This window comes from Hemiscyllium ocellatum, chromosome 24 (assembly GCF_020745735.1).
Source record: "Hemiscyllium ocellatum isolate sHemOce1 chromosome 24, sHemOce1.pat.X.cur, whole genome shotgun sequence".
Lineage (NCBI taxonomy): Eukaryota > Metazoa > Chordata > Chondrichthyes > Orectolobiformes > Hemiscylliidae > Hemiscyllium > Hemiscyllium ocellatum.
In genome coordinates, this window is record NC_083424.1 from 54,058,151 (window position 1) to 54,346,508 (window position 288,358).

General features: G+C 41.7%; 3 protein-coding genes across 16 annotated transcripts; 1 reads left to right on the plus strand and 2 right to left on the minus strand.

The window, feature by feature from the left end:
* Positions 1-1,416: 1,416 nt before the first annotated feature.
* Positions 1,417-141,313, minus strand: sfi1 (SFI1 centrin binding protein). 11 transcript variants are annotated; one of them, XM_060843802.1, is made up of 33 exons: positions 141,254-141,313; positions 140,644-141,115; positions 138,294-138,464; positions 134,954-135,025; positions 132,542-132,652; positions 131,499-131,593; positions 122,157-122,274; positions 119,468-119,570; positions 116,962-117,118; positions 112,920-113,081; positions 111,001-111,071; positions 105,265-105,357; positions 100,223-100,320; positions 97,932-97,998; positions 85,199-85,344; positions 82,883-82,964; positions 75,791-75,969; positions 73,133-73,208; positions 69,242-69,337; positions 67,878-67,954; positions 65,185-65,287; positions 63,802-63,898; positions 45,743-45,903; positions 44,322-44,396; positions 43,145-43,219; positions 36,341-36,517; positions 33,599-33,888; positions 32,814-32,909; positions 24,311-24,632; positions 21,742-21,904; positions 18,470-18,578; positions 15,954-16,053; positions 1,417-1,839 (listed from the first exon to the last, which is right to left on the minus strand). In XM_060843802.1, exons 2-33 carry the CDS (start codon positions 140,778-140,780, stop codon positions 1,723-1,725), a joined length of 3,996 nt encoding a protein of 1,331 aa, XP_060699785.1. In that variant the 5' UTR covers positions 140,781-141,115; positions 141,254-141,313; the 3' UTR covers positions 1,417-1,722. The 11 variants fall into 11 exon arrangements, with proteins under 11 accessions (XP_060699785.1, XP_060699786.1, XP_060699787.1 ...); XM_060843803.1 differs by having other exon boundaries at positions 140,644-140,747; positions 141,254-141,305; XM_060843804.1 differs by having other exon boundaries at positions 85,199-85,329; positions 140,644-141,304.
* An 11,338-nt stretch (positions 141,314-152,651) lies between these two features.
* Positions 152,652-216,456, plus strand: eif4enif1 (eukaryotic translation initiation factor 4E nuclear import factor 1). 4 transcript variants are annotated; one of them, XM_060843815.1, is made up of 19 exons: positions 152,652-152,991; positions 153,407-153,525; positions 162,324-162,397; positions 170,536-170,669; positions 176,123-176,406; positions 177,468-177,669; positions 178,433-178,602; positions 183,306-183,444; positions 190,085-190,273; positions 190,870-191,102; positions 193,785-193,959; positions 195,525-195,610; positions 197,688-197,833; positions 198,549-198,639; positions 199,493-199,619; positions 200,998-201,348; positions 204,562-204,747; positions 205,684-205,729; positions 208,325-208,516. In XM_060843815.1, exons 2-19 carry the CDS (start codon positions 153,409-153,411, stop codon positions 208,413-208,415), a joined length of 2,841 nt encoding a protein of 946 aa, XP_060699798.1. In that variant the 5' UTR covers positions 152,652-152,991; positions 153,407-153,408; the 3' UTR covers positions 208,416-208,516. The 4 variants fall into 4 exon arrangements, with proteins under 4 accessions (XP_060699798.1, XP_060699799.1, XP_060699796.1 ...); XM_060843816.1 differs by lacking the exons at positions 205,684-205,729; positions 208,325-208,516 and adding an exon at positions 216,318-216,456; XM_060843813.1 differs by lacking the exon at positions 205,684-205,729 and having other exon boundaries at positions 208,325-209,704.
* A 4,057-nt stretch (positions 216,457-220,513) lies between these two features.
* On the minus strand, positions 220,514-234,055 carry drg1 (developmentally regulated GTP binding protein 1). The gene is made up of 9 exons (XM_060843817.1): positions 233,926-234,055; positions 229,767-229,890; positions 227,632-227,807; positions 226,917-226,986; positions 226,542-226,711; positions 224,522-224,652; positions 220,989-221,156; positions 220,775-220,897; positions 220,514-220,633 (listed from the first exon to the last, which is right to left on the minus strand). Exons 1-9 carry the CDS (start codon positions 233,962-233,964, stop codon positions 220,534-220,536), a joined length of 1,101 nt encoding a protein of 366 aa, XP_060699800.1. The 5' UTR covers positions 233,965-234,055; the 3' UTR covers positions 220,514-220,533.
* Positions 234,056-288,358: the final 54,303 nt, after the last annotated feature.

Consider the following 288,358-nt stretch of genomic DNA (forward strand, 5'->3'; position numbering starts at 1 on the left):
GACAAAGGGTCAGTTAGACTCGAAACGTCGGCTCTTCTCTCCTTACAGATGCTGCCAGACCTGCTGAGATTTTCCAGCATTTTCTCTTTTGCTCTCTAGAATTGGCTTTTGTCTGGGGTCTGAGAAAATCTAAATTATGCAAAATGAGTTTATTACAGAATCGGCAGACTTAGAGAAAATATAATGTCTATGCAGTGGAACAGCTGAAGGAATTTCATCTCCCAATCTGTCCATTACTTTTAATGCATATCATGTACTTGAATTCAGAGGGAGGTACCTTGTGGCGATGGGGACATCTTAACAACAAAGTAATGCCCAATGAAGGTACAGAACATGGGCAAATTCTTGAGTCCATAAGTGAGAATAAAGGTGATTGGTTCACTATGTGCTAAATTCTGATTTTCTCTGATGCCACAGTGTTCCGAGGATTGTTGTCTGTTTATCTGTTGAAGCCCCGAACCTGTAGCAGTAGCAAACTCTGAAATATCTTTTTGGAACCTGAGACCACTTTCCTGATTTTCTCTCTGATTGTGAGAGTGTATGTGGGAGGCAGAAGGGTGTCATCACTTAACTGCAGATAATCACAAGGAACAAGATTTTTAAAAATTTAATTGTGCCAGTCGGTTGTATTTTTGTGAATTTTTTTTTGTGTGTGTGGTTGCTTCAGGAGTACCTGGTTTAAACAGTGTTTAATATTCACTGCAGTTTGATTCCCTGTGGAAGAGTAAAAGCTGCCACAGTGACCAATGAATATAATAAAATTCTAGTGTTTCACAAGAATTGTTCACTGATTTCATTCGGGTTTGTTTGAAAACTTCCACATAGCTCCCACATGTTTTTTTTAAATCCTACCTGGACGTAATATATCGCAACTGTATTATTGATATTTGTTGAATGTTGGGACTGGTCGATTGTTCCATCTTTCAGTACTTTATCATGATCCATTGGGAATTCTCCCCACACTGAGTTTCTGTGCTCAGACACTAATGGAGTTACAGAAGGGGTAACAGTCGAAAGTGAAGATGGGTTATGAACTAAAATTTCCCCAAATTATCCCAGTGGATTGGAAGGGGAAAATGTTGCACTACAGTTCAGGAAAGGAGGGTGAGAAAAAAAACTATAAACTTGATGGGAATGTAAGCTGTGAGGAATGTTTAGGTTAAGTGAATGGACAGGTGCAGTGGGAAAATGTGATGATATTTACTTCAACAGTTTGTTGTAGTGTTCTGATGCAAGAAACAGTTAACAGGAAGTGATGGGGCTAAAGGAGATTCGGGGGAGTAAGCTACAAATAAACTTTGAAACGAAGGTGAGGACTTTAACACCGTCCAATGTGGGCAGTTTGAGAGAGTTTAAACTTCACCTTGTATTCATAGAATCCCTACAGTGTGGAAACAAGTCCATATTCGGCTGAGATTCTTGGTTGAATAATCTTTATTTTGGAATATATTTACATGATTACAGATTGATTTATAACATTGTACAGTTACAAATTAACTAAATACCAGTTATTAAATCAGTAAATGCTACACCTGCTTGCCCTTCACCACCATATTGTGTAAAGACTGTTGTGAAAATAAGTTCAGAATTTGCTTTCATGACTCCATTTGGAACATGTGCTTCAAACTCGATGCTGGTTTCCCTCTTTCAGGGGCTCAGTATGACTGAGATTTTCTGCTTTGGCAAAACACATCACAGAGACAGCAAACTTGAAAGTGATGATTACTGATCTTTCTCAGTCAGGATTTGCCGGATCTCCTGAACTCTCGCAACGTGGCCCTGTATGTAAGGTTCATCCTTGCGCAGCTTCTTTGAAAGCTTTTCAATATCCGTCTCCAGCTAAACAAATAAATCAAAGCATAAACAGATCCCGTTAGTTCCATCAACTGCACGGTCAGCATAAACACACTAAATATTGTTGTGGCTGTTTGTAATTGTACAGATGGTGTCAAAGTAAGAAGATTTCATGTTAAGTAACAGTATTACACCAGCTTTGCTTTTACCGACTGTGTTAGACCAGGCGGTGGTGAATTTCTGCACATTGGTTCTCCAAAAGAAGAGAAGGTTCAAATCCTCTGGGAGCTGCAATCCTGTAACTTCTGCTTCACAACATCCTGTGTGATGGTCTCCTGCTTGTTAAAATGTCTACCATTACAAACATATCTATATTTGGTAATTTCTTTCTAGTGTAACAGCTTTTTTTTTTAAAAGGCTGCCTGACAATATAGAGCAGATTATTAAACCTGAAGACTGTCATTTCTGGAAACCCTGCTAAGGTTACTGCTGCCTTACCATGAAGCACAGATGGCACGCTCCGAGGATGATATTTTTACATACAATTTCAGGTGGTATCTCCATTTGTACTTGGTATAGTTCATTCTTGACCCAGAAACTTGGCAAAGTTATCTACCAAAGTAATTAAATTCTAAAACCATACCACACCCTGCAAGACATTAGTAAATCCACAGGAGAGTATATGATGATTTTTGGGGTAATAACTCATTTGCTCAATAAAACCTACACTGTTAAGTCTATTTCCCCATTTAGCATCTACACACCAAGATACCAAATGACAAAGGGAGACCCTTAGTTAGGAAACAAATATTTTACCTCATCCTCACCACTGCAAGCTGATGATGCCTTTGTTCATGACAGTATTGTTAAGAGTGATCACGACACAGTTCTGCCTTTGGAAGGTATCCTCAAAGTATCGTTGTGTGGCACTATGAGCCAATTACCACCCCTACAGTTGACGGTGAGTAAAACTACTCCACAGTTAGCTGTTTGGCTTCCATCAGGGTCATTCAGCTCATTACAGCCTTGGTCCAAATATGTATGAAACAGCTCAATTTCAGAGGTGAGGTAAGTATGATTACCCTTGATGTTAATGGAAATTAATGGTAAAAGCTATCTGCTGGTTGGAGATCATTTCTGCTGAACAATTACCAAATGCCATTGGGTGCACATGTTCAGAAAATCTAGTTCCAAACCTCAACAAAATACAGGTGACTAACAAGATGGTACAACGCAACACTGGCAGCAAAGTATGTCTTAAGAATGTGCACAACCCAAAACATCGATGAAGTGTACAGTCAACAGAGTAAAAAGCCAATTTAAGGAGGAGGCCAAATTTGCCTCAGCATTAATCTCAAATTCCACATTGGTAGTATGGGATTATAACCACTAACATCACGTATCCTGAAAAGGCAGGACGATACACCCTCAAAGCTAAAATTGACAGAAGGGCTAGTGCCAATATACTACCATAATGTGCCCTAGCAAGTAGCACTGTACAACCCCCAGGAGACCATCTGACTAATTACTAATTCTACACACTGCAATGCCATGACACGATCTTAATTTGGCTTCAGCAGTGGCAGGATGCTCATATGCATAGATCTCCATTCACTGACAATTTACAAGATTTAAACCACACTCACTGGGATGGAACAGACAAGAGGTGATTCAATTGAATCAGATGAAGTTGAAGATTTATCTGTTCTGAAGGTTTATCTCTTACATTTTGGCCTGAACCAGTGTAGGCAGTTTCAATTGTTAACTGCTGAAGGTGAGCAACTACGTGAGTTGCAAAAGGTATTTTCGAGGAAGCCCTGACAATAATTGGGGGAAGGCAATAGATCCATTCATCGGCATGGGAATGATTACATCCTAGTGACAAGTTACTTCTCCAAATAAGTTCAAGTACAACCTTCACTTGAAATGTCTCACATGATTCAGGATACTTAAAATTATTCAATGACTTGGCAACACAAGAGTGCTACCATCACTGAGACAACTTATTTTCAGTATGTATGGCTGACAGGGATTGGATTGGGTTTGACACAGATTGAAGTTTATTGCTATAGGGTACGTCACTCCACTGTCCTTGCTCAGTCTAGTAGAACGAATGGTACGTTCTATCAAATCAATGATCAACAAGAGTTGAGTAACAAACAAGGTTTGCACAATGTGTTGCTGAATTCTCATGTAACCTAATAGAGGAGACTATCATCCCCAGCACAAGTTATGGCTGGAAGGCAAAGAAAACAACCTCATCCAACAACCAGCTGACTAATCATTCTGAGATAAGGGCTTATGCCCGAAACGTCGATTCTCCTGCTCCTTTGATTCTGCCTGATTAGATTAGATTAGATTACTTACAGTGTGGAAACAGGCCCTTCGGCCCAACAAGTCCACACCGACCCGCCGAAGCGCAACCCACCCATACCCATACCCTTATATTTACCCCTTACCTAACCCTACGGGCAATTTAGCATGGCCAATTCACCTGACCCGCACATCTTTGGACTGTGGGAGGAAACCGGAGCACCCGGAGGAAACCCACGCAGACACGGGGAGAATGTACAAACTCCACACAGTCAGTCGCCTGAGTCGGGAATTGAACCCGGGTCTTCAGGCGCTGTGAGGCAGCAGTGCTAACCACTGTGCCACCGTGCCGCCCACCGTGATCTGCTGCGCTTTTCCAGCAACACATTTTTCAGCTCTGATCTGCAGTCCTCACTTTCTCCTAATCATTCTGAGACAAGGCTATTCTTTTTCAAAGACAGAGGTAAATGAAAGAGGCACGCAATGAGATAGGAACTACCCAAAACAAGCATTAAGCAGAGTGCAAGTCAGAAATCCAATCACTAAAATTTACGTACTATCCCACAGGTTTCTAGGATATAAAAACAGCCCAGATCCTATGGAGACAGTATTGTTAGGGAGGGAATTCAGGTAATATGTGTCCACAGGAGGACTGCAGTGGTTCAAGAAGGCAGTCACCCTCACCTTCTCAATGGCAACTAGGGACGGGCAATAAATGCTGAATATGGTGCTATATACTGAATCATTAAAGCCAGCGCAGGTCAATGAACAACATGCCGATCATGAACAGAGATGAAACAAACTCTGGATCAGTGGTGCTGGAAGAGCACAGCTGTTCAGGCAGCATCTAAAGTGCAGTGAAATCGAAACAAACTCTGACAATGGCATTTGTACAATGTTAATGAGTGACAGCTACCAACAGGAAGACAACCAAGTCAGCAACATTGGTAATGGGGCACAACACGTACCATTCCAAACAGATATACAATCATAGGATCAGAACGAAATAATGCCAAAGCAACTTTAAGTTCCTGACATGTCAATTATACAAACAGGTAAAAGCAGAGCTAACAACACATGGCTATGCACAACCATCTATATCTGTTTGGAATACTTAAAGTTAGACTGCATGTTAATGGAAACATTACGCATCCTCCTTAAGAGACGTGCTATCACTACCTATAAAGGTCTCAGTCTGCATCCTAACTGGGGCCATTTGAAGCATGACACTTAGTATTAGCCCACATACAGAAGTGCCTGTGTCTGTAATATATATAAAACACACACACCAGGAGGAGTAACAAGTCTGTTCAATCTTTCAGTACCAAGTTACTCATGTCTAGTTCTTACTTTAACATAAGTATTGCCTCATCAGGTACAAATGCCTGAAGGCAAATGGCCATAATGCAGTGGAAGATCATGGAAGAAAAATCAGAAAAGCAGAGTAATGACTAAAAGGGGCAGACCGGGAAATGTTGATGTCGAAGGGGAACTGGGTGCTCTTGTTCAAAAGCCATAAAGTTAGCACGTAATTAGGAAGGACAATGGTATATTGACCTTTACTGAGAGGATTCAAATACAGAAGTAGCCTTGCTGCAATTATACAGAACCTTGTGAAGACTGCACCATGAGTACTTAACACATTTTTGATCTCCTTACCAAGGATATATTTGCCATAGAAAGAGTGCAGGGAAGATTCACCAAACAGATCCCTGGAACAGAGGGATTGTCCTTTGAAGAGAGATGGAGGAGACTGGGTCTACATTCTCCAGAGGTTAGGAGACTGAGAAGTGATCTCATTGAAGCAGATTGACAGCATCAACGGGAGGAAGAACATTTTCCCTTGGTGGAAGGTATAAAACCAAAGGGAATGTGGCAGAGTAGAGGGTAGGACTGTGATGAGAATCTCCTCACTCAGAAGGTGATGAACCTTTGGAATTCTCCCCCTGAAAAACCGTGATGGTTCAGCCACTGAGTATGTTCAAGACAGAGATTGATATATTTATTATCAAAGGACATGGGGATAGTGCAGGACAATGGCTTTGAATCGAAGATCAGCCATAAACCAGCTTGAATGGCCTAATCACTTCTCCTATTTCTTATTTTCCAATGTCTCCGAAATCAATACATTTTAATTCATTCACGGGTTGAGGGTGTCACTGGCAAAGTCAGCATTTGTTGCCCATCTCTAACTGCCCTTGAACTGGGTGGCTTGACAGACCAGGTAAGGATGGCAGATTTCACAGAATCCCTACAGTGTGCTCAACAGGTCCACACCAACCCTCCAAAGAGTAACCCACCCAGACCCATTCCCTACCCCATTACTCTACATTTACTCCTGGCTAATATAGCTAATCAACACATCCCTGAACACTGTGGGTAATTCAGCATGGCCAATTCATCTAACCTGCACATCTTTGAATTTTGGAAGGAAACCCACGCAGACACGGGGAGAATGTGCTCACAGACAGTCGCCCGAGGTTGGTATCGAACCGGGGTCCCTGGCACTGTGAGGCAGCAGTGCTAACCACTGAGCCATCATGCCTCCCCTGAAGGGCACGAGTGAATCAGATGGGTTTCGTACAACAACCTATGATAGTTGTCATGGTCACCACCATTGAGATTAGTTTCAGTTTCCAGATTTTATGAACTGAGTTCAAATTCCACCAGCGGCCACGGTTAGATTTGAATATATCCTCCCAGAACAGCAATCTGGTCGTCCGGATTACAACCCAGTGACGTTACCATCACAACATCACCTAGCATCATCTAATAAATAAATTGATAAAATGCATTTCCCAACCCTGGATAAACTCCAATAGTCTCTGGGAGAGGCTGAATGTGGAGTGAATAATTTAATCAGCCTCAGATTCAAACGGAGGAATAGAAAGTTGAATATTCCAAAGGAAATGCTGAATGACCTGCTGCATCAAGGGTGAAATGGCATCGCAGTTACATCACTAACTTCTTTGTCAGGTGTCAAACAGCTTTCTGTGCACTGACAGGATTTTGTCTCAGAGCTTTGGGGCTGTGCAATATGTGATGTGTTAAACCATTAAAATGCTGGAGTCCATTATGAAATATTTTAATAGCACAGTAGTTGGAAAACAGCGACAGGGTAGGATAGAATCAGCACGAATTTACTAAGAGGGAAATCATAGAAGCAGGTTCAGCCCTTTCAACATGCTGTGTTATTCAATGCGATCACAGCTGACCATCCATTTCAGTTCCCACTTTTCCCCTTGCATTTTGATTCCTTTTGTCCTAAGAACAATATCTAACGTCTTCTTGAAAACATTTTAATGTTTTGGAATCAACTGCTTTCTGTGGCAGAGGATTTCACAGGTTCCCCACTCTCTGAGTAAAAAGCTTCTCTACACCTAACTCCTCAACGGCCTACCTCTGTATTATTAAACCATGACCCCTGGTTCTGGACTCCCCCGGTCTCATCAGGGACAACCTTCCTGTACTTACCCTATCTTGTCCAGTTAAGAGTTTTATAGTTTGCATAAGATCCCCACTCATTCCTCTAAGCTCCATCCAGAGGTCAGTTAGCTCAGATGGTGAGATGGCTGGTTTGTGATGCACAATGATACCAACAGTTCAGTTCAGTTCCTGCACAGTCCTTACCATGAAGGACTATGGTCAAGTTTTTTTAAGGGATGACCAAGAAAGTAGATGAGGGCAGTGCAGTAGACATTGTCTACATGGACTTTACGAGTCCTTTGACGAGGAACTTCATAGTAGGTTGTTGGAGAAGGTTAAATCTCATGGTATCCAGGGAGAGCTAGCCAACTGGACACAAAATTGGCTTGACAGTAGAAGAGGGGAGTGGCAGAGGGTTGTCTTTCAGACTGTGACCAGTGGTGTGCTACAGGGATCAGTGCTGGGTCCACTATTGCTCGTAAATTATATAAATGATTTAGATGAGAATTTAGGAGGTATGGTTAGTAAGTTTGCAGATGACACCATGATTGGTGGTATAGAGGACAATGTAGGTTATCTGGGAACACAGTGAGATCTTGATCAAGTGGGCCAATGGGCTTAAGAATGGCAGGTGGAGTTTAATTTAGTTTAATGCAAGCTGTTCCATTTTGGTGGGTCAAATCAGGGCAAGACTTACACCATCAACAGTAGGACCCTCAGGGATGTGACAGAACAAAGAGATCCAGGGGTACAAGTTCATAGCTCCTTGAAAATAGATTCTCACGTAGACAGGTCAATGAAGACGGCTTTTGGCATACTAGCATTCATCAGTCAGAGCACTGGGTCCAGGAGTTGAGATGTCTTGTTGCAGTTGTATGAGACGTTGGTGAGGCCACATTTGGAGTACTGCGTACAGTTTTGGTTGCTCGACTATAGAAAGGATATTTTAAACTATAAAGAGCACAGAAAATCTTCACTGAGATTTGAGTTATAAGGAGAGGTTGGATAGGCTGAGACTTTTTTCCCTGGAGCATAGGAGACTGATGGGTGACCTTATAGAGATCTATAAAATCATGAGAGGTACAGGTAAGATAGAAAGCTAACAGTTATTCCCAATGGTAGGGGAGTCTAAAAGTAGAGGGCATAGTTTTAAGGTGAGAGGGGAGAGATACAAAAGAATGCAGACGGGAATGTTTTCACACAGTGGGTAGTGAGTGTCTGGAAATGGATGCCAGAGGTAGTGGTAGAAGTGAGTCCAATTTTGTCACTTAAGAAATATTTAGGCAGACACATGGAGGAGATAGGCCTGGAGGGATACAGACCAATCGCAGACAAATGGGACTAGTTTATATTGTAAAAACTGGGTGGCTTGGTCAAACGGGGCCACGGGGACTGGCCATGCTGCACAACTCTATGACTCTTATTCACAACCTCTCCCCTCACCCGAGGCTTAGTGACCTTCAGGTTAAAGCATCAACTATCATCTATTTCTACTGGGAGTGCAGCTCTACGGTTCTCAGAGATTATGGAAACTTCCTTCCAAACTCCAGGGAACACAATCCTAAACATCCAGTCTCTCTTTATACACCAGTCCTGCGATCAGTCGGGTAGAGCTCTGCTGCACTCCCCTCCTCACCCACCCCTCCACCACCAATCACCAGAACATCCTTCCTCAGATAAGGAGACTAAAACTGCACAAAGCACTCCAGGTGTGGTCTCACCACAGGGCTGTACAAATGCAGTAAGACATCCACGCTCAAATCTGAAAATGTGTTGCTGGAAACGCGCAGCAGGTCAGGCAGCATCCAAGGAGCAGGAGAATCGACGTTTCGGGCATGAGCCCTTCTTCAGGAATGAGGAAAGTGTGTCCAGCAGGCTAAGATAAAAGGTAGGGAGGAGGGACTTGGGGGAGGGGCGTTGGAGATGTGATAGGTGGAAGGAGGTCAAGGTGAGGGTGATAGGCCGGAGTGGGGTGGGGGCGGAGAGGTCAGGAAGAAGATTGTAGGTTAGGAAGGTGGTGCTGAGTTCGAGGGATTCAACTGAGACAAGGCGGGGGGGGAGGGGAAATGAGGAAACTGGAGAAATCTAGGTTCATCCATTGTGGTTGGAGGGTTCCCAGGTGGAAGATGAGGCGCTCTTCCTCCAGCCGTCGTGTTGCTATGGTCTGGCGATGGAGGAGTCCAAGGACCTGCATGTCCTTGGCGGAGTGGGAGGGGGAACTGAAGTTTTGAGCCACGGGGCGGTTGGGTTGGTTGGTCCGGGTGTCCCAGAGGTGTTCTCTGAAACCTTCCGCAAGTAGGCGGGCTGTCTCCCCAATTTAGAGGAGGCTATATCGGGTGCAGCGGATGCAGTAAATGATGTGAATGGAGGTGCAGGTGAATTTGTGGCGGATATGGAAGGATCCCTTGGGGCCTTGGAGGGAAGGGGGAGGTGTGGACGCAAGTTTTGCATTTCTTGCGGTTGCAGGGGAAGGTGCCGGGAGTGGAGGTTGGGTTGGTGGGGGGTGTGGACCTGACGAGGGAGTCGCAGAGAGAGTGGTCTTTTCGGAACGCTGATAGGAGAGGGGAGGGAAATAACATCCTTGGTGGTGGGGTCTGTTTGGAGGTGGTGGAAATGATGACGGATGATATGATGTATGTGGAGGTTGGTGGGCTGCTGGTGAGGACCAGTGGGGTTCTGTCCTGGTGGCGATTGGAGGGGCGGGGCTCAAGGGCGGAGGAGCAGGAAGTGGAGAAGATGCGGTGGAGAGCATCGTCGATCACGTCTGGGGGAATCTGCGGTCCTTGAAGAAGGAGGCCATTTGGGTTGTACGGTATTGGAACCAGTCCTCCTGGGAGCAGATGCGGCGGAGACGAAGGAATTGGGAGTATGGGATGGCGTTCTTACAGGGGGCAGAGTGGGAGTAGGTGTAATCTAGGTAGCTGTGGGAGTCGGTCGGTTTTTAGTAAATGTCCGTGTTGATTTAGTCGCCCGAGATAGAAATGGAAAGGTCTAGGAAGGGGAGGGAGGAGCCTGAGACGGTCCAGGTAAATTTGAGGTCGGGTGGAAGGTGTTGGTAAAGTGGATGAAGTGTTCAGCCTCCTCGTGGGAGCACGAGGCAGCGCCGATAGAGTCATCGCCGATAGAGTCATCGATGTAGCAGAGGAAAAGGTGGGGGGTGGTGCCAGTGTAGCTGCGGAAGATGGACTGTTCCACATATCCCACTGACTGAATTGGTCCTGAACAACTTGTCAGTCGAAGAAGGGTGTCAGTGGAAGGGTACGGCGGGAAAGGAAGAAGCTGAGGGCTTTGAGTCCTTCGTGATGGGGGATGGAGATGTACAGGGACTGGATGTCCATGGTGAAGATAAGGCGTTGGGAACAGGGGAAGCGAAAATCATGGAAGAGGTGGAGGGCGTGGGTAGTGTCTCGAACATAGGTGGGGAGTTCTTGGACTAAGGGGGACAGGACCGTGTCGAGGTATGCAGAGATGAGTTCTGTGGGGCAGGAGCAGACTGAGACAATGGGTTGGCCGGGGCAGTCAAGTTTGTGGATTTTGGGCAGGAGATAGAAACGGGCGGTGCGTGGTTGCGGGAATATGATGTTGGGGGCGGTGGATGGGAGAACCTGTGAGGTGATGATGTTATGGATGGTCTGGGAGATGATGGTTTGGTGGTGGGAGGTGGGTCATGGTCAAGGGGGCAATAGGAGAAGGTGTCCGCAAGCTGGCGTTTAGCCTCAGCGGTATAAAGGTCGGTGCGCCAAGCTACTACCGCGCCTCCCTTGTCTGCCGGTTTGATAGTTTTATCTTCACCATGGACATCCCGTCCCTGTACACCTCCATCCCCCATCACGAAGGACTCAAAGCCCTCCGCTTCTTCCTTTCCCGCCATACCAACCAGTACCCTTCCACTGACACCCTCCTTCAACTGACTGAACTGGTCCTCACCCTGAATAACTTCTCTTTTCAATCCTCCCACTTCCTCCAAACCAAAGGAGTTGCCATGGGCACCCGCATGGGCCCCAGCTATGCCTGCCACTTCGTAGGATATGTGGAACAGTCCATCTTCCACAGCTACACTGGCACCACCCCCCACCTTTTCCTCTGATACATCAATGACTGTTTCGGCACTGCCTCGTGCTCCCACGAGGAGGTTGAACAGTTCATCAACTTTACCAACACCTTCCACCCCGACCTCAAATTTACCTGGACCGTCTCAGATTCCTCCCTCCCCTTCCTAGACCTTTCCATTTCTATCTCGGGCGACCAAATTAACACAGACATTTACTACAAACCGACCGACTCCCACAGCTACCTAGATTACACCTCATTCCACCCTGCCCCCTGTAAAAATGCCATCCCATACTCCCAATTCCTTCGTCTCTGCCGCATCTGCTCCCAGGAGGACTGGTTCCAATACCGTACAACCCAAATGGCCTCCTTCTTCAAGGACCGCAGATTCCCCCCAGACGTGATCGACGATGCTCTCCACCGCATCTCCTCCACTTCCTGCTCCTCCGCCCTTGAGCCCTGCCCCTCCAATCACCACCAGGACAGAACCCCACTGGTCCTCACCCACCACCCCACCAACCTCCACATACATCATATCATCCGTCGTCATTTCCACCACCTCCAAACAGACCCCACCACCAAGGATGTATTTCCCTCCCCTCCCTTATCAGTGTTCCGAAAAGACCACTCCCTTCGTGACTCCCTCATCAGATCCACACCCCCCACCAACCCAACCTCCACTCCCGGCACCTTCCCCTGCAACCGCAAGAAATGCAAAACTTGTGCCCACACCTCCTCCCTTACCTCTCTCCAAGGCCCCAAAGGATCCTTCCATATCCGCCACAAATTCACCTACACCTCCATACACATCATTTACTGCATCCGCTGCACCCGATGTGGCCTCCTCTATATTGGGGAGACAGCCCGCCTACTTGCGGAACGTTTCAGGGAACACCTCTGGGACACCCAGACCAACCAACCCAACCACCCCGTGGCTCAACACTTCAACTCCCCCTCCCACTCTTCCATCGCCAGACCATAGCAACACGACGGTTGGAGGAAGAGTGCCTCATCTTCCGCCTAGGAACCCTCCAACCACAAGGGATGAACCTCGATTTCTCCAGTTTCCTCATTTCCCCTCCCCCCACCTTGTCTCAGTCCCAATCCTTGAACTCAGCACCACCTTCCTAACCTGCAATCTTCTTCCTGACCTCTCCGCCCCCACCCCCACTCCGGCCTATCACCCTCACCTCGACCTCCATCCACCTATCGCATTTCCAACGCCCCTCCCCAAAGTCCCTCCTCCCTACCTTTTATCTTAGCCTGCTGGACACACTTTCCTCATTTCTGAAGAAGGGCTCATGCCCGAAACGTCAATTCTCCTGTTCTTTGGATGCTGCCTGACCTGCTGCGCTTTTCCAGCAACACATTTTCAGCTCTGATCTCCAGCATCTGCAGTCCTCACTTTCTCCTGTGCTCAAATCCTCTCACTGTGAAGGCCAACATATCATTTGCCTTATTCACTTATTGTATCTACACACTTACTTCCCGGGGTGGTATGGTGGCTCAGGGGTTAGCACTGCTGCCTCACAGTGCCAGGGACCCATGTTCGATGCCACCTTTGGGCGACTGTCTGTGTGGCGTTTCCACTTTCTCTCTGTTCCTGGGTGGGTTTCCTTTAGGTGCTCCAATTTCCTCCCACAATCCAAAGGTTCGGTGGATTGGCCATGGAAAATTGCCCATAGTGACCATGGATGGGTAGGTTAGATGGATTAGCCATTAAAAAGATAGGGTTATGGGGTAGGGTAGGGAGCTAGGTGTAGGTGGGATGCTTTTCGGAAGGTTGGTGTGGATTTGATAAGCCAAATGGCCTATTTCCACATTGTAGAGATTCTATGTCTAGTGTACAATGACACTCAGAGCTTGTAGCAATCCCAGCCCCCACATTCCCAATCTATGGCCATTCAGACAATAATCCGCTTCATTGCTTTTGCTACCCAATTGCAAAAAATCAGTGCTTCTTTATGTTCCTCATTTTTGGTTTGGACCTTTGAGCTTGAGAGTTAAATTTTGGACTTTGAGTAACAGCCTGTCTGTTCTAAAAAAAAGGGAAGAGCAAACAAACTGCTATTTGTTCAGGAACTGCCCCTGGAAAACTAACTGCAGGTTGGTTATTATTCTAAGAACAGTCCAGATGTTTCAGCATCTGAGATGTATTATTCTCAAGGACTGGCAGCTGCTTGGGTATTAAAAGGGGCAATCAAAGAGAATGTTGACAATAAAGAGAAAACAAATATTGAACTGGCTTGGACTTGGCTTTGGGGAGAAGGCAGTGGGCGTGTGGATGGGGTTGGATGGAGTTTTTGTTGTTCTCTAGTTGTCCTCCAGTTATCGAATTACTGAAAGTTCTGAGAAAAGAAATAATTCTGCAAAATGTAAATGTCTCCAGTGGTTTGTGAAAGCTATTTGCATTGACCTTGAAATTCAAGCAAGATATACAGTCCTTTGTGCCTGTGAACAACTCATTATCTGCGGATTGCGTAAGGGTCTAGCAACCAAAACTACTTAAGTGAACAGTTACAATGCTTTTATTTTATTTTCTATTTATCCCTTAACTGTCTGTCTGTCTCTGAATAAGTTACATTAATTAGATTACTTTTTTTAAACTTAGCATCTCTTGAATACTGCAAATTCAGCAGAGCAAACAGTACCAACCTAATCTATCAGTTAATACTGTAAGTTTAGAACATAGAACAGTACAGCGCAGTACAGGTCCTTCAGCCCTCGATATTGTGCTAATCTTTTGTCCTACTCCATGATCAATCTAACCTACATACCCTTCTTTTTACTATCGTCCATGTGCTTTCTCAAAATCACTTTAATGTGATTCTATCTGACTGTACTACCATTGCTGGCAGTGCATTCCACGCACCCACCACACTCTGTGTAAAGAACCTACCTCTGATATCTCCCCTAAACCTTCGTCCAATCACTTAAAATTATGCCTCCTCATGATAGACATTTCTGCTCTGGGAAAAAGTCTCTGACTATCCACTCTATCTATGCCTCTCATCATCTTGTACATTCTGTCGAGTCACCTCTCATCCTTCTTTCGCTCCAATGAGAAAAGCCTTAACTGCCTCAAACTTTCTTCATAAGACATGCCCTCAGGTCCAAGCAGGTAAATATCCTCTGCACCCTCTCTAAAGCTTCCACATCCTTCCTATAATGATGTGACCAGAACTGAACACAATATTCCAAGTGTGTTCTAACCAGGGCTTTATAGAGCTGCAGCATAACCTCGTAGCTCTTCAATTCAATTCCCCTGCTAATGAAAGCTGACAACCATACATTTCCTTAACAACTCTATCAACTTGGGTGGTAACATTGAGGGATTAATGGACATGGACCCCAAGATCCTTGTTCCTCCACACTGCCAAGAATCCTACCTTTAACCCTGTATCCTGCATTCAAATTCAACCTTCCAAAATGAATCACTTCATAGTTTTCCAGGTTGAACTCCATCTGCCACTTCTCAGCCCAGTTCTGCACCCTGTCATTGTCCCATTGTAACCTACAACAGCCCTCCACACTATTCACAGCTCCACCAACCTTATCATCAGCAAACCTACTAATCTACTCATTCCACTTCCTCATCCAAATCATTTATATAAATCACAAAGAGCAGAGGTCCCAGAACTGATCCCTGCAGAACACCACTGGTCACCGAGTTTCAGGCTGAATACTTTCCATCTACTACCACTCTCTGTCTTCTATGGGCCAACCAATACTGTATCTAGACAACCAGATTTCCCTGTATCCAATGCCTTATAACTTCCTGAAAGAGCCTACCATGTGAACCTTATCAAACGCCTTGGTAAAATCCATATACATCACATCCACTGCACTACCTTTATCAATGCATTATATCACATCCTCAAAGAATTCAATAAGGCTTGTGAGGGATGACCTGCCCCTCACAAAGCCATCTTTAATCAGACTTTGCTTTTCCAAATAATCATAAAGCCTGTCTCTCAGAATCCCCTCCAATAATGTGCCCACCACCAAAGTAAGTCTGTAATTCCCAGGGTTATCCCTATTCCCTTTCTTGAACAAAGGAATAACATTTGCTATGCTCCAGTCAGCTGGTACTCCTCCAGTGGAAGTGAGGACGCAAAGATCATCACCGAAGGTGCAGCAATCTCTTCCCTTCCTTTCCATGGTAACCTTGGGTATATCCCATCTGTCCCAGGGGACTGACCTATCCTGTTTTTCAAACTTTCCAGCACATCCTCCTTCTTAACATCAATCTTTTGGAGAATATCAGCCTGTTTATTAATACCTTATGAGCTGAATAACTTCTGTCAAACTGGCAATAGTGATCAACCCAACCAGTTCAATGCTCATGAATCAGTCATACTTCCACATACCTGTTTTAGTTCCTGCCTGATCTCCAGCACATCCTCCCCCTTGTGTACAGCATTTACCTGCAGCCAGTTTCGGAGTACTGAGGCCTGTTTCCGCCAGGACCTTCAAAAAAGAGAGTGCGTTTTAAAAAATAATGTTACAGAGTAGGTTGTTGTTCGGAGATTAGGGCTGGGATGGCTTCACAACCCCACGCTAGGCAACAGATTGGGGGATGGGCTCACAGGCCATTTCAAGAACAACAGAGCAAGGATTGGTTCCTATGCCTTTGCTCAGAAACAGAATGGGAATGGGATCACAGGCGGTTTCTAGCAGGATATACTGTGGGTGGGTTCAAAGGCCATTGTCCGGAGATGGGTTCCTATGCCGGGGAACAGAATGGGGACACATTCACCAGGTTTTATGAGGGGAACGAATGGAAACGGACTCAGTCCATTTCTATGAGAGGGTAGTTAGATGTTGAATACTACCTCTATTTGCCAGACTCTAACGATTTCAGGAAGGGTATATGAACAAACAGTAACAATGAGAGAATCCATTCAAGCCAATATAATCTGACCATGTGCAGAGTTGGGACCGATGAATGGGCAGTGCCCCTCTGACATACCACATTATGGACCTCAATATTTGCATTTCATATCTCCACCTGAGTCAACTGATCACTCAGAGCACAGGAATGATCAGAGGACAGTGAACACAAATATGATTCAAATATAAAACCAGTTTCATGATCTGCAGCTTTAGAGAGATACTAATCAAATATTCAATAGTTGATCAATATCTAATTTGAGGATGACCGTAGCCTCAGTCCTCATAAGCAAACCAGCCTTCCTTAACAACTTTGGACTTGAAAACTGTGCCAAGATGTTCTAGGGAACTGATAAATTAAATTAACTGCTAAACTCTTTGTTGACTATACAGCTGTCTGCTATCTTGCCTGAACCTAATAAACTTATGTCACCAAAATAAAAACAAGCTCTGAAAGGAACAAAGATGAAGCACAAAAACCTCAGGTACATTTCTGCTGCAGAAATGGAATGCTGCAAATTAAAATATTGTAAGAATCAGGAGCAGGAGGAAGCACTCGAGCCCACTCCACCATTTGATATGATCTCGGCTGATCTAATTTTGGCCTTCACTTTACTGAGTGCCCCACTATAACTCTCCACTCCCTTGTAGATCAAAAATCTGTCTAACTCAGCCTTAATTATATTCAATGGCTGAACCTCCATTGTAGAAGAGAATTCAAAAGACTCAGGACTCAGAGCAGAAATTCCTTATAATCATTGTCTTAAAGGTGCAACCACTTTTTAAAAAGAAAATCAATGCCGGTGTTTTTAGATTGAGTGGCACAGTGGCACTGCTGCCTCACAGCGCCAAGGAGCCAGGTTCAATTCCACCCTCAGGCAACTGTGTGGAGTTTGCACATTCTCCCTATGTCTGCAGAGATTTTCTCCAAGTGCTCTGGTTTCCTCCCACAGTCTAAAGATGTGCAGGTTAGGTGGATTGGCCATGCTAAATTGCCCATAGTGTCGAGGGATGTGCACAGTAGGATGATTAGCCATGGCTAATGCAGGGTTACAGGGATAGAGTAGGATCAATGAGCAATTTACCATGGCCAATCCCCCTAACCTGCACATCCTTAGACTGTGGGAGGAAACAGAGCAGCTGCATAAAGTGCTTCAATAGGCATTAGAGGGATTATAGCAAAGCTTCATGAGAATAGTTCCAGGAAGGCAAAACTTCAGATTTGTACAAAGATCAGAGAAGTTATGACTATTGGCTTGGAGATGTATAGATTCCTCAGAGAAGAGATCTGACAGACTACTCAAAACTTGCAAGGTACAGTAGATCAGGAAACAATGTTCCAGTAGTGGAAGGATCAAGAACATGAGGAGGTGCTTTTGTGGTAATTGGTTAAAAAAAAATCTAATGATGACAGTAGGAAAAACAAAGTGAGTGCTTGGGATCTGGAACATGATGCTTGAGAGAGAGGTGGAGACCATAAGAATTCGGAGACCATAAGAGTAGGACATCCAGCCCCTTGAGCCTATCCCACCATTCGACAGGAGGCAAAATCAATTGAGGTTTGTGAAAGGAATTGTGTTACCCGCTGAAAAGGCCGGATATGCAGGGCTGAGCGGAATGGCAAAGGAACTGGACTAGGTGAATTGCTCCTTGGAAAAGGTAACATAGGCTCGATGGGCCAAATAGCCTCCTTCTACACCATACCCATTCCTTGATTCTATAAACTTACTTCATAGTTTTTTTATTGTGCCTTAACTCAACCTCAAACAAACCTGGATTGAGATTGGGGCCAAAACCCAGCTGCATAGCTTCAGCTACCGAAGACTGAGGTGCAAAGGTATCACATTCTTCCAGTTACTGTGAACAACACCTACAGTTGTATCTGAGCTCTCAGGAACGTCAGGAAACCCGACTCCTACAGAAGAGGATTATACCACTTTGTCCCTCCGGGGATAATAGAAGCCAAACACAGACTGCTCACCCAAGAACATACCTGAGGTTCTGTTTATTGTCATTGAAACGCTGCAGCTCCTGACGTATCTCGTGTAGTTCTGCCTCTAGCCGACATTGCTGGTTACATCCATCAGAATCATTATCTGAATCTTGGGACGGGATGGCAAGGGATGGGGGTGGGGAGGGATTTTGGTGGAGGTGGCGGGGAGGGGAAAGTTGCAGTTCAATGAAAAATAATTGCATGTAGCTGTTAAAGCAGAGGTGTGGTTTTCTCTCTCAAAAACATACTCCAGCCTTTACGGACAATATTCAAAACACTGCTGTGAAAAATGACATGACCTACACGATGAAGTATATAGTTTTTGTGGGTTTACTGCTTAACACAAAGATTAACATTATTTCTTCCTGTATTGTCTACAGGAGTAGTGCCAGAAAACTGGAGGATAGCAAATGTTGTCCCCTTGTTCAAGAAGGGGAGTAGAGACAACCGTGGAAATTATAGACCAGTGAGCCTTACTTTGGTTCTGGGTAAAGTATTGGAAATCATTATAAGAGATAGGAGTTAGAATGATCTAGAAAGGAATAATTTGAATAGGAACAGTCAACATGGTTTTGGGAAGGGTAGGTCATGCTTCACAAACCTTGTTGACTTCTTCGAGAAGGTGACCAAACAGGTGGATGAAGGTAAAGTAGTTGATGTGGTATAAATAGATTTCAGTCAGACATTTGATACGGTTTCCCATGGAAGGCTGTTGCATAGGCATGGGACTGAGGGTGATTTAGCGTGGTGATTTAGCGTGGGACCGAGGGTGATTTAGCGGTTTGGATCAGAAATTGGCTAGCTGAAAGAAGACAGGGGGTGATTGTTGATGGGAAATGTTCATCCTGGAGTTCATTTACTAGTGGCGTACTGCAGGAATCTGTTTTGGGTCCACTGCTGTTTGTCATTTTTATAAATTACCTGGAAGAGGGCGTAGAAGGATGGGTTAGTAAATTTGCAGATGACACTAAGGTCATTAGAGTTGTGGACAGTGCTGAATGATTTTGCAGGTTACAAAGGGACATAGATAAGCAGCAGAGCTGGGCTGAGAGTTGGCATATGGAATTTAATGTGGAAAAGTGTGAGGTTATTCACTTTGGGAGAAACAACACAAATAAAGAGTACTGGGCTCATGGTAAGATTCTTAGCAGTGGAGATGAGCAGAGAGATCTCGGTATCTATGTACCTGAAAGTTGCCACCCAGGTTGATAGGGTTGTTAAGAAGGCATACAGTGTGTTAGCTTTTATTGGTAGAGGAATTGAGGTTTGGAGCTCCGAGGTCATGTTGCAGCTGTACAAAACTCTGATACTTGAGTATTGCGTACAGTTCTGGTCACCACATTATAGGACGGATGTGGAAGCTTTGGAAAGAGTTCAGAGGCAAATAACTAGGATGTTGCCTGGTATGGAGGAAGGTCTTATGAAAGGCTGAGTGAATTGAGGCTGTTTTTATTAGAGAGACGAAGGTTGAGAGGTGACTTAATTGAGATATATAAGATAATCAGAGGGTTAGATAGGGTGGGCAGTCAGAGCCTTCTTCCTCAGATGATGATGCCTAGCACAAGGTGACATAGCTTTAAATTGAGGGGTGATAGATATAGGGCAGATGTCAGGGGTAGTTTCTTAACTCAGAGGGTAATAGGGATGCACAACTCCCTGTTTTCAACAGTAGATTTGCCAACTTTAAGGGCATTTAAATGGTCATTGGATAAACATACGGATGAAAGTGGGATAGAAAGTCTTCAGATTGGTTCCATAGGTTGGTGGAATATTGAGGGCTGAAGGGCCTGTACTGTGCTGTGATGTTCTATGAAACCTCATATTTAGATGGCACATGGAAATGAGCTTGTGATGTCACAGATAAATGATGATGCATATCGTTCCTCATTATATAAAGGCCCAGGACCAGCACTGTTACAGTTTCTCGCAACACTAATTTCACTACAGAAGACAGAGTTAGTAAGAATTATGTGAACTAAATAAATCTGAGTGTCTAACTAGATTAGCATTACCTTCAGAATCTGTGGAATTCATTATGCTTCCTTTAACTCAGCACAGAACAGAAGCACAAAAATCAGTAGGCGAGTTCATGTGTTAAAATACCAGTCTGTTATAGTTGATCCCAGGTCACTCAGTGCTAATTGCACTTCATATTTTTACTTGTGCTTTGGGTTTGAAATTGCTGGTTTTGAAGTATGTGAATTTTAGACTGCTCATCCAAACAGCAGGAGATTTCCAGACATAATACATCAAAGGCTGGAGCACATCAGGGAGGGAGAATGGAGGGAATACTTTATATCTACAGGAGGGCCTCTCCCCAAGATCAGATGTTCCAAAGTTTCAAAACAATTGCTTTTGACGTAAAGCCATCTTTGGTTTTAGCAAATGCAGCAGTCAATTTGCACACAGCAAGTGCAGTGGTAACATACGGTGCAGTGGTAACATACGGTGCAGTGGTAACATACGGTATAGTGGTAACATACGGTATAGTGGTAACATACGGTATAGTGGTAACATACGGTGCAGTGGTAACATTAACTGTGGAATAAATGATGGGGCAAGATATGGAGATTTTCTGCACACATTCTTCTTCAAAACAGAATCATTGCTTCCTTTAATTTCAACTGAACAGATAAAACATGGCCTCTGTTTTCATGTTTCATCCAAAATGCTCCTTCTTTTAAATAACAAGCAACTTTTCTGAAACATACAGGAATCTTAGGGGACTAGACAGGGTAGATGTGGTAACGTTATTTCCCCTTGTAGGAAAGTCTAGGACCAGAGGGCATAACCTCAGGATAAAGGATAGGGAATCTATGGAATCCTTTACCACACGGGGCTGTGGAGGCTGGGCCATTAAGTATAGTCAAGACGGAGATAGACAGATTTCTAATCTGTAAGGGAATCAAGGGTTATGGGGAAAAAGCAAGAAAATGGGGTTGGAGATTATTAGGAAAGCCATGAAGTCAATGAATGGTGGAGCAGACCAGGTGCAAACCCACTTCTGCTCCTACATCTTGTGCCCCACTACTGAACCAAATGAAGGTCCAGATACGACGCACATTTCCTCGAATGAAATCATGACCGAGTAACTCCGAGAAGACAGAGTTACCACAGAGTCAAGCTGACATGTGATGGACTTTGGCTGGGACAGCAAAGAGATGTCATGTTGACATTGTATTGACTGAATAGTGCCTTCTGTAATTACTGATTAAAATCAAAAATCAACAAATTTTATTCATTAAAAATATGCCTGGTAGTTATCCATTTACCTGTGTCCTGAGAAAACACACTGCGACATCCAGGCCTGATCCTAAATTCATCTTGAGAGAGCAGCTGTGGATTTGTGGGTGACTGCCAACTCAAACCTTTCTCATCCTTGTGAATGTGCTCAGCATCAGCAATGTGACTGTGCCTGTCCTGCTCCATGTTTATCTAAAAGTAAAGGAGGAACATTCAGGGAGATGCACATCCCTTCTGGTTGAAAGAACGCACGTAATAGTGTCTCATATTTCTCTCAGATATATCCCAAAATGCTTCACAATATATTATACTTGAACAGCTGTAACTAACATAGAATTTTGATAAGGAATATCCCTCAGACTCCCTCAATATTCAGAACTCTGATAATGATTCTTCATCGACTGAATTTCCAGACGTCAGGTTGACCTTTGACTTTCCTGGAAACCATTGATGGCTAATAGAATTAGAACTATAGCTCCTTGAAAGTGTAGTTGCAGGTCGATAGGATAGTGAAGAAGGTATGCTTTCCTTTATTGGTCAGAGTATTGAGTACAGGAGTTGGGACGTCATGTTGCGGCTGTACAGGACATTGGTTAGGCCACTGTTGTAGTATTGCGTGCGATTCTGGTCTCCTTCCTATCGGAAAGATGTTGCAAAATTTGACAGAGTACAGAAAAGATTTACAAGGATAGGGCTGTTTTCCCTGGAGCGTCAGAGGCTGAGGGGTGACGTTATAGAGGTTTATAAAATCATGAGGGGCATGGATAGGGTAAATAGACAAAGTCTTTTCCTGGGATTGGGGAGTCCAGAACTAGAGGGCATCGGTTTAGGGTGAGAGGGGAAAGATATAAAAAAAAGAGACCCGGGGGCAACTTTTTCACTCAGAGGGTGGTACGTGTATGGAATGAGCTGCCAGAGAATGTGGTGGAGGCTGGTACAATTGCGATATTTAAAAGGATGGGTATATGAATAGGAAGGATTTGGAGGGATATGGGCCGGGTGCTGGCAAGTGGGACTAGATTGGGTTGGGATATTTGATCAGCATGGACAGGTTGGACCGAAGGGTCTGTTTCCATGCTATACATATCTATGATTCTATGACTCTGACTACTTTGAGTGCTGACAATAAGTGCAATTTAAGAGGCCCTCAAGAATGATCTTTCTCAGGTATGATAAAACTCATCACCAGTTTGTAAAAGAGAAAAGTTATGCAATTGTGAAGCCCTGGGCTGCTTCTACAGAAATCATTCACTGACAGAAACAAAGAACTACCTATGTGTATATAGGAGAATATTGGGGCTAGCTGTCTTCACTATACCCCAGCTGGGAACAACTGCTTCACACCTCCCAGTTCTCTCTGACTCAGCAACTTCCAATTCAAGGGAAGAATGTCCATTTATAATGGTAACAAATCCTTAACTCATTCCAACACACTTCATAATCAATGACTTTTAAACCACAGTCATTGCTGTAAAGACTTTAGTGACAAGACAGTTGGACTGTTAGTCTTCACAGAGGATATGTTTGGAACATCAAGCTTTATAAATAGTTATACTTCAAACTGTACTTCAATTTCAAGATACAACATATATGTTAGCATTTCTAGCTGAATACAGGGCCCAGATTGTCATGGAGCTGGACTTTGAAAGGGATAGTCAATATCTAGTCACTATAGTTCTCGGTTGCAAGTTTCCTAACCTATTAGTGAACTTTAAAGATATGAACCTGTGTGCAGCTGTCTGAAAGTCAGAAGAGGAGGAGGCAGAAACGGTAAGTCATGGACCTGAAGCAGAAAGCGGTAAGAATTTGTGTAAAAATGAAAGAGAGAACTTATGAAGATTTAAAGTAGGCTGGAAGATTGACCTTGCAGGGGTTAGAGGGAAGCAATCTCCAGTCTAATCCTCACAGTTCGGGGAATGGACGTGACCCAGCTGTCAAAGGAAAAGGAAGTCAGCCCCTGAGACTGGTTCGCCAATTAAGTTGTAGAGTAAGGGATAACCGTAGTGGGAAATTTTCAATCATGTTCATAACTAAATGAGGATCGCTTGTCTGCAGACAGAATACAAACTGCTGACTGTATAGTGTTTAGTGTTGCTTTTAATGTGTTTATTACAATAAAAGTCTTCAAACTTTAAAGCTTGTTGTGTACTTTATAGAAATGATGTTAGGCTATTGTATATGCACAGTTTCTCATATAAATACTTGTGGTTTACAATCTAATAACAGCTAATCACAGACTCATATAAACTACCCTGACCACAAAGGATTTGTGTATGGAGTCACATGTTGGTGACATGTCGGTCATTAATGGTCATTATTCTCTCTACATGATGAGCTGCTATGCCATTAAACTGAGGCAATAGGTTCTCCTTTGATACTCAAACCAGTATTTTGCACTTCAGTCGTCAGCCTGAGGAAGTGAGAGAATACAGGAGTAGATAAACTGGGATATAATGTTTGAGTTTTCATAAATGGAATGTGCACCAAGATCAGATGTCAAGTGGGTGTCACGTTAATTGGGATAAACTACAAGAATCAGTATTTCCAGAAAGAGAAGGTGATTCACAAACACAACACACAGATGAGTAGCAGTCTTACATTCACATTCTCTTTCCCAGGTAACAGGAATGCAGACGGGGGCAGCAGGAGTTCCTTATGCACGGGTTGTTCCTGGCTATCCTTGGCTGCCCTTGAAGGAACAAAGTGGGCAAAGGGAAAGAAGCCCTGTGACAGCATCATTTGGAGATTCCCTGTCACTTCTGCAAAACGTAATGACTGACTGGCAGCACCATTTTTCTCAGAGTGGACACTTAGACTGGTGTGACCCCGTGTGTCAATGGGTTTGCTTGGTACTGAAGTCTCCATTCTGGCTACTGACAAATCTGTCATTGCTGACATTGTGGAGTCCAAGGTACTGCCGCTGAAACCAATAAAGTAATTTTTAAATTAATTGTGGTGTATGAGTAATTCAGTACATCAACATGAATCTGAATATTCTATTGGCAGATAGCATTTGGAAACTACTGTCAGTTTTGAAAACAAACCATATAGTTAGCCATACCTACTGGAATCTCAACCACCATGTGGGCGGCACGGTGACACACTGCTGCCTCACAGCGCCTGAGACCCGGGTTCAATTCCCGCCTCAGGCGACTGACTGTGTGGAGTTTGCACGTTCTCCCCGTGTCTGCGTGGGTTTCCTCCGGGTGCTCCGGTTTCCTCCCACAGTCCAAAGATGTGCGGGTCAGGTGAATTGGCCATGCTAAATTGCCCATAGTGTTAGGTAAGGGGTAAATGTAGGGGTAGGGGTGGGTTGCGCTTCGGCGGGTCGGTGTGGACTTGTTGAGCCGAAGGGCCTGTTTCCACACTGTAAGTAATCTAATCTAATCACAAAGTCTATACCCACTAGAATTCAAACTCACCAAGTGTCAATTCCCACTGGAATCCTAACCCACCAAGATTCTGATGTCGTTGCAATTACGCACTGTAAGTATACAATTTCAGAACAGCAATCCTCACAGACTATATAGAGGTTCAGGTTGTAAGTTTGCTAGCTGAGCTGGTAGATATGTTCTCAGATGTTTGTCACCATGCCAGGTAACATCATCAGTGAACCTCCAATGAAGCACTGGTGTTCTCTCCCGCTTGCTATGTGCGTGTCTTGGTCTGTTGTGTTGGGTGATATCACTTCCGGTTCTGTTTCTAAGAGGTTGGTAAATGAGGTCCAAATCAATAAGTTTGTTAATGGAGTTCCGGATTAATGCCAGGCCTCTAGGAATTTCCACGTGTGTCTTTGTTTGGCCCATCCCACGATGGATGTATCGCCTCGGTTGAACTGGTGTCCCTCTTCACCTGTGCGTAAGGATATAATGATAATTGGTCATGTCTTTTAGTGGCTAGTTGGTGCTCATGCATTCTGGTGGATAGTTTCCTGCCCATGTGTCCAATGTAATGTTTATTGCAGTCCTTGCAGGGTATTTTGTATATGACGTTTGTTCTGCTGGTTGTTGGTATGGGGTCTTTTAAATTTATCAGTTTTTGTTTCAGTGTGGCGGTAGGTTTGTGGGTTACCATGATGCCTACAGGCAGGAATAGTCTGGTTGTCATCTCAGAGATGTCTTAATGTATGGCAGGGTGGCGAGGGTCTCTGGGCATGTTGTGTCTTCATGTTTAGGTCTGTTGTGCAGTAATCGGCGGATTGCGCTTATCGGGTACCCGTCGGACAGGTGTTTTTCCTCAGCTTCTCGTAGTTCCTGGATGCTGCAGTGTGTTGTGGCTCATTTAAATAATGTTCTGATATAGCTCCATTTGTGGGTATTGTGATGATTGCGCCTGTTGAGTATTTGGTCAATGTGGGGCTTTCCTGTAAATACTAGTCTGCAGCTCTCCATTGGCTTTGCGTTCTACCATGACGTTGAGGAAGAGGACTCTGTTGTTGTTCTCTTCCTCTTGAGTGAAGTTTATACCAGTAAGGATGTCGTTTGTGGGTTTCTTCTATTTTGTTGCGTTTTGGGATAACAAAGTTGTCATCCACATAGTGGACCTAAAGCTTAGGCTGGATAGTGGGAAGGGTTGTTCGTTCTAACCTCTGCATCACTGCTTCTGCGAAGAGTCCTGATATTGGTGATCCCATAAGCATCCCGTTGATTTGTTTGTGGGTCTTGTCGTTGAAGGTGAAGTGGTTTTAAAGGCAACTACTGGCTCCCAGCCTACTGAACAAATAGTGCTAGTAAGAAGGAATTTCCAATCTTTAGATGGATGTTGCCTCTTTCTACAAGCAACGGAAAGCACTGACTGCATTTTCCACAGTTTATCTTCCTGTCTTACCCAGAGATCTGGTTTGGTCTGCATCATGTTTAGTTAAGAGTGAGCTAATTATACAACACAGCACTGCCTTCTTACTCACAGGGGATACTCAAGTATGCCTCAACTTGAAAGGCCCCCCAATTTTATTTTGTGCTGACATCCCTCCCTCTGTTCTTCTCAGACCTGACAAACAAACAGTGAATGGCAGGCGGCTACACATCGGAGAGCCACTCCATCTTATTTTCACACCTGTTCTTGCATATACACACACTAGCAATCTCCTGGAGTTGCTAAGCAGTTATCAGGAATGAGGATTCTGACTGACCTGCTTGAAAACGAGCTCCCATCTCACTCTCACTATAACCACCCTGTCGCTGACCAATTACCCACTGGGTAGCCCAGAATACTGCTGCAGAGTGGCTGACTCACCCAAGGATTGAGCCTGGGAATTGTGACACAATACAGCACTAGCATTTCCCAAGAGAGGTGTACTCTAATCAACTGCATCTCTTTCAGTGAGAAGCTGTCAAAGTGGTTCCCCAATTAAGCAAAATGCTCAATATCACCCACTAGTGTCAAGTTTACAGATGGGTAAATCTACAAAAAAGTGATATTTTCTCCAGATAATGATGTTGTTTCTATCTATTCATGAATAACTCTCATACAATACATAATAAACAAGACAGAACCTCAAGAGTCTAGATTAGAGTGGTGCTGGAAAAGCACAGTAGGTCAGCAGCATCCGAGGAGCAGGAAAATCGACGTTTTGGGCAAAAGCCCTTCATCAGGAATAGAGGCAGGGTGCCTGCAGAGTGGAGACCACCTGGACCTCTCCATCTCCATTAATGCCGACCGAATTGACACTGACGTTTTTTTACAAACCCACCGACTCCCACAGCTACCTGGATTACACCTCTTCCCACCCTACCTCCTGCAAAAATGCCATCCCGTATTCCCAATTCCTCCACCTCCGCCATATCTGCTCCCAGGAGGACCAGTTCCGCCACAGAACACACCAGATGGCTTCCTTCTTTAGCGATCGCAATTTCCCTTCCCATGTGGTTAAAGATGCCCTCCAACGCATCTCGTCCACATCCAGCCTCTCCACCCTCAAACCTCACTCCTCCAACCATAACGAGGACAGAACCCCCCACTCCAGTGCTCACCTTTCACCCTACCAACCTTCGCATAAACCACATCACTCAAAGACATTTCTGCCACCTCCAAACGGACCCCACCACCAGAGATATATTTCCCTCCCCACCCCTTTCCGCAAAGACCATTCTCTTCGTGACTACCTGGTCAGGTCCACACCCACCAACAACCCACCCTCCCATCCTGGCACCTTCCCCTGCCACCGCAGGAACTGTAAAACCTATGCCCACACCTCCTCCCTCACCTCTATCAAAGGCCCTAAAGGAGCCTTCCGCATCCATCAAAGTTTTACCTGCACATCCACTAATATCATTTATTGTATCCGTTACTCCCGATGCGGTCTCCTCTACATTGGGGAGACTGGGCGCCTCCTAGCAGAGCGCTTTAGGGAACATCTCTGGGACACCCGCACCAATCAACCACACCGTCCCGTGGCCCAACATTTCAACTCCCCCTCCCACTTTGCCGTGGACATGGAGGTGCTGGGCCTCCTTCACCTCCGCTCCCTCACCACCCGACACCTGGAGGATGAACGCCTCATCTTCCACCTCGGAACCCTTCAACCCCTAGGGCATCAATGTGGATTTCACCAGTTTCCTTATTTCCCCTTCCCCCACCTCACCCCAACTCCAACCTTCCAGCTCAGCACCATCCTTATGACCTGTCCTACCTGCCTATCTTCCTTCCCACCTATCCACTCCACCCTCCTCTCTGATCTATCACCTCCATCCCCATCCCCACTCATCTACTGTACTCTCATTTATCTCTCCACTCTGCAGGCACCCTGCCTCTATTCCTGATGAAGGGCTTTTGCCCGAAATGTCGATTTTCCTACTCCTCGGATGCTGCCTGACCTGCTGTGCTTTTCCAGCAGCACTCTAACCTAGACTCTGGTTTCCAGCATCTGCAGTCCTTGTTTTTACCAAGACAGAACTTCAATACCAGCACCTGGACAAAGACACTATATTTTAGTCAACCCATTGCATTTGATTCCTTTTATGAATCAAGTTGGCTAAACTCAGTCAGAGAGATGTGTTAAGTTCTACAAGGTCCAAATTTCCTGGATATAGAGAGGAAAATTAAACTCCACCAGGATCTTCATTGCTGATTGTTAACCAGTAGTCCTTGGAGTAATGGACAAGGTCAGACCAGGCTAGGCTAGGTTGAGATGACCTTCATCATCAAATAATTAACCAAAACTGTAAACAGATAGTTCAAATCTAATCTCCCACAGAATCAAAGCAATTCATGAGAACTGCAGGAAGGTGGTGACTCTTCACAATAGAAAGTGGAAAGAAAATCCAATTAAAGTGGAGGATTATAATAAATAATAAACTCAATTCAAACATGTGAAATCAAAAATATGCAGATTGAAGAAATAATTTTAAAAATTCCATTTAGACCACACATTTTACATCACCAAAATTTTAAAACTTAATTTACAGCTTTTAAAATAACAGCTGTAGGGGGAAGCGGTATGGTCTTGGACACAGCCAGATTCCAAATGAACAGACCATCTATTTTAATGACGATAATCAAGAGATACGTATGAATCAAAACTCTGGCAGGAATTCTGCCTTTTATTCACTGGTGCCCCAAAAGATTTTAATAACTGCTTGAATGTACAGAAAGGGTCACAAGTTTATCACTCCTGCAGTTAGGAAATAGCTCCAGTTCGGTGGTGCAGCCACGGCTCCGTTGGTAGCACATATATCTCTAAATCAGAAGGTCATGGTTTCAGGATTCACCCGAAAGGTTTCAGATATACTTCAAAGCTAACTTATATGGTAGTAAAATGCTTTGAAGTATCATAAGGTCCTCCAAGGCTCTGCAAAACTGTTTGTTTGTTCTTTTTTTGCAAATCTCTGCCATACAACTAATGCCCACAACTTCTGCATTTGAACATGGACTGCTTCAGTATCTGACGAGAGATGAATGGTGCTGAACACTGTGCAATAAATCAGCTAACATCCCCACTTCTAACCTTATATTGGAGGGAAGGTCATTGAAGGAACTCCTGTGGAGATGTCTTGGAGCTGAGATGACTGACCTCCAATAATCAAACTAGCTTCCTACGTGCTAGGTGTGACTCCAAGCTGTGGAGAGCTTTCCCCTGATTTTCATTAACTCCAGTTTTGCCTGGGCTACTTGATGCCGCACTTGGTCAAATACGGCCTTGACGTCAAGGGCTGTTACTCTCAACTCCCATCTGGAACTCAGCTCTTTTGTCCATGCTTGGACCAAGGCTATAATGAGGTCAGGAGTAAGTGGCCCTGGGGGAACCCAAACTGGGCATCAGTGAGCAGGTTTATGCTACGTAGATGCTACTTGACAGCACCGTCGATGACACCTTCCATCACTTTACTGATGATTGAGAATATCCTGATGAGTGATAATTGGCTGGGTTAGTCTTCAGTACTATTGCCAGAATGCTGGCAGGACCCATAACTTTGCAGTATCCTTGCCTCCAACCGTTTCTTGATATCACGTGGAGTGAATTGAATTGGCTGAAGATTTGCATCTGTAGTGGCAGAGATCATCCACTCAGCACTTCTGGCTAAAGATTGTAGGAAATTTTCAGCCTTATCTTTTATCCAGATGTGTTAGGCATCATTGAGTATGGGGATATTTGTAGAGCCTCCTCCTCCTCCAGAGAGTTATTTAATTACATACTACCATTGATGACTGGATGTGGCAGAGCTTAGATTGGTTGCGGGATCACTTAGCTCTGTCTTATCAGTTGCGGTTTATGCTGTTTGGTAGCTTCAGTAGATGGACACCTCATTTTTAGGTATTCCTAATTCTGCTCCTGGAATTTCTTCCTGCACTTTCCAGGATTGATCCCTTGGCTTGTTGGTAATGATTGAGTGGGGGATATGCCGAGTCATGAGGTTGTTGATTGTGGAGTATAATTCTGCTGCTGTTGATGGCCCACAGCACCTCATAGATGCTCGATCTTGAATTGCTCGTTTTGTTTGAAGTCTGTTCCATTTAGCACAGTGCTAGTGCCACACAACACAATGGAAGGTATTCTCAATGTGAAGATAGGCCATCATCTCCACACAAACTGTATGATGGTCACTCTTACTGATAGTCACTCTTACTGATAGTATCATTGCCGGATGCATCTGCAGTAGGCACACTGGTGAGGATGAGATCAAGTATGTTTTTCCTTCTTGTTGGTTTCCTGTAAGAAAGACTCTGGAGGATCAACAGAGTTGTTTTCACCATTGTCATTTCCAGGGCTGAGGTCAATGCCAAGTGGTCTGTCCAGTTTCATTTCTTTGTTGAGACTTTGTAACAATTGACTAACTGAGTGACTTGCTAGGCCTTTACAGAGAACATCTTCGAGTAAAAAGTGAGGTCTGCAGATGCTGGAGATCAGAGCTGAAAATGTGTTGCTGGTTAAAGCGCAGCAGGTCAGGCAGCATCCAAGGAACAGGAAATTCGACGTTTCGGGCACAAGCCCTTCATCAGGAGTCTTTCTTTACAGAGAACAGTTGAGAGTTAACCACATTGCTGTGATTCTAGAGTCACAGGTAAGCTAGATCAAGTGAGGATGGGAGATTTCCAGATGGGTATTTCCGACAATCAATAATAGTTTCATTAGATTCTTAATTCCAAATGTTTAAAATTGAATTCATATTCAAATGTTTAAAATGGAATTCATATTAAAATCCCATGGTGGGATTTGAACCTGGGTCCCCAAAACATTAGCTATGTTTCTGGATTAATAGCCCAGTATATATAGCATTCGCTTTAAGCAGTAACACAGTCTCAAAGGTCCGTGAAATCATCAGTGTTCAAGAAGTGTTTTAAAGGCTTTCGTTGCCCTGACGGGGATTCAGCAGCATTAAACACATTGTTAACAATAAAACACTTCTCCAACAGCATCAGAGGAGGCTCCTTTCCCATACTTGCAACCCTCAATTGTGAAAGTCTAAAATTAGAGGAGGTGAACAGGGAAAAACACTGAATTTTGTTGCAAAAGTAAAATATGCAGATATTGGAAATCTGAAATAAAACCGAAAATGCTGGCAAACTTCAGTGAGTCAGGTAGCACCTGTGAAGAGTTAAATAGGTGTGTCTTTCTCTTAACAGATGTTGATTAGTTCCAGAATTTTAAAGTGTTTACTTGAATTCTTCTGTCTGCTTTGTTGGATGAACATTATTTGAAGATATTTCAATTAATACCTCTTAATAAATGCTCCCAGGTCTTGATTAATTAACTCTCCCGGTGAGTACAAACTTCACTCTTTTTGATCAGGAAGGGGAGGGGAGGAAGAGAGAAGTAGGGAGAAAGATCATGAGAAGAAATAGGGAAAAAGAGAAAGATAAATTGGGACAAGAGCAGAAAATGTTGGAGACCCTATTGTTTTGTAAATATGCACATAAAATTGGAATTGATTTAATCTCATATGATTATGGTCTTTTGTTTCAGAAACAGTGTACAGATTTGTACTGTAGCTAGAACAATTACAAATGAAGTCAGTAAATTCCAGGTTACTTCAGGCGATGGACCACATTGAGAAAGAGTGTGTCAATAAGGAGAGGGCCTTTTGTAGCTTAAGGACCACTCATTAAAGGCATCAAAATAGGAAACAGCAGACAGTGACAATGAGGCTAGATCGCAAACAAGATTGGAGAGCAGTCTATTATTAGCAACCAGCTTCTGGGAGGTTAGTTTACATGTTATAGAGGCATGAATGATAGAATCAACAAGGTAACAACATGATGCTTGTAGTGAAACAACAGTCTATTCATTCAACCAACTGTAGCTTAGACATTAAGTGTTGAAGCTAAGTCAAATACAATGAAACTTATTATCAAATTCATTTTCAGAGGGGGAGTTGCAGGATACAACAGGAAAGAAAAATGGGAGTGGAAGGAAAAGGGGAAAGGAGATGGGGCGCAAAAAGGTGAGGGGAGGAAAAAGAAAATGTTGGAGTTAATCAGTAGGCAATGTTAGAGTGATAACAGATAACATGCTGTAAATGCTCCTGTTTTACTTAGGTTCACAAGAGAAGCCCACAAGCAAATCACTGTACTTGTTTATGCTTCTTGATGAATGAGAAGGTGCCTTTTACTATACAACAATCGATCAACAATTTTGAGTAGTTCACCCCTTGGACATACATACCGGTTGTGGATCCTGTGCAGGAGATCCTTTTTTTGCAGTGATTCAAATAGGAACTCTGGCTTTCTTGGCTGTAACCTTATCGAACATGCAGGGGGTCTATTAATAAAATGGATGACTACATTAATCTTCAAAAGAAGATAGTTTCCATAGTCTTTCCTCTATATAGTTTATAATGAAGTTTCTTCCTTCTGAATCATTTCAGAATATTGCAGTATAGATTATTCTCTAGGTGCTCAAAGCCCATCACAACTCTGTGCTAATGGTGTTCCTGGTCCATTAATGAGGAGGTTGAATAATATAATTTACCCCACAGGTGTGGAGTCCGTATTTTCTTTGTTATGTCGGAGCATAAATGTAGGAGCAGAATTATGCCCTTCAGTACTGCTCCACCATTAAATTAGATCATTGCTGATTTTATCTCCCTCAACTGACAAAGAATCATCTCACTTCTCAATGTTCCAATATGAGGTGACCAGGTTTCCATGAAGCTTAACACAACCACACGGATAATCTCACACACACGAGGCTGCAATATGACGAAGACCTGATTTCCCAAAACATCTCGGATCCATTTTTTTCTGGAAAAAGCAGAGTTTCAAATGTAATTTATTCAGTTTGTGGGAAGTCTCTCTGTTCTAATTTCCAGGTTTCTCCACACGTTCTCAAGTTATGAATCATTTCAGATCAATAATAATGTCCCAATGTATCATGACAGGAAGTGACTGCATTAACTTTAGAATCAAAGGGCTTACCACACAAACAGAAATATAAATTACTTCACTTACAAATTGGTGAAATCCATGTCCTTATCAGGCAGCGTTGTTGGTAAACCATCATACCTGATGGGATTGGCTGCAACCTTTGAAATCCTTTCCTTTGATTCACTCTTCAAGATCCCAGTTTTCATACTGACACTATTCTCTTTACAAACTTCAGAAACTGGAAGCGTGAAAGCCACAGATTTTTTGCGTGTCACAGCACAGGACTTGTGCTTTGGCCTCTCCCTCTTGCAGAGCACTTTTTGTTTCCAGGTCATAGCACAGCGATAGACAACCTGATGGAGGCTATATGCAGTCTGTGGAGACATATTTGAAGTACAATGAAGGTAGAATTAAGCAACGTGTTACAATTAATAGATTGCACAAACTTCAGAATATCCACTTTGTGTTTGGTGAACTTTATGAAGAGCACAAAATTCACATAGTTTCAAACAACTTGGATGGCTCCAGAAAATCATATAGCTGAGAGGAAGAGGGCATAATCTTGTGTAAAATGAATTCACTTTAATGTAGCACTCCTTTAATAACATATGAACTGATCAGCAAATTCAGCGGATTAAGAGAAACAAAGTTGTAGATTTCCAGAAATTACTGGTCAACTTATACACTATTAGATCCCACATTAGTTTTAAGGACCTGCTGGGTTTACACATTAATTCACATTAAACTCAATGTACAAAGTTGTTGATGATTAAGAGTACAAGAACCTTTTTAAAACATTTTAACAGTATTTCCATTTGTTCATGAAATACCAACAATCCTTTCTGCTTCATTAAAGTGATAATTTAAACTTTTCAATCTCATTACCGCAAGCAATGAATGCTTCTAATTTAAAATTTGTAAATATCTCTTTTTTCTTCTTCAGCCTTTCATTCTTTCTCTTGGTTCAATCTTCCTTGTCCCTGTTCATTTCTCCATAGAAAACTGCCTGTCAGGACATGTACACATCTCAAAGTACATCTCTTAATTTCCTAAACGTGCCTCTAATTTTTGTACAAATAACCATATGTCATTATCATGTGGTTACTTTTCTAGAAAAAATTCAATCTATTCTTCCATCTTCGCAAATCTGAGCACAAAAATCTGGGTTTGCACTCCAGCATATGACATAGAATTACAAGTACATAGTACAGAAATTAAGAAAGCACTGTACTCTTGAGGTGCTGTCTTTCAGATGAGACATTAAACTGAAGCCGTGGCTTTCCTCTCAGGTAGATTAAGTCATGCCGTGGCATCATTTACAAGATGCAAAGGGGAATCCTCAGGCTGTTATCATGTTGGTGTTCAAGCCAACTGTTCCTCAACCAACATAACTTAAAACAGGTAACCTGGTCATTATTACATTGCCAGTTGAGAGAGCTGGGAATGTTTAAATTAACTGCCGTGTTTCTTACATTATGTCAGTAACTTGACTTCAAAAAGCACTTCATGCAGTAAAACAATTTGGGATGACCAAGCATCATTAAACATCAAAGATTGTCTTCCCCTTTTTGTACCTTAATTGGCAGTAATTCATCCTTCACTGATTAAGGTGATACACAGTCTGAAGTCCCAGGTGGTCCTTTGCTTCTGCTGGGTGATTGTCAGCTTGGGGTTCTAATGAGCACTAAACTGTTTCAAGCTGAAGGGAAACCGTTTAACAAATGTTCTGCAGCAGCAAGATAGCCATTTAGGAATCTGAATGACCGTAAATTAAGAGAGGGGAATGTGCAACAAGACCTGGATGCCCTCGTACACCAGCCAATGAAGGTAAGCACGCAGTTCCAGCAGGCAATAAAGAAAGAAAATAGTATATTGGCCTTCACGGTGACAGGATTCAAGTCCAGGAGCATGGATGCCCTGCTGCAGTTATACTGGGCTTCCATAAATCCACACCTGGAATACTGTGTGCAGGTTTGGTCTCCTTATCTGAGGAAGGATATTCTTGCCATAGAGGAACTGCAGTGAAGTTTATCAGACTGATTTTCAGGATGACGGGACTGATGAATGAGAAGTGGAATTGGATAGGATTAGAGGAAATTTCTGACAGACCTATAAAATTCTAACAGAAGTAGACAGGGTAAAAGCAGGAAAAATAGTCCTGATGTTGGAGGAGTCCCGAACCAGCTGGATATGCGGTAAGCTATTGAGAACTGAGAGGAGAAGAAATCTCTTCACCCAGTGTGTGTGGTGAGCCTGTGGAGTTCACTACTCTAGAATGCAGGTGAGGCCAAAATATTGTATGATTTCAAGCAGGGGTTGGGGCTAGAGGGATCAAAGGATATGGGGGAAAAGCAAGACCAGGGTATTGAGTTGGAAAATCAGCCATAATAAAATATCATTAACAGCATAGCAGGCTTAAAGAGATGTATGGCCTATTCTCTATGCTATGTATTATTTTGGGATGTCTCAAAAGAGGTATAATGCACCCAACTCCACATTCTTCACTGTTGAATCCCAAGGAGACCATGACTGTACAGCTATCTGTCTATTGTTACACATGCACTGGAAAGTAAGAAGGTTGCACAAATACAAGTTTTCCAAAACTGGGGTCAAGTACAGGAAGCCTCAATTGTTTACACTTGACCCAGGAGTGCTCGATGAAAACAAGTATCAGAGACAAGAAAACATTCCTTTCAGTTTTTCTCAAAACATGCAACAGTTATAGCAGTGGAAGAACAGTACTATCACCTGGAAAACACCATTGATTAAAGACTCCCAAGATTCCTTGAGAATTGTGAGAGGGGTAGGGTTCTGTTTCAGACATACCTTCATCTGATGCTCAGCTGCAACTTGACTGCGAAACCGCACCATGTCAGAAGTGTACTGAAGAATTGCAGCCACACCCAATCTTAGCAAGTGACTGCGATAGGTTTGGACTGCTTTTGCAATGCGTAACTTTTTCCTGCGCCGCTCCTCTATATACATCAGCCAGGCATCAAATACCTGGAAAAGGAAACAGACTGAAGAGATCTAGAGACCTTAACTACAGGAACAGCACAACTTCAAGTCTTCATTTCAAAGAGAAGCAGACTCTGAAGGACACATGTGCAGGAGCTAACTGCATTTCAACAGTGAATATCAAAGATAAAAGCTCTTCATTGGCAGTACTTCATTACAAGTACTCAAGATTGCAAGCAATTGATGTGAATGTTGCCAATTTGAAAAGGCATAAATTGCTACAGCATTCATGTTCCAATCTTTTGACTTGTTTCAATCAGGTAAATTAACTCGTTTAGATTGTTATTTTCCAAGTAATAAGTTACTCCAAATTTTACCAAAATATAATCTCATGCTTATCAAAATTGAAATTTATATGCCTATTCTGCAAGATTATTAGTAGTTTATTGTAATTTGTAAGTCTCCTTGGTATTCACTGTTATCCCAGCCTGGTACCATACACATATTATAAAACAAGTGAACAACTGTTGTCACAACACCAATACTATTGGGAAACCCACTTTACACCTTCAGCAATTCTGAATGGTTCCCTATATTCCTGCTTTTTGTCTTTCGGACAACTAGCCATCCATTCTAGTAACTGTCCCCTGACTCTCTCAAGTTTTCATGTTATTCATTAGACTGTTGCAAGATACCTAATTTAAGAATTTATATAAATTGAGATATATTACAGCTACTCCTCCATTCTACATACTCTGTTCCTACTTCAAATAATTCAATGACGTCAGCCAAGAAAGACATTGAAATCCTCACTGACAATTCATTAACGCATTTTTGATTACTTGATGTTTTTCTATTTTCTCCTTCAGTCAAATTGTTATTTTGCCTCTTGCTACTATTGTTAAGCGGGTTCCCAGACATCTCAATGTCAATCAACTGACAAATTAGTTGCACACCTTGGCAGCACAATTTCCCTATATTTTATGAGCAAAGAATAACTTATTCTATTTTCATTGTGTTTCAGCAGATGTTGTTCAAATTATAGGTAAGCTCAATGCATCTGTGAATGAGTTTGTACAATACAAATCAATTAGTAGGAGAGCACAGAGGTGACTAATTACAAAGTCCTTGCAATATACTGTCACTTTACTGGTTCAATAAGTGTTACATTGCATTACAGCACAGGAACAGGTCATGTAGCATGACACATTCAATACCAGTGTTTTCATGCTACAAGAGCCTCTTTCCACCATTTGTCTAGCTCCATTCACATTTCCTCTATTCTTGCATTTCTAGTGTGTATCTAGCTTCTTATTAAATACAGCTACGTCAGTCACCTCAACTACTGCTTCAGGCAGCAAGTTCCACATTCGAAACACTCTGTGGGCTTTGCCAGCATTGAAGTGTGTAAGACTTGCCCAAATCAGGACAAGGTTATAAAACCAACTGGCCAGGAGAAGGAAATCACATGTGTAACGATGTGCAAAATAACAATCCTCATTTCATTATTATGAAAGCCATCTGCTACTAAAGTAACCCAACATCAAAGAGGTGGGTTGAACCTGAAAAATGCAAAAAAAACTGCAACAGTAAGAGGGACTGCAGAGCCTTTTGAGAATTAACTAAACTAGAAGAGGAAGGAAAAGGATCCCAAATAAATGGGTTTTAAACAATCAAATAATTCAGTTCGTCATAAACTTAGTTGCATGAAAAGCAGGGTAGAATGTCTACTCTTGTATACTGTGTCAGGATGAAATTAGCCAAACTAGCCTATTATAAAAATACAACAAATAACACGGACTGAGATAGGAAAAGAGGAATGGTAGCATTTACAATGGACAATGAGCGGATAAGTGTCACAGATTGAACATTGTATGTACCTAGGAAAACAAAGTTAAAAATCACACAATACAAGATTATAGTCTAATGAGTTTATTTGGAAGTATTATCTTTTGGAGTGCTGCTCCTTGATCAGGTAGCTGTGGAGGTGGATCATAGGCACAGAATTATAGCAAAAGATTACAGTGTCATGCAATTAAAATTAAATTGAACAAATCTAGATTGCTGTTTAGTCTTTCACCTTTTAAAGTGGATTGCAGGTTTTGGTTCATTAACATGCAAATGCCAGAGTTTCTATTAAGCTACATTTTCAAGATAACTTAAGGTTTTATAACGAAAACAATGACATCTCAGCCCAGACAATGCATTAAAAGTGTGAGGTTACAGTCTGTCTGTATCCTAATCTTGGTTCTATTTCCAAAGTAGGAATTTATAAAATGTTACGTGGATTGACTGCATGCAGATTGTGCATCTTTTAAGCAAAACAGAATATCACTTTTTGAGCAAAATAGAATGTATTTTGGAAATTGAACCAGTCTGACTCAAGATTGGGATATAGACAGACTCTAACCTCACACCTTTAATGCATTGCCTGAGCTGAGATGTCACTTTTTAAAAATAAAACCTTAAGTTATCTCTAGAATGTGACTTAAAAGATGATGTGGGATTTACATATTAATGAACCAAAACCTGCAACCCATTCTACGAGGTGAAAGACTTAATAGCAATCTAGGTTTGTTCAATGTATCGTTTTAGTTGCATGGCCCTGTGATCTTTTGCTATAAGTTCTGTGTCTTATGGTCCTGATCCACAGCTACCTGATGAAGGAGCCACACACTGAACTTTTGTACTTCCAAATGAACCTGTTGGACTATAACCTGGTGTTGTGTGATTTTTAATGTTGTACATCCCAGCACTTCCACATCATGCCTAGGAAAACAGACAGACCTAGCACAAATTGGGAAAGAATAAGGCAGAAATGTTCCCTGTATAAATATGGGAATATATGATTCATTGTGTCTGAATCATTATCTACATGCATACATAAAGAAATATACAATTTTAAACATGAAAATGTTGAAGCTGTTCCACTAATAAAGGTGGTGAAAGTGAGCACTGCTGGAGATCAGAGTCAAGAGTGTAGTGATGGAAAAGCACAGCAGGTCAGGCAGCATCAGAGAAGCAGAAAAATTGATGTTTCAGGCAAAAACCCTTCATCTGGAACGAGGCCGGGAGTATTGGAGGTGGAGAGATAAATGGGAGGGGGATGGGGCTGGGGAGAAGGTAGTTGAGAGTGCAATAGGTGGATGGAGGTGGGGGTTAAAAGTGAGAGGTCGGAGGGAAGGGTGAAGTGGATAGGTGGGAAGGAAGATGGACAGGTAGGACAGATCATGAGGACAGTGCTGAGCTGGAAGGTTAGAATTGGGGTAAGGTGGGGGACGAGAAATGAGGAAACTGGTGAAATCCACATTGATGCCATGGGGTTGGAGAGTCCCGAGGCGGAAGATGAGGCATTCTTCCTCCAAGCATCAGGTGGTAGAGGAGGTCCAGAACCTGCATGTCCTCGGCAGAGTGGGACAGAGAGTTGGAGTGTTGGTAACGGGGTGGTGGGGTTGATTGTTGCGGGTGTCCTGGAGATGTTCTCTGAAGTGCTCTGCAATGTAGAGGATACCACATCGGGAGCAACGGATTCAGTAAATGACATGTGGAAGTGCAGGTGAAACTTTCCTTGGATGGAGGTAAAGGGGGGAGATGTGAGTGCAGGTTTTGCAATTCCTGCAGTGGCAGGGGAAGGTGCCAGGATGGTAGGGTGGAGGAGGCGGGGGGGCGCATGGATCTGATGGATCTGTCGCGGAGGGCACAGTCTTTACAGAACGTGGATGGGGGTGGAGGGGGGAGGGGAGGGAAATATATCTCCGGTGGTGGGGTCCATTTGTAGGTGGCAGAAATGATGGAGTATGATGTGATGTATACGGAGGTTGGTACGGTGGAAGGCGAGGACTGAGGGGTCTGTCCTTGTTGTTGGAAGGATGGGGTTTGAGGGCGGAGGTGCGGGATGTGGATGAGATGCACTGGAGGGCATCATCAACCACGTGGGAGCGAAAATTGCGGTCTTTGAAGGCCAACTGGTGTGTTCTGTGGTGGAATTGGTCCTCCTGGGAGCAGATGTGGCAGAAGTTGAGGACTTGGGAATATGGGACAGCATTTTTGCAGGAGGTAAGGTGGGAGGAGGTGTAATCCAGGTAGCTGTGGGAGTTGGGTTTGCAGAAAATGTCAGTGCTGAATCGGTCACCATTGATGGAGATGGAGAGGTCCAGAAAGGGGAGGGAGGTGTCAGAGATGGTCCAGGTGAATTTAAGGTCGGGGTGGAATGAGTTGGTGAAGTTGATGAACTGTTCAACCTCCTCACAGGAGCACGAGGTGGCACCGATACAGTCATCAATGTAGCAGAGGAAAAGGTGGGGAGTGGTGCCGGTGTAACTGCGGAAATAGACTGTTCTATGTAGCTGATAAAGAGACAGGCATAGCTGGGGCCCATGCGGGTACCATGGCTACCCTTTCCGTCTGAGGAAGTGGGAGGATTCAAAGGAGAAATTGTTGAGGGTGAGGACCAATTCAGCCAAACAAATAAGAGTGCCAGTGGAAGGGTACTGGTGGGTACGTCGGGAGAGGAAGAAACTGAGGGCTTGGAGGCCCTGGTCATGGCGGATGGAGGTGTAGAGGGATTGGATGTTAATGGTGAAGATGAGGCTTTGGGGGCCGGGGAAGCGGAAGTCTTGGAGGTGGTGGAGGGCATGGATGGTGTCCCGAACGTATGTGGGGAGTTCCTAGACCAGGAGGGATTGGACAGTATCGAGGTAGGTAGAGATGAGTTCGATGGGGCAGGAGCAGGCAGAGACGATAAGTTGGTTAGGGTAGTCAGGTTTGTGAATCTTGGAATGAGGTAGAATCGGGCGGTGTGGGGTTCCCGGACTACGAGATTGGAAGCTGAGGGTGGGAGATCTCCTGAGGTGATGAGGTTGTGTATGGTCTGGGAGATGATGGTTTGGTGATGGGAGGTGGGGTCATGGTCAAGGGGGTGGTAGGAGGAGGTGTCTTCAAGTTGGCATCAGGGTTCAGCGGTGTAGAGGTCAGTGCGCCAAACTACCACTGCACACCTCCCTTGTCCGCTGGTTTGATGATGAGGTTGGGGTTTGAGCAGAGAGAGTGGAGGGCTACGTGTTTGAGTGGAGGAGGGGGGTGGACAGGTTGAGGCAGTCAATGTCTTGGCGGCAATTGGAAATAAAGAGATTGAGGTGGGTAACAGACCAGCACTGGGTCTCCAGGTGAATGGGGTGTGTTGGAGGCCGGCGAAGGGGTCCACGGAAGGTGCCAATAGTCATACTTCTCAAAGTGAAATTAACCAAACCAGTGCAAAAGACAAGGGAATATAAAATGATATTAAATGCAATAGGGAATAGGCATGCGCTTTGAAGCTGCCATTTAACGTGGATAAATATAGATAGTTTTGAGAAGATTTGTAGCTCAGGTTGAGGTTCTGGATGTAGGTTTGCTCGCTGAGCTGGAAGGTTCGGTTTCAGGCGTTTCATCACCATACTAGATAACATCTTCAGTGAGCCTCCGAATGAAGCACTGGTGGTGTAGCCCGCTTTCTGTTTATATGTTTGAGTTTCCTTGGGTTGGTGATGTCATTTCCTGTGGTGACATCATTTCCTACAGTGATGTAATTCCCTGTTCTTTTTCTCAGCGGGTGGTAAATGGGATCCAAGTCAATGTGTTTGTTGATAGAGTTCTGGTGGAATGCCATGCTTCTTGGAATACTTGTGCATGTCTTCATGAAAATGAACCTTCCAGCTCAGCAAGTAAACTTACATCCAGGATAACTATAGACTTACACAAATGCAGAGGTAGACTGTTACCTAAGTACACTATACAGGGGTCAAAATTAAAGACGGTTAAGTGAAAAGTAACAGAGTTTTATATTACATGAATCTCACCAGGTTCATAACTAGACCCCTGTAAAGATATAACAAAGAATGGCCCAATAAAAAGCAAGGAATACTGTAACATTTTTGCATATGATTGGGAACTTGCTCTATGCCAGTAGTGCGAAACAGGTTCATCAAGAAAATCAGCCTACCATCTAAAAGGTAACATGTGACCAATTGAACAAGTATAAGATTTTACACACAGATTTCTTTGCTTAGAGTTTCCATTTTTACAGGAACTGGGAAATCACACCCAAAATGTGCAGGTTAAGTACAGATCTTATGTTTAATCATATCAGTAATTCAAAAATTATGTCACTGCTCCATGGACTCAGCAATCTAAAAGGTGAAAATGTTTGGGGTAGAGTACTGAACAGTGTCAATGATTTATTTTTCCCCAAAATACTGAACATTTACAGATCACCCTAGTATGAGAATTGCCAGTAAAACAAGTGCATCACTGGCACAGTATGTGGTAGATTTTGAGTAGGCACTGTTGCTACCTTCACTCTTCAACTGTATGGTATCTCTAATTTTCCTAAATTTCTATAGCAAATGGGTACTAAAGGCCTGCCTGAAAGTTATTAGTAGCTAATTGGGTTTGTTCCAGACCAACTTGTTTCATGACCAGTATTCACTGACATTGCAATGGAATCCTGCAATAATCCCATAGGAGCATATCTGACAGTCAAGCCGGAACCTACGATGATGGACTCACTATCACTTGCCATGTAAATTTCCCTTTGAATTCTAAGTAATACTTCAAATATGAAGAGAGAAAATTAAACTGATGTTTGTGAAAGTTTTGAAAGGAAGTGAAAGTTTTGTTCTTGCCATCTCTTACCTTCCCTTGAAGTGAAAGAGACCAATGCCATAAAGCTATTGCTGTCTTCTTGGTCTCCTGATGTTTCAATAACAGCTGCAGAGAAAATGAAGGGAATCAAATGAGATTCTGTACGAACTGCAGAAACATGTTGAGCATGAAAAGCTACTAATATAGAAAAATAATCAAGGCAGTCTTAATTTCACCATCTTCCGACAACTTTTCCCATCATCTCTTGGAGTAGAGATGAAACAAGGGCAAGGTCTTTATCAGAAGGGCAATTTCTTTCCTTGCTTGTCTCAGGGCAGTGAACCACCAGGCACTTCACTCAAATGACCACCGTTCCTGTGCAATGACGGTGAAATGGCTCTGCATCTGTAGTGCGAAACAGTTCATCAAAAAGCCAGCCTGCCTTCTACAAAGTGTGATGTGACCATTCTAAGGCAAGTGCAAGATTTTCATGCGTCTTAGAAAGTGTTGGCAAGCTATTTAACCAAGAAGGCAAAAGGGGGTATTGCAGCCAAGCCCAATGCTTTTCTTTTCTTGACATTCATACCTGAGACCCGGACCCTGATTAGCAGAGTGGGGGTAGAAACCTTGGCTGATTAATTTTATAACATAGAATCATACAATCCCAACAGCGTGGGTGCACACCATTTGACCCATTAACTCCAAACTGACCCTCCAAACAGCACCATACCCAGACCTACCCCATCCCACACCTTCCTTGTAACCTTGCTTTTCCCATGGCCAACTCACCTGACCTGCACATCTTTGGACTTTGGCAGGAAACCAGAGCACCCAGTGGAAACCCACACAGACACAGGGAGAATGTGCAAATTCCAAACACAGAGTTGCCCTAGGGTCAAATCAAACCCGGGTGTCTGGTGCTGTGAGGCAACAGTGCTAACAGTGCAAATGGATGACTGATTTCCAAAAATAATAGTGGCAGCCTCCAGCTGTACCCATGAAACAATTCTTTCAACAGAACTGATGCGATTATGGAGAATCTATGAGATTAACCAACAGAAGTTAAATGTAAATGTTATGGAGAAAGGCTAGAACAAAAAGACAAAACGCAGGATTATCCAAATTTTTGAAATAAAATGGTGCATGCACAAATTGTGTAAAATAAACTCAGATTAATGTAAGGGCTACACGAAATCACTGCATGTGAAGTTTTCTATTTCCTTCTTACTTTTACTTTCCAGTCGGTAAAGTAGCATCGATAAAGTCGCAATGCTTGAAACCAATCTCCACGTCGTTGCAATAACTGGAACACAATCAAGAACAAGAAGTTTGCATCGGTCTCTTTTACAATAGTTCAGACAAGCATCACAAAAAATCATTATTGTTGGATATCATAGGTCAAAAACGTGGGAAAGATTCCTTCTTTCTCTCCATTATAGTGAGCAGCTTTTAAGTGACCACTTTTCATGTGTAAACCCAGATAACGTCAGCAACTTATTCATAATGGAGGGTATTGTAGATAATCTCAATCCCACCTACTTCTGTTGCAAATCCAGATCCTGCACATGATTTATTAGTGAGCAGACTTGTTTTCTTATCCCAGTGTCCTAGCCAAATCCACCTCTCATTTAACAAATTAACTGGCTCAATATCTCAAAGCTATTTGCAATTTCCAGACGTGCAAACTGGCTGCTGCATGAGCCTTAATTTCCAGGATCATTCCTTGGCTATGAAGTGCTTAGTGACCATAAAGCTGCTCAACTAATGCAAGTTCTTTAATCTTCAAACAATGTATTTCCGGAAGGTCAATAAAATGTAAGATTTTTGTTTCCACTCAATTGCTTGGGACTGGAGGGTTGACAAGGTATATCAACTGTCAAAGTGTCAGGAGCAGAGGTTGAAATTATTCCACAGGGAACTTTGATTATTTTGCTGTGCAGCTCTGAACAAGAAATCGCTACGATTTTATTTTGACTGTTCAGAGTACGCACAGATCGCACTAGCTATTACAGAGAATCTGTTACTATTATTAGCCACAATAATCCAACAAATAATTTCATATTTCTCAACTCTACTTACACAAACACCCTACAGCTGGCCAGTTTAATAATCCGATCCACAAGCCCCTTACATGCATCGCTTATGCAGCTGTACCACTGATCTGCAACAAGTGGGACTGAATGATCCATAGAATCAGCATCTGGCATGAAGAGCGACAGAGTCCAGAGGATAGCAAGAGAGACACAGTCACCCCCATACCCCCTCCCACCACCCCCAAATACTACACCACACCACAGTGTCAAACACAAATCAAAGGCTCATGTTCAGGGACAGTGACTGCCAATGCCTGTTGAATCCAGATGGTGCATTCCCTTCACAGAGAAAGTTGGAAATAAAAAATAAAATACTAAAAGCATTCTGTGTTCTGAAGCTTATACAATGAAGGCTATAGCATCCCCGCAGCCTCAGCCTTTAATTACAGACAATGTTCTGTCAGCAAACTATCAGTAAGGAGATAACAGGTCAACTAATTTCAGTGACCTCCCATGAAGCTGAATTTCTAATCTCAAATTTTGACTGTGTAATTTAGTATAATTGCTGGATTCTCTTTGACATGTAGTTTCCCCGTAAAAATTTCTTTATACTCACGACTGCCCTCAAATAATAGGCATGATGCTGTTTCCAGGACAACAGACACTTCATCATAATCTTCTGTCCATAGTGTTGGGCAGCAGCCTTCATTTTGTCTCGTAATATTACTGAGCTTCGACTGATCTGCTTCCAATGGGAAAACGCATGCTGCAGCTGAACTAGGGTGGACAGAAATGAAGTGGCCATCATCTCTACATAACAGCAATAACTCAAGAAAGAAACTGGCTAAGACAAAGTGGTGAGGCAGGATAAAAAAAATCCAATTCAGATTACTCATGCCTAAAGAACCAATCTGTGAAATGATGGAGAATATACATTCATCAAATCATTGCTCATCACTCAAACACTTCCTCATTCTATCTTATTTTAACATTTTATTTCCTTTTGTTTTCAATGAAACAGTCAGGAGTTACTGCTGCCATTTATCATAAGCACTCCTTCAGGGATGTGAGAGAGAAAAAGAGAGAAAAAGACAGACAGACAGACAGACAGACACACACGCATGGTATTGATCAACTGTTTGGCTTACTGGGTCATTTCTCAGTTTCTGCTTTTTATCATTCCCCAAGACTCCGAGCTCTCACTAAACTTGAGATGCACAACTGTATTCATTTCTTGAAGGAGATGTCCTGAAGGGACTAAGATGACTGGCATATCTCACCTTTCTGTTACTTAGTTTGGGTGATCGAGTTAAATGTGCTCAAGTAATGATCTTTGCTCATCTTAGCAACCTTTTAAAAGGAAGAGTAAATGTTACCACAAATCAAGATAGTAACAGAAAAAAATTAATTAAGTGGTGAAAGTAATAGTTGATGGTTTTAAATTAATTTGGGAGGTGAAGGGGAAGCAGAAATAAAAAAAGCAGCAGAATTAAGATCAGAGGTCAGATTTCAAGAAGATAATAAACAGCGATAAAAATTAAAGAAGTTCCAAATATCACAGGACCAAACTGAGAAAATGGCAAAACATACAAGGGAAGTATGAAATTGTATATACATCACTGTCTATGATTTAATTAATAAGCTGCAAACACAATTTGCAGCATGGGATTATGAGGTGGCTGCAGTAGACGCGGTACAAACAAGGCCAGCAATGTGTGCTTAATGTTCATGGCTGCCAAGCATTTGGGGAAAAAAGACTAGGAAAATTAGGACAAAGTGTGTGCGGAGAGAATATATGGCAGATTTAATTATAGTTTATATTATAGAGCTAAATAGAAACAATGACTTAATGTTAATCCATTTGCCTTCAGTTGAGGAATAGAAGAAAAGATGTGACACACAATTATAGGTAATGAGCAAGTGATAGATGAACAGATTCTTTTGGCAAATTTCAAAGGAGAGTAACAAAATAAGACTTCTAATATTAGAAAACTTTCAGTATTCTAACACAAACTTTGAAAACAGCGTGATAATGATTATCCCTTTCCTAAATACCCTAAGGAGAGAAATATCTGACATGCATTTTCGGGGGAATGTCAGTAAACAATGAGGGTCCATTGTGACCAGAAAGGAAGCAGAGTTGGTCCTTGTTCTGTGAAATAGCAGCATGTGTTATAGTTAAAAATAATCTAGCAAATGGTGAGCACAATATAACTTAGTTTAGAGAAATCATGAAAAAAGACCAGCATATGAAGAAGGCAAAATTGTTCAGCTGGGTTAGAGTGAATTGCAGAGTTGAAAAGAGTGGTGCTGGAAAAGCGCAGCAGGTCAGTCAGCATCCGAGGAGCAGGAAAATCGACGTTTCGAGCATAAGCCCTTCTTAGAGTGAATTGCAGTTATTTTCAGAAGATATCTAATGGAGGTAGACTGGAAATTCGATCAGAGTAAAGCAGTTATCAGGGCAATTAGGGTACTTAGGGAAGAGATCATTCATCAGATGTAAACTAAATATGTTTTGCTAAAAAGTGTCCAAAGATAATGTATCCTGAAAGCAAAAGGAAATAAGTGTAAAATTAAATAGAAAGAGGAAGCCCATGACAAATGTCAAGAGCAAGATTCACTGAATAATCAGGAAGAATTTTAAAGTAGAGGAGGGAATTGATGAAGATAATATGGTGAGCAAAGACAGAACACAAGAAAAGATTATGAGGCAACTTATAAGTGAACCATAAAACATTTTAGACATATTTAAGTGGCAGTGTTCAGCTAGGGGAAGAGTTAGGTCTATTAAGTATCCAAGGGAAAAAAAAACTTATTGAAGCAGAGGATCTGGCAAAAGTATTGAATGAATATTTCATCTGCATTCACAAAGAAAGCAGCTAATGTCTATACAAATGGAAAATAAATAACAGGATACTAATAGTGAAGTATTGCTAGAAAGATAAGCATTACTGAAAGGTATGAAGTCAACTGGTTCAAACTGGACAGGACGGTGGCTGGTGGTTAGCACTGCTACCTCGCAGCACCTGAGAGTTGAGTTCAATTCCAGACTTGGACAACTGTGTGGAGTTTGCACATTCTCCCTGTGTCTGTATATATTTGTGCAGATGCTCTGGATTCTTCCCACAATCTAAAGATATGCAGGATACGTCAATTGGCTATGCTATATGTCTCTGCAGTGTTTAGAGAGGTGCAGGCCAGATGGATTAGCCATGATAAATGCAGGGATAAAGGAATCAGATGCTGTTTAGAGTTTCAGTGCTGATTCGGTGGGCCAAATGGCCTCTTTGCGCACTGTACGGACTCAATGATTCTATGAAATGGAATGCATGCTAAAAAGGCATGAATGGAGAAAGCAAAAGCACTCAACACTAATTTTCATTTCGCAATGAACACAGGATTAATGCAAGAAGACATGAGGTCTGTTAATGTATATTACTTAGCAAACAAGACAAGAAAGCTAAACCAGGGAACTACAGGCCAGTCAGTCTAACATCCACCATAGGGAAGGTATGGAAAGTCATGTTCATGGGTTTCACATGGAAAGATACAAATTCATCACCTGCATGGATTTGCTGAAGGTAAGGCCTGACTGAATAACTTGAATAAATTGTTTGATAAGCTAACTATGAAAATTGAGCAGAATGCTGGAAAAGATGTTGCACATATGTACTTTCGGAAAGAATTCCAAAACTATGTTAGACTAACAGGCATACAGTTCCTATTTTCTGCCACATTCCTTTCCTTAGTAGAGCAGTGACATCTGTTGCTCAAGAGCTTTAAGACCCTAGAACAACTCTGCAATGATATCAAAGAACTTTTCCTCATTAGTGTTCTGTGGCATGTATACAGTGCTAACAGAATAGATTTCGATCAGATCTGGCAACTTAGGACTAGATGTACCTGAGGCATTATGGGCCTTCAGCAGCAGCAGAATTGTACTCTGAAATATCTGCAATTCATGGCCTGACATCACCGTATTCCACAATTAACATCAAGCCAGAGGTTCCATGGAAGTGCAGGAGGGCATGTCAGGAGCAAGAACCAACATACCTAAAAGTAAGGTATCAACCTGATGAAGCTACAAAACAGCACACCAAACAGTATAAGAAGCAAGTGATAGATAGAGCCAAGCAATTCCACAACGAACGGATCAGGTCTTAGCTCTGTAGTCCTGCCTTAGCCAGTCTTGAATGGTGTACAATCAAACAACTAATTGGGAAATGAAGCTCCACAAACATTCCCATTCACTCGGATGGAAGGCAAGCACATCACTCAGCACTCTTGCAACAGCTGTCATTCCAGCCTCCTCCCCAATATCACCAATGCCAGTCCACTCATGTAATATCAAGAAACAGCTGAAGGCAATGACCCTGATAACATTCCAACAGTAGTAGATTTGATTAGATAACTTACAGTGTGGAAACAGGGCCTTCGGACCAACAAGTCCACACCAACCCGCCGAAGCGCAACCCACCCAGACCCCTATATTTACCCCTTCACCTAACACTACGGGCAATTTAGCATGGCCAATTCACCTGACATGCACATCTTTGGACTGTGGGAGGAAACCCACGAAGACACGGGGAGAATGTGCAAACTCCACACAGTCAGTTGCCTGAGGCGGGAAATGAACCCGGGTCTCTGGCACTGAGAGACAGCAGTGCTAACCAGTGTGCCGCCATACTGAAGACTGGCCTTCCAGAACTTGACTTGGAGGTGCTGGTGTTGGACTGGGGTGAACAAAGTGAAAAATCACACAACACCAGGTTATAGTCCAACAGGTTTATTTGGAAGTAGTAGCTTTTGGAGCGCTGCTCCTTCATCAGGTGGTTGTGGAGGTTAAGATCATGCTCACAGAATTTATAGCCAAAAGATTCCAATGTCATGGAGATGTGATACAGTAAACAATCTTGGATTAAAACTTCCATCTTTTATAATGGAATATGCTGGTTTCTGTTCTTTGATATGTAAATCCCAGAACCTCTTTTAAAGTACATTCTCAAGTTAGCTCAGCTTTTTAAATCCTCATTTTTCCCATATGGTTGCAGGATCCCAAGGCAGAATATGAGGCATTCTTCCTTCAGTTGTTGGGTGGTAATCATTTGGCAGTGGAGGCGGCCCAGGACCTGCATGTCCTTGACGGAGTGGGAGACCGAGTTGAAGTGTTCAGCCATGGGGCGGTGGGATTGGTGGGTGCAGGTATCCCAGAGATGTTCTCTGCAACGATCCGCAAGAAGGCATCCTGTCTCCCCCATATACAGGAGACCACACCGGATGCAACAGATGTAGTAGATGACATTGGTAGAAGTACAGGTAAATTTCTAACAGATGTGGAAGGATCCCTTGAGGCCTTGGACGGAGGTGAGGGGAGTGGAGGGGGAGCAGATTTTGCACGTCCTGCGGTGGCAGGGCAAGGTGACAGGATTGGGCTGGTGGGCAGGGCATGGAACTGACAAGGGAGTCTTCGAGGGAATGGTCTCTCTAGAACACTGATAGGGGTTAGGAGGGAAATATATTTTTGGTGGTGGGGTCATCTCTACCAATGCAACAAGGACAGAACCACCCCAGTACATCGGTTTTGGAGTCAGGGAATCCTTGCCTCAGTGCAGATCATTATTGTTTAAAAACAGCAGCATGGAGTGGATCTGACTGGAACAGGAAATATGTCAGACAAGAAAGATTAAAAAGGATGTGAAACACTGATCATCCCGCAGAATGTCTTCAATAAACCATAGAGATGTACAGCACGGAAACAGACCCTTCAGTCCAACTCGTCCATGCCAACCAGATATACTAACCTAATCTAGTCCCATTTGCCAGCACTTGGCCCATATCCCTCTAAACCCTTCTTATTCATATACCCATCCAGATGCCTTTTAAAATGTTGTATTGTACCAGCCTCCACCACTTATCCATGCCCCTCATGATTTTATGAGCCTCTATAACGGGTCCCTCTCCAGGGAAAACAACTCCAGCCTATTCAGCCTCTCCCTATAGCTCAAGTCCCCCAACCCAGATGAAGCATATTTTCATGGAATTTATCTGTGACTGAGAAAGACAGAATCAATCCTTTACTGAATAGTTGTCACATACAGAGATGACAATTAAATAATATGAATTCCAAACAATCTCTGCAAAAGTCCGAGTTTTTCTCACTCCTAAATTAATTCCCAGTGGTAGCTCATATGCTACTCACAACATCACCTCTCTATAACCCACTGGCAACAGAGCTTGATAAACCTCTGCTCAATTCTCATCAGTCTGAATGTGATGGTCTCCATTTCCTCATTAAGACATCATTTTTTGGAAAATAATATGCAGGGATATATTCAGATTCATTTCCTGTATATGCCTTTTGATACAACTGCTTTAAATTTTCATCAAATGGCTGTAACTCAGTTAATTTATCTGAGCTAAAGATATCTGCTTTGTCATCTATCTGTTCCCAGTTTGTCTCAACCATCTGATCCAACAGGGTCTCTGCCATTTTCACTTCAACTTTCTTATCTGTGCTCTTTGATCTTTCCTGTTTCAACCGATGACTTTATGATTTTGTCACCACACAGTCAGGAAACATTCCAGGATATGTGTCCAGCAATAATTCAGTTGCCAGAGTTTCCATTGGCTTTTCAACCACAGTAGGCAGCACTATTACCAGTGAATCAGTGATATCATTAGCAAGGACAAGTTGTATTCCCAGAGCTGAGAGTTTGTCCAGTACTCCTACCGCAACTTCTCCACTCTTCACAGGACACTCTAACTCACTTTTCACAATTCTGCATTTCTTGTCTCAACATGAATTCCCGTTACTAGTACCTTTTCTGGCAACAGTCCTTCAAGAGGTACATATCTCCTCATCTTTCAGCATCACAGATTGAGAGGATCTTTGTATCTCTTAATATTGCAACCACGTTACCTGCTCCCCCTGGCTTATGCGAGTAAACTTTACCTTCAGAGGTGTATGGTTTAAGCAGCTCTGGCACCTCCAACCAGCTTGTACATTCTGATCCAGCTTTCTAGCCTCCTCTGTGCTTTCTGTTACCATTCCAACAAAATTCACTGGCTTATCCTGTTTCCTATATCTGGCTTCCAAGTGCTTTTTCTAACCCACCAACACTAATTTCATGTGGCCTACTTTATTGCAGGGAAAACACCGGAACTTTTTAACTTCTCTTTCCCCTTCAAGGGTTTCCTTTTTACCCTGTGGCAAGTTATCCTTACAGTCTTCACCGAGATCTATCATTTTCTTTCCATGTGAGGGCTTCTCTTATCCACAATTTCTATCCCATATGGAGTGGAATTGGTTTTGGAAGCCAACCTTTGATTTATGGACCAACTCAACCATCAGCCATTTCATCTGCCAATGTCGCCGTTTTAACTCTCTGCTCTTCCACAAGAGTTCTCACTACTTCAGGAAGTGAATTTTTGAACTCCTAAGTGTCAATTTCCAAAATCCCTCTCTTTCTTCCTTTCCTTTCTCTCCTTTTCGCTCTCTTCTGCATTTAATCATAATTCAAATGGTTTCATTTCTGTTGCCCTTTCCTTATGTTTTGCCTCTAACTCAAGTTACTTCATTTTCCATTGAATTTTAGCCATGTCTGAAGATTCTGACGGTGTTTCCGACAAATTTAAATGCTGAGCTACTGCTGTAATTATCTCTCCTTTCCTCATGGAAGGACGCAGCCTCAATCCCAGATTGTCTGCTATTTCCAGCAGCTTGGCCGTAATCATTTTTTTAAGATTACTTACAGTGTGGAAACAGGCCCTTCGGCCCAACAAGTCCACACTGACCCACCGAAGCGCAACCCACCCAAACCCCTACATTTACCCCTTTACCTAACATTACGGGCAATTTAGCATGGCCAATTCACCTGACCTGCACATCTTTGGACTGTGGGAGGAAACCGGAGCACCCGGAGGAAACCCACGCAGACACGGGGAGAATGTGCAAACTCCACACAGTCAGTTGCCAGAGTCGGGAAATGAACCCAGGTCTCTGGTGCTGTGAGGCAGCAGTGCTAACCACTGTGCCACCGTGCTGCCCACAATCATCTTTTGTAAAAGCCCCAAAATCACTTCTTCCATTCCCAGAAAACTCTTGATGACTGAAAGACCCATTGCTATCCCAAGCAATGTTTAAACCAACTAAATGCTGCAACCTATTATGAGGGACATGGCAACAGGATACTCGGGAAACCACAATTAGACAGAGTCAATAGACCTGTGAAAGGGAAAGGAATTTGCAAGATAACAAATTGTATATCCATTATCTTTGCAACCACTTACTGCAAGGTCCAAGGAAGCAGGCAATCAAGCAGAGGAGACTTAACAACCTTTACCCTTTACTCCCATTTTTCTGACATTACAACATTACCGAAAGTACTCCAATGACACTGAAGCATTTTGAGATGCCTTGAGATCACGAAAAATGATACCGAAACCTTTGACTTCTTTTTCCAAAGTCATCCTCTTGATGCTCAGGGCTTTCACAAATGCTGGGATAAATGGGGACTGATGTTGGAGTTTCAAAAACACAAGAACCTTGATCATAATGAACATGCAAGGGTCTTTACAACCCCACTATAAGGATGCAGCAGCCAATATTGATCATCCTGCAAAGGAACATCCCAAAACATTAGCTACAAGCCACTTAATTGTTAGGATCACTTGACTTGGTTACTGCATGGAAGTAACGCTTAAGCAATTACACACAGATTCGTCTAGAATCATAGAATGGTACAGCACAGAGTGAGGCCATTTGGCTCATCATGGCTGTGTTAATTCAGGAGTGCCCAATTTCATTTCACTCCCACTCTTTGCTCAAAGCCTGGGAATTATCCCCTTCAAGAACGTATCCAATTTTCTGGTCAAAGCTTCGATTGAGTTGGCTACCATTACCCTCTCAAGCAGACATTACCAAAGTACTGAGGAATCTGCTGTGGATTTAAATCGATCAAACCTGGCTTCCTGCTGATGTGTATTTCAGAACAAACCACTCTATGTTCTTTTATGTTGTATAATGCTATCGCTGATTCTTTAGCCATTTACTTTACATTTGTCTCCTCTGGTTACCAACTCTTCTACCAGAGGAAACAGTTTCTCATTGGTTTATCAAAACTGGTCTTTACTTTTTCAACAATTTCTGTTTAACCTTATCTGCTCAAAGGAAAAGCACATCTTCTCCGAGCTCTGCCCAGAACTGAAGTTCCTTATCTCTAGTTCCATTCCAGGAAATCTGTTCCATTACCCTCTGCAAGACACTGAAATCCTTCTTCAGGTGGAGTGCTTAGTATTAGATACAAAAGCCCAGCTCGGGTCAATTCAGTGTTTTCTAAGGTTTTACCTAAGCACGGTATAGGACAGAGTGTACAAGAAGAAACAGCGGTTGCACGTGATAAAAGGAAAGCAATAATCTTGGATAATTTAAATCTATACGTAAACTGGAAAAAAAATCAGATTGGCAATGACAGCCTGGAAGATGAGTTCAAAGAATATTTTCGAGATAGTTTCCTAGAGCAGCCTATCCTGGAACTAGCCAAAGAGTAGGTTATATTGGATTGTGACAATTAATTAATGACCTTAGAGAAAGGTTATACATAGGTAGCTGTTACCAGAAAATGACTGAATTTTGCATCCAGTTTGAAAAAGAATGGGCGGAAAACTCATAATTCATATTTAAAGAGCACGAAATCTGAATGACCTAAGACACTACTGACAGATCATTGAGAAGAAGCAGCAGCGAGTTATGGGTACATGCCAAAATAAATATATTCCCACATAAAGAAAAATTCCAAGAGGAGGACCCATATTCTGTGGTTAACTGAAGCAGTTAGGAAAAGCATCAAGCCTCTTGACAAAAATCATGCAATTGCGCAAAGGTGAGTGGCAGGTCAGATAATGGGTCAGAAGATAAAGAACTGCTGAAAGGTTAATCAGGAGAAAGAAATTAGATTACAAGAGGAAATTAAGAATTTCAGAAGTATAATAAATGTGAAAGGAAGAGTTTCTACAGATATAAATGAAGGAAAAGTGAATGCTGGTCTATAGAATGAGAATGGAGAATGAATGGTGGATAATAAGGAAACAGCAGATGAAATGAACAAATATTTTGCTTTTCTTTATGAGTGAGGCCACCAAAATCATTCCAGTAACAGCTGTAAAGCAGGAGACAGAGAAAGAGAGAAATTTTGTGAAATTACAACCACTAGATTCCTGAAAGATTCCAACAGAGTGGAAAGTATTATGTATACAACTCCTCTATTCAAGAAGAGGGGGGAGGCAGAACAAAGGAAATACAACACACGTTTGCTTGAAATCTGTCATGTGTGAGATATTAGAATTGATCATGAAGGAAGTTATAACTGGGCACTTAGAGAAATTCAAGGTAATTGAGAAAAGTCACAATGATTTTGTGGAATCACGTTTAATCAATTTATTGGAGATCTTTGAAGGAGTAATATGCGCTGTGGATAGAGGTGAGCCTGTAGATGAACTATACTTGGATTCTCATAAGATATTCAACAAGATGCCACAAAAATAATTACTATACAAGTAGGAGCGAGCAGCTTGCCTTATAAAGAAAGGTTGGGTAAACTGAGCTCATCTCCACTAGAGCTTAGGAAAGTGAGGGGTAATTTGATTGAAGTATACTCATCGGTGAGTTCCAAGGATCCTGGGATATTGTTTAAAAATCAGAAGCTACTCTTGTAGGACTGAGATTAGAGGAAACTTCGGAACACTCTGCCTCAGAAGGTGATGGAGCCAGGATCATTGAATATTTTTATGGTAGAAGTAAATAGATTCTTGTTAGAAAGTGGAATTAAAAAAAGATAGGTGGGATTGTGGAATGCAAATTACAAACAGATCCGTCATGATCGCACTATATAGCAGGCAACTCACAGGGCTGATTGGTCCAGTTCTGCTGCTCGTTCTTACAATCATAGCTCAACTTTAAAAGTCTTTCTCCAGCCACTATTAATAAGACAAAGAATCCTTTATAACAGCCTTCTGATCTCGCCTTACCAACTTCAAGGACCTGCAATTCCAGGACTCTTTGTTCCCAAATTCTCTTTAATATGGTACAATATGGATTACACTGCTCCTCCTCATCCTACCTACCAAAACGAATCACTGCATATTTTATGTTTGTTTCATCTGCTATACCTTTGGCCATTTCACTTGCCTGGAAGAGTCATCCTGAAGTCTATTATCCTCCTCATTTCTACTATATTTCCAAGTTTCGTAACATCAATAAACCTGGAAAGGAGATCCAAGATGGCGGCGACTCAGCAAGTCTGAGTTTACAGAGCTCTTCCCAAAACCTGGGTAAAGTGAGTTACTCACCCCCACCACACTTACCAAACCACCCAAAAAAATTTCTAACCTTAATTAGCTGTTTACTATTATATTTAAGCAGTTTAATATTAAGTGGATAATGAGTAAACTAAAGGTATCCCACAGCTCTCAGAAAACAAAGACCCCTCCCCCACCCTCCTCTCCTCCTCCGGCTGCAGCTGATGTAAAAACAGGCCTTGAAGAGATGATTGCCAGGCTGGAATCGACACTCATCAATTTCATCGCAGAATCCAGACAGAGATGGAACTCATTCGAAGAAAAGTTACAAAAGTACAGCCAGGCTCTCGAGGAATTGCAGGGCCGAGTGGAGGGGGCGGAGCTAAAGGCCACGACCTCCGAGGCTGCAGCACAAACAGCTGCAGAACAGGCGCGAGCTCTGGAGCAGAGAGTCCGGGCCTTTGAAATCTACATGGATGACCTGGATAATAGAAATCGGAGAAAGAATATCCGTCTTCTGGGCCTCCCTGAACAAGAAGAGAAGGGACAGTTAGTAGTATTTCTGGAGCGATGGCTGCCCCAGCTTTTAAACCTGGGGGCTGAAACTGACCGGGTAAGGGTGGAGTGGGCCTACCGGGTCGCAGTACGCGGATCTGGCCCAAACCAGCGCCCACGCCCGGTCCTGTTCCGGCTGCAGAGTTATAGGGAGAGGCAGATACTCCTGGACGCCTCCAGAAAGCTTGGAAAGGATCCTAAAGCCATGATCCATGAAGGATCCAAGATTATGTTATTTCAGGACTTCTCCCTGGCTTTGGCACGAAGGAGGAAGGCGTTTGATGAGGTGAAGAAATGTCTAAGGAACTTAAATATTCAATACACCTTACGCTACCCAGCGACATTATGCTTTAACCACGAAGGATCCGAGTATAATTTTAGATCACCAGAAGAGGCTAAGGAACTTTTAGACTCGTTTAAATAAATCGTAAGAGACAATTTATGTTGGCTTGCCTCTTCCACACTCCGTGGGGAGAAATGGATACTTTACTCTACTTTACTTTTGCTTCTGGGAGCAGGGTTGTCTTCCCTTGCTATTTTATGTTATTATACTTAACTGTAATTTGTTGGAGTTGTAATTTTATAGTTATGTGTGTTTGTACGTGGCATTGATGCTATCATATATACTCAGGTATGGGTGGGGAGGGGTGGGGGTGGGGCGCTCACTGTTAACTCTAGCTCGGTATTATATTTAAATCCTATTAAGGAGCGCCCGGGTCAAGGGTGGGACACTGTTTGGGAGAGGATATGGTGGACCTTTAGAAAGGAAGTAAGGCCCCCTGAGAACAAAGGGGAGGATCTCCATTCAAACATGTTTTTTTTTGTTCTTATTGTTTGGAAATAGTTTCCTTTTTATTATACTGTTATGAGTGTATTAGAGAACATTTTCTCTTGTTTGAAGGATGTAAGTGACTCAACTATACACTCTGGATAATTGTGGATTAGATTAGTAGTTAACTGAGTTTCATTGTTTTTCTTTCTTCTTTAGTATCATTCCTTTGAATTTTGATGATTATATATTTAAGATCTATTTTTATATTAATGTTTGTGCTTGAAAGTTCTGTTTATTTTTGTAAATCTGTCAAAATATTAAATTTCTAATAAAAATATCTTTAAAAAAAAATAAACCTGGAAATTATGTCCAGTATATCCAATTGATATTAAAAAGCTATGTTCCCAACACAGACTCCTGAGAAAACCAGGATATAATTCTCTCGTCTAAAAAAAGAGCTATATACTGCGCCCTTTGATTTAATTTCCTTAATCAAATTGATATTCTACACGTACTGTACTTTATGTTCCTTAGCCTTCGAATTTGTCAACAAGTACACATTGCCAAATTTTATCAAATGCCTTTTGAAGATCCACACACAAACTTACAAAACAAACTATGTACTGTTACTTTAGTTTTACGCATAAGTAGTATTTTTTGCTGCAGAACAAGGCATGAGACTAAGTGCAAAAGATGAGGTGATACTGCGTCACTGATCTGAAATAACTAGCCCTTTAACTTGTAAACTAGAAAAAATTCTTCAATTCCATATTAATGTATAAATATTTTGCCCTTATGTTATTTTACAAAAACAGATTATTTAAAAGACTTGCAAATGCAGAAATATTTTGGAGATTGATAACGTTTAAGCCTTCAAAATCACTCATTTTACAAAAATACTAAACTTAATAGATTCATTGCACTTCAGCTGTTAATGATCACCTATAATAATATCATATCTTTTTATAGAACATATTCCATTTACTCATCATTCTTTAATTATCCTTAATTAGTACACCTCACTAAATGGGTTTAGCATAGGATCCACCAGGATAAGCTCACAGATCTGGCACCTGTATGGACTTTAAATTACTCAATAAATCTCTGGTCCATATACATTTATAGTTGCTCCATTGTACTTTAACTGGATGAATATCAGAGGTTTCATTCACTTTAATTCATAATCAATTATTTTCTTCCTGCCTTTCTCAATAGTTCTGCGCAAAAGAAAATTCCAGGATGATAGACTGGTTAGCAAGGTTAGATCACATGGAATCAAAGGAGGACTAGCCATTTGTGTACAGAACTAGCTCGAAGATAGAAGACAGAGAGGCTGGTGGAAGGATGCTTTTCAGACTGGAGGCCTGTAACCAGCGGTGTGCCACAAGGATCAGTGCTCAGTTGACTGCTTTTCATCATTTATATAAACAATTTGAATGTAAACATAGGAAGTGTGGTTAGCAAGTTTGCACATGACACCAAAGTTGAAGGTGGAGTGGACAGCGAAGGAGGTTACCTCAGAGAACAATGGGACCTTCATCAGACGGGCCAATGGGCCAAGGAGTGTCAGACGAAGTTTAATTTAGATAAATTGAAGCGCTGAGTTTTGGAAAAGCAAATCAGAGCAGGAATTGTTCACTTAATGGTAAGGTCCTGGGCAGTGTTGATGAACAAAGGCACCTTAGAGTGCAGTTCATAGTTCCTTGAAAGTGGAATTGCAGGTAGACAGAATAGTGGAGGGGTTTTGGATGCTTAACTTTGGATGCTTGGTCAGTGCATTGAGCATAGGATTGGGAGGTCATGTTGCAGCTATACAGAACATTGATTAGGCCACTTTTGGAATACTGCAAGCAGTTCTGGTCACCCTGCTATAGAAGAATATTGTGAAACTTGAAAGGGTTCAGAAAAGATTTACAAGGATGGTGTCAGGGTTAGAGAGTTTGAGCTATAGGGAGAGACTGAACAGGCTAGGGCTGTTTTTCCTGGAGCGTCGGAGGCTGAGAGGTGACCTTAGAGAGGTTTATAAAATTATGAGCAGCATAAATAGGGTGAATTGCCAATGTCTCTTCCCTGGGTGGGGGAGTCTAAAACTAGGGGACATAGGTTTAAGGTGAGAGGGAAAAATTTAAAAGGAACCTAAGGGGCAACTTTCTCACACAGAGGGTGATGTGTGCGTGGAATGTACTACCAGAGCAAGTGGTGGAGGTGGGTACAATTACAACATTGAAAAGGTATGGGTATATGAATTGAAAGGGTTTAGAGGGATATGGACCAAGTGCTGGCAAATTGGACTGGATTAATTTAGGAAATCTGGTCAGCATGGACGAGTTGGACTGAAGGGTCTGTTTCCATTTATACAGTTCTATGACTCTGAAAAAAATAAAAGTGCTCAATTGGACCCATACTCAACAGAGGCTAGTGCGTTTTAATGAACTGTTCAACACTATGAATTGTGAGGGCACCTGGTAAGGAAAAGACAGACAAAACCGAGAGAAGTTCAAGACTATTGGGGTAAACGTCACAGTCAGAGTCAATTTAAAAATATGCCAACTGATTAGGCAGATATCAGCTGGCAGAAATCTGCTTGAAGCACAAAGGTAAAGCTTTGCAGAAGGCTGAGACTCAATTTATGACGAGGTTTCAACAAAGAGAAATAATGGAAAGGGTCAATGATAGATAGGACAGGAAGGCTCTAGGATATGAATTACAGCATTACAAAAGTCAGGATACTGTAAAGACCAGATATTTCCCTTTATTTTTTGATTGCGCAGTGAAATAGGAAAAGGACAGATTCAAAACCAATTATTGTGGAAGGAATTGCTACAACTTTAAAAAGCAAATTACAAAAGCTAATTGCAAGTTGTGTTTACACTGCTGCTTTGCTCATGCAGTGGGGGAGGTGGTTTGTGGATGGGCTGGCAACAGGGGGTAGTATAAAGTGAGATTAGGCCAACAACAGATTGCTGACAATTTGGAGGAGCTGCTACCAGTCATGGATACCAAAGACCATCAGCCTGACAACAACTATCTGATTGGTTCCTGGGCAGCTGACCAGCTAATGGGTGTGAACAATATTAGCAGAAACCTTTAGACTGCTAGAGGGCAGCTCGTGTGTTTTTCTCTCCAATAAAATACCTAAAGCCCAAAGAAATCCCATTTGTTTTACCTCATTAGTTGCTCTAAGCTGTGGCCTTTAACCAGTAACTATGACATTTTGCAGTTAATGTATCTAAAGTTGACGATTCATAGTTGTGAACTTGTGGTTGGACCAATTCCTTTGTAACAAGTGGTTGTTCCTGTGTAGTAGTCATCTGGTCCAGGTTGTCTGTCAAACAGCTATGTTGGAAACTTTCCATCCTTGGATAAAGTTTTCAACTTTTGTGACAATTTTCAGAATTTGATTTCTAGCACACCACTCCAGTGGGGCAAGACAATTGATTTAAGAGATGAAATTCTACTGGCACATTTCTTGCCCCCAAGAAAGCAATGCTCACCATTAGGGAGTAAGCCATTCTGAACCTCAAACCTGTCCTAGCATTCAACAAAAAAAAGCTGGTCTGCATCTTTATTCAATGATCCTGTCTTGGTTGTATAAACCTTAATAACTTTGCCTAACATAAATATAATCAGTCTCAATATCAACATTTTCACCTGACCAAGTCTCAGTAGGTTTTCAGTAGCGAGTATGCCCAACTTCCACGACCTCTTGTAAAGGTGCATTTCCTGGCACCATCGTTAACATCCTAACTCGAATCTTAAGGTTATGACCCTTGCTCTGGACTCTCCTTCTGGAATAACTTTGATCTACAATATTAACTTCTTATAATCATCTTAAGCAAGTCAATTACATAGTTGCTAATTTTATACTCTTCAACAAATACAATTCTCATCTGAGCAATCTGTTCTTTCACTGAAACCTTTTAGTGAAGGTATCATTATGATAAATCTTCACTAGTCAGTGGTAATGGATTGAAGACAGGAAGAGAAGCTTTGATGAACACCCAGTGGTTAACATTAGATGGAAAAGAATGGAGCCAGGTAAAGGCAAAGTCTAGACAATAGAGAAGAAGCACTGAAGGATGATGATAAGGTGAAGAAACAGAACTATCATAGCAAACATGTGGGCGGCACGGTGGCACAGTGGTTAGCACTGCTGTCTCACAGCGCCTGAGACCCAGGTTCAATTCCCGACTCAGGCGACTGACTGTGAGGAGTTTGCACGTTCTCCCCGTGTCTGCGTGGGTTTCCTCCGGGTGCTCCAGTTTCCTCCCACAGTCCAAAGATGTGCAGGTCAGGTGAATTGGCCATGCTAAATTGCCCGTAGTGTTAGGTAAGGGGTAAATGTAGGGGTATGGGTGGGTTGCGCTTCGGCGGGTCAGTGTGGACTTGTTGGGCCGAAGGGCCTGTTTCCACAGTGTAAGTAATCTAATCTAATCAAACCTAGAGAATAATGACAACAAATGGCATTTGTGTCTGGCTGCAGCCATTACTCTGTGTAATGGGGACAGAAGCAGACCAGAAAAATCCAAACGTAGAGGTTTAAGGAAAACCAAAAGAACTGTACATTTGTAAATCTGAAACAAAAATAGAAGTTGCTGGAAAAGCTCAGCAAGTCTCGCAGCATCTGTGAAGAGAAATCAGAGTTAATGTTTCAGGTCTGGTTACCCTTCCTCTGGGGATCCAAAATGTTAACTCTGATTTCTCTGCACAGATGCTGTCAGACCTGCTGAGCTTTTCCAGCAACTTCTGCTTTTGGTTTGTGATGGAGGTTTAAAGAACAGGGACAGAGGTTTAGAATGTGACAATGTGTTTACGAATTTTGGAGAGGAAAGAAATGTTTTTGCTGATAGGGTTGGTTAATAATGGCAGGTTTGAAAGAGAACAGTAGAGTACTTGGGATGAGGAAACTAATTGGGTACCAAGTAGGGAGGTTGGGTTCGGTGTATTCACAGGAGTGGGACAAGGGAGCAGGTAGACAAGTTAATCTCAGTGAGACTATGAGAAGAGATAGGAGTGAAATTAGTACTAGATGCAGGTACGATGCTAGGACAGGAATAAGCCTTGGGAGAGGTTGGCTTAACAGGCAAGATGAAGCGAGAGATGCAACAAAGGCAGCAGAATGAGTGTCCCCAATGTTGAGCACAAACAATCCCAGCCCTTCCTCACAGTTATATTAGGGGAGATGGTGGAGAGAACAGGGGCCAGCAGTTTAAGGAAGTGGCTGGTAGTGGAGAAATGAACCAGATTTATCTCTGCTCTACAAGTCATGGGCAGTTTTTTCAGAGGACATAAAGGACCCAGTAATAAGGTTTGATGTAGCTCCACCAGATTTGACAGTAGGTAGATAAACAGTTTATACCAGAGAAGCTCAAATTTTCACCATTGGACTTGAGGACCCATCACTGGGAGCACAGAGGGGGTCAATAAGGGTTCATACAATTAACCTGTGTTGCCACTGTCTCAAAGAAATACAGGTTTTTTTTTTAGACAGAATTCATGGCATCCAAGGACTACAGTTTACCCGGTTATTCTCAAAGTACAGATTTCTTCAACTTTGGGGATGGTACTTGATTTGTTCTATTATTTTACACAGAACTGAAAACTCAAGAGTCTTTAATTAGTTATTATTCCGAAATATAGAAACTGGAATGTCCAACATACTGGTTGCACTCAAATAACCAATGACACTGTCCTAAATGTCCATGCCTCATACCTCCTCCTTCACTGCGCACTCTAGGATAAACAGCATCTAACAGTAGGCATTTTAAAGCTTCACTGAATGTCTTTAAGGAAGGGCTATTTGATCTTCACAGTCTTCTGCACAAGAACAATTGAAATATACAGCAGAGATCTGTTAATGAAGTATAAACATTTTCTGCAGCAATCCCTCACACATTCTCACAGAAACAAATGAAATAGATAGAGATATATATAATATATATATATATATATATATATATATAAAATCTATTGTTTGGTCATGTTGTTAGGCTAAATTTAACAGAATGTACAAAAACAATTCACTGATACACTAATTGTATTTTTCCACTTACGAAAATCAATACGTTGTCTTGCTTCCAGCACGAGTTCCACCTCCTGTTGTCGTTGATACATCTGAAGTGTGATTGTATCTCTCCAGTATTCCACAACCTACATAACGATCAATCACAGAACCATCACCAAATTCAACTGGAGAAAAACATTCCCTGCAACCTCTGCTTGCTAATTAATCAACTAACCTAATATAATAAAACAAAGTGATGCATATGCAAACATAACCAAATTAAAAGCTTGCTCCAGAATATAGATCAATTTAACAGTATTACAGAGAAAACTTAACTCAGTAACCTTCACCAGGTCATCCTGTACAGATGCAAAGCAGACGTCAGAAACTGCCTGTAAGGAAGACTAAGCCTTCATGCTTAGGTGTAAGTACAGGTGTACTTACAGGTGTACATATTCATGCTTCCACCTATCCCTCCTGACCTTTGTGGAAACAGGCATCCAAGATATACCATCAATTGTTATCCAAATGACTGTTCATTCATGAGTCTAGACTGAGTAGGAGCCCACAACTGCATCGTTTGGACATGAGTGCTCAATCCAAGCACCTGCTAAAGATCAACAGCAAAAACTTTAAGCTAACTTTGATCCTGGCTGGTCTATTATCCCCATCATCTCAAGCCACATAATACTGGATTCAGGCCAACTGAGGACCCAACTTCTCCTTCAGCTGAGATCAGCTCAAAGCATTTTCTTGATATCAATCAGTTCTCAAACGAGCAATGCAGTTATACCACCTGCTAAGCAGAAGCTCAGGTTCATGGAATATATGGGTTGGAGTGAGAGCATAAAAGGTCATCCAAAGCTACTTCTCAGCCCTCCCAACATCCTTGCAATAAAGTAGCACTCAACTAGACTTCTGACAGAATGTAACCTCTTGTGTAGTGAGCATTTACAGCAGAAAAAGAGATAAACAAATCAAATACCACAGAACAAGAATTCAAAATGAAAGTCGCTTGGCAAGCAACACCATCAGGAAAAAAGAAAATGTCATAGAGTCTTAGAGATGTACAGCACAGAAACAGACCCTTCATTCCAACTCGTCCATGCTGACCAGATGTTGTAAACTGAGCTAGTCCCATTTGGCAGCATTTGACCCAGATCCTTCTAAACCCTTCCTATTCATGTACACATCCAGATGCCTTTTAAATGCTGTAATTGTACCAGCCTCCACCACTTCCTCTGGCAGTTCACCACACTGCGTGTGAAAAGATTGCCTCTTAAGTCCCTTTTATGAACCTGCACCTCAAGATCTCATTGCTTGGCAACACTCCCCAGTAACGTTAGAATGGATTTGCTTGTAGAAATCTTGATCTCTCATATACTTAAATCAATAAATTTCTTGCATCTTCCATTTACAAATGGAGCTGTACCTTGGCTAAAAGGACATGGTGATAATGCTGATCTGCTTGGGCAGCTTTCCTAGCTTCATCAGCCAGCGTGCGCGCATTTTCTCTCCAGGTGTAGAAGAAAAATCTATATGTAAGAAGAGAAAAAGGCTTAGAGAGTCACTAACCCAACCTCATATGATCCAAGGAAAGCAGAAGGTAAAATCTCAAAGAAAGACCAATCGTTGTGAAGGGCTTATGTAAATGACAAATTTTACATGAAGTTTGAAAGCAATGAATAGTTCATTATAAACTAAAGTTAAATCCAAGCAAAGGAAGAAATGAGAGCATGATGTCAAGTTGGATGTGGTGAACTGGGAAAACACGATAAGATTTGACAGGAGACAAGCAATAACTAGTATCGAGAGTGTGGTGCTGGAAAAGCATAGCAGGTCAGGCAGCATCCAAGGAGCAGGAGAATCGACATTTCAGGCAAATCTCCTGCTCCTCGGACGCTGTCTGACCTGCTGTGCTTTTCCATCACCACATTCTCGACTCTAATCTCCAGCATCTGCAGTCCTCACTTTTGCCTAAGCAATAGCTAGTATTGAAAGAAAACCTACAATGTCTACTACAGATTTACATTCGTCTAAGGCACTGTCAGCTAAAGTGACTCAAGCAAGATTAAAAAAAAGTTAAAATTAGTATCGGATCAAAGAAGTGTCATAAGAATACCAGAAACCGTGGCAAGTTTGAGGATTGGAATCAATTTAGGCCCCTGCAAAGGAGAAGCGAGAATCAGATATAGGAAAAGGAAAAGAGAATATAAAGTCAAACTAGTGAGCAATATAACGACAGACTATAAAAGCTTCTATCAGTTTGTGAAAGAGAAAAAATAACCAAGGGTAATTGTCTGCCCATTACAGGTATAAAAAGAAATATGTATATTGGAGATCAAGGAAATAGTGGAGAAGCTAAACAATTACTTAAGTGAAAGAGCAAATTACTGCAGATACTGGAACCTGTACTGAAAACAAAAATGCTCAAGATCACAGCAAGTCAGAAAGCACCCATGGTGAGACAGCAAAGTAATTCTTTGAATCTTCAAAAGAGATACTGAAAATCACCCAGAAATCCTTAACGTCCAAGGGGCTAAACAGCCGAACAATATTAGTATTTGTGAAGCAGTCATACTTAAAAACATCAGCTGGATTAAAGATTAATAAATCTCCTGGACAGAGGAGCTTCATCTCAGACTGTTAAAGGAAGTAGCCATAAGCATAATAAATGCTTTGATAGTTAGCATTCATAATTGCAAAGATTCTGGAAGGATTCCTGCTGACTGGAAGGTAGAAAATGTAAGAAGGGGACAAGAGAGAGTGTTAAAAACCACATATTTGATACCTTGGTTTCAGCAACAAGGAAAATGTTAATATCTACCAAAAACATTGTGATAATGGAACATTTTTTAAAAAATGGCAAAACTGGGCAGAATTAAGATGGATTTATGAAAAGGAAATCACGTTTGACAAAACATGGGTTTCTTTTGAGAATGTTACATGTAGTACAGAAAAAGGAGAATCAATAAATGTGATGGATTTGGGTTTTTAGAAGGATTTTGCTAAGGTCCCATCCAGGAGGTTATTAAATAAAATTGGAGTACATGAGATTGAGGGAATATACCAGGATGGATTGAGAATTGATTAAGGGACAAGAAGCAGATGGATCATTATCAGCATGATAGGCTGTTACTAGTGAGGTGTTGCAAGGTAAGTGGTCAGTCCATAACTTTCATAATCTATATAAATGATTTGGATGTAGGGACCAATTGTAATAACTCCAAATGTGCTCATTACATTAAACTGGGTGGAAATATAATTTATAAGGGAGATGCAAGGAGGCTTCAAGAAACTTTGCCGTGCTAAGTGACTGGGCTAGAACATGGTTGAGAGAATATAAATAATGAGTGAAGCTATTCACTTTGATTAAGAAAACACAGAAAGGAAAAATATTTTTTAAATGGTGAGAGGGTGCCCAAAGGGATCTGAATGTCCTTGGCTATAAGGCATGTGCAGGAAGCAACTAAGAAAGCAAATGGTATGACGACATATATTTCAAGGGGATTTGAGTACATAAGTAAAGGTGTCTTTCTGCAGTCATACAGAATCTTGTCGAGACCTCACCCTGGAGTATTGCGTACAGGGAAGTATGTCTTTCCTTACCTCAGGAAAGATATACTTCCCAAAGAGGAAGTTCAACAGTTCACCAGATTAGATTGGATTGCGAGAGTAGGACAGAGAGATATAGGCTCAGCAAATTTGCAAACAGCAAATTCCGGGCTGACAGCAGGAGTTCTAATGCAAGGGCCATTGACTGATCAAATATACCTCCAGTGAAAACAGCAACAAAATCCTGGAATTATTTAAAAACCAGTTGAATATCACAAGGGCAACTTAGGACCATTAGCTGCAATGGGCTAAATAGCCAATAATAAATTTCTGATGCAAATTACATTTCCCCAGCCTGCATCTAGATCAGGAAAATATCCTATTGTGGTGATGGAAGTCACAGAGGCAACACTTTACTAAGCAAAATGCAATCATTAATATAAAAATGAGAGCTTAAGATGGAATGATATGAAGTTTCTATCACATAAACTTCAATTCATACAGGACATTTGGCATGTTATTTGTCACATATTTCTTGAGTGCAGAAACATCATTGCAACTCTTCATCACCTTAATAAATCTCTTCTCTGTTTCTTCCCCTTTTCATCCACCTTGCAAAGAATTTGCTGATTGTTGCAATGGAAAACCTAGAAATCAGACAGGGGGATCATTCTGCAGTTTTCACGGTCATATTAAGATTTTAATATTTGTGTTACTCAACAAATTTATTGGAAAAAAAATCAAAAACTTACACAAAAGGTCAGATGCAATAAAGATAACTCTCCTCCATTAATGCTAAATCTAAACTGATTCTTGAAACTTGATTTTTCAGTTCTTGCAAGCTAATGAACTGTCACAGACTAGGTTGACGGATTTTATTATCCTGAGGAGTTCACATTGTCTCAACAGGTGACACATGCAGTCAAATATAAATCTACAACTAAATCTTTTGGGTTACAGAGCAAACAATCAAAGGGTCTATAAAGAACCACAACCTTAGTTGACTCAGAAACCTTCCTCATGTCTTCAACAATGAAAACCTAGTCACTTTAACAAGATGACAGGAGCTTCACATGAAGTGGTTTGACCCATTATTTGATTGAAACACTGGACAATTTGAAAGACTGAGCTCAGTTCGTACAGATTAATTTTTTATTCTAAGGTATGGCCAGTCTGGAATTTGCATTTTCTGTATCTTGTGGAAACAGCTTGCAGTAATACATTTTAACAGCACGATCAAATCCAACAAATAATCCCACAAATATAGATGATCTGTTTTCTCATGTTGCTAGGTAGGTATTTCAAAACAATTTTGTCATTGGGTTCTTACTGTTACTATCATGGGTGTGGAGACATAATGCAACTGGATATTTTTAAGAAGTTGTATGTAATTGTATGAACAAATCACCTTCACCTCCATCTGTCCAGAATGCATGCAAGAATCCAGGTTTATCTTTCTCTGATAGGGAACTACAAATTCTACCATCCAAAGGTCAAGCACAGCAGATGTGTGGGAACACTTGCAAGTTTTCTCTGAGGTACCCTCCATCCTGACTTGGATCACTGCTCCTTTACAGTCGCTGGGTCAAAATCCTGTAAATCACTCCTTTACAACATTGTGGGTGTACAAACACCATATGAACTACAGTGGTTCAAAAAGGGAGATAACCAATCAGATACAATTAGGGATGGAAAATAAATACTGGCCTGGTCAGTCATACCCACAACCCATAAAAAAATGAAAACAAAAATGCCCGGAAAACCCATCGTAGCATGACAATCTCAGCATTGATCAGAAATGGAACTGTTCTTCTTTCATATATAGTACAGCGCTGTTAAGTTTTGTGTTACACAAAAACACCATTTTAACCAAAACATCTCGGAAAAAACACTTGTACTGTAGTCTATATATCAGGTAAAAACATGAGACCAACCTTCCACTCGCGCAAAGCTTTTGACAGCAGCTTCTTCTGAAAATGTACATCTGCACACACGTGTTTTTTCCATTTCTCATGTTTTTTCTGCACATACTGGGAAGTGTAAGAAGTATATCAAAGTATAAATACACTGGTGCTGAAATCATCAATTCCACTAATAGAATCACCATTGGAGAATGAGAACAATAAGCTTTTAGCATCCCTGTTATAATTTAAAGAAAAAACTATTTTAAATCAATCTATAATTTAATTAGATTTTTTGGTCTACTTTCTCCTTTCATGAGGGGACAATGCTTTCTCTAGGCATCCTACCACAGATATTAGGGTTTCCTGTCATTGTGAGCTCAAGCTGCAAGTGCCAGAAAATTACTGCAGAAAATATAGCTCATGGTTTAGGGGGTAACATATTAGTGTGGATTAGAAGTTTGGCTGGCTGACTGACAGAAAACAGAGAATATTCATGATGGGGTTTTATTTGAAACAACAGAAATTTTGCAGAAACTCAGCATGTCTGGCAGCATCTATGTCTAATGACCCTTCTTCAGAACTGAATTACCTGATTGGCAGGATGTGAGGAGTTGAGTGCAAAAGTCTGTGTCAAGGTCTAAATTTGTTGCAATTAATATAAATGACAAAGATTAGGAGAACAAAGGCATGAAAAATAAACTTGCAGATGACAGTAAGATAGGTAGAAAACGTTGTTGTAAAAAAGACATGAAGCAGGCTGTAGGAGGATATAGACTGGCTAAGTACAGAAATCTTGCATATGGAGTATGGTATGGTAAAATGCAAAGTTGTTCACTTTGGTAAGAACAACAAAAAAAGCAAAATATTACTGAAATAAACAATGACTGTGAAATTCCATGGTATAAAAGGATTTACGGGTTCTAGTGCACGAGTCACATAAATTTATCAAGCAGTTACAGCTTATACCTGTAGTCAAGCTGGCAAATAGGGTGCTAACCTTTATTATGAGAGAAACTTAATAATACAGTAAGGATGCTAAACTTCAGTTATGAAAGGCAATGATAATGACATATTTCAAATATTGTGTGCAGTTTTGGTCACCTTATTTAAGGAAGGATTTAAATGCATTTGAGGTGGTTCAGAGGAGAGTTACCAGATGGATATCTGGAATGAGTGGGTTACGAAGATAGTTTGGACAGGCTGAGTTTGTTTCCACCGGAGTTTAGAAGGTTGAGGGAAGAGTTGGTTGAAGTTTGTAAGATCTTGAATGGTGTTAACAAGGTTGGACATGGAAACAATGTTCCCTCTTGAGAGCAAGTTGAGAACTAACGGTCACTATTTTAAAATTAGAAATTGCTCTTTTACACAGAGATCAGGGGAATTTTTTTCTCTGACGTTGTGGAACTTTGGAACTTTCTGCCTCCGAGGGTGGTGCAAGCCGATCATTGAATATTTTTAAGATGTAGAGATGCTGGAATGGGACTGGGGTGGACAAAGTTAAAAATCACACAACACCAGGTTATAGTCAAGAATGTGGTGCTGGAAAAGCACAGCAGGTCAGTCAGCATCCGAGGAGTAGGAGAATCGACATTTTGGGCATAAGCAGGCTCATAAGACACAGAATTTATAGCAAAAGGGAAAGCTAGTACTTCCAAATAAACCTGCTGGACTATAACCTGGTGTAGTGGAATATTTTTAAGACAGAGAAAGATTGATTCTTGAACAAAAATACAAATTACCTCAGAAACTCAGGAAGTCTTGCAATACCTGTGGAGAGAAAGCAGAGTTAACATTTCGGTACAGTGACCCTTCTTCAGCTGTTCTGTGAAGGGTCACTGGATCCAAAATGTTAACTCTGCTTTTTCTCCACAGATGCTGCCAGGTCTGATGAAATTCTCCAGGAATTTCTGCTTTTGTTTCAGATGTCCAGCATCTGCAGTCATTTGTTTTTGTTTTATATAGATGAATTCCATAACTTAACCAGAATCAGAGATTTTCAAGGTCGTTGGGAATAAGGAATTTGAAACACAAATTAGCTGTAATCTTATTGAATAAAATCGCAGACTCAAGGAGCTGAATGGTCCATTTCTGTTCCTGTTTTGTCTGTGCATAAATCCTTTATTCAGGGACTCGCACTCCCATCCAGTTATATCTCAGTGCCCAATCCTATAAAGGAGCATGCGGCTCTAGAAAAGATAGCTGGTGATGCCTCAACTCCCATGCTGCTATGAAATCTGACAACAGAAAAGTGCAGATGCAGGTAAGTGTGGGCCTGGATAGGTGGCCAGTGCTTAGATCTTGTCAGTTTTATCAAAGATCATTCTAGTGTTGAAGGACATTGATGACAATGGGAAAAGCCCTTGTAATTATTTCCTTCCAGAGTTTATTTGGCTTCCTGCTTCAGCTGTGGGGGTTCCTGACTTCTCTACCAATGCATCCCTGGGAAATTTGGAAGGAGGTGGAAGTATGTTGGGATACCTAGCTGATGGCATACATTCCAAGTCTCCCCATGTATCAACACATCTCCAACAGCCTGGGAAAATTTCACCCAATGTCTACACAAGTATTCTAGCAAAACAGCAATCAGGAGTGAGATCAGTCATTCCTTTTTCTCTACAACTCATCAAGAGTCCTTCAACAGCATGTTACAAACCTAGAACTTCTACCACCTAGAAGGACAAGGCCAGAACATGCATGAGAAACCACCATCAAGTTTCCCCTTGTGCCACACACTATCCTGACTTGAATTATATTGCTATTCCTTCAGTGTTGCTGAGTCAAAATACTAAAATTCCTTCCTAACAGCACTGAGGGTCTATCTACACCACAGGGACTGCAGTAGATCAAGAATGCAACTCAACATCACCTTCAAAGGGCAATTAGGGTTTAACAGTACATACTGACCTGGTCAGCAACACAACCCATTCACACATATAAATAAATGTTCCAGGTACCAAATCAGAAAAGTCCACCTGCTTTGAAAATGTGTCATTCATTTGTCACAACTATCATCATTGTGACTAGCAAAAAATGGCTAATTTTCTGCTAAGTTGGGGGTAGTGGTTGGCTCCATGGTTACTAGAAACTCGAAACAGATTGTTCTAAATATGTCGCATAACAACAAGCAGATTTTCAATCCAGGTTTCTATCCAGTCAAATGACATTGTATGCAAACTGACTTAACCTCCAACTCAAATAGCATGAGAACGAAGCAGGGACACTGTGGAATGAGATTTTAAAAATCAGTTTGAATACTGCATAATGTTTGAGATAAATTTGTTGAATAATGCATTTGAGTTGGAGGATATCTTGAGATATCTTGGATTGACAGCTAAGGGAAGACTTTGGATCCACAGAGAATACTGTATGAGAATTGACAATGAGATAATCCACATGCTGGTCAGAGACATCAAGGCTCTGCTCACAAGGTAGACAGGCAATGAATGTGGAAGGCACAGAGAGACTTTGCTGCAATTGAACAGCTGGGGTTTGAGCAGAAAAGCACAGAACAAGGTTGACAATAATATATAATTTTGTTCAATCTTGCTCAAAAAATATGCATGTGCAAGGAGCTTAAGCAGCCAGAAATTCAACACTCTGCTGCACATGTTAGAACTAGGGAAAGAAGTGTAATTCAAACTAAACAAAGCTTTTAATTAGTTTATTCAAAAGTACTTTAACAGATGAGCTTGATTTCTGTTTAACAAATACTTTTAAAATTATAACTGAACATCATTTGGTTGATTCGGATTGTTGAATGGTTTCTGTAACTACAATATACCTTAGGGAAATATCTCTGACTCACTGATATTTTAACCAAGACATGGAAAAATATGTACAGGGATTTCTGAAATTTTATTCAGTAAAACGTGGTTGCTATTCCTCATCACATGTGACTGAAACAAATGGTAAACTCCTTACCAACCGCCAAGCCCTCCAGGTTCCGCGCAAGCGACATCTGCACCAATGTCTTACAGCTCGTACTTCATGGTCTCGTCTAGCGTAGAGACAGAGATAATTAAGAGAAGATACTGGAGTAAGAATGGACCACATGGCCCCTTGACCATTCAGAAAGATAATGTCTGATCTAATGCCCCACCTTCACATTCCCACACCCTTACCATTTCCCTCAATTCTTTTACAGAACAAATATCTGCATACTCCAACCCTAAATGTATTCAATAATGTAGCATTCAAAACCTCCTGGCTAGAGAATCACAAAGGTCCACAGTCTTCTGAGTGAAGAAATTGCTCCTAAATAATCCTTATCCTTAGACACACCCATTCCACCCCCATCCGCATATCCCTAACCCTAACCACCCCATGTTCTGAATGCCCCAATCTAGAGAAATAACCTATTTTAATCTTCAGAATCTTGTAAGTTTCAATGAGATTGCCCCACAAGGTTCCAAACTCCAGACAGCTTAGGTATTATTTACTCAGTCTCACAGGATAATTCTCTTATCCCAAACTTGTCTAAGTTAGCAAAATTTCTTTTCTCTGCATCAACATTTAAGATCTACACAGATTTTTAAATAATATTCTGTTTTTTCTATTCTAATTATCATAGTAAGTAATGTTATATTTCCCTACATTATATCCATTTTCCATCATGGTGCCCAATTACTTAACCTATCCATACATGCCTGTTTATGCCCTCGTCACAGCTCAGATTCCCTCCCAGATTGTTAGTAATCTTTGGTACAACACTTAAGGTCTCCTCGTTGAAGTCATTTATTTAAATTGTAATACCTGAAGTCCCAAGCACTGAACGTTGCAGAACTCTCACTGAAAAACTTCAAAATGCTTATCTAATCTTTATCCCGATTCCTGCTCACTAAACAATCCTGTACCTATGCTAATGCATTACTCCCAATTCCAAATGCCCTTATCTGCTGTGTTAACTTTTTGTGTGATTTCTTTTCAAAATCTATGTACACAAAGGAACAAAGAATGAGAGTGGATGATTTGATTTTAACCTCAACTCTATTCCTGCATGTCCCCATAATCCTTTATTCCCTGGGTAATCAAGAATCTAACCATCACTGCCTTGAAAATACTAAAAGGTTTTGCATCCAATGCCTTTTGAGGAAGGGATAAACTATATCTACTGGCTCTGCCTTATCTATTCCATTAATTACATCCTCAAAACCAAGATAAATGTGCTTTTACATAAAACAAGGTATGATTAGACAGAGGAAATGATGTGTTTCTAAGTGTAATGTTAAGAATTCCTCAATATTAAATTCCAGAATTTTTCAGACACTAGTTCAGTTGGCTGGATGGCTCATTTGCAATTCAGAGTGATGCCAACAACATGGATTCAATTCCCACCCCAGCTGAGGGTAACATAAAGGGCTCGCCTTGTCAACCTTTCCCCTTGCCTGAGTTTTGGTGACCCTCAAAAGTTATACTCCCCACCTGGTCTAATGAGAGACTAGCCCTATGGTTTGTTAAGACAATGGCAACTTTGCTTTCATCTTCATCTTGCACAACTAAATATGCATATCACTTAATTCTTCCAAATCACAAAACTCTTTTCATATTGCAGGTGCATAACACTGTCCAATTTCCACCAGTTTACAGTCCAAAAAGAAAGGGATATGATTACATGATTCCTTACAATGTACAGCTAAGATCAGTGACAGACCTGGGCTCTTGAGTAATTTCTCACTTCAAGCATGTGGCTGTCGAATTCACTTCAAAGTCAGCAATTGAAGCAGAGAACATGTCAAAAGTTAATAGTATGGTGGGTGAATTTAGGGAAAAAAGTGGATAGGGGAATAGGAGACAAAATGACATTAGGATTACAGTGCACATAGTGACAAAAGTTAACACAAATTGGTTGGGAGTAACAGCCTGTTATAGTTTTATACAATGAACAGTACTCTCTGCAGACCAAGCCTAACATTTGAGGGATTTAATTTCTAATTGTACTGCTGGGGAGTCAGTTCCAGCGATGGCCACTCTTCTATTCCAGCACTTTAATATTTCCTGATGTAGTTGGCTGAGTGTCAAATTCTGAACTTAACTATATAAGCCTTGTACAAATGCATGCTACTGTAATGCACACAAGAATCTCATTCAGACATTGATCAATATCTGAAAACGTCAGATGGAGGGTAGAGGCTGTACACTTTAGGAAGTATGAAGGAAGAAACTTTGGCAATTACAATATTGCCCCTTCAGTCATAATATGAATGCTAGAGCTGCAGCCTCTTGGTGCTATGCAAAAGCTACATCTTTGTAAATATACATTTAAGACCAGCTTGCGTGAGAGTACTGTTCACTCTGAGAGGTAGCTTTGTGCACCCCAACAGCTCTCTAGCATGCTAGAGAAGTGACCATCCTTTCCCTGAGAGTACATAAAATAAGAGTTGGGAGGCTATTTGACTAGAAGAGGATCACAGGTTATGTTGATCACCAATGCTCATATGCCTTGCAGTATCAAATCTGGGACTTATTGACTCATCCCCTTGTTACACCACAAGAGTCATATACCCACTCAGCTATTACAGCCCAAAGTTTAGCGTCGTCCGAGTTTAGAAACATGAAGCAGAATTTCCAAAGTACCCATACCCTGCTATTTGTTCTGCCACAGTCTTTTTCCAAAAGTGCAATGATTTACGCAGCAACTGATGTTTAAAGTGATCTTCAGCAATGGCCTCCTTCTCTCTCTCCTCCAACAAGACGGCAGTCTTCTCACGCCAGTTCCACCAGAACCGCAGCAACACGCAACGAGTATAATGAATCATAGCCTGCAGAAACAGAAATAATTCCATCAAAACCCTCCCAATCGGACACCAGATATTCCCCTCCTCGTTTCCACATTAATTGATATTGTCACTGGTTGTCTTCCTTCCTCTGCCTTCTCTCCCTGCTTCAAATCTTTAAACCTTACCTCCTCTCCATAAACAGTAACCCTTGACTTTCAGCCCTTGCCTTTCCTTCACCATGCCCAAATCCATGCTGACCTTGTTTGAAATCCAATGTGGTTTCCAGCCAACCAAACTGGTAAAATCACAAATATCCCATGTGACTGTGGCAAGCATTATCAGGCCATCATCAATCTGACCAGCCTGCAACCTTTGTCACAGTTCACTGCACCATCCTTTTTTCTGGTGTCCCTCTACTGTCATTCAGCTTGGTGGGATTTCTCTCACATGGTTCCTCTTCTATCTGTCCAGTCATAACCAGAGAATGGCTCCCCTCCTACTCCAACACCATTACCTCTGGTGTTCTCCAGGGATCGACACTCACCTCCCACTCCCTTTTACATCTCATCTACATGCTGCCCCTCTGTGAAATTATCTGAAGTCACAACATCAGTTTCAGCTTGTGCACTGACACTCAACTCAACCTTAGCATTCCTTTCCACGACCCATCAATTGTCTCTAAATTTCAAGACTCTAACATCCGGCACCAATGCAGCAGAAATTTCACAGTATAAAATAGACAGAAGACTAACATCATTGTTTTTGGTTCCTTCTCCAAACTCTATTCTATGGCCACATAATCCCTTTTCTTCCCAATGACTGCCTGATGACTGTTTGCAACCTCAGTGTCATTTTTGACCTTGAGTTAAGCTTCTCACCATATTATCTGTGACACCATTAATTTTTGTTTAATTCCACCTCCATAATATCACACAAATCAACTGATTTGTCCTTCTACAACTCTCATCCATGCCTTTGTTTCTTCTAAAGGACCATTCGAATGCACCCCTGGCTGGTTTTCTTCGATAAACTTGATGTCATCCAAAACGTTGCTGCCTGTGTCCCTCTTTGCACCAAGTCCCATTAGGCCTCTGTTTGCTGACTGACATTGAATTCTGATTAATCAAAGCTTTGATTTCAAAATTCTCATCTGTTTACAAACCCCTCCATGGGTCACATCTCCTGAACATCTTACAGCCTCCAGCTGGACAACCCTCCAAGGTCTCAATGTGCCTTGAATTCTGTCCTTTCTGGACCTCTCCAGTTTGAATTGCTTCAGTACCAGAGGCCAGGCCTTCAACTGCCCAGACCCTAAACTCGGCAATTTCCTCCCGACAATTCTCATCCCCTTGAAAGTAACCACTTCAATCTACCCCAATATCTTTTTATGTAGCTCAGTCTCATTCCTAAGAAGTGAAGTGTCATGGGGTATAATGTGTTAAAAAAAGGCTTTACATAGAGATAAATTGTATTGGTTACCAAGAAAAACCAGTGAAGAAACAAAAAAAATCATATCATTGGAATAATACACCACCACAAATCTTTTTCACAGGTAACAAGCCATTTTTGAATGCAATAATTGCAAAATGACATTTAAAAGAAATATAATATATATATATATGAAAATCCCAAAACTTCAGTGAGATGGAAGAGCAGATAATCTGTTTTAGTACAGTTGTGAGCACAAGAAATATTGATTAGAATACTGGGAGAACGCCACTGTTTTTCAAATAATGTTATAGGAATTTATGCACCCACCACAGAAGGCAGACAGGGCCTCAGTTCAACATACCATCCCAAATACAGTACCCACCTAGTACAGTATTCCATCAGTGCAGCATTGTAGTAAGAATCTAAATTAAGTGCCAACATCTATGGTCTCCAGTTTGAACCCAAAACTTTCTGAGTCAGAGGCACAACCCACTTGGGTCAAGGTTGATATTTTAATTAGTTCCATATTTATACCTGTTCATTCCAACAGCAGAATGATTATGTTGTTTTAGTATTCACAGCAGAAAAGGAGGATAGCTTGTCAGAAATCCTGAAGAACCGAGCAGAGGATCAGTGACGGGGCGCAAACAAGACTATCTTAAGTAAATCATAAATAACAGGAAAATTACTGGAACTGAAGAGTGACAAATGCCCAGTACCATATGGTTTTGATTCATAGGTATTAAAGGAGATAGGAGAGCACATTGCCATGCTCTAACCATAATCTTTCCAAGTTCCCTGGATTCAGGAGTTGTATGTCTGCATTGGAAATTTGTTCCTGTCAATCCATCCTTTAAGAAGGGTGACAGAGGGAAGCCAGGGAATTACTTAGCCTGACATCTCTGGTGAGGAAATTGTTAAGTCTATTATCAAGGATAGAGTAACTAATCACTTCAATCAGGGAGAGTCAATATGGATTCAAGAATGACAAGTCATGCCTGACAAACCGCAAGAGTTTTTTGAAGAGGTAACAAAGGTGGTGGATAGAGTTAAATCGATGGATGCTGTTTACATCCAGAAGGTTTTTTATGAAGTCCCACAAACTAGGCTATTACCTAAGATGGAGTTGACGGCATGTTACTGACATAGATCGGAAATTAGTTGAACAGCAGGAAACTGAATTGGAATAATGGGCGAATACTCAGGTCGTGACCAGTGTAGTTCGCTGAGATCTATATTGGGGCCTCAATTATTCACAACACTCACCAATGACTTGGATAACAGCATTAAAAGTCAAACATCGAAATTTGCTGAGGATGTAAAATTGAACAGCATTATAAACAATGTTAACAACAGTAAATTACAACAGGAATTTGATAGATTAGGTGAAAGGGTAAAGCTGTGGCAGATAGATTTTAATAAAAGTAAGTGGGGTTATCTATTTCAAAGGATACATTGAGTATTTTTTCTTAGAAGGCAAAAAGTTAAATACAGTGGATCCCAATGAGATTTGGGAGTTCAGGTGCATAACATTTTAAAATGCCACAAGCAGGTGCAGAAAATAGTCAGCAGGACTAATGGAATTCTGCCCTTCATGTCTAACATGCCGGAGTATAAGGGTGCAGACATTATGTTGCAGTTATACAAAACCCGAGTTAAGGCCCACTTGGAGTACTGTGAGCAGATCTGGGCATCGCATCTTAGGAAGGATGTTTTGACCCTGGAGGGAGTTCAACACAGGTTTACAAGAATGATATCTGGACTTCATTATGAGGACAGATTAGACAAATTAGCCTTTATTCTCTCAAATTTATAAGCTTTAGGGATGATCTAATTGAAGTTTTCAGGTTACTAACCAGGAAAGACAGGGGAGATAAAGATAAACTATTTCCACTGATTGAAGGTTCCAAAACCAGGGGACTGTAATCTGAGAATTACAGCCAGACCATTCAAAAAAGATGTTAGAAAGCATTTCTACACACAACGAGTAGTGGAGGTTTGGAATTCTCTTTCTCAAATGACAGTCGATGCCAATTCAATTGTTAAAGTTAAATCTAAGCTATACATATTTTTATTAAGCACGAGAATAGAACATAGAACAGTACAGCATCTTACAGGCCCTTCGGCCCTCAATGCTATGCTGACCTTTTATTCTTCTCTAAGATCAAAATAATCTGCATACCATCATTTTACTATCATCCATGTGTCTATCCAAGAGTCGCTTACATATCTCTAATCTATCTGATTCTATTACCACCACTGAAAATGTGTTACTGGAAAAGCGCAGCAGGTCAGGCAGCATCCAAGGAGCAGGAGAATCAACGTTTCGGGCATGAGCCCTTCTTCAAGAATGAGGATAGTGTGCCAAGCAGGCTAAGATAAAAGGTAGGGAGGAGGGACTTGGGGGAGGGGCATTGGAAATGCGATAGGTGGAAGGAGGTCGAGGTGGGGGCGGAGTGGGGGTGGGGGCGGAGAGGTCAGGAAGAAGATTGCAGGTTAGGAAGGTGGTGCTGGTTCGAGGGTTGGGACTGAGACAAGGTGGGGGGAGGGGAAATGAGGAAGCTGGAGAAATCGGAGTTCATCCCTTGAATCCTGGTAAATCTCCTCTGCACCCTCTCTAAAGCTTCCACATTCTTCTTATAATGAGGAAACCAGAACTGAAGATAACATTCCAAGTGTGATCTAACCAGGGCTTAATGATCTGCAGTATAACTTGCTGGTCTTAAACTCGATCCCCCTCCTAATGAAAGCCAACACACCATACACTTTCTTAACAACCCCATCAACTTGGCTGGCAACTTTGGGAGATCTATGAATGTGGATCCCAAGATCCCTCTGTGCCTCCACACTGCAAAGTATCCTGCCTTTAACCCTGTATTCTGCATTCACAGTTGACCTTCCAAAGTGAATCACTTCACGCTTTTCCAACTTGAACTCCATCTGCCACTTCTCAGCCCAGCTCTGCATCCTGTCAATGTCCCGTTGCAACCTACAACAGCCCTCCACACTACCCACAACTCCACCAATCATTTGTGTCATCAGCAAACTTACTAATACACCCTTTCATTTCCTCATCCAAGTCATTTATATAAATCACAAAGAGCAGAGGTCTCACAATATATCCCTGCTGAACATCACTGATAACCAAGCTCCAGGCTGAATACTTTCCCATCTACTATCACCCTCTGTCTTCCATGGGCCAGCCAATTCTATATCCAGACAGCTAAATTTCCCTGTATCCCATGCCTCCTTACTTTATGAATGAGCCTACCATGGGGAACCTTATCATACGCCTTGCTAAAATCCATGTACACCACACCCATTGCTCTACCTTTATCAATGTGTTTTGTCACACCCTCAAAGAATTCAATAAGGCTTGTGAGGCATGACCTGCCCCTCTCAAAGCCATGCTAACTATCTCTAATCAAACTATGGTTTTCTAAACAATATAGGGCCTGTCTCTCAGAATCCCCTGAATAACTTGCCCAACACCAATGTAACACTGACTGGTCAGTAATTCCCAGGGTTATCTCTACTCTCTTTCATGAACAAGGGAATAACATTTGCCACCCTCCAATCATCTGGTACTACTCCAGCGGACAATGAGAACTCAAACATCATCACTACAGACGTAGCAATCTCTTCCCTCGCTTCCCATCGTATCCCATCTGGGAGAAAGTGAGGACTGCAGTTCTGAAGATCAGAGCTGAAAATGCGTTGCTGGAAAAGCACAGCAGATCAGGCAACATCCAAGGAGCAGGAGATTTCTCCTGCTCCTTGGATGATGCCTGATCAGCTACGCTTTTCCAGCAACACATTTTCAGCTATATCCCGTCTGGCCCAGGTGACTTATCTATCCTCATGTTTTTCAAAATTTCCAGGATATCCTCCTTCTTAACATTAGCCTGTTTGAGTAAATCAGCCTGTTTCATGCCGCCTCACAAATGACAAGATCCCTCTCACTAGTGAATACTGAAGCATACTGGACCACCCCACCTCCTCCGGCTCCAGGCACAAATTAGCCTCACTATCCCTGATCGGTCCTACCCTCACTCTGGCCATCCTCTTGTCCCGTACATAAGTGAGGGGCTTCCCTTAATCCTAGCCGCCAAGGGTTTCTCATGCCCCCTTCTAGCTCTTCTAAGTCCATGCTTTAGTTCCTTCCTGGCTACCCTATAACCTTCTAAAGCCCTGTCTGATCCTTGCTTCCTCAACCTTAAGTAAGTTTCCTTCTTCCTCTTGACTTGATGTTCCACATCCCACGTCATCCAAGGTTCCTTCACCCTACCATCTCTTCCTTGTCTCAGTGGGACAAACCTATCCAGCACTCACACCTAGTGCTCCCTAAACAACCTTCACATTTCTGTTGTGCATTTCCCTGAGAATATCTGCTCCCAGTTTATGTTCCACAGTTCCTGCCTAATAGTATTGTAATTCCCCCTCCCCTAATGAAATATTTTCCCATAGTTTCTGCTCCTATCCTTCTCCATGAGTATAGTAAATGTCAGTGATTTGTGATCACTATGACCGAAATGCTCTCCCACTAAGAGATTTGACACCTGACCGAGTTCATTGCCAAGCACCAAATCCAATATGGCCTCTCCTCTAGTTGGTCTATCTGTATATTGAGTCAGGAATCCTACCTGGCCACATCTGACAAAATCTGCTCCATCTAAACTATTTGCACTAAGGGAGTCCCCATCGATAAAGTTGAACTCACCCATGACAACAACCCTGTTACTTCTGCACATTCTCAAAATCTGCCTCCCAATCTGCTTCTCTGTGTCTCTGTTACTAGTGGGGGAATCTATTGAAAACTCCCAATAAAGTGAGTGCTCCTTTCCTTTTTCTGACTTCTACCCATATTGACTCAGTAGACAAACCTTCCTCGATGACCTCCCTTTCTGCAACTGGGATACTATCCCTGATTAGCAATGCCACTCCTCCACCTCTTTTACCTCCATCTCTATTCCTTTTGAAACACTGAAATCCCAGAACATCCAACAAACATTCCCACCCCTGTGATATATCCAAATTTCCGTAACGGCCACAACATTGTAGCTCCAAGTACTGATCCACGCTCTAAATTCATCACCCTTATTCATGACACTTCTTGCTTTAAAATAGACACATTTCAACCCATCACACTGACAGCAACTTTGCCCTATCAATTGTCTATCCTTCCTCATAGACCCTCTGCATGCTGTATCTGCCTGTTCACCAGCTACCCCATCCATTGATCCGTAGTTCCGGTTCCCATCTCTCTGCCAACCGAGGTATAAAGTGATAAGGGTCCAAGGCATGCATATGGAGTTAGATTAGCCATGATCTTATTGAATGGTGGAACAGGGTCGAGAGACTAAATAGCCTGCTTCTTTTCCTATGTTCCAATAATGGCTCCAGTAGAACAGATCAATTATACCCCCAAACTAATTTCACAACAGAACATTTCCACAAACCAGTATAGCTTATTTTTACACCCTCTGTTATGATTAACTATTGAAAGGATGAAAGGTATAGTTACCAATCTTTCTGCCGTTCGATTCTCACGCTGACGATCCAACTTTTCCCACCATGTGTGAAAAGTCAATTTCAGCAACATCTCTCTGTGAGGGTGAATAATGATATATTACAGGGTAGTTTTCAGTCACACCATTCAAAGTACTTATGTTGCTGGATAATTACGCAGCAGTGTCCTTCCCAAGTCATTGTGATGAATTCATTTTACTGAGGTGATTGAGCATTGATGACCCGAACCAAACCAATTGTTTAAACACTGAGATCCTGTCATCCATACAGATCACAGCTGACCTGTAACAACTCCATTGACCCAACTAGGCTCCATAACTTAAAAATCCCGATCTAACGAAAACAAGCTGTTTCAGTTTTAAATTTTCAACTGATTCCCTACCTTCTTGAACAGACTACAGTACAACCTCAATTATCTGACTGAAACAGGTAGGGAGTATTTTGTTCTGATAACTGATCATTCAGAAAACTGATCTGATCATAAACAAGCCGCAATTTACGAGTGCCGGTTATCGAACATGCCTCAGTTATCCGACAATGCACGCCATAATGCCATTTAACTGATAACTGAAGGCTGAGATGCCGAATGCCGTTTTGACGGGACCTTGAGATCTTGTTCGGATAATCTAAAATTTGTAGAACTGATGTTCAGATTACAAGGTTGTACTATATTCACATTTCCATCTGCCTTTGTGCACACAAATGCTTCCTGGATTCACCTTTATCTGATTCGAGTTCTAATTTTCAAGTTAAGCCCTTATTCTGGATTCACTCACCATAGTTAAGACTTTGGCTTACTGCAAGCTCATAGTTCACTTGGGACCAAGCCTTGCAGTAGCTGAACAAACTGCCTACTACGTATAATGCTAACAATGTCAGCAGGTCCTACAAAGAGAGCTTCAGCCTGCTTACATTGTTATTCATTTCCAGCTGGAGCCAGTGAATCACCATCAGGTGCTTTGGTGCTCGGAAAGAGATTGTGATCTGAAATTAATGCACCCAATGTTAAGTCCAGAAATCTCTGAAATATGTAATTTAAAGATGAGGTTCAGTTCAAGTTTCCACTGAGGAGCTTTAGAACTATTTAAGAGATAGAAAACAGAAGGGGAGAAAGGTGGAGAATTAAAATGGCATGAGACTGTGAGGGCTGACCAAAAATATTCCTCAAAGCAAACTCTGGTTTACCCAGTGTAGAGGAAATGGCATTCAAACTAATGAGTACAATATATTAAATTATAAGTACAGGTAAACGTTAATTGCTTTTCATCCAAAAAGTGTGACATTGACAAAGTAGAAGTGAATAAGGCAGATATTGCATGGGAAGATGCACCAGGAAGGAGAGACTCTTGATGGGGTGGTAAAGCAAGGGAAAAGGGTAGAGTTTCTTTGGAATCCTGTGACTGGTGGTGGCATCCACGCCAGAGGATGATTCATTCAATGTAGAATGCAGTGGAAATTAAAGGGATAAAGGAAACCCAATATGGAGGGAGGAGAAGAGGCGAGAGCAGAATTGGGGGAAACGAAAATTATACAATCAAGCTCTCCATCAACCCCGGTCAGTGGGGCAGACATTCTTCAGCTGAGGAAATTGTAGGGCATACTGAAGCATCAAAATTGCTATTAAAGAAACCTGCAATGGTCCTAGCTGCACTGTTTTTATGGGGTATGCAGAATACTCTTTGTTCCAGTCTTACTCAGATTACTCAACTCTTTTTCCTGGTACACTAATAGCTGTATGTCACCTTTCTCTGCTCTTAATCAGAACTGGAAAACTTTGTCATTTTTGTTCCAACTTCCACCCTTCTGTCAATTCACGCGGTCCTTCTAAGGACAATTCTTTTCCATTCTTCTATTTCTTTGTTTTCATTTCTGAGGATATACAGGAATGGACACAAAATATTAGGCCTGTCAACAATGTCCAGATCCCACGAAAGTATGAAAAAAGACCAACATTCACCAAAAGCCAACTCACACTTTCTTTCTCATTCATTTAGGGAATTTGGGGATTGCCGACTGGGTCAACACTTATTGCCCATCCAAATTTCCCTGGAGAAAGTGGTGGTGAACTTCCTCTTGAACTGCTATCGTTTATTGGTGTTGCTCACCCCTACAATCCAATGATGAATAAGTATCAAGGCATGTCAGGTGAAGAGCTCAGCAAGCTGAGTTGTTATCTCTCTATGGTCAAGCTAGTTGCCAGTTTGCACATACTTAAAAACAGGTATATGGGTGAGAGTGAGGAAATGCATCATAGAATCAGGTGTCTTCAGTAGAGGGATTAAGCAGGGCAAAAGCCACTCTAAACACATACCTGTGAAATTCCCACGCGGTCTCTTTCATCTGATTCAGGCGTTTCTTCTCACTGACAAATACTTTCCACTTCTTTAGATACAAAGGTAATAAGTTCCGACAGTAATGAGCATGAGCCTTCTCATCCTGAACCTGAAAAAGCCCAAACTGCATGACATAGAGAAGGAAGACCCAGTCTCTAAGAGGTTCACTTTTGTTTCAACAAATCAGAAACAAGCAAAAGTATCTACAATGACAGATGGGTAAAAATCCTTCAGTCTGTCTATCTGTCCCAATATATAGATTTTCCACCATCCAAAATCACTAATCTTTGGCTAAAAACCAGAAAAAAAATCCATCATTTTAGGAATAAAAATCTGACGATTTTTTTCTGTCCCACCCATCAAGGCAATCAAACTAGACCTGGACAAAAATACAAATTGCTGGAAAAGCTCAGCAAGTCTGGCAGCATCTGTGGAGAGAAATCAGAGTTAAACACTTCAGGATGAATGACCATTCCTAAACCTGGAGTTCACTCCAGCCATGATTGCAGCACATATTTTTAAACAACCTAATGTCCACCGCCACAAAGAAACAGATCCACCTCATTCTTGAAAGAATTCAGTGAATCAGAGTCCACATATCAGGGATGCTTCAGTATTCTCTCAGAGAGGAACTACATTTCAATATGTGGTGGGTAGTGGCAATGTCACTGGACTCATAATATTACACTAATCTTTTGGGGACATGGGTCTAAATCCCACCATGGCAGATGCTGAAAGCCAAATCCAAAGAAATCTGGACATAAAATTCAACCCCATTCTCCTGCTTTCTTCTTGTAACCCTTGATACTATCTATATCAGTCTTAAATATACTCAATGACCTGGCCTCCACAACCTTCTGTGGCAATGAATTCCATAGATTTACCACTCTCTGGCTGAAGAAGTTTCTCATTGTCTCTGTTCTAAAAGGTCTTCCCTTTACTCTCAGGCTGTGCCCTCGGGTCCTAGTCTCTCCTACCAATGGAAACATCTTCCCAACATCCACTCTGTCCAGGCCATTCAGTATTCTGTATGTTTCAATTAGAACCCCCCTCATCCTTCTCAACTCCATCAAGTATAAACCCAGAGTCCTCAAAGGACTCTTAAGCTTTTCATTCCTAGGACTATTCTCATGAACCTCCTCTGAACACGCTCCAGGGCCAGCGCACCCTTAGGTGAGATATGGGGCCCAAAGCTGTGCACAATATTCCAAATGTGGACCAGAGCCTTATAGAGCCTTGGAAGTACATCCCTGCTTTTATATTCAAGTCCTCTCAAAATAAATGCCATCATTGCATTTGCCTCCCTAACTACTGGCTCAACCTGCAAGTTTCCCTTGAGAGAATATGGGGCTACAACTCCCAAGTCTCTTTGCACTTCAGACTTCTAAATTTTCTCCTCATTTAGAAAATAGTTCAAGTCTCTATTCTTCCTACCAAAGTGCATGACCTCACACTTTCCCACATTGTACTTCATCTGCCATTTTTTTGCCCACTCTCCTTACCTGTCCAAATCCTTCTGCGGCCTCCCCACATCCTCAATGTTGCCTGTCCCTCCACCGATCTTTTGTATTATCTGCAAACTCAGCCAGAATGCCCTCAGTTCCTTCATCTGGATCGTTAATGTATAAAGTGAAAAATTGTGGCCCCAACACTGAGCCTTGCAGACACCACTCTTCACTGGCTGCCATCCTTAGAAGAACCCTTTTATCCCTCCTCTCTGCTTTCTGCCTGACAACCAAGCTTCCATCCATGCTAGCAGCTTGCCTGACATCACAGCAGCCTCCTGTGTGGCACCTTGTTAAAGGCCTTCTTGATGTCCAGGTACATAACATCCATTGGCTCTCCTTGGTCTAACCTGCTAATGATAAATACAGTCATGGTGACCCTGCAAAATCCTTCTTCTCAACATCTGGAGGCTGGTCGCAATATTGGGACAGCTGTCTCACAAACTAGACAAGAACACATTGACATAATCACACCCCATCATAGTTCAATCCCTGGGCATGTCCTGCCTCAACAGCAGATATATGAGTTACCTGGAACTCCTCAATATTGAATCCAGATTCCTTGACATTTGGCATCTGGTCAATCGTGCACGGAAATCTCCTGTTGACTACCACTTACTACACCATCTCAACTGTTAAATCAATACTCATTTTGTTGAGTACCACTTGGACGAAGACTGAAGGTGGCAAGGGCAGAGAATGTTCACTGCAAAGGGGATTTTAATGCCTATCTTTAAGAGTGCTTGAACTAAGGAAATATCTGCTTAGCTCACCAATCTAATTGTTGCAAATGTACCCATCCATTACTGAATTAGTAGGAATCATCGCTGAGTAATTATAAAGACAGAAGTCCTGTTTTCACATTAAGGATATCTTCCAGCCTACTATGCATTATGACCACCATGCTATAAATTGTACAGACATCAAACACATCCAGCAACTCAAAACTGGGCTCATGAGATGCTGTAAGCCATCAAAAGTAGCAGAATTATATTCAACTACCATCAAGCCAGGTGATCAAGCTTGGATCAAAGAAGAGCACAGGAGGGCACACCAGGAGTAACATCAGGCTCACCTAAAAATGAACTGTATAGCTGCAAAACAGAACTAATTGAATACCAAACAGTGGAAGCAGCATGCAAAGGACAGAAATCAGCAATCCTAGAACCAACAAATCTGTTTAAGTCATACAGTCCTGTCACGTACAGTTGTGAATAATGATGGTCAATTAAAGTAAGAGGAGTTGGGAGATTTCACAAATATCCAATCCTCAAACTCAAAAGGGAAGGTTGAATAATTTTTAAAAATCTTCAACCAGAAATGTTGACAGGATAACCTTGACATCCTCTTGAGGCTCCCAACATCTCAGTTGCCAATCTTCAACAATTCCATTCACCCCATATGATACCAGGAAATGGCCAGATACAATGAATACTGCATTGGTTATGACAACATTCTGGTAATAACAGTAAACATGTGATCAAGACCTAGCCATGCCCTTTGCTATGCTGTTTGAGCAGAGCAACAAGACTAGTATTTACCCAACAGTGTTGAGGGCTGAAGGGCCTGTACTGTGCTGTGGTGTTTTATGTTCTAATGTGGAAATTTCCTATTTATGTTCTGTGCAGGAAAGATTGGACAAATTCAACCCCAGCAATTACATTCCATCAGTCAGTTCTCCATAACTCAAGAAGTGACAAAAAAAGGTCATCAACAGTGCTATCAAGCAACATCCAAAGGAATAATTTGCTCAATTTGGTTTCTGCCAGGGCCACTCAGTTCCTGATGTCATTACAGCATCAAGAAGTCTGAGCAAGCTGGAGTCAATGTGAACCAGGGGAAAAGCTCTCCTTTGGTTGTAGTCATATCTAGCACAAAAGTAAGACGGTTGAAGCTGCTAGAGGTCAATTATTTTTGCAGGAATTCCTCAGGGTAGTGTCCCACGCCCAATAATCTTCAGTTGTTTTGTTAATTATCTTCACTCAATCATGAAGTCAAAAGTAGGGATAATCATTCATGATTTCTCAGATACTGAAGCAGTCCGTGTCCATGTGCAGCAAGAGCTGAGCAACCTGGCCGGATAAGAGACAAGTAACAATTCACCCACACAAAAAAACAAGGAAAGACCATCTCCAACAAATGAGAATCTAAACATTGCCTTTTGATGTTCAATGGCATTACCATCACTGAATCCCACAGTCAACATGCTCAGGGTTACTACTGGCCAGAAACTGAAATGGACCAAAGACAACAACAGGTCAGAGGCACAGAATCATCTTCTCCAGAGCAATGAGGATGGCAATAAAAATTGACCTAGCCAGCAAGATCTACAACCCATGAATGAAGGGTGTTGCAAAGTTAGGTAGAGTATTTGTGGATTGGAAGGCAGGATGTCAGAATTTGACATTTGTAAAATGATAAGGGGGTAGGGGAAGAGTACATGGTCCATTTTAAAGATTCTGTGGGTTTTTTCCAATGCTTAGAAATTTAAAAATTAGCTTCTGTGGACAGCAACTTGCCAGTTGGCAGGTGCTCCAATTAAAATACTTGTTTCAAAGTATTACTGTTAGCAGGCAAAGCATTATTTTTATTAAGACAACAGATTTTTAAATTCAGCCAACTAATTTAAAACAGGCACTTGGAGACTAAGGACCAATTAAATTTGAACCTAATGGTTTTGACAACCTAGAACCAATCTTATTGTACGAAATTAATAGGTCATCAAGGGTATTTAAAAGAAGAGAGCATTTGAAAATTGGCAGAAAATTTGCCATCTGGAGAGATTAGCTCTCTCAGCTCTCCGAGTAACCATCGTCTGACTAAAGGCACTTTAAGCTAATACTCCTGACAAAAAAATTTGATAGAGAGAGGTATTCCTGATGCAAGAATTTGAAGGAGTAGGCATTCCTGAAAGAAAATCAATAGAGAAGGTGTGGAACATTCCGGAAGGCATATCCTGGTGGCAACTGCTGAAAACTAAATTCTATTGTTTTGTTATGTAAGTGGGGCATGTATTTATTGGAACTGTTTACCATTAGAATTTCATTTTATTCGGGAATAGTTAGTAGCTAGAGGAGAATTATTCAGTTTGTTAGTGGTTCTGTTAATTTGTTTAATGTTGGTGTTAGATAAACAAATTGTCACTTGTTGATTATAGATTGAGTGAAAGGATTTCATTTCATTTAACCATTCCTTTATAACAGATTAGGGGGTGAGAGATAGGTTTTCACACTTCCTTTAACAGATTATGAGACAAGACAAGCCTCTCTGGGTGTTTCAGTTTTAGTTATTTGGTGGGGGGATGTCAACCTCTACTTCATAACAACAGAAAAACTTCTGGCTTTAAACAAAATTTAAATTTCTAATCCTCCAATGCCTATTTATCTGGAACTGACTGTCAACTAGAACCCAAGCTATTCCATTTATTATCTTCAAAGCTTGATCCAGATCACCCTTAAATCTAGACTTCGCTCAAATATAGAATCCAAATTCTTTAAGTCTATCCTTCGAGCTGAGGATTCATTCCTGGTTTTGAGAATGTCTTTAACCTATCATAGGTGAAAAGAAATATTAAGCTTTTTTCAGTACCTTCAAAGTTGTCAAAGTCAGACAAACATCGGGAAGTTAGCCTGTTTTGGGAGAGATGGAGAGAATCGTATCTGGTCAACGTGAACAAAGTCACCAAAAGGAAAAGCTTGTAACCTCTTCAGTTGAACAAAAAATTTTAATGTAAAGATAGGAGTGGCACTTCACTCGTGTGCAGTATCTGTAAAGGATATTGCAAGGGTTAAAAGAGTTGAGACTTGCTTTTTGCTGTTTATGATAAGACCCTTCAAAATTGTTTTCACAGAGTCCTTACAATGTGGAAACAGGCCCTTTCCAACAGGTCCATACCGATTCTCTGAAAAGTAACCCACCCAGACCCATTCCCCTACCCAATACTTACCCCTGACTAATGCACCTAACTTCCTTGAACACTATGGCCAATTTAGCATTGTCAATTCACCAAACTTGCACATCTTTGGATTGTGGGAGGAAACTGGAGCACCCAGAGGAAACCCACACAGACATGGGAAGGATGTGCAAACTCCACACAGACAGGTACCCAAGACTGGAATTGAACCTGTGTCCCTTGCACTATGAGGCAGCAGTGCTAACCACTGAGCTACCGTGCTGCCTGCACATTTGTCATCTATATATTTGTGTATGGCTTTTTTTCTTTTGTGTAAAAATTTCTTTTTTTTTTGTGAAGGAGGCATTGACAGCCTCATGTGAACATGTTCACTGAATGACCACCACAGTAATCAAATTGTAAAATATAAAACTTATGGTCTCTCAAGCCAGATTTAACTTTGGGTTCTGACTTATCTCTTATTACTATCAACTGGGATGGTACCAAAACTAACAACAAATTCTGCCATGTGCTGTTAAACATGTATGTAAACAAGCTGATGGCATAATTCCCTGTTCCTACACTGTCGGCAATCCTGCAGATGGCAATTTTTTTTAGAAATCACTAACCTATTAAGATTTTCCGCACTTACGATATAAGATCAGAATTAAAACACCCATGAAAAAGTCATTCATTGATAATGAAATGTAACTGGGTTTATAACTAAGCCATAACTATGAGTGAACAATTTTTCTAGCCTTGAAAACCTAGCTTTATATTTGGGTAATGCAAATTATTTTTATGATTTAATAAACTCTAATGTATACAGCCTAGCCTTCCTTTTAGCCTCTGAAATTTATGTTAAAAATTAGGTAAGTTGTTAGATAATCATTTACTCCCTGGTTAGCTGCAAAAATGCTTGAATTTGATTGGCTGTGTACCCTGTTCAATGATATCATGGATGGCTGGAGATTTTTTTGGAGTGGATATCAGGTTGAAAGTTAATATTCAGGAAGTGTGAAATTCATACCAGAAAGATTGCTACATAGCGTTCTTCAAAATCAGTGACAGTAGCACTCTTGACTGCAAATTCAGAGCTATTACCATCACTATCAGTATTTTCCATCAGTAACCAGCTGGTTTAAGTAAATTCAGCAGCAAATATAATGAATATAGTTAAAATGGTGTAAACTTTGGTGAAAGATAAATACCATGAAAATACAGGCTCTCAAGTTAATAAAACCGATATCCCTGGCTGCAATGTCTTTCCACTCTGTGAATATAGATGAGAAGCAGTCTTTTAAGACCTCATCCATGTCTACTGGCTCCACACACAGGTTGCCCTTGCTCTCTTTTATGAATTTATAGACGTGTACTGCCCCTTTAAAGGGAGTTTAAATTTCTGGCTGGCACAGAGTGTGCTGAAAGATTTAAAAGTGTAAGATTTGGTTGACACAAATAGCTGGAGCTGTGTTGCCATAGTACAAAACAAATTCAATTTCGGCCAATCGGTTTAAATTGTGCCCAAGACACAAAAATCCAATTGAATTTAAATTTACTATTTGGGATGACATCAACCCAAGGAAATGATCCAATGTTTTGGGGTATAAAATCGGACAGTTTGAACAGTTAGAAGGAGAATAGTAAAGAGCTGCCAAGCACCAACATAACAGCCAGCAGAATAGCTCTCTGAAAGGTACCTGTCCAAAAGAAATTTGTGCAGCAGAACCCCGAAGCCAACCTAGAGAAATCTATCGTTTTGACATCCGAATACGACAACTGGGTTTGAAAGTGATTTGCCATAAATTTCAGAGGAAATTTAACAGATCAGTATTGCGGAGTGGGAGGTAAAAATAGGTTTAAGAGAAATGAGTTGTAAATAGTTGTTGTTTAATGTTCTCTTTTGGACTTAAAGGATACAATTGTTAATTTTTTTCTTTAAATAGTAAGATCTGGGATAGTTCTTTGCCTCTCAAAATTTAACAGATTACAGCATGAGACGAGCTTTACTGAATATCTGGTTTAAATTAGAAGGAGGGTTTACCCCATGTCGTAACAGTAATAGGTCCCACACTTTCCCTAGTAATCCTCTTACTCGTAACATACTTATAACATATGATATTTAATACGTAAAAGCTTTGTTTAATCAAACACAAAAAGAGCATTTACTGAAACTTCAAAAATATATTTTTGACCTCATTTAAAATGTTATCTGCTCCATATCCCAAAGGAAATATTAACCTCAGTGACTTTTTAGATTTGAGCAAAATGAGATACAATGGAACCTCGATTATCGGAATGAGATGGACGGGCACTATTTCGCTCAGATTATTGATTATTTGGTTAATCAATTAAATGCCTTTCCTCTGGGGCTCGGAGTTTTTGAAGTCTGTTTCTCATTCAGAAGACTGTAGCAGCACACAGCGGGCGAGGCCCCGCCTCACCACCCTCCCACCCCCAAACCCCGTCCAATACCACCCCCCTGCCCCACCACCCCCAAGCCCATCCAACCCCGCCCCCTACTTCCAACCCCTGCCCACCCACAGCCTTCCAACCCCCTCCAATCCCACCCTTGCCCCCAACCCTGTCCAACTCCACCCGCCAATCCCTCCCCCTGCCCCCTGCACCCCAACCATATCCAACACCACCCCTTGCCCCCCAAACTTTTCCAACACCACCCCCGACCACCAAATCCCGTCCAACACTGCCTCACCGCCCCCGTCCAACACCACCACCCGCCTGCCCCCCAACCCCGTCCAACACCACCCCCTCCCCCGTGCGTCTCAGCCCCCTCACCGGGCAGCTGGACTGGACACCAACAATAACACTGCTGCTGCAGCTGTCTTTGTTGGGTAAGTCTCCAAATTGCGTGCGTGTAAGTGCACACACAGCCACACACACTTTTTACTGCAACGTTTTGACAGGTTCCATATTTGCCCTGTACAGGATAGTGTTGAAGAGATCATCTGGGGAAGGAGGGGTTTAGGGTACACCCCTCTGTAGAGCTCTGTAGAAAGTGTGGGGAGAGAGAAAGGTCAGTCATTTGGAGACAGTGCCTGTTTAATCACTGTAAACTAAAGACGTGATCACTGTTGGAAACACATCTTTGATGTAATGTTCCTGTCGGGACATCGAGATCTCCATTGGATAATCCGATTTTCGGATAAGTGGTATTCGGATAATCGAGGTTCCTCCGTATATGGAAGTTTGTGGATGCCTCTTGGTACATCAGAAGGGGGCAATCCAATCGTGGGATTCAAATAACTTCGCAAGCCTGAACAACTGGTTACTGGCTCAAATTCACAGCTTAAAATTTCCTACTGTTCAGTTGTGATTCTACTGTTTTTGTCATAAGAGCTAATTATGGATGAATTAAGTAATATTTCTCCAGGGAACAGTGTGCCTGGTAGCTATTACCAGGTATGACTAAGGTGTGATAGTTTAGCTATTGTTAGCACTCTCATTTCTTGGATGTGGGTTTGCTCACTGAGCTAGAAGGTTCATTTTCAGACGTTTCGTCACCTTACTCGGTATCATCAGTGAGCCTCCAGATGAGGCACTGGTGGTGTAGCCTGCTTTCTATTTATATGTTTGGGCTTCCTTGGGTTGGTGATGCCATTTCCTGTGGTGATGTCATTTCCTGTTCTTTTTCTCAGAAGGTAGTAAATGGGATCCAAGTCAATGTGTTTGTTGATAGAGCTCCGGTTAGAGTGTCATGCTTCTAGGAATTCTCATTCATATCTCATTTTTGATTTGAAGACATTGGATTTAAGGACCAAAGCAGAACTTGAGGCATATTACAAAATAATGCTCTAACATACAGCAAGAGAATGATGCAATTCCAGAATTGCATTTCTTCAGAAGAGGCTTAAACAAGGCTCCAGTTGTTTACTTGCATCGTTCAGACAGATTTAAAAGATCTCTTGGCACTATTCAAAACAGATCAAAGTCTACTACTGCTACCTTGGACAAAATCATTCGCTTCTACTCACATCTATCAATGGATGAATTGGATATTCATCATGTGGAGATGACAGTGTTGGACTGGGGTGGACAAAGTTAAAAATCACACAAAAAGTCTGTGGGCTGAATTTGCATTTGCAGAATTGTATTTGCAGATACATTCTATTTTGTTCAAAAATTTTGTGCCTACACAATCTGTGGACAGTCAATTCATGTGATATTTTATAAATCCTACTTTGGAAATAAATCAAGATTGGAATACTCACACGTTTAATGCATTGTCTCAGCTGAGATGTCATTTTTTTTATAAAAAACCTTAAATTATCTCAGGAATGTGACTTGAAAGAAACTCTGGGATTCACATATTAATTAATCGAATTAATTCTAAAAGTTGAAGGACTTAACAGCAATTTAGGTTTGTTCAATATATTCCTGATGAAGGGCTTATGCCTGAAATGTCAATTCTCCTGCTCCTCGGATGCTGCCTGACCTGCTGTGCTTTTTCAACATCACCCTCTCGACTCTGATGTCCAGCATCTGCAGTCCTCACTTTCTCCTTGTTCAATGTATCGCATCAGTTGAATGAAACCATGATCTATTGCTATAAATTCTGTGTCCTATGATCCTGCTCCACTAGCTACTGGTGAAGGAGCAGTGCTCTGAAAACTTGTACTTCCAAATAAATCTGTATGTTGCGTGATTTTTTTTAAAACTTTGGATATTCATCATTTATATTTGTATGATTTTGTGTACAAACTGGCTGCCAACATTTATCATCAGTTAACTCATTAGGGTTGAATTATTCTGTGTTTTACATTGATGGATCACAATAATAATAAGAAAAGTCTTGGAACGTATAACCATATGAATAAAGTAGAATTGCTAGGAGGACAGTATGATTACATCTTGAATAATGTTACAGTTTTTTGGGTGAGAATATAGAAGGCATGTTTAGTAAGTTTGCGAATGACACCAAAATTGTTGGTATAGTAGACAATGAAGGTTTTCTAAGATTACAAAGGATCTTGATCAAATAGGTCAATGGGTTGAAAAATGGCAGATGGAGCTCAATCTGGATCATTGCGAGGTATTGCATTTAGGTACAATAAACAAAGGTAAGGCTTAGACAACGAATGGTAGGGCCTTGTAGAACAGAGGGACCGAGGGGTGCAGGTACGTCAGTCTTTGAAATTTGTGTCATATATAAACAGGGTATTAAAAAGGCTTTTGGCACACTTGCCTTCGTTGCTCAGTCCTTTGAGTATGAGAGTTGGGAAGTCATATTGAGGTTGTACGGGATATTAGACAATAGACAATAGGTGCAGGAGTAGGCCATTCTGCCCTTTGAGCCAGCATCACCATTCATTATGATCATGGCTGATCATCCTCAATCAGTATCCTGTTCCTGCCTTATCCCCATAACCCTTGATTCCACTATCTTGGTGAGGCCTCTTCTGGAATACTGTGTCCAGTTCTGGTCGCTCAGTTGTAGAAAGAATATTATTGAGCTGGAAAGGATTCGGAAGAGATTTACCAGTATCTTGCTGGGTATGCAAAGTTTGAGTTATAAAGCAAGGCTGGATAGACTGGGACCTTTTCACTGGAGTGAAGGAGGTTGACAGGCGACCTGATAGAAGTTTATAAAATAATGAGAGGTATAGATAGAGTTAATGGTAGTTGTCTTTTCCCTAGGATTGAGGATTTGAGACAATGGGGCACATATTTAAAGTGAGTTGAGAGAGATTTTAAAAAGACATGAGGAGCAAATTATTAACACAGAGGGCGATTCACATGGGGAATGAGCTTCCTGAGGAAGTGGTGGATACAATTGCAACGTTTAAAAAAACATTTGGATAAGTAGATGAATAGGAAAGGTTTGGAGGGTTATGGACCAGAAGCAGGCAGATGGGACTAGTTTAGTTTGGCATGGACTGGTTGGACTGAAGGGTCTGTTTCCACGCTACAAGGCTGCATGAATGCATAAGTGAAGGATGATTTTTAAAATACACTTGTCTACAGGCATCATTTCACTAAATACAGTATAGAAACTATCTTTTTATAAAGTATGTTCAAAGTAGAATCAACCAAAAGTTCCTCACTTTCACTAATGCAATTATTAAACCACAGTAAAACAACTCAGAACAGTTCAGGTTGTCTATTTAACAACTTAATCAGACAATTAGAGCCCTCAGAAGTAATTTAATAAATCAGCATTACACAGAGGATCACAATATAATTTAGTTGCAAGGTTCAGCAGGGATTTTGAAACCAGCTGAAAATTAATTGTTCTTCACAACAGTTCCAAGCTACTTTCCATATTGTCCAACTGCACTCATGAACATGGAATACAGCTCCACATTGAAACGTTCTTCAAGTGAGAGATGTTATGGCTAAGCTAGTTATCCAATTGGCCAGGTTAATCCTCTGGGATATGGATCAAATCCTGCCACAATAATTAAATTTAAATTCAATTACTAACATCCGGAATGGAATGCTAGTTTCAGTAATGATCACCACGAACTCATGCTCGTCAGAGCAGGTTAAGTGCCATCCTTATCTGGTCTTGTCCTATGTGACTTCAGACCTGCAGCAATGTGGTTAACACTTAATTGTTCTCTGAAATGACCTAAAAAAAATCCAACAGCTCCAGAGCAGTTAGGCATGACCAACAAATACTGGCCTGGCCAGCAAAGTCCAGTAGAAGAATTTGAAATGAAATGAAATGAATAATCCTCTGAAAGATTAATCCAGCTGATCCCATACTTGTGACTATTTTCACTCCCGTGACACTGCAGGACAATGGGGTTGGGCAAAGGTGTGGACCTCAGCTCAAGAAAATCATGCTTGTGAAATCAGGCAACAATAGGCCTGAGGTGAGTTCCAAGCACAAAGGAAGGCACAGGACTTCTGGGTGGTGCTGTGAATTTCTTACTGAAGGAAACCCAACCAAAAGGGTATTGAGAAAGTTTAGCTCAGGCATTCAGTAATGACACAGGCCTCCGTCATCTGAAGGAGACAGCAAACAGGCAACTAAGTGTATGGAGGAGTAGTCCAAAATCCAGGGAGACTGGTGAGGGGTGGAAATAGGCTGATGCTGAGCAAGACTGTTTTCTTGAATTGCTTTAAATTGTTTTTAACTGTCATTTCAAAACAAGTGAAATGCTTGTGTTTTTGCTGCAAAGCGTATTTCACCTGTGACATGTTAACAGACTGAAAATTAATAATTTGACATTCTTTAAATGAAAACGGCTGAGTCAATCTGGGTTCTACTGGTCTACCTGTTTAACCACTGGAATTACTATACAGAACTACTTCAATTCTCTTGTTCAGGATCATGTTCTTATTCCTCACCTGATACCACTTTTCCTCTTGAATGCCTTTTATCCAACAATGGAAAGATTTCCTCAGCAATACCTCCCTGGAAAAGAAAGATGCAGTTTCAGAAAAGTTAGTGACATGAAATAGAGTTGTAGGATTCCAGGCATTTTAGTGTCAATAAAGTATAATTAACTCAAGTGATAATTGCTTCTAATACTTACTTACTTTCAGTGAAAAAAGAAAATTAGTCCTAGATCTTTCCATTGACCAACTGCATTGCAATTTGAAGCAACTTTGTACATTGCCCAAGGATCCACAGTATAAAGAACAGTACAGCACAGGGACAGGCACTTTGGCCCTTCATGCCTGCGATGCCACATATTGCCCTTCCATACTAAAACCGTCTTCACTTACAGGATCACTGAAGGTGGAAGCTCAGGTAGATAAGGTAGTAAAAATACCTATGGCATGCTTGCCTTCATTGAAAGGGGGCATTTTTAAGAATAGACAAGTTACACTGCAGCTTTGTGAAACTTTAATTAGGCCACACTTGGTATATTGCATACAGTTCTGGTCACCACACTACCAGAAGCATCTGGATGCTTTGGAGAGGATACAGAAAAGGATAACTTTCATCACCTCCTCAAAAATCTCAATCAAGTTAGTGTGGTACGACCTTCCCCTCACAAAACCATGCTGTTTATCGCTCATCAGTCAAGCGATGAAGTATCTACAATGGCTGAGGGGTGAATGGGTCAGCAGCAGCAAAAGCAATCTCTCGCTCAGACAGGTCAGATGCAATCAGTGCCTGGCCAGAAAGAAATCTGAGAACATATAAAACTTGACAAACAGCTAACAAAAATTCATGGTCCAAAAATAAAAGCAAAATACTACAGGTGTTGGAAATCTGAAACAAAAATAATAAATGCTGGAGAAACTCAACAAATCTGGCACCACCTGCTTGATCTACTGAATAAGTGTTTTGCATTTATAAATAGTCCAGCAAGCGGTTCTAACATACATGTACTGTCATGTTCATCTCAATACAAAGACCCCCAGTTCAAAATGCACTATCCTAGGAAAGGTAAAATGCCAGATTACAAATACAGATGAGTATTGGAAATAAAAATGGTACATTTCTGAAGCCCTTTGGCAAACAAAATCAGTCCAGGAGATCATTGTGGCCACCCAAAACATGAACTCGGATTTCTCTCCACAGATGCTACCACACCTGCTGAGCTTTTCCAGCTATTTCTAATTTCATTTCTATTTTTACTTTTGTCTCTGACTTATAGTATCTGCAATTCTTTCAACTTTTAAACACTGAAAATAATCAGTTAGAGAGTCTTATAGGACAGAAATAGATTTTGCAGTCCAACTATCCATGCCAACAATGTTCCCAACCTAAACTTAGTCCCACTTGCCTGCATTTGGCCCATATCCCTTCAAACCTTTCCTCATCATGTATTTATCCAAATAGCTTTAAAACTTTGTAACTGCACCTGCATCCACCACTTCCTCTGGCAGTTCATTCCACACATGAACTACTCCCTGTGTAAAAAAGTTGCCCCTCATGTCCTTTTTAAAACTTTCTCCTCTCACCTTAAACTTTTTCCACCTAGTTTTGAACTCCCTCACCCTAGAGAAAAGACCCTTGTTATAGATATGCAGAAAGAAACAGAATTCATATTTCAGGTCACTGACTTGAAATATCAACACTGTTTGACTCTCCATGTGACGCGACCTGCCAAGCATTTCCAGAATTTGTTTTTTATTTCACGTCTCTTGTTTTGGTCTTGTACAGGAACCAAACCAGCTCACAAACTAACAATTCGTTTCAGACATCAGGGCTGACTCAACATTGAGGTCAGGCACCTTCAGTCACTGTTGCTATCAGACGGTTGGCCTAAACCTTCAGAAGCCTGAGGACCACCCTCATGACATCTTCCAGATGCTGTCAAATTACCTGTGATCAGATATCAAACTGATTAGCTAACTATACAATGATGTGTTTTTATGCAGTAGCACTCTGTATCTGAACAGACAGGAGTCATCAGAAAGACATTCAGGTTCAAGCATCTGACACTCAGAAATCTGACCAAACAGTTCTGTGGCACTTGATCACAGGAACTGACAAAAGATTTCTGAATCAAAAGTCTACACAATATTAGAAGCAGATTTGGGAGATTCAAGGCAAGGTACGTTCACAGTAAGTAGGAACAGATCAGCCTTAGAACATTCAAGATATTGTCACTTTTCCATTATGTCTGATTATTGAGAGTCAGGAAACTAAACAGTTAACCATTCTCAAAGCACAGGAATACCTGAAATGGTTTTGGGCTTGTCCTGTCAATGCTCTAAGTTCAAGCTCCTCTTGCTGATCCAAACATAATTTCCACTGATTCCAGCACCTTCGCAGCATCTGTCAGAACAAAAGTAATTAAGAGACCAGAAATGCAGGCTCAGGTCCCAGTATTTATAGAACTGCATAGTTAAATGAGCCCAGGTGAAGTGATAGGGGTTTTGTCATAAATACATGCATCAGCCAATTTAACATGTAGGTTCATGAGTGCACTTTCCATTGTTTCCCACCTGCAAGTTGTGCACATTTACACCGAAGAAACTCACTTTATTTGAGGTGGTGGTGGTGCGGTGGTGCGGGGGGCACGGATTAATAGATTGAATTTCATGAATTCAAAGAAGCTTGTTCAATTACGCTTCTTTCTTGAAACAGACTGTCATGAAAACCAAACCATTGAAAACACTGGAGGTCAAGGAGCATCTTATATTTAAACCTGAATTCAGACAAACTAAAATCTGGTTTTAGTCCAGGCCTCAAATGTCTGAGCAAACATGATTCCTAAACTGTAACAGCTTCAGCTCTAGTAAATGGAATTCACAGTCATATCACCAAAGCATAGATTGCAGCAGATTCACTAGGTTGATTCCAGAGGTGAGAGGGTTGGCTTATGAAGACGGATTGAGTGGACTAAGACTATACTCATTGGAGTTTAGAAGAATGCGAATTATGCTAACGTATAAAAACGGGTAGGGAACAGACAAGATAGAAGCAGGGAGGCTGTTTCCACTGGCGAGTGAAACTAGAACTGGGGGGCATAGCCACAAAATAAGTGGGAGCAGATTTAGGACTGAGTTGAGGAGGAATTTCTTCACCCAAAGGGTTACAAATCTGTGGAATTCCCTGTCCAGTGAAGCAGCAGAGGTTATCTCATTGAATGTTTTTAAGGCAAAGATTGATTTTCAAACACTGAGGGAATTAAGGGTTATGGCGAGTGGTCAGGTAAGTGGAGCTGGGTCCATGAAAAGGTCAGCAGTGATCTTATTGAATGGTGGAGCAGGCTCAACAGGTCAGGTGGCCTACTCCTGCTCTTATTTCTTATGTTCTTATGTTCATCAGCAATCATGCTCATTCCACCTCTCTGGAAGATAATGCAATTCATTCTACTCCCCTTTCTTTCCCCACTGTCCTGCAAAGTTTTTGCTTCAGGTGACAATCTATTTTTTCAAGTTATTCAAGGATCCCCTGTAACATCTATTCCAGACCAAAAACAACACAAAATATAAAAAAATTCTCCTCTCCCTCCCTTGGATTCTTTGCCAATTATCTTAAATTGGTGTCTTGTTATGGAATTTAATCAAATCAGTTTCTTCCCACCCATTCCGTCAAGATCTTACATAATTTCAAATGCCAATTGAGAGATAAAGAAACGGGAGTTCGAAAAAACACACTGAGCAACATTTGTTCCTTAAATTAGAGATTTCTGCTTCAACAACATGAGGAAACAAGTTTTGAATCACAGGCAGCAAAAAAAGTTATCTTTCAAAGTTTTGAATGAAGAATAACTTATGAGAAATGTACAGTTTACTGCAAAAGGAAATGATTCATATTTCTTGAAATTGTATAAGACAATAAAGATTACACTGATTGTAATTTTATCTGCCAAGAAAAGATGATCATTCAGCAACTTCACGATAGTTCCTACATTAAGTATTTGCGGAGACAATGGGTCTCTGAAGATCTGATCTCATTAATCTGTGTAGCTAAACGGAGACATCACAATTGACAGCACAAGCTTGGAAATTATCCAGAATGTGCTCCATAATGCCTGGGAGAAAAGGTCCTCATCTGTCACTTATGCAGAAAGTTTGTCTTCTGCTGTGAATTAACAATTTGCGCCACCTTAATCCAGCATCTTAAGATTTTTAAAAACACCATTTGTTATATAAATAATATTGCCTACATGGTCACCAACACAAAGTGACATATCACTTAGATTTTCTTACAAAGCTGTTCATCACTGTCACAGTTTAACTGTATACTTCAGCCACAAATGGAAAAGAGGCTGCAAAACCTCACACTGATTTCCCCCAAGGATGGACAATGCATTGAAGGAAAGATGGTTGGAATTAGTATACTGAGCAATGCCAGGGGAGCCCAACTCACCAAGATGGGACAGTTACTGTTGCATTGTATTCTAATATCCTGAAATAGTGTTGTGAAACTTGCAATGGTACAGAGCACATTGTTCTCTAAAGTGCTCGCCAATGCCTCCTGAAAAAAAACTTACTTTTGCTGAAATATACATCTAAAACCACTGTGGTCCTCAGTCAAGTTGTTATTCCTCACTTGTACCAGCAGCTGTCAGTGAGCAATTGGACTGTGAAAGACACCTCATCATGCCAGGTTCTGGTTCAGGAATGTGCATTTACTCTGGAGCGGAGGTCATCAAATCACAATCAGGAATGGGAACTAACTAACCAATCATATCCATCTTCTCAATTAATCTTCAATTCTTCACCTTGTCTAAGGTGGGATCAGTTAACCTCAAGTTCTTGGCATCAAACTTGAAGCCTCTGATGACGTTGTTCAAAAGCTGCCACATATTTCTCAACAATTAAACTCCATCAATCATATGTGCTGAAGCTGCCTTGAAACAATGGGCATGCACAGACTTAGTACATGTTGAAGCCACTGTCTCTTGGAACTGCAGTTTCACAATAACTAGTTTGTTAAACACATCCGAACCAATGGAGAAAAACCACGGTGATTCACCTGAACAAAATGCAATGTGAAACCACGAGCACACAATGGAGGACAACGGACAGCTGGAAGTGTAACAAAGCTTCACTGAATTGAATGTTATTGCAAATCCAATTAAGACGAACTCCAGGAATAAAGATTCTGCAAAATTCCTAGAATTAAATCAGCTTTTATATATTCTGCTTCATGAAGCAGACAATGAAAATGAGAACAATACAGGGACTAATTGAAGAATGAGATGGACTAGTTATGTTGTACCCTTGTTATGAATGAATGGTGACAGAAACTAACCTTCCATGAAGGAATGATTTGCTGGATAATATAACTGGCGAACTGAAGTCTGCCTATAACTGCTTAGAAGTGACACAACTGTCAAGAAATCAGTTTTAGTCCAGTAACCACAAAAATGCATTTAATTATCGTATGGACATTGTCACTGGTGCACTACACCACCAGGCAGTTCATCAATTTTTGATCTAATTGACATAGTAATATTAAACAATGTCACCAGCACATTTTACAGCATTGTGCTCAGAGGATTCTCCAAGTGCTTTCTGAATGGACTGGGCAGATAAAGCTTCTCTGCCCCCTCCTCTCCTCCCACCTAAAAGATGAAGCTATAAGAATAGTGGGCACATTGATTGTAATTTTCCAAAATCCTTGAAGTACAAGAAGATTAGAAAACTATCAAAGTGACACTCCTATTCAAAAAGGAAGAAAGACAAAAAACAGGTAACTATAGGCTGATTAGCCAACATCTACTCTTGGAATTTATTAATAAGGAAATAATAGCAGCACATTTAGGAAATTATAACCTGATCAAGCAGTGTCAGCACGGCTTCATGAAAGGGAAATTGTGTTGGACTCATTCATTTGTTTTTTGAGGAAGTCTCACCCAGAGTACAAACAAGGGAACTATTGAGGTATTGTTATGGACTCCAAGGTGTTCAATAAGGTACCTCACAAAATTTGTGAGCCCATGGTATTAGAGATCATATATTTGCATGGATAGAGAATGTGGCTCATGGGCAGGAAACAACGAGTGAGGTTCTTTTTCAAATTGGCAACCGGGGCCCAGTAGGATTCCAAGGGGATCAGGGCTGGGACTGCAACTGTTTACAATTTACATTAAATGACTTGGAGGAAGGAAAGCACAAGAATTGTAGCCATATTTGCAGACAATGCAAAATAGACTGATGGCTAAATTGGGAGAGGGATACAAACAGTTTACAGGGTGATACTGAAAGATTAAGTAAGTAGGTTAAAAGTTAGCAAATGAAGTATAATGCAGGAAACATGTAGATTTTGGAAGGGAAAACAAAAAAGACACGGGGAAAATACAGGAAGCTAGATGTGAGCAACATCTGATCAGCCACAATCCTACTGAATGGCAGAAGAAACTCAAGGGACTGCTGTTCCTATTTCTTACAGCCTATGGTTTCTTCCAACAACTTGTCCTGTTCTGTGACTCCTCTGTTCATTTTCCCCGTAATGCTGGAATGAAGTGGAATAAAAATACTGCCCTCATGTTTGGAGAAAGTCATCTGATTAGAATCTTTGAAGTCAGCACACAATCCTTCAGTGTGTGCAACACAACAATTTGCAGATTTAGGCAACTTCAAAGCATTCTGGAAAGCATCAAACACTTCCACAACAACAAGAACAGCCAGGAGAATAAACCAAAAGAGAAAATGCTGCAAAATCTCAGCAAGTCTGGGAGCATCTGTAAAGAGAGAAAAGAGCGGACGTTTCGAGTCTAACTGACCCTTTGTCAAAGCTTTGACAAAGGGTCAGTTAGACTCGAAACGTCAGCTTTTTTCTCTCCTAACAGATGCTGCCAGACTTGCTGAGATTTTCCAGCATTTTCTCTTTTGGTTTCAGATTCCAGCATCTGCAGTAATTAGCTTTTATTTAGGAGAATAAATGAGTTGCTACCCTGAAAGGGCTGATAATCCAAACTACAATTTTGATCTAAAATAGAGACTAATATTTCTAAAATCCTTATTATACTTTGTTAATGTGTGCTCAAGCTGTCATTTGGCTCTATTTCTTGTCCGAACTGTTTTATTCCATGACTTAGATATAGCTACAGTAACCCTGCTTAAGTACTTCAAGAGACATCTGCTAAGATAGCTAAGGATCAATTATCCCAAATATTATTGGCTGAAGAGGAATGAGTCCCTTATTTCATATTGCTTATGGAAGATGCAGGTTTAATGTTTCAAATAATTGCTCACCTTGATTCAATCATTTTTTTTCCCCATATGTGCTCAAACTCACTGGAGATAAATAAGAAATTCTTACCCAAACATGGAATTGTTGGTGCGCCAGGTTATTAAACATCTGTTTCTGTCGAATGCTTCTCACATTGAACCTCAGAGCAGTAACACTTGATTGCTGGTAAAAGATAATTTTTAAAAATAATGACATAGAACAAAAAAAAACTTCCAATGCTTCTACAGGAGTAGCTGTATTTCTTCTTACCAGCAAGGTTAACGGAATATTGTAGACTACTTGAGGCGATTCTGAGAGATAAGATATACATGTATTTGGAAAAAGGGGGTTTGATTAGAAGTAGTCAGCATGGCTTTGTGCGCGGGAGATCATGCCTCAAAGAAAATTGTTACAGTTCTTTGATCAAGTGACCAGAAAGGTTGATGAGGGCAGGGTAGGCAACATAGTCAAATGGATTTCATTAAGGCCTTTGACAAGGTTCCACATGGTAGGCTGCACTGGAAGGTTGGATTCTGTGGAATCCAGGGTGAGCTGGCAAATTGGATGCACAATTGCTCGATGGTTGGAAGAAGAGGATAATAGTGGAGGGTTGCTTATAGGACCGGAGGCCTGTGACTGGAGGAGTGCCTCAGGGTTTGATATTGGGCCCATTACTGTTTATTACTTATATCAATGATTTGGATGAAAATGTACAAGGTATAATTAGCAAATTTGCTGATGACACTAAAATAAGCAGTATCGTGGACAGTGAGGATGATTAGATTCCCTACAGTGTGGAAACATGCCCTTCAGCCCAACCAGTCTACACCGATCCTCCGAAGAGTAACCGACTCAGACCCATTTCACTCTGACTAATGCACCTAACACTATGGGCAATTTAGCATGGCCAATTCACCTGACCTGCACATCTTTGGACTGTGGGAAGAAACTGGAGCACCAGGAGGAAATCCACGCAGACACAGGGAGAATGTGCAAACTCCACAGAGACAAGTCACCCAAGGCTAGAATTGAATCTGGGACCCTGGTGCTGTGAGGCAGCAGTGCTAACCACTGAGCCACCGTGCTGCTCCTAGGTTTTCAGAAATTGCAGCAGGACCTCAATCAGCTGGAGAAGTCGGCTGAGAAATGGCAAATGGAGTTTAATGTAGATAAGTGAGAAGTCTTGCATTTTGAAAAGTCAGATCAAGATAGGAGTTTCATGGTGAATGGTAGGGCCTTAAGAAGTGTAGTGAAATAGAGGGACCTTGGAGTTCAGGTGCATGGTTCTCTGAAAGTGGAGTCAGAGGTAGACAAGGCAGTGAAGGTGGATTTTGGCACATTGGCCTTCATCAGTCAGGGTATAGAAGTTGGGAAGTTATGTTGCAGTTGTACAGGATGTTGTGAGGCCACACTTGGAGTATTGTGTTCAGTTTTGGTCATCTTACTTTATGAAGGATGTTATTAAACTGGAAAGAGTGCAGAAGAAATTTACAAGACCATTGCCTGGACTCAAGGGTCTGAGTTATAGGTATAGGTTGGACAAACTAGGACTATTTTCTTTAGAGCGTAGGAGACTGAGGGGGATCTTATAGAAACGTATAAGATCATGAAAGGCATGGGATAGGGTGAATGCACTCAGTTTTTTTTCCCCACGATTGGACAATCAAGGACTAGAGGGCATCAGTATAAGGTTAGAGGGAAAAATAAAAGGGAACCTGAGGGGCAATGTTTTTACACAGAGGGTGGTACGCATATGGAATGAGCTGCCAGTGAAAGTGATTGAAGCTGGTATATTAACAACATTTAAAAGGCATTTGGACAAATATATGGACAGGAAAATTTTAGAAGAATATGGGCCAAGCGCAGGGAAATGGGGTTAGTGTGGACGGACATTTTGGTCGGCATGGATCAGTTTGGGCCAAAGGGCCTGTCTCCATGCTGTAGGACTCTATGACTCACTAATTGAGAGGAGTTGCCAGGAGTTGGTCACTCCTAAAGGCTCAGGACAAAGATAGATGGGTTACAGTTAGGGGGAGGAAAGGGGACAGACAGACAGTGCAGGGATCCCCTGTGGACAGTCCCCTCAGCAATAAGTATACCGTTTTGGAAACTGCTGGGGGGGGATGACTTACCAGAGGAAAGCCATAGCAGTCAGTTCTCTGACACTGAGCCTGACACTATGGCAAAGAAGGGAAGGGGGCAGAATAGAAAAGTACTCGTGGTAGGGGACTCGATAGTTAGGGGAATCGACAGGAGATTCTGTGGTCAGGATCGGAATTCCCAGAAGGTATGTTGCCTCCCTGGTGCCAAGGTCCGGGACGTCTCCGATCGGGTGTATAAGGTTCTAAAAGGGGAGGGTGAACAGCCAGAAATCGTGTTACATATTGGCACTAATGATATAGCCAGGAAAAGGATCGAGGATATAAAAAGTGATTTCAGGGAGTTAGAATGGAAGCTACAAAGCAGGACGAACACAGTAATGTTCTCTAGTTTACTACCGGTGCCACGAGATAGCGAGGCGAGGAACAGGGAGCGGGCGCAGCTTAACATGTGGCTGCGCAGCTGGTGTAGGAGGGAGGGCTTCAGATATGTAGATAATTGGGATGCCTTCTGGGGAAGGTGGGACCTGTACAAGAAGGACGGGTTGCATCTGAACTGGAAGGGGACCAATGTCCTGGGTGGAAGGTTTGCTCGAGTAGTTCGAGAGGGTTTAAACCAGTATGGCAGGGGGGTGGGAACCTGAGCTGTATACCAGAGGTGAGAGTTGATGCAGATGAGGCAATAGCAAGAGGTAGACCAGCTAGTGGGAAGGATTTTCCTGGGAAGGAACCAAGGGATCAGTTAAAGTGTGTTTGCTTTAACGCAAGGAGTATCAGGAATGAAAGTGATGAACTTAGAGCATGGATCAGTACCTGTTGCTATGATGTTGTGGCCATAACAGAGACATGGGTATCGGAGGAGCAGGAATGGTTGCTGGATGTTCCAGGGTTTAGAGCATTTAAAAAGATTAGGGAGGGGGGAAAAAAGAGGAGGGGGTGCAGCACTACTAATCAGAGAGGGTATCACAGCTACAGAAGCTTCCATTCTCGAGGAAGATCTGCCTACCGAGTCAGTATGGATGGAAATTAGGAACAGCAAAGGAGCAGTCACCTCATTAGGGGTTTACTACAGGTCCCCCAATAGCAGCGGGGAGATTGAAGAAAGCATAGGTCGGCAGATTTTGTGGACGTAGTAGGGTTGTTGTAATGGGTGACTTTAACTTTCCCAATATTGATTGGAACCTCCTTCGAGTAGAAGATTTGAATGGAGTAGTTTTTGTAAGGTGTGTTCAGGAGGGTTTCCTAACTCGGTATGTTGACAGGCCGACGAGGAGAGAGGCCATTGTAGACTTAGTGCTCGGAAACGAGCCGGGTCAGGTATCAGATCTTGTGGTGGGAGAACATTTTGGTGATAGTGACCACAACTGCCTCACATTCTACATAGCTATGGAGGAGGAGAGGATTAGGCAAAATGGGAGGATATTTAATTGGGGAAGAGGAAACTATGATGCGATTAGGCATGAGTTAGGAAGCATGGATTGGGAGCGATTGTTCCATGGAAAAGGCACTATAGACATGTGGAGACTGTTTAAGGAACAGTTGTTGCGAGTGATGAATAAATATGTCCCTCTGAGACAGGCAAGAAGAGGTAAGATAAAGGAACCTTGGATGACGAGAGCAGTGGAGCGTCTCAGCAAAATGGAGAAGGTAGCTTACATAAGGTGGAGGTAGCTGGGTCAAGCTCAGCTCTACAGGATTACAGGCAGGTGAGGAAGGAGCTCAAAAATGGTCTGAGGAGAGCCAGGAGGGGACACGAGAAAGGCTTGGCAGAACGGATTAGGGAAAACACAAAGACATTTTACACTTATGTGAGGAATAAGAGAATGGTCAAAGAAAGAGTAGGGCCGATCAGGGATAGCATAGGGAATTTGTGTGTGGAGTCTGAGGAGGTAGGGGAAGCCCTAAATGAGTTTTTTGCTTCTGTCTTTAAGAAAGAAACTAACTTTGTAGTGAATGAGACCTTTGAAGAGCAGGTGTGCATGCTGGAATGAATAGAGATAGAGGAAGCTGATGTGCTGAAAATTTTGTCAAACATTAAGATTGACAAGTCGCCAGGCCCGGACCAGATTTGTCCTCGGCTGCTTTGGGAAATGAGAAATGCAACTGCGAAGATCTTTGCATCCTCGCTTTCCACTGGAGTTGTACCTGAGGACTGGAGAGAGACAAATGTAATCCCTCTCTTCAAGAAAGGAAATAGGGAAATCCCCAGCAATTACAGACCAGTAAGTCTCACGTCTGTCATCCGCAAGATGTTAGAAAGGATTCTGAGGGATAGGATTTATGACCATCTGGAAGAGCATGGCTTGATTAAATGCAGTCAACACGGCTTTGTGAGGGGCAGGTCATGCCTCACAAACCTTATCGAGTTCTTTGAGGATGTGACTAGAACAGTTGATGAGGATCGAGCTGTGGATGTGGTGTATATGGACTTCAGCAAGGCATTTGATAAGGTTCCCCATGGTAGGCTCATTCAGAAGGTCAGGAGGAATGGGATACAGGGGAACTTAGCTGTCTGGATACGGAATTGGCTGAGCAACAGAAGACAGCGAGTGGTAGTAGAAGGAAAATATTCTGCCTGGAAGTCAGTGGTGAGTAGTGTTCCACAGGGCTCTGTCCTTGGGCCTCTACTGTTTGTAATTTTTATTAATGACTTGGATGAGGGGATTGAAGGATGGGTCAGCAAGTTTGCAGACGACACAAATGTTGGAGATGTCGTTGACAGTATAGAGGCTGCAGCGGGACATTGACAGGATGCAGAGGTGGGCTGAGAGGTATCAGATGGAGTTCAACCTGGATAAACGTGAGGTGATGCATTTTGGAAAGTCGAATTTGAAAGCTGAGTACAGGATAAGATTTTTGGCAGTGTGGAGGAACAGAGGGATCTTGGTGTGCAGGTATATAGATCCCTAAAAATGGCCACCCAAGTGGACAGGGTTGTTAAGAAAGCATATGGTGTTTTGGCTTTCATTAACAGGGGATTGAGTTTAAGAGTAGTGAGATCTTGTTGCAGCTCTATAAAACTTTGGTTAGACTGCACTTGGAATACTGCGTCCAGTTCTGGTTGCCCTATTATAGGGAAGATGTGGATGCTTTGGAGAGGATTCAGAGGAGGTTTACCAGGATGCTGTCTGGACTGGAGGGTTTATCTTATGAAGAGAGGTTGACTGAGCTCGGACTTTTTTCAATGGAGGAAAGGAGGAGAAGAGGGGACCTAATTGAGGTGTACAAGATAATGAGAGGCATAGATAGAGTCGATAGCCAGAGACTATTTCCCAGGGCAGAAATGACTAACACGAGGGGTCATAGTTTTAAGCTGGTTGGAGGAAAGTATAGAGGGGATGTCAGAGGCGGTTTCTTTACACAGTTGTGAGAACATGGAATGCGTTGCCAGCAGCAGTTGTGGAAGCAAAGTCATTGGGGACATTTAAGAGACTGCTGGACATGTATATGGTCACAGATATTTGAGGGTGCATACATGAGGATCAATGGTCGGCACGACATCGTGGGCTGAAGGGCCTGTTCTGTGCTGTACTGTTCTAATATAGACATGAGGTGTGAGGATGAGGAGTTCAAAGAACAAAAAAAGTTCAATTCTCCCTCACAGTTCAACTCGCTGGTTTCCACTGAGGACAGCAGATAGAATTCCACTCAGTACTTCTAGATCAAAGAATAACTGAACAGGACAAACCCTGCAATTCATACATAAGCACTTTTGTTGATGACTTACCAGCAGATGATGGTGGTAATGATCATCTGCCAATCTACACAGGTTAGTCTTTTCAGCAGCAAGAGAAACATCTGGATTGAAGTTAAAGCATTCACAGCTGACTTGCAATTAACATTAGAGATCACCAATAAGAACAGAGGGATAAAAAAAAACAAAGGGAAATGGACAGAAATCATAAGTGAGCACAAATAGAGGCCGTGACAGAAATGCAGAGTTTGAAAGCAGGCATGTATTTCTGTTATCAGCACTGTTCAATATGTTATGATCTAGTCAAAAGCGACTAGACCATAGACAATAAGAAATAGCAACAGGAGAATACAACCAAAGCCCCCTCAATCTTCTGATGACACTCCAACACCCCCAAACAATCCCACGGATAACCATTTGTGACCTGACCTTCCCCCACAACCACGTAACGCCTGACAATTCAATAACCATTCCCAATCCTGACTATGGTAACAACCTCTCCACACCTCAAAAAACCAGACTAATCAGAGCTAACTACCCATTTACTCTAATCCTGACTCTCCAACCCTCCCCATCAAACTAACCCAGTTGCCAACATTCATTAACATGAACATTGGACATTTAAGCCAGTCTTAGAAAAATAGGGTGCTATTAAAAACACAGTATTGTCCATTCTTTCCCAGATGCTCCAGCTTTGCAGAGTTCTTCATGGACTGTGTCAAGCCTCATTGAGATAGATCAATGGAAATCAAGCCCTGTTATTCCTACAGTCATTGTAAAAATATTAAAGATTTTAAGGAGTACGTAAGGTTCTCCCAACGTACCTGTCTTCCAAACACAGGTTGATGAAAAGCACAGATCAGGATTCTGTACTGAACAAACGTGGTTGTGGGGGAGGTCAGGTCAGGAATGGTTATCAGTGGGATTGGTTGGGGGGTATCGGAGTGTCATCAGAAGATTGAGGGGGCTTTGGTTTTGTATTGGAAGTCATAAGTTGTGTGGTTACCCTGGAGTCAGATAGCTTTCCCGTATAACATTTCCTGGATGACTCTCCAGGTGTGCTTCATGCAACTGCTGGATGCCTCAGATTCTAACTAGAGCCTTATAAAGTCTCAGTAACACATCGCTGCTTTTATTGCAAGTAGATTCTAGCTACAAGCAAACAATTATAAGCTGTTGGCAAATAATTACATTAATTTAAATTCTATTCGCCATACATATACACACACAAATGGACAAAAAAATGATGTTATGAACAGAGGGAAGGACTAGGAAGGTGGTCCAGTGCTTCCTTATGATCCTTGTGCTGTTCAGAACATTGCTTTTTGATCATCCTTCTCCAGATGCTTCCACCCGCTTGCAGGAGGTGGCTCATTCATTTGCGATAGGTCTCTGATTTATAATTTAACAATCACAGTTTATGGCAACTGCTGAAAGGAAGGTAAACACTTTTTCTTCAGACTTAAAGGGTTTTTACTGCAGAGAACAGAGAGCTCCTGAGCTGGTCTGATATGTTTCCTGTATCTGGTCATAGCCCAAAATTGTTCAGCTATTTGAGAAACAATCTCACAATTGTTAGCAAGCAGCAGGTCTTTATTGTCGATAACTGGTCACTAATCCAAAGATCAACCGACTGTCTGTACCAACCAAAGCTCCATCTGTAGACAACTCAAAAGCTCCAGTTCAGCTGCAACAACTCCTTAACTGTCGCTCAAAGCTATGATTATTTGCTTTCAAAGCAAGCAGAAATTCTTTAGCAATTCTTTGTTTTTTTAACGGTTTTATTCACATTAAAAATTTTGCAATTAAAATTAAAGGAAACTATACAGTCTTAACACTATATGGTCCACAAATTGAAAAGGCTGGACTCTGATTTATTGGTCTCAGTGGTCCTTTGTAGTACACATAGACTAAAGAGGTTCAAGTCTGTGGGTTTCAGGATGAAAGGATACAGTGACTCCAGCGGAGAAAGGTCCTCCGCAGAATGCTCCTCCTGCCCAGTTCACGGAGGTGATCATCTTGTGCACGGATGCTCCTTTGAAGGCACCAGGCCGCGTGCCATAACAAAAAGCATTGCTGAACAACAGAATGCTCGTATTTCTGTCTAGCCAATCCTGTAAAGCAGAAAAGAGTGGAAACTAGGCCATCATGAACATTTAGCAGATTAAGAGAGGTGACAGGCTGAAAGGGCTGAATTTGGGAGGTGGGGGGATCGTAATGAGATCAAAGATCTCAACAGTCTCTCTTCACCACCTCCCCTTACCCACCACTATGTCTGTCCCATTTCCCACACCTCTGTTTTCACCTGGTCTTTGTCGTTGATGACTGATCATTAATCCAAAGATCAATCAGTTATCTGTACCAACCAAAGCTCCATCTATACACAATCCCAAAGCTCCAGTTTATCTGCAACAACTTCATAACCTATTGCTCCATAACTTCCTTCCCAGAGGTTACCTAATAATTAAAATGTTTAAACACCATAAGCAGATCTTCCCTCAATCTCCTATACTGAAGGAACAACATGTTTCTGGAAACTACCCTTACAATCTGACTCTCCAAGCTCCGTTTTCGTTCCGGTAAATCTGTGAGGGTCCCCCTCTAAGGCCAATCTGTTTATCATGTACAGGTTCTGCAGAGTATTCATTTGCCAATAGGGAGTTTATGAATTTGCAGAGCTGAAAGAGCATAATGCTGACACAGTCCCTGACTCAGCCAGTCTTTGTTCAACTAACACAAACAAGCAACAAGTGAACCATGTTCCCAAATCACCTCTGCTTCTCTTAACTGACACAGATGTTAGGCTTCATGGTCTATAATTCTCAAGCTTTTCATTGCAGCCCTTCTTGAATAAGGGCACAATATTCGCTACCCTCCAGTCTTCTTGGATCTCACCCATGGCTAACAATGATGTACAATTATCAACCAGGGTCCCCACAATTTCTTCCCCTGCGTCTTGCACTGTTTTCGGTTATGTCTGCTCAGGACCAGGAGAGTTATCCACCTTCATACATGCTAATGTGTCTAACACCTCCTCGACTGTGATATGGACTGTCCCCAGTTTATCACCACTAACTTACCCAGGTTCCCAGGTCTTCATGTCTTTCGCCACAATAAACACAGAGCAGAAATATTCATTGAAGACCTCACCCATCTCCTGCAGTTCTACACACACGTACATTTTGGTCCTTGAGGGCTCCTATTCTCTCGTTACTTTTTTCCTTTAACATATTTAAAGAACCTCTTTGGATTCACCCGAACCTTCTCAGCCAAGGCTATTTTGTGCCCTTTGTTGCCCTCCTGATTTCCTTCTGCAGTAAACTCCGATATTCCCTGCATAACTCCAGGGATTCCCTCGATTCCAGCTGTCTGTACTTGAGCCATGCCTCCTCCTTTTTTCTGATCAAAGCCTCAATATCTCTTGTCATCCAGGGTTCCCTTTTCCTGCCAATATTGCCCTTCACCCTCACAGACCTTGAACTCTAGCTATCTCACTTTTAAAAGCCCCCACTTGTCAGAGGTCCCATTGCCTACAAATATACTCCAATCAACCCCTGTAAGCTCCTGTCTCATTCCATTAAAACTTGCCTTGCCCCAGTTTAAAACATAAACCTGTGGACCAGTTTTGTCTCTCTCCATAACTATTTTAAAATTAATAGAACTATGGTCACTGGTCCCAAAGTGCTCCCCCACTGTCACCTGTCCTGATCTATTTCCCAAAGGCAAGTTGAGTTTTGCCCCTTCCCAAGTAGGATCATCTATATACTTGAGGAAACTTTCTTGAATGCACTTAACAAATTTCCCCCCTATCTAAGCCCGTAGTGCTGTGGCAGTCCCAGTCTGTTACAAAAATTAAAACCCTCTAGTATGACAATCCTATTGCTCCTGCCAGCCTCCCCAGTCTCCCTGCATATTTGTTCCTCTAATTCCCATTGACTACTTGGGGGTCTATAGTACAATCCCAGTAATGCCACCATCCCCTTCTTATTTCTTAGCTCCACCCGCAAAGCCTCACTGGATGATCCTTCAATTATTTCATTTCTGACCACTGCGGTGATACCCGCCCTAATCAAAAATGCAACTCCCCCCTCCCCACTTTCCTGCCTAAAGCACCCATACCCTGGCACATTAAGAAGTTCTGTCTCTCCCTTAGCCATGTTTCTGTAATGGCTATAATATCCCAGTCTCATGCACCTATCCACATCCTGAGTTCTTATCCACATCCTTAGTCTTATCTGTCAGCCTTCTTGCAGTGAAGTTGATGCAATTTAATTCAACAGACACTCCTTACTCCCTGTCGTGTTCCACGCTGACCTGACTACTGTATCCCCTTCCAGCCTCGCACTTACCTCCCTGTTGTTGAGGGTCTCACTCCCTTGCCAATCTAATTTAAACATTCCTCTCTCGCACTAGCAAACCTGGCCACCAAGATATCGGTTGCCCTCCAGTTCATGTGCAACCCGTCCCCCTTGAACATGTCATCTCAGCCCCAGAAAAGATCTCAATGATGTAAAAATCTGAATCCCTGCCCCCTGCACCAATTCTTAGCCATGCATTTATCTGCCATATCCTCCTGTTCTTACCCTCACTAGCATGGGGCACTGGAAGTAATCTAGAGATTACCACAGACAATAGCCTGGTTTTTAACTTTTTTCCTAGCTCTCTATAATCACTCTGCAGGACCTCATCCCAATTTCTATCTATGGCATTTGTGCCCACATGCACAATGACTTCTGACTGCTCACCCTCCCCTTTGACAACATTCTGCAGCCACTCCAAGACATCCTGGACCCTGGCACCCAGGAGGCAACACACCTGGATTCCCGTTTGCTGTCACAGAATCTCCTGTCTGTCCTGCTAACTATCGAGTCACTAAGGTCCTATTTACCTCTTTCCTGCTGTGCCCCAGAGCCAGTCATAATGCCATCAACCTGGCTACTGCTGCCTTCCCCGAACAGTCATCTGCCCCCAACAGTATCCAAAACAGTCTACTTGCTTTTGAGGGGAATGGGCACAGAGGATTCCTGCGCACTCTGCCTTTTCCCTTTGCCTTTCTGAGTGGTCACCCAGCTACTCTCTGCCTGTACCTTAGGGGTGACCACCTCACTAAAACTCGTATCTATGACAGTGGTTATCTACCTCCTTGACAGTGAGCTTAAGGAGTCCTACAGGTCACTCATCGAAACAACCCAACCCAAGTCCAATTGTTCCCTCCATGGTTTTGTTTTAACTGACTTGTTTGCACTTGTTATATCACACCTTCAAGGCCATTGCATGCAGAGGTGAAGTTTGATCTTCAGCCTTCTGGCTCCGAGGTAGGGACAATGCCATTGTACCACAAGACCATCACTGTTCCCTCTTTATTTATACACAAATAATTAACACCCATCACATTTTAACCTTAATTATTTGATATTAAGGTCCATAATCTGTCCAATAAATTCATTTGGAATTAATAATAAAAGCAAAATACTGCAAATGCTAGAAATTTGAAATAAAAATAGGAATTGCTAGAGAAATTCAGCAGTTCTGACAGCATTTATGAAGAGAGAAACAAGAGCCCTGTATGATTTTTCTTCAAATCCTTTAAGGGGTGGTCTTAGTAGAATTATACTGGACCCAAAACGTTATCGCTGTTTCGTTCTGCAAAGAGGCTGCCAGACCTGCTTAGTTTCTGCAGCATTTGTCATTTTATTTCATTTGATATGAACATGACCAAGGGGAGAAAGTGAGGACTGCAGATGCTGGAGACCAAAGCTGAAAAATGTGATGCTGGAAAAACACAGCAGGCCAGGCAGCATCCGAGGAGCAGGAAAATTGACGTTTCAGGCATAAGGAAGACTCATTGTAAATGACTGGCATTGATTGGTCCTGGAAATTAATTGTCACACATGTAAGTTTTCATTCTGAACAGTAAATGCATGACTCACCATAAAGCAGAAGTTTGGGAAACCTACAGGCACAAGGGTTTAATTCTACATCTTAGACACTTACTGTATTGACACCTCTTGTCCCTGCAAACCTGGACATATACAAGCCAAGCCAGCAGATATCGCTGCAGACAACGTCGTTGGTATATTTGCTGTGCTCGGCTATCCCTCTCCTGCTCTTGTTGCGACAAATGCAATAATGCATTCCACTGAAGCCAAGCCTGCACTCAAAACAAAGAGGACACTGAAATGTAACTGAAAGAGTATATAACAGCAATTGTATTCCAGAACTGTTTCACCTTATACCCAAATGCAACAGAAAATTTAGTAAGTATTACATATTGATACTTAAAAATGCTGTCAAAGACACAGAACTATGCAATCAAACATTCATCAGTATCTAGGAGAAAATGAGGACTGCAGATGCTGGAGATCAGAGTTGAGAGTGTGGCGCTGGAAACGCACAGTAGGTCAGGCAGCATAAGCACTTCATGTTCCTTATTCCCAAAATGTTGATTCTCCTGCTCCTTGGATGCTGCCTGACTGGCTGTGCTTTTCCAGCGCCACACTCTCGACATTAATCAGCATCTCAAAAATACTCAGACCCATCCTAATAATATTTTTGAGATGAAAGATTTGTCCATGTACTAACCTCAGGAAGGCTAACAGCAGGAGGTGCATGATAATTCATTTCACCCATTAGAGCTAAAAGGTAAAAAACCAAGGTTCCAGGGCACTGTCCAGTGACTGCTGCTGGCAACTGCATATGCCAATGTCAGCATGAGAGAAGATCTGACTTGCCTTCAATATCAAATAGCCTGTAAATGTTCACTGTCAAACTGCAACTCATTAAGAAGCAAAGTATCAGATGGGGATGTGTGGGAAAAGAAATAAAAATGAATCTGAAGTAGCATGGTGATAATGAATATTCCTGTCTTTATTAAGGGTTAAGTATTCTATCTCACTCTGCTCACATCATCAGCCATCAGCTAAGCTGTTAGTGGATAAATGCTCATAGATCCCTGCATCACTATCAGAGGGTCATCACTGCCACCTGCTGGTTCAATACAGATCACCATTATTTTGCACAAGAAGCAGTCCAGCTCACTCACCCAGTCACATGAATGGAGTCAATGAACTGCACAGCAATCACAGAAAAACAATTAATAAACTTTAATCATAACCGCTGTTTGGATTGATGATTGCTTTATGTAACTAGAAAATAAATGCAACATTTGTTTGCAACAATGCTGCTGTCCTTAAAAGCTAGATAACATTTTTTAACTTTATACCTTACCAAGTTTTGACAATTCCCCCTCAGCTGACTGATTAGGGTACTAACTGGTCCGGATACTATCTATTAGCTCCGCAGGTTCCACGCTTCATGCCTGATGTGCTAGATTTTGATCTGCAACTCTGCTGCTACAGTAAACGTTTGGTGAAATTGACATAAATGCAGCTCTTGGAATTAAATACAATGCTGGAACATTTAAACTGGAAAACCTTAAGAGCTGGAATGCTTAGCGAATTAAGACAGTCTGAAATCATGTGCTTCAGGCAACAAAACTAGTCAAAGGAACATTTGCAGCTATTCAAGAAAAAGATTTTACTTTCATTTAAGCCCAACAATTTTTTAAAAATCATAATGTGTTTGTGGAGTTTGTCAGTCTAGCTGGCTTGTCTATTGTTGAACCTCTGAATGGGGGGGAAACGTCACACACCTTAACCTTTCACTTGCTGTGAGCACATAGCTGCATAATGAACAAAAGACATTGGGTCAATCTGGCTGTTCAACCCAAGCCCGGGAAAAGAGCTAGAAACTCAATTACATTTCTTTGTCAAATTGCCCAGTTTTGTCTTTTTTTAAAAATTCATGTTCTGTGCTACAAAGAAAATCCACTATATTTCTGACAATCCTATGCAAAACAAAATGAAATTCACTGGGCAGCCATTTTGTTTATTTAAAGTCCTGTGTATTCTTATCCCATGGTAATGCATTGGTATTGCACCAAAAAGTACTTTATTTTGAAGAAAAAAACAGCTCACCCTGATGGCTTAGCAAACAAACTGCACTATATGATACAAACTACACTATATGATACAAACTGCACTATATGATACAGGGCAAGAAATTCTCTCAATGTGAATTACACGTGGGTTGCTATCAGTCTCCTCAACAGCAGCCAACTGCAGGGGAGATATTATTCAGACAAGTTTATCTCTTGCAGTGTAAGTGAAGGGGATAGAATCAGCCAAAATGTCCTCCATGGCTGTCATGTTGACATTCACTCTTCAGACTTACACGGTATGACCACTGGCTAATGACCTTACAGCTGTATTTCAAAAATTGACAGCAAGGGAAAATAATGACTACAAGTGGACAAAGAATATTCTGCAAGTTCTACACAATTTTAAGAATTTCAAGATTTTCAACATTACAAACATGTGTAGAAATTACCAGATGTATAAAGCATGTATCTCAAACAAAGCTGAGATACACAGGAAACACTTCCCAAATTCTTTCGTGTGCAAATCATGGTGATACATGAAGAATATACACTCATACCTACCCTATGCTGCAAGGTTTTGGCCCAATGTTGCATTGCCAGGCCATCCATTCTGTGATTTCTTTCCTTTCTTTCCAATTGTTTGGTCCAAATGAACCACGCAGCCCTGGGAAGAAACAGTACTGGTTAACATGACAAAGCTTATCCTTTAATATCTGATCAACATGGACTGGACCGACATTAAAGCATATATCAAATAATGAGAAGGATGCATAATAGGATCGGTTTGAAATTGAAGAGATCCATCAAAGTAATAAGTCTACACCAATCAAGTACTTCAACTATTGAGAAGACGCCTCAGATATAACCTGAATGGTGACTGACAGGAGATTCAATAATGCAATAATGAACCCAGGACCAAGTATCAAACAGAGACAAGAGTTGACATGAAGATCAGAAACCATCATCCATGCTTTTGTTACTTCCAAGTTCAATGATATGAAAAGCTTTCCTGAACAGCGCAAATTATAGACCAGTACAATACAAAAGGAGATCCAATGAGACTGCGCCATCTTTATTAAAGAGTGATCCAGTTAATTCCAATTTCCACGGCTTTCTGCATATTTTTAAATTTTCCTTTTCAAGTACGTACCTAATTACCTTCTGTAACTTCCAAGTGAATCCACTTCAGGATGCATCCATTTCACGCAGTGCATTCCAAATCAAACCATTTGTTTTCCCTCACCTCACATTAAGTTTTTCGGCCAATTAACTTAAATTTGTGCCCTCTTGTATTCCATCCTTCATTAATTGAAAACAGTTGCTCTTTACTCAGATTATTTAAACCTTTCACATTCCCCATATCCTGAATTACACTGACCTACACTGGCTGTTCAGTTTTGCTCCGCCCAGATCATGGAATCAGAATCCCTACAATGCAAATAGAGGTCATTTAGCCCATTGAGTCTTCACCAACCCTCTGAACAGCATCCCATGCAGAGACATCCTCCACCTCCCCCATCCCTGTAACCCTGTATTTACCATGGCTAATCCACAATGGGACAATTTAGCATGGCCAAGCAACCTAACTGGTTCATTACTGGACTGTGGGAGGATACTTGAGCACCTGACAGATACCCGTGCAGACACAGGGAAAACGTGTGAACTCCACAGACAGTCTGCACTCACCCAAGGCTGGAATCAAACCTGACTCCCTGATGCTGTGATGCAAGCAGTACTAACCACTGTGCCCCCTCATCCTGCTGATCTCTAATTTTGGGAGAGGGGGTAACATGGCAGTTATGTCACTTGTTTCGCAATCTAGAGGCTAAGGCAAATGCCATTTAGGCAGTTGGCCATGTTTTAAGTGAATTAATTAAATCTGGAATTGAAAGCTCCTCTCATTAATGGTGTCCAGAAAATTACCACAAATTGTTTTAAAAGCCCATATGGTTGACTAATATCTTTTAGAGAAGAAATTCTGCCAGCCTTACCAGGCTTGGCCTACATGTGTTGACCCAACACATTAATTCAGTTGATTCTCAAGTGCTTCTGAGGACAATTAGGAATGGTCAACAAATGCTAACCCACATCCCGTGAAAGAAAATGAAAAGAACTTTCTCCAATCCAACAACCCTCTGATAACTCTACATTCCTCAAACTCTGAGGAGAAAGTGAGGTCTGCAGATGCTGGAGATCAAAGCTGAAAATGTGTTGCTGGAAAAGCGCAGCAAGTCAGGCAGCATCCAAGGAACAGGAGATTCGACGTTTCGGGCTGAAGAAGGGCTTATGCCCGAAATGTCAAATCTCCTGTTCCTTGGCTGCTGCCTGACCTGCTGTGCTTTTCCAGCAACACATTTTCAGCTCATTCCTCAAACTCTGTACCACTTGCAACATCCAACAATCCGTCACTGTTCTAACTGCTGTCCAGGTCTTAAGTCCTCATATCAACCTTCCTAAACCTCTTCACACTTCTCTTCTTTAGGAGGCCCTTTAAAACCTGCTCCTTTGGGCCAAACTGATGTTACTACCTTACGAAAATCTTTTTGTGTCTCACTATGCTGTGTGGAACACCCTGGTTTGTATTACTATGTTCTGTTTGCTACAGAAATGCAACTTGTAATTAAGGACATGACAAAATTAGGCATGCAGCCAAAAATGAAAAATAATGTCCGTATCAAAACCAAAGTTGGGACTAAAATGGCACAATACAAAACTGAAAAACTAACTTTGGTTAAGTGGACAGATATATGAACAAAATTTAAATTATGATGCTGAAACAGCACAAAAAGAGCCTTATGCAAAGTGTAAAGGTGCTGTGAGAATAATAAATTTACACAAGAATGAAATCCAAGTTATGAATCCAGACACCGATGATATGTGAGCTGAAAATGTGTTGCTGGAAAAGTGCAGCAGGTCAGGCAGCATCCAAGGAACAGGAGAATTGATGTCTCGGGCATGAGCCCTTCTTCAGGAATGAGGAGAGTGTGCCAAGCAGGCTAAGATAAAAGGTAGGGAGGAGGGACTTGGGGGAGGGACTCTGATCTCCAGCATCTGCAGTCCTCAATTTCACCGATGGTATGTGACCTGTACATGTACATAAATGCATTTGATCTTTGGTATATCTGGCTTGCCTGCATTGGTGCTGCCACGGATTAGTCAAAGCAAATTCTTCTGACATCATTCCTAGCATTCAAACGTTTGCAGATGTCAACTTTAATTGGAATAATTCAAGTTGTTGGTTTGCACTTACTGAAGAGTTGCTTTCACACGGAACTCATCAGCCTCAAACTGCATCATGCGTTTGGTTTTCCGTATCTTCACGTACAACGTCCAGTTGATCCAGAACTTCCGAAACATCTGTGTATCAGCTGAAGGAAACAAAAAGGAACATCACTGATTAAGCTCAAACTCAACCAGGATATTGCAGGCTACTGCTACTGAAACTCTGCTTGTCATTTAGGAAGAGATGCATTCCCTGTAACAGCTGACAACAGCAGATGGCCTATAGGTTAGATTAAATTAGATCAGATTAGATTACTTACAATGTGGAAACAGACGCTTCGGCCCAACAAGTCCACACTGACTCTCTGAAGAGCAACCCACCTAGACCCATTCCCTATATTTACTCCTTCTCCTAACACTACGGGCAATTTAGCATGGCCAATTCACCTAACCTGCACATTTTTGTACATTTATAGTTTGAGAAAATTTTATTCTATATGTACCTCGTCTTGAAGAGACTTCACCCTTAAATATTCCTTAAAGGTGAAGTTTTTCGCTTGAAAAGATAGCATATTCATTCATCGATCTGAACAAGAACATTACAAAATATTACAGAATTTACAAAAAATTCCACTTGTTTCATTGCAGCTGATTCCACTTCATTTAATGGCAATAGTCCTAATACTAACAAAATACATCCGATATCAAGTATGCAGCCCAAAGGCAAAACATTTCAAAGTGAAAATTACAGAAAATGCAATCGATATAGAATTATTCTCAATACACCATGTTCCATTCTGAAGTGCCTTAATACATTTTGAATCTTCAGAATTCACACATGCATTCTTTGTAATGCACACACACCAAGCAGTACCAGTTTGTAGGCCCTCACTATATTACAATTGAAAGGTCCCAGCCAGCAAACTAGACGCAATGCATGTCTGCAGCAACAGCACTAAGCTTTAGCATGTTACACAGCATAGCACTGAAACCATCACTAATTTTCTTTCATTTTTCTCAGTTTTGGAACTGAGTTGCTGTTGAGAATTGAACATGAAACTTTGAACAGCAGTTCATTTCAAAGCAAAAGGAGAGAACAAAAGACCAATGTTTCGTGTTGGGAACTGGCCTGGAAAGATAATGCAGGATAATTACTCCACCAGAGACAATTTGACACAGAGATGCTGTTATGCTCAGAGACTGTCATCTGGTTGGATGTTGAATTGGTTCATCAAGAGATGTCCAGTGCTGGTCAGGCAGCCACAGAGAATGTTGAAAAAGAGAAAACAAAGAGTGAACTGCAACTGACTGGGTTTTGGGCAGGAGTCAGTTTTGCTTTGGAAGCTGCCAGACTGGGAAGCTGTTTTTTCAGTTTGGCTGTCTCAAGTTATTAACTTGCTGAAAGTTCTGAGAAAAGAATTCCAGTTATAAGAAATAAATAACTCGAGAGGACAGTGGAAGATGTTTGCACTGATAGGTGACTTTGGAATTTTAGCAAGATACACAGTCCTATGTGCCTATAGTATTTTCCATCATCAAAGGGTGCTAACCATCGTTGAAACTGACAAATTATGATTCCTTTATTTTCTTAGTTAATTCATCCCCTGTGTTCACCTATCTACCAGTGTGTAAGTGGGGATTTATAGCCAAAGAAGATTGAGTTTAGATTGTAGATATTAATTAGACTGCCTTGTCATTTATCCTTTTAAATAATAAATTGTTAATCTTTGTTCAAATTATGAACTTGGTGTCCAAGATGTGTTATTTGCACATAGATGTGCTGAGGAACAATCTCATTAGATGGGGAATCCCATGATCAGGAGGCTGATTTGGTTTGGCTTGCTATGTCTGTGTTATAACATCATTGGGAACTCAGAGTTAAGATCTCAGAAAACAGGCAACATAGGTTTGTAATTGGATCTTGGTAAGTTTAAAAGCGGGTTATATGACACCAAGCTTGTCTATAGATGGAAGATAGCACTAGCATTTGTTGAAGACTTGTTTCGAAACATCAGACATTTCCTGGCACTAAAGCTAAACTAGCAGACCAAATCGAAACTTACTGTAGCCAGCTAAAAAGGCAAACATTTTCAATTTAATGTTGGATTTAATGGAAATACCGGAAAGCCAACTAGTCTAAGCAGCATAATGGATGAATCAGTGAATATTCAATTGCAGTTTAGGCAATTCAAAGTGAGAAAATTGGAAATGGAATTCCAAAGAGATTCAAAACTAACAAAAACTGGAATTCCAAGGGGTAGAAAAGGAGAAAGAATTCCAAAGAGCATTTGAACTTAATTTTAAAAACTGGATATAGAGAGGCAAATAAAACAAAAGAAGAAAAAAAGGAGAAAAGGAAGAAAAAAGTGGGAATTCAAATTACAAATAAGGCACATGAAGTAAGCTAAATCAGATGTTTGGAAGAGGAAAGGACTAGTAATAATCTACAGTTTTGTCTGGAGATGTTTAAGATTGTGCAGCTTTGCCAAAATTTAAGTAAAAGTCTCTGGAGATCTGCAGATGCCCTTTGCACTGACCAGTGACTTCAGAATACTGGCAAGATATATTCATAGAACATAGAAAAATACAGCGCAGTACAGGCCCTTTGGCCCTCGATGTTGCGCTGAAGCCTACCTAACCTACACTAGCCCAATAACCTCCATATGCTTATCCAATGCCCGCTTAAATGACCATAAAGAGGGAGAGTCCACCACTGCTACTGGCAGGGCATTCCATGAACTCACAACCCGCTGAGTAAAGAATCTACCCCTAACATCTGTCCTATACCTACCACCCCTTAATTTAAAGCTGTGTCCCCTAGTAACAGAAGCCTCCATTAGCGGAAAAAGGTTCTCACTGTCAACCCTGTCTAAACCCCTAATCATCTTGTACACCTCTATCAAATCTCCCCTAAACCTTCTTTTCTCCAATGAGAACAGCCCCAAGTCCCTCAGCCTTTCCTCATACGATCATCCTCTGCACTCGTTCCAATGCCTCCACATCCTTCCTATAGTATGGCGCCAAACTGCACACAATACTCCAGATGAGGTCGCACCAGAGTCTTATACAACTGCAACATGACCTCAGGACTCCGGAACTCAATTCCTCTACCAATAAAGCCCAGTACACCATATGCCTTCCTCACAGCACTATTTACCTGGGTGGCAACTTTCAGAGATCTGTGTACATGGACACCAAGATCCCTCTGCTCATCCACACTACCAAGTAGCCTACCATTAGCCCAGTAATCCATCTTCTGTTACTCCTACCAAAGTGAATGACTTCACACTTAGCTACATTGAACTCCATTTGCCACCTTTCTGCCCAGCTCTGCAACTTATCTATATCCCGCTATAACCTGCCACATCCTTCTTCGCTGTCCACAACTCCACCGACTTTCGTGTCATCCGCAAACTTGCTCACCCAGCCATCAAGCCCCTCCTCTAGGTCATTTATAAAAATGACAAACAGCAATGGTCCCAAAACAGATCCTTGTGGAACACCGCTAGTAACTGCACTCCAAGATGAACCTATACCATCAACTACTACCCTCTGTCTCCTTCCAGCTAGCCAGTTCCTAATCCAAACCTCTAATGCACCCTCAATGCCATACATCCGTAGTTTTTGCATTAGCCTGCCATGGGGTACCTTATCGAATGCCTTGCTAAAATCCATATACACCACATCTACTGCTTTACCCTCGTCCACTTCCTTGGTCACCTTCTCAAAGAACTCAATAAGGTTTGTGAGGCACGACCTGCCCTTCACAAAACCATGCTGACTATCCTTGATCACATTATTCCTATCCAGATGTTCATAAATCCTATCCCTTACAATTCTCTCTAATTCCTGTAACACTACCCCTCATCAAAAGACTGGTATTCATCACTGAATGGTCATTAAACTGAAAATTACTATTCTTTCATTTTCTTTCTCATTTTATCCCTTAACTTTCTGTTAGTATGTGGATGGGGATTTATATTCAAAAAACATTGAGCTTAGATTACAGACATTAATTAGGCTGCCTTGTAGTTTTTCTGTGTTATGCTGAAATTGCATTCTCAACAATAAATTGTTAATTTTTGTTTAAGTTAAGAATGTGCTGTCCAAGATCTATTATTAATGAAATCTGGTTAGGAACAATTCAGCAATTTTGAGGATCATTGAGTGTTTTAATTTCAGTGTGCTGCGCATCCTATGATTGGGAGGCTGATTTGGTTTTGCTTGTTCGCCTTATGTTATAACAACATAGTCCTGGACATTGGAATTTCCCTGTCTGTAACATAGTTGAGGACAAGGCCTTACACTGAAAGACCAGGCAATTTCAAGCAGACCAAAGAGTGTCTTTCACTGAGTTGATGATCCTCCAGCCACAGTTGCTGTTTGTCTCAGTTTATCCTTAGTAAGAGCCTATATATAGCACCACAACAGGATGAACCTCAATAAAAAACACTTATCCCTTTCCAGATCTCCTTTGCAAAGGCACATTCCTGTGAAGGAGGTGAACAACCCCATCAACTTTGAGCACAATATGAGGAGGAGTGGGACTCTGAGCATGCATGGACTATCTGACAGGCGGAAAGATCTCTCTCACACCAGCCAAGCTATCTCTGGGGGATTGTTTGCAATTTTTGCTAAATGGCCCTAACAGTCTGCTAAGTAAGTTATCCAACAGGATCTACTATCTCCTCTTTCCGCATATTTTTCTCATTGTCAGCCTTTTCTTCAAAACCTGCAAGTTCAAGATGCAAATACACAAAGAGGCCATTTGGTCCATTGAGTCTGCACCAACCCTCCAAAGAGCACCCCACCCAGCCCTATCCCCATTATGTCACATTTACCATGGCTAATACACATGCTACATTCCGTGGCAATTTACCATGGCCAGCCTACCTAACCTGCATATCTTTGGACTCTGGGTAGAAATTGGAGCACCCGATGGGACCGCAAGCAGACACAGGGAGAACATGCAAACTCTACAATCACCCAAGACTGGAATCGAAGCTGGTGCTGTGAGGCAGCAGTGATAACCACTGTGCCACCATGCCATCCCACCTCCCACCCCGAAAGATGGAAATAAAGGAAGAACAAGAGGGAAAATTGTTTTTATTCGTCCAAGTGTGGTTTACTTTGAATGCTTCAAGATCTGGCAAACGTGCTACAAAGTCTAGATTTGGCTTTGTAAATTTAAAATTCTCATTCACTGACTCCAGAAATGGTAAGTCAGTAGTCTGTGTTCTCAATATAAGAATCAGTGGCTCATCAAAAACATCCACTAGATGTCATCACAGCACTTTAAAAACAGTTTTAAGATGGTTAAAAAATCACACATCAGGTTATAGTCCAATAGGTTTAATTGGAAGCACACTATAACCCAGTTTTGTGTGATTTTTAACTGTGTACACCCCAGTCCAACACCGGCATCTCCAAATCAGTTTTAAGATTGCAAGCTGAAAAAACTGGAAAAACACTGAAGGCCTGCCATAATCTGTACAGGGAAAATACACTTTGCATGGAGACCCTTTGCTATAACAAAAGAAACCACAAATCAATTTCCCTTCCCTCGAAATTCTGCATGCTGCAAAATTTTTATAATTTTTATTGTACGCCACAATTGAACACCTAATACTTAAGCATTCACAGATTATTCCAGATCAGTGGTGATCTCAAACCTCGTCCTCAAAATATAAAACAGCTTATTTACAATTTTTGTCACTGTTCATGTGGTGATTGCTCCTTCTTCATCAGTCAAAGCTGAATAGTGCTTGTTTTAATTGGCTATAAATGGAGAATAATTTTTCTTGAATGGGACAGTTAAAGTGCATTTTAAAAGCACTATTTTAAAGGGAAGATTCTCAGTTCAAGACCAAACCATAGAGTGGTTACAGCATGGAATGAGGTATTCAATCAGTCAACTCCATGCTTTCTCTCTGTCATGTGGCTCCAAAGTCATTCATTTGCTAAGCATCAAATTTGGTAACTAATATTTGAGGAGATACAGAGACAGTAACAGGAAGAATCCCATGTGCGGGAAGAGAAAGCATACTTAATTCATCCAGTGACTTAGACAGGAGAGGACTGAAACCACAGAGACACAGACTCTTGAAATATACATATCATAGTATTCAATGTATACATTCAATAGTATAATTCAAAGATATATTTCATCAAGAAAAGGAAGACTAAATGAGAAAGATGCATCATGTGCAGCTAACAAAACAAATTAAGGTTACTATCAAAAGAAAACATGACAATTCCATGAAGGTTAAAGGCTGCCGAGAAGATTGGAAAAAAAGATTACTCATCCATTGCTGGTTTCTAAAATCAAGAAAACAAACAAGTAATATAAAAACAATAAGTAAAGGCTTATACAAGTATATAAAAAGGAAACCACAAATGCTGGAAATCACAGCAGGTCGGGCAGCATCCACGCAGAGGTTTTGAGTCTAGATGACTCTTCATCAGAGCTGACTTGAAATGTGGAGGGGATAGCATTTATGTTACAATTGGGGAAGAGGGTTGGAGTGTAGAGTGCTGGAAAGAAAGGATGTTGACAGTTCAGATTAAGCGATCAGAATGTGAGAATGGTCGAAAAACGGTGTCTAACTGCTCGACTGGAAAGAACATACAGTCCCACTGGAGTGGGGGACGGGAGTGAGTGTGACAGAGAACATAACAAATAAAGCTAAAAGAAAGGGAAGGAATGGAAGTTGGTTCATAATTTGAAGGTGTTGAACTCAATATTGAGCCCACAAGGCTGTAAAGTGCCAAGTCTGAAGATGAGATGACTCCTTCCCATTCCCCCAGGTCCTTTGCTTTTGTCATATCTGATTAAATGATGCCACTTTCCAAAACAGTGCTGCAGACATGGCTTCTTCCTTCCATAACCATGGTTTCCCACCCGCTGTGGTTGACAGTGCCTTCAACCACATCTGACCTTTCACCCATGCTTCCACCCTTGCCCCTTCTCATCACACGCAACAGCACAATTGGGTACCCTTGTCCTCATTTTTCATCCCACCAGCCTTTGCACATCAAAGAATCAGACAACTTCAGCAATATGCCACCAATAAACACATCTTCCCCTCAATCCCCCTGTCTGCATTTCACAAGGATCATTCCCTCCAGAACATGCTAGGCAATTCATCGACCACTAACACCAACCTCCCTCTTCCCACAGAACCTTCCCATGTAACTTCTTCACTTCACCACCTCCATGCTCACCATCCAAAGGCCTAAACAGTCTATCCAGGTGAAGCAATATTTCACCTGCACCTCCTCCAATTTTGTGTATTGTATTCGCTGCACTCCGTGGAGGGAAAAGTGAGGACTGCAGATGCTGGAGTTGAAGAGTGTGGTGCTGGAAAAGCACAGCTGGTCAGGCAGCATCCAAGGAGCAGGAGGAGAATCAACGTTTCGGGCATATGCCCTTCATCATTCTCCTGCTCCTCAGATACTGCATCCAATGTTGTCTACGGAAACCAAACAGACTGGGTGACTGCTTTTCTCTCTCTCTCTCTCTCTCTCTCTCTCCCCCCCATTGTCCATTCTTTCAAGTCTGGCAGTTAGACACCATTGTTCTGCCATTCTCACATTCCAATCACTTAATCTGAGCTGTCAATATCCTTTCTCCTCCACCACTCTACACTCCATTCCCCCTCCACAAACTATAGCATAGATGATGCCCCCTCCACACTTCATGTCAGCTCTGATGAAGAGGCACCTAGACTCGAAACATCAGCTGGTTCTCTCTCCACTGATGCTGCCCGGCCCGCTGTAATCTGCAGCGTCTGTCATTTCCTCTACAGTTTCCAGCATCTATCGTAATTTGCTCCTATAAAGAGAAAAGTTGCTCAAGTGAGTCCTGCTCCCTTAAGAAGTGAGAAGTAGTGAATTAATAATGGGAAACAAGGAAAGGCAGAGACGTGGAATAAATATTTTGCATGCATCTTCAAAGTAGAAAACACAAATAGTGAAAAATCAAGGGAGGAAGGAAATTAAAACAATCACTGTCAGTACAGAAAAAGCATTTGGACAGCTAAAAGCTGATACAACGCTGGGTCTGCTAGCCTGCACCCCAGGGTCTAAACAGTAGCTGCAGTTATAATCTTCAAAGGCTTCCTACATTCTGGAAAGTATATAATCCAGTTCAGCTAATATCTGAGTTAGGGGAAAACAACAGAAACCATTTTGAAGGATGTTAGAGTAGGATATTTAGAGAAATAAAAAAAACTCAACAGAGCAAACATAATCTTATGAAAGCAAAATTGTGTTTCACATATTATCAGCATTATGTGAGGATGCAAAGCAGGGTTGAAAAAGAGGCAACAATGAATGCACTGCATTTGGATTTCCAAACAGTAGTTGAAAGGTGGTATATAAAAGATTATAGCACAGGATAAGAGCTCATGATGTTGAAGGTGAGACAGTAGCATGGGTAGAGCACTGCCTAACTAACAGGAACCAGTGAGTTAGGATAAACGTGTCATTTTCAGGTTGGCAATCTGTGATTACTTGAGTGCCACAGGGATCAGTGCTGGTGATTCAACAATTTGCTTGAAACAAAGGGCCAAATGTGATGTAAGCAAGTTTGCTGACAATACAAATACAAGAAAGAAAGCAAGTTGTGAGGAGAATACAAAGAGTCTGCAAAATAATATTGATAGATTAAATAAGTGAACAAAAAAAAGGACATCCTGAAGTGTCCACAAGGGACCAAATATGCGCTGCACATAGTTGAGATTGCCTGCCATCTTTAAATGTTATGTTCTCATCATCTCCATGCTTTAATGGTTACTACTGCATGCCAGAAAGATTTATTGGCTTTAATTAATAGTTATGACACCATTAAGGAGGGTGCTTGGAATGAAATGACCAAGATTTAACTTTCTGTCATGGGTTTATTTCCTGTTCACCAAGCCAACACATGATCCTCATTGTTTAATATATTTCCATTATAAGACAGGCAGCAAGATGGCATTTTTGTTAGACTAATGGCAAAGTGGCACAAACAAGATAACCATTTTTGGATATCAGCATTTAGCTATGATTCTGGACTGAAGTTGCACCACCACTTCATCCTCAGCAACGACAAGTGCCATTAGCTTCCTTGATGTTTTGATTACAAATTATGGCCTAACAGCCAGTTATTAACATTGACTGGTGCTTTAATCAGCTCATCGTTTTTTAATTGACCACCAATTACTCCAAGTGGACACAGCCAGAGGTCTGCAAGAGTTGCTTAATCAACTTGTAGACAGGAATTCTGGTTAGGTTCAGTTCAGAACAAGCCTGCATTAAATAGCATCTGAAAATTAAGGATAACCAAGACTTCCTAATCAACTCCAACATAAACATCTTCATCTCATACCATGTGAAATCGCCTTGGCAAGTTTTGTTTTCTTCATCTGTTGCTGAAGGATGTATGTGTGCCAGGCTCTCCATGTGTGATTGTACATGTGATATCTGTTATAGGCAGGAATGTGAAAATTACAGAAACAACTTCAATCAGATTCGAGAGCACGAAACAAAAGGAAGAGTAAAACATATGGACTGGAGAGTCTACTTCATTGTTCAATATAATAATGGATAATCTTGGGTTTCAACTTCACTTTGTGGCCCATTCCCCAAATCCCTAGGTTTCCTGACAGACCAAAAATCTGCGAGGATACACTTCACATCCAGTTCTCTCACTATCACACAGCTTTGCATCAAAATCCCACTCTGACTCATTTTGCAGGATAGCTCCAGGAATTATCTGTATTTTGCTACCACAATGCAAAAATATCCATGCATGAGCACAGATTAATTAACTGTTTCATTATGGGGTATTAAACTCAAACAGAAATCCTGTGCTTTTACAAAGCACCCAAGCATTTTCTGATTCACTCAAAACATCCTTCCATGATCTTGGGCAAAGTTGCTCACATGACTCACCACTGCCCAACATGAGAACAGCTATTTAGATTAAATTCCCTACAGCATGGAAACAGGCCCTTCAGCCCAACAAGTCCACATCGACCCTCTGAAGAGTAACCCCCCGCCCCGACCCATTTCTCTCTGACGAATGCATCTAACATTATGGGCAATTTAGCATGGCCAATTCACCTGACCTGCATATCTTTGGACTGTGGGAGGAAACCCATGCAGACACGGGGAGAATGTGCAAACTCCACACAGGCAGTCACCTGAGGCTGGAATTGAACCTGGGACCCAAGTGCTGTGAGGGCTGCAATGCTAACCACTGCAACACCGTGCCGCCCCAATATATTTAGAAATCCCTCTGGTAGTGCAGACACATGTGAACAGGACAGAATTGGCAATGTGACTTTCATTCTTCTGTCATTTTAGTGAGATATTGGGGGTGATGTTTCGCTCATGTGAACTGTGGAGCAGAAACAAAAAAAAAGCTACCTGTAGTGACAGTCTGCACGAACCATCAGTTTCCATTCTACTCGCACACTCCACCACTGCTCCTTCCATTCATGAAAGGTTTTTCGCAAAGTTGAGTGACAGTAATGGGATCTGGCAAAAAGAACAACATGCATTTTGAAAAGGTCATCTCATATCTATTAACAGCCGATTCAGGTTTATGCCAAAAATACTTAGTAAAATTGATCTGTGACCTCAATACAGCCTTTTGCAATTATATTCTAACTTGCATGCAAAAAAGGCTAGCACATCATTTGACTTTTTGTTTCTGTCTCAAAGGAAACCTGTGTTTTATATGCAAGTTTAAAGCTATGCTAAATTGCATTGGTATGTAAATCCATACCTCATTGATCGTTTACCCCTCGTGTTTCAAAGATTATGAGTGTTTCTGAATCCCCTAAATGAAATGCGCCTTCTCATGCATTAGCTACATAATTCATGGACCATTTACACATACATTTTGCAATTAACAGTAATATTATTAACATCTAAAACAAAGCATCATGTTGCAGTTACTGGAAAATGTAAATAAACACATGAAATGCTGGAAGAACTTAGTAGGTCTGGACCCCAAGCATTAACGTTAATTCATTCTCAGCTGGCACTGCCACAACTGCTGAGTTTCTTCAACATTTTCTGTTCAAATTATCATTAACAACTTACCTTAAAATTTAATAACGCATATTTAGTCAGTCTTTTACAACGTTGACTAGAACTATCCACCCAATCAACTCCAATTTGGTCCCCATTCCAAATTTTGAAATGTTATTTCCAATTTCCAAGTCGAAATAATTATGTAAAATGTAAACATCAGAGTACTGTATTACTACTGAGACTGAAAGAATCTGAAAATGTGTGGACATAGATTTTAAAAGAGATAATATTTGAATAGCCTTATTGAATTGTTGAAGAATGAACAAAGATAAAGTGTACATGTTGCGTGTCATATTTGGATTTTAAAAAGACCGTTCAACCACTGCAACCTCATGACTAAGGGCAGAGCACATGAAATCAGGATAATTAGCAGAACTGATTGCAAGCTGGCTGCAAAAGAGATCATAAGTAGGGGTGAAGTTTAATTCCTCAGATTGGCAGGAAGTGACGTTTTACAAGATTGCTGCTGAAACAAGGTAAACCGCTCTGAAGCTGGTGGAATGGGACAAAGGGGACAGTTATCATAGCTCTCTCATGCACCAGGTTTCACAGCAGTATAATGCTAGTGTGAAAGCAGCCAGTTTGCTTTAAATGGCTGTAGAAAATGTGTCTCAACACACAGACTAAAATTCTTGATTTGAATTTCTTTGCAAAACCTCAAAGTTTCCTTCAGTTTTCTTCAAAGGCACTCATTCATCACATAAATATCAATCCCATCTAGAAAGACATGGGTAGCAGATATCTGGGAATGCCACCTCCTGCAAGTTCCCCTCCACACTCTCTATCCTCACTTGGAAACATACAGCCTGGTCAAAATCCAGACAATCCTTTCCGAAGGAAATGGTGGGTCGAGAGTGAGGGTTGCTGGAAACAGCAAGTCAGGCAGCATCCGAGCAGCAGGACAATCGAAGTTTCAGGCATAATCCCTTCATCAGGAATGAGGTTTGTGGGGTAGAGGTTGAGAGATAAATGGGAGGGGGTGTGTGGCTGGGGGTAAGGTAGCTGAGAATGCAATAGATGGATGAAGGTAGGGGATAAGGCGATAGGTCGGAGAGGAGGGTGGAACGGACGGATGGGAAAGTTGATGGACAGGTCAAGAGGGCGGTGCTGAATTGGAGGCTTTGGACTGGGATAAGGTGATAGAGGGGAAATGAAGAAACTGGTGAAATCCACATTAATCCCACATGGTTGCAGGGTCCCAAGGACAAAGATGAGGCATTCTTCCTCCAGGCGTCGGGTGGTTAGGGTTTGGTGATGGAGGACGCCCAGGACCTGCTTGCCCTTAGTGGAGTGGGAGGGGGAGTTAAGTGTTCAGCGACAGGGCGAGAGGATTGGTTTGTGCTGGTGTTCCACAGATGTTCTCTGAAACAATCTGCAAGGTTGCATTCTGTCTCCCCCATGTAGAGGAAACTATGAGTCAGCCTACAACAATCCCTGCTGGAATCGCACTATTGCCAACGGACGTAAGCGTTCTCCAAAATATTGTTCCCTAATTTGTCAGCAACATTATAGCCAAATTGTGCTGCGGAAATGCATGCTATCCCAGAACTATCAGTATTTCAGTGTCAGTCACAATGCCATTTTGAACTCTGCCATTTATGCTATTTTTGTCATATATCATGACACTGAGTAATTCACATGGTATCACGACAGGATTAGGATTTCTATAAACAACCTAATATTATGAACCTGTTTCCCAACTAAAAAGAGATAGAAGCATCAAAGTAAATAGTTCCTCACCTCGCTTGGGATGGAAGGATTCTCCCAAATGTCTTCCAAATCCACAAATGCAGAAATTTTCTCGCAAGGTGCCTGGGATAAGAAAACAATGTTACCATCTGGGCTGAAAAATTAAGTCAATGATCTGGGTGGCGTAGTATGTAACAAAACTTTGACACACCGGCTAATAAACTGTAAAAGGTTGTTGAGGTACCAATGATGAATTTTATAGCGACATGCTCAATGGAAGAATTGCTATTTCTTCCCACTCCCCAAAATGGAGCAGAAGGAGCGTAAATTTCAAATCATTTGGTACGAATCTACTGTATCACTCTCACAGGACAACATTGCTCCACCTATTTGAGACATGCCTGTCAGTGTCTCATGGATCCTATATTTGCTAATAATAAAAAGCTAGACAGAAAAGAAAGTCATGAGGAGAACACAGAGTAGCTTCAAGGAGATATAGACAGGATATGTGAGTGGACAATAGTGTTGCAGATGCAGCGTGATATGGTGAAGTGAGCTTATTCACTTTGGTTGCATGAATAGAAAAGCAGATTTTTTTCTGAACATAAAATGATGAGGGGTAGGATCGCCTACCTTCCTCCTCCTGGATATTTGTACCGATTGTATTTCATAGCATATTTCATTCATTACATGAATGCATACATGGAAGTTTATAGCTTGCCGCTGCACAAAATTGATAAATAATACCCCAAATTTGATACAAATTTTAGAATTTGAATTATTTAGTGCATCATAACAGTTTAACCTCCCAAGGCAATTACAAATTCAATTTATACTAGAAAATTTTTGCAAAAGGTAAGCATAATATAACAAAAGAAATCAGAAACTTTATTGTATTTTTAACACTGATCTATAAAATGAAAAAGCAGATTCTCTATTTTTCAACATGCATGTCATACAATCTAAAGACAGTGCAAGCATTTTTATCAAACCTCTAGTCAGCCAGAAGGTTATAATAGGATTCAATTTGTGGACAATAATGCTTTATGTAGGATACAATCAGTTACTATAGGAGAAAGAGAGGATTGCAGATGCTGGAGATCAGTCAAAGAGTGTGGTGCTGGAAAAGCATAGCTTGTCAGGCAGCATCTGAGGAGCGGGAGAGTCAACATTTCAAGCATAAGTTCTTTTCTGATAAAAAGCTTATGCTCGAATCAGTTACACTGTCAAACAGGAACCAGCCAACACACCTACACAATTCATTCCTTTTTTTTTAAAAGAAGAAATCTGTACACTAGATAGGGTTACAATTCAAGTTTGGTTAGTGGAATGAACAACAGGGATTATTGCATGGAAAAAGACAGTTCAGCTCAAAACCCCAGTCCAGAGTCCCAATCTGCCGTACTTCAATCTCTCAGTTGTTCAAAAGTTGTTCTCTCATTTGGAATAATTAACGATCTTCAAGTGCTCAGAGAGAGCATTAGCCGCTTATGGTTATATCCCTCATATTTAATAACTCTCTGCATCAAAACAATTTCATGTCGATTTGTTATCAATTCAACCAACCAGTGAAAATTAGATTTTATCAATTATCTTTCAAACTTACTTGAAACTTTTTATAGAATCAGAGTTATGTAGTATGGAAACAAACCCTTCAGTTCAACTTGCCTTGCCAATCAGACTAGTCCCATTGCTAGCATTTGTCCCATATCCCTCTAAGCCCATACCATTCACGTACCCATCCAGGTGCCTTTTTAAATGTTGTAATTGTACCAGCCTCCACCACTTTCTCTGGCAGCTCATTCCAGACACACACCACTCTCTGTGTGAAAAAGTTACCCCTCGTGTCCCTTTTAAATCTTCCCCTTTCACCTTAAACCTATACCCATTAGTTCTGCACTCCCCTACCTTGGGAAACAGACCTCGTTATTCGCCCTATTCGTGCCCTTCATGGTTTTATAACCCTCAGAGGGTTATTGGATGTTAGATTTTCCTTGGCACCCTCTGTCTCAATAAACACAATCTGCAGCTTTTATTTAAATTTATTATATCTGTTGTACTTCTTTCCATGTCCAGCATTTTACTAAATCTTGACTTGTGACTCAAATATGTTTGGTATAATGGAGTGTCAAAACAAGTACTATAAATGTTACCTCACAAAGTTACATCCACTTCACATTGTGGGCGGCATGGTGGCACAGTGGTTAGCACTGCTGCCTCACAGCGCCTGAGACCCGGGTTCAATTCCCGACTCAGGTGACTGACTGTGTGGAGTTTGCACGTTCTCCCCGTGTCTGCATGGGTTTCCTCCGGGTGCTCCGGTTTCCTCCCACAGTCCAAAGATGTGCAGGTCAGGTGAATTGGCCATGCTAAATTGCCCGCAGTGTTAGGTAAGGGGTAATGTAGGGGTATGGATGGGTTGCGCTTCGGCGGGTCGGTGTGGACTTGTTGGGCTGAAGGGCCTGATTCCACACTGTAAGTAATCTAAAAATTTGTACTTTCTCTGGAGTGTGTGCATCAAAATCACGCACTGATTTACAATTTCAATTCACAGACTACAGGAAAGTCTGTGGTGTTATGATGCCAGTCAGTAACTGGAGGCTGCGGGAAAACCATAAGTTATCTCTTTCCATAAAATCTGGTTAAAATGATCAGCCAAGGACACAGGACAACAGAAAAGTTGACAAGAGTAAATAAAAAATGCTATTGTCACATGACAATAAATTTTTAAACTCTCTGGGCTTCAGGAATAAAGGAAAACAGTAGGCAATAAAGAATTCACAGCATTGAGGCAACAGAAAATAACAAGTTAGAATGGTCTTCAATTCAACTGTGTCACTGTAAAAGAGAAGAAAGTTAACAATAGTGGCTGCTGAAGATTATTGATTACAAATTGGAAGGAATTCTTCATGAGACTCGAAAACAAAAATATCTACCAGAAATTAATTTAGTACCAGCTTACGTGAAAAGCTTGCCAGCTTTGAAAAACAACTTCATCTCATCGGTACAAATACTTTGGATTGCATTTCTTGCACCTGAATAAGGGGAATTCATCCAGAGATGAAAGTGAAATAGAAAAGATCCACAGTTCAACCAAGTCCATGGAAAAGTTGAGATAACAACATTAATTCAGATAACTAGTGCGATAAAGAGAAACAGCAAGAATAAGTTCTTTACACACCATGATCAATATTTGTTTTACGAGTTTGTATGCAAAATGACTGTCTTTTGAAGAACTCCAATCAGATGCAAAACAATCCAAAAAAACCTTTTCTCATTCTGACTTAATTTGAGTTACTTTGCATAAATATGAAAGTTTTGTTATGAGTCAAAAATCTGGCCTTTAAAGTGGACTAAGATCCTTTCAGGGTCCATTAACTGCAGATTTTACCTTAAGCGCAGTTCCTTTAATCGCCCACCTCTGTTCCAGGTGTAATTCACTCTGTCCCGAATCAAGCTCTTTTTGACACGATAAACATTAATCCCACCACGCTTTATGGAATGTCCCTGGGATATGCTTTTGGGAAGCTGGCCTTTCATTGTCGAATCCACCAACATATCCCTGGAGAATCAAAGGACAGAATCGCGTCAACCTTTACCAAAACACCACAAGTAACACAACTAATCTCATAACAACAAGTCAAGGAACTGAGCTTTTCAGTTATTTGTCAGCCAAGATCACATAAAAACAGTGAATTGCCACAGTCTCCATCCTGTGCCAGTTTACATTCCAGTGAATTCTCAGATCACACCGACAGTTTTCAATTCTTTCATGGGATGCATGGTGAGGAGCACAGCTGTCCCCGCAAGGGTTTGGTACAACTGAGTGGCATGGTATAAAACAGAATGTGCTGGAGAAACTCAGCAGGTCTGCTAGCATCTGTGGAAGAGAAACAGAATTTCAAGTCTAGTGTGACTCTTTTTTTGTACCTGTGAAGAACTAGAAAATTGTGATTGTTATGCTGTAAACAAAGGGGAAAGAGAAGCAAGTTGAACAGTTTGTGAGGGAACCCAGAGTTAATGATGAAGGCAATGATAGCCATGAAGAGTGAGTTCTAGATATGCAAAATAGGTGTAAATGTTAGCTGTGAAAGGATCAAATGGGTCCCCAACTAAGAGCAAATCCAAAAAAAACCAGAGCAAAGGCAGGTGAGAGGATTTACGAAAAATTGAGGACAGAAACATACTCTAAAGTTGTGGAACTCAGTTTGTGTCCTAAAGGCTATACAGTGCCTAAATATAAAATGAAGTGTTGTTCCCCTAGCTTGAATTGAGTTTCATTGTGAGAAAGTCTATAGTCTTAAAACCTGCCTTTAAACATTTAGAAGAAAAGGTAATGCTGAATTATAGAACACATTTGCTGCACACTAGAAAACAGACAGGCAGGAAGGCTCAGAAAAGAGGGGTGGGAACTCAAGGAATGCAGAAGATAGGGACATCCGTGCTCACCGAGTGATAACAGGATGCTCTAAGGCAATTAAGAGTGTTTGCCTTAACATCGGTGAATCTGTGAACAGGACACCAAGTGATAACATTCACTGCCGTTCCCTTGTGAAATTAATGACAGTGTTTGATTCTGACCCTGAAATGAAACTTGGTACTATCAAAAGCCTTGCATTGTAATTAACAGTCAGATCCTCTCAATTATAATGAATTTTTATTATCACTTGCAAGCGGGATAGACACAGAAAGAAAAACATCCTTGCTGTTACAAGACAAGGTTTTGCAGAGAGAACAGTCTCTGTGTAGTGCTGACAAGGGAAGGGAAGATGTGGTATCCTGCTGTAGCGGGTGCAAATGGCTGAAGATGAACCTTTGAATACAGAGGCAGTTTGGGTGCAAAGTGAGAAAGTGAGGACAAAGGGTACCCTATTGTTCTGGGAAAGTGGGGAAGGGTGAGGGCAGAAGTATAAGATACGGGTCAGACCTGATGCCTCTATCAGCCATGGCAGGGGCAACATCAGATGACAAAAAGAGGAATCAGAGACACCCCATTGAAAGGTGGTAAATCTTTGAAATTACAGTTTAAAATAGCAGTAATAGTCTAGTCCATGTAGATGAGACCAATTAGAGGTACTAATTCTGTTCGTCAGTAAAAGTTAATCCTTGTACTCCTGTTCTAAACCAGAAATCTGACATCTGGCAAGTGAATGTAAATGACAAAATAAGCCATCTTCAAAGCTCCATGGCAGTGATAAAATATCTCAACAAGTGGCACTTTCAGAAAGATATAAAGACCCTCATGAGAGCGCAGAGAGGATTTAACAAAATGGTTCCAATGATGAGGGGCTTTGTTTCAGTCACAACGTTAGGTTAGAAAGGCTAAGGGTTTGTTGCCTTTGCAGCAAAGGAGATAAGGAGAGGATTTGATGGAAAGAAACAAGATTATGACAGGTAAGGTAGACCAAGAAAAACTCCTCTCATTAGTTCATCGTGCAAGGACTGGGGACAACAGATTTAAGATTTTGAGCAAGAGATGCAGAGCACTGTATCTAAATGTACTCTACAATGTACTGCCTGACAGAGGCTAATTTAAATGCTTTCCAAAGGATATTTGATAATAATGTAAAGGAAAAATCTGCAGTACAGGGAAAGGCCAGAGAGCAGGACAAACTAACACTTCTTCCAAAAAGCCAACATGGTCATGTCGAGCCAAGTGGCCTCCTTTTATACCATAACAATTCAATGATTCTATCATATTAGACCAGAATTTGTTTCATTCACATTTTTTCTCAACTTACCTTTGATGATCTTTCTTTACTGAACGATCATTCTGTGCTCCTAAATCCTTTCTAACTGGAATTTTTGCAGAACTTGAAGTAATCTTATTTGTTTTTTGCTCCATCTGATTCCATGAGAGTGAAAAATAAATCAACATGAAACATCAACCATCCTGCAACGAGATCAGTGAAGTTTCTTTACAGCAATTCCAATTGTGTCAGCTGTCAAATCTTTGATTAAGTCCTCTTGGTTTGACAACGTGCTTGAGTATTCACTTTGAATTAGCTGCAAAAATATTGTGATGACAGTGAGGGTACATGCTCAAGAGTCATCAGAGAGTAGCAGTTAGGTTTCAGAAGGTAGGTGTTTGAAAGGATGTGACAAACGTTCATGTGTCAGATAATTCAGGTGATTACTTTGTTTTCTTTGTTGCTGTGTCCTTTAGAACAACTAAATTCTTATGACTGGAACTCAGTGGATCCTGCAATGAGACTTCAAACAAAAATGTTGCATAAATCATTAGTTTTTTATCAAATACTTGTACTTTTTGGGGCAGAAAGGCCGTGTTTCGCGCCGCTCTGTTCAAGGAGGGTGAGGCCGCGGTTGTACTCAGAAGGATGAATTAATTACCGAGAGAAAGCGGTTAGGCCTCATCAGATCCCGGGGAGACACACACCGTTCAACAGGCCGCCATTTCTGCCATCCCAGCGGGCAACGCGCCACCCCGTCACCATAGCAACCGGACGCCGGAAGCGGGCGAGAAAGATGGAGCCAGCAAGCAATGCAGTGGGAATCACCGCAGTCAAGGAGTGTACACTGTCAATATCCTGACTGCTGGAATCTGATTTCTTAAAACCTAGTTCGAGGTATGCAATGTATGGTGCTTCCTCGTGTTTTGTAACTGCTAATACGTTAAGGCTGCTATAGATTTAAAATTAGAAAATTGCCACCTTTTCAGAATAATCACCACCATTCGGGGTCAAAAATCTTGACGGGAAAAAGGTATATTTGAGAAAATAAATTTGCATTAGGTCAAAAAATGCTCGGCTTCTACTTCAGAAACCTGGCCAGCATTCCAGACATGAGGTGACAGAAAGATCACAACCTCTTTGGATCCATGTGCCATCAAACAGCCTTCACAAAACTACCGTCGGGGAATCAGAGGTAAACTCTGGTCAGGGTTTTACTGAGGACAGCAAAGGCAAAACCCAACCATCTTCAGCTGCTTCATCAATGACTTCCCTTCATCATTGGTGCAATCAACAGTTACCACACATACAATGTTCAGCACAGTTTGTACCTCCACAGATACTGAAGAGTATGTGATTAGCTGTCAAGAAGCAAGTAATATTTATGTCACACAAGCTACAAGCAATGACCAACTCCAAAAAGAGAAAATCACCCTTGACATTCATTGGCATTACCATCTCTGAATCCATGCTTTCAATATCTTGTGAGTTACCTTTGGCCAGGTGCTAAACCAAACTGGACTAGCTTTGTAAATTTTAGTGTGGTGCTGGAAAGGCACAACAGGTCAGACAGCATCTGAGGAGCAGGAAAATCAATGTTGCGGGCAAAAGCCCTTCATCAGGAATCTTCCTCGGATGCTGCCTGACCTGCTGTGCTTTTCCAGCGCCACTCTAATCTAAACTCTGGTTTTCAACATCTGCAATCCTCACTTTTGCCTAGCTTTATAAATTGTGAGACTGTCAAACACCCAGAATCATCCAAAAAATAACTCACTTCTTGACTTCCCACCACCATCTAATAGGCACAATTCAGGCATGTAATGGAATACTCCCCACTTGCCTGGATGAGTTCAGTTCCAACAACACTCAAGAAGTTTGAGACTATTCCGAACAAAGCAGCCCGCAAGGTAGGAACGACATCCAGAAATATTCACTGCAGATGCAAAGTAGCAATAGTGTGCACCATTTACAAGATGCACTACAGAAATTCACCAAGACTCCTGAGACAGTATCTTCCAAACCCATGACCAGTTCCATCTCGAGGAGAAGGGCAGCAAATACATGGGGGCACCACCACTTGCAAGTTCACTCCAAGTATTCACTTACTACATTCTCAAGGGCATTAGGGCAATTAATTGCTGGCCTACTCAACAATGCCCACATCTCAGGAACAAATCTAAAATATATCAATATATGTGACAATTGTTCGAAGGAAAATGGGAATAGTAGAAACCAGGACAAATCAGAATAGAAATCTGCAGAAGCTATGCCAAGACTTGAAAAAGCACATGTTACATTTCCCTTCGCTGACTGTATTCAATTTTAATCATCATTTTCAAATTAAGGACTGAGGGTAGAGTGTAAATTTATAGGGAAGAACAAGATAGATCCCAAGTGTGAAGAGAATAGGCTCTGGGAATATATTTGAGAAGGTCAAGCTCTTCTGCCTTAGTAGAAGTTGTTTAAAGAGGGTACGGAAATCTTCAAGTGCTTATAGTGTATGTAGGACCAAAATATTTTTTCAAAGTAAATTAGGCTTATGGAGCCAGCATCAACTTATGTATATAGAATCATAGAATCATACAGCACAGAAACAGACCCTTTGATCCAACTGTTCATGACAACCAAGTTTCCCAAGCCAAACTAATCCCACTTGGCTGTGTTTGGCCTATTCCCCTCTAAGCCTTTGCTATTCATTTACCTGTCCAAATGTCTTTTAAATGTTGTGACTGTACCTTCATCTAACACTTCATCAAGTTGTCCCTTATGTCAATTTTAAATCTTTCTCCTCTCACCTTAAAGATATGCCCCCTATTTTTGACTCCCCCACCCTACAGAAAAGAGCTTTGCTATTTAACGTATCCATGTGCCTCATGATTTTATAAATCTGTATAAGGTCACACTTCAATATCCTATACTCCAGTGAAAAATGTCCTAGCCTATCCAGCCTCTCCTTTTGCTCAAACTGTCCAGGCCTGGCAACATCCTGGTAAATTCTTTATGAACCCTCTACAATTTAATAATATCCTTGCTATAGCAAGGTGACCAGAACTGGACACAGCACTCCATAAATGGCTTCAGCAACATCCTGTACAACATTGTGATGCTTCGATTCCTATATTCAAAAGTCTTATATAGTGCCTTTAAACTGATGAAATGTCACAAGGTGCCGTACAGGTGTATAATCATGCAAAGTATGACGCTCATCTATATTAGGAGATATTAGGTCAAGTGATAGAAAGCATGGTCAAAAATGTCAGGTGCCTTAAATAGTGAACTACAAAGGTGGGCTGGCAATTCCCAAGGTTAAGGCCTGGACAACTGAAGACAGAGCTACCATTGGTAGAGCAATTATAATACAAGAGGCCAGAATTTGAGGCAATGCAGTAACTCAGAAGGTTGAAGGAGATGAGACTGGGTGTAATTGAACTGTGTTATCGAGGTGGAAAATGGCAGAATTAGCAGTGGTGCAAATTTGAGTTCAGATGTTCACCTTGAAATTAAATTGCTACTCAAGGTTGTAAACAAATTGGGGAGAAGGATAGAGTCCATCACTAAGGAATTGAAATTGGAGTGGGAACCAGAAACATGTCTTCAGGCTCATGGATTTAATGTAAAAATATTGAGCAAGAAATTGCAATATGTACTGGAAAAATCACTTCATTCGAAGGGTTAGAGACATCTGTAAAAAATGTTCCAAGAAAAGTGCTGTCAGATGCATTCAATATGCGAGTATTGAAAGTATTGGGTCTTGGGTGTGGGAATTTACAGGCTAAATGCTTTCGTTCTTATCCCAGGAAAACCATACAATGTTAATATATTTTCATGGAAGGTATTCCTGAAAGCAAACAGAGTCTGACATGAGTGCTGTAATTCAAAATTTAAATTATATACTGTCCTTGAGACAGATGTCTGGGGAGGAGGTGCAGTGTAGATTCACTACAGTGATTTGATTATTCACTGTCCACAAGTGTGATGGATGTGGAAAATTAGATCTCAAAAGAAACTTGGCTGGGTGCTTGAAATAAATGAACTTAAAGGGCTATAGGAAGTCATTCAGCAGTGGGACTGACTAATTGATTCTATGAGAAAGCAAATAGACTTGATGGGTCAAGTGACTTCCTTTTGTGCCATAAATGACTCTATGACTTTGATATTGGGGTTTAAATAATTAAACTCTGAGGACACTTAGCATAAACTTGCATATTCCCTGAATTCAGTGGGGATATCCAAATATATTATCTAACTGAATGGCAGAAGAGGATCAAGGAGATGAATTCCCAATTGAATGACCCAGTTTATGAAAGTCACAAATTCTGATGATGGTGTACAACCAAAACATATATTTTGTCTTTTCTCTTTTCAGTCTCTAACTGATCTGCTGTTTGTTTCCAGAATATTTGTTTTTTGTTATTTAATCGGCTCTATCTATAATAGTTGAAAACTTCAACATAAAGTAAGCTTTCTTCTTTATTTAAGCTCACTATATTAAAACATCACACAGCCATTCAGAAACCTCATTTCACAGACCTCATATGTCAAATTGCAGTTTCAATCCAATTACCCAATAGGTAACATTTCAAAAATTTTCCCTCAACCCAAATTAAATCAATATTGAATCCTTGCACTTGTCATAGAGTCATAGCGATGTACAGCATGGAAACCGAACCTTCGGTCCAACCCGTCCATGCTGACCAGTTATCCCAACCCAATCTAGTCCCACCTGCCAGCACCCGGCCCATATCCCTCCAAACCCTTCCTATTCATATACCCATCCAAATGCCTGTAATTATTCTAGTTTTGCAATTTTTTTATCCACAGTTGATATTCTGCTTCCCCTCCACCAGTCTTGGAAATCATTGAATCTCAATGAGTGTTTGATTATTTTGCCTATGAATTACAATCCCGCTCCGAGCTCAATGTTTAATTAGCTCTTTTAAAGCAATGAATTAATGTTAATTCACAATTTGAGTCATAACTTAAGTATTCAAATTCTTGATATCAGGAAAAAAATGGCATACATTTTTATTTGGGACTCATTAATTTTCTTCTTATTCAATCAAACTTCCACCATCTCTTTTCTGCATTCACACTCTATAAGCACATTAAGGACTGAATTGTACTTCCATTGAAAATATGTTCACCAATGATTTTATCATGAAAGACTTGTCCATCATCTCTGAACCCATAATGATACATTTATGTATAAATGTACTGAAATATTGAATTTGTTTAAAAATATTCAAGACACCAACCAACTGCATATGCATAAATTCAAAATGAATCACTAGGTTCTGAGCACATGTGAGCATACATGGTTGTATATATGAGTCGAAGAGTGTGTTGCTGGAAAAGCACAGTCAGTCAGGCAGCATCTGAGAAGTAGGAGAATTGATGCTTCGGGCATAAGCACTTCATCCGGTTGTGTGTATCTCAGCAGATACACAGGAGGTTCATTCCTTTCTTTAATTCTCTTCCAAATAATGACTTTATTGCCTCACTTGTTTTCATTCAACCTACAAATAACTTTCCATGTCATTCTAGTCTCATTTTGAGATTTATTGAAAGTTGTGTGAATTTTGATGCAATGAGCAAATACACAAAACTTAATTCTATAATAAGGAATTGAACATTGAAACAGAGAGATCCAAGGCACAGCAGATTGAAAAGTCCTTTGTGAGACTCTGAGATGGGGCATGTGCTTTTCTAAAATCATTCATTATTCAGTTCTGAAGAAGAATCATACCAGACTCAAAATGTTAATTCTGTTTCTCTCTCCACTAATGCTGATAGATCTATTGAGTTCCTCCAACTTTCTCTGTGGTTGTATTTATTATGCTTATCTTGTTATGTTTCTGATCAAAGGTAACTCCCAAAATGTTGATGTTTGGAGATGGTTAGATTCTGTTTTTAGGGAGATGGTCAACATCTAGCATTTGTGTGGCATGAATATCACTTGCCACTTAATAGCTGAAGTCTAATTGTGGTCCAGAGTTTGCTGCATGTGAAAATGAACTCCTTCAGCATCTGAAGAGTTACAAATGGTACTGAATGTTATACATTTATCATTGAATAACATCACTCTCACTTTATTATGGAGGAAAGATTACTAATAAAGCAGCTGAATGTGTACCCAGGACATTACCCTGAGAAAGTACTCAGGCTGAGATGTTTGGCCTCGAAAATCCCTAACCATCTTCCCTTGTGCCAGACATTCCTCCAACAAGTGTTGTGTTATGTCACAGTCAGTATTCATTACAGAGAAATACTCATGATATCATCACTACATCATAGCATGTGTCTTGAGGGTGTAAAGATCTCATACTCCATCTTACCTTGGATCACCTGAAGCAATGACAACCTATTGAAAGCACACTACTTTGCTGTGAATTACCATGTTTGGGGTTTGCCTACAGCAGAGTGTTTTACCTGTGACAATACTTACGTTATCTTAAATAGCATAAAAAATTGGGTGTGGGTATTGTGGTACTGAGGAATCCAACAGATTTTTATTATCTGTAACTATTATTTACAAACATGGCATTCATCAGGCACAGAAGCACCTGGGCTAATAAATTAAGCTATTAGCTTGAGTACATTATGATATCATGAGTATATTGAAATATTGTCCAACAAAACACAGCAACCATAGAGTTATAGAGATGTGCAGCATGGAACAGACCCTTCAGTCCAACCTGTCCATGCCGACCAGATATCCCAACCCAATCTAGTCTCACCTCCCAGCACCCGACCCATATCCCTCCAAACCCTTCCTATTCATATGCCCATTCAAATGCCGTTTAAATGTTGCAATTGTACCAACCTCCACCACTTCCTCTGGCAGCTCATTCCATACACGTACCACTCTCTGTGTGAAAATGTTGCCCCGTGGGTCTCTTTTATATCTTTCCCCTCTCACCCTAAACCTATGCCCTCTAGTTCTGGACTCGCCAACCCCAGGAAAAAGACTTTGCCTATTTACCCTACCCATGCCCCTCATAATGTTGTAAACCTCTATAAGGTCACCCCTTAGTCTCCGATGCTCCAGGGAAGCATTTCTCCAATTCACATTGATTTCAGTTTTTCTCAAACTTCTTCATGTCACACTCAGACATGTGTCCCTCTGCACAGCAGCATGCTGCAATTCTTTACCATTCACAATAATAGTCCTTTTTACTGTTACTCCTACCAAAATGGATGACTTCATATTTATTAATATTGAACTCCTTCTGCAAGGCCTTTGCACAGTCGCTCAGTGGTTAGCACTGCTGCCTCACAGTGTTATAGGGATCCGGGTTTGATTCTAGCCTCGGGCAACTGTGTGAAATTTGCACTTTCTCACTGTGTCTGCATGAATTTCCTCCGGGTGCTCTGGTATCCTCCTACAGTCCAAGGTTTAGCTGGATTAGCCATGGATAATGCAGGGTTATAGAGATAGGTTCGGGATTGATTCTGGGTAGGATGCTCTTTGGAGGGTCAGTGTGGACTAGATGGGCCGAATAACCTGCTTCCACATTATAGGGATTCTATGATTCTATGTTAGTGAAGAGAACATTACAGGTTCAAAAAGGATGTGTTTGCTGGAGTTGTTTCTGGTACCTGGGTCAATGCCGGTCGGTCCATCCAGTTTAAAATTCATTGTGGTTTGGGTGGCTTTTTAGATAATTTCAGAGGGCAATTAAGAGTCAACCATGTCAGAATTAATGAAAGAAAGGTAAAGAGTTTTAGAAAATAATTTCAGACCTTTAGGCACAAGCAACTGAAGGCATGACTGCCAATGGTGGAATGATTAAAATCAAAGATGTCCAAAATTAAAGGAAGTTAGATAGTGAGGTGGAGGAAATTAAAGAGATTAGGGAAGAGTGAGGCCATGGACCAATCTGAAAACAACGTTGATAATTTTGACATTACGTTGTTGCTTATTTGGAAGCCAATGCATGTCACTGAGTAGAGCAGTCATAGAATTTGTTACAATGCAGAAGAATTATCTGCATCCAAACTGACTTCTTGTGAACCAATCCAGTGTTAATCCCATTCCACACTGATCTCTGCAAGTTATTTTATGGTTCAAGTACTCATCCAATTTCCTATTGGTGTTTCTGTTTGTGAGCAATGAGTTCCTGATCATTACTGCTTTTGAGTTAAAATGTTCTTCTTCACACCTCTGACATCTCTTGACCAAAACCTTCAATCTGTGTCTCCCTTCATCTTTTTACTATCGAAAAATAGTCACAGTTTTCTGTTGCTTCTTTTATCCAAACTTTCCTGATGAAGGGCTTATGCCCGAAACGTCGAATTTCCTGTTCCTTGGATGCTGCGCTTTTCCAGCAACACATTTTCAGCTCTGATCTCCAGCATCTGCAGACCTCACTTTCTCCTTGTCATAATCTTGCCCACTTTTATCAAATCTCCCCTTAATTTCTGCTCAAAGGAGAACACCAGCTTTTCTTACTCAAGTTTGTATGTAAAATCTTTCATCCCTGGAACCATTCCAGTAAATCTCCTCTGGATCCTCATGCCCCTCCTAAAATGTGGTGGCCAAGTAAATGGGACTTAATGCAAATTATGTATCTACATAGTGTTTGGTTTATGGGGGACTGGAAGAAAAATAGAATAGAGTAGTGAAGTCACACTGTAACAAAAACTTGAATGAGGATTTCAATATCAGGTGCTCTGGTTCAGGTCAGAGTCAGGTGACAGTGTTAGTAATGGTGCGAGAATCAGAGCTTATCTGGATCAGATATGACGTGAAGTTAATGAACAGTCTGATTCAGCTTCAGACTGTTGCTAGGAAGAGGAGGGAGTTGGTGACTCAGAAATGGAGTTTGTGGTGGGAACCAAAGACAAAGGTTCAGAATATTTATTTGAGGGAAATTTCTTCTCATCCAGGCCTAGATATTGACAAAAAGCCTGACAATTTAGAATTACTTTAAGGGTTGAAGAGGTGTGGTGAGGCAGAGTTGCATATCATCAGCCCATACATGGAATCTGTTGGTGTGTTTTTAAATGGTGCTACTGAAGTGAAGCATATAGATGAGAAATAAGAGCTGGTAATGATAGATCTTGAGAGACACCACAGACAATCTGTATGGACAGATATATGAATAGGAAGTTTTAAAGGGATATGGGTAAAATACTGGCAAATGTGACTAGATCATTTTGGGATGTCTGGTCAGTATGGATGAGTTGGACTGAAGGGTCTGTCTCTGTGCATTATGACTCTATGACAATGTTGGCAAAGTGGGAAGAGAAATCAATGATAGTACTTGTCTCACGACAGCTAGCGAGACAAGAGGAACTGGGTGAGTTCAGCCCTACCCAGCTGGATGGTAGTGTTGGAGAGGTTAGCGTGGCCAACCATGTCAAAATCTGAATAGCTTCAAAACCAGAGAAGGGATAGTTCACCCCAGTCACAGACACATATGATGTTATTTGTGACTTTGGTAGGAGTTGTACCAATACTGCGATGGGAGCATAACCATAGATGAGCTCACTCTTCTGAAATGATTGTAAGAGATGAGATTTCTCGTTCACATTCAACCTTACCCACAATCTCACAGGAGAACTGAGATCTCTGGATTTTAAATAGTCCTTCTACATCTCTGCACCCAATTTGAGACAGTTCATGCACACCTGAAGGGTCATGTGCTTTGCTTGAGAAGGAAACTTGAAGTGGTACCCTGTGAAACATGTTGCTTTGAGTCTGAATCTTTAAATGATTATCTAAATGCTGATATGTATGCAGGATGATATATGATATGGTACTGTGTTCTGAAACTGGAGAGAAATAATTTATTAAAGTATGAGAAAAATACAACAAACAAAGGTTGATACAAAAAGAGAGAATGCTGTAGAAACTCAACAGGTTTCGCAGCATCTTTGGAGAGGAGCAGAGTTAATATTTCGAGTCTGACAAGACTCTCCTTCAAGCCTGATATCTGGGCATATCTGTTTTCTCATGGAGTCCTAAATAAGGCATTAGGATCCCCACTAGTGTACATAATGGCAAATGTCCATCTTAGGCAGCTTTCTGTATATCTGAAAAATCATATGACTCTATTTTGGATATCTTTGGCAGGAGATGTTGCTGTCTAATATTTGACCATTGGGACCAGATGCTAGTTGAAGTCTGTCAATGCTTCCAAGCATCAAACAGGATAGTGATACAGTTTTTTTATAAGAAGCTCTGAAGTGTTGAGCTTAAATAAACCAAGAACAACTTGTTTAGCTCTATACCAAACCTCTTCATTTGTAAGAGTTTATATTTTAATTCATGCAATGGTGACTGTGTTGTAACTAACATGTCTTGTTATAGTGATTCAAACAGTGAGATCTGGAAAAGAAAGATGTGTCCTATTGGCAGAGAGGTTGGAAGCACATTTGTCTCAAATAACAAATCTTCCCTTCTTTGGCAGTCCCACAGGGTCCAGGATGACTTGCTTCCACTCAGGTTGTGGGGTTTTCTTTGGTGATTGAATAATCTAATCCTGGAGCTGCAGCTCAACCATAGGTGGGGCAAGTGATGATTGATGAGGTAGGAGGGTGGGATGTTCTGATTCCGTGCACTCCTTGCATTGGCCTCCATGTGCTCCACTTGGTGATACTGAATGTGGTGACATTTTCATGGATGCTTTTTCTTCAGTTTGTGCATTCTTGGGAAAGTGATTCCCCTACCTTGGTAGGGATTTTACATTTGTTTGTGGCATTTCCTTTACCCTCCTAGTGATCATTTATCACTGTGGAGCTCAGACCAGACTTCCATGTAGATAATATGGCCCACTCACCACAGCAAGTTGTGTTTACATTGGCCTGGGAGAGGATGCTTATGTTGGTGCACCTATTTTTAGATTAGATTAGATTCACTACAGTACAGCCCAACCAATCCACACCAATCCTCCAAAGAATAACCCACCCAGACCCATTCTCCTACCCTATATTTACGCCTGACTAATGTGGGAGGAAACAAGAGCACCCCCGAGGAAACCCATGCAGACATGGGGAGAATGTGCATACTCCACACAGATATTTGCCCAAGGCGGTAACCGAAACCAGACTCCTGGTGCTGTGAGGCTGCAGTGCTAACCACTGAGCCACCGTGCCGCCCCAGTGGATTTGCAGGATTTTGTGAAGGCAGCACTGGTGATAATTCTTCAGTGATTTGAGATATCTACTATGCATGGTCTATGTTTCTAATGTATGCAGGAGGGGGAAAAACATGGCTGCGCTATAGAGCATGACCTTGGAGCTGGATTTGAGGTCCTGGACTTCAATATTCTGTTCCTCGGGTTGCAATGGTGCACTGGAGTCAATGTTTGATTTCATTGACAATGTCTGTTTGGACCAAGAGGAAGCTCCTAGACTACGGGAAGTGATCCACATTGTCCCGAAGTACACTGTGCACCTGATTGAGAACTTCTTGGGAAAGCTGATTTGCCCAGACATCTCATGGCTGATATGTTGTAGTCTCCACTCCCCTTTCTTGTATGTCCCACAGAGCCCTTGCCTGCATTACCAAAAATCCATCCAATATTGCCTTGACTAAATTCAGTGGCACAGGACTTTGTGGGGAAAGAAATTCCACAGGGAGAGGAATTAGTGGTTGAGGAGAAAGAAGCATTAACAATATCAACTGATATGGGATATGACATGTGAGATGAATTAAACTTAATCATCCAGGATGATGTGTTGCATTGGATGTTCCATTTGGCTGCCCTTTTCAATGGACAGCCTCTGAAAACACTCAGCCACCCACTTCCGGTATCACTGTCAATCAAACCAAAAAATTGAATGAAATTGACCTGATGACGTCGCCCATCCGGCCCCACCTCCTCCGCTCTGATTGGTTCCGTTGTCCAAAATATAGTCGTCAATCCTAGACGCTTAAGGGTCCTTTCCCTTTTGAGGAAGAAGGGGGGTCTTCACCAAATTATTAAAAGCGTATTCGAATACTTTTTATTAAAAAAAAGAAGCGTGGATCTTTTTGTGTGCAGATTGATTTTTTTTTTGTTTTGATTGTGGGGGCAGGCAGGCGGTTGGTCTGTACATCCGGGTGTGTGAAGCGGCTGTTACCGGGCTTCAGGAGGTAGGCCGGTCCCGTCGGCTCCGGCTCCGGCTCAGGCCAGAGCGGGAGAGGCGACCAGCGAGGGGCCGAGTGCCCGTATCCCCCCCCTTTCTTGGCCTCCTGCCTTGGGGAGTTGGTCTGTGGGGTGGCGCTGGGGTTTGAGCCCCCCCCCCCCCCCCTCCTCCAGTGCCCGGCGCGGGCGGGTGGGCCGCTCTTCCCTCCTGGTTTCAGTCTCTCCGCTCGGCCCGGGGCCTGGTGACCGGCGGGGCAGCCGGACACCCTCCCTTCCCCAGGCAGAGGCCTGAGCTGTCAGCTTCGGGGTCGGTGTGTCCTGTCAGGTGTGTATGTTGTCTGGCCTCGGTCTTTGTGGTGTGTGAAACAAGCCGCTTCTTACTCCGTGCCGCTTATTGCTGATGGCTTCCTGAGACGGCAAATGAAATAGCCGGCCGCTCGTTCCTCGGCTCTGGGAGAGTGGGGTTAACACTCTGTTAAAGTTGGTTTATTCCTAAACTGGAAAATGTTTAGGGGAGGGCTGGTTACAGTCGCTTCTGGCCGTTGGGCGAGCAGAGAATCTTTGTCATTGCTCATTGAATGTCTGTGCGGTGCCATAGCGTTAACACGACTGTCGCAGCAGGAGTTGGAATTGAAATACATTTTGTTTCGTAGCTTTTTATTTCCGAGCTCTCTCAAATTGCAATAGCTTTAAGTGCTCAACTGCCTCGAGTTTGAAGCTCTTGTGTTTTTGATTTGAAGGTATGTTCACGAGCCCCATGGCAGCCATGGATAAAAAAGAATGGATTGAAGAAAATGGAGAACCATTAGCTAATGCACCAAAAATCTGGGTAATGAAGAAACCATATCGATATTCAAAGGTATGTAATGTGGGGATAGCTAGGACTAATGTTTAAAACAAATAACATTGGGTTGACACGGTTGATAACTTTTTTTAAAACTTGGCTTTGGGTCTCAACCTGCAAGATGATCAGGTTGATAGATCATTATTCCTGATGAAGGGCTTATGCTCGAAACGTCGAATTCTCTATTCCTGAGATGCTGCCTAACCTGCTGTGCTTTGACCAGCAACACATTTGCAGTTGATAGATCATGACTAAAAGACCATGTTCTTCTCAAGAATTTGTCTTGGTGACTGTATCCAGCTGTTGTGTAATTAGTCCTAACTTAATCCAGCTGAGTGGAATTGAATTGAATTTGTTAGTTCAGTAGCAATTGACCAGAGTTTTGTGGTTTGTCTCGATTATTTGTGATGTGATATCACAAAGCTGCAGACATTGGTCCAATGTGACTTGTAAAAGTAATGTAGCATGAACCTCTAGTTTTTGACACTTATCAATCCTCATCTTCCATAACCTTCTACTTAGGATCTGCTGGTTAGACATAGTCCGTGGGAAGCAGCCTTTTTGATCTGTTGCAGTTTGTGCGCTGTTAGGTAGGTTCTTCTGGATTTTGACGTGTTAAAACGATAGATAAGAAATTACTATAGCTACTTCCAGTCATCAGGTTTATTGATGTAAGTCTAGTTTGTCATAATGAGCTTGTTGAGCATCCAATGCTTTGGAATACATTTACATTGCAACTGTGTTTGCATGGAGCAGAATGGCTTAAGATTTTAAATGTAAATAATACTTGTGGGGTATTTGTTATCTAAATAAGTTGGAGAGTTGCTTAACGAAGATAATTAAGCGTTTCAGAAATGGGAGTCCTTTACGTTCATTCATTTTAAATTTTCTAGGGAGGAGAATGTGTTGGCAAATATAGAAAAATGTTGACTTGTTCCAATGATTTCTTGAATTGCAGTTGTCATGTGTACCAAGGCACAGTGCACAATTTTGTCTTGCAAGCAACACAAGCAGATCACATATCTAAGTAGCATAGATAAACAGTGGCAAAAACATAGGTATAGGTGAATGTTAAGAGTTTACATCCATTCAACATCCTAACAGTAGGGTAGAAACATTTTGAAAGTGGCTGTGTTCAGGCGTCTGTACCTTCTCCCCAACGGTAAAGGTTTTTGTAGAAAAATATTGGCAGGGTGGGATGGATCTTTGAAAATGCTGGCAGCCTTTCCTTGACAGCGGGCCTGGTAGGTGGATTCTGTAGATGGGAGTGATTGTGATGCCTTTGTGATTGTCTGTCTGGGCCAAGTTCACCACTCTAACAGTCTCTGATGCCGAATGATACGTTACCATACCAGGTAGTGATACATCTAGACAAATTTCCTCTTCTGTCTGAGGAAGAAGTGTGTTGGGCCTTTTGTAACCAGCGTCCACATGAAGGTGCCAAGAAAGCTTGTTGTGGATGACCACTCCCAGGAACTTGACACTCTCCACTCATCCCCTCTCTGTGCTTTTAATGTGTAGGGGGTCATGAGTAACATCCTGTTGATAGTCATTAATGAGTTCCTTGGTTTGCCAGCATTGAGAGCTAGTGGATGATTTTTCCAGGTTTTCCACCTCCTGTCTGTAGACTGTTTCATCTGTTCAGCCAAATCTCAGTGGTGGTGTCATCAGCAAACTTGTAAATGGCATTAGTCTAGTATTTGACGCAGTCATGGGTGTACATTAGGGGGTGGAGTAAGCACCCCTGGGAGGCTCCAGTGTTAGTGCGGATGAAATATTGTCTCCAATCTTTACTGAGGCCTGTTGGTCAGGAAACTGAGGATCCAGTCCCACAGAGTAGGACTTATTCTGAGATACTAAGTTTCGTAATCAGTCTTGAGGGGACAATGAGTAGGACTTTTACATAGCTGTCCTTGATGTCAAGATGTTCTCGGGACGAGTGAAGGGCATCTGACATGGATCTGTTGGTTTGATAGGCAAATGAGTGAGTGAAAAGTAGTGGGGAGGTTGGAGTTGATTAATGCCATGACCAGTCTTTCAAAGCACTTCATGATCGCCACTGGGCAGTAGTCAGTGAGACATGCTGCATGAACCTTGGACACAAGGATGATGTTGGCCCTCTTGAAGCAGGCAGGGACAGTGGCCTGCTGCAGGGAGAGGCTGAAGATGTCAGAGAAGACCTCTGTCAGTTGATCTGTGCATGCTTTGAGTGCACAGCCTGGTACTCTGTCTGTCTGGTCCCATCGCCTTCCTTGGATTCACATGAAGGAAAACTGATCTGACCTCTGAAGTGACTATTGGGATAGATTTGTCAGGACTTGCTGGAATAGGTGTTACCTCTTGACAGAAATTCTACTCCAAGTGAGCATAGTTCTGGGAGGGATGTGTCATCTGCTATCTTGCACGTTCTCTTTTTAGAACCTGTGATGATGTTCAGCCCTTGCCATACTCACCAGGTGTCTGTCTGGGTCTCTAGTTTGGATCTGTTTTGTATGTTCTAATTCATCCAGGGTTTCCTGTTGTAGAACACCCAAATTGGCTTTCTTGTAGTCAGTCATCCTCTTGATTGACTGACTATATTAGTATTGCCCTTTTTTATGGGTTTGTAGAATGGGAATTGAACTTTGCTATGAGATGAGTTGGACCATTTGTGAAATTGTCATCCCATTTCCCTGCTTTATTGCCTGGGTCTAGAACTGTTTGTTTTTCAAACACTTATGCAAATATCCCCTTGTTGTAATCTACAGGTTGTCCTCTGCAATAAAACTGTATGGCTGTACCACCTCTTCCTTAGTTAGTCATAGAGATGTACAGCATGGAAACAGACCCTTTGGTCCAACCTGTCCATGCTGACCAGATATCCCAACCCAATCTAGTCCCACCTGTCAGCACCCGGCCCATATCCCTCCAAACCCTTCCTATTCATATACCCATCCAAATGCCTCTTAAATGTTGCAATTGTACCAACCTCCACCACTTCCCCTGGCAGTTCATTCCATACATATACCATCCTCTGTGTGAAAAAGTTGCCCCTTAGGTCTCTTTTATATCTTTCTCCTCTAGTTCTGGACTCCCTGATCCCAGAGAAAAAAACTGTCTATTTATCCTATCCATGCCCCTCATAATTTTGTAAACCTCTAAGGTCACCCCTCAGCCTCCAACGCTCCAGGGAAAACAGCCCCCGCCTGTTAAGCCTCTCCCTGTGGCTCAAATCCTCCAACCCTGGCAACGTCCTTGTAAATCTTTTCTGAACCCTTTCAAGTTTCACAACATCTTTCTGATAGGAAGGAGACCAGAATTGCATACAATATTCCAACAGCGGCCTAACCAATGTCCTGTACAGCTGCAACATGACCTCCCAACTCCCGTACTCAATACTCTGACCAATAAACAAAAGCATACCAAACGCCTCCTTCACTATCCTATCTACCTACGAATCTACTTTTAAGAAGCTATGAACCTGCACTCCAAGGTCTCTTTGTTCAGCAAAGCTCCCCAGGACCTTACCATTAAGTGTATAAGTCCTGCTAAGATTTGCTTTCCCAAAATACAGCATCTCTCATTTATCTAAATTAAACTCCATCTGCTACTTCAGTCCATTGGCCCATCTGGTCCAGATCCTGTTGTAATCTGAGGTAACTCTTCACTGTCCACTACACCACCTCCAATTTTGGTGTCATCTGCAAACTTGCTAACTGTGCCTCCTTATGCTTTTATTTAAATCATTTATATAAATGTCAAAGTAGAGAACCCAGCACCGATCCTTGTGGCACTCCACTGGTCATAGGCCTCCAGTCTGAAAAACAACCCTCCTCCACCACCCTCTGTCTTCTACTTTTGAGCCAGTTCTGTATCCAAATGGCAATTATCCCTGTATTCCGAGATCTAACCTTGCTAACCAGTCTCCCATGGGGAACCTTGTTGAAGTCTATATAGATCGCATCTACTGCTCTGCCCTCCTCAATCTTCTTTGTTACTTCAGAAAACTCAATCAAGGTTGTGAGACATGATTTTCCCCACAAAGCAATATTGACCATCCCTTATCAGTCCTTGCCTTGCTAAATACATGTACATCCTGTCCCTCAGGATTCCTTCCAACATGCCCACCACTGTCAGGCTCACTGGTCTATAGCTCCCTGGCTTGTCCTTACCACCTTTCTTAAACAGTGGCACCACGTTAGCCAACCTCCAGTCTTCTGGCACCTCACCTGTGACTATTGATGATATAAATCTCAGCAGGAAGCCTAGCAATCACTTCTCTAGCTTCCCACAGTTCTAGGAATGATTGCTTATATTGGAGAGCAATGTTCCTCATCCTGGTCATAATTCAATATACATCCCCCTTCCTTCAATGTGTTCTGTCTTAACTAGTTTAACACTGTCACTGCTGTGCTGATGGCATTCTTATGTTTTGTTTTATTAAGTACCTTAACACAATCTACCACAATTTGCTTTGGCCTCATCAGCGCTTCTGTCAGATATAAAGCACAGAAACCAATCCTTCAGTCCAGCTCTTCCATGCCAACCAGATATCCCAACCCAATCTAGTCCCATCAGCCAGCACCTGGCCCATATCCCCCTCAACCCTTCCTATTCATGTACCTATCCAGATGCCTTTTTAATATGTAATTGTACCAGCCTTCCCCACTTCTTTGGTAGCTCATTCCATACACGTACCACCCGCTGTGTGGAATAAGCTGCCTCTTGAGTTTTTTTAATCTCTTTCCCCCCCCCCCCCCCCCCCACTCTTAACCTATGCCCTCCAGTTCTGGACCCCTCACTTTGTCTATTTATCTTATCTATACCCCCTCATGATTTTATAAACCTGAGGTCACCTCTCGGCCTCTGTTGCTCCAGGGAAAACAGCCCCAGCCTGTTCAGCCTCTCTATAGCTCAAATCCTCCAACGCTGGCAACATCCTTGTAAATCTTTTTCTGAACCTGTTCAAGTTTCATAACACCCTCCTGATAGGAAGATGACCAAAATTGCATGCAAAATTCCAAAAGTGGCCTAACCAACATCCTGTACAGCTGCAACATGACCTCCTAACTCCTGTGCTCAGAACTCTGATCAATAAAAGAGAGCACACCAAATGTTTTCCTCACTATCCTCTCTGCCTGTGACTCTACTTTTCAAGAACCTATGAACATACATTCCAAGGTCTCTTTGTTCAGCAACACTCCTGAGGACCTTACCATTTAAATGTATAAGTCCTGCTAAGTTTTTTGCTTTCCCAAAATGTGGGCGCCCCGGTGGCACACTGGTTAGCACTGCTGCCTCACAGCGCCTGAGACCCGGGTTCAATTCCCGACTCGGGCGACTGACTGTGTGGAGTTTGCACATTCTCCCGTGTCTGCGTGGGTTTCCTCCGAGTGCTCCGGTTTCCTCCCACAGTCCAAAGATGTGCGGGTCAGGTGAATTGGCCATGCTAAATTGCCTGTAGTCTTAAGTAAGAGGTAAATGTAGGGGTATGGGTGGGTTGCGCTTTGGTGGGTCGGTGTGGACTTGTTGGGCCAAAGGGCCTGTTTCCACATTGTAAGTAATCTAATCTTAAAAAAAATGCAGCACCTCCCATTTTATTTAACCAAGATTTCTCTTGGGCCACTCAGGTGGATTGCACATGTCTCTCCTGATCCTGCACACAGCATTCTTGTTTGTCATGTAAAATTCTTGTTCTAATCACATGGATACCAACATGTTTCCTAATTGGGATTCCTCTGGGTGCCTTGAGTGGAAATATTTGAACAGCTTTGGAGGTTGAGGCATGGGTCTGTGTTCTTGGCAACAAAGGCGTGTGGCAACCTATTTCATTTAAAGAAGGGAAAATAAAACTTTTGAAGTATAAATTTCAATAGTTGGTTTTGGGGAGGAGGGGGGTGGTGGTAATCAAGCAATTAAATGAGCTCAAAAGGCCAAATTTCACTAATGTAGCTAATTATATACCCACTTTTAAAAATGTTGCTCATATAATTTGACTCCTAACTATTTTATATTAGTGTCCCAAGTGCAGAGCAGATTGGAAAATTTGTTAATTTTAAATGAATTGAGCATTTCTATGGCCAGTAGCTGAACTAATGCTAAGGAAACAATCTAACTGATCTACTTGTACTCTATTCAAACAATTGAGTGACATGCTGTTTTGGTTAGAAAAGCATAGTTAATCAGTCTCCAAGTTTGAGCTGCTACTGGAGAACTGTAGATGCTGGAGACTAGATTTGTGTGGCACAGCAGGTCAGGCAGTATCTGAGGAGCAACAGAGTTGATGTTTTGCACTTCTGATCGGGTTGTTGCCTTTCTTGCTCCCAGATGTTGTCTGACTTGTGCTTTCACTTTGAGCTTCCTTTGGGCTCTGAACAATTTTGTTTCTATGGACAAAGTTACAACTATTTATGTACCTGTTTTAGATTCTAGATCTATAATTGGGTGAATGGCCTCCAGTGAACTGTAAATAGGTGCTTCATTAGCCATGATTGGGCTGTCTTTCAGGGGAGAAAGTACAACATTCTTGCTGCATGTCAAAACTAGCAGCTATGTTATCTAATGGTGTTGGATTGGTAGTCTCTCTGAGAGAGCGGTTTTGAGTGTCAGACACTGCAAATCATTGATTTGAATTAAAAACTTCCAGACAGTGAAGTTATGCTGTAGACAGCTAATTAGCTCTGCTAAATGGACCATGTAGTTCATTTTGCCTTGGAGATGAGTTTTGAGGGAAAATGTCCATCGGAATCAATTACAGGATCCATTTGGAAAGTTTTCTTGAATTACTATTGGCATTTGAAGAGTTGACTGATCAACAATAGCATTGTGACAAATGTGCGTGTTGGTGAGTTTTTCAGGGAGGTGGCGATTAGTGTCTAACTTTTTTTATATTTAATATTTTGTCTTAATTTGATACTGAGGTGTCTTTCAATAAACTTTCATTGCTGTTTCAGAATTTTTTTGTGCTTTGACTAAGCACTTCCTGTTTGGAAGTACAAATCTCATGAGAACAACAAGTGACCTTGGTGTGGTATAGTAGACTCACTCGTTACCAGTATCCCAATAGATTGGATCTACTGATGGAAAACACTTTGTAGTGAGCATTCTTGTAAGAAATGTTAATGCCATACTGAAAGAAAATCACAAGGTTACTTGAGTATTAGGCAATTGGTATCCCTTATTTCAGGTCTTCAATAGACAGGAGTTTTGAGTTCTGAGGTGGGCAATGCTCCATATGTTGCGGGAATGGAATTATTAGTTTAGGAAGACTTCACTTGCAGGGCATGCCGTAGGTTTTAAATGGCTTTTTTTTTTTTGTTTTCTTCCCCCCCCCCCCCCCCCCCCCCCCCATTAAATGTCAGACCACAGTCTGGATGCTGTTGATTACAATTTAAATAATGGGTGTGTCATGCCATTATCTTATGCCAGGCCAAAGTGTATGCAGTTTAACTTTTTTCCAAGTAAATGCTAATATTCCTGGTTTGTTCAACCTCTGCGTGTTAAACTGTCCAAAAAAAGCTAAGATCCTTTTGACCAAGTTTCCAAACTTGTGTTTTGAAAGTACAGCTGCCAGAGCAGATGTGAATTTATTTGGTCCTAATTGATCCATTAGGTGCAGCTAAACTCCTTGCTGAAGTAGGTCCAACATCTAAACAATTGTTTTTAGTCCCTGGTTCACTGTTGAATGGGATCAAGGTAATTTTAATCCAGCTGTCTAAAGTACAGCTCTCTAAGTTGGAGTTGTTTCAAGTTTTGATGTACTTTGCTATATTTCAACCAATTTGAGTCTACCACTAGACACAGTGCTGCAGAATGGATAGCAATTCTGATTCGGGGTGTGGGGTATTGGGTTTTGGCCATATAGCATGGTAACATGAAGTAGGAATTGACATTTGGGAAGGAATGAAGGTGACATTGCCTGCAAAAGCTGTCAGCACATACATTGGTCACGAAGCAGTTTGAGTCTGCTCTGCTGTTCTAGGTTTACGGTAGATCATCTTTGCACCAAAGTCATGGGGTGGCATGGTGGCTCTTTAGTTAGCACTTGCCTCACAGTGCCAGGTACCAGGTTCAATTTCCACCTTGGGCAACTGTCTGCCTGTGTGGAGTTTGCACACTGGGCTTTGTCCCACAATCCAAAGATATGCAAGTTAGGTGAATTGGCCATCCTAAATTTTCCCTAGTTTCACGGGTGTGCAAGCTAGGTCCATTCCAAAACCAAGGATAGGGTCAGGGAATGGGTCTGGGTGCATTACTCTTTTGGAGGATTGATTTGGACTTGTTGGGCTGAAGGGACTTTTCCAACTATAGGAATTCTTTTTAATTTTTTTCTCACATCCCTTGATGTAATTGGATCACTATCAAACAGTGAACTGAGGTAATTAGATTGCTCAGACTCCTGGGGTAGAAAATTCCCAAGCTTCACCACCTTCTGAAGTTGATCCTGATGTGTCTGTAATGGCTTGTCTTTTAGTCTGAGATTGCCCTGAGTCCACAAGAGTAGTGTAGGACATACTTTTCCATGTCAACTCTTGTCTATTCCTTAAAGTGTGTTTATTAACAGAACTCATTCTGCTAAACTCCTGAGAATGCAGGTGCAGAAGGCTCAATTGCTTATCCAAGGGGACCATGGAATCATATGGTGAACCTTCATTTGCATTCCTTCTGTGACGTAATATCATTCCCTTTTGAAGGGAACCAGAACTGCACACGACACTTTGTGTCAGGCTCTCTTGTTACTTACAAATGAAGTAAAACTCCATTGCCAATACTTTGCTTTTCATTAAGTGTGTATTGAGACAATATAAAATTTATTTTGAGTACTTTTCTTGCAGGAAAAATTACTAGAAATCAAAGACTACCCGTATGCCAAGCAGAGACCTGCATGCCTTCTGGAAAAATATGACAGGTAAAATTTCAAATGAGCTCTTCAAAAATTGTTGGTTAGTGGATTCCAAAGCATTTCAGGCTGAAATGACATTTGAGCAATGCCATTTACTTTGAAATTGTATTATAAACATAGCTGGTTCTTAAATTGACTTGGCTTTCAATTTTTTTTAAATGATACTGTTAGCAAAACTTTTTAAATAGTTTGAACGTACCCAACAGCTCTAAAGTGAGGAATAAATACACCTTTGGCGTACTTTCCCAAATACTTCAGAAAGTTTGCTTATAGTTGCATGAAGATGTAATCCAATGTTGTCCGCTCATTTATATAGCCAACAAAGTAGAGCCCTTTGTCCAGCTGCACACCAATAAATAACCTAATGTTTTCTTCATGACTTTGAGACAGACCAAAGTTTAGTCTCACATGTTGGGATTTTTTTGTTTAATTTAAGTCGAATCTGTTTCATTTTCTTTAGTGAGGTCTCACTGGGAGTTCACTGTAAATCCTGGTATTTGTTTCATAAATGAGTCAACCAGCTTGGGTGGTTTCTTTTAAGAATACTTAGTGCCCAAGCTGCAGTTTCATTGTCAATTCTGGGTAAGACACTTCCCAACAAATGTTGGCCCTTGAAGGGCATGCAAAGCAAAAGCTAAGGTTAGAGCTGAGTTAATGAATTTACCTTCTGTGGCAAGTTTGAGCAGCTGGATTTCTTCAAGCAGTATGTTATGGGGAGATGGGCTATTAAATGGGTTTTGAAGAAGTAAGCAACGCTTTGAAGTGGCAGTCATTAGTTAGTAACAAAGTCAGATGTACAGCACAGAAACACACCCTTCAGTCCAACTTGTCCATGCTGACCAGATAGGATTGGATGAAATTTAGGCTATTTGCCAGCACTTGGTCCATATCCCTCAACCATTCCTATTCGTATACTCATCCAGATGCCTTTTAAATGCTGTAATTGTACCAGCCTCCTCCACTTTGACAGCTCATTCCATACACACTGCATGAAAAATTGCCTGTTAGGTCCCTTTGTATCTGTCCCTTCTCACCTTAAACCCAAGCCCTCTAGTTTTTGGACTCCCTGACCCCAACCTCCAGGGAAAAGACCTTGTCTATTTACCCTATCCATGCTTCCTTCCTTTTGGTGGGGAGACCAGAATTATGCACAGTATTCCAAAAGTGGTCTAACCAATGTCCTGTCTATCTGCAACATGACCTCCTAACTCTTTTATACTTGATGCTCTGATCAATAAAGGAATGCATATCAAATGTTGCTTTCACTATCCTATCTACCTACAATTCTATTTTGAAGGAAGTACAAATCTGCACTCCAAGGTCTTTGCTCAGCAACACTCCCCATGACCTTGCCATTGTATATAAGTCCTGCCCTGATTTGCCTTTCCAAAATGTAGCACCTCTCATTTACCTCATTCAACTCAATCTGTGACATTTGCTCTGGACATGGACGACAAGGACAAACGGGTGTCCTGCTTTTGTGGACAGGCATCTGGGCAAGGTGCAGAGGAGGGATGCCCTCTTCCACCAAGAGCACCAGTCTCTGCCAGCCTGGTCCAAGGTTGCCAGGTTGCTTGATCAGTTCTGTTTCCATGGTTCAGAGGAATACTCAGAAATACCACAAAGGACAGTGACCTTCTGCACTCCAAAGGTTGTTGCCACAATGTCCCCTCTGCTGCATCTCATTGACTCTGCTATTGCATCTGGCTAGTGTTCTACCATGCTCATAATTGCTAGCAATGTCTGATCAGCTTTCATACCCAACACACTCGATGATGTGCTGCCACAGAAGGCTGTGTAGATGAGCTCCACAGGTTCCCCAGCCCCTGGTTGATAAAAATTTCACCATCTTTTTAAATGGTGGTCCTTTCACTCTGAGGCTGTGCCCTTAAGTCCTAACCTCTCCTACTAGAGGAAACCTCTTCTCCTGTCCACACTATCCAGGCCTCTCTAGTATTTTGAAAGCCCCCACTCATTTCCTCTTAAATGTCAGAGTACAGACCTGGATTCCTCTACCACTCCACATTTGACAAGCTCTTTATCCCTGGGATCATTCTTGTAAACCTCCTACAAAGCTGTCACATTCTTCCTCAGGATATGTGGTTCAAAATCACTCTCAATATTCCAAATATGGTCTGGCCAGAGTCTTTTGCAGCCAGAGTCTTTGTATTCTCGTCCTCTTTGAAATAATGCTAATATGCAGTTTGCTTTGGAATACAGTATTTGATTCTGGTCATACTGTAGGAAATATTTACAAGGATGTTGCCAGGATTGGAGCGTTTGAGCTATAGGGAGAGCCTGAATAGGTGAGGGCATGTTCCCTGGAGCTCAGAGGTGACCTATAGAAACTCATGAAGGGAATGGATGAGGTGAATGGTCTTTTCACCAGGGTAGTAGAGTCCAGAGCTAAAGGTCATGGGTTTAAGGTGAGGGGAAAGATTTAAAAGGGACCTAAGAATAACCTTTTCGTGCAGAGGGTGGTGTGTGTATGGGTTGAACTGCCAGAGGGAGTGGTGGAGACTAGTACAACCTCAACATTGAAGAGGTATATGAATACAAAGGGTTTAGAAGGATTTGGGCCAAATGCTGGCAAATAGGACAGATTAATTTAGGATGAGTTGGACGGAAGGGTCTGTTCCCATGCTCTACATCTGACTCTGACCCATTGGTGCATTTTGATCAACATTCACTTGTACTGTGGTAACCTTCTTAGTTGTCTACTTCACCAATTTTAGGGTCATCTGTAATCATGCCTCCAATGTTTGCATCCAAATCATTTTTATATAAATGACAAAACGTAGTGGACTCAGCACTGATTCTTGTGGCACACACTGGTCACAGGCCTCCAGTCTAAAATGTGACCCTCTGCTACCCTCTGTCCTCTACTGTATCTAAGTGGCTAGTTCTCTCTAGTCCATGACATTGAACCAATCTACTATAGATCATGTCCACTGCTCGGCACTCATCAATCCTAAGTGTGTTGTAGTAAAAGTCAGGTTAGTGAGACACTATTTACCCCACAAAGCCATGTTGACTCTCCATAATCAGTCCTTGCCTTTCCAAATACATGTGAATCCTGACCCTTAGGATTCCTTCCAACAACTAAACTATCACGAATTGTCATCTGACCAGTCTGTAGTTCCCTGGTCTTTCCTCGCCACTTCTTAAAATCGTGGCACCATGTTAGCCACCTCCGGTCTTTCTGCATCTCTCCTGCAGCTTTCAATGATACGAATATCTCAGCTCATGGCCTGAGATCACTTCCCACAGAGTTCTCGGGCACACCTGATCAGGTCCCTGGGATTTAGCCATCTTTGTGTTTTTAAGACATTCAGCACCATCTCTGAAATATAAATATTTTAAGATGTTGCTACTTATTTCTCCATGTTGTATCTTCCTACACCACAATAAACACTGCAAAATACTTGTTTAATGTCATCTTTATTTCCTGTGGTTCCATAATAGGCTGCCTTGCTGATATTTTGAGGGACTCTACCCTCTCTTGGTTAACTCTTTTTGTCCTTCACGTATTCATAAATCTTTGTTTGGATTCTCCTAAACCCTACTTGCCCAAGCTATCTCTTGCCCCTTTTTTTTTTGCCCTTCTGATTTCCCTCTTAAGACTCCTCCTGCCTTGTACTCTTCTAAGGATTCACCCAATCTCTGTCTATACATGACATACGCTGGCTTTTATTTTCCCCTTGGCTGAAACCTCCATTTCTCTAGTCATCCAGCATTATCCACACCTTTATCCCTAACAACAGGAATATATTATCCCTAGACTTTCGTTATCCTTTTTAAAGCTTCCCATTTTCTAGCCGTCTCTTTACCTGCAAATATCTGCCACCAATCAGCTTTTGAAAGTTCTTGCCTAATACTGTCAGGCAGGAAAGAGTACCTGTCAGGCAGGAAAGAAATGGTCGTGCGAGGGAGCCTTGGTTGATGAGGGAGGTTGAATGTCTAGTAAAGAGGAAGAAGGAGGCTTGCATAAGGTTGAGGAAACAGGGTTCGGACAGGGCAGTGGAAGGATACAGGATAGCCAGAAGGGACCTGAAGAAAGGGATTAGGAGAGCTAAGAGAGGGCATGAAAAATCCTTGGCAGATAGGATCAAGGATAACCCCAAGGCATTTTATGCGTATGTGAGAAACATGAGAATGACGAGAACGAGGGTAGGTCCGATCAAGGACGGTAGTGGGAGATTGTGTATTGAGTCGGAAGAGATAGGAGAGGTCTTGAATGAGTACTTTTCTTCAGTATTTACGAACGAGAGGGACCGTATTGTTGAAGAGGATAGTGTGAAACGGACTGGTAAGCTAGAAGAGATACTTGTTAGGAAGGAAGAGGAGTTGGACATTTAGAACAACTTGAGGATAGACAAGTCCCCCGGGCCTGACAGGATATATCCTAGGATTATGTGGGAAGCAAGAGGAAATTGCAGTACCGTTGGCAATGATCTTTTCGTCTTCACTGTCAACGGGGGTGGTACCAGGGGACTGGAGAGTAGCGAATGTTGTGCCCTTGTTCAAAAAAAGGAATAGGGATAATCCTGGGAATTACAGGCCAGTTAGTCTTACTTCTGTGGTAGGCAAAGTAATGGAAAGGGTACTGAGGGATAGGATTTGAGTATCTGGAAAGACACTGCTTGATTAGGGACAGCCAGCACAGATTTGTGAAGGGTAGGTCTTGCCTTACAGTCTTATTGAATTCTTTGAGGAGGTGACCAAGCATGTGGATGAGGGTAGAGCAGTGGATGTAGTGTACATGGATTTTAGTAAGGCATTTGATAAGGTTCCCCATGGTAGGCTTATGCAGAAAGTCAGGAGGCATGGGATAGAGGGAAATTTGGCCAATTGGATAGAAAACTGGCTAACCGGTCGAAGTCAGAGAGTGGTGGTAGATGGTAAATATTCAGCCTGGAGCCCAGTTACAAGTAGAGTTCCGCAGGGATCAGTTCTGGGTCCTCTGCTGTTTGTAATTTTTATTAATGACTTGGAAGAGGGAGTCGAAGGGTGGGTCAGTAAACTTGCAGATGATACAAAGATTGGTGGAGTTGTGGACAGTGAGGAGGGCTGTTGTTGGCTGCAAAGGGACTTAGATATGATGCAGAGCTGGGCTGAGGAGTGGCAGATGGAGTTCAACCCTGCCAAGTGAGGTTGTCCATTTTGGAAGAACAAATAAGAATGCGGAATACAGGGTTAACGGTAGGGTTCTTGGTCAGGTAGAGGAACAGAGGGATCTTGGGGTCTATGTACATAGATCTTTGAAAGTCACCACTCAGGTGGATAGAGCTTGTAAGAAGGCCTATGGTGTATTAGCGTTCATTAGCAGAGGGATTGAATTCAAGAGTCGTGAGGTGATGTTGCAGCTGTACAGGACTTTGGTTAGGCCACATTTGGATTACTGTGTGCAGTTCTGGTCGCCTCACTTTTCGAAAGATGTGGAAGCTTCGGAGACTGTGTAGAGAAGATTTACCAGGATGTTGCCTGGAATGGAGAATAGGTCGTACGAGGATAGGTTGAGTGTTCTCGGCCTTTTCTCGTTGGAACGGCGAAGGATGAGGGGTGACTTGATAGAGCTTTATAAGATGATCAGAGAAATAGATAGAGTAGACAGTCAAACTTTTTCCCTGGGTACAACAGAGTATTACAAGGGGAAATAAATTTAAGGTGAAGGGTAGAAGGTATGGGGGGGGATGTCAGGGGTGGGTTCTTTACCCAGAGAGTGGTGGGGGCATGGAATGCTCTGCCCGTGGGAGTGGTAGAGTCAGAATCATTGGCGACTTTTAAGCGGCAATTGGATAGGTACATGGATGGGTGCTTAATCTAGGATAGATGTTCGGCACAAAATTGTGGGCCGAAGGGCCTGTTCTGTGCTGTATTGTTCTATGTCCTACTGTCAATTGGCCTACCTCCAATTCAGACCTTCCACTTTTAGATCCAGTCTATCCTTTCCCATCACTATTTTGAAACTAATAGAATTATGGTTGCTGGATCCAAAATGCTCCCTGTACTGGCACCTTAGTCACTTGCTCTGTCTTATTTCCCAAGAGTAGATCAAGCTTTGTACCTTCTCTCATAGGTACATAGAATTTTCTTGTACTTAATTAACGCATTCTTCATCTAAATCCTTAACATTATGGCAGTCCCGGTCTTTTGGAAAGCTTAATATCCCCTACCATCACCTGCCTCTAGCTTTTCAGATAACTGAGATCTCCTTACAAGCTTTGTTTTCTCAATTTCCTGTCCGTAACGGGTCTGTAATCCCAATAAGGTGATTGTCCCTTTTTCTTATTTCTCATTCCACCTAAATCACCACTATGAATGTATTCCCAGGAATATCCTCCCTACGTACAGCAATGATGTTATCACTAATCAGCTGTCACTCCCCCCTCTGTTTCCTTCCTATAGCATCAGTATCCTGAAACATAGAGCTGCCAATCCTGTCCATCCCTATAATTGCTATGATATCCCAGTCTCCTTTTCCTAAATATGCCCTGAGCTCATCTGCCTTCCCTGTTGAGCCTCTTGCATAAGTTTAACTTATCAGTCCTACCTTGTTCTATGCTTTTGTTTGACTTGCTCCCTTTCCCAACTGACCACCTTCCTCACTATATCCTTGGATTCCACCCACCACTAGCTTAATTCCTCCTGAGCAGCTCTAGCAAGTCTTCCTGTCAGTATGTTAGTGCCCTTCCAACTTGCAGGTCATCTCTACCCCAGAAGAGATTCCAGTGCTCCCAAAATGTGAACCCTTCTCCCCTGCACCAGCTCCTCAGCCACATATTCACTGCTTTATTCTCCTATTCTTACTGTCACTAGCTAATAGTACCAGGAGTAATCCAGATGTTAGTACCCTCTAGGACCTCTTTTTTAAATTCCTGCCTAACTACTTTTTCTCTCCTCAATCTCATTATTTCCCCTTCCTATGTCATTAGAACTAACATGACGACAACACCTACTTGTTGCCCTCACCTTTGCGGAGAATATTCTGCACCTTCTGCAAGGTATCTTCGATCCTGACACGAGGGAGGCTATATACCATTCTGATGTCTCATGTTGGTTGCAGAAACATCTGTCTGTGCCTGTTTAGAGTCCCCATCACAATCTGTCACTTGGAACCTGATATACCTTTCGTTACATTTAGAGCCAGTCTCTGTACCAGAAATCTATCTGTATATGCTGTATTTGAGTCCATCACCCTCTACATTGTGTAAGACAGCATACTTGTATGAGATGGGGGTAGCTATAGTAGACTGCTGCATGACCACCTCCACCACCGCTCTCGCTCTCGCTCTTGCTCCTCACCTTTCCTGGAGGTAAGTTGACCATGTGGTTTTTCTCCCTTCCTTTTTAAATGTCTTATTGCCTCTAGCTGATTCTCCAACCAATCCGTCTGATCCAATGGGCTGTTCAACCAAATACACTTCATGCAGATGACATTTCCAATAACATGGAAACTCTACCAATTTGCCAGTTCTGACAGGAAGAGCATATCACTCTACTGAAGGCCATCTTTGCTTCTTAACAACCTACAGACCTGGAAAGTAGCAGTCTCACTGCTCTTAAAAAAAAAACTGCTCCAAGCTACCTTAGTACCTAGGCCTCTAATAAATTTTTTAAAAGTATCAAACAAGACAGACTCTACTCACTTTTTTGTAAAACTACAATAGCGAGGGTACACTTAAGCTAGTGCAACTCTATATTTTGCATTTCTCCAGTTTGTCAGAGCAATTTCTTAAGGTAATTGATAAGAGGCCATGATATTATGGAAACGTTTTCCAGAGCATGTTGCAGTTTTGGGTCCTGCCTCAAATGATGGTGACGCAGATGTAGTAGTAATTTCAAAAAGTAACCTTGACGGGAGCGAGAAGTGGGACTGTTTGAAATGCTTTTTCAAGTGAAAGTGTGATTGACCAAATGTTTGACTACAGTACTAAAACTAGCGTTGATGCAAATGCTATAAATTTTTTATTGCAGTCCCATTAACCAGATTTAAAGAATGGAGTTACCATGTTTGTTTAACATACCCTAGTTTCAAAGTGTACAGGATGTATGCAACAACATTTAACACCTCTCGTTTATGTATAAAATGAGAATGTTTTCACATTTTGTTTGTTTTTCTTTTCTGCTTTTGGTTTCTGTAGTGAAGGTATCTGGGACCCTGAGAAATGGCATGCATCTTTGTATCCCAGCTCGGGCCGGAGTTCACCATTGGATGGAACAAAGAAAGATTTAACTTCCGATACGGACAGGACAGTTCTCAAGCGAAGAATGGCAGGTGACTGTCATGCTTGTTTTGCTTTTTGGGCAAGGTTTTGTTTTCAAGTCTATAATCCTAGAAGTTGTAGATGGCTTGTAAGGGGACTGATGTGTGTTTGAGTTCACCAGTGTCCAAAGATGGTAATTAACTTTATTGCTACTACATTGGCATCAAGCTCTTGCCCTTAACAGAGGGTGACTTAACTCCCCAGCCAGCCACTAGTATTGAATACTTTATTTTTTGCATGTGATGAATCTTGGTAGAGCTCTTTTTTTTTTCTTTTGAAAGAAGAACCTGAATGGTAACTTGACAGGTGAGGCATCAATTTTTAGATTTAGATTACTTAGTGTGGAAACAGGCCCTTCGGCCCAACAAGTCCACACCGACCCGCCAAAGCGCAACCCACCCATACCCCTACATATACCCCTTACCTAACACTACGGGCAATTTAGCATGGCCAATTCACCTGACCCGCACATCTTTGGACTGTGGGAGGAAACTGGAGCACCCGGAGGAAACCCACGCAGACACGGGGAGAACGTGCAAACTCCACACAGTCAGTCGCCTGAGGCAGGAATTGAACCCAGGTCCCTGGCGCTGTGAGGCAGCAGTGCTAACCACTGTGCCACCGTGCCACCCTTTAGCTAAGCTAGTTGTTGGACAGGAAATAGAGAGCCTGCATCAATGCTATTGAGACAATACTAATAGTGGTGATATTTTGTACATCTGTAGCCCCATCCCCATGGATGGTTTTGAAATGTGTTATAGAATGGTGGTTTTGTTAAACCCAGAGGCACTGGTCATCTTCCTTCCAGCAGGAAAGCTGCTGTAGTCCAAATGTGACTCTAGACCAATAGCTCTCTGGCATGAGCCTCCTTCATAAATAAAGATGAGCAATAAATGCTGACCTTTAATGGTAACTTTCCAATCCCATGAACCAGAATTAGTTTTGGAAAGTTAGTGAAGTATTTTGTTTTGGTGTTTATATTCGAAAAGGTTTCAAATATTAATGTTGTCACCAGTCCTTTCTTCCTTGGCAGTTTCATTTTATATCATGTACTTAAGATCCTGTAAGAGAAAAAGCAAATATTGAAATGCTTAAGTGGTCATGGATTTCTTTTGCTGCTTTCAGCAATTTTGTAATATGTAGCACTGGGTGTTCTAAATTTAGCTTCCCCCCCCCCCCCCCCCCCTTTGAGTTGGATAGCATCAAAAGGTGTCTATATATTTAAAAGAAACTACACATCACATGATTGTGTAGCAAGCACTGGCTGTGTTTTTGCCAAGTTTATGGTCACTACCCATTGGGGAAAGTGCAGTGATACTTGATGCCTACTCACCCCCAGGATCATTCTCAAATTGGAGATTGAATCAAATAATGCACTTGCCAGTTTTCTGATCTGATCAAATCCACTTAACAAAACATAAAGCAGATTTCTGTGGTAATGAAGTACTTAGTGCATCACAGGAACAGGCCCTCTATCTAAACCTGTCAACTATTTTGGGCGGCACAGTGGTTAGCACTGCTGTCTCACAGCGCCTGAGACCCGGGTTCAATTCCCGACTCAGGCGACTGACTGTGTGGAGTTTGCACGTTCTCCCCGTGTCTGCGTGGGTTTTCTCCGGGTGCTCCAGTTTCCTCCCACAGTCCAAAGATGTGCGGGCCAGGTGAATTGGCCATGCTAAATTGCCCGTAGTGTTAGGTAAGGGGTAAATGTAGACTATGGGTGGGTTGTGCTTCGGCGGGTCGGTGTGGACTTGTTGGGCCGAAGGGCCTGTTTCCACACTAAGTAATCTAATCTAATCTATTTTCTAAGGATCTGTATCCCACAGCTCCCTGCCCATTCATCAATCTGTCTAATGCATCTTAAATGATGCTATAGTGCCCATCTCCCAACTTCTGGCAACGTATTCAGGCATTCACCACCCTCTGCATTTTTTTTTAAAAAGTTCCACTCCAATCTCCCTTAAACTTCCCTCTCTTTGAACTAATGACCCCTAGTAATTGACTCCTCCGCTTGGTTTTTCTTTTGTGGGGTGGGGATGTGCAGAGAATTTCTTGCTATCCACCCTATCAATACCCCCATCCTCTTTTTTTTGTAGACCTCCAATCAGGTCAACCCTCAACCTCCATCCTTCTAATGAAGACAATCCTAATCTACTCCAGTTCTCTTCATAGCTAGTGCCCTCCATACCAGGCAACATCCTGGTGAACGTCCTCTGACCCTCTCCAAAGGGTCCACCTCCTTTTGGTAATGTGACCAGTATTCCAAATGTGGACAAAACTGTAACATGACCTGCGAACCCTTGTACTCCATACCCCATCTGATTAAGGAAAGCATGCTGTTTGCTGCCTTGATGACACTATAGACTTGCGTGGCCACCTTTTAGGGTACATAGAACATAGAAAGATACAGCGCAGTACAGGCCCTTCGGCCCTCGATGTTGCGCTGACCGAATCCTACCTAACCTACACTAGCCCAATAACTTCCAAATGCCTATCCAATGCCTGCTTAAATGACCATAAAGAAGGAGAGTTCACCACTGCTACTGGCAGGGCATTCCATGAACTCTCAACCCGCTGTGTAAAGAATCTACCCCTAACATCTGTCCTATACCTACCACCCCTTAATTTAAAGCGGTGTCCCCTAGTAACACCTGACTCCATTAGCGGTAAAAGGTTCTCAGTGTCGACACTATCTAAACCCCTAATCATCTTATACACCTCTAACAAATCTCCCCTAAACCTTCTCTTCTCTTCAATGAGAACAGCCCCAAGTGCCTCAGCCTTTCCTCATAAGATTTTCCTACCATTCCAGGCAACATCCTGGTAAACCTCCTCTGCACTCGTTCCAATGCCTCCACATCCTTCCTATAGTATGGCGACCAAAACTGCACACAATACTCCAGATGAGGCCGCACCAGAGTCTTATACAGTTGCAACATGACCTCAGGACTCCGGAACTCAATTCCTCTACCAATAAAGCCCAGTACACCATATGCCTTCCTCACAGCACTATTTACCTGGGTGGCAACTTTCAGAGATCTGTGTACATGGACACCAAGATCCCTCTGCTCATCCACACTACCAAGTAGCCTACCATTAGCCCAGTAATCCATCATCTTGTTACTCCTACCAAAGTGAATGACTTCACACTTAGCTACATTGAATTCCATTTGCCACCTTTCTGCCCAGCTCTGCAACTTATCTATATCCCGCTGTAACCTACCACTTCCTTCCTCACTATCCACAACTCCACCGACTTTTGTGTCATCCGCAAACTTGCTTACCCAGCTTTCAAGCCCTTCCTCTAGATCATTTATAAAGATAACAAAAAGCAATGGTCCCAAAACAGATCCTTGTGGTACACCGCTAGTAACTGCACTCCAAGATGAACTTAGTCCATCAACTACTACCCTCTGTCTCCTTCCAGCCTGCCAATTCCTAATCCAAACCTCTAATGTATCCTCAATGCCATACCTCCGTAGTTTTAGCATTAGCCTACCATGGGGAACCTTATCGAACGCCTTACTAAAATCCATATACACAACATCTACTGCTTTACCCTCGTCCACTTCCTTAGTCACCTTCTCAAAGAACTCAAAGGTTTGTGAGGCACGACCTGCCCTTCACAAAACCATGCTGGCTATCCTTGATCACGTTATTCCTATCCAGATTCCTATTCCTATTCAGGTACCATGGACCTGAACACCCAGATCCCTCTACATCAATTTTCCCCAGTTGTTTTACTGTGTAGTTTACTCTTGAATTGATTTTCCAAAATGTAACACCTTGTATTTGCCCGGATTGAACTCCTTCTGCCATTTTTCAGCCCAGTTCACAATTTATCTGTATTCTGCTGCAACACTGTTTAGTGGCATGAGTCCATAGGATTAAATTTGGTGTCCTTATCATCATTCCAAGTTCTTTTCAGTTCTATCCTGCATATACTGTACTCTGGTTTGCTGATTTATCTCCCAGTCATTGGTTAGTGATAGCAGCTTACAGGTAAATGATGAGTGAGAACTCGTAGCATGTAATTCTGAGATGTTACTTTTTTTTTGTCAACAGGAACAGCATCTGTTTATGCACTGTATATTTACCCACATAGGATCTAAATTGGTCTTATCATTCTGAGCATTCCTGTAAACACCTGTTAACCTGATCTGTCATAACTGGGTTGATATTGTCTCATTGAAGTGAGGTGGACACAAATGCTGTTGACTTGCACGAGGGATACTTGTGGCAAATTGGAGAATTTTCTGGCTACAAGCCAAGGGAGCAAGAGGGAGGCTGACCAAACGGCCCAAGCTTTTTATGTGGGCATGGTTCCCCAATTCCCAAATTGAATAGTCTAACAATACTATTTATTCCTTCAATGTATTTTAATTGTATTGATTTCTTGTATTGAAATGTATTTTGGTTTCCACATTTACCGTGGCAGCTAGTAGAAATCTGCAGTATTAAACCAGTCTCAGTAATGACTAACATTAAGCTATTGTTTAAACACTAATCTGGTTCACAATCTGTTTTAGGCATTTGTGTGCAGTCTTCTCTGGTCTGCCTCTCCTAGATTTATAGGAATATAATTGACACTTCACTGTCCAGCAACAAATGCTGGCCTTGCTAAGCATGTCCATCTTGTGGAAGATGAAGTCAAAGATTTCTGATGGTGCCAGAATTTAATCTGCAAATGAGGTCTCCTTCTTTCGCTAATTTCCAAAACCAAAAGTCAAGTTTGCACTTGCAAGCAGTTGATGTGTGTGCACTAGATTTTATTTTTTTTTCCACCCCCACCCCTGGTCAGTTCCTCATTCCTTTGTCTGTTGAACCAATGCATTTCTTGTTTTAATAAATTATCAATGCTCTGCAGTTTTTTATGTCCCAAATTTAGAAATCAACTTGGGATTGACATTAAATTTGCTAGTGGCACACTTTAGTGAGCAGTATAGTTCCGTTATGGAAATTGTGCTGCTGTGGACCTTTTTTGATCGTGTCAAAATTTTCATAACCTTGAGGGTTATCACTTTTTTGAACGTCTGTTTGGATCTACTGCATTTGTTTATTCTTAAAGCCTTTTTTAAAAAAAAAATCCTGAGTCATTAAAGCATGCCTGTATATGATTGTTTTGTTGACTAAGATTTTAACTAAGTTTTATTTCTTGACTTGAAAACTATTAGTTTCATCTATGATGGTAGCCTTCAGCAAATGCATCCTTAATTGAAATTGTGAAGTGTGCTGATGCTCACCTAGACACAACAAAGTTACCCCTTCAATTAATGGCCTGTTATGGACTTGTTGTTTTGAGGATTATGATATTGACACTCATCTAGTTGTTTTAAAACTTGAGGATTTGCGAGTGTTTGTGGCAGTGGTCGACTGACATGACGAGTTGGAGAAATAGAAAATGATCCTCTTTCAGCAGCATGTTCTTTGCTGTATAACTTATAATCACTTTATTTCTGTCTAGATCCACGTGAGCGAATCAAAGAAGAAGATATTGATGTTGTGCTCAGTCCACAGCGCCGGAGTTTTGGCGGAGGCTGTCATGTGATTAGCACTTCAAACTCCCGGAGATCTGGAAGCCCACTGGAAAATAAAGAAAATGAGAATTCTCGTGGATTGGGGGCCCAGCGGAGAATTGGCAGTGGACGGATAATTGCATCAAGAACCTTTGATCGAGATGGTAGAGATAAAGACTTGCGTGACCGAGATGTGCGCGAGGGGCGAGATTACAAGGAGAAACGCTTTCGGGTTAGATTTGATCCCACGTTTCACTTGACCTTTTGTGTAATCTTGTGTAACAAGTCAATAGTAGCCATTGGCTGAAAATGTAGTTTGAGTAATCTGTCTAAATTCACTTAACTGACTTTCTTTCTCCCATCTGGGTAGTACTAAAGCAGGAACTTAGGTGTGACACAATGGATGTATTTAAGTGAGACTACTGTCTTTGTCAAAAAGGATGTCTGAGGATATGTTGTTAGAATGGTAACCAACTATCTAGTCAAGTCTTAAAATCCCATGTTGAAGCTACTAATTGTACAATTGTTGCTAACATGGAGACAAAAGTCATTTTTCAAAAACTACACTGTTAACATAATGTAGCAACTCAAAGTAGCTTTGGACATGTTGTGAATTGGAAAGCTAACCACTCAAGGGCTTTCACTTTTTTCTGATGCTGCTCATGAATTGACACAACTGAAAGCTGAATAGTTTTATACTCTACATTGCCAATTAATCCAGCAAAATACCTTTCACTTATTGACCAATCATTTGGAACTTTGCACAGCAAACTTTTTATTAACCAGCACCTATGACCAAGTGTGTGGTTGATCAAATATTCCAGAGAGGTTCATTATAATCCATCTAAAAATACATTAATAGAAACTTAATGTATGATGTATAAACATCACTTTTTGTTTGCAGCATAAATCATAATGTAACTTGTCTTGGAACTTAGTGGTGGAGAGCCTTATCACACCCTCCACTGAGTACTTCTCCTTGTGGAGATCATGATCATATAGTAAACTTCTGGTATTTCAGGTACATAATTTTTTGCTAGTTTGAAGTGCCAGTTCTTTGTAGGTGCCAGTTAAATTAAATTAAAGCTTGTAGTATTTCATTTTAAATTCCCTCCATTTGTTTTTAAGGATGGTAGCCCATTGAACTTTGGTTCCCCAATGGCAAATGAGAGCATGGAATTAAAATACTGATTTGCTGTGATGTTTCTAAATACACTGAGCAATGTTGCTCTTATTCCTCCAAACACAATTTTAACTCCAGGGAACATGTTCCTTTTTTCTTTGTTTTTGCAGAGGGAGTATGGTGATGGCAAACGTATTTTTGGTGAACGAAGGCGATGTGATTCATACACCGAAGAGGAGCCAGAATGGTTCTCTGCTGGTCCCACTAGTCAGTCAGAAACCATTGAACTGACTGGCTTTGATGATAAAGTACTATTGGAGGATCCAAGACGGCCAAAGCGATGGAGGAAACGATCAGATACTCTTAAAGAAGGTAAGTTTTTTTTTTGTTGTTGTAATTATGGAATTAGCTTTTGATAGAAATGTTAAGTAGAGTTAACCTGCCTTTCTGCAACTTGGAAAAAATGGTGAGAGTTGACTTGTAATGTCTTGGCAAGCAGTTCAATTTCCTCTTTATTGAAATGAAAAAGTATCTGAAAAATTAGATGCAAGTGGACTTAATTTAAAAAGACACTAGGTTGGGGGCCTATAGACAACTAAATTGATCATGTTTATACCTGGGTAGAAGAGAGAGCTTCAGTTCTGAGGCTACAGAGCTTCCTTCCAGGATTAGTTGCTGAGGTGGAACCTGGCCATTTTCAAGACTGGATGCAAAGATGAAGTACGCTTTCTGGAGTTAAATTTGCTTCAGTGTAATTTTAAGGGATGTGTATCACAGATATCGTATAGTAAATCCTTATTCCTTCTAACAACTGATTCTGCTGATTGAATTGCATTTGGGTTAGAGTTGTTGTAAATTGTATGAAGGCTATGCTCAATTTGTAGCAAGCATTGTACACTTCTAGTCTGTCTAGTGAAGACTAGCTAACATCCAGTAAAGATTTAGCTCTATTTACTCTAAGTTGAAGTGCCAAAACCAGACTGGAGTTCAAAAGATGTGCTACTACTAAAACACAACCTCAGGTATTGAACTTCTGGCTCCAGTGTTTTTAATCATCATCTTATAGTTCCAAGGAATTAAGGTTGTTTTTTATGTTGTAATCACTTGACAATTAGGTATAATCTGATCATTGTAGGCACAGAATGCAATGGTGATGGTCAAGAGACAGATACAACCTCCACAGTTCCTGCAACAGAAGCTGACCAAGAAGTTCCTCAGGAAGCAGTTCTACCAGAGCAAACACCAGGGGATTTTGACTTCAATGAATTTTTTAATATGGAAAAGAGTGTACCTGGACTGGCTTTGGTGAGAAGATACTTCTGGTGTTTTTGGGTGTGGTGGTAAGGGAAAGAGGTGCAATGATATTTCAATCCCCAGAAGCTAACCATTGTTTAGACAATGGTTCACTGCAGAAGCAGACCTTGGGTAATACTAGTTATATTTTTAATACCATCCTGTATGTTGCCATCTCCAAATCTTAGCAAGTGCTGCTGTCTGGTATTTGAATTCACACTTCCTTCCACTTCACTCCCTATTGGAATGTTGCTTATAGACTTCATTCCATTCGTGGGTGTGGAGATGATGCAAAGTTGCAATGGAGGACAGCACGTAACTAACAAGCTGCAGTTGAGGCTTGCTTCATATCAGCCCTGCCAACCTTTCCCATTTATCAGCGCAGTGCTGTTTTTCTGCTTCTCCATTGATGTCCCAGTCTTCATTTGGAGGATTTATTTATCATTGCATAATTTTTGGATTACTGTTTTGGTGTTCTGGGCAGGTAGTAACCAATTCACTGCAAGAACCACTCCTCCTGTGGCATTGAGCTATAATATTCATTTTAGTTTACAAATGTCAATTGGGCTTGTTTAAAATATTTTGGTTTTTTTGAAGACAACCGATTACAATGTATTTTTAACAAGGTGAGTGTGTTGGTCAGCAACAGTACACTGCATGTAAGGTGTGGGTATTCACAGCATGAAGTATTGACTTTAATAGTGGTGTTGTCCAATGTCAAGTGCAAAGAAATATATGAAGTGCTGTTCTAGTTGGTTTGATTTTGTATGTTAATTTTTCTTGTTGCTTGAGTATTTTGGCAATTTAATCTCTTGTGTTTCCTGTACTGAACAATAGAAGCAGCAATGACTTGCATAAAGCAGATCTTTCAATAGCTGTCCATTATGCACTCAAAGTAATCTGGATTTTGGTGCACATGTTTTCATAGGCATGGTGCATTTATGACTAACAGTCCACTTTATATTTCTTTGCTGATATATGGTAACTAATGAAGTGCCTGTTCCATTTAACATGTTTGGGTTCCAATGAGGCTTGGAATTGGAAGGGGGTTGAAGGTTGGGTCACAGACTATGTAGCTGCAGTTGATACTGCTCCAGCTGAGGAGTGGTATAAGAAGATTCTTTCTTGGCTTGACTCCTGAACTTGGCTTCACTACTTATTTTTGTAAGGTTGATTGGATGTTTTTTAAATATGTAAGCAAGCTGTGTCCTGAATTAACAAACTGGCTCTGCCTTCATTTATAAGTTCCTTACAGTAAATGGAATGTGCAAATAATACTGGCTGTTTTTCTTGGTTGCTTATACTATGGTACTACCATATCTTTTAAATATGGCATGACAATAGTTTTAGGAGGGGAGGAACATATCTGCAATTAAAAGGGTGAAAACTTTAAAGTTGATTCCTGAGGTCAGGGTACTGTTTGAGAGCCCAAGGAATGGGTTTTTTTTTTGTAAAATTATAGCTGTAGGATGTCATTGGAGTGAAATATCCATGGCTGATTTTGTGATCCTGAGCATGAGCCAGGATTTATTTCCATGGCAAGGATAAGAATTATTTGTATTGCCTGATGCGAAGGACTGCTCACTCTACAAGAAGTCTGTCTTGTAACATCAATTTGACTTGCAAGATTTTCCAAAGAAACCTGGTTTAGATTGGTCTAAATTAGCTGTAGTGAGGACAACTTGGAAGGTTTTTCAGCCAGCTCCTTGGGGCTAATTTCCCCACTTCAGACAACCAGTTTCTTCTTGGTGATCTGGGGTAATGGAAATAACAATGAGAACGAAGATGAAGCACCAGAACATGCTGAAAGTTTAGGGCTAGTTAGGAGTAGAATTGTGTACAGGTGATGTAGATTGTAGAGGATTAGGAACATCAAAACCAAATATCAAGTTAGCTTGCTTTTTGGATGTAATTTGCTTGCTGAGCTGGAAGGTTCATTTCCAGACATTGACGCCATACTAGGTAACACCTTCAGTGGGCCTTGAGCCTTCACTCAGAGGCCCACTGATGTCACTAGAAGGGTGTCGAAACATCAGCGAGCAAACCTACATCCAGCACCTCAACCTGAGCTACGCATCGTCGCAGACTTGCTAAGCCTACTTTTTCCTGGAGTATTTTAGCAATGAACTTCAAGGGTCACAAATGGAACATGGACAATAGTGGTTGGAACAACACAGCTTGTGGATATTGGTGCTCAACCTCAGGAAGTGGCTGAATACTGACCATGTGATTTAGAAAGGAACACTCGTGTATGTGAACATATGGTTGGATTGGGTCAACTTAACTTGACATGTCGTCTGAGATGGAATGAAAACTTGAGATTTAGTCACCCATGTTTGTTCTCTTGTAATGAATGTCCCTAGTTGAGGGTTGGTTGAGTAATTGAAGTAGTAACCAAATTGTTTTATTCAAATGTAGAAATTGTGCATTTTGTTGGTAAACAACATATTGACAAACCAAAGTTTGCATTGTTTTAAAGACGTATTAATTTCAGTGACTTGAACTGGTTTTAAGCACTAGAGTAAATTTTGTTCTGTATAAACTTCCCATCCATCCCTCTGGGAACTGTCTTTGTGGACAAACTTGACTAAGGGTTTTAAATTGCTGCAAAAGCATCAGATAACCCACTGTTTGAGCTTTTTAATCAGTCACAGATATATAGCACAAACAGACCCTTCAGTCCAACATGTTCATGTCAACTGGATATCCTAACCTAATCTAGTCCCACTTGTTGTATCCCTCAACCCTTCCTTCCTATTCATATATACCTATCTGGGTGCCTTTTTTGTTTAAATGTTGCATTTGTACCAGCCACCTCTTCATCTGGCAGCTCATTGCATACACATACCACTCTCCATGAAAAAGTTGCCCCTTTTGATCCCTTTTTTTTCTAAAATCTTCTTTCGCCCTAAACCTATGCCCTCTAGTTCTGGACTCCCCACCCCACAGAAAAGACTTTTTTTTTATCTTTTTATCCTATCCATGCCCTTCATGATTTTATAGACCTCTAAAGTCACCCCTTATCCTGATGCTCCAGGGAAAACAGCCCCAGCGTATTCACCCCCTCCCTGTAGCTCAAATCCTCTAACCCTGGCAACATTGTTAAATATATTCTGAACCCTTTCAAGTTCCACAACATCCTTGTGGGATTGATCTTATTGACCAGATTAGGTAGAGACTGGGTTCTTCCCTGAACTAAACTAAACCAACTGGGATTCGAAACAGCCCAAAGCTTTCAAGATCTTTTCTGGAACTGGCTGTGGCCCAGGTTTGTTGGTTCAGTATGGGGAGCTTTCACCACTGCAGCAGGTACTTTCTGTTGGAGTACTGTTCTCCTAACTTTCACTTCTAAAATAGTAAAACAACTGTACATGTTATGAAAACTGAAATCCAAATGTAGGGGCATTCAAAATGAACCTGGAGCTGTTGACCCTTCAACTGTCCAAAGTTCTCAAAACCCTGGCATCACTAAATCCTCAATATAGCTTTTTGGGTCCATCTTTACATGGAAAGATTCAGGAAATAGAGGCACATTTAATTCAAAATATCTTCAAATTTCATCAAACAAAAACCTGTTTCAAGGAATCTTAGTGAATGTTTTGACACAATGGGTCAAATGGCCACCTGTACTGTAACAAAAATCAGATTTTTTTTTATGTGCATTTCATATATATTTATAAGGTTCAGATGTCCCAAAGAGAAGGTGTTGAAATTGTACTTGGGTAAAGTACATCTGACACTATGTTGGCCTATTTCCTCAAAGGGGTTTGGAACATGAAATCCAAATGTAGGGTAGTCTTAACCAATAATTCAAGTTTGAGATCACAAACTAGTCCTGTATAGTTTGACCTCCTGTTTAAGGATGTACATTTTATTAGTAATTTTAAAGGGTTGTCCTATAATGGTAGGCTGACTAAACTTTTAGCGCAGGTTCTCTGGAATAATAGTCATCTCATGAAACATTTAATTTTCTGAAGAGGCTTAATCTAAACAAACTAGAAAGTTTGGAACCATGGTACGCAACTTTTTCAGTTCAAATGGCCAATTCATTGAGAATTAAACTTACTTTGCTAATGGTTGTTAGTCTTTTTTTAGAATTTTTAGCTCCTTAGTCATTTAAATATGACTTTAAGCCTGAAATGAGTTTTCAGTGCTCTGGGAGTCTGTGGTAAATGGGCAAGGAAGTGGAGTTGAGGCAGGGATGAGCTGACTGCATTTGATAGTGCTGCAGACTTGATTTCAGTTGTGATACTATTTCTTATCCAATATTTGTGTCCAGTATGTCTTGCTGGATCTAGAGAAAGCAAGACCACACTCCTGATCTGGAAACTAATTCTGAATAGTTACAAGTCTAATGATTTAATGTGCTTGCACCCTTGAATACTAAATTCATCACTTAAGGATGCCAATCAAAGCTCAATTGAATGTCTATTTGTTATGCCCATCACTAACTATAAATAGATGTTTACTGAAACTGAAATGGTGTTATGATTTTTTTGGGAGGGGGTGATGTCTGTTGCACTAATTGAGCAGCCAGCCAGCGATGTGGAGATGCAGTCAGCTACCCCATCTATCGTGTTGGGAAATGGAGTTCAAACTCATCTTCCAAATTTAGTGCCAAGTCGCTGTGTGACGTAAGTTCAAAGCTCTTCTCTGTAGTTTGCTTCTTAAATTTGGTTAGATTGTGGTGTAATATTAAATTTTTCAAATTTTAGATGCTAGAAGAAGTGCTGGGTGAAGGATCAGTATCATCCAGCCGTTTCAGCCAGTGGTTCTCAAGTAACTTGAGTCGACCAGGTAGCCGATCCAGTAGTTTACGATCCACCCCACATGAAGAACTTGAAAGACTTGCTGGTAAGACTATTTTTAATGCAGACAAATGTGGGTTAGCTTATTTCTTCAACTCCCTTGTCAGAAAGTGCTGGAACAATTTAAAAATAATGCATAAACTATCTCAGCTTTTCAGGATCCTAAGATGAAATCCATCATGACCCAAACACAATGGCTTGCAGGTTCAACAATTCAGTCAAAAGGGGTATGAGTAAAATATGGAGTCTTCCCCATTTTCTGAAATAGTTACTCCTGGGATGTAACTTGTATCGTCTACAGTAAACACCAATGCAAAACATTACTCATTCAGTTCATCTGCTATTATTTGGTCTGACTTTCTATAAGAAATGTTCACTCTTGCAGCACAGAGGCTATTTTTTTTCAGTAACTTCTATTCAATGTATAACTGAAAGTCGACCACTATTACCGCATTGTCTTTTTGACAAGTTTTTTAATGCCCCACTCAGTGTTAGGGAGTCCTGTGCACTAATCCCACACATGATTTCTCACCCTTGTCATTTTGGACTGTTTCCTCCATCTTGGTTTCCTAAACCTGGGTCACTCATTCTCTCTCTCTACCTTTCTCCTAACCTGTGATTTCTAAGCTTCCTGTAACCCTTAAATCCATGTCCCAATGTCATCCTGCAATCAGTCTCTATTGGCTATTAGATTGTACTTAACCATTTTTTTGCTATTTGCGCACTTGTTTTGAAAGCCACATCTGCTTGGGTACAGAGCCTTAATTTTATCATAAGACTTTTGTCTTTTGGTTGGCTCTTAACTTCATAATAATCACCTCTTTCTTTGTTCTCTGCAAAGAAGTCGTTAATACAGTGTCCTTCTCCTTCCTACTGTCCCCTACCATGAATTCATGAATATGCTCGCTCTCATGTGGTGTTCTGTGCCCTGGTCAGTTAGTTTGGCTGCCCTGCAGCCTTGATACTCGTCCAGATAAGCTAAAAGAATGCTTGTTTGTCCAGCGTGTGCTGAGGCTCCTGCCTTCTGCATCCCCTAAACCAACTTCATTCAGTTTCCAATCCAGATGAAGTCTGAACTGAGATTTTGTTTGAATTTCAAATCAAGATGGTGGTTCTGAACCAACTTGGGACTTTCCACTTGCTTTGACTGTGACACATTGCTTGTGAAATTTCCTGTCATTTTGTGGGTTTTAAATAACTAATTGTATTCAACTTTACATCAAGATAATGTTTTGTTACCCTTGCTAACTGGCTGTGCAGCTTTTTTTGATTTGTAGGAATATGAAATAACTTATTTTAATTTCTAATTAACCAACTCCTTCTCCTGCAAAAGATGAATGTATTCCACAAGGTTGAAATGGTTTAGAATTTTTTACTTCACTCCCTGAATCACTTAACTCTGACACTAATGTCTCACTAAGTTAGCTAGTTTTGTGTGCTGTTTGGATAAAAGCCCAGATTAAAATTTCAGCTGAAACTGGACTCTCAAGTTACTATTTCACTTTAAAATGCTGTCTAAGACTGGCAACTGGACAATTTAATCAGTATATTTCAGTTTAATGTTAGTTTTGTACAAACAAAATTCGATTTACCCAAAAGTTCTGCAGTCAGTCCTTGCACCCTCCCATTTGCCATCCCCAGCTGCCCTTGAAGGGTTGTGAGCTTCCTCCTTGAAGCGTTGCTGTCACTATGGTTTGAACCACGCTCGTTAGAGGCAAGCTGTAGATACTTGAACCAATAATCCAATGTCCAGTTGTAAAGCTGAACTGAAATTGGTTATGAAATAGCAGTTAGTAGAAGAATTTGATCTCCAGGAAGCAATATGGTGTCTAGAGAGATGAGTGGTAAATTTAAGGGGCTGTATCTTTTGCATTATAGTGAATGAAAGGGTCTAGCAAGGCTAAGGAATTTGAAGAGAAGAATTTCTACGGTAGTGAGTAAATATAATTGAGAATAGTTATCTAATCTTTGGACCTGATGGCTGCCATTCTAGGTTCTGAGAAATAGGTAGGTAGAAATATTGAAGAACCATTCATTGCTCAATCTCCCTAAATTGCTCTTGAGAAAGGATCTCCTCAATAGTTGGAGACAGAACTTTACTGGGTGTGATGACTGGCACAGAATCAGATGGATCTGACTTGAAGGAGCTTGATGTGGTAGTCATTGAGATGTTTCCATGAATGGGAATGAATTTTGAAATAGAGAAGTGCTTACCAAATAAACTTTTTTTTTCTTTCTTTTGAAAAACATCACAGCAGAATATTTCCTCCCAGAGGATACTGAATTTCTGGGCTTCTCAACCCAGGAGTTGTGGAGGCTAGGTTACAAAACTTTAGAAATGTTTTGAAATACAGGTCATTTGTGTTTTTGCCACAGGAAATTTGCTGTCATGCAATTGACAAATTTGTGGATGCTATTTCTACAAGCAACTTTTAAAACCTGTTGACTGTAACCTGATTATAGTGCTGACAGTTTGAGCTGTTTATAAACCGTGATTTTTTTTCTATATAATAGTTTTACAAGAATGCAGCCATTGCATTATGGAAGAACTGAGTGAGTTGAGGGCTATTCTGTGCTGTTCTGAAAGGCCTTCACACCGGGTGCAGGTCAACCATGATCTTATTGAATGGCTGAGCTAGCTTGAGTGGCCAAATGGCACTCCCCTACTTTGTGCTTGTTCCTTGTCTGGAACCACATGTATGTTACAGACCATGCCCTTGAGCAATTGGAATGTTGAATCTGTCCACTGCAGTCTGATTAGAACATAGAGCCTTAATTCCTCACTTAAATTCCTGTACTTAATTAAATTTGTGTTTTTGATTTGCAGAAAGTCAAAATTCACAACTCTCAATCATCTTGTTCATTGGATCCCTTAAACTCTGTTCTGTAAATTAATTACATTGAAAACAGTGGACTTGAATCAAAAGGATTTGGGTTGTTAGTCAGTTATCTCCTGCTCCAAACATTTTTGCAAAGTAGACCTGAACATTTTGAACAGTTTCATCATCAACCTTTCCTCCGTCATAGGATCAGGAAGTTGGGATATTTACTGACAATTGCTTAGTATTCAATACCATTTCCGACAAATCAGGTACTGAATCAGTCTTTCACCGTATATTGGCAGGATCTGGCTGCATCCAGGCTTGGGCTGATGATTGGCAAGTGACTCTCTCAGGCTACACATGCCAGGCGACTACCACCAAGACAACTTAAACAGTATCTTGTGATGTTTTAATGCCATTACCATCACTGAATTTCCTCTTTCTTCCCCCCCCCCCCCCCCCCCCCCCCCCCCTCCCCCCACCACCACCGAAATGGTCTTGCTGCCACAGTATTTATGATGGGTGCAAGAGCAGGATGGATGGTGAATAACTCCAGATGTGTCCCCAAAAACCTGCCCTTTATCTGTAAGGCACAAGTCTGATATGTGATGAAATGTTCCGCATTTGCTTGATGCGTGCAACACTAATAATCGTGACCATCCTGGAAAAAGCAATCTGCTTGATTTGTGCCCATCCATCACCTTTTTAGATGTTACGTCAATCTAACAGTGCACAGTGGGCTAGTGTATCACTATAAAGTGCAGTACCTACCAAGCCAATGAACTTCTTAAAGGACCAGGGCAGCAAATATATGGCAGCACAGCCTGCAAGTTTCCCTGCTACGTCTGAGAATTCCGACTTGAAATTATCAGTTCGTTCAGTATCATTAAGTCAAATCCTGGACTTCATTCCTACACAAGAACTACAGTTCAAAAAAGTGCTTGTTGCTGCTGCTATTACTATCTGCCTACTTAGGATGGTGCAACTAATGTTGGCATTGCCATTGCCATTGCCATTCTATTCTATACAAATAAAAGGACAAGCCCTATCAAATGCCACTTAAACAGCTTGGTTTCTGTCCTTGGAGCAGACTATGCCAATGACCTTCAGGTAGATTTTGCACTCCATCCTGTACTTGAGCTTTATTCTCATCTTGAGGGCTGGAGTTGAATTTCTAGTGTACAGTCAAGTAAAGAGGAATTGAGTCAAATGTAATGGGGAAAAACCAACACCTGGAGACTGGCATATCCATTAAAAGGGTGTAGATTCTGGTTGAAAAGTGGCTGCATTGACAATGGATAATTTGGTTATCTTGCATAGTCTGCAGATTCTAGTAAGGTTCCAAATACCAGTTCTGTCCAAACTGAGGAAACTCAGTCAGTTAGCCTAAATGTGAGTTTGAAGGAAATGGTGAATTTTTTTCAAGGAGAAATAAAAGGACCTTCAGAAAATATAAATTGAGTCATTGGCCTTTGTTTGAGGGAAATGATTCCACTGCTTTATTAGAGCTGTATATAAAGTGGAACCGATAGAGATGGTCTTTGGGAATTTCCAAATGAAGTGCAGTAATTTCCTCGTACTAAAAGATCAAGGTTCAGTGCCAGAGTAATAATTGCATAGTTTGGATAATTAATAGAAAATAGATTTTAGAACATAGAAGAAATACAGTGCAGTACAGGCCCTTCGGCCCTCGATGTTGTGCCGACCGAAGCCTACCTAACCTACACTAGCCCAATAACCTCCATATGCTTATCCAATGCCCGCTTAAATGACCATAAAGAGGGAGAGTCCACCACTGCTACTGGCAGGGCATTCCATGAACTCACAACCTGCTGTGTAAAGAATCTACCCCTAACAGCTGTCCTATACCTACCACCCCTTAATTTAAAGCTGTGTCCCCTAGTAACAGCTGACTCCATTAGCGGAAAAAGGTTCTCACTGTCAACCCTATCTAAACCCCTAATCATCTTGTACACCTCTATCAAATCTCCCCTGAACCACCTTTTCTCCAATGAGAACAGCCCCAAGTGCCTCAGCCTTTTCTCATACGATCTTCCTACCATGCCAGGCAACATCCTGGTAAACCTCCTCTGCGCCCATTCCAATGCCTCCACATCCTTCCTATAGTATGGCGACCAAAACTGCACACAATACTCCAGATGCGGCCGCACCAGAGTCTTATACAACTGCAACATGACCTCAGGACTCTGGAACTCAATCCTCTACCAATAAAGCCCAGTACACCATATGTTGCCTTCACAGCACTATTTACCTGGGTGGCAACTTTCAGAGATCTGTGTACATGGACACCAAGATCCCTCTGCTCATCCACACTACCAAGTAGCCTACCATTAGCCCAGTAATCCATCTTCTTGTTACTCCTACCAAAGTGAATGACTTCACACTTAGCTACATTGAACTCCATTTGCCACCTTTCTGCCCAGCTCTGCAACTTATCTATATCCCGCTGTAACTTGCCACATCCTTCTTCGCTGTCCACAACTCCACCTACTTTCATGTCATCCGCAAACTTGTTCACCCAGCTTTCATGCCCCTCCTCTAGGTCATTTATAAAAATGACAAACAGCAATGGTCCCAAAACAGATCCTTGTGGAACACCGCTAGTAACTGCACTCCAAGATGAACATAGTCCATCAACTACTACCCTCTGTCTCCTTCCAGCCAGCCAATTCCTAATCCAAACCTCTAATGCACCCTCAATGCCATATCTCCGTAATTTTTGCAGTAGCCTACCATGGGGTACCTTATCGAACGCCTTGCTAAAATTCATATACACCACATTTACTGCTTTACCTTCGTCCACTTCCTTGGTCACCTTCTCAAAGAACTCAATAAGGTTTGTGAGGCATGACCTGCCCTTCCCAAAATTTTGGATAAACAATGTTGACCAAATCCAACCACTCAATGCACAGGTATCAGTGCTGGGGCATCAACTCTTGTTCATCATGACTTTAATGAAAAGACAGGTTGTGTTGGAGTTGAAGCTGGGTAGGAAATAAAGTCCAGGATAAATTAAAGTTAGCATTTAGCCCTGATTGCATAAAAATGGAATTTGCAAGTATAGTCTCTCCAATTGTAAGGAGTCTTGGAGTGAAATGATCTTCCTGAAACAGTCCTCAAACAGGCAAGTTGAACGCTGAGACTCCCTACCCCTCCACCACTACTACCACCCACCCCCATAACAAGTGAAACCATTTTAAAAATGAGGCCTCCCATTTAGATTAGTGAGAAGGAATTTATTTCAAGAGGCTTGTTGCTGTTTCACATGCTTTTCCACAACACCGTGGAGCTTGTTCAAGGCTCAATCAAAACATTTGGTTTAAATGAACATCAATTTACATAACTCTTTAACCAGGGCTTTCCATCCAGTTAAGCATTTCTGAAATGTTGCTTCTCATGTCTAGGTAATTGGCACTAAAGTTATAGAACCTCTAGTCCTGCAATGTTAATGTGATGTAATTGGCATAGGCATGACTGACTTTGGTCACCAATGTGTAGGTTAAGACTGAGTGGACTAAGTACATTGGAAGCTTATGCACCTGGCTGCACCCAAGAAAATGGCATTTTGCTTACGTAAACTATTGCTTTCAACTACTTCATAAAATGGAAGAGAAGAGCTTCATAGATCTGTCTTCAGTCCTGCCTGCTCCCTTGACCCACACTAGCAGCATTGCAAATGCTGGTGACAATCATTGATCCTTAAATTTCTAATTAGCTTCATGGCTGATTGCATACATATCCAAAATGTAACTTGTCACATTGTGTTCACATTCTAACTAGGTCTTGATAGCTGAACCTTTTGTCATTGCAAAGAACCTTAAGCTTTATTTTTGCTTTGGACAGGTCTGGATCAGAGGATCCCAACACCTGTTTCACAACTTGGTAACTACTTTGCTCCTATTCAATCAAGAGAAGATAACAAGGATATTAATAAAAAGGTTGATATTCTAGAGATTCTACGAAAAGCAAATGTGGATGTGAAACCACTGCTGTCCAATCTCTCTGCCAATAAGGAGAAGCTGAAGGAGAGTTGTATGTATCTATTTTTATCTTTTGAGTTAGAACATCACTAAAGTCTGAAATGATCCAGTTGCTTTTCTGTTGTTTTGAATGTGTTTCCAACCACATCTTCCAAAACCTACTTGCTAAGCTGGCTTGTTGGATTTCTTCATGGCGTCCTAAAAGACATTTTTATTTTAAAATCCTGAATCTTAATTTGGCTGGTGTTTTTTTTTGCCAAGACAGCACTTCAGTGGTCATGTGATCATGCTGAACCTGTGCTTTAAGTCTTTTTATGAACTGTGGGGCTGCTTTCTTCTGTGAATCTTGAATTCCAAACTTCCAGTTGTTAGCATGACAAAGCAAATGTTCACTTAACTGTTTATGACTCAGTCAAAAGCTTCTATATCTGAACTTGTGATGTAAATATCATTTGGCTATTGTGAAAGTTGCAGTTTGGACTAATACCATGTGAAATACATGAACATGTCAGTTTGCACATCTTTAAATTTTGAAAATGCATGGTTCCTTGTATCACTAACAGTAGTACTCTATTTCTAACTCCCCAAGCATTATTTAAAGCACTGACAAAATCAATCTGTTTTCTGAAACTGTCATCTGCTTTACAGCACAGACTGGAGTGGTCTTGTCTGTGGAAGAAGTGGAGGCAGGTCTGAAGGGTCTCAAAGTGGAACCAGAAAGGAAACTTGCCACTCCATTTATGGTTGAACATCTGGAACAGACTTTGACCTCCTCTTCAGGTTCCAAGCCAGCTCAAAGAGATATGGACATGACTGCTTTCAATAAATTAGTTAACACTATGAAGGCAAGTGGAACTCTGCCTTCACAACCAAAACCTCCTGTAAGTAGATGGTTGACTGCAAATTTGCATTTTGACCTATTTTATTTTTAATGTCGTGGCTTGACCATTTCATCATAGTGATGGGCATAATAGGTAATAGTCATTACAAGAATTGAGCAGAGTCTAATGGTTGAGATTTTGTGAACATGCAGCCTCAATCGTTTTGGGCCATCAGTTAGCTTTATTCAACACTGGCATCCTCTAGTGAAGCATATGAAAGACTTTATTTTCTTTTATTTGCAGCCTTTGGTTATTCAATATTTGATCAGCTATTATGTCTGGTCACGTCAACTTGTGCACAAAAGGCTTCAAAACTTAGTTGAATTGCAAGCTCGATTGACCATGTAATGTGGAGACTTCCAAAAGTTCTCCCCTTTTGTGTCCTAGAAGATGAATGTTTATTTATTGAAGTTGTTTTTGAGCATGTAGTTCAAACTGATGTCTTTTTTGAAATGGCAGTGTAGTTACAAACTCTAGTGAGCAACTGGGAAGCTTCTCATCTTGTACATGCGGGTGTTCTTTCTGCAGTTCATATTGTTTTCACAGACCTCCAGTGGACTTCATTGCTAATTTGTCACTTTGACCTAATTCCGTATTTTTTTTTTAAGTTTAGCAGTCTGGATAGCATAATTTCATGTGGCATGTATCGAAGGGAATTGAAGGACCCAGAATTGGTATTTGAAGTGCAGATGTTGACTATCTGTTCGTAGCTGAGGTTAATTGGCATTAGCACCACTGTTTATTTTGCACTTCAGTACTAATTTGCTTTGACTTGCTCGTGGCATTTGTTTCAGCAACCCTCGGTACAGCTTGTTTGATTCTGGGGTGGGCATTTTGATAGTCCTTGCTGCTTGGTTTAATCTGCTTTCCAGGCCAAATCTCCTTTCTTCACTGGCTCAGGTTTCCTTATACCTCTTAACCCGGTCCTTCACCCTCGTTCTTTCTGCTTTACCATACTTTGTCCGGCTGTTGTGTAGAAAAACTTCATCTTGCTGAAGTGCTCAATTCCATGTCTTTTTTTAAAATCTGTTTTTAACATCCTAGCTAGCTGGCTTAGTAAACCGTTTCCATTGTAAGTCATACTAACATCCCACCATCCCTACTATCTTTTTACCTGGTCAACCATTGTAGGCCTTGTAGCACTTCTCCGGCTTGGTACCAACACTTGAATGACAGCCTACCATGAAATGTCGTAATCATACAGCATGAAAACAGATCCTTCAGTCCAACTCGTCCATGATGAACATAACGTCAAACTAAATTAGTCCCACCTGCCTGCTCCTGGCCAGTATCCCTCAATCTTTCCAATTCATGTACTTATCCTTTAATTAATCTAATTAGATTTTTTGAATCTTTAGTTACACATTTTGGCTTTGTTTGCAGCAGGACTGCTTGACCTCTATCCTGTGTTTTACCTGAATACTTTTTTTTTTGAGAAACTTTATGGTTTAGCATTGGGGGTAGCTTGGTTGAAATTACCCATGGTGATGGGGCCATTCAGTTTAGTGAGGCCATTTCAGCTCCCTGCAAGTACATTGACTGTTTCCCTGCTGCCTCCTTCCTCTCTTTTTTAGCTATTGTGGCGTATATATGCACATTTGACTGTTTATGGGGCATGTTTCCAATGTATTCTAGTTCTTGCACTTCGTCTAAAGTGTGATTATGCAAGCAAAGTCATCTTGCAGCTTTTGTGGGAGAAGTTTACACCCTGGTGCAGCTCTGACTTTTAGTCCTTGCTGATGTTTAAGCTATTTCTCATCAAAACACTGGGAGAAGTGCAGCAATTTTACTTGAAGTATATACTGTCAGCTTATATATATATTCTGTGCTGAGATCAAATGCACAACTTTAAAGGCACTCAATTACAGGTGACTTAAATTTTTCATGTTCGACATAATCAAATATTCCTATATTTGTGCACTTGAGCTTTTACAGCTTTGTGCTGTAATTTTTGGATCTTCAGTCTTTTCTTGTTGGCTACCATGCATTTTAGATAATGTTGTGAAACAATTTGTCTCAGGTTTACCATGTGATCCTTGCATCCAGCAGGCATTCAATCCAAGTTTGTTTACACTTAGGTGACTGAACTGGAAGATGTTATGCTTTACCTCTTGCATGTTCCACTTGTGTTGAAGTCAATGAGCAATACTTTTCTGTCTGATCAGGAAGTTGTTAATTGTAGTAAAGGTATTTTCAGTTACATGTGAAAGTAATAGGGAAATAAAATAGCTTAGTACTAGAATGTTATCCAAACAATTTAGCCACTACTTTTGTAAATGCTGAAGTGTGACAAAAGGGGAGTTGACCTAGGATCATGCAGTTTTGGATATGGCTAGCTTCTAAATTACAAATAATCACAACTGGTATCGCTTGCTAGTTCTGATTTTTGTTTTGTCAGCAGTTACCCTCCATTTGTAAGTAACTTGGTATTTGAATCTTGGCTTGTTCCACAGTTTAATTACTGCTTACAGTGCTAAATTTGTATTACAGTTCTGAAGTCATTCACCATTACCCAAGTTCACATGAGCTTGAGACGGTGTTTATCAGGAAGCAAATATTACCTTCCACTTTGTTCTGCAAGTCATCTGTCTTTCTGATGGAAATGGTCTGTGGCCCATTCTTCCTCTGGTTAGAAGGTTTTATGCTCATGAGCTTGGATCAAACTTTTGAATTTTTATACAGGAGATTCTACCACCCCATGTAATGGGGCCTCCATCACCAGATATTTTAGGTGACCTGCTTGGCAACCAGAATCATTCAACATCAGCTTCACTAAATCAGCGAGGCCATTCCTCTCCAATACCGACATTCCAGCAACCATCCCCATCAGAATTCTTCAGGGTCAAGTCACCAGTTGGTGAGTGCAGAGTCTCTAATCCAAATACTGATTTTTCACAATATATTATTGTTAAATATTTCCAAGAGTAATAGAAATACACTGTCTGTAACAGAGTATTAAAGTGAACTGAGAATTTGAATAGAATTGTGAAATATTTAAATGAAGCCAAAATTACCTAAAGATTAAAAGTAGGTAAGGGATGTTTAAATATGAAAATAACACCAATAACCAAAGTTGATTGTGGGACTCAAGTGTTGCTAAAGTGAAGGGCTTTAAACTGTCAGATTCAGCAACAAATTGATTTCTAGTGCAGTCGATACTTAGCTGTACAGTTAACTTTTGAGGCATTGGAGATATGGGGTTTCTTCCTCATTCAACAGTTACAGTACCTACTAATTGCTTGGACCTGTGGCAAAACTGTTCATTTGAGTATTAGTATGGATAAATCACCGCCAAGTTAGCTTTTTTTAATTCAGCTACTTAGGTCTCTAGTATTGAAACAATAATTTAAACTTTATTGCATTTAGCAATCAAAATAAGACCCCTCAAGTAAGCAAGCTAAGCTGTTCAGTTCAACTGGCTATTGCCTGATTGATGGTGGGATTTGCCTTCTTCCCTGAAACATCAGAAGCTCGCGTTAGTGTTTTTTCATGAGCCAACCATTTCACGAGTGGTGGGAGCAGGGGAGTTGATTGTCTGTCTGCCATTGATTGCTGTCTCTGAACATGCAACCCCAACTGGGGTTCTGACCCTGACTTAAGGAAATCGTGTCTTAAGTATTGGCTTCACATAGACTGGCAATATGACTATTTAACTACCCACTAATGCAAAAGGTATTCCTTCATTCAACCATCCCACTGCTAAGCATGCAAAAAACAAAGCTCTACAGAGGGTCCGATTTGTTGACTGACAAGTGGCATTAGGAAAGCATTATTCACTTCCATCTGAACCACCATTTTGTAGTTTCTGGTGGTAAGGAATTTTAGATATTTGACTAGGATAATTTGTTTTCCTTGGACCATTGATTTTACAACTTCAGTTGGGGCTTGAAACCAATAGCTTAATTTTGAGAGCGGATTTGTTTTCATTCCTGTGTTGCAGTAAGCTTCTATTGAAATGTATATATTTTTTTAAACAAGCATTGATGTTACCTAGCAGCTTCATGAACTCTTTCCAAAAGGTTTGTCCTTCAAATTCAACATGCCTTCCCTTTTTTTGTTTTGAAAAAATCAGCTCTATTCAGCTGTTCAATACCCTCAATTTACTTTGCATCAGCTAATAAATCTTGATGCAAGATCAAATCCACTGAATTCTGTTTTACAGAAGTTTGGTGATTGTAATACTTCTAATGGCAGTTTCATTAAATTGCCCAAAAAAATGCATGACAGTAAACTGGAAGGACTGACTAATGTCATTTCTCATTATCTTTGATCAAGATGCTTTTTTTCCAATTGAAAATCTTTTCAGACTAGTAGCCATTTGAGACCTAACTCTCTCTTTGTTTCTTTCTCCATTGTGAATCTCTAATAGGACAGAAACGTGTACGTATATATTGTCCTTCCAACTTTTTCCTTTCTTTGCAGGTTATGCTCCAAATGCTCCCCACCTCCGTGATCACTTCCAAGGATTACCTTTGCCCAAAAATATTTCACCTATTCCAGCTCCACAGGTACTTGGAATTTGAATTCCATCTGATTTTGGTGGTAATTTGCTTTATTCCCTCTGAAGAAACTGATCAGTTCAAAATGGTAACGTAACACTTAATTTCGGGGTCTTTGAGTTTAAGAGCCCTGAGATTTTCCTGCAGCTCTACAGGCCCTTGGTGAGACAGCGCTTGTAGGAAAGATAGATACTTTGGAGAGGGTGCAAAGAAGGTTTACCAGGATGCTGCCTGGACTGGTGGGCTTGCCTTGTGAAGAAAGGTTGAATAAGCTCTGACTTTGTCTTGTATACCTCGATCAGGTCTCATCTCTTTCCCCTCCACAGAGCAATGAGTGGAATAGATAGTCAATAGCCTGAGACTTTCCCCAAGGCAGGATTGCTTGGTACAAGGAATCATAGTTTGAAGATATTAGGGGGAAGATTTAAACAGGTCAGAGGAAGGTTCTTTACACCGAGTTGTGAATGCATTGCCAGTTGTGATGGTGGGAGCAGAGTCATTAGGGACACTTAAGTCACTACTGGGCATGCACATGGATAGCAGAGAGTTGAGAGATGTGTAGGTTAAGTTATTATGTTTTACATTAGGATTAAACCTCTGCACAACATGGGCCAAAGGGCCTGTTTTTATAAATGATCTAGAGGAAGGACTTGAAAGCTGGGTAAGCAAGTTTGCGGATGACACAAAAGTCGGTGGAGTTGTGGATAGTGAGGAAGGAAGTGGTAGGTTACAGCGGGATATAGATAAGTTGCAGAGCTGGGCGGAAATGTGGCAAATGGAATTCAATGTAGCTAAGTGCGAAGTCGTTCACTTTGGTAGGAATAACAAGATGATGGATTACTGGGCTAATGGTAGGCTACTTGGTAGTGTGGATGAGCAGAGGGATCTTGGTGTCCATGTACACAGATCTCTGAAAGTTGCCACCCAGGTAAATAGTGCTGTGAGGAAGGCATATGGTGTACTGGGCTTTATTGGCAGAGGAATTGAGTTCCGGAGTCCTGAGGTCATGTTGCAGTTGTATAAGACTCTGGTGCGGCCTCATCTGGAGTATTGTGTGCAGTTTTGGTCGCCATACTATAGGAAGGATGTGGAAGCTATAGAACGAGTGCAGAGGAGGTTTACCAGGATGTTGCCTGGAATGGTAGGAAAATCTTATGAGGAAAGGCTGAGGCACTTGGGGCTGTTCTCATTGGAGAAGAGAAGGTTTAGGGGAGATCTGATAGAAGTATATAAGATGATTAGGGGTTTAGATAGGGTAGATACTAAGAACCTTTTACCGCTAATGGAGTCAGGTGTTACTAGGGGACATAGCTTTAAATTAAGGGGTGGTAGGTATAGGACCGATGTTAGGGGTAGATTCTTCACACAGCGGGTTGTGAGTTCATGGAATGCCCTGCCCGTATCAGTGGTGAACTCTCCTTCTTTATGGTCATTTAAGCGGGCATTGGATAGGCATTTGGAAGTTATTGGGCTAGTATAGGTTAGGTAGGATTCGGTCGGCGCAACATCGAGGGCCGAAGGGCCTGTACTGCGCTGTATCCTTCTATGTTCTATGTTCTGTGCTGTTCTTTACCAGGGCAAGAGCCTGTTTTGGTCTTTATTCCTTTTTTAAACTTCATCATTACTGATGAATGTTTGAATTTCTAGGTTTGCTCTTGAATTTTTAATCTTGTTTCGGAGACCAAATGCCAAATTAATAGTTAATTAATAAATAATTAACTGAGGCTCACCAGCTAGGAGGTGACTCTGATCTGATCCTGTTTACAAACTTTTTAAACCCTTTTTTGATCAGATCAAATTTATGCTGCCAATTCTCTCCAAAGCTCAAATATTGATTCTACAGCAATCAAATGTTATAATTGATTTTCAAATCTGCACTTTGAGTTGAGACCACTTTGGCATTTTTTTTGAAGTTTGCAAATTTCAGATCTGTGCGTCTGTAATTTACAAATGTACCTTTTTTGATCATTGTAACCAGTCAAATATTGAACTCTCCAATTTTTCAATCGTCAAGTTGCGTGTTCCAGGTTTTGGCATTCAGTGCTTGCCATGAACTTTAAAACTGAATTAGCTTTTATACTCCTAGGCTGTTAGTCCATCCCAACTGGATATGCGACAAGGTGCCATGGAAGGCCTTCCCTTTGCACAAGATTTGCACATGCCAGGTGGAGATGTTTACCAACCTGGATATGGGAAGATGCATCATGATCACAGGGATGGCTATAGGGTCAGGTATGGAATTCCGAGTAACACCAGTCTGTTATCATAAATGCATAAAGTAATAGATTTAATTGCTATACTCCATCTAATGAAAGTTTATTTGAGGGTTGACATTTGTCAATATTGTTTGTCATACCACACCAATTTCATGGAGCTTAAATTTGCGCAGTATTTAAAAGCAATTGTAATCAGAAGAGATCACTTATAGCATTACTTGCTAATTGTTTGAAACAAATGTAGTCTGCAAAAGGTGACCAGTTCCTTTTGTGGTGATGTTCTTGTTACTGCCTTTTAATAGCAGTTGTATTACAGAAGCTTTTACATTTGGAAGTACAAACAAGGAGCATCTTGAGACCATTTAGTTTTTTTTTAAAAAGCTTATGCTTATCTGTAAGATGACAGTGGTTAGCATTGCTGCCTCACAATGCCAGAGACCCGGGTTCAATTCCCACCTTGGGTGACTTTGTGTGGAGTTTGCACATTCTCCCAGTGTCTGCATGGGTTTCCTCTGGATGCTCCGGTTTCCTCCCCCAATACAAAACAAATGTGCAGGTTAGGTGAATTGGCCATGCTAAATTTGAGAGCATTCTTTTGAGAGCAAGATAAATGCCTGTCGTCAGTGTTTATTTTGCAACTAATTGATTTAGTTGTCTCTAGGCTAGAGTACAGCAACACTTGCAGCATCTAGTTTTGGGTCATTGTGTAATTGCACGTATCCTGGTTTTAGGCAGCAACGAATTAGTAGATCACCTGGGCCAGCCAGTCAACACCGACTCAATGCAGCATCGCCATCGCAAGTTTCCTCATTTACAAACATGGTAAGAATTTATTCAGGGCCTTTTTTGGATACATTCATAGACTGGATGAAAAGTTGCTTCTAATTGGATTGAGCATGAAGGATCATTATGTAACCTTGTCAATCTCGAGCCCCTGGGTAAAAATGACCAAAGTAGATGTGGAATTAGGACACATACTCATTTCGCATGTTCCATTAAACTAGCACCAAATCAAATGATCTGTAGCTGTGCTCTACATGTGATCTATGTTTGTGGCTTGTGACTTCAGTTCATTAGATCAAAGACCCAGATGTGCTGTGAAAGCTTGTTGCCAAGGGTAATGTTGGGTGCTTCTATCTCTCCCCTGCCAAAATATGTTGTGCAGGACAACATCTAAGGCAAGCAGAGAAGACCTGAAATTAGTCCGTTAATGAACCGACACACACACTTTTTTTGCAAAACATTTCTACCCCTCTCCTCTGACTTGGAACTTTGGCAAAACCCTCAAAAGATGGCAAATCAGTTGGTGTGGCAGTGTCTGAGGTGACCAGTTAAAACAAATTGCCACAAGCTGCTACAATGGTTAATCTATCCTTTCCCGTGTTTACCCCCTCCATGATCTGAAGTGGTATTGACAGGTTGGACTTGGAAACTACCTGTCTTGGAGACTGTAGATCCAGAGTTTGACCCTTTTTTTTTTTGAAGAAAAAAGGGTAGCCTTTTCTGGAAACAGTTGAACAGTTTTGAGGTAGATTTCTTTTTTTTTGATCAATGAGGTAAAAGGTTATCGGGATAGCTGGGAATGTAGGGTTGAATAGCCTCCTCATGATTATAACCATGTAATTTTGTCTACAGATTTTTCATTCTTTTTATTTTTCCCTCCTTCCCAAATAAGCTTTCTCCATCGTTCACCCCTACCTCAGTAATTCGGAAGATGTTTGAAAGCAAAGACAAGAGCAAAGATGGAAAAGAGAATCGTCCTGTGAAAGACTGTACAGAGGATGGGCACCTTCTGATAGAAGGTATTAGATGGTCTTAACATATTAGCTTTTATTACTAGTCATTCATCCTGTCCCTCAGTTGGGGCAGGCCAGCTAATGTAGACTCCAGCAGGATTCCTTCCTCCATAGTTTTAGGTGAAGGATATAGCCAATCTCAGTTCTGTACAGAGCCAGCACTCTGGCCATCTCATAGCTGTCATTTACTAGTGCAGTGGTCTAGCTTCTAAAATATACAACTGATTTACTTCAATTCATGTTTGCTATCTCAAACATGCTTAAGTCTAAATTTAAAATCCACCAGTTGTGATGGGATTTGCAAGTGTCTTTGAAGCATTAGTCTGGGCCTCCTTGATTGCTGTTTGGTGATGTTACCACTGTTTCTTTATTTGGTGTCATTGGCAAATGCTGAAATGTTCTAATATTCCTAGCCTACACATTTTAAGAAATATTGCCTGCCAATTGCTACAAATAGCTATTTCCTAACCTTGTTGCCATTTCTAATCAATATTGACACTAAATATTAGTCCATTTGGTTTGTTTTTAAGGGACAATCAGACCATATAGAAACCGGAGTAAAAATGAGCCTTTATCAGTCCACTTGAGTCTGCTCCTCTATTCAATAAACTCTTGGCTAAACTGAATCCTAAATACTAATTCCCTGCCTCTTCCCTTGCACTTGATTCCTTTTTTATTGCTTACAAATCTGTCTCCATCTCAAATCTTTTGACCTGGGCAACAGTATCACTTTTACTTCCACTTTCTAAGACTTGATAAAGTTCAACTGAGTGAATAAAAGATTTACCTAGCAATGTCTTAAATTCATGCTGACCTCCTAACTTTCACCAGGATAAGCTTTCAGATTAATTGACTACCCTGTTGCCAGAAATGTCCATTACCTGTTTTTTATTTTTTTCCCCAAGAGGGTGACATGTTTTTGCTGCCCTTCTTGCACTTTTCTAATAACTGAAAAATGGATTGTGGCAAGCCATCCTCCTAGCTTCACTCCTACTTCCTCCTTAAGCAACTAGTGATTCAAGATATCCAGACCACTGATTTTAACTGTTTTGGCAAACTCTTCCATCAAAGTACTGAAGTGTTGTAAGTTTCCACATGATTCCCTTAATGGCCCCTAATCTAATTCTTCCTCCCCCACCCCGCCCAGTACTGATTTTATGCTGGCCTGCAGAAGGTGCAGTCAATCCTCGGGTTTCACACCATTGTGCATACAAAATTTCCACATACTCTTGCAAACCTCTCCTCTTCACCAGCCTCTCCCACCCCCCCACTTCCCCCCCCAGCTCAGAATAAAAGCCAAACGGTAGATCAGTTCTTGATGGAACATAATTTTGAGCATTGTGGGCCAAATGTTTTAATGTTTAGTACTGCCCTGGTTCTGCAGATCATCTGTCTCCTGGCTCTCCATTGGAAAACACGGACAGAGGGACATCCCCAATTGGAGGAACAAGATCGACTTATCACAGATCAGCTTGTACAACTCCCCAATTAAACCAGATGCGTTTTACCAAAGACCAAGACTACAGGCCTAGATCCACAGGAAGGAAAACTCCTCCTACCAGAGCTTCTCCAGTTCCTGGATCCCCTTTCCCGCGACCTATTTGTCCTGTGCCCATTATGTCACATGTTCCACTTGTGCGCCAGTCTCCTCCTCACTTACCACCAAGTGTAGTTCAGAGGATGCTGGCACAAGGAGTGTCACCACAACAGTTACATCCAGCACTTCTACATACAGGTGAGTGAGCAATTCAGTATTTTAATCAGAGAGTTGTAATCCTGTTTTCTAAACTTGAGTCCAATGAGAGGATCCACTGTTGACCAGGACACCAGAGATGAGGAAAAATTGTACGCTTGAAGTTTTCACTCACTGCATAAAGCAAGAGTTGGGAGCATGTCTTATACAAATTTAGAATCCATCTCTTTAAAACTTAAGTGTCTTTTGTCCTGTACCAAAGGCAGAAACTGCTGAACTGGCTGTTTTCTTTCAATAGCTCTCTAGCCCTTGAGGATTTCTAATAACCAAGAATATGAATGTTCAGCTAGAACAAGTCTGGTGCTTAGCAAACACTTTGAGCCAAGGATTTGTGAGGGGGACATGCACGAGTGATCATTGAATCTTTTGAAGGCTTAGACTCAGTGCTGAGTGAGGATCATCCCAAGATAGGGGATGTGACTAGGAAGAGAACTCCCTTCAGTGTGGTGGGATGGATCTAGCCATGGTCAAATTGAAGCAAACAATCCCATGAAAAACGAGTGGGACCAATGATCTTTTGAGATGCTTCAGTTATTGGCTAGGTACATTTCATCAATGGTGAACATTTAGACACACCAAAAACATTAGGCTCCTTTTTTTACATGTAGACTTTTTTTAACTAATTTTGTATCAGATGGATTTGAGTGAGAACCAGGTCTCTCTCTCGTTGCAGAGGAAAGCCAGACTGGAAGAGAGCATGAGAATGATTGTTATCATAAGTGGACACTTCTGACTCGTGTGTAAATATGAATTAGGTTGTAAGAGGTGGTGAGGATCTTATTCAAGACCGCTTGATGTTTGCTTAAAGGTGAAGCTAGAATTTTGTTGACAAAAGCAGAAATTGCTGGGAAAGCTCTCTGGCGAGAAATCAGTTAATATTTTGGGTCCAGTGACAATTGCTTGACTGATTTCTCCCTCTAGGTGCAGCCAGACTTGCTGTGCAATTTCTGCTTTTTTGATTTCCAACATTCACTGTTCCTTTTTTAATCTAATCTAGAATTTTAATTGTTAATCCTAATTTGCCTCATTACCTGGTGGTCTTAAATAACTGGTTGTCTGGTTTGATCTCTTATTAATGGTTTGGCACATCTGAGTGGCTCACTCTACTGTTTTGAGGCCAATTCAGTCATTCACTGCTGTTGGCTGGAGGTTTGTGCATGTCCAACCAGGAATGGCAACTTTTCTTTTCCAAAAGAACATTTTTTGGTTTCTAATGGTCTGTTTCATGGTTGCCATTATGGAGACTGGCTGTCATTCACCTTTTTTTTTGAGTTGATGTTTGAATTCCACCAGCTGCCCCATAGCCCAGTATTTCACAAAGGACTAAGTTGGGCTTCCTGAACTGCTAGTCAGTTAGTATTGTGTGGAGTAAAGATTGCATCTGGGGTGGAGAGGGGGAGAAGAGAGGAGAGTAGAAGGAGAAAGGGCTGGCAGGCACACTACCACTTTATGCAAGTGCATTACAGGCTAGTCCTGCCAGGTACAGGCTAGTCCTGCCCGGTACAAGCCATTCATTTGGAAACTATCAGGGTTTTTTGGAGAGATTTAGTGAGCCATGAATTTAAAAGGCAGCTGATGGGTGCATTTCTTTTTAGTGACTGATTTTTGAAAGTTTAGATTTTCAGGCAGCTGACAGCAAAGACTTGTTTGGTTAACACTTGAGGTTCATGGGGTAGAAGAATCTGTCCAAATGTATGATAAGTGAATCGCTGCTTTTTTGTGGGCCTCAGAATTGTGTATTTTTACAGTAAAGTTTAACGTATTGGGCAAGGAAGCAGTGAGTATGATCTGGACTACCTGAAGCTATAAGGATGTGCAAATAAATGAAAGATAAAATTAGTAACTTACAGCAGAAGGGGAGGGGTAATTTGATTTGATGACCATGGTAAAGTGTCCAGGACTAATCTCTTTGAACGTGGTGGGACAGTTGGTGACAAAGCATAAGTGATCTTGAGCTAGAGTGTAAAAGCAGGAAGCTGTGCTGAACCTTTTTAAGGTGAAAGTGAGTGCTGGAGATTAGTGTGGTGCTGGAAAAGCACAGTAGGTCAGGCAGCATCTGAGGAAGAGGAAAATCGATGTTTCGGACAAAAGCCCTTCATCAGGAATAAGAGTGCCTGAAATGTCTTTTTTTTTTTTAAACCTTTTTCTAGCTCTGGCACAGTTTTAATTGTGTCCAGTGCTGTTCACCACGCTTCACTTTAAGAATGCAAGTATCCTTGAGGGTGCAGAGGGAATTTACTAATTTCACAGATATAGGGTTTTGGTGCAAGTTAATTGGAAAAGCTGAGGTGGCTTTCCTTGAAGTGAAGGATTTTATGAACATTGCCATATTAAAATAGTAAGAAAGATCTGTTCCTATTGGTGTGAAACTTGAACACATTTGAAGTTCTGTAGAGAGACAGAAATGAAGGAAAAGCTAGAGTTCAAGCAATGTAGCAGTGACTTAGAGCTATTTCCTTAATGAAGGTAGAATCAAATTTTCCAAAGGAAATTGCCTTGAAGCACCAATTAACTAGTATGTGAATGACCAAAATTTCAGGCCACAAGATTAAGCAGGCAGTAGCATTGACTTGACTGCTTTGAAGAGTTGGTGTAGACTCTGAGCTGAATGACCTTGTTGTTAATGGTTCTTGCAATCACAATATTTCTGACTTGCAAACTACAAGATGCAGAGTTATTGTGGCCCCAATTGTATAAGGAGAGGAGAGTTGATATTGAATTTTGGCTTTAGGATCTTGAAATGAGCACACCCTAAAAGAAGGAATTAAATTTCAGCAAAAGACATGGGTGCAGCTCATCAAACTTGAAACCAGCTGAGGCAGTAAGAGCCATTGTGAGCAGAGCACTAAATGTTTGTATAATTTTGCGTGAGAGAGACCGTGTCCATCTCAAATTCCAAGTGCTGTAATTGGTGATGAAACCGGCTGTCTGACAGCTCCCAGTTCTTTTGAGGCCCCTAACTGGTATAGGCTGGACAGTGTGTCGGTTGCGATTGATCTCCGTTTTCCAAAACTTTCTAACTTGCATAAATCTAGAGATCAACTCTTCACCCTAAATGCCAGTATGTAACTATCTAAATGCAGCTTGTTGCAGTTTATTTTTACAAGAGATCTCCAGTAAACCCTCCAGACTATACTCAATGTAACTCTACTAGTGACTGAAACTTTTTAAACTATTTCTTCTCCATCTCCCCAGCAGGTATGTTTCCATCAGGCGTGGATCTGTCACATTTGCAAAGCCTCCCTCCAACCCTGCTTGGGCAGACATTCTACCCTCTTCCAACAAGTGGTCTTCCTCTTCTAAATCCTCGTGCTACACTCTCCACGACACAAATTCAGGCTTCTGCAACACCTTTACAGCACCTGGCCATGATCCGACAAGGTAATGAGTATTTCACATTTACCTTGAGACTTCAAACCTCCTGGATGTGCCCTTTTTGTTTTTGCAGATTTTTTTAAATGAAACAAACTTTGAGTGTTTCCCTCTTAGCCATGTTTGAGTTTTGTCTCTGGAATGGCTTGTGTTTCCATTCTGGGACCTCTGGTAGGTGGTTTGGCAGGATTAAGATATTTGTAGTAATAGGAATGCAATGGTACTCCTTTGGACTGCAGAGGAGGATTGGTTGGGGGGTGGGGATGTGAAGAAATGATGACAATTTGATTTTCATATTCAGTGCCAATCAGAATAAGTTGAGAGAAAGCTGTATACACGGTCACTTCTCCAGGCTGGTGCATTCCTTTGGGGTGTCAGCAGTTGTCTGTGGAACTGGCCATTTCCCAAGTGATAATTTATCTGCTCAGTCAGCATTTAGCTATTAAAAGCCATGGTTCATCATGCAACATCAGGAGTCTGTATTTGCTGAACAGCTTTGAATTACTGACAGTAACTTCTGGACTTCATTGACTCCAGTGTGTTGTCATGGCATTACTACCTTCTGAATACAATGAATGGAAAACTGGTTTAATAACTGCTTCAGGCTTTTAAAACTCAGTAATCCCATTTTAAGTATAGTTACAGGTGAGTCTTCAGTGTATGAAGGTTAGAATTTACTGCTAATTTTTTGCCCTTGAATTAGATTCTTGCTCATGCAATCACTTGGCTTTAAGGACATTTAATGTCAACACTTCATATCCTTAATTTTTTCTGGGACTGAATTTGCTGACATTACTGGTGCATATAAGACATTGCTTTTGAATTGACACCAGACCCAAAATCATGCCAGAGAAGAAATGATGCAGAATATTGAACTTATGAGCAATTTTCTTGAGGGTGAGTGCTGCTTTGCCACTGATCACTGAATGATGTTTCCCCTTCCAGCCAGAAATGATCTGAGGCTGTGGCTGGATGTATTGAGACAGGACAGGTAAGGCTCTGGAGTGATTTTTGAAAATAAGAATTGGACTCTTTAATTAATCTTGAGCTCCCTGTCTCAAGTAGGTATATTGGGTGACTGAAATCAGGCAGAGTATGAACAACTTTGACCTCCTAATTTAAGCAAGCTAGGAGATGGTCAAGTTTGTCACTAAGAAATATCTCTTTTCTCAAGAACACTGACCATGAGTTTCCGTACTGAAGTTGGCCTCTGTTTTTACATCTAATATACAGCTATGCAAAGGAAACCCCCTTGCATTCCAATCAACCACCTACTGCAAAAGAATTAGAATGGGTGTTCAAAAATCCTGGGATCAATTTCCCCATCTGAAGTGGGTTTCTTTTGGGACATGGACATAATTGATTTTGTTCATCCCTCGTTGCGCCTAGTTGGCTTGCTAGGTCATTTCAGAAGGTGTTGAATCAACCAATAAGGCCCAGACCAGTTAAGGAAATCAGACTAACGAACTAACTCAGTTGGATTTTACTATAATCAGTGGATGTTGACCGCATTTATGATGGGTCAGTGAGACGTGTATGGGATCATAAGTTCATTTTGAGCTCAAACAAGATTTAAATGATCAAAGGATATTTTGGTCAAGATAGTCCATTCCATTGTTCTCACTTACCCACTAAAACTCCTTTGTGAACTGATCAGATATTTTCTTCTTCCTAGGAGTTGGGTGTCGCTGGTAAGGCTAATACTTAGCTATTTCCAATTGCCCTCACTAGCTTATTACTTGAATTGTCAATTCAAATCTTTTTTTTTAATTGAGCTGTGTTTTCTTCCACTGAATTTGTTTAAAAACTGATTTTTGAATTTTAAAAATTTTGTTTAACTTTTTTGTCTCCTTTTTTTTTCTCCATTTTCCCCCCCAAAAAAAACCAAAACCACTCTTCCCAGTTCTGAAATTCCAGATCTAGGGCCAAAAGGTTGCTGTACAAATCAAGTGATGCATCGTGAACCATTCAAGCTGTCTCTGTAGAACAGCAACCCACCTGTGTCAAACTTTCTAATCAACTGTTCAAATATTACTACAGATTGAGCTATAGGGTGCAGCTGAAAAGGCTGAGGCTGTTTTCTCTGGAGTGTTGGAGGCTGAGGGGTTACCTTAAAAAAATTTATAAAATCATGAGGGTCATGGATAGGGTGAATAGCCAAGTCTCTCTGCAGGAAGGAGAGTCCAGAACTAGAGGGCATAGGTTTATTGTGAGATGGTAGAGATACAAAAGAGGGCCTAAGAGGTAACTCTTTCATGCAGAGGGTGGTGCATGTGTAGAATGGGCTGCCAGAGAAAGTGGAGGAGGTTGGTACAATTACAACATTTAAAAGATAAAAACAATGACTGACTGCAGATGCTGGAAACCAGATTCTGGATCAGTGGTGCTGGAAGAGCACAGCTGTTCAGGCAGCATCCAACAAGCAGCAAAGCGATGTTTTGGGCAAAAGCCCTTCATCAGGAATACAGGCAGAGAGCCTGAAGCGTGGAGAGAGAAGCTAGAGGAGGGTGGGGGTGTGGAGAAAGTAGCATAGAGTAAGAGCTTCGGGGCAGAGGAAATGACCTGGGAGTTGCAGTGGGAGAGGGACTCCGAGATTCCTAGAAGAGGAAAACCTCTTCAAGGCAGGCATCCTTGCAAGAGGATTCGCAGTGAGGTTAAAATCAACGAGGTAAAAACAATGACTGCAGATGCTGGGAACCAGATTCTGGATCAGTGGTGCTGGAAGAGCACAGCAGGTGTGGATGGGTATATGAATAGGAAGGATTTAGAAGGATATGGGACTAGATTAATTTAGGATAGCTGGTTGGCATGGACACATTGGACTGAAGGGTCTGTTTCCATGCTGTACATTTCTTCGACTGTTTCTAGAGGAAATGGATCTTGACTTTGAACCTGGGTTTCCTGACTCCTGGATTGCAGGAGTCTGGAAAGATCCTTTGCAAAACAATAGACAACAGCTGTCAAGACTAACTGAAGTTAAATTTAAAATAAATGCCAGCAGGTGTGAATTTGATTTCTTGGTATGCTCCTTTCAATGATCCCCTCACTTGGATGTGGTGGGAGGATAACTTTTGGGTGTTTACCAGCATGGTACAAGCCTTCCAAGAGAAATGGGCTCTGGGGCTTGGGAGTGAAGAGCATCAGTGACATTCAATTTTTAATGTTAAATTTCCTTTGCAATGCTAAGTGTCATTCTTTTCCCTCTCCTGCAATTCTTCCAATAGTGCCCATCAGGGGTATCTAACTTTTTTACAAAAAAACGTGAAGTCAGTCAATCTCTTGTCTGGAAAATCAGGTGATACTAATTTGAAGTCACTTTCTCACCCCACTTAATTTGCTGAGTTGCCACTTGTCCCTGTACTCCTAAAGTATGTAATTGCTATTGACAAGAGGTACAATGGCTTAACACTTCATACACCACCTCATACAGTATATATCTCTACTATAAAAGTTCAATACTTCAGTACTTGCATATGAATGTCTGGGGATGTAGTTTGCTTGTGAAATGATCCCATTTCTAGGATCTGTTATTGAATTAGTACTTATGAAACTTAAAGTCTCTTCGTTTGTTTTTTCCACTTCTCAGTGCTGCAATCTCCCAGTGCAGGTGGCCAAGGCCCTGGAGCCCACCTGCATCTGAACCAACAGACTTCCACCCTGAGACCCCTGCATCATAGAAGTGGATCTCCAGTTAATCTTTCCAAGTGGTTTGGCAATGATGTACTTCAGCAACCATTACCATCTATGCCAAGCAAAGTGATAAGTGTAGATGAACTTGAGCTCCATCAGTAGTATGCCATGTAACACATTTGGTGCAACAGTTTTATGAAGGTACCTGCAGGTGTCCAAGTATGAGGGTGTCCTTGAAGTTTTTTGTTTTGTTGCCCCAGTGGTCGACTTAGTCCCTGTTTTGACTTTGTAACCGACCATAGGAACATGACTACTTAAACACTGCCACCTGGGGTTATAACTCAACTGTGCCAGTGAAACATGGCAGCAAGTTCTGTGGGGCAATTGCCTGCATTACAGCTTTTTTAAGAGAACCCAGTGAGCACTTCACTTTCCAGTGAAAATGCAACCAAAAAGGGGTTTTGGGAGATTTTACAAACCATATAAGCCACCATAAAAATTGTATAGACCCTTGTGTACAGAAACTTGTGTAAAATAACACTGCTTACATCTGTACATAAGCATCTGCAGTGGCTGACTTTGTATATAAATGCTGCTGGAAGGACAAATGCAATGACACTTGTGTTCCAGTTTTGAAATATATTTTGTAAGTTTTTTTCTTTTTGCAGCATGAAAGATTGTGTGGGAATTTTAATTTCCAATGCACTACGTGGTTCCTAAAGTCTGTTGGTAGTGACCAGTAGGTAGGAACTAAGCAGGTGTCACTGTACCTGGGAGTGTTTGTGTATATACTAATTCCTTTTAATACTGGAAGCAGGAAAAGGCAAAGAGACTTTATGTATTTTGTTTTTTTTGGTGTGAGAAACTAGGTGAGACCAGAGATTAAACCTAAATCTGGGCTGGGAACTTCTTTGTTTCAGTGTGAAGCTTTCCCAACTCTACCCACTTGATCCTAATGTCCACAAAAGGGACTGTGTTGGGTCGTTTCAGTTACCACCTTTTTTCTTTGAGGGCCCTGGAATCTGACAGTTGCTTGCCAGTAGAGGGTGCTAGACCCCACAGCACCAGTATGGACACTGTTGCCTCTTTTGTGCTCATTTACTGAAATACCTTTATTTTGTGTGCCTTTGTTCTGTGGCTGATATGCTTTCATTTTTGTCCCATGGTATCCCCTTGCCCTTCCTATCCAATTTGATGTAGAACCCCTTCATCACACTGAAGAACATTGCTTTGTACTCTTCAGAAAGAAGACCTGTGACTTTTCTGGAATTTACTGTTTTAGGGAAGGGAAAGCACAAATTGATTTACAAATGAAGAAAATAAAATTTCACCTCTCCATGTTTTTGTCTTAATCTTTAAATTGATGCATGCCAGAAATTCTGCACTAAACTTGCAATCCCAATAAGTTTAATTCTATTATAGACCCCCTAATAGTCAGAGGGAACTTGTAAAACAAATTTATAAGGAGGTCTGAACTATCTGTAAGAATAATAGGGTAGTTATGGTAGGGGATTTTAACTTTCCAAATGTTAGACTTGGACTGCCATAGTGTTAAGGGTTTAGATGGAGAGGAATTTGTGTTCAAGACAATTTCCTGACTCCGTCTGTGGATGTACCCACTCGAAGGTGCAAAACTTGACCTACTCTCTAAATAAGGCCAGGCAGGTGACTGAGGTGTCAGTGGGGGAGCACTTTGGGGGCCAGTGACCATAATCCTATTAGACTTACAATAGTGATGGAAAAGGATAGACTAGATCTAAAAGCTGAATTTCTAAATTGGAATTGGAGAAAGGTTAATTTTGACAGTATTAGGCAAAAACTTTCAAGCTGATTGGGGCAGATGTTTGCGGGTCAAGGGACAGCTGGAAAATGGGAAGCCTTCAGAAATGAGATTTGTCCAGAGACAGTATATTCCTGTTAGTGAAAGGAAAGGCTGGTAGGTACAGGGAATGCTGAACGAGTGGAGAACTTGAGAGTTTGGTTAAGAAAAAGAAGGAAACATTTGTCTATACCTGACATGAGAGAGTGAATCCTTAAGTATACTCCTACTGCCTTTGTACTGTAAGAGGGAAATCAGTAAGGCCAAAAGGGATGTGAGATAACTTTGGCAAATAGAATTGAGGAGAATCCAAAGGGTTTTTGCAAATACATTAAGGACAAAAGGGTAACTAGGGAGAGAATAGGAGCTCCTCAAAAATCAGCAAGGTGGCCTTTGTGTGGTGCCGCAGGAGATGAGGGAGATACTAAATTAATATTTTGCATCAGTATTTATTGTGGATAAGGACATGGAAGATAGAGTGTAGGGAAATAGATGGTGACATCTTGTAAAATGTCCATATTACAGAAAATGTTGGATGTCTTAATATATAAGTGGATAAATCTCCAGACCTGATCAGGTGTACCCTAGATTTCTGTGGGAAGCTAGAGAAGTGATTGCTGGGCTTCTTGCTGAGATTTATCATCAATAGTCACAGGTCAGGTGCCACAAGACTGTAGGTTGGCTAATGTGGTGCCACTGTTTAAGAAAGGTAGTAAGGACAAGCCAGGGAACTATAGACCAGTGAATCTGACGGTGGTGGGCAAGTTGTTGGAGGGAATCCTGAGGGACAGATGTACATGGTTTTGGAAAGGCAAGGACTGATTAGGGATAGTCAACATGGCTTTGTGCGTGGGAAATCATGTCTCACAAACTTGATTTATTGAAGTAATAAAGGGGATTGATGAGGGCAGAGTGGTAGATGTGATCTATATGGACTTGATTAAGGTGTTCGACAAGGTTCCCCATGGGAGACTGGTTAGCAAGGTTAGATCTCATGGAATACAGGGAGAACTTGCTATTTGGATACAGAACTGGCTCAAAGGTAGAGAGGCTGGTGGTGGAGGGTTGTTTTTCAGACTGGTGGCCTGTGACCAGTGGAGTGCCACAAGGATTGGTGCTGGGTCCTCTACTTTTTTTTATATAAATTATTTGGATATGAGCATAAGAGGTACTGTTAGATGACACCAAAATTTGGAGGTGTAGTCGACAGCAAAGAGGATTACCTCAGAATACAACTGGATCTTGATCAGATGAGCCAACGGGCTGAGAAGTGGCAGGTCGAGTTTAATTCTGATAAATGTGAGGTGATGCATTTTAGGAAAGCAAATCTTAGCAGGATGTATACACCTTTTTTAATGTTAAGGTCCTAGGGAGTGTTACTGAACAAAGACCTTGGCAGTGCAGGTTCGTACTCCTTGAAATTGGAGTCGCATGTAGGTAGGATAATGAAGATGTTTGGCATGTTTTCCTTTATTGGTCAGAGTATTGAGTGTAGGAGTCAGGAGGTCATGTTGTAGCTGTACAGGACATTTTGGTTAGGCCACTATTGAATATTGTGTGCAATTCTGATCTTGCTATTACCAAGATGTCGTGAAACTTGAAAGAGTTCAGAAAACATTTAGATTACTGTGTGGAAACAGGCCCTTCGGCCCAACAAGTCCACACCAACCATTCCCCTACATTTACCCCTTCACTGAACACTATGGGTAATTTAGCTCCAATTCCCCCAACCCTTTGCTATGTGAGGCTGAACACGATGGAGCTGTTTTCCCTGGAGCTTCAAAGGTGGAGGGGGTGACCTTCATCGAGGTTTACAAAATTGAGGGACATGAATAGGATAAATAGTCTTTTTTTCCTGGAGTGTGTCCAGATCTAGAGGGGATAGGTTTAGGGAGAGGGGAATTTTTTTTTTAAAAAAGACCCCAAGGGACAACTGTTTCTCAGGATGGTTTGTGTATGGAAATGAGCTGCCAGAGGAAGTGGTGGAGGCTAGTATAATGGCAAAATTTAAAAGGCATCAGGATGGATATATGCATAGGAAGGGTTTGGAGGGATATGGGCTGAATGCTGGTAGGTGGGACTAGATTGGGTTGGATGAGTTGGACCAAAGGGTCTGTTTCTGTGCTGTGCATCTGATTCTAGGACTCTAAGTTCTAAAACACTGATCACTGAAGCAGTTGTTACCAATTTTACAGGTACCATTTTGATGATTGTGATCACAACTCTGTGACCTTTGCTCATGGAGAGGGATAGAGCAGATGGTATGGGATAGTATTTAATTGGGAGAGGGCAGGTACTGAGGTTCCTAAATTGAACAGATGTTCTCTGGGAAATACACCAAAATGTTGGGGTTGTTAAGGGAGCACTTACTGATGATGCTGGACTGGTTTGAATCACTGAGGTAAGGAAGAGATATTAGGATGATGGAACCATGGATTACAAGGAATGTGGAGCATCTAGTCAAGAGGAAGAAGGAAGCTTGCTTGAGGATGAAAGGATCTGATGGGGCTTGAGTTGCAAAGCAGACAAAGGAACTGAAGAATGGACTGAGGAGAGCTAGAAGGGAACATGAAAAAGCTTTAGTGGGTAGGATTTAAGGAAAACACGTTTTACTCTTGTGAAGAACAAGAGGGTAGGACCAATCTGGGATAGTGGAGGGAACTTGCACTTGGAGGTGGATGTAGGGGAGGTCCTTAGTGAATACTGAAGCAAAGTATTCACTACTGGAAGGGACCTTGACATTTTGTGAGGGCATCCCAGATGGGATCGACCCAAATTTGATACAGGAAGTGAGAAGAGATTGCTGCACCTTTGGTGATAATCTTTGTCCTCACTATTGGAGTAGTTCCAGATGATTGGAGAGTGACAAATTTTATTCCCTTGTTCAAAAAAGGAAATGAGAATTAGACCAGTCAGTCTTAAGTCTGCAGTGGGCAAACTTATTGGGATGATTCTGACCCAAGATTTATTACTTGGGAAACCATAGTTTTGATTAGAGATAAAGCCATGCTGACTGAAGGGCAGGTCATGCCTCAAGCCTTATTGACATCTTTTTGAGGATGTGACGTGCACATTGAAGGTAGAGCAGTGGATGTGGTGTACATCAACTTTAGCAAGGTGCTTGATAAAGTTTCTCATGGTAGGTTCACTCAGCAAGGACGCATGGGATACAGTAAAGTTAGGCTATCTGAATACAGAATTGGCTGGCCCATATTCAGCCTGGAGCTTGGTGATCAGTGGTGTTTGTCAGGGATTGGTTCTGGGACTTCCGCTCTTTGATTTATCTAAATGACTTAGATGAGGAAGTGGAAGGGTGGATAAGTTTGATCATATGAAGGTTGGTGGAGTTGTGGAGAACTTTGTAGGTTTCAATAAGACATTGACAGGATGCAGAACTGGGCTGACAAGTGGCAGATGGAGTTGGACCTGCAAAACTGTGAAGACCTTCCAAAAATGACTGACAAATTTGAATGCAGAATACTGGGTTAAAGACAGGATTCTTGGGTGGCAACTTTGACAGACAAAAGATCTCAGTTCCTTGCCAAGTTGATAAAGTTATTAAGGTGTATGGTGTGTTTGCTTTCATTAGCAAGGGGATTAAGTTTAAGAACTGCAAGGTTTATGCTGCAGCTATACATACCCCTGGTTAGACCACACTTGGAGTATTGTTCAGTTCTGGTCACATTTATAGGGAAGAATTGGAAACTTCAAAGAGGATTTATCAGGATGCTGCCTGGGCTGAAGGGCATGCCTTACGAAAGATTGAGGGAGGTAGGACTTCTCTTATTGAACTGAAGAAGGATGAGGAGTGACTTCATTAGAAGTATACAAGATAAGCCTAATGGATATCTAGAGACTTTTTCCTATGGTGGAAATGTCTATCATGAGGCATAATTTTAAGGTGACTGACATCTTCCCTAAACCTTCCTCCAGAGGTAGGTTCTTTGGTAGTAGTCAGATACATTTGAGACATTTAAATGACTGGTAGGCATCTGGAAGCTAGTAGAATGAAGAGTATGTAGGTTAGTCTGATCTTAGAATAGGATAAAGGCTGGCATAACAAAGGACCAAAGGGCTATGTTGTGCTGTTCTATGGCTGAGCTTGGTAAGGAGTATTGCACAACTGCCGCAGTTAATTAAATGTCACTTCAATTTGCACATGCTCCTCCAAAAAAAAATCTAGTAGTGGTATACTGAAATAGGGCAAATATGAAGTTGTACATTAATTCCTTTTACATATCCTACTACTTACTTTTCCTACATAAATATTTTCCTATCTGCAGGAACAGCAGACAATTCCACATAGCTAATAAGTAGCTCTATGATGTGTGTGACTAAAATGAGATCTTAGCACGTAAATCAATTACTTGGGATTCAGACATTTTCTTGATACCACTAGCTCCCTGCTGCACTGAAGTCTATCTGGATTTTTCACAAGGTGAACCTAAAACATTCAATTGCAAGATGATTCAATGGAAAGAGACCTCTGACCCATTAGCAAGTTTTATTTTGTACTTGCTGATGGCATTCTTCAATAGTAGTGGACAGTATTGGTAAATTTAATTTCATTAAACATTATGGTTCTATCCATAACTGGAAGAACTACAGATGCTGCACGTCAAACAAAAATAGAAGTTGCTGGAAAAGTTTGATCAGACAGCATCGGAGGGAAAAATCATCAGTTAACATTTCAAGTCACAGAATCATAGATTGTACAGCACAGTAAAAGACCCTTTACTCAAACTTGTCTATGCTGACCAGATATCCTATCCTATCCTAACCTAACCAGTCACATTTGCCAGCACTTGGCCCATATTCCTCTAAGTCTTTCATATTCCTATACCTATCTCTATGCCACCTTAAATATTCTAATTGTACTAGCCTCCACCACTTCCTCTGGCAGTTCATTCAACCCATGTACTACCCTTGGGCTGAAAAGTTTGCCCCTCACATCAGTTTTATATCTTTCCTCTCACCTTTAAACCTATGCTGTCTAGTTCTGGACTCTCCCATCCCAGGAAAATACTTTTATCTATTTATCTTATGTATGCCCCTCATGATTTTCATAAACCTCTAAGGTCACCCCTCAGTCTCTGACACTTCAGGGAAAACAGCGCCAACCCTGGCAACATCCTTGTAAATCTTTTCTGAATCCTTTTCAGGTTTTGCAAAGTCCTTGTGGGAAGAAGACCAGAATTGCATATAATATTCTAAAAGTTGCCTTACCAAAGTCCTGTACAGCTGCAACGTGACCTCCCAACTCCTATACTCAATACTCTGCTAATAAAGAAAAGCATGTCAAATATGTTCTTTACTGTCTTATCTGCCTACCTGCAACTCCTCTTTCAAGGAACTATGAACCTGCACTCCAAGATCTCTCTGGTCGGTAATATTCCCCAGCATCAGACCAAGTGTACGAGTCCTGCTCTGATTTGCTTTTCCAAAATGCAGCACCTTCGTTTTCTAAGTTAGAGCTGAAACTGTGTTGCTGGAAAAACGCAGCAGGTCAGGCAGCATCCAAGGGGCAGGAGAATCGATGTTTCGGGCATGAGCCCTTCAGCTAAACGCCAGCTCGCGGACACTACCTCCTACTGCCCCCTTGACCATGACCCCACCTCCCACCACCAAACAATTCCTGAAGAAGGGCTTGTGCCTGAAACGTCAATTCTCCTGCTCCTTGGATGCTGCCTGACCTGCTGCGCTTTTCCAGCAACACATTTTCAGCTTTGATCTCCAGCATCTGCAGTCCTCACTTTATCCTTTTCTAAGTTAAACTCCATCTGCCACTCCTCAGCCCATCTGATCAAGATCACATTGAACTCTGATAAGGCTAAAAATCACAACACCAGGTTATAGTTCAACAGGTTTAGCTGGAAGCGCACGAGCTTTTGGAGCATCGCTCCTTCATTAGGTGGTACCTGATGAAGGAGCAACGCTCCAAAAGCTAGTGTGCTTCCAATTAGACTTGTTGGACCAAACCTGGTGTTTTGTGATTTTTAACTTTGTACACCCCAGTCCAACACCAGCATTTCAATCATTGAACTGAGGTAGCTTTCTTCGGTGTCCACTACACCTGCCATTTTCATATCATCTGCAAGCTTGCTAACGATACCCTTTTATGTTCATACAGAATCAGATGTTAAAATGCAAAACATCTGGAATAGAAACTGAAGCCACTCCAAACCTACCTACTTCTGATCTGAACAGAACTGGGAAGAGGGGAAAACAACCAAACTTCCGGCAAGTGGTTAAATATGTGCTACAACATGGGGGGGGGGGGGGCGCGCAGAAAAAGAATAGGCTCTCCTCTAACACTTCAGTGGTCTCCATTGTTTTTCTTTTTCGCATATAACTATCACACTTTGATTAAATTATAGTTCAATAAAATGAAGATAATTGTCAAGATTGTCTTGTGAATAAAATAATTCATGCTTTACTAAATAAAAAAAACTTAATACTATGTGTCTGTTTAACAGGGAAGTAGGGCCATGCAATTTAAAGGTCCTTAGAGTCTGAAGTGTTTGATTTTAATTCCGAGACCCTTTATTCAATTGATTGTAGCAAGGAAAATGTTGGCTCACATGCAAAAGATAGCTGAGGGGCTTAAGGAGTAAATGAAAAGTGCAGATAAAGCCCAAAGAGAGAATAACAGTTGGACAGATGAAGGAGTGGATAACTGTTAATGGAGACTATTAGTGGCTAACAGTAGGTAGTGTGTAATGGCAAACTGTGATAACCAGGACTGGTATGAGAGATTTGGGCTAGGACATGGGTGAGTCCAAAGGAGAGAAGGGAAGGCTGAAGTGTGGGAATGGGTTGGACCCAGTTGAGGGTCCTATTGACAATAGTGCAAGGAAATCCTCAGTTGAGCAAGATGGACTTCTCTAAGACTTCCTTGGCAAAGTTGGCCTCTTTGCAACATATACAGGTAGACAACCCTTTATCTGAAATCTGAAGGCTTTTTCGCGAAGTCTTTTCCCTCAGTAACAAGTTTGTTTGGCATGCTAACAGTTAATCCAACTCTGCACTTACTCTATGCATGTCACATGAAATGGGGCATGGCCTAGCCCTGGCAGACCTCAATTGTGCCTCAGGGCCCATAGTAGTCAGAGACTCTGCTGTTCGGTAAGATTTTATTTACATTCAAAGTTTGGGAGAAGATTTATAGCTCGGGTGCTCGTTGTTGTGGTTCCGATCGCCAAGCTGGGAATTTGTGTTGCAAACGTTTCGTCTCCTGTCTAGGTGACATCCTCAGTGCTTGGCAGCCTCCTGTGAAGCACTTCTGTGATGTTTCCTCTGGCATTACAAACATCACAGAAGCGCTTCACAGGTGGCTCCCAAGCACTGAGGATGTCACCTAGACAGGACAAAACGTTTGCAACACAAATTCCCAGCTCGGTGAACAGAACCACAACATTTTTTTTTTACATTTCACAGTCACTTTATTCCAAAATTCAAAATTTGCAAACCAACTGGTTGAGTGTTTTGAAAAAAAAATTGTATCGCCGTACAACAGAGATGGAGGAAATGGGAGAATGAAATTGTATCTTTGCAGGAAAGGTATGAGAATGTTTAGGCCAAGTAGCTGTAGGCGTCACTGGGTTTATAGTGGATATTAGTGGCCAGTTTATCCACAGCAATGGAAACCTGTTGAGGAAAACGAGAGAAGTCAGACCAGGTAGAAGGGAGGATAGGGTGGGGTGGAAATTAGAAGCAAAATCGATTAACTTTTCCACTTTCATATGAGGGAAGCAGTACTGATGACATCATTGATATAGCAGAGAGTGAGTTGTGGACGGGGGCCGAAAGAGAGTCGAAACAAAGAACGTTCCACATACCCCACAGAGGCTCATATGCATACCCATGGCTACCCCTTTGACCTGAATCCCATTTTAGTCACTGTACAAACAGTAGAAGTACATGACACTTATTGAAGTGGAAGCAGGGAAATTAAGTTTAGGTCAAAAATGAGATCGTTGTGTGATTTGTGCATATGCCATAAATTTTTCATATCAATAAGAGATCAATGTGGAGTGTAACACATCTTCTGTAATATTGCCTTTTCACCAATATACACAACTTGATGACCAGGTGCATGAATTCATAGTTTTTATCTGGATAAATATTGTATTTTGCTTGCAAAGAGCATCCCACCTTCTTCCCTATCCCTCTAACCCTGCATTTCCTGTGACTTAACCACCTGGCTGGTTAGCATGGCATATCTGTGGGGCACTTGAAGGAATCAGACAGACATGGGGAGAATCTACATGGAGTTCTCCCCATGCATAGTCACCCAAGGTTGATGCTTTTCTCAGAAGACTGGTGCTAGTTTAACTCCATGGTCTCTCACCTCAGAAGATTAAGAGGGGACCATCATGACCTCAGCCAGTAAAGGAACTGATTGTGTGCTGTTGGTGTTATTATTTCCAAGCCAAAATAAGTGTTTTAAAATGACAGCCTCAACAGCCCTCTTCAAAGAATTCCACAGATTGTCAACACTCAAACTTCTTCTTGCATGTGACTTTTTGAGATTATACACTCCAGTTCTACGTTGAGAAACAGCATTACTGTATCTATCCTGTTAGTAAGTTCTCCAAGAGTTTTACCTTTCAATCAGGTCACCTTTTTATTCTAAGTTTCGAATAAGTACAGGCCCAATCTATACACTCTCAGGATAGCCCCTTAAACTTAGTATCAGCTAAGTAAGCTTTTTGGCACTGCTTCCACTGTCAGTATTTCTTTCCTTTGATCCAAAACTGTTCAGAGTATTCCAGCTGTGATTTGACTGGTCCTTTGTATTGTTTTAACTTGCCTAATTGTGTGCTCTATTCTCTAAGAAATAAAAGGCTAACATTACTTTCCTTCATCATGACCCACTCAGTTTGGATGATTACTTTCTGCAGCCTTAAATAAAATTTGGCACTTCTTCCTTCCAAAGTGCATAATATTTCCTTACTGCCAACATTTTTTTGGCCAACTCACTTAACCTATCTCTTCCTCTGCAGGTTCTGTCATAGTTCTTACCTATTGTTGTCATCTGCAAGCTTGAAAAGAGAATGCACTATTTCCTTATCCAAGTCCATATAATAAACATTTTATACCAACATAGTTAAACAAGAACCTAGTCTTCAATTACATGGGTTGTACCCAGCCAGAACTGAGACCAAAGACAAGTTGATACCTACTTCTGTGGAAGTTTGTTCTGCCTTGATCCCAAACTGGCTGTTAAAAGCCTTTTGAACAGGGTTTAAACATTAAAGCTACACCATTTTTAGCATTCTTCTTCTGTTCCTCTATTTGCTTTTTTTGGTTAAGTACAAACTTTTTATTTTGCAATTAAATTCATTTCATGCACCAGTCTCTTTTGTACTGCATTCCCTTTAGTATATCCTTACTGAGCCCAGCATTACTTTCCAAGGCTTACTGTAATAAATAACTTCAGTCCAACATTTCTATCTGCATTCATACCTGCTGTTTACTTACTTCAATCACTACCTCTTTCATTTGAAAGTTTTGCCTTAAAAGGAAACCAAATGCTTTTAGATACATTCATTTCTTAAGTTTATTTCTCTTGGGTTCCTACTACTTGTTTAGTTTCAATTAAGAGCATTTTCTTTTTGCAAGTCTTCATACCTTTATCATGTTCCTCCAGCTCCATAAGCAAGTCTTGAGAACAAAACAATGAAATGTCTCCGTTATAGTCTGTGTTTCAGGAGCAATATGTTGATTTATTACTAAGCTACTGTTTAAACATCCTGTTTAACAAAATCTCATTTCCCACTGATTTTGCTACACTTGAAAGTCTAACAGTTCTAGCTTCCCATCTGTAACTGAAGTTCTTTAAATCTAACGTCCCAATAAGTCTCCATTCACTCAATTACTTGGTCTCCTTCCAAAATTCTGGTACTTTGGTGATCTAGTGCATCCAATTCAGAGATCTGACTTGTGCTTTATGAAGTTACTATAACCGTCATAATTTGATACTATTTAAAACATTAGACATTCTAGTAGTGGGTTTATGAGTTCACATAGCTGGAGTTGTGATTATGGTCGTACTTTGAATTCAAGTGCCACAGGCAGTGCTGCTGACTGAATTTCAATCATGGTACCAAATGTTGTGTTCGGCTCCTCTGGTAGGATTTATTAGCAGAATTATGCAAGTGATTGTTAAAACAATTGTTTGCAACCATAATGGATTAAACAATTTGTCTGGTGAAGTAGATAACGTCCTCCATTCAGAACAGAACACTTGCACTGACTTGGGAGTTTATAACAAGAAAGTTCGCACCATCAGGAAAACAAGAGAAAAGAAGCATTAGTCAGGGATGGAAAGCATGTGTCCCATTTTACTTTTTGACTATTTGAATTACATCCTCATCTTCCAGCACATGGTCCTTGCCAACTTTCTGTGGATTGTACTTCACAGAGGAGCCCCACACCAAAGCACTGAAAATGAGAGAACAACAAAAACAATTGTTACACTCAAAATTCACCTTAAGTCCAATCCATCCACCAATTACCAATGTGGAGGCAACTATAGCGTATGCTGCTGAAGAGAACTGATCCAGACAAAGGAGTAAAACTTACTATTTGAATTCTTTAATTAGGTTCTTATGAATTTTCATGCAGAAATCCTCAACAGTAGTTTTTCTATGTGGTAACACAACTGGTGAAGTATAGTCAGGTAATTGTCCCTTGGGTTTGGTGTAACTGTATATTAAAAAAATGCAGATTATTTAGTTAAAGAATCCCAAGAATGTAGAAACAGTCAAAGTTTATCATCCACATGGTCAATACCTACATCCGTACAAGTTGTAAGTAATCCCATAATTTTTCCAGTAGATCATCAAAATTCCAGCGGTGATGAGCAGAGATCGGCACACAATGTGGTATTTTGTAAATGACATCCAACTCCTCCAACGAGATCTGGTCAATTTTGTTTAAAACATAGATACAGGGGATGTACACCCTGCAGCATACAACACAGCAAGTCAGTATGTTAGCCAAAATGATAAGTTTTGGATTCTTGATTTCAAATTTTAAACATACAACAATTTTAATCAAAACATCTTGTTTTATCAAATAGTCAGTTTCCTGTTCATTCTAGTTGGCCACTTAAATAGTCCAAAGCATATTGCTGGAGAAACACAGCTGGTCATACCGCATCTGCAGAAAGACAAACTCAAGAAAAGTCATTGGAGTCGAAACATTAACTGTTTTTCTCTCAAATCTCTGATTTCTAGTTTGTTTTTCTGTTTTATGATACCACTGTGACATAGAGATGTACAGCACAGAAACAGTCCAACTCGTCCATGCCAACCATATATCCTAACCTAATCTAGTCCCAAATGCCAGCACTATCCCTCTTCATATACCCATCCAGATGCATTTTAAATGCTGCAATTGTACTAGCCTCACTACTTTCTTGGCAGATCATTCCATAGAGAGAGAGAGACACACACACACACACACACACACACACACACACACACACACACACACCCTTCTGTGTTAAAAAGTTGCCCTTCAGGTCCCTTTTATAGCTTTTCCCTCTCGCCTTAAACCTATGCCTGCTAGTTTTGGACTCCCCCACCCCAGAGAAACAATTTTCTCTATTTATCCTATCTATGTCCCTCGTGATTTTATAAGCCTCTGTAAAGGTCACCCCTCAGCCTCTGACGCTCAAGGGAAAACAGCCCAACCCATTCAGCCTGTCCCTATAGCTCAAATCCTCCAAACCTAGCAATATCCTTGTAAATTTTTTCTGAACCCTTTCAAATGTCATAACATCCTTCCGATAGGAAGGAGACCAGAATTGCACGCAATATTCCAAAAATGGCCTAACCAATGTCCTGTACAGCAACATGATCTCCCAACTCCTACACTCAATGCTCTGACTAATAAAGGAAAGCATACCAAATGCCTTGTTCACTATCCTATCTACCTGCGACTCCACTTCCAAGGAACTATGAACCTGCACTCCAAGGTCTCTTTGTTCAGCAACACTCCCTAAGTGTACAAGTCCTGTTAAGATTTGCTTTTCCAAAATTCTGCACCTCACATTTTTCTAAATTAAACTCCATCTACCACTCCTCGGTTCACTCGCCCATTTGATGAAGATCTTGTTATATTGAGGTAACCTTCTTCGCTGTCCACTACACCTCCAATTTTCGTGTCATCTACAAAAATACCTCTTATGTTCACATTTAAATCATTTCTATAAACGACAAAAAGTAGTGGACCCAGCACTGATCCTTGTGGAACACCACTGGTCACAGGCCTCCAATCTGAAAAGTTAGCCTCCACCACCACTCTCTGCCTTCTACCTTCAAGCCACTTCTGTATCCAAACGGCTAGTTCTGCCTGCATTCCATGAGATCTATCCTTTCTAACCAGTCTTCCGAAGGGAACCTTGTCGAACGGCTTATAAATCAAGTCCATTGCTCTGCCTGCATCAATCCTCTTGTTACTTCATCAAAAACTCAAGTTTATAAGACATGATTTCCCCCACAAATCCATGTTGACTATCCCTAGTCAGTCCTTGTCTTTCCAAATACATGTAAATCCCGTCTCTCAGGATTCCCTCCAATAACTTGCCTTCCAATGACATCAGGCTCACCAGTCTACAGTTCTCTGGCTTGTTCTTACCATGTTTCTTAAATAGTTAGCCAACCTCCAGCACCTCACCTGTGACTATTAATAATACAAATATCTCAGCAATCACTTCCCTACCTTCCCACAGAGCTCTAGGGTACACCTGATCAGGTCCTGGGGATTTATCCACTTTTATGCATTTCAAGGCATCCAGCACCACCACCACTGTAATATAGACATTTTTTAAGATGTCACCATCTATTTCCCCACATTCTAAATCTTGAATGTCCTTTTCCACATTAAACACTGAAGCAAAATACTAGTTTAGTATATCCCTTATCTGCTGCAGCTCCACACAAAGGCCACCTTGCTGATCTTTGAGGGGATCCTATTCTTCCCCTAGTTACTGTTTTGTCCTTCACAAATTTATAAAGACCCTTTGGATTCTCCTTAACCTTATTTGCCAAAGCTATCTCATGTCCCCTCTTTGCCCTCCTGATTTCCCTCTTAAGTATACTCCTCCTGCCATTATATTCTAAGGAATCACTTGATCTATCCTGTCTAGACCCTGACATATGCTTCCTTCTTTTTCTTAACCAAAACCTTAATTTCTCTAGTCATCCAGCATTCTCTACAATTACCAGCCTTTCCTTTCATCCTAACAGGAATATACTGTCTCTGGACTCTCATTATCTGATTTCTGAATGCTTCTCATTTTCCAGTCAATCCTTTATCTGCAAACATCTGCCCACAATCAGCTTTTGAAAGTTCTTGCCTAAAACCATCAAAATTAGCCTTCCTCCAATTTAGAACTTCAACATTTAGATTAGTGGTTATCGACTCCGCATTCGGACTGGATTAGAACTTTGTGTCGAACTTAAGTTGAATGAATTTTTTTTTAAGAAAATACTGCAAAAACTTTTAATTATAGAGAATGAATAATCAGCAATGTTTAGTTTATTGTACAAGGTTTTGCCAGCTGAGGCAATGGATCCAGAAAGAAAAAGGTGGAGTCTGTTGATTTTTCTGTAGAGTCAATTTAACCAAAACATGCACACTTGTCAACTATTTCAATTACACATTATGTCCAGATTTATAATAGAAATCACCCATGTGAACATATCACACTAATTAAATACCTTGCTTGTGCAGAAGACAATGCATGACATGTTGTAGACGACTTTGATTACAAATGAGAATTCAAGGATTTAGAATGGGAATGTAAGTTAAGGTAAGAATCATGTTTGAAATAAAAACAAAAAAAAGCGAAGGACTCAGGATGTCAGACAACATGAAGGAAGAGAACAGTTTAGGTTGGGATAAAAAGTGACCCTGAACTGAATCAATAGCAGTTTCTCTTCCACTATTGCTGCCTTATCTACTAAGCATTTCCACCATTCTCCTTTTTATTTCTGATTTCCTGTATCCATTGTAGTTTACATTGTAATTAGTGACATCCAATTATCAGTGGCCTCTGACCCTAAACTTTACAGAGAAAAAGCAGGTTTGCATCTGGTTCACTTTAAGAAAAGAAACAATAGGCAAGTTTTCTCAGCACTTCAACATCTCAAAACACTCTCAATGAAGAGTGCATAACTATGACATGTCTCACAGCATTGAGAACTCTCATCTGAGAAGTAATGACCATTTTTAATAACCTCTTTCCAAGTAATAGTCATTAGATTGTAATATCAAATAGTTCAGAACAGTATCTAATACACAGTATCCAATAACACTTACCGATTGCCCTCAACCACATCAATTAGATCATCTGCTGTTGAATCGCTGCGTAAAGTGACATCCGCGTTATGGATTTTGTACTCAGCGAGGATGCTTTTAACAGTATCCATGTCCAACTCACTCTGCACACACTATCAAGAGGGAAGGAGGAAGTGAAGAGACATTATACATGATTAAGCAGACTGCAAAAGAAATTCAAAAACATACCAGATCGTACACACTTATGATCAAATACAGCATAATTTTGCCGAGTGATAACTAAATCAACTGATCATTCAACTTATTTAAATAGCCAGCACAAATGCTTCTTTAGAGAGTAGGAAACGGGGGGGGGGGAATCTTCCAGAAGTGTATAAGATCATAAGAGGTGTGATAGGGTGAATACACTCAGTCTTTTTCCCCAGGGTTGGGGAATCGAGGACTAGTTTAAGAATAAAAGGGAACCTGAGGGGCTTTTTTTTATATATATATGCAGAGGGTGGTACGCACATGAAATGACTGCCAGCGGACATGGTTGAGGCTGGTACATTAACGACATTTTAAAGGCATTTGAACAAGTACATGGAGAGAAAAAGTTCAGACGGATATGGGCCAAGTGCAGGGAAATGGGGTTAGTGTGGTTGGACATTTTGGTCAGCATGGACCAGTTTGGGCCTGTCTCAGTGCTGTAGGACTCAGTGTATGAGATGCAGCATTTTTACCCTACACATTCAAAGGGATGCTGCTTCCGGTGGAAATTCCTCTTTTAGTTCATGATTTTTACCACACATTTTCCTTAAGTATTTGGACAGAGCAACCTTTTGTTAAAAATTAAGTTCACTTTGTCAAACCTCCTCACTTTGAATGTGGCCCAGCACTCCTCCCCAAGCAGAATTACACACAGACACGTAGTGCCAATTGGTTTTAACTGTATTAAATGACAAACTAATTTTGAATCAATTTGTGAAATGTGCACATCACACAATTTTAAAAAGCCAGAATATTCTTAGCTAATACACCATACAACCCAACATGAATTTGAAAGCACGCACACAATACCTAAGCCTCAGTTGATTTCCAATAAACTAACACCCACAACCCCCACACCTCCACCGTTGCCCCCCACTCCTCCAACCACAACAACGATAGAACCCAGTCCTCACCTTCCATCCCACTAATCTCTGGATACATTGCATTAGTCACTGCCACCTACAATCAGAACCCAAAGATACACTTCTCTCCTCCACCCCTGCAGAGACCCTTCCCTCTGTGACTCCCTGGTTAGGTCCACATGACCCCATCAAACCACCCTCCACACCCAGTATCTTTCCTTGCCACCAGAGGTAAAAAGAACCTCCACCCACACCTCCATCCAAGGACCCAAAGAATCTTTTCACATCCGACAGATTTTCCTGTACATCCATCCAACCACCTCAACTACTGTGTCCATTGCTCTCAATGTGGTCTCCTCCACACCAAGGAGACAGGATGCCAACTCATGGAGTGTTTAGGGAACATATCTGAGATACACAAAACAACCCCACTGCCCTGTGGCCAACCACTTCACCCCTCCTCAGGTCATTCGAGTCCTGGGCCTCCTCCAGTACAAAATCAAAGCCACATTGGGACCCTTCAACCATACGGCATCAACCTAGTCTTCACCAGTTTCTAAATCTCCCGTTCCCCCACCTCATCTCAGATCCAACCCTCCAACTTGGCACGCCCTCGAACTGTCAATCTCCCTTCCCACCTATCCACTCCACCCTCCTCACTATTACCCGTACTTGCATCTACCTATCGTTTTCCGAACTACCATCCCCCCAGCTCACCGCCCTATTTATCTCAACACCATTCCCATTCCTGATGAAAGGCTTATGCCCAAAATGTTGACTCTTATGTGCCTCAGATGCTGCCTGACCTGCTGTACTTCTCCAGCATTCGCATTCCTCACTTTCTTTTAATACCCACAACAATCAAACCAGGTCATTACTTCAACTCTGATTTAATTTCAACCTTTTGCCATTCAATTCTTCTCACTCACTGTAGATGTCAAATTAATGCCTCCTTTGTCCTTCTTCCTGAACCCAATGTTGGGTGGCTGCTTGTTGAGTCGGATTCCAAACCCTTCCACCTCATTCTCAATTATCTTCTTGTGCGCTAATGGTTTCAGCACATCCAATACAATCAGGATCAAGTTGCATGTTCGCGCCACTAAAAGGTATGGGAGAGAAAATGCAATGATCACATTTAGCAGGTGAACCTACCAAAAACAAAACAGACACTTCGCAAAATCTCTCTTCCCCACCGTTACTGAGTGCCTTGTTCTCCATGTGTGCACGGATAAACGTAGTACAAAACTTCACAAAACTATGCAATTTCATTGTTAGCTGTATACAAGTTAAAGCATACAACATACCTGCAATTACTTGGCGCCCTCGGCCTTTACCATCTTTGGCTCCCTCAATGATACCAGGAAGATCGAGCAGCTGGGCAGGAAATATAAACATTTAAACAGTAGATGTGCAAACAATAGATAAATGAAACATTGCAGAAATTAAACTGCTTTCAACTCCACAGCATTTCGCTGTCTCACACAGCCTCTCCTTCATAACTTACTGTCCACCTGAGGCCTAATTTAACAGACCACCTTGTTCAGGTTTCCAGGAATTGATTCCAAGCCCATCATTCTTTTCACTGTAACATGCCTCACAAAGTCTATTATTGACTTTGAGATTATGCTTCTTTGCAGTCTGTACAGTTAAACTTTAACTGCTTTAATTTTTTTAAAGAGGAATCTCTAATCATTATGTCCACAATATATTTGTGGAACCACTACTCACTGCTTTCATACAGTATTTAAGGAGACATAGCCTGGATTATCCGTGCACAATGATGATCAGAAGGCCACTTTTGTGAAATCCAACAGCAGATTGTTTTGACATTTGCTGTCAACTACAGTGAATGGACACTCCCTATACTCAGCAAAAGGGGAACCTGATTTAAAGTTATGCTCAAATTGTGTGGGAGAACTAGTAAGAGTGAAAGAAAAACTAAATTTAATTTAGTCAAGGATTCTCATCCTCTAACTGCATACATCTCAATGCCTGTAATGCTGAGTTTCCACCTCATACCTGTATCTTGGCGCCTTTATACCGAATCACGCCTGGTACAGTGGTCAACGTCGTAAATTCATAGGCTGCAACCTCAGAGTACACTCCAGCCAAGTTGCTCAGTAATGTTGACTTTCCAACAGAAGGGAAGCCCACAAACCCAATCCGGGCATCTCCAGTCTTTGCCACATCAAATCCTCATAACAGAAGAAAACACAAGTTCACATCAGGGCAAAGATTCAGAAACATTAGCTCCTGACGTATCTAAGAGATAGACCGAGGAACAAGGACATGCCACAACCAAAAGGACTAGCCACTCTACCATACGTCAGGAGCGTCTCAGAACTGACAGCCAGACTACTGCGACCCTTAGGACTCATAACAGCACACAAGCCAACATCCACGCTCAGACAACAACTCACTAGAACAAAGGACCCAATACCCAGCATGAGCCAAACTAACGTAGTTTACAAAATACCATGCAAGGACTGCACAAAACACTATATAGGACAAACAGGAAGACAGCTAACAATCCGCATCCATGAACATCAGCTAGCCACAAAACGACACGACCAGCTATCTCTAGTAGCCATACACTCAGACAACCAGCAACATGAATTTGACTGGGAAAACACCACTATCATAGGACAAGCCAGACAGAGAACAGCCAGAGAATTCCTAGAAGCATGGCATTCATCCCCAAACTCCATCAACAGACACATTGACCTGGACACCATATACAAACCACTACAGCTGAAACTGACACCCGGAAACGGCAAGAACATCCATCAACAGACACATCGACCTGGACCCCACATACAAATCACTGCAGCTGAAACTGACACCCGGAAGCGGCAAGAACAAACCACTATAAATACCGGAAGAAACATCAAAGCAGCACTTCACACAAGGCTCCAACAGCACTGATGATGTTCCCTAGCCAGGGAACGAAACGTTTGCAGCAAAAACTTCCAGCTCGGCGAGCAGAACCACATCATATCCTTCAATTCTCTTCATATCCAAAAACCTGTTCTCTGGGTATACTCAATGACTAAGAACACACAGCTGCTTGGGTTGAGATGTTCAAAGGACACAATCTTTTGAGTGAAAGGTTTCTCATCCTCAGTCTTTATTCTGAGATTGTGACTCTCCAACTTCTAGATTACTCAGCCAAGGAACCATTCACCTGAAATCTTCCCTGTTAATCTCTTGAAGCATTTTACATTTCTCAAAATGATCACCCCTTACTCTTCCAAACTCCAGGCAACATAAGCCCAGTTTACATAAACTCTCCTCATAAAAAGGTTCATTACATTGTCTCATAAACCTTTGTTGCACACCATGTATCCTGCCAGGTCACCTAAGAATTTGAACCCAGGCCTTTGTATCTAGAGTACAGGACACTACCACAGTGCCTCAAAAACTCTAGTTGTGAAGCGATGCAACTATTTTAAATCAACCGGTTCAGAAATATCATGATCTGTCAATACTGCATCATCCAAATGAGGTCCACTCAATTGTACAGTTAAATCTGACTTTCCTCTTCCATACCTCCCAACTATTTCCTCGCATGACTCAATTTCGATCTCATGCCCTCCAATCTGCATTACTGCTCCACCCAATGAGCATACCAGTAAAGGTTGATGAACCCACCCTCTGCAGCATGCTTCTGAAGTTCCTTTCCCAACTATTACAAAACCATTATCATCTCCAGCACTGTTCCCAGCCCCAGTAAAGAAAACCCTCAAACCCATCCTTCCCCATCAAACAACCAAATGCAGTCTCTCACTCTTCTCAATCCTTGCCAAGTTTCACACCTCCCTGCATTTAACAAATCTGATTTTAAGATCCTCAGCTTTGTTCCTGAAACTACTCTGGTCCCATTTCATATCATACAACTATTATTCATCACTTAACTACCACTGATAGCTTGATCAAACACCGCATTACAATGATTTGGAATACTGCTTCCGAAGTCATTTTTCTATAAGATTTATTAAAGCAAATTAAAACAGAATAATTTGTGAATGTGTGGAAATATTAAACTTTTTCACAAATTTCATTTTAATGTCTCAATACCAGTGTCCTAGAGTCTGAAAGCCAAAGCACTCCTCCCTGTTTCTCAAAACATTTCCAAATAAACTAAGTGACTATACCTTCACCCGGTCCTCCACCACCTCCACCTTTCGGGGTGATAAGCTCTCGTCGCAGTTTGGCCAGCCGAGCTTTCAACAGCCCGAGATGGTGAGCTGTTGCTTTGTTTTTCTGTGTCCGAGCCATCTAACCAAGAGAGCGAGGAAGACATTTATAGGCATAAGTACAGGAGAATGCTCCAAGAATATGCTAATAAAGTTGAAACATTTACTTCACCTGATTTCAACTATACCTCCTTGATTATTCCCAAATATTTTATCAAAGATCGCACCAGGACTGAACCCTATCAGTTGTATCAACGGTGACACACCTTTTACTCTCTAAAGTTACCTAAACACTTCTGCACTTACGGAAAGCATGTGAACACCTTGACCCCCTTGTACAACAGTCAGACTCTACAGATTCAGTTACAGGCTATATTCAATGCAAACTTACAAAGCAAAATGTGTAATAGCAAGATTAAAATGCAAGCAAAGTGGTTGACAAAAGTTTTCTTGATAGATCAGTGAACACAAAGGAGACATTTCATGGTAACTTCGAATAAAGAGTTCTGTATCAAATTTCATAAACCACAATCAAATGGGAAAGCAGATTTGACAAGCCAAATAGTCTAACTCCGCTCCATTATCGTACAGTCATTAAGGTGAGAGTGGCAGTAATCCAGGATAAGTGTGGATAAGAAGCTGGCTGAAGGGTGGTGCTCAGCTGATTTGGGTCACTAAAGTTACATTACTTTACAAGAAGTGAAACAGTAGGGATTCCCAATTGGGCTACATCAAGAATCACAGAATCTCTAAAATGCATAAGGAGACTATTTGGCCCATCAAATCTAATCCACCTAGCCTGCACATCCGGGGACACTACAGAGCAATTTAGCATGGCCAATTCACCTAATCTGCATATTTTTGGATTGTGAGAGGAAACCAGAGGACATAGTGGAAACCCATGCAGACTTGGGAGAACATACATACTCCACACAGACAGTTAGCCCAAGCTGGAATCGAACATGGATTCCTGGTGCTATGAGGCAGCAGTGCTTACCACTGTTCTGCCATGCTGCCCTAATTTGACAGGATTCATGGGTGCTCAGTCCTTGCATAATATTTAATGGGTTAAATTGCAAGAACAGTTGCAAAGGTGAAGTACGTGTTCCCTTGCGCATAAACAACGAAGATACATTCAACTGACAGAGTCATAGAATTATACAGCACAGAAACAGACTGTTTAGTCCAAACAGTGCACACTGACCACAATCCTACCTGCCAGCATTTGGCCCTTATCACTCCAAACACTTCTTATTCATGCAATTATCTAAATGTCTTTTAACTGTTGTAATTGTATCTGCATCCACCATTCATTCCACACATGAACTGCTGCTTAAAATTGCCTATGTCTTTTTTAAAATCTTCCCCCCTCACCTTAAAAATATGCCCCCTAGTCTTGAAATCCCCTACCCGAGGGGAAAAAAAAACTGTCATTAACTTTATATACCCCTCATAAGTTTGTAAACCTCTAACTTCATTTCTCAACCTCCTACACTCCAGTGCATGAGATTCCAACCTATCTTTATAACTCAGACCCTCTATTCCCAGCAATCTCCTGGTAATTCTCTTTTGAAGACTCTCCAGTTTAATAATCTCCTTCCTATAACTGGATGACCAAAACTGGACACAGTACTGCAGAAGAGGCCTCACCAACATCCTGTACATGCTCAACATAACAATGAGCAATGAAGGCAATTACGCTAAATGCCTTCTTAACTACCTTATCTATATGTAATGCAAACTTCAAAGAATCATGTACCTGAATCCATAGGTCTCTCTGTTCTACGACACTGTCCAAGGCCCTACTTTTAATTTGTTAAGTCTTTTCCTGGTTTGTTTTTCCAAAATGTAATAAGGTAAGCTTATTCCTATCACCAGGCCAAAAGATAAGCTATGTCTGAGATTTAGCCAAATTAAACTCTCTCTCCTATTCTTCCGTGGTGCTGAGAGTTTTGTTCCAATTATCCTGTTTAGTTTAGAGGGAAGAGTCCAGAGGAAGTGGAAGAGCCTCAGAGCTAAAGCCAGGCTGTTTAGGATAGAAATCAGTAAGGATTTGTGGAGGGGAAATCGGAAACCATATCCCTCAGAATGCTGTTGAGGCTGCAGGATCAGTGAAAATTTCATGAGAGTGAGATTAATGTTGACCCATTATTGTCAGTGGGCCAAACTCTTTCATCAGAATCTTAAAGTGGCAGGAGCACCACCAAGAGATTCGGAATTGTGCACAGATCTACTGATCATGCATGTGCATTGTAGTGATATGGACTTTTGGAAATCTTCAATTGGATTAATGGTTAGAACTTTGCTACAAAGAAGCGCACTTAAGACTTCTTAAATTCCTGATGAAGGGCTCCTGCCCGAAACGTCGATTTTCTTGCTCCTCGGATGCTGCCTGACTTGCTGTGCTTTTCCAGCATCACTCTAATCTCGACTCTTGAGACTTCTTCATTCAAGTCCCATCCAACAGCTTTACAGTTCTCGAGGCTCTCGATCAGGTTCTGGTGATAAGGTATTGATCGATTTGCTGTACAACAAATCAGACTTATACTTATTTATCACTTCACAAGAGGGCCCAGTTAGTTGCATCATGACCTAGGTTCAGAATTTTAATGTGAACGATCACTTTTGATTCTGAAGAAACAATCAAGGAACATTAACATCAGCTAAGAGTGCTACCTTCCCTCATACAAGGTATTTATTGGGTTCTATTTTAAAATCCTACATGGAAATAGTTTCCATTAAAATTACTAGGTTCTACAAACTAAATAAATAATGACAACATCTCCAAAAAAGCACACATTATACGAGGGTAAGCTGGTTACGGTCACCAGGCCAAAAGATAAGCCATGTCTGAGATACAACAATGTCTCTTAAAACTTGAAATTGACAGGAATCAGAATTGAGGCATGCTGCTGACCAGAATGCCTGCAGTCACGCAGTCAGAAAAGTTCAGAGACAAAGCAAATCATGGGAGAAAGGCTTTTTGTTTTGTCTGTGTCCTATTAGAAGCAAAATACAGTCTATCTCAGATTAATGCTATTTATCTGTATCAGTTGTGAAAAATGACTAACTAATTGGCCTCTCCAGACACAGCAGATGATGGGTGATCTGAGAGACATTCCCCAGGTACAATCAATGAGATATACAGCACAGAAATGTACCCTTCAGTCCAACTCATCCATGCAAACAAGGTATCCTAAATTAATCCAGTCCCATTTGCCAACATTTGGCCATTAACCCTTTAAACCCTTCCTAATCATGTACCCATCCAGGTGCCTGTTAAATGCTGTAATTGTACCACTCTCTACCACTTCCTTTAGCAACTCACTCCATACACACACCACCCTCTGCATGAAAAAGTTGCCCTTCAAGTCCTTTCTAAAACCTCTTTCACCTTAAACCCATGCTATCTAGTTTTGAACTCCCCTACCCTGGGGAAAAACCTTAACTATTCAACCTATCCATACCCTTCATAGTTTTATAAACTTTGATAAGGTCACCCCTCAGCCTCCAACACTCCAGGGAAAAACAGCCCCAGTGTATTCAGCCTCTCCCTATAGCTCAAACCCCGGCAACATCCTTGTAAATCTTTTCTGAATCCTTTCAAGTTTCACAACATCATTGTGACAGAGGGAGACCAGAATTGAATAAAGCATTCCAAAGTCCTATACAACCACAACATGACCTCCCAACTCCTGTATACAGTGCACTGACCAATATTGGCAAACATACCAAACACCTTCCTCACTACCCTGACTAGCTGCAACTCTCCATTTTCAAGCAACTATGAACCTGCAGTGCAAGGCAAGGGGGATATTGGGGAGAGGGATACTGGGGGGGGGAAAGAGGGTGGAGTAACGTTGCAGGTGACAGGGATATCAGGCAGGGAGAGGGCGAGAATGGAGATAATGGGGAGAGGGCAAGGAGGGAGAGGAGAGAGGGGCGAGGAAGGAGAGAGGGGAGTGGTGACGAGGTCAAGGATGACCTCTACCCCCCACCCCCACCAGGCCACTCTCCCTCCATCCCTGACCCCACTCGGTGTCAGATCCATGCTCTCATCCCAACCCCCCACCGTGAGGCCCACGCGTGAAAATCATAACTCTCGACCTAGCATTACCTCGGCCTCAATCTCGGAGATTTTCTGTAGGATGCTCATTTCGATGAATGTACGCCCGCGGTGCACAGCCGACCACCAGAACGAGTAAAGCCCGTCAGCAGCGCACGACCTGGCCCCCAGCAAACCCTCGCGAGACTAACTACTCAACGGGATTTGGGAGCGGGAAGGGGTGGAGCTTCTGTACGCATGTGCATTGTCTCCCTCTCCCCGCCCCCAACCTGGCGCGAGGCTGATCGTTAGTAACGGTTTAAACGGTCACTGAGGCTTGTGAGGGAATACAAAGTTGTACATTTCAATTTTCAGAGCACAGAATTACAAAAATACGTTAACCAACATCAATGTAGTGGTTAATTAAGAAGTGTTATGTAGATTTAAACAAACTATTATTTTGTCCCAACCTTAATCTAGGGATATCCAAGCTTTATGGATATCATCCATTTAACCAAGCGGTGGGTTAAACCTGGTTTTCAGAACGTTTAGGAGAAAGTGAGGACTGCAGATGCTGGAGGTCAGAGCTGAACGTTTAGTTTACTTGATTTTGAGAGTGCATGATAAACCTTCAGAGCCAGTGATAGTGTTCCTAAATCTGGTTCAAGTTCCACAGATGTGCGTGATCACATCTCCGAAGAGATTCGTTGAAAATAATTTTAGAAAGGCCTTACTCTGTCACGTTTCGTCGAATTTCGGATGCACCTGGGATCTTGGTGAATTAGGGAGTTCGTGGAAGAGGGGGAGGAGATGCTTTGTTTTTCTCTCTCTACGTTGTTGAGCCCTCAGTAATTAGTTCTCTGGTACAGGAGAAGAAGCAGTTTGGTGAGTAACTGGTAGTTACTCTGCATATTCTAACTAATAAGTAGTTTTTTTTCAAGTTACAGAGTGGCAGGTCAGTTCAGCCTAGTGGAATGTGCATCTTGACAAATGTAGGGTGTTATACATGTCCCAGTTTTCCTAGATGAAGACATCTGCAATAAATGTTACCGACTGAAAATTTGAGCTCCACGTATAAGAAGTCAAGTAATGGCTGGAGTCACTGTTGTGCATCGACAGGGCAGAGAACTACATAGATGGCATATTTTTATTAAGGAGGTTGTCACATTTCAGGCTCGGATCATACAAGCTGCAAGGAAATAGGTGATCAGGCAGCTGAAAAGAACTAAACAGTCCTCTGAGTCCACAGTGTCACCACGGGTGATAAAGAAAGGAAAGAGTGGAAAAGCAATATTGATAGATGATTACAGTCAGAGATCAGACAGTCATTTACATGGCAGTAAAAAGAACTGCAAGACATTGAGTTTCCTCCTGGTGCCAGGGTCAAGAATGTCTGCAAGGCATCCTTCTGCAGTGGATAACCAGCCAGAGGTCATGGTCCTCATTCGTACCAATGACAAAGATGGGAGGAGAGATAAAGTCCAGAAAGTAGATTTTGGAGAGTACATAAAGAAATTAAAAATCAAGACTTTGGGAGTAATTCTGAAATTACTACTCAACGCTACCCATTGGTGAGCATCAGAATAGGAGGATTGATCAATTGAACACATAGCTGGACAACTGGTAGAGAAGTTCAGTAGATTTCTGAAACGATGTTCTGGGGCAGATGGGAATGCTGAATAGTTTACACCTTTACAAAACCAGGACTGATATTTTCACGGGGAGATTTGCAGCTTCAATTGGAAGGAGTGTAGCTGGCAACAAGAAGTAGATAGGTGGTAAGTAAAATCAGGAGGCAGGCAAAAGATTTTTAAGTAAACTTAGAATGCAGGATAATGGAAACAATGAAATCAAGGCCACTCATAGTCATAGAGATGTTCAGCATGGAAACAGACCCTTCAGTCCAACCCGTCCATGCCAAGCAAATATCCCAACCCAATCTAGTCCCACCTGCCAGCACCTGGCCTATATCCCTCCAAACCCTTCCTATTCATATATCAATCCAAATGTCTTTTAAATGTTGCAATTGTTACCAGCCTCCACCACTTCCTCTGGCAGCTCATTCCATACACGTACCACTCTCTGTGTGAAAAAGTTGCCCCTCAGGTCTCTTTTATATCTTTCCCTCTCACCCTAAACCTATGCCCTCTAGTTCTGGACTCCCCGACCTCAGGGAAAAGATGATGTCTATTTATCCTAACCATGCCCCTCATGATTTTGTAAACATCTATAAGGTCACCTCTCAGCCTCCGACGCTCCAGGGAAAACAGCCCCAGCCTGTTCCGCCTCTCCTTATAGCTCAAATCCTCCAATCCTGGCAACATACTTGTAAATCTTTTCTGAACCCTTTCAAGTTTTACATCTTTCTGATAGGAAGGAGACCAGAATTGCACGCAATATTCCAACAGTGGCCTAACCAATGTCCTGTACAGCCGCAACATGACCTCCCAACTCCCGAACTCAATACTCTGACCAATAAAGAAAAGCATACCAAATGCGGCCTTCACTATCCTATCTACCTGCGACTCCACTTTCAAGAAGCTATGAACCTGCACTCCAAGGTCTCTTTGTTCAGCAACACTCCCTAGGACGTTACCATTAAGTGTATAAGTCCTGCTAATACTTGCTTTCCCAAAATGCAGCCTCTCGCATTTATCTGAATTAAACTCCATCTGCCCATTGGCCCATCTGATTAAGATCCTGTTGTAATCTGAGGTAACCTTCTTCGCTGTCCACCACACTTGCAATTTTGGTGTCATCTGCAAACTTACTAACCATACCTCTTATGCTCGCATCCAAATCATTTGTATAAATGACGAAAAGTAGAGGACCCATCACCGATTCTTGTGACACTCCACTGGACACAGGCCTCCAGTCTGAAAAACAACCCTCCACTACCACCTTTGAGCCAGTTCTGCATCCAAATGACTAGTTCTCCCTGTATTCCGTGACATCTAACTTTGCGAACCAGTCTCCCATGGGGAACCTTGTCAAACACCTTAATGAAGTCCATATAGATCACATCTACCGCTTTCCCTCATCAATCTTTTGTTACTTCTACAAAAAAAACTCGATCAGGTTTGTGAGACATGACTTCCCATGCACGAAGCAATGTTGACTACCCCTAATCAGCCCATGCCTTTCCAAATACATGTACATCCTGTCCCTCAGGACTCCCTCCAACAACTTGCCCACCATTGATGTCAGCCTGGTCTGTAGTTCCCTGGCTTGTCCACACCACCCTTCTTAAACAGTGGCACCACGTTAGCCAACCTCCAGTCTTCCGGCACCTCACCTGTGACTATTGATGATACAAATATCTCAGCAAGAGGCCCAGCAATCACTTTTCTAGCTTCCCACAGAGTTCTAGGGTACACCTGATCAGGTCCTGGGGATTTATCCACCTTTATGCATTTCAAGACATCCAGCACTTCCTCCTCTGTAATATGGACATTTTGCAAGGTGTCACCATCTATTTCCCTACAGTCTATATCTTCCATATCCTTTTCCACAGTAACTACTGATACAAAATACTCGTTTAGTATCTCTTCTATTTTCTGCGGCTCCACACAAAGGCCACCTTGCTGATTTTTGAGGGAGCCTATTCTCTCCCTAGTTACCCTTTTGTCCTTAATGTATTTGTAAAAACCCTTTGGATTCTCCTTAATTCTATTTGCCAAAGCTATCTCAGGTCCCCTTTTTGCCCTCCTGATTTCCCACTTAAGTATACTCCTACTGCCTTTATACTCTTCTAAGGATTCATTCGATCTATCATATTCAATCATATGCTTCCTTCTTTGTCTTAACCAAACCCTCTATTTCTTTAGTCATCCAGCATTCCCTATACCTACAGCCTTTCCTTTCACCCTAATAGGAATATACCTTCTCTAGATTCTCGATATCTCATTTCTGAAGGCTTCCCATTTTCCAGCCGTCCCTTTACCTGCGAACATCGGCCCCAATCAGCTTTTGAAATTTCTTGCCGAATACCGTCAAAATTGGCCTTTCTCCAATTTAGAACTTCAGCTTTTAGATCTGGTCTATCCTTTTTCATCATTATTTTAAGTCTCATAGAATTATGGTTGCTGGCCCCGAAGTGCTCCCCCACTGACACCTCAATCATCTGCCCTGCCTTATTTCCCAAGAGTAGGTCAAGTTTTGCACCTTCTCTAGTAGGTACATTCACATACTGAATCATAAAATTGTTTTGTACACACTTAAGAAATTCCTCTCCATCTAAACCTTTAACACTATGGCAGTCCCAGTCTATGTTTGGAAAGTTAAAATCCCCTACCATAACCATTCTATTATTCTTACAGATAGCTGAGATCTCCTGACAAGTTTGTTTCTCAATTTCCCTCTGACTCAGTTCTATAATATAATCCCAATAAGGTTATCATCCCTTTCTTATTTTCCAGTTCCACCCAAATAACGTCCCTGGATGTATTTCCGGGAATATCCTCCCTCAGCACGGTTGTAATGCTATCTCTTTTCAAAAACGCCACTCCCTCTCCTCTTTTGCCTCCCTTTCTATCCTCCCTGTAGCATTTGTATCCTGGAACATTAAGCAGCCAGTCCTGCCCATCCCTGAGCAATGTTTCTCTAATTGCTATGATATCCCAGTCCCATGTTCCTAACCATGCCCTGAATTCATCTGCCTTCCCTGTTAGACCCCTTGCATTGAAATAAATGCAATTTAATTTATTAGTCCTACCTTTTCCCTGCCTGCCCTGACTGTTTGAACTCGCTTCTGTTCTCAACTGTAGCAGTCTCAGATTGACCTCTTTCCTCACTATCTCCCTGAGTCCCATCCCCACCACCTTATTAGTTTAAATCCTCCCGAGCAGCTCTAGCAAATCTCTCTCCCAGTATATTAGTCCCATTCCAATTTAGGTGCAATCCATCTTTCTTGTACAGGTCAGCTCTACCCCAAAAGAGATTCCAATGTCTAAAAATGTGAATCGTTCACCCATACACCAGCTCCTCGGCCATGCATTCATCTGCTCTATCCTCCTATTCCTGTCCTCACTAGCTTGTAGCACCGGGAGTAATTCAGATGTTACAACTCTCGAGGACCTCCTTTTTAAATTCCTGCCTAACGCTCTGTAATCTCAATCTTTTCCCTGTGTCGTTGGTTCCAATGTGGACAATGATCTCTTGCTGCCCCTCTCCCCTTTGAGAACATTCTGCACCCTCTCTGAGACATCTTTGATCCTGGCACCAGGGAAGCAACACATCATTTTGATTTTTTGTTGCTGGCCACAGAAATGTCTGTCTGTACCTCGGACTAGAGAGTCCCCTAACACAATTGATGTCTTGGAACCTGACAAACCCCTCGTTGCCTTCGAGCCAGTCTCAATACCAGAAACTTGGCTGTTCGTGCTACGTTCCCCTGAGAATCCATCACTCGTTACATTTTCCAAAGCAGCATATCTGTTTGAAATGGGGATAGCCACAGAAGACTCCTGCACTAGCTGCCTACCTCTCTTATCTTTCCTGGAGTTAGCCCATCTACATGACTATATCTGTGACTTTTCCCCCTTCCTATAACTTCCATCCATCACATGCTGTTGCTATTGCAAATTCCTCATTGTCTCTAACTGTCTCTCCAACCGATCCATTCGATCTGATAGGATTCGCAACCAATAGCATTTATTGTAGATATAATCCGCAGTAGCCTTTAAACTCTCTTCAAACTCCCACATCTGACAAGAAGCACATATCACTCTACTTAAGGCCATTTTTGCTCCTTCACAATCTACAGACCAAGAAAATAATACCATCTTATTCCTCTACAAAATACTGCCCCAGGTTAAATTAATAGTTATGGCTTATATTTTAAGTTTAATCAAGAGCCATATCTCAAAAAACATATAATCAACAAAGAAGCCACACACTTAAAACAATTCAATTATCTGTTTCTGTGCTGTGAACTTCGCCCAAACAGTTCCTCCAAGATCAGTTGTGAATTCCACTGTTCATAATTTTCCCAGACACACTCCGATGTCCAGCGATACATGAATTCAAACAGCAAAGGCAGTAACTGCGCAGTTTCACTGTAGTGTCAGTTTCTTTCTCTCTCTCTCTCTCCCCCTCCAGCACTGACCTCACCATGTGCTTCCTTTGTCTGTTCTTCTCCCTTTTAAAACTGCTGTTTGACTTTTGTTTTCCAAAGTTCTAAAACAATGCAACAGCATAAAACAGTAATTGCTGCTCCTGGAATTCAAGGAAATCATCTTCAACACTTAAAATACATCAAAAAAGGAGCAGCTGTTACAGCCAGAAATTTTCCTGTCCTCCATCTTGGATTATCTTAGGGAGTATCTTAGATTGGAAGACCAAAATGTGGAATCTGGATGAAATGAAGAAACATTAAGGGTCAGCATGCATTGGAAAGACTGGTTTATAGGCCGTGAAACAATAGTGTGGGCCTTGTATTAATCAGGAGATTAGAGAAACATTCCCCCACATGGAGAATCTCATAAGCATTGGTGACTTCAATCTGCGTATAGACTGGACAGTCCTAATGAGCAATAATGCTGCGAAGAATGAGTTTCTGAAGTGCATTATGGTTTTCTAGAGCAGTATGTTGAGAAAGTGACTGGAAAAGGAACTATTTTAGATCTAGTATTATGTAATGAATAATGGCTAATTGATAGTCTTGTAAATTAATCTTTAGGAATGTGTAATATAATATTTACAACATAATGTACATTTATCATAAGGTAGTTCAAACTGAAGCTGGATGAAAATCAGAACAAAAGATAAAATTAAATTCTGAGCAGCAAAATTGACTGAAATGGATTGACAAATTACATTAAAGGGTATAGTTCAAAATCACACAAACCAGGTTGTAGTCCAACAGGTTTATTTGTAAGTACTAGCTTTCAGAGCGCTGCTCCTTCATCAGATAGAGTCATAGAGATGTACAGCACAGAAACAGACCCTTTGGTCCAACTCGTCCATGCTGATCAGTTACCCCAACTTCATCTAATCCCATTTGCCAGACTCTAATTTCACATCTTTAATACATTGTCTGAACTGAGGTGTCATTTGTTTTTATAAAACCTTAAGTTATCTCGAAAATGTGGCTTTAAAAAAGTTCTGGGATTTATGTATTAATGAACCAAAACCTGCAACCCATTCTAAAAGATGAAAGACTTAACAGCAATCTGGTTTGTTCAATATATCATTTTAATTGTATGACATTGTAATCTTTTGCTATAAATTGTGTCTTATGATCCTGCCTCTTTAGTTGAAAGCTAGTACTTCCAAACAAGCCTGTTGGACTATAACCTGGTGTTGTAATTTGTAATTTTATCTACCGCAGTTCAACACCAGCACCTCCACATCATTAAAGGGTATGACAGTACACAGGAAATAGATAGCCTTTAAAGAGTTCTTACATAATTTACTCATGCCACTCTCCCCACCAACCTCACTGAATCCCTGGCACTTTTCTCTGCAACTGTAAAAGATGCAAAGCCTGCTGGCACACCACCCCACTCATCTCCATCCAGGGCCCCAAACAGTCCTTCCAGATGAGACAGAGGTTCACCTGCCTCTCAACCTTGTTTGCTGTATCCAGTGCACCAGATGCAGTCTTCTCTACATGGTGAGAGCAAAAGTAAACTTGGCACGTTGCACCAAGTATCTCAGCCAGGCCCGCAGTGACCGACCTGACCTCCCAGTCACTGCCCATTTTAATAACCTTTCCAACATGACCATCCTCGGCCTCCTCTACTTCTACACCGAATCAGACTGCACATTGGAGGAACAACACCTCATCTTCTGCATGGGCAGCCTTGCAGCCCGGAGGACTCAACATTGAGTCCGCCAATTTCAAATAACCTCCCTTCCCATCCCACAACCTCCTTTCCAGCCCTTTCTCTCCCTTTCATTCCTCTCACCAACCCTTCCTTCCAGCTACCGACCAGATTCATTCCTCCCATCGAACAACCAGGTTGTACCCTCTAACCTCCACCTATGCTACACCACTATTTGAGAATAAAAGGACAGAGAAAATGGTAGAAGGGCAAATATTACAATTGATTATGACTGAAATGATAAATGGATGCTGGAATGATAATGACCTGATTGGATGTAGGACAGATTTATGATTGAAAATTTATGTTTGATGAACCTTTTCGATTTTTGTGAAGATGGTATGAAAAAGATTGATAAAGGAGATTTGGTTTTTGGATTTGGATTTTCAGAAGAATCTTGACAGGGTCCCCCACAGGCGGTTGGTTCACAAAAATAAAACACATCATTTGTATGAGATAATGTACTTTTATGGATTAAGTATTGTCCAACAGGGAGAAAACAGATTGTGACTAGTGGGCTGCCACAAGGATAATTTGACAACATATAACAATGATTTGGATGCAGGGACTAAATAGCAAAAATTCCACGTTACAGACGATGCAAAGGGAATGTATGCTGTGAGGAAGATGCAAGCTGACTTCAAGAGGATTTGGATTGACTATCTGAGTGGGCAAGAACATCACCAATGTCTGGAAAACTATGTGATTATCCATTTTGGTCAGAAAACAGATGAGCAGAATACTTCTTACACATGATAAAAGGTTAGAAATTATAGATATACAAATGGCTATTTATCAGTAAATCATTGAAGACTAACATGCAAGTGCAAGAGGCTATTAGGAAGGATTGTAGTATGTCAGCTTTTATTACTAGAGGATCTGAGTATAGGAATGGTGAAGACTTGCTTCAGTTATATAGAAAATAGGAACAGGATTAGGGCATTCAGTCCCTTGAGTCTGCTGTACCACTCAATATGGCTGATCATCCACTTGGTACCCTGTATTCATTTTCTCCCATACACTTTGATATCTTTAGCCCTAAGACCTATATCTAACTCCTTGAAAAAATTCAATGTTTTAGCCTCAGCTGTTTTCTGTCACAGAGCATCCTACAGGCTCAGGAGAGTTTAACACAATTGTAAAAGAAAATCCAATTCTCTGTAAGACCATTTCACCTCCAGGGATTTGATTTTGTTCAATGGGTGGTCCAACACAATTATCAAATTAAAGTTATGTAGTTAAAATAAAATTAGGAGGAACGCTCCTTTTCACAAAGGATAGTGGAAATATGGAACTCTCTTCCTAAAAGAGCTGTTAATATTTGATCATTTGAAATGTTGAAGGTTGATATGGATAGAACTTTGTTAAATAGTGATATGTGGGTTAGGAAATAATGAGTAATAAATTAAGACAATGTACCAACTAGCCATTATCTGATCAGCAGATGGACTTCAGCTGTGAAGAAGGCAGTTCACCACCATCTTAGCAGTTAGGAATGGAAATAAATGCTGGCCACCATGGTATAGTAGAACAATCGTGCAGGATTGAATGGTTAAATTTTGATCTCATTGCTAAAGGAAAGCTGTTGTTAAACTTTAAAGGATTCAGAAAAGGTTTACAAGGATGTTACTGGGATTGGAGCTGAAAATGTGTTGTTGGAAAAGCGCAGCAGGTCAGGCAGCATCCAAGGAACAGGAAATTCGACGTTTCGGGCATTAGCCCTTCATGATTCCCGAAGAAGGGCTTATGCCCAAAATGTCGAATCTCCTGTTCCTTGGATGCTGCCTGACCTGCTGCGTTTTTCGAGCAACACATTTTCAGCTCTGATCTCCAGCATCTGCAGTCCTCACTTTCTCCTGTTACTGGGATTGGATAGTTTGAGCTAAAGGGAGAGGCTGAATAGGCTGGGGCTTTTTTACCTGGGCATTGGAGGCTGATGTGTGATCCAATGGGGGTTCATAAGATGATGAGAGGCATGGATAGATTGAATAGCCAAGATCATTTTCCCAGGGTAGGGGAGTCCAGAACTAGAATAAATAGGTTTACGGTGAGGGGGAAAGATTAAAAGGGACCTGAGGGTCAACATTTTCATGCAGAGGGTATGGAACGAGTTGCCAGAGGAAGTGGTGGAGGTGGGTACAATTATAGCATGATACATGGCGAGGAATCACTGAAACAACTTCATAGCGATATCAACAAGTTTCATCCCACCATCGGACTTACAATGGACTACTCTTCAGAATCAGTCTCATTCTTAGACACGCATCTCCTTCAAGGATGGACACCTTAGCACTTCATTCTACTACAAGCCCATGGACAATCTCATGATGCTGCACTTCTCTAGCTTCCACCCTAAACATATTAAGCCATCCTTCACAGACAAGCCCTGCCATATATAGGGTTCTCTCAGATGAGGAGGACCAGAACGGACACCTAAAGGTTTTGAAGGCTGCCCGCATAAGAACAGGATTCAGTGCTCAAATCATTGATTGCCAGTTGCCACACCAAAACACCACAAAGATCTCAAAAGATAGACTCAAGATACGACCAATAGAGCACTCTTCTTCATCCAGGATTTCCCTGGAATACAGATACCGTGCCATGTTTTTCACAGCCTTGAACATGTCATCAATGACTTTGAGCATCTCGCCAAGATCACCCCTATGTCTCCACTTCTCACCTGTAGAACAGCCACCAAACCTTAAACAGACCATCATTCGCAGCAAGCCAGCCTTCAGAACAACATCGACCACAACACCACAGAACCCTGCCATGCCAATGTCTGCATCATTCACATGGATACTACCATCACATGTGGGAACACCACCCACCACATGCACAGCAGATGCTCATGTGACTTGGCCAATGTTGTCTATCTCATACCCTGCAGACAAGGATGCCCCAAGACATCATATATTGGTGAGACCATGCAGATGCTACAACAACGGATGAATGGACACCACGCAACAAACTGTTCCTTCCCAGTTGGGGAACACTTCAGCGGCCAAGGATATTCAGCTTCTGATCTTCAGGTAAGTGTCCTCCAAGGCAGCCTTCAAGATACTCAATAATGCAAAATTGCTGAGCAGAAACTGATAACTAAGTTCCATACCCACGAAGGCAGCCTCAACTGTGATCTGGAGTTCATGTCATGTATGTGTGACCCCACTATACTTCTGTATCTGTAAAATCTTCCTTACTGTCCTGTTTTGACACCATCACATTGATAAATTATGATCTCTCTACCTTAGTCAGTTTGTACAGTTTTGGATTACTTATTACTTTGATTAGAACCCTCGGCATTCGACTCTTTTACTTATCATGTTATGCCAGTCAAGTAAAAACCAAAAGAATTGTGGATGCTGTAAATCACGGGGCAGGGGTTGCTGGGGTGGGAGTGGGGGTGGGAGGGGGAGCGCTCCATATCTGGTGGGATCTGTAAAGAAAAATCAGAATTAAAATTTCGGGTCCAGTGACCCTTCGTCTGGTTTATCCTCACAGATGCTGCCTGACCGGCTGGGCTTTTCCAGCGGCTTCTGTTTTTGTTCCATGTTATTTTAATTACTTGGAATGTGTCCAGCCCCACCTTTTTTTTTGTAATTATCTCTCTGCCTCATTTAATCGGATTTAATCCCTTCAGTTGTTTTTTCAGCTCTTGACACTTCACTGACACTATCTAACGCCCTTGATCACCTGTAGAGACTTCTTATTCAACACTCAACTCATACTTATATTGCATTTGCAGATATATGCTTTTGTTCAAAAAGTACACAATCTGTAGACAAGCAGTCAGTCTTACATTTTATAAATTCCTACTTTGAAAATAGAACCAGTCTGACTCAAGGTTGGGATACAGAGATTCTTAATCTCACACGTTTAATGCATTGTCTGATCTGAGATGTCACCTTTTTTATATACTGATAAAATCTTAAGTTATCTCTATGACTGTGACTTGAAAGAAGTTTTGTGATTTACATATTAATCAATCAAAACCTGCATCCCCATTCTAAGTGATTAAAGACTAACAGCAACCTTGTTCAATATATGTTGCATCAGTTTTATGACACTTTGATCTTTTACTATAAATTCTGTGTCCTATGATCTTGCTCAATAGCTACCTGACGAAGGAGCAGCACTCCAAAAGCTTGTCGTTTCAAATAAATCTGTTGGGCTACAATCTGGTGTTGTGTGATTTTCAACTTTGTCCACCCCAGTCCAACACTGGCATCTCTACATCATGACCATTTGTATGATCTTTTGATCTCGGCCCATAAATTCTGTGTTCTATGTGCTTCCTTCTCACTACACCTGACAAAGGGGCTACACTCCGAATGTGATTTCAAATAAACCTGTTGGACTATAACCTGATGTCGTGTAATTTCTGGCATTTAAAAAGCCTCTGGATGGATACATAAATAAGAAGAGTTTAGAGGGATATGGACCAAGTGCTGGCAAATGGGACTAGATAAGTTTAGGATATCTGGTTGGCATGGATGAGATGGACTGAAGGGTCTATTTTCATGCTGTATGACTCTGTGACAAGCTCCTATCGCTGTTTCCTTTGAAGAGGACATATAATGTCTGATCATTTTAGACTTACACATTAATTGAGTTTCACTTTGTTGAAAGCCTACTTGAAAAAAATTAGCTGGCTCATTCTTGACTTCTGTATTATTTAACAATAGATCTTATAGTTTATTTAGTAATAACTAGTGGTTTCTAATAATTTCAGGCTTTTCTCAGGCCTGATAATATTTTCAGTGAGTAGATTGTGTTCCTTACAATCGGAGATGTCTGTGTCTCCTAATAATTGTTCCTATTACATCTCTGCTACTGGATTAAGTTATCCTTCCAGTTCACTTCCATGTTTTTTGCAGAAATGGCAAATATTACAGCAAAGAACAGGTTTCATTTCTTTACAAAATCAGATAAAATAACATCATAGTGAATTAAACCCACAATTAAGATTTACAACACATGATTCATGAGAACTCTTACCTATTCTTCAGCAGTTAAAACTGTTTGCTGGTGTTAAAACACAGAATATTAATTGTGTAATCCCACTGTGACCCTTCGATAATTGTCTTCTGTTCCACTGTTTAGGTTCAGAGTTCTGGGTATAACCCGAACTCCTGATTTAATAGACCAGCTCCTCTTCACTTAATTTCTTAGTGGAAGGAGAGCAGATCAATCTTGAAGACTATATCATAGCAAGATTGTAATGCTACATGGAGTCCAAGGCCATTTCATTGATACATTTTATTCAGTTTTAATATGTAATCACAGTGGGACCATGTTTGAATCTAATATCACACAGTGACAAAATGCAACAGAAAATTTCCTAATCCTGAATTTACTGGGTGGAGTTAATCTGTAAACTACCTGCAAGATACAGAATCTAATATATTTAGATGTAGCATGTCATCCTAACTGATTATGATGAACTCTGTTCTGGGAAAAGTCTATTTTCTTTTATGCAATGTCTCTTTAAAAAAAAACAAAGTTTTATTATTCATTCACGGAAAATGGCTTTCTCTGATTAGATCAGCATTTGTTGTTGGTCCCTAATTGCCCTTGAGAAGATGGTAATGAGCTCATCTTCTTGAACCATTGCTGTCGTTGTGATATGGATACACTTAATGAGGAAGTGATTTCTAACATTTTGACCCAGTGGTAAGGAAGGAATAGCAAGTTACAAGTCAGGATAATGTGTTACTTGGAGGGAAACTTGCCGTTAATGGTGTTCTGAAAGAGCATTAATTAGTTAGTGTTATGACATCAGTAGGTTTCAAGAAATACTTGTGTGACTTGTGATTGTCATGGAAGTGAACATCTAAGAAGCAACAGGTAAATAGAAAGCTAAGCGCAATTGTCACAAACAAGAGGGAAAGGGGAACTAAATTATTTTTCCTGTTTTCCTCTAGTTCTACTGTCCATTACAAAGGTAGATTTCATTCCTTCTTTCATTTTGAAAAATAACAGTGATCTGCTTCTCTCACGCATAATTTAAAATTGACTTAAAATTTCTGAGGGTAAAAACAGATCGGATTTATTAATACGTTCAAAACCCAGGGAACACACAGTGACACACAGTCACATGCACATGGCCCAGGGAAGAAAGAAAAAGAAATTCTAAATTACAAATTATTTAAAATCAAAGATTTTAAATGTGAATTAGACAATCCAGTAAGTCAAACGTCCAGTGAAGATTTTTTAGTTGTCTTGTTAGGTCCACATTCCCCACCAACCCCTCCTCCACAACTGGAATCTTCCCCTGCGGCTGCAGGAGGTGCAAAACCTACCCTCACACCTCTCCCTTCACCTCTGTCCAAGGCCCCAAAGAATCATTCCAACTCCAACAGAGATTCACATGCATTTCTTCTGAGCTGATTTATTGCATCTGTTGCTCCTATTGTCGTCTCCCCTACATCGGAGAGTCTGAGCACAAACTCAGGAACCAGTTCAGAGAACACTTATGGGCCATACACTCCAATAAATCCCACCTCCTGGTTGCCAGCCATTTCAACTTCCCCTCCTACTCCCCACCGATGACATGTCCATTCTGGGCCCCCTCCACCACGCAAACTGAAGGAAGAACACCTCATCTTCTGCCTCAGGAGCCTACAACTATGCGGCCTCAATATTGAATTCATCAGTTTCCAAATCTCCTCACACCCACCCCATCCCAGATCCAACCTTCAAGCCCTCTTGACCTGACCTATCTGTCCATCTTCCTTTCTACCTAACCACTCTACACTTCCCACCAACTATCACAATCACCTCCTACCTTCGCCCACCTATTGCCATCCCAACTACCTTTCCCTTAGTCCCACCCCTATTTATTTCTCAGCCCCCTTCTCCATCCCCAGTCCTGTTGAATGGTTATGCCTGGAACATCAACTCTCTAGCTCCTCAGATGCTGCCTGACCTCATGTGCTTTTTCCAGTTTATCGACTGACTCTCAAGCATCTGCCGACCTCACCCTCTCCAATTGTAGCTATCCAGTCTCAGTCAGTTTTGCAATGGTAGCTTTGATTGTTCCTGCACTGATATCTTCAGTACTGCCTCAAGGATCTATCATTCACCATTTATCCTTTTTCAGCTTCATGTTACCCCTTGGTGTCATCTGAAAATATAACAGCAAGTTGCATATATACACTGACCAAGCTCCTCTCTTGGCTCCTTCACCACCTTCAATATTTCAGACTATTTGTCCAACATCTATTTCTCAACAAGCAGATATTGTCTGCAACTAAATTTTGTGAAGTCTGAAATTGTCTTCTGTTCCTGCAACAGATTTCATTCACTAATCACCTCTGTGCTTCCAGACCTGACTGATTTTGTCAGCATCCTGACGGTAAAATTCTCGTTCTGAGAACATAGAATAATGCAGCCCAGGAACAGGCCTTTCAGTCCACCATGTCTGTGCTGGCAATGGTCCCATTTAAACAAATCCCATATACCTGCACATGGTCCATAACCTGTTAATGCCTGTTAATGCATTTGTATAAATGCCTCTTAAATCTTGTTAACATATCTACCATCTCCCCAGCAGTCTAGGCCTTCTAGAATCTAGGCATTCTAGGTTCATTCTAAACCACCTTCTGTGAAAAAAAACTTTCTTTACACATTTCCCTTAAACTTTTCTCCTCTCACCTTAAATATTTGCCCATAGGATGAGACATTTCCACTCTGGAAAAAGACTTCAACTATACATCCTATCCATGCCTCTCATAATTTTATATACTTCTATCAGGTCAACCCTCAGCCTCCAATACTCTGGTGGAAACAATCTAAGTTTATCCAAACTCTCCTTATAGCTAATATAGTTCAATCCAGACAAGATCCTGGTAAACATCTTTTGCACCCTGTCCAAAGCCTCAATATACTTCCTGTGCTTTGGGCACCAGAACTGCATGTAATACAAATGTGGCCTAACTAATGTTTTGTATAGATGCATTATGACTTGCCAACACATATATTCAGTTGCCCGACTAATGAAGACAAGCATGCTATATGCCATTTTTTACTACCTTATTCACTTGTATTGCCACTTTCAGGAAACTATGAACTTGACCCCAAGATCCTTCTGTATTTCAATGCTCCTAAGGGTCCTTCCATTGTTATACTTGCCTCTTGCATTTGACCTACCAAAATGCAACACCTCACACCTGTCCGGATTAAACTTCATCTGCTATTTCTCTGCCCAACTTTCCAACTGATCTACATGCTGTATCCTTTGATAACCTTCCTCATTAGCCACAATGGCACCAATCCTTGTGTTTGAATACCTCCAGCTCATCCCTATCCCTGTAACATTCTTAGCCCACCAAGTGCTAAGAATTCCTCCAATCTATTTGGCCCACCATTGGCAGCCACAAGTACAGCTGTCTTGGCTATAATTCTAGATTTCCCCCTAAAGTTCTTTAACACTCTATTTTTCTCCTTCCTTAAGTATATTGCTTCAGAATGAAAAGAAGATTCAGTAGATTCAAATGTGTTGTCCAAGAAAGAGAAGAGTTAAATGACAGCAAATGCGGAGAGTAAAACATTACTGAAGAGAGGAAGAGATAGATAGAAAGAATGAGGAAGAGTCAGAGAAGAACAGTCACAGAGATGGAAAATGTAAAAGAAGACAAAAAAAGTTGAAGAAAAACAAGGAATATGAAAAAGGCATTAAAAAGTTGGAGACTCAAGTTGATAGAAATTTGAGCTTATTGGTCTTACTACTTGAGTATTATTTGACTCATATGCCTTACTTCATACTAAACATGAATTAAACCAGTTGAACTGTTTAGCTGCAGGGAATCTAATGATAGGCTATTTTGTTACACTCATTCTGAGGTACTATTTAAGGGTCAGCCTAATTTATTTGCACTTGTGTCTCATGTGGGAGTGAATCACGGCCTTCTGACTCAGAGGTAAGAGAATTGACAACTGGTCACAGGGTGGTATAATTCCAAAAACTATTGAATGTCAATCCCAATAGTGACTTGTTCAACAGCACATTAGTCTAGCTTCCTTCTCATTTCAGACTGTAGTAAGATAAAGTTGTTAGAGTGAACACTAACAGGCATTTTTTCTACTATGTTATGAGCATTGTTGATTAGGCCAGCATATTGCTGTGTATTCCTAATTAGCTTGGGATAGGTGGTAGTAAGCTGCCTTCTTGAATTGCTGTTAGTTCTATGGTGAAGGGGTGCCCACAGAGCTATTGAGAAAGACGTTCCAGGAGTTTGGTCCAATGACAGTGAAGGAACAGTGATATAGTTCCAAGTCTGGATGATGTGTGACATGGAGGGGAACTTGCAGGAGCAGATGTTCCCATGCAATTCCTGCCCTGACCAGGCAAGGTTGCAGTGTCTGTGGGTATGCTATTGAAAGAGACTTGGTGAGTAGTTGCAGTGCAAATTGAAGATAACATAGACCGCTGCTATTGTGTCAGTGGGAAGGGAGTGAATGTTAAACATGGTGGATAAGATGCCAGTGAAGGAAGTTGGTTTGTCCTGGATGGTGTCAAGCTATTTGCACTCATCCAGATAAATGGAGATTATTCTATCTCACACCTGACTTCTGTTTTCTAGATGGTGGGAGACACCAGGTGAGTTACCCACTGCAGAAGTGCCACCCTCTGACCTGTTTTTGTAACCACAGTATTTGTACAGCGGGTCCAGTCCAGTTTCTGGTCAATAACACTCAGGAGGTTGAAAGTGGGAATTCATCAAAGGTAATGCCATTAAACATCAAGGGCGAGCAATTAGATTCTATCTTGTTGAAGATGGTCATTCAATGGGCACTTGTGTAATTGTCTACATATTTTTGTCTTTTCTAGGACTATTAACTGAAATGGAAATTGGAGTGCTATATAACTGAAACACCAGGAAGAAGTTTGCAACTTGAAATTCAAGTGCTGCATATTTTTGAACTGTGCAATACAATATTACCTTTTGAAGCAGTGAGGGGAAGAGTTCAAGACTGAGTGGCACCAAGAATGTGTTAATTTGAAGAAATTCTGCCTGATGCAAGCCCTTTGATTGATTAATTGGTTTAGCTGCAGAATGTTCGAAGCTTTAATTACCGTGGTAGCCGAGAGAGGAACATCCAAACGTCTGCAAGTAGAAACCATATCACTCTCTTTCTCTCTCTCTCTCTCTCTCCACCCCCCTCCCCCCATTCCGTCTCTTTGAATTGTGAACAAGTGCATTTGTATTTGAGGTTTTTACGCATAGTTTAAATTCCATTAGAAATCCTTTATTCTTTCTGCTTTTGTTAAAGTTAAGTTTTACAATAATTAATTATTTCTGTCCATGACAAAATATACTTGCATTCCGAGTAGCATTCAATCAGGCAAATTGATCACCTTGATGGTCCAATTACGCTTTTTCGAATGGCTTGTGAAAAGATGGGGTACAATTATCAGTGCACTCTTCCTAGTTAAGTTATAACACTTGTGTTACAAATGTTACTACCACTTCAGGGACAAAAACAATGACTGCAAATGCTGGAAACCAGATTCTGGATTAGTGGTGCTGGAAGAGCACAGCTGTTCAAGCAGAGCATCCAAGGAACAGCTGCTCCTTGGATGTTGCCTGAACTGCTGTGCTCTTCCAGCACCACTAATCCAGACTACCACTTATCAGCTCAAGCTTGGATGTTGTCTCAGGCTTGCAACATAGGCATAGTTTCAGTACGTAAAATATAGCAAATGGTGCTGAACATTGTACAGTCATCAAAAAATATCCCACTTCGGACCTTATGATGGAGTGCAAGTCATTGATGAAGTAACTGAAGGTTGATGGCTTTAAGTTCACCCTGAGGAACCCGAGGATGAGATAATTAATCTCCAACATTTGATTGACGGTGGGATGCAGAAAGTAGCAGTGGAAGAGTGCTTGTTGGACTGGAAGTCTGTGACTAGCCCATTGCTGTTTGTTATCTGTATCAGTGATTTGGATCAGAATGTACAAGACATGATTAATAGGTTTGCAGATGACACTAAAATAGGCAGCATCGTGCGCAGTGAGAAAGATTATCAGAAATTGCAGCAGGACCTTGATAAGCTGGGGAAGTGGGCAGAGAAATGACAATGGAGTTTAATATAGATAAGTATGAGGTCTTGCATTTTGGAAAGTCAAATCAAGTTGGGAGTTTCATGGTAACTGGTAGGGCCTTAAGGAATGTAGTGAAACACAGGGACCTTGAAGTTCAGGTGCATGATTTTCTGAAAGTGGAGTCAGAGGTAGATAGGGCAGTGAAGAAGGCTTTTGATGCACTGGCCTTCATCAGTCTGGGCATTGAGTACAGAAGTTTGAAAGTTATGTTGCACTGTACAGGATATTGGTGATTTACCTTTCCAAAATGCAGCACCTCACATTTATCTAAATTAAACTCCACCTACCACTTCTCGGCCCATTGGCCCATCTGATCAAGATCCTGTTGTAACTTTCCTCATTGTTCTCTACATATCAAATTTTGGTGTCATCTGCAGACGGACCATACCTCCTGCGTTCACATCCAAATCATCGACCAGTATATAAATAATAAAAAGTAGTGAACCAAGCACTAATCCTTGTGATACTCCACTGGTTACTGGCCTCCAGTCTGAAAAGCAACCCTCCACCACCTTTTGTCTTCCTCTGTCTCCACCTTCGAGCCAGTTCTGTATCCAAATAGCTAGTTCTTCATCTATTCTGTGATCTAAGCCTGTTAACCAGTCTACTATGTGGTATATTTTAGATGATGAGATCAAGTTATTTTCCCTTTTGTTGTTTCCTTTACCACATACTCTACACCCCGTCTAGCAGCCAAATCCTTTAGATGAAGTCCCCTAACAATGTACATTCTTTTCCCTTGCCTCTCTTAGTGCTTCCTCCAACTGATTTTTAACATGGACAAGTACTGATTAATTAGCAGAGGAAGGGGCAGTCAGTGATAATCAGAAGGAGATTTCCTTGCCCATGTTTCACCTGATATCTTTGGGCACAGAGTCAATGTTGAATGCACCTTAGAAAACTTCTTCCTGACTGTATACCACTGTTCTGTCCTGCAAAAGATTGTGTATGTGATTGTGGCATCTGGGATTTTATAGTTATGAATCTGTCAGCATAACTGTGTCATGCTGGGGACAGCTCTCCCAATTTTGATGCATGCCCTCAGATGTTAGTAAGGAAGACTTTGCAGGATCGACAGTGCACAATCAGGAAAGGGAGATCCATCTGTAGTGAGACATAACCCAAGTGAGTATATAGTTCAGGTAACCTGGAGGCATTGTGAGAATTCAGTGCAGAGGGTATGAAATGCTCTTTGCTCACTTTTTTGGCCCTTAGTTTATAAGGTCTTCTTGCAGGATATGTTAAAGCCCAGGATTGGGGCCCCAGCACAAAGAGTGACATCACAGGAAAACTGTAAATTCATTTGTTGGTAATACTAATTTGACTATCTATCACACAGTACTTTCAGATTAAAAGTAAGTAGGAGAAGTATAGCCTCACCGGTAGGAAATCTTTAAAGATCAAATTAATAACTAAGTAAATAAAATGAGGATGCCAGGCCAGGCAATGTTTTGCATCTGCATGATGTGGAGCTGGTGAACTCCATTGTGGTTCATTTTGACCATATCCAGAGCAAGTGCTGGTTGCTTGAGGAACTCCGGCTCAGAATTGATTAGCTGGAGTCTTAACTTCAAACATTGTGACACATTAGGGAGGGGGTAATTACCTGGATTTCTTTTTTCTCAGAAGGCAGTCACACCACTTAGATTAACTTGTTATGCAGGTGTAGCTGTATATTGTACCTTTAAGAGAGAGGAACCTAGCAAGGACTGACCAAAAGCACAGAAAGTGCTGAACAAGCTAAAAATATAACACTTGTTCAAACAAATAGCTGAAGTTCTGTTGCCATATAATAAAAAAAATTAAAATTCAGCTAATCGGTTTAAATTATACCCCAGATACCAAAATCCAATTAAATTTGAATTTAATGTTTTGATGACATCAAACCAATGAAATGATCCAATGTTTTGGGGTATAAAACTGTACATTCTGAACAGTTGGGGAGAATTGCCAAGCACCAACTAGTATAGACTGCTAACCAAATAGCTCTCTGAAAGATACCTGTCCATAAGAAAAGTTGTGCAGCAGAAGACCAAAGAAGAGACGACCCAGGAAAACCCAGAGGAAAGTCTACAGAGGAAAATTGACACAGTTGATTGGTTTTGAAATGTGATTTTGTTTTATAAGTCTTATTCAGGGTTTTCTTTTATCAGACCAGTATTGTAGAGTAGGAGGTAAAAGATAAGTTTAAGAGAAAGGAGTTGTAAATAGTGGTTTTAATGTTCTCTGTTGAACTTAAAGAATAAAATTATTCATTTTTTACTTTAAATAGTAAAATCTGGTATAGTTCTTTGCCTCTCGAAATTTAACAGATTACGGTGCAAGGTGAGCTTCTCTGTGTGTCGGGTTTAAATTAGCAGAGGGGTTTACTCCATGTTGTAACAGTTTGAGGGGCTTTCGTCCATGATTTGAACAGGTTTAGATAGATCCCGTCTGAGATTTGGACAGATTTGAATAGACTTGGGAAATTAAAGAAAAGTCCTGTAGATTTAAACACTTACCGGTTAGTGTCCTGGATCTTTAAATAAAACGTAGGTGAGACAATTTGTTTAATTTTGGTTAATTGTGGTTGGTTAAATTAAAGGTTAGAGAAATGGCTCTTAAAATTGCTGAAGAGGCTCTGAGGTTTGAAGATGATTGCCATATTTGTCAAGAAAGTTTAGAAAGAAAAGAATAGACCATACTCTTAGAACTAGCAAAGAGGTTCGGATTGGGTTTAACCAAGGACAAAAGTAAAGCTGTAATTGTAAGGGAATTAATTACTCAAGCACCTTAGGTGTGTCAGAGAAACAGACAAGTGTAGTAGAGTTAGAAAAACTTAAATTGCAATTGATAAAAATGGAGTTAGTAGATAAACAAGAGGAAAGAGAAAAGAAAAAGAGAGAAGGTACTTACTCAGCTGAGCAAAAAGAGAGAGAATTTGAACTTGAGAACTTGCGACTTAGTCAGCAAAGTCAAGTTAACTGGATGGAGATTAAAAGAGAAGGTAGTGATATATACAAATGTATCCAACCTCTGTCACATGTTGATGAGAAAGATGTCAAAGCCTTTACTTCATTTGAAAAATTGGCTCGGCAGATGGGGTAGTCCAAGGACTTATGGGTAATGCTAGTACACACTAAACTGGTAGGCAGAGCTAGTGAGGTATTTGCTGCGCTGTCAGATGAGTGGTCAAGAGATTATGTAGAGGTCAAACAGACTATTTTAAGTGCTTATTAATTGGTAAACAGTGATTAGACAGATTTCCAGAAACATTAAGAAGGTTTCAGGTCAGACTTATGTTGAGTTTGAAAGAATTAAACATAGTCGTTTTGATAGTTGGGTGGGGGCCTTCAAGATAGATAAGACCTATGAGGTTCTAAGAGAGATTATTCTGCTGGAGGAGTTTAAAAACTCACTTCCAGAGATGGTAAGAATTCATGTGGATAAACGGAAAGTTCAGGAAGTGAGAAGGGCAGAAGAGTTAGCAGATGAATACATGTTGCTGCATAAGACAGGCTCTGGCCAGACTTTTGTCCTGTTGGGGAGAGAAATTGGGAGAAGGGGAGAACCTACACTATAAAACCAAGAGTAAAGAGCACTGGTAAGAGTTTACCACAGGTTAAAAAAGAAGCCCAAGAAGGTGAAACGGAAGTGAAAGGCCTCCATTGTGGTAAAGTGGGACACGTAAGAAAGGCACTGTGGGAAAAGATGGGATGAAAGACACCATGCCAGTGGCATTAGTATAAGTAGTAAAGGAAACTTTAAGAAGAGCTGAGGAGCTGCAGAAGAGTGCACAGCCTAGGCAGAGGCTGGGTATGAAGTTAGTGCCTGACCTCTATAAAGAATTTGCCTCTGTAGGTAAAGTTTACTCAGAAATAACAAGGGGAGAAGGACAAGAAGTCATAATTTTAAGAAATACAGGATCTAACCAGTCTCTAATAGTAAGAGATGAGTGAACTTATACTCTTTCTGATCTGTTACCTGAGAGTGTGATAATTTGTGGGTCAGATAGACAGAAATTTAGCGTTCCCTTATGTAAGATCAGGTTGGAGTGCCAACTAAGTCTAGGGAAGTAACAGTGGGAGTGATTGACGGAGTGTCAGTCCCAGGAATCCAGTTGCTTCCTGGCAATGATTTAGCGGGGTCCAAGGTGGTAGTGACATCCCTTGTTGTGGAAAAGCCCAAGGAAGACCCAGAAACTGAAGAATGAAAAGAAAAATATCCTGGTATTTTCCCAGACTGTGTAGTGACAAGATCCCACTATCATAACTCACTGCACGAAGCAAAAACTAAAGGGAAATGTGGAGAAGTTGAGGTTCAGTTAGTGGACACCCTGTTTGACATCATGGTGTGCAGGAAAAGCCTGAAAAGGCAGAGGGTCAGACGGAAGTGTTTTAGCCCTGAAAGGCTAAGGGACTTGCAACAGAAAGACAAGATGATAAAAGATAAATATGTGAACACATAATCCAACAAGCAGCAGAGAATATTCCTGAGGATTATTATCTGAAAGATAGAATCCTAAAACGGAATTAGAGACCATGACAGGTTAGTGCAGAGGAGAAATGGGCCGAAGGCACCAGAATGTGTTGCCAGTAGCATACAGACAGGAAGTGTTACGGGTAGAACATTAACTACCTATAGGAAGTCACCTAGGTGTACGAAAGACTCAGGCTAAAGTACAAAAACATTTTTATTGGTTTGGATTGCATAAGAATGTGGTTAATATTTGCTGTACGTGTAATACATGCCAAATGGTAGGTAACCCAGAGGCAGTCATAAAGCCAACACCTTTGTTGCCAATTCCCACGTTTGAAGAACCTTTCAAATGGATATAGTTGATTGTGAAGGTCTCCTCCAGAGAACTAAAAGAGAGAAAGAACTGGAGAAACAAGTGATATTTACTGTCCCGGCGGAATGAGGAATCAAATCCAGATGCTGTGGATTTTGATGTGCCTCAAAATATGTTTAAAAAATGAAGAAGTCCTGGAAGAGTTGGATAGGTTAGTAAACTATCTGTCTCAGGAGCAAAGAACACAGTTGAAAGGTTTGTTACTTCAGTGTGAGGACGTATCAGATATGAATCAGATAGGGAGAACTAATGCTATTGTACATGAAATAGACGTAAGGAATGCTGTTCCGATAAAACAACACCCCTATTTGCTTAATCCTTTCAAAGCCAGACTGGTCCAGAAGGAAGTGGAGACCATTCGCAAGAGGATATCATCGAACCAAGCCAGAGTGAGTGGAGTTTGCTGATCGTCTTAGTTCCCAAACCTGACGGGACTCTATGATTTTGCTTGGATTATTGCAAGGTCAACACCATTACAAAATCAGACTCATATTCAATACCGAGATTGGAGGACTGTATCGGGAAAGTTGGACAAGCCAGTTATATCAGCAAGGTGGACTTACTGCATGGTTACTGCATTTATCAGAGACGGTGAAAGAAATTTCTGCATTTGTAACCCTAAATTCAAAGTGATGCACTTTGGAATGAAGAATGCACCTGCCACATTCCAAAGATTCATGAACTGAGTTTGGCTGGGTTAACAAACTGTGCAGTCTATTTCAATGATGTAGTGATCTTTAGTAAGCCCCGGTGGCGCAGTTGGCAGAGCTCTTTGAATGACTACGAGAAGCAAAACTGCTAGTAAATTTAAACATAACTGAATTCACAGACGCAGAGATGACGTTCTTGGGACATAACATTGGTGATGGAAGATGACCCCACAGAACACAAAGACAAAGGCCATCAAGGAATTCCCACGATCAACCTCGAAGAAGAGGATATTTGGGACTAAGAGGATTTTATCGGAAGTTTGTTCCAAACTTCAGCAGTGTAGTGGCACCATTAACCAGTTTGCTGAAGAAGAACACAAAGTTTCGGTGGATAGAACAATGCCAGGAGGCATTTGACAATTTAAAAGCAATATTAACCATTGCACCAGTTTTAGCTACACTAAACTTTTCGTAAACTTTCAAAGTTGCCATCAATGCTAGTGACATGGGATTGGGAGCTCTATTGCTAGAGGAAGGTGATGATGGGATTGAATTGCCAGTTGGTTACTTTTCGAAGAAACTCAATATCCACCAGAGGAAATAACTCCACGATCGAAAAAGAACTATAGAGTTTTGTACTGGCCTTACAAGATTTTAATGTGTATGTCACAAGCAATGTGTCAGAGACGGTTGTGTGCACAGATCACAATCCTCTTACATTCTTGGAACACTTTAAAGGCAAAGGCAAGAGTATGAAACTATTTCGTTGGAGTCTTATGTCACGGACTTTTAATTTACATGTCATACATGTTGTGGGTCATAAGAATGTAATCGTAGATGCGTTATCATGGATTTAATTGATAAAGTATAGACAAGATTGGTATCTATTCAATGTTTTATATGGGGAGAAGTTAAGATGAAAAGAATTAAAGTTAGATATCTATCATGATAATGTGATTAAGGAATAGCAAAAACTTGAACCATCTTTTCATTATCATGGTTCAATTTTTTTCTTGAGTTGGGGAGGTGTTATGAAAGTGTAGGTGTGTACTGTACCTTTAAGAGAGAGAGGAAACTAGCGAGGACTAACCAAAAGCACAGTAAGTGCTGAACAAGCTATAAATATAACACTTGATTCAAACAAGTAGCTGGAGTTCTATTGCCATGGAACAAAAACAAATTCAAATTTGGCCAATCAGTTTAAATTATGCCCCAGATACCAAAATCCAATCAAATTTGAATTTAATGTTTTGGTGACATCAAACCAATGAAATGATCTGATGTTTTGGGGTATAAAACTGGACATTTTGAACAGTTAGGGGGAGAACTGCCAAGCACCAACAAGTATAGACTGCTAACCAAATAGCTCTCTGAAAGATACCTGTCTATAAGAAAAGTTGTGCAGCAGAAGACCAAAGAGGAGACGACTCAGGAAAACCCAGTGGAAGATCTACATCGAAAAATCAACAAAGCTGATTGGTTTTGAAATGCGATTCTTTTTGTAAATCTTAATTGGGTTTTTTTTAATCAGACCAGTATTGTAGAGTGGGAGGTAAAAGAAAGGTTTAAGAGAAAGGAGTTGTAAATAATGGTTTTAATGTTCTCTGTTGAACTTAATGAATAAAATTGTTAATTTTTACTTTAAATAGTGAAATAGTATAGTTCTTTGCCTCTCGAAAATTAACAGACTACGGTGCAAGGTGAGCTTCTCTGTGTGTCGGGTTTAAATTAGCAGAGGGGTTTACCCCATGTCGCAACAAACTACATTAAATTCAGTCAATGGTCAGGGACAAAAGAGTGTGACTATGTGTGAGGTAAGTAGAAGGATCCAGGAGGTAGTGCTAACTAGCCTCAGCCCTTTAGATTTGAGATTCTTGCTCCCTGTGTGGATGAGAGCCAGGACAACAGGGAGGAAGATCAAAATCACCATAGCACCGTGGTATAGGAAGCCATTCAAAAGAGGGGAGAAAAGAGAAATGTAGTTGTAATTGGGGATAGTGTAGTCAAGATAACTGAAATTGTTCTCTGTGGCCAGGGTTGAAAGTCTCAAACACAATGTTTCCTGCCTTTTGCCCAGATTCAGGATATCTTCTCTGGGCTGCAGAGGAACTTGCAGTAGGAGGGGAAAGGTTCGGTTATTGTGGTCGACTTAAGTACCAACAATATAGGTAGAAAGAGGTTCTACTGAGGGAATATGAGCAATTAGGGTCTAGATTTAGAGAGGCAAAGGCCTAGTGGTATTTTCTTGGGCTGTTAATCCAGAGACCCAGCTAGTGTTCTAGGGATGCAGATTCAAATCTGCCATGGCATATGGTGGAATTTGAATTCAATAAAAAGCTGGAATTAACAGTGTAACAATGATCATTGATTGTCAGGAAAACCTGTGTGGTTCACGAATGTCCATTACAGGAGGAAACTGCCATCCTGACCTGGTCTGTGAACTTCAGACCCAAAGCAATGTGGTTGACCCTGAACTCTGGGCAATTAGGGCTAGGCAGCGATGCTCTCATCCCATGAATGAACTTCATGTAATTCATGATTCATGTGTGGCTCAAAAGTTTGTACTGGAGAAATGGTTTTGAATTCCTGGAACATTGGTACCTGCACTAGGGAATGTTATGGGCTCCACCTGAATCATACTGGAACCAGAGTCCTGGAAAATCACATAACTAAGGCTATGGATAGTCAGGTGTGGATTCATTTAGAGTCATAGAGTAATAGAGATGTACACCATGGACACAGACCCTTCGGTCAAACTCATCCATGTCGACCAGATATTCTAAATTAATCAAGTCCCATTTGCCAGCACTTATCCCATATCCCTCTAAACCCTTCCTATTCATAAAACCTTCCAGATGCCTTTTGAATGTTGCAATTGTACCAGCCTCTGTACTTCCTCTGGCAGCTCATTCCATGCATACACCAGCCTTTGCGTGAAAAAGTTACCCCTTAGGTCTCTTTTTTTTTAAGATTAGATTAGATTACTTACAGTGTGGAAACAGGCCCTTCGGCCCAACAAGTTCACACCGACCCGCCGAAGCGCAACCCACTCATACCCCTACATATACCCCTTACCTAACACTATGGGCAATTTAGCATGGCCAATTCACCTGACCCGCACATTTTTGGACTGTGGGAGGAAACCGGAGCACCCGGAGGAAACCCACACAGACACGGGGAAAACGTGCAAACTCCACACAGTCAATCGCCTGAGGTGGGAATTGAACCCAGGTCCCTGGCACTGTGAGGCAGCAGTGCTAACCACTGTGCCACCGTGCCGCCCTTTTAAACCTTTTCCCCTCGCACCCTAAACCTGTGCCCTCTAGCTCTGAACTCCCCACCCCATGGAAAAAATTTTGTCTATTTACCCTATCCATGCCCCTTATGATGTTATAAACCTCTATAAGCATTGAAAAGTGGAGGAGTGGGCTCAGCAGGGGTTATTAAAGTTTCCAGAACAAGAAGTAGGGTAGAGAGTATGGAAAGGCTCAGGAATCAAACTTGAGGCACAGCAAATATGGTACAACTATGAGTAGGGGACAGTCAATGCAGGACTGAGTGTCTTGTATTTATATTTTGTTCGTAAGAAATGAAGTCAAGTCAACAGCAAGAAATTATACACTTTAGAAAGGCAAATCATGTACAGGCTTTCTAGCAGTAGTCAGGATGTGGAAAAGAATTAAATCAGGAGATAGAAAAGTCATCAAAGAAAGGCGCTATTACAATAATTCAAAGGGACTTCAATACACAGGTGGACTGGGCAGATCAGGTTGGTAACAGATTGCAAGAAATTTGTGCAATGACTGAGATTGCCGTGGAACAAGCAGTTCTGGATTTGATGATGAGCAATGAAGCAGACTTGATCGGGGAGTTTATGGAGAAAAAAGCCCAAGGGGGCAGTGACCATAATATGATAGAATTCATACTGCAATCTGAGGGGGGTGGGGGGAAGCTGTAATTGGATGTAACACTTTTATAACTGAGTAAAAGTAACTGCAAATGCGTGAGGGAAGAGCTGATCAAAGTTGATTGGAAGAGGAGCCTAGCAGGGAAGACAGTAGAGCAGCAATAGCAGGATTTCTAGGGGTAATTTGAGAGGCACAGCATAAATTCATCCCAAGGAAGAAGAAACGTTCTAAAGAGAGGATAAGACAACCATGGCTAACAAGGAAGACTGAGACAGCATAAAAGCAAAAGGAAAACCATACAAAGTAGTGAGGATTAGTGAAAAACTTTGAAAAGCCAGTAGAGGACAACTAAAAATGCAATAACGGAGGAGAAGATGAAAGATGGGGGTAAGCTAGCTGGTAATATAAAGGAATATTGCAAGAGTTTTAGATATATAAAAGATAAGAGCTAGGATAGAATGGACATGGAAATGCTGAAAAATTAGGCTGGAGAAGTAGTAAAGGGGAACAAAGAAATGGAGGAGGAACTGAAAGGATACTTTGCATCAGTCTTCACAATAGAAGACTCTAGTAGCATATCAGAATTTCAAGGGATTCTAGGGGCAGAAGTGAGTATAGTGGTCATTTCTAAAGAGAAAGTACTGAGGAAGCTGAAGGGTCAGAAGGTGGATATATTACCTAGAACGGACTGACCACACCTCAGAGTTCTGAAATTGTGGCAGCATTAGTGGTGATTTTTCAGGATTCACTGGAGTCAGGGAAGGTCCCAGAGGACTGGAAAATGGCTAATGTAACACCTTATTTAAGAAGGGAGGGTGGTAAAAGACAGGAAATTAAAGGCCAGTTGGTCTGACTTTGGTTATCGGTAGGATTTTCAAGTCCATTATTCAGGATGAGAATGCGCAGTGTGTGGAAGTACAAGTAAAATAAGACCATAAGACATAGGAGCAGAAATTAGGCCATTCAGTCCATCAGGTCTGTTCCACCATCCAATCATGGCTGATGGGTATTTCAACCCATTTTCCTGCTTTCTCCCTGTAATCCTTGATCCCCATGACAATCAAGAACTTATCTATGTTTTAATATATTCAATGACCTGGCCTCCACAGCCTTCTGTGCCAATAAATTCCAGAGATCCACCACTCTCTGGTGAAAGACGTTTATTCTTATCTCTGTTCTAAAGGGTCTTCCCTTTACTCTTAGGCTGTCTCTCGGGAATAATGTCCAGGCTGTTTAGTATTCTGTAAATTACAATCTGATGCCTCCTCATTCCTCTGAACTCCATCGAGTATAGTCCCAGATTCATAGAGATGTACAGCATAGAAACAGACCCTTCGGTCCAACCCATCCATACCGACCAGATATCCCAACACAATCTAATCCCACCTGCCAGCACCCGGCCCATATCCCTCCAAGTCCTTCCTATTCATATACCCATCCAAATGCCTCTTAAATGTTGCAATTCTACCAGCCTCCACCACTTCCCCAGGCAGCTCATTCCATGCACATACCACCCTCTGTCTTCCAACTTGTCTCTTAGGTCTCTTTTATATCTTTCCCCTCTCACCCTAAATCTATGCCCTCTAGTTCTGGACTCCCCGATCCCAGGGAAAAGACTTTGCCTATTTACCCTATCCATGCCCCTCATAATTTTGTAAACCTCTATAAGGTCACCCCTCAGCCTCCGACGCTCCAGGGAAAACAGCCCCAGCCTGTTCAGCCTCTCCCTGTAGCTCAGATTCTCCAACCCTGGCAACATCCTTGTAAATCTTTTCTGAACCCTTTCAAGATTCACAACTTCTTTCCAATAGGAAGGAGACCAGAATCGCACGCAATATTCCAACAGTGGCCTAACCAATGTCCTGTACAGCTACAATATGACCTCCCAACTCCTGTACTCAATACTCTGACCAATAAAAGTAAGCAGACCAAATGCCTTCTTCACTATTCTATCTACCTGTGACTCCACTTTCAAGGAGCTATGAACCTGCACTCCAAGGTCTCTTTGTTCAGCAACACTCCCTAGGACCTTACCATTAAGTGTACAAGTCCTGCTAAGATTTGCTTTCCCAAAATGCAGCACCTTGCATTTATCTGAATTAAACTCCATCTGCCACTTCTCAGCCCATTGGCCCATCTGGTCAAGATCCTGTTGTAATCTGAGGTAACCTTCTTCACTGTCCACTTTTGGTGTCATTTACAAACTTACTAATTGTACCTCTTATGCTCGCATCCAAATCATTTATGTAAATGACAAGAAGTAGTGGACCCAGCGCCAATCCCTGTGGCACTCCATTGGTCACAGGCCTCCAGTCTGAAAAGCAACCTTCCGCCACCACCCTCTGTCTTCTACCTTTGAGCCAGTTCTGTATCCAAATGGCCAGTTCTCCCTGTATTCCGTGAGATCTAACCTTGCTAAACAGTCGCCCATGGGGAACCTTGTCAAACGCCTTGCTGAAGTCCATATAGATCACATCTACCACTCTGCCCTCATCAATCCACTTTGTTACTTCTTCAAAAAACTTAATCAAGTTTGTGAGACATGATTTCCCACGCACAAAGCCATGCTGACTATCCCTAATCAGTCCTTGCCTTTCCAAATACATGTACATCGTATCGCTCAGGATTCCCTCCAACAACTTGCCCACCACCGACATCAGGCTCACTGGTCTACAGTTCCCTGGTTTGTCCTTATCACCTTTCTTAAACAGTGGTACCATGTGAGCCAACCTCCAGTCTTCTGGCACCTCACCTATGACCTATACAAATATCTCAGCAAGAAGCCCAGCAATTACTTTCCTAGCTTCCCACAGAGCTCTAGGGTACACCTGATCAGGTCCTGGGCATTTATCCACCTTTATGTATCCTCAAATGTTCCTCGTATCTTAAGCCTTTCATTCCTGGGATCATTCTCGTCAACCTCCTCTGGATCCGCTCCAAGGCCAATACAACCTTCCTGAGGAATGGGGCTCACAATTGCTCACAATATTCTAAATATGGTCTGACCAGAGTATTATAAAGCCTCAGAAGTACATCCTTGCTTTTATATTCTAGTCCTCTTGAGATGAATGACAGCATTCTATTTGCCTTACTAACAACTTTCTCAATTCTAATGTTTACCTTAAGAGAAATCTGGACAAGGGCTCCCAAGTTCCTTTGCACTTCAGATTTCTGAATTTTCTCCCCATTTAGAAATTAGTCCAGGCCTGTAAACTTCCTACCAAACTGCATGACCTCACACCTTCCCAAATTGTATTTCATCTGCCACTCTTTGTCCACTCTCCAAACCTGTCTAAATCTTTCTGCAGTCTCCCTGCTTCCTCAATATTACCTGTCTCTTCACCTATCTTTGTATAATCTGCAAACTTCACCAGAATGCCCTCAGTTCCTTCATTCAGATCATTAATGTATGAAGTGAAAAGTTGTGGTCCCAACACTGACCTTTGTGGAACACCGCTAGTCACTGGCTTCCATCCTGAGAAGGACCCTTTAATCCCCACTCTCTGCCTTCTGCCAGATAGCTGATCTTCTATCCATGGCTAGTACTTTACCTCTAACACCATGGGCTGATATCTTACTCAGTTGTCTTCTGGATGACACCTTATCAAAGGCCTCCTGGAAGTCCAGATAGATAATGTCCTTTGGCTCTCCTTGGTCTAACCTGCTTGTTAACCCCTCAAAGAATTGATTTGATTCCCTACAGTGTGGAAACAGGCCATTTGACACATCAAGTCCACATTGACCCTCCAAAAAGTATCCCACCCAGACCCAATTCTATGAATTTACGCCTGATTAATGAACCTAGCACTATATAATTCTAACAGATTTGTCAGGAATGACTTCCTCTTGATGAAACCATGCTGACTTTGCTCTATTTTACCATGCACTTCAAAGACTTGAGAAATCTCATCTTTCATAATGGACTCCAAAACCTTACCAATAACTGAGGTCAGGCTAATCTGCCTATAACTTTGTGTTTTTTGCCTTACTCCTTTCTTAAAAAGGGATTACATTAGCAATTTTCTAATCCTCTGGGGCCCTCCCTGACTCCAGTAATACCTGAAAAATCAAGATATTCTACTATCAACTATCTCTTTAGCTATCTCCTTCAGAACTCTAAGGTGAAGTCCATCTGATCCAGGTAATGTATCCATTTTCAGACCATTCAATTTTTCTAGCACCTTCTCCTTGATGATGGCTGTCATACTCATTTCTGCCCCCGACTCTTGAATTTTTGAGATATTACTCATTTCTTCCACTGTGAAGGCTAACACAAAGTACTTATTCAGTTTTTTTGAGATTAGACTACTTACAGTGTGGAAACAGGCCCTTCGACCCAACAAGTCCCTCAATTATTTTTTTGTTTCCCATTACTGCTTCTCTAGCATCACTTTTCAGTGGCCCAATGTCCACTTTTCTCTCACTTTTGCCCTTTATATATCTAAAGAAACTCATGCAATCTTTCTTAATAATACTGGCTAGCTTACCCTCATATATAATCTTTTCCCTGTTATTTCTTTCTTCATTGTCCTCCATTGGTCTTTGTCAACTTCCCAATCCTCTGGCTTCCCACTGCCCTTTGCCATACTATTTTGCTTTTATGCCGTCCCTGACTTCCTTGGTCAGCAATGGTGCTTCATTCTCCCTTTACTATGCTTCGTTTTCCTCTGTTTGAATTTTTGCTGTGTGTCTCGAATTACTCCCAGAAACTCCTACCGTTGCTGTTCTACTGTCTTTCCTGCTTTGCTCCTCTCCCAGTCAATTCTAGTCAGCTCCTCTCTCATGCCTCTGTAGTTCCTTTTATTCAACTGTAATACCGTAGTACATCTGATTCCATCTTCTCCCTCTCAAACTGCAGAGTATTATGGTCACTGCCTCCTAAGGGTTCCTTCACCTTAAGCTTTCTTATCAAGTCTGCCTCATTGCATGGCACTAAATCCAGAATTGCCTGTTCCCGAGTGGACTCCACCATAAGCTGCTCCAAAAAGCCATCTTGTAGACATTCCACCAATTCCTTTTCTTGCAGTCCGCTACCAACCTGATTTTCCCAATCCACCCGCATTTTAAAATCCCCCATGATCATCACTGTAACCTTGCTTTTCTTACACACCTCTCCTATCCCTTGGTGTATCTTATGCCCAAAATCCTGTAGATAACTCCCATTATGATTTTTTAACCTTTGCTGTTCCTCACCTCTACCACACAGATTCTACATTAACTGATGCTACTTTGTTTATTGCTATTGATTTACTTTCTTTTATTTTACTAACAAGGCACCCATGTTGACAGGGTTATTGAGAAGGCATACAGTGTTTTAGATTTTATTAATAGAGGGATCGAGTTCAAGAACCATGAGGTTATGCTGCAGCTGTACAAAACTCTGGTGCGGCCACATTTGGAGTATTGTGTACAGTTCTGGTCACCGCATTATAAGAAGAATGTGGACGCTTTGGAAAGGGTGCAGAGGAGATTTACTAGGATGTTGCCTGGTATGGAGGGAAGATCTTACAAGGAAAGGCTGAGGGACATGAGGCTGTTTTCATTGGAGAGAAGAAGGTTGAGAAGTGACTTAATAGAGACAATATAAGATAATCAGAGGATTGGACAGGGAGAGCCTTTTTCCAAGTATGGGGACGGTGAGCACGAGGGGGCATAGCTTTAAATTGAGGGTAATAGATATAGGACAGATGTCAGAGGTAGTTTCTTTACTCAGAGAGTAGTAAGGGTATGGAATGCTTTACCTGCAACAGTAGTAGATTCGCCAACTTTAAGTACATTTAAGTTGTCATTGGACAATCATCTGGACGTACATGGAATAATGTAGGTTAGATGGGCTTCAGATTGGTATGTCAGGTCACGCAACATCGAGGGCCGAAGGGCCTATACTGCACTGCAATGTTCTATGTCTATGTTAACCCCACCCTCTCTGTCCATCTGTCTGTCTTTTCGATAGGATTCATATCCTTGGATATTTAGCTCCGAGTCTTGATTCCTTTGCAGCCATGTCTCTGTGATGCCTTCATATCTGCCAATTTTGATCTTCTGTGGTTCTGTTCGCCGAGCTGGGAGTTTTTGTCGCAAACATTTCGTCCCCTTTCTAGGTGACGTCTTCAGTGCTTGTGAGCCTCCTGTGAAGCGCCGGAGGAATCAGCACAGAAGCGCTTCACAGGAGGCTCCCAAGCACTGAAGATGTCAACTAGAAAGGGGACGAAACGTTTGCGACAAAAACTCCCAGCTCGGCGAACAGAACCACAACAACGAGCACCCGAGCTACAAATCTTCTCACAAACTTTGAAATTTTGATCTGCGCCACAAGCCCATTTACCTTATTTCATATATTGAACGCATTCAGATGCAACACCTTCAAGTCCTGTATTGATTGTCATCTTGTCATTGTTATTCATTTGTCCACTGTGTTTCAAGTTTGATGCCTACCCTTTCCAAGCACTGTCCTATTTTGTATGCTGGAGATTTTATTAGTGTAAAAAATGAGGTCTGCAGATGCTGGAGATCACAGCTGAAAATGTGTTGCTGGTCAAAGCACAGCAGGCCAGGCAGCATCTCAGGAATAGGGAATTCGACGTTTTGAGCATAAGCCCTTCATCAGGAGTGAGAGAGAGTAGCCAAGCAGGCTAAGATAAAAGGTAGGGAGGAGGGACTTGGGGGAGGGGCGATGGAGGTGGGATAGGTGAAAGGAGGTCAAGGTGAGGGTGATAGGCCGGAGTGGGGTGGGGGCGGAGAGGTCAGGAAGGAGATTGCAGGTTAGGAGGGCGGTGCTGAGTTGAGGGAACCGACTGAGACAAGGTGGGGGGAGGGGAAATGAGGAAACTGGAGAAATCTGAATTCATACCTTGTGGTTGGAGGGTTCCCAGGCAGAAGATGAGGCGCTCCTCCTCCAGCCGTCGTGTTGTTATGTTCTGCCGGTGGAGGAGTCCAAGGACCTGCATGTCCTCGGTGGAGTGGGAGGGAGAGTTAAAGTGTTGAGCCACGGGGTGGTTGGGTTGGTTGGTCCGGGCGGCCCAGAGGTGTTCTCTGAAGCGTTCCGCAAGTAAGCGGCCTGTCTCCCCAATATAGAGGAGGCCACATCGGGTGCAGCGGATGCAATAGATGATGTGTGTGGAGGTACAGGTGAACTTGTGGCAGATATGGAAGGATCCCTTGGGGCCTTGGAGGGAAGTGAGTGTGGAGGTGTGGGCGCAAGTTTTACATTTCCTGCGGTTGCAGGGGAAGGTGCCGGGGGTGGAGGTTGGGTTGGTGGGGGGTGTGGATCTGACGAGGGAGTCACGAAGGGAGTGGTCCTTGCGGAACGCTGATAGGGGAGGGGAGGGAAATATATCCTTGGTGGTGGGGTCCGTTTGGAGGTGGCGGAAATGACGGCGGATGATACGTTCTATGTGGAGGTTGGTGGGGTGGTAGTGAGAACCCTCTCCTGAATTGTCCTATCTTTTAATTTTTTCATATTTTTCAATGCAGGTGAATCCACCCCCACTGATGTTAACCAGCAGCATGGCTTCATCAAGGGGAGGTCATGGCTGACAAATATGTTAAATTCTTTGAGAGGTAACAAGCATGTTAGGCAAAGAAAAGCCAGTGAATATGATCTGTTGAATTTCCAGAAGACTTTTAACAAGATGCCTCAAAGGAGGCTGCTAAGTAAGATAAGAGTCTAAGCTGTTAGGGGTAAGGAACTGGCATAGACAGAGAATTGGCTGACTAGCAGAAGGCAGAGAGTGGGGGTAAAGGGGTCTTTATCAGGATGGCAATGGCTGACTAGTGGAGCTCTGCAGGGGTCAATGTTGAGACCACTCTATTCACTTTGACGATCTGGACAAAGGCATTGTTGCTAAGTTTGCAGATAACAGAAAGATAGGTGGAGGTAATGTGATGTGGGGGTGAGAAGGGTTGGTGAGGGTGGGGGAAGGCTGAAGAAGGTCTTGGACAGGAAAGGAGAGTGAGCAAAGAAGTGGCAGGTGGCATACAATGTGGGAAACCATGAGGTTATGTACTTTGGAAAGAAGAATAGAGAATCATAGAATCCCTATGGCTCTTTGGCCCAACAAATCTACACTGAAGAGTAACCCACCCCGACCCATTCCCCTATCCTATTATCTTATAGTTACCTCTGACTATTACACCTAAACCTACACATCGTGGGCAGCACGGTGGCACAGTGGTTAGCACTGCTGCCTCACAGCGCCAGAGACCCGGGTTCAATTCCCGCCTCAGGCGACTGTGTGGAGTTTGCACATTCTCCTGTGTCTGCATGGGTTTCCTCTGGATGCTCCAGTTTCCTCCCACAGTCCAGGTTAGGTGAATTGGCCATGCTAAATTGCCCGTAGTGTTTGATGCAGGGGTAAATGTAGGGGAATGGGTCTGGGTGGGTGCTCCACACTGTAAGTAATCTAATCTAAATAACTATGGGCAATTTAGCATTGCAAAATTAAGCTAACCTGCACATCGTTGGATTGTGGGAGGAAACCGGAGCACCTGGAGGAAACCCACACACGCGGGGAGAATGTTCAAACTCCACGCAGTCGCCCGAAGCTGGAGTTGAACCCAGGTCTCTGGCGCTGAGTCACCGTGCCACCCCAAGGTATAGTGTATTTTACTAAGCAAGGAAAGGCTTTGGAAATCTGAGGTACAAGCAGACTCAGATTCTCTTCAGGTTGACGTATAGGTTTAGTTGGCAGTTAAGAAGGCAAGTGCACTGATGCATTCATTTCAAGAGGGCGAGAGTACAACACAGATTTACTGCTGAGGCCATATAAAGCTCTGGTCAGACCACATTTGGAATATTGTGGACAGTTTTGAGCACCATATCTAAGAATGGATGTACTGGCAATAAAGGGGGGGTCTAAAGGAGGTTTACAAGAGTGATCTCAGGAATGAAAGGCTTGTCATATGAGAAGCAGTTGAACACTCTGGGTACTTAATGGAATTTTTAAGGATATGGGGTCATCGCAATGAAAAACGGCACAGTGGCTCAGTGGTTAGCAGGACCAGGTTCGATTCCAACCTTGTGCGACTGTGTGTATGGCGTTTGCACATTCTCCCTGTGTTTGCATGGGTTTCCTCCCGGTGCTCTGGTTTCCTCTCACAATTTAAAGATGTGCAACTTAGGTCAGTTGGATATGCTAAATTGCCCATAGTGCTTCAGGGATTTGTAGGTTAGAGGCATTAGTCAGGGGAAATGTAAAGTAATAGAGTAGGGGCATGGTTCTGGGTGGATTACTCTTCCTGTTGGGCCCAATGGCCTGTTTCTACACTGTAGGGATTCTATGAAAAAAACTCACAGAGTACTAAGAACCCTGGATCGAGTGGATGTGGAGAAGATTAGATTAGATTAGATTAGATTACTTACAGTGTGGAAACAGGCCCTTCAGCCCAACAAGTCCACACCGACCCGCAACCCACCCATACCCCTACATTTACCCCCTACCTAACACTACGGGCAATTTAGCATGGCCAATTCACCTGACCTGCACATCTTTGGACTGTGGGAGGAAACCGGAGCACCCGGAGGAAACCCACGCAGACACGGGGAGAACGTGCAAACTCCACACAGTCAGTCGCCTGAGGCGGGAATTGAACCCAGGTCTCTGGCGCTGTGAGGCAACAGTGCTAACCACTGTGCCACCGTGCCGCCCAAAAGTCCACACCGACCCGCCACCCACCCATACCCCTACATTTACCCCTTACCTAACATTGCAGGCAATTTAGCTTGGCCAATTCACCTGACCCGCACATCTTTGGACTGTGGGAGGAAACCGGAGCACCCGGAGAAAACCCACGCAGACACGGGGAGAACGTGCAAACTCCACACAGTCAGTCGCGTGAGTCGGGAATTGAACCCGGGTCTCAGGCGCTGTGAGGCAGCAGTGCTAACCACTGTGCCACCGTGCCGCCCACTTAGTAGATGTTGCCACTAAGAGTAGAGACAAGGACCTAAGGCCACAGCCTCACTGAAGGGACACAGGTTGAAGAGTTAATGCTTTAGAACGAAGATTGTAATATGGTCAGTCAGGTGGACCTCATTGAATAAATGTTCCCTGATTCGGGCTGTTACAGAGTCACAAATATGTAGAACATGTAAACCTTCGGTCGAACTCATCCATACTGACCAAATATTCCAACTTAATCTGGTCCCATTTCCCAGCATTTGGCCCATTTCCCTCAAAACCCATCCTATTCACAAATCCTTCCAGGTGCCTTTTAAGTGTCGTAATTGTATCAATCTCCACCACTTCCTCTGACAGCTCATTCCGTAGAAGCACTCCCTCTGCATGAAAAAGTCCCTTAGGCCCCTTTTTAAATCTTTTCCCTCACACCTTAAACCTATGCCCTCTAGCTTTGGACTCTCCCACCCCAGGGAAAAGACCTTGTCTATTTACCCTATCCATGCTCCTAATGATTTTATAAACCTCTTTAAGGTCACCCCTCAGCCCTCGATGGTCCAGGGAAAATAGCCTAAGCCTACTCAGCCTCTCCCTATTCCTCAAACTCTCCAATCTTGGCAACATCCTTATAATTCTTTCCTGAACCCTTTCAAGTTTTACAACATCTTTCCTATAGCTGGGAGACCAAAATTGAATGCAGTATTCCAAAAGTGACAGAACCAATGTCCTGGACAGGCGTAACATGACATCCCAATCCTGCAATCTTCTTCCTGACCTCTCCACCCCCACCCCACTCCGGCCTATCACCCTCACCTTGACCTCCTTCCACCTATCACATCTCCATCACCCCTCCCCAAGTCACTCCTCTCTACCTTTTATCTTAGCCTGCTGGACACACTTTCCTCATTCCTGATGAAGGGCTTATGCCCGAAACGTCGAATTTCCTGTTCCTTGGATGCTGCCTGACCTGTTGCGCTTTTCCAGTAACACATATTCAGATCCCAATTCCTATACTCAATGCTGACCAATAAGGGCAAGTGTACCAAACACCTCTTCACTATTCTCTCTACCCTGTGCCTCCACTTTCAAGGAAGTATGAACCTCCACTGCAATGTCTCTTTGTTTGCCAACCCTCCCCAGGACCTTACCATTACATGTATATGTCCTATCCTGATATACTACACCAAAATGGAGCATCTCACATTTATCTAGATTAAACTCCATTTGCTACTGCTCGACCTCTCGGCACATCTGATCAAGATCCCATTGTATTCTGAGTTTACTGTCCAACACACCTTCAACTTTTGGTAATCTGGTCCAGTCAGGGAGACTTGGTTGACAGATACAAGCAGGTGTGTCAAACATTCTGACACCCTTACATGTGGCTCTGAGGGAACTGGACCAGTGTCAAGCACTTTCCATGTGTAAATAAAGGGTGATATGGTGGCAGGATACCGGCTTCTGTAGAGTTATTTCAGTAGCAACGAGATTAAAGTATATTCCTGAAGAAACTTGCTTCAGGGGGGTAAGAGAGGAAGGGGTTTGGTGTTTTTGATAAGGGATAGCATTACTGGTGTTTTTTGGGAGGATATTATTGGGAATACATCCATAGAGGTTATTTAGGTGGAACTGAGAAATAGGAATGATCACCTTATTGGGATTGTATTATAGACCCCCCCCCCCGATAGTCAGTGGGAAATTGAGAAACAAATTTGTGAGGAGATTTCAATTATCAAGTAAGAATAATAGGGTGGCCACGGTAGGGGATTTTAACTTTCCAAACATAGACTGGGACTGCCATCGTGTTAAGGGTTTAGTTATAGAGGAATTTGCTAAGTGTGTACAAGAATGTAAAACTCTGTTATCTCACTTTTTAGATTAGAATCAATCTAAACATCAGGTCATAGACAGAGAACACAGGGGGCTAACACCTTCAACATATTGTCTAGCTATCACCATTGTTAACAGCTAACCCGAGAATGCAACTTTAAAAAAAAGGGTTTGTGATTTACACATGAAAGAAGTGAAACTATCACTGTATTCTAACAGATGAAAAGCTTAACAGACAATCAATTTTTCAATGTATAATTTCAGTTACATCACACTGCAAACGTTTGGTATAAATTCTGTGTTACGATCGAGCCCTCCACAATCACCTGATGAAGGAGCGTCGCTCCAAAAGCTAGTGTGCTTCCAATCAAACCTGTTGGACTATAACCTGGTATTGTGTGATTTTTAACTTTGTACACCCCAGTCCAACACCGGCATCTCCAAATCATGTGTACAAGAAAATTTTCTGATTCAGTATGTGGATGTACCTACTAGAGAAAGTGCAAAACTTGATCTACTCTTGGGAAATGAGGCAGGGCAGGTGACTGAGGTGTCAGCAGGGGAGCACTTTGGGGCCAGCTACCATAATTTTAATGTTTTTAAAATAGGGTTGGAACAGGATAGACCGAATCTAGAAGTTGAAGTTCTAAATTGGAGGAAGGCTAATTTTGACAGTATTAGGCAAGAACTTCCAAAAGCTGTTTGGGTGCAGATGTTTACAGGTAAAGGGATGGCTTGAAAATGGAAAACAGTCAAAAATGAGATTATGAGACTCCAGAGACGGCATATTTCTGTTACGGTGAAAGAAAAGGCCATTAGGTGTAGGGAATGTTAGATGAATAGAGAAATTGAAATTTTGGTTAAGATAAAAAAGAAACATATGTCAGGTATAGACAGGAGAGATTGAGAACTCAAGAGGGCAAATAGGGTGAAGAACATCCAAAGGGTTTTTGTAAATACAGGAAGGACAAAAGGCTAACTAGGGAGAGAATAGGGCCCCCCAAAAACCAGCAAGGCAGCCTATGTGTGAGAGATTTTAACTTTCCAAACATAGACTGGAAATGGGGGAGATACTAAACAAGTATTTTGAATCAGTGTTTACTGTGGAGAAGGATGTGAATGATGTAGAATGTAAGGAAATGGATGGTGACACCTTGAAAAACATACTGGGTGGCCTGTGGGAGATCTCTAAAGTCACCTCCTTGACCACAAAGGGGGGTTGAAGTGGGAGATGGCACGGGACAGTGGGACACTAAGCACACGGACACAAAAGATGGCTGCTGAGCCATCAGTTGGCCACTTGACACATAAGATGGCCACTGCACCACAATATGGAGAGAGACAGCAGAGCAAACACAGACACTACCTGGGGCCACCAGAATGTCAGCACAATGCATGCATAACCTAGTTGATTAGTTAAAGGGGGGTCAGGGAGAGAATACACATGAGTAATGTACGCTGCCCACTGAAATGTCAGGGTCCAGTCAACACCCTTTATAGAAATACGAAAAGCTTGATACGGACTCAATACAGTGCGCTACTAGCCAGGGCTGCAGGAAGAGTGATTAGTGCCCATTACTAGAGCAATGGACATCCGTGCAGACATTGAAACTGATAATGTCTGTGCTGAAACTAACAACAACTGCTCTGAAATTAACAAAGGCTGCGCTGGAACTGACAATGACTGTATCGAAACTACCAATGATTCTGCAATGATTACCATAAACAAACCATGTTACAAAGACAATAATCTCATCACTGACCTATTGTATCACAAGATGTATAATAGCATCTTGACATGTGCTCCGGGTCAAGGGAAGAATTGCAGCTGACTACTGTGCTGTTGGTGTCGTTCTCTCCCCAGAGGTCTGATATTTCCTTGTGCACTAAATTTGCCATTGAAACCCGACTCTGACTCCGAAACTGGTGATTTTCCCAAAACAATTGACAATGCGCGCAGGGTCCTTATTAGTGGTGCCCTGATCGAAGGCCACGATCAGGGGGTCGGGGTAAGAACCAAGTTGTACCTGCAAATGGGAAAAGTCAGACCGGTCCAAGGACACAGAGAAGAATCGCTGCTAACCATTGTGCTATTGGTGTCTTTCTCTCCCTGGAGCTCCAGTATTTCCTTGTGCAATAAACTTTAAAATTGAATCCAAGACTGGTGATTTTCCCCATAACAGTCCTTTATATATCTTTCCCCTTTCACCTTAGACCTAGGCCCTCTAGTTCAGGACTCCCCCACCCCAGGGAACAGACTTTACCTATTTATCCTATCCATGCCTCTCATGATTTTATAAACCTCTATAATGTCATTCCTCAGCCTCCAACATCCCAGGGAAAACAGCCCCAGCCTACTCAATCTCTCCCTATAGCTCAAACCCTTCAACCCTGGCAGCATCCTTGTAAATCTTCTCTGAATCCTGAGATCAGAATTGCATGCAATATTCCAAAAGTTACCTAAACAAGGTTCTGTACAGCCACAACATGACCTCCCAAATCCTATACTCAATACTCTGACTGATAAAGGAAAGTTTACCAAATATCTTCTTCACTATCCTACCTACTCTACTTTCAAGGAACTGTGAACCTGTACTACAAGGTCTCTTTATTCAGCAACACTCCTCAGGATCTTACCATGAAGTGTATAAGTCCTGATCTTATTTGCTTTTCCAAAATGCAGCTCCTCACATTTATCTAACATAAACTCCATCTGCCAGTCCTCAGCCATTGGTCCATCTGATCTAGATCATGTTGTACACTGAGGTAACCTTCTTCACTGGCCACGACACTGTCCACGGGTGGTGGTGGTCCTGTAAAATCCACCTGAAGGTGTTCCCAGAGTTCCCTAGGTCTCGGTTGGTGTTCCATCCTAACCTTTATGGGTCTCCCTGGGTTATGTTGTGCAAAAACCATGCATCTGTGGCATATTTGGCCAGGTCTCTTCCCACTCCTTTCTACCACCAATCTCTCCCTAGGCTTGCTATCATGGCCTTTCTACCTGTGGTGCAGTTCAAGGAATGTGTTCTGCATACACGCTGGTGCTACCAGCTTGTCTGCTCGCCTCCAGACACCACTCTCCCCTTTGAATGCGCCTGCAGTTTCCATTGCTCCCTCTCTTCCTGCAGGGTGTCCTCCTGTAGCTGCTGAATTTTCGCTAACATCTTTCGCTAATTCAATAGTGGCTATTGCAATCTCATTAATGGTTTCTTGCTCTAGGGCTTTCTGAGCTGCTTGGTCTGATGCTGGTTTCCTTTGAAGTTTAGCCAATTTGGGCTCTCTTTTGCTGGCTCTTTTTGATGGGCTTTTATTTTTATTGCTGCAGCCTCTTTTGGCTGTTCACTTGCGCACAATAGTGCCTGAATTCTTAGTTGGTGTCTAATAGGAGATCTCCCCGCAGTGGTGAACCCTCTTCTACTCCATGCTACCATGTAGTCATGGACTACACCTAAGGGATACTGACAGTCTGTATATATATATATATATATTCACGGTTTTTCATTTTGCTATTTCCAATGCTTTGGTAAGTGCTACCAGTTCTGCTACCTGTGCTCACTGACTTACATCAATCCTTCCAGACATAACTGTTTCTAATTTATCATTTACCACAGCCCAACCTGTTCAGGGTGACTCTGCTACGTATTTTCATGAGCCATCCACAAAGAGGATCTCCTCACCTCTGTTAGAGGGTTATCTTTTACTCGCCCCTATCCTCATCCCCATCTGTACCCCACAGTTGTGCGGCTACCCTGCATCTAGAATTCCCTCAGCTGGGTTTTCTCCCATATCCCTAACTATTACCATGAACCGACTTGGGGTAAAAGAACTACCTCTGACTTTGCTCTTCTTATATTGGGTACGGCCCTCAGTTTCCCTGTCTTTAGCTTCTCTACTAGGGTGTGTTTAGTGTGGAGGATGACGTTCCCTGTCATTACTATGGGCTCACTAACCCTAACGGCCCAAGCAGCACAGTCTAAGGCTGCTATGCACCTGGGCAACCCGGTGACAACTGGCTTTTCTGTAGTTGAGTAGTACTCTACGGGCCCCTCCTGCTACCGTGGTTTTGGGTGACCACTGCGGAGTAAAACCCTCCCTCATTATTACAGTGAATATGAAAATCCTTGCTGGGATCTGCAGCCCTAGCCCGGGGGCCGATACGAATCGAGTTTTAAGCTGACTGTATGCCTTCTCCTGTTCTAACCTCCAGGTTACAGGTTCCAAGACGGGCTTGTCTCCTTTAATTACTCTCTGGATCAGTTAGTCAATTTTGCGAACTTGGGTATAAAGCTCCGACTGTAGTTGAATAGCCCCATGACCTTTCTGACTCTCCTGACAGTGGCAGGTCGTGGCATCTGTTGGATTCTTGTGGTTGTAGTGCATTTTGTTTGCATCCCTGCGATATAAGGTGTCCCAGGTAGAAGACTTGTGTTTTGCCAATCTGTGCCTTTGAGGGGCTGACTTTTAACCCTGTGATTGCCAATTTATGCTTTACTAGACATAAAGCTTCCTGGTGTCCTGGTCCGGATTCTGAGGCAATTAGGATATCATCTACATATTGGAGGGTAGTGCTACCCTCTGGTAAATCTACTCTCTTCAGAATGTCGCTCATCACCCTGTGAAAAATAGTGGGGCTCTTGTGGAACCCTTGTGCAGGTGAGTCCATGTATACTGCCTGTTCTTCACTTTAAAAGAAAATTTGTTCTGGGACTCAGGATGCAACGGGATAGACCAGAAATCATTAGCTATGTCTAAAACAGTAAAAATTTGTGCTCAGGTGCCAAGCCATTTAAAACGGTGGAGGGGTCTGCTACAATGGGGTGCAATTTGGGGGTGACCTTATTTAGTCCTGCATAATCAATGGGGAGCCTGTAGCTCCCATCAGGCTTTGGTACTAGCCACGTTGGGGAATTAGTTATACTTGTGGTTTCTTTCAGGATTCTCTGTCTCACTAGTCCTTGCACTATCTCCACAACTGCTTTTTCTGCTTTTGGGTTTTATTGGGTATTGTCAGTGGGGCTTATGCTCCGGTCCTGGAACCCTTATTGGGTCTATGTTAACTAGACCTATATCTAACTTTGTTTCTGCCCATGCTCCGAGGACGGAGGCACAGATGCCTTCGAATTTCCTCCTTTTCGAGGTTCCAGTCCCTACTGGTGACGATAGCCACTTTAGAAGTTTCAAGATGGCTTGTAAGTTTCCCAACTTCAGTCTTCCGACCGTCCTGTCTGGGCCAAATCAATTTCCCTCTTGCACAATAAATTAGAACATTATATTCTTTCATGACATCATTACCCACTATGGTGTCCTCGTTATATTGGCATACATAGAATCTCATGGGGATGTATATATTGTTTATTTCTACGAGGGTAGTTTCACTTAGGTAAGCTGGTGTTTTATCCACTCCTACCCCAGTTAAGTGAATCATTTTATTTGTGTGGGGTAAGGGTAAGTTTGTGATAGATACGGCCGCTCCTGTGTCTACTAGCATTTCACATTTTCTCCCTCCAATTACTGCGGGCATGTAAATTCACCCCTCTTCCTTGCCCTCACGAATGAGGGCAGCTGGTTGTCAGCTCTGCTGACCTTGGGACTCCCGCAGTTCCGCAGTGTTCCCGGTGCCCCATACTTTTCCCAGCACATGGCTACTGTGTGTCCTGTCCTTTTGCAGAGGCTGCAGTAGTTTATATTGTTCCCTGGTCTATCCCCCGCTCGTGGCAGCCACATTTGTGATAGGATCATTTCATTGTATTCTAGCCTCCATTCTGGTCGGCTGCTTTGTCAGGTCTTGCCTTTATTGCAGGAGCTTCTGCATTTTGCACCCCACTAGCCCACTCAACTAAGTCATCATAATCCTGGGACATTATTACTCCCATTTTCAGGATGGCTTGGTGGGCGCTAGAAAGCCCACCTTTAAAAGCTTGGATGAATGCCTGGTGCCCCCGATCTGGATTTACTTGCCCTGAGCATTCCTGATAGACCCTAAATAATCATTCCCCATATTCAGAGACTCCTTCTCCTTTAAGTTGCTTAGTCATTGTGATCTTGCTCCATTTCATGGGAGTGTTTCCTACACCCTCTGGATTTCTTCTTTAAAGTCAGTGAAGGGGGCATGCGGGGGCATCCATCTCCGCTGTGAGGGCAATGGCATGTGTCCACCATCCTCCCCTAAAGTCTCGGGCTGCTGTGGTGTCAGGCCCACCAGCTACCTGTCTCCACTTGTCCACTGGGCAGGCTGCCCACCAGCTGGTGTATGTCCCTCAGGTGTAGTTAGCGCTCTACACTATCCAGCTCTTCACAGAACCAGGTGTTTGCGCTCTGGGGCTGTAATTTGCGCAGGGATCATTAGATTAGATTAGACTTACAGTGTGGAAACAGGCCCTTCGGCCCAACAAGTCCACACCGACCCGCCGAAGCGCAACCCACCCATACCCCTACCCCTACATTTACCCCTTACCTAACACTATGGGCAATTTAGCATGGCCAATTCACCTGACCCGCACATCTTTGTGACTGTGGGAGGAAACCGGAGCGCCCGGAGGAAACCCACGCAGACACGGGGAGAACGTGCAAACTCCACACAGTCAGTCGCCTGAGTCGGGAATTGAACCCGGGTCTACAGGCGCTGTGAGGCAGCAGTGCTAACCACTATGCCACCATGCCGCCCACTTGCCACCGTGCCGCCCACTTGTAGAATGGGAGACAGTCAATTTCTCTCTCCTGTTGTATTTTATCTAATATGAATTCCACGTCCTTTATCGTGCTCTCCAGGTCTTTAACTTGTTTTTGGTCCTTTCTCCACCTACTTGTGGAGGCACTCACTTGTTCAAATAGGCATGCTAATTGCTAACATTATCCCTATCTTTTTAGTTTTATTCCCTTTCTGCTTATCTATCCACTCTCTCTGTTGTGCTAATGTCTGGGATGGGTCCCAACCACTTTTCTTCATTTGTTTTGTCAACCCTTGTCGGTCTGCCTTGTATTTCTCAAGAAGGGAACCTGCAGTATCCCCTTTAAAACTTTGATCTGCCATTTAGCAGATTGTGTACCCATGGATACCACTAACATAAAATGTTCCTAACCAGTGGGGACTTCCCCTTGGCCAATAACACTGTCCCAGCACCATCGGTATGGCTATAGCAGCCTCCTAGTAAGGTGTGCTCTCTACCGGTGGGACTTCTCTATCTTCCCGGCCACCACTACTAGCCGGTACCTAACGGTCAGCTGGGAATGCTGGCTCAATAGGGTATACCTTCTACTGGTGGGACTTCTCTACCCTCCTGGCCATCTCTACTGACCAAACGCCTTCCGATAGGCCCAAAATCTAGCTCTAGCCCGGTGGGACTCTTTACCCTCCTGGCCACTGCCACTATTCAAGCTCTGTCGTTTTACTATGGGCTGATAGGGAATCACGGTTACTTACAATGTCCACGCTCCCCATCTTGGTAACGTGCACTCCCCTGAGGTTTAGCTTTTGGTCAGAGTGATCAGCTCCTGTTCCTCACCACATTCGAAATTACAAGTACAAACAGCAGCCAACTTTTAACTTAAACTCTACCTGGACTCTGCATTGTCCAGTGTTGCCAGGCTTCTGGATAGATATATGAATAGGAAGGATTCAGAGAGATATGGGCCAAACACTGGCAAATGGGGCTAGATTAAGTTGGACCGAAGGGTCCATTTCCATGTTGTACATCTCTATGATTCTATATGAGTTGCAGGGTATTCTGTTGGAAGAGGACAAGGCAACTGAGTAAAGGCAATTGCATAGACTGACTCAGGATGTATCCTGAACAGAAAGTCAGTCCACAGCAAAACCTGAAAACAAAGCCAAGTCTTGGCCAAACTGTTAAAATTTTCTTTAGGATCTGGGCTGGCAAGCCACTGTGGTTGCTGTTGGTGTGCAGACTAGACCTGAATTGAAGAAGAGAACTCATAGGAAAGTACACCTAGAAAGTCCACCTATATCTGGTTTGGAGCAGTTAAGTTGCTTAACAATGTCCAAATCAGAACCAAGCAAAACAAATGATCATCCACTTCCAATGGAAATCAATACCAGTGCAGCCATTTCAGTGATTGCAGAACCAGTCTTTAACAAAATTTACTCTCTATGCCAACACTTAAGTTTGCTCAAGACTTCGGTTAGACTAAGAAGCTATTCTGAGGAACCTTTATGGATTAAGGGTACAACCTCAGTTCCGGTCTTGTTTGAGAAGTAGCTTGTTCAGTTACCACTGATCGTAGTAAAAGACTCATGCCAAAGGTCAATAGGGAAAAATTGGTTGAGAGAGACTCACCTACATTGGCTCAGCATTTTTCAGTTAGAAAATAGCTGCCTAAGTGAAGTCCTAATTACATACCTAGATGTCTTTCAGGAAGGTCTAGGGACAATCAAAAGAGCCTGGGGTAACTTGCATATGTACCACGAAACATTTCCAAGATTCTCAAAGGCCATAAAATAAAGATCAGAAAGCTGGGAAGCAAAGGAATCATCAAATCAGTCCAGTTTGCAGAATAGGCAGCTCCGGTTGTACTGAATTTGAAACCCAACACAGCTGGATAAATACACAATCCCTCACTAGAGGATTTATATGCAAACTTGGCAGGAGGGGGCTGTCTTTCATGAAGCGGGACGTGAGCGTACTTGTCATTGCAAAAAGGTGAGGATTCCCTGAAGTATGCTATAATTAAAACCCATAAGGGTTTGAACCATTATATGAGACTGCAATTTGGGGTATCGTCAGCCTGTGCAATTTTTCAGCTGATGACAGAGAACATTTTGCAAGATCTACCCCAGGTCACCTGGATGACATGTCAATGACAGAGAAGATCGATAAGGAGCTCTTAGAAAACTTGGACATAGTCCTTACTTGAATCTCCAAGGCAGGGTATGTCTGAAAAGGGAAAAAACATATGTTTCAGACATCCCAAATGACCTACTTTGGTTACAAAGTCATTAAGATCAACTTACGTCCATTGGAAGATAAATTAAGGCGATTGAGGTGCTCCGGCTCCTATGTCAATACTGGAGCTCAGGTGTTTCCTTGGGCTGGTTAATTAGATTCCCTACAGCCATTTGGCCCAAAAAGTCCATATCCTAGTTGGAGTGAGGACTTTCCAACAATACTTTTATGGATATAAATTAGTTGAATGGAAACAAAGTTTCATTTAATGCCAAAAAGTCCATATCAACCCTCTGAAAAGTAATGCACTCAGACTCATTTCCCTCTGACTAATGCACTTAACATTGTGCACCTTCTCGATCCTTATGCAAATTTTACATTGCATGCCTTGGTTCTTCATAGCATTCAGGAAAGTGAAGAAACAGCTATCATCCTTTGATCCCAATCGGGATCTGGTATTGACGTGCGGTGCTTTCCTGCACGGCATTCAGGGTAGCATTAGCTCATAGGTGACCCACTGGAGACGAACACCCAATAGCGTATGCATCCAGGAGTTTTGCTAATGAGGAGTGTAAATGTGGCAAGATAAAGATGGAAGGTTTGATCATCCTAGTTGGAGTGAGCACTTTCCAACAATACTTTTATGGATATGCAGAAGGGCTTATGCCCGAAACGTTGAATCTCCTGTTCCTTGGATGCTGCCTGACTTGCTGCGCTTTTCCAGCAACACATTTTCAGCTCTGTTTTCCATTCGTCACTCTATTTCAGTTGATTATGTCACCTGACAAAATATATCAATCTTAAACTCTATAGTCTTTTGAATAGAGAGAATTTCAATTTTGGTTTACCTTTTTGTGTTTTTCTGAATCAGTTCTTGTGCCTTCTTAATCCTTGTTCAAATTTTACATTGCATTCCCTGGTTCTTCATTCTCTCTGTATCAAACCCATTAAATCCTTTCAAGGATTTAAACATCACCATGAGATCACCCCTCAACGTTCTATTATGGAATCATAGAGATCCATGCCGACCAGCTATCCCAACCCAATCTAGTCCCACCTGACAGCACCTGGCCCACATCTCTCCAAGCCCTTGCTACTTGTATACCCATTCAGATGCCTTTTAAATGTTGCAATTGTACTAGCCTCTACCACTCCCTCTCACAGCTCATTCCATACATGTACCACCCTCTGCATGAAAAAGTTGCCCTTTCCCCTCTCACCCTAAACCTATGCCCTCTAGTTCTGGACTACCCCACCCCTGGGAAAAGACTTTGTCTATTTATCCTATCTATGCCCCTCATGATTTCATAAACTTCTATAAAGTCACCCCTCAGCCTCCAACGCTCCAGGGAAAACAGCCCCAGCCTGTTCAGCCTCTCCCTATAGCTCAGCATCCTTGTAAATCTTTTCTGAACCCTTTCAAGTTTCACAACAGCTTTCCAATAGGAAGGAGACCAGAACTGCATGCAATATTCCAAAAGTGGCCTAACCAATGTCCTGTACAGCCACAACATGGCTTCCCAACTCCTGTACTCAATACTGTGATGAATAAAGGAAAGCCTTCTTCACTATCCTATCTACCTGTGACTCACTTTCAAGGAGCTATGAACCTGCACTCCAAGGTCTTTTTGGTCAACAACACTCCTGAGGACCTTACCATTAAGTATCTAAGTCCTAATAAGATTTGCTTTCCCAAAATGCAGCACCTCATATTTATCTAAATTAAACTCCATTTGCCACTTCTCAGCCCATTGGCCCATCTGATCAAAATCCTGTTGTTAATCTGAGGTTACCTTCTTCGCTGTCCACTACACCTCCAATTTTGGTGTCATCTGCAAACTTACTTACTATACCTCTTATGCTCACATCCAAATCATTTATATAAATGATGAAAAGCAGTGGATCTAGCACTAATCCTTGTGGCACTCCACTGGTTACAGGCCTCCATTCTGAAAAATAACCCTCTACCACCACCTCTGTCTTCTTTGAGCCAGTTCTGTGTTCAAATGACTAGTGATCCCTGTATTCCATGATATCGAACCTTGCTAGGCAGTCTTCTATATAGATCACATCTACCGCTCTGCCCTCATCAATCCTCTTTGTTACTCCTTCAATAAACTCAATAAAGTTTGTGAGACATGATTTCCCACACATAAAGCCATGTTGACTATCCCTAATCAGTCCTTGCCTTTCCAAACACATGTATACCCTGTCCCTCAGAATTCCCTCCAACAATTTTCCCACCATCGATGTCAGGCTCACTGGTCTATAGTTCCCTGGCTTGTCCTTACCACCTTTCTTAAACAGTGGTACCACGTTAGCCAACCTCCAGTTTTCCAGCATCTCACCTGTGACTATTGTTGATACAAATATCTCGGTGAGTGGGCCAGCAATCACTTCCCTAGCTTCCCACAGAGTTCTAGGGTACGCCTGATCAGGTCCTGAGATTTATCTACTTTTATGTGTTTCAAGACATCCAGCACTTCATCTTCTGTAATATGGACATTTTCAAGATGTCACCATCTATTTCCCTACATTCTATATCTTCCATGTCCTTATCTACAATAAATACTAATGCAAAATACTTGTTTAATATCTCCCCATCTCCTGCGGCTCCACACAAAAGCTGATCTTTAAGGGGCCCTATTCTCTCACTAGTTACCCTTTTGTCCTTAATGTATTTGTAAAAACCCATTAGATTCTCCTTAATTCTATTTGCCAAAACTATCTCACATCCCCTTTTTGCCCTCCTGATTTCTTTCTTAAGTATACTCCTACTGTCTTTATATTCTTCTAAGGATTCACTCGATCTATCTTGTTTATACCTGACATATGCTTCCTTCTTTGTCTTAACCAAACACTCTGTTTCTTTAGTCATTCAGCATTCCCTATACCTACCAGCCTTTCCTTTCACCCTAAGAGGAATATACTTTCTCTAGATTCTCATTATCTCATTTCTGAAGGCTTCCCATTTTCCAGCCATCCCTTTACCTGCGAACATCTGCCTCAAATCAGCTTTTGAAATTTCTTGCCTAATACCATCAAAATTGGCCTTTCTCCAATTTAGAACTTCAGCTTTTACATCTGGTCTATCCTTTTCCATCACTATTTTAAAACAATACTCCCCCTCTTCTCTTGCCTCCCTTTCTGTCCTTCCTGTAACATTTGTATCCTGGAACATTAAGCTGCCAGTATTGTCCATCCCTTAGCCAAGTTTCTGTAATTGCTATGGTATCGTAGTTCCATGTTCCTAACCATGTCCTGAGTTCATCTGCCTTCCCTGTTAAGCCTCTTGCATTGAAATAAATGCAATTTAATTTATCAGTCCTATCTTGTTCTCTGCTTTTGTCCCTGCCTGCCCTGACTGTTTGAATCGCCTTTGTTCTCAACTGTAACAGTCCCAGATTGAAATCTTTCCTCACTATCTCCTCAGTCCCATCCTCCCCAACTTATTAGTTTAAATCCTCCCAAGCAGCTCTAGCAATTCTCCTTGCCAGTATATTAGTCTCCCTCCTGTACAGGTCACTTCTCCCCCAAAAACGCTTCCAATGATCCAAAAATGTGAATCCTTCTCCCATCCACCAGCTCCTCAGCCATGCATTCATCTGCTCTATCCTGCTATTCCTCTGGCTATGTGGAAGGCATCTTGAAACCTATTGTACAGGGGATCTCCAGCTTCTGTCATGACACTACGGATTTCTTACAGAAACTCCGCACCCATGGACCAGTCGAACCAGGAGCATTCCTCTTCACAATAGACGCCTCCGCACTCTACACCAGCATCCCCCACAAGGATGGCATCGCGGCAACAACCTCAGTACTCAACACCAACAACTGCCAGTCTCCAAACACCATCCTACAACATCCGCTTTATCCTTGATCATAACGTCTTCACCTTTGACAACCAATTCTTCATCCAGACGCACGGAACAGCCATGGGGACCAAATTTGCACCCTAATATGCCAATATTTTTATGCACAGGTTCGAACAAGATTCCTTCTCTATGCAGGATCTCCAACCAACATTGTACACCAGGTACATTGATGACGTTTTCTTCATCTAGACCCATGGCAAGGAGTCACTGATAAAACTACACAGTGACATCAACAAGTTTCATCCCACCATCAAACTCACCATGGTCTACTCTCGACTGTCTGTCTCATTCTTAGACACGTGCGTCTCCATCAAGGATGGACACCTCAGCACCACACTCTATCGCAAACCCACAGACAATCTCACAATGCTACACTTCTCCAGCTTCCACCCAAAACATATTAAAACAGCCATTCCCTATGGACAAGCCCTGCGCATACACAGGATCTGCTCAGATGAGGAGGAACGTGATGGACACCTGGATGTACTCAAGGATGCCTTCACAAGAATGGAATTTGATGCTCAATTCATCGACCGTCAGTTCCGACGTGCCACAGCAAGGAACCGTAATGACCTCCTCAGGAGACAGACATGTGCTGCAACTGATAGGGTACCCTTCATTGTTCAGTACTTTCCAGGGGCTGAAAAATTACGCCATGTTCTTCATGACCTGCAACACATTATCAATGAGGATGAGCACCTCACCAAGACCTTCCCCACACCTCCCACTACTTTGCCTTTAAACATCCGCCAAACCTCAAACAGATCATTGTTCATAGCAAACTGCCCGGGTCTCAGGACAACTCCATACAACCCTGTCACGGTGGACGCTGCAAGACATGTCAGATTGTGGACATAGATACCACTATTACGCGTGGGAACACCTCCCACCTTGTACATGGCAGGTACTCATGTGACTCAGCCAACATTGTCTATCTTATACGTTGCAGGCAAGGATACCCGGAGGCATGGTACATTGGGGAAACCAAGCAAAGGCTACGACAACGGATGAATGGGTACCGCACAACAATCAATAGACAGGAGGGTTCCCTCCCAGTTGGGGAATACTTCAGTGGTGAAAATGTGTTGCTGGAAAAGCGCAGCAGGTCAGGCAGCATCCAAGGAGCAGGAGAATCAACGTTTCGGGCATGAGTCCTTCTTCAGGAATGAGGAAAGTGTGTCCAGCAGGCTAAGATAAAAGGTAGGGAGGAGAGACTTGGGGGAGGGGTGTTGGAAATGCATTAGGTGGAAGGAGGTCAAGGTGGGTGGTAGACCGGAATGGGGGTGGGGCGGAGAGGTTAGGAAGAAGATTGCAGGTTAGGAAGGTGGTGCTGAGTTCGAGGGATTTGACTGAGACAAGGTGGGGGGAGGGGAAATGAGGAGAAATCTGAGTTCATCCCTTGAGGTTGGAGGATTCCTAGGCAGAAGATGAGGCGCTATTCCTCCAGCCGTCGTGTTGCTATGGTCTGGCGATGGAGGAATCCAAGGACCTGCATGTCCTTGGTGGAGTGGGAGGGGGAGTTGAAGTATTGAGCCACGGGATAGTTGGGTTGGTTGGTCTGGGTGTCCCAGAGGTGTTCTCTGAAACATTCCGCAAATAGGCGGCCTGTTTCCCCAATATAAAGGAGGCTACATCAGGTGCAGTGGATGCAGTAAATGATGTGTGTGGAGGTGCAGGT

Coding starts and splice junctions, on each gene's coding strand:
- sfi1 (XM_060843802.1), bottom strand. CDS start 140,780: ATGTTGATTTATTTTTCACTCTCATGGAATCAGATGGAGCAAAAAACA. Junction 132,653..134,953: donor ATCCTTCCATCCCAAGCGAG/GTGAGGAACTAT, acceptor TCTTTTTGCCAG/ATCCCATTACTGTCACTCAA. Junction 117,119..119,467: donor CCAAAACCTTGCAGCATAGG/GTAGGTATGAGT, acceptor TTTTGAGTGCAG/GCTTGGCTTCAGTGGAATGC.
- eif4enif1 (XM_060843813.1), top strand. CDS start 153,409: ATGTTCACGAGCCCCATGGCAGCCATGGATAAAAAAGAATGGATTGAA. Junction 170,670..176,122: donor TCTCAAGCGAAGAATGGCAG/GTGACTGTCATG, acceptor ATTTCTGTCTAG/ATCCACGTGAGCGAATCAAA. Junction 204,748..208,324: donor CCTGGCCATGATCCGACAAG/GTAATGAGTATT, acceptor TCCACTTCTCAG/TGCTGCAATCTCCCAGTGCA.
- drg1 (XM_060843817.1), bottom strand. CDS start 233,964: ATGAGCATCCTACAGAAAATCTCCGAGATTGAGGCCGAG. Junction 224,653..226,541: donor GCATTAATTTGACATCTACA/GTGAGTGAGAAG, acceptor CCCTCTTGATAG/TGTGTGCAGAGTGAGTTGGA. Junction 220,634..220,774: donor CTAATTAAAGAATTCAAATA/GTAAGTTTTACT, acceptor TCTCATTTTCAG/TGCTTTGGTGTGGGGCTCCT.